The sequence below is a fragment of the Pungitius pungitius genome, chromosome 11, assembly GCF_949316345.1.
Source record: "Pungitius pungitius chromosome 11, fPunPun2.1, whole genome shotgun sequence".
NCBI lineage: Eukaryota > Metazoa > Chordata > Actinopteri > Perciformes > Gasterosteidae > Pungitius > Pungitius pungitius.
In genome coordinates, this window is record NC_084910.1 from 14562140 (window position 1) to 14840788 (window position 278649).

At 44.5% G+C, this 278649-nt stretch overlaps 21 protein-coding genes and 1 pseudogene across 53 annotated transcripts in view; 2 read left to right on the forward strand and 20 right to left on the reverse strand.

Annotated features, from left to right (window-relative positions):
- Positions 1-6738, reverse strand: part of sphk2 (sphingosine kinase 2) — an 11355-nt gene extending 4617 nt beyond the window's left edge. Inside the window, exons 1-6 of the mRNA XM_037452761.2 lie at positions 6568-6738; positions 3286-4798; positions 1292-1441; positions 1112-1206; positions 872-987; positions 19-222 (exon numbers count right to left, since the gene is read on the reverse strand). Of these exons, the coding sequence (XP_037308658.2) occupies positions 19-222; positions 872-987; positions 1112-1206; positions 1292-1441; positions 3286-3742 (1022 nt within the window). The 5' untranslated portion in view covers positions 3743-4798; positions 6568-6738. The remainder of the gene's footprint in view (positions 1-18; positions 223-871; positions 988-1111; positions 1207-1291; positions 1442-3285; positions 4799-6567) is intronic.
- Positions 6739-6971: 233 nt separating this feature from the next.
- On the reverse strand, positions 6972-11037 carry rpl18 (ribosomal protein L18). Its single transcript, XM_062565536.1, has 8 exons — positions 11018-11037; positions 10578-10680; positions 9845-9931; positions 9586-9693; positions 9044-9142; positions 8783-8906; positions 7673-7742; positions 6972-7099 (listed from the first exon to the last, which is right to left on the reverse strand). Exons 1-8 carry the CDS (start codon positions 11035-11037, stop codon positions 7024-7026), a joined length of 687 nt encoding a protein of 228 aa, XP_062421520.1. The 3' UTR covers positions 6972-7023.
- A 243-nt stretch (positions 11038-11280) lies between these two features.
- On the reverse strand, positions 11281-13230 carry si:ch211-120k19.1 (uncharacterized protein LOC563199 homolog). Its single transcript, XM_037454292.2, has 5 exons — positions 13109-13230; positions 12567-12898; positions 11863-11933; positions 11731-11760; positions 11281-11608 (listed from the first exon to the last, which is right to left on the reverse strand). Exons 2-5 carry the CDS (start codon positions 12886-12888, stop codon positions 11489-11491), a joined length of 543 nt encoding a protein of 180 aa, XP_037310189.1. The 5' UTR covers positions 12889-12898; positions 13109-13230; the 3' UTR covers positions 11281-11488.
- Positions 13231-18745: 5515 nt separating this feature from the next.
- myh14 (myosin, heavy chain 14, non-muscle) lies at positions 18746-44013 on the reverse strand. 6 transcript variants are annotated; one of them, XM_037454276.2, is made up of 46 exons: positions 43838-44013; positions 40960-41144; positions 39386-39592; positions 38429-38585; positions 37698-37725; positions 36764-36878; positions 36467-36514; positions 36147-36158; positions 34881-34973; positions 34716-34779; positions 34357-34455; positions 34086-34229; positions 33772-33986; positions 33528-33680; positions 33220-33393; positions 32773-32946; positions 32568-32682; positions 32141-32209; positions 30906-31111; positions 30669-30790; positions 30448-30517; positions 30204-30364; positions 29606-29714; positions 29093-29224; positions 28788-28994; positions 28489-28626; positions 28239-28362; positions 27950-28121; positions 27635-27847; positions 27396-27540; positions 27107-27313; positions 26909-27013; positions 26587-26739; positions 26089-26337; positions 25886-25999; positions 25701-25799; positions 25408-25620; positions 25151-25312; positions 24926-25054; positions 24744-24832; positions 24537-24660; positions 24198-24406; positions 23762-23870; positions 23181-23353; positions 22964-22987; positions 18746-22218 (listed from the first exon to the last, which is right to left on the reverse strand). In XM_037454276.2, exons 2-46 carry the CDS (start codon positions 41125-41127, stop codon positions 22029-22031), a joined length of 6183 nt encoding a protein of 2060 aa, XP_037310173.2. In that variant the 5' UTR covers positions 41128-41144; positions 43838-44013; the 3' UTR covers positions 18746-22028. The 6 variants fall into 6 exon arrangements, with proteins under 6 accessions (XP_037310173.2, XP_037310176.2, XP_037310174.2 ...); XM_037454282.2 differs by having other exon boundaries at positions 22078-22218; positions 22954-22987; XM_037454279.2 differs by lacking the exon at positions 36467-36514.
- Positions 44014-47280: 3267 nt separating this feature from the next.
- Positions 47281-76418, reverse strand: kcnj14 (potassium inwardly rectifying channel subfamily J member 14). The gene is made up of 5 exons (XM_037454286.2): positions 76357-76418; positions 52998-53142; positions 49658-52764; positions 48356-48673; positions 47281-47926 (listed from the first exon to the last, which is right to left on the reverse strand). Exons 3-5 carry the CDS (start codon positions 50708-50710, stop codon positions 47696-47698), a joined length of 1602 nt encoding a protein of 533 aa, XP_037310183.2. The 5' UTR covers positions 50711-52764; positions 52998-53142; positions 76357-76418; the 3' UTR covers positions 47281-47695.
- Positions 67701-71603, forward strand: uts2r3 (urotensin-2 receptor 3). Its single transcript, XM_037454289.2, has 2 exons — positions 67701-67866; positions 69184-71603. Exon 2 carries the CDS (start codon positions 69317-69319, stop codon positions 70436-70438), a length of 1122 nt encoding a protein of 373 aa, XP_037310186.1. The 5' UTR covers positions 67701-67866; positions 69184-69316; the 3' UTR covers positions 70439-71603.
- A 653-nt stretch (positions 76419-77071) lies between the features above and the next one.
- On the forward strand, positions 77072-82243 carry khdc4 (KH domain containing 4, pre-mRNA splicing factor). 5 transcript variants are annotated; one of them, XR_005114441.2, is made up of 14 exons: positions 77073-77245; positions 77587-77776; positions 77924-78052; positions 78137-78216; positions 78315-78367; positions 78457-78626; positions 78754-78965; positions 79102-79162; positions 79292-79352; positions 79453-79727; positions 79808-79951; positions 80459-80540; positions 80621-80715; positions 81521-81661. XR_005114441.2 is itself a non-coding variant. In XM_037454283.2 (14 exons), exons 1-14 carry the CDS (start codon positions 77217-77219, stop codon positions 81751-81753), a joined length of 1842 nt encoding a protein of 613 aa, XP_037310180.2. In that variant the 5' UTR covers positions 77073-77216; the 3' UTR covers positions 81754-82243. The 5 variants fall into 5 exon arrangements, 3 of the variants coding, with proteins under 3 accessions (XP_037310182.2, XP_037310181.2, XP_037310180.2); XM_037454283.2 differs by having other exon boundaries at positions 80431-80540; positions 81521-82243; XR_005114440.2 differs by having other exon boundaries at positions 77072-77245; positions 79453-79951; positions 81521-81563.
- Positions 82244-82596: 353 nt separating this feature from the next.
- Positions 82597-84969, reverse strand: LOC119197799 (NADH dehydrogenase [ubiquinone] flavoprotein 1, mitochondrial-like; annotated as a pseudogene).
- Positions 84970-86599: 1630 nt separating this feature from the next.
- zbtb7b (zinc finger and BTB domain containing 7B) lies at positions 86600-103246 on the reverse strand. Of its 2 annotated transcripts, none has more exons than XM_037454410.2 (4): positions 102897-103246; positions 101016-101121; positions 89352-90427; positions 86600-89257 (listed from the first exon to the last, which is right to left on the reverse strand). In XM_037454410.2, exons 2-4 carry the CDS (start codon positions 101115-101117, stop codon positions 88633-88635), a joined length of 1803 nt encoding a protein of 600 aa, XP_037310307.2. In that variant the 5' UTR covers positions 101118-101121; positions 102897-103246; the 3' UTR covers positions 86600-88632. The 2 variants fall into 2 exon arrangements, with proteins under 2 accessions (XP_037310307.2, XP_037310306.2); XM_037454409.2 differs by lacking the exon at positions 102897-103246 and adding an exon at positions 101792-102154.
- Positions 103247-105090: 1844 nt separating this feature from the next.
- LOC119198095 (potassium/sodium hyperpolarization-activated cyclic nucleotide-gated channel 1) lies at positions 105091-119385 on the reverse strand. The gene is made up of 9 exons (XM_037454951.2): positions 116501-119385; positions 112577-112783; positions 112080-112293; positions 111649-111810; positions 110546-110764; positions 109609-109755; positions 109279-109519; positions 109026-109190; positions 105091-108736 (listed from the first exon to the last, which is right to left on the reverse strand). The coding sequence occupies exons 1-9, from the start codon at positions 117163-117165 to the stop codon at positions 106536-106538; spliced, it is 4221 nt and encodes a 1406-aa protein (XP_037310848.2). The 5' UTR covers positions 117166-119385; the 3' UTR covers positions 105091-106535.
- A 135-nt stretch (positions 119386-119520) lies between these two features.
- Positions 119521-128869, reverse strand: pklr (pyruvate kinase L/R). 4 transcript variants are annotated; one of them, XM_037454958.2, is made up of 12 exons: positions 128791-128869; positions 125460-125624; positions 124902-124993; positions 124670-124801; positions 124155-124341; positions 123377-123650; positions 122680-122830; positions 121767-121919; positions 121473-121639; positions 120641-120707; positions 120033-120147; positions 119521-119902 (listed from the first exon to the last, which is right to left on the reverse strand). In XM_037454958.2, exons 2-12 carry the CDS (start codon positions 125596-125598, stop codon positions 119796-119798), a joined length of 1584 nt encoding a protein of 527 aa, XP_037310855.1. In that variant the 5' UTR covers positions 125599-125624; positions 128791-128869; the 3' UTR covers positions 119521-119795. The 4 variants fall into 4 exon arrangements, with proteins under 4 accessions (XP_037310855.1, XP_037310854.1, XP_037310856.1 ...); XM_037454957.2 differs by having other exon boundaries at positions 125460-125697; positions 128791-128838; XM_037454959.2 differs by lacking the exon at positions 128791-128869 and adding an exon at positions 128704-128782.
- Positions 128870-129034: 165 nt separating this feature from the next.
- LOC119198098 (cytochrome P450 11B, mitochondrial) lies at positions 129035-137552 on the reverse strand. Its single transcript, XM_037454956.2, has 13 exons — positions 137411-137552; positions 136797-137298; positions 136326-136413; positions 135553-135767; positions 134227-134646; positions 133991-134146; positions 133265-133479; positions 131545-131748; positions 131262-131434; positions 131008-131174; positions 130129-130207; positions 129843-130049; positions 129035-129301 (listed from the first exon to the last, which is right to left on the reverse strand). Exons 2-13 carry the CDS (start codon positions 137030-137032, stop codon positions 129191-129193), a joined length of 2271 nt encoding a protein of 756 aa, XP_037310853.2. The 5' UTR covers positions 137033-137298; positions 137411-137552; the 3' UTR covers positions 129035-129190.
- A 1347-nt stretch (positions 137553-138899) lies between these two features.
- Positions 138900-143065, reverse strand: clk2b (CDC-like kinase 2b). Its single transcript, XM_037454962.2, has 11 exons — positions 142710-143065; positions 142003-142093; positions 141869-141935; positions 141675-141791; positions 141397-141563; positions 141009-141103; positions 140504-140633; positions 140325-140407; positions 140167-140246; positions 139996-140089; positions 138900-139894 (listed from the first exon to the last, which is right to left on the reverse strand). Exons 1-11 carry the CDS (start codon positions 142773-142775, stop codon positions 139700-139702), a joined length of 1185 nt encoding a protein of 394 aa, XP_037310859.1. The 5' UTR covers positions 142776-143065; the 3' UTR covers positions 138900-139699.
- A 235-nt stretch (positions 143066-143300) lies between these two features.
- LOC119198097 (meiotic recombination protein REC8 homolog) lies at positions 143301-149304 on the reverse strand. The gene is made up of 17 exons (XM_062565461.1): positions 148975-149304; positions 147865-147933; positions 147634-147776; positions 147081-147156; positions 146877-146997; positions 146705-146786; positions 146161-146228; positions 145982-146060; positions 145769-145892; positions 145507-145681; positions 145083-145278; positions 144768-144934; positions 144606-144648; positions 144244-144328; positions 144066-144155; positions 143876-143985; positions 143301-143648 (listed from the first exon to the last, which is right to left on the reverse strand). Exons 1-17 carry the CDS (start codon positions 149028-149030, stop codon positions 143545-143547), a joined length of 1788 nt encoding a protein of 595 aa, XP_062421445.1. The 5' UTR covers positions 149031-149304; the 3' UTR covers positions 143301-143544.
- Positions 149305-149420: 116 nt separating this feature from the next.
- Positions 149421-160239, reverse strand: setdb1b (SET domain bifurcated histone lysine methyltransferase 1b). Of its 3 annotated transcripts, none has more exons than XM_037454953.2 (25): positions 160106-160239; positions 158053-158256; positions 157671-157840; positions 157532-157575; positions 157215-157341; positions 156943-157113; positions 156639-156840; positions 156281-156354; positions 155966-156156; positions 155748-155877; positions 155315-155576; positions 154927-155043; positions 154302-154590; positions 153901-154162; positions 153370-153460; positions 153170-153286; positions 152878-153047; positions 152532-152756; positions 152200-152370; positions 151216-151346; positions 150986-151005; positions 150790-150908; positions 150441-150697; positions 150271-150359; positions 149421-149741 (listed from the first exon to the last, which is right to left on the reverse strand). In XM_037454953.2, the coding sequence occupies exons 1-25, from the start codon at positions 160108-160110 to the stop codon at positions 149624-149626; spliced, it is 3756 nt and encodes a 1251-aa protein (XP_037310850.2). In that variant the 5' UTR covers positions 160111-160239; the 3' UTR covers positions 149421-149623. The 3 variants fall into 3 exon arrangements, with proteins under 3 accessions (XP_037310850.2, XP_037310849.2, XP_037310851.2); XM_037454952.2 differs by lacking the exon at positions 160106-160239 and adding an exon at positions 158972-159112; XM_037454954.2 differs by lacking the exon at positions 160106-160239 and adding an exon at positions 158355-158374.
- A 1453-nt stretch (positions 160240-161692) lies between these two features.
- On the reverse strand, positions 161693-171973 carry arnt (aryl hydrocarbon receptor nuclear translocator). Of its 7 annotated transcripts, none has more exons than XM_037453956.2 (20): positions 171627-171973; positions 170876-170969; positions 170668-170718; positions 170529-170576; positions 169473-169686; positions 168559-168772; positions 168306-168408; positions 168142-168207; positions 167856-167941; positions 167653-167729; positions 167081-167215; positions 166919-166993; positions 166526-166677; positions 166152-166277; positions 165630-165714; positions 164691-164881; positions 164062-164251; positions 163741-163912; positions 163523-163662; positions 161693-163439 (listed from the first exon to the last, which is right to left on the reverse strand). In XM_037453956.2, the coding sequence occupies exons 1-20, from the start codon at positions 171661-171663 to the stop codon at positions 163356-163358; spliced, it is 2340 nt and encodes a 779-aa protein (XP_037309853.2). In that variant the 5' UTR covers positions 171664-171973; the 3' UTR covers positions 161693-163355. The 7 variants fall into 7 exon arrangements, with proteins under 7 accessions (XP_037309853.2, XP_037309852.2, XP_037309851.2 ...); XM_037453955.2 differs by having other exon boundaries at positions 163523-163659; positions 163741-163915; XM_037453954.2 differs by having other exon boundaries at positions 163741-163915.
- Positions 171974-172519: 546 nt separating this feature from the next.
- Positions 172520-187155, reverse strand: cers2b (ceramide synthase 2b). 2 transcript variants are annotated; one of them, XM_037454484.2, is made up of 11 exons: positions 186683-187155; positions 182415-182588; positions 181247-181364; positions 181029-181147; positions 178717-178774; positions 178448-178498; positions 177831-177923; positions 177209-177337; positions 174896-175002; positions 174652-174805; positions 172520-174314 (listed from the first exon to the last, which is right to left on the reverse strand). In XM_037454484.2, exons 2-11 carry the CDS (start codon positions 182585-182587, stop codon positions 174165-174167), a joined length of 1152 nt encoding a protein of 383 aa, XP_037310381.1. In that variant the 5' UTR covers position 182588; positions 186683-187155; the 3' UTR covers positions 172520-174164. The 2 variants fall into 2 exon arrangements, with proteins under 2 accessions (XP_037310381.1, XP_062421551.1); XM_062565567.1 differs by lacking the exon at positions 186683-187155 and having other exon boundaries at positions 182415-182603.
- Positions 187156-189449: 2294 nt separating this feature from the next.
- On the reverse strand, positions 189450-213385 carry celf3b (cugbp, Elav-like family member 3b). 7 transcript variants are annotated; one of them, XR_009957051.1, is made up of 16 exons: positions 212656-213385; positions 212362-212391; positions 211585-211799; positions 210096-210178; positions 196599-196649; positions 196100-196235; positions 195938-196017; positions 195437-195592; positions 194840-194984; positions 194346-194495; positions 194128-194199; positions 193437-193541; positions 193151-193294; positions 192775-192938; positions 192380-192478; positions 189450-190526 (listed from the first exon to the last, which is right to left on the reverse strand). XR_009957051.1 is itself a non-coding variant. In XM_062565417.1 (15 exons), exons 3-14 carry the CDS (start codon positions 211727-211729, stop codon positions 192811-192813), a joined length of 1335 nt encoding a protein of 444 aa, XP_062421401.1. In that variant the 5' UTR covers positions 211730-211799; positions 212362-212391; positions 212656-213385; the 3' UTR covers positions 189450-190526; positions 192775-192810. The 7 variants fall into 7 exon arrangements, 6 of the variants coding, with proteins under 6 accessions (XP_062421401.1, XP_037309609.1, XP_037309608.1 ...); XM_062565417.1 differs by lacking the exon at positions 192380-192478 and having other exon boundaries at positions 194346-194435; XM_037453712.2 differs by lacking the exon at positions 192380-192478 and having other exon boundaries at positions 194134-194199; positions 196100-196228; positions 196601-196649; positions 212656-213384.
- A 1652-nt stretch (positions 213386-215037) lies between these two features.
- adamtsl4 (ADAMTS-like 4) lies at positions 215038-241583 on the reverse strand. The gene is made up of 17 exons (XM_037454328.2): positions 241151-241583; positions 239795-239858; positions 236803-237371; positions 235590-236292; positions 227946-228048; positions 223043-223182; positions 222428-222632; positions 221905-222089; positions 220780-220933; positions 220002-220268; positions 219710-219839; positions 219150-219354; positions 218553-218726; positions 218292-218471; positions 217979-218158; positions 217719-217866; positions 215038-217588 (listed from the first exon to the last, which is right to left on the reverse strand). Exons 1-17 carry the CDS (start codon positions 241171-241173, stop codon positions 217458-217460), a joined length of 3561 nt encoding a protein of 1186 aa, XP_037310225.2. The 5' UTR covers positions 241174-241583; the 3' UTR covers positions 215038-217457.
- Positions 241584-249501: 7918 nt separating this feature from the next.
- Positions 249502-259444, reverse strand: tars2 (threonyl-tRNA synthetase 2, mitochondrial). Of its 2 annotated transcripts, none has more exons than XM_037452928.2 (18): positions 256447-259444; positions 255660-255835; positions 255454-255568; positions 255153-255274; positions 254754-254862; positions 254563-254627; positions 254386-254464; positions 253722-253868; positions 253515-253613; positions 252797-252966; positions 252473-252635; positions 251831-251968; positions 251374-251451; positions 250845-250945; positions 250294-250395; positions 250121-250193; positions 249881-249995; positions 249502-249764 (listed from the first exon to the last, which is right to left on the reverse strand). In XM_037452928.2, exons 1-18 carry the CDS (start codon positions 256516-256518, stop codon positions 249622-249624), a joined length of 2067 nt encoding a protein of 688 aa, XP_037308825.2. In that variant the 5' UTR covers positions 256519-259444; the 3' UTR covers positions 249502-249621. The 2 variants fall into 2 exon arrangements, 1 of the variants encoding a protein (XP_037308825.2); XR_009957090.1 differs by having other exon boundaries at positions 249625-249764; positions 250141-250193.
- A 140-nt stretch (positions 259445-259584) lies between these two features.
- On the reverse strand, positions 259585-270678 carry rprd2b (regulation of nuclear pre-mRNA domain containing 2b). 3 transcript variants are annotated; one of them, XM_062565712.1, is made up of 10 exons: positions 270317-270678; positions 266061-266190; positions 265717-265958; positions 265545-265597; positions 265333-265459; positions 264795-264970; positions 264313-264598; positions 263962-264207; positions 263335-263499; positions 259585-263203 (listed from the first exon to the last, which is right to left on the reverse strand). In XM_062565712.1, exons 1-10 carry the CDS (start codon positions 270510-270512, stop codon positions 261231-261233), a joined length of 3594 nt encoding a protein of 1197 aa, XP_062421696.1. In that variant the 5' UTR covers positions 270513-270678; the 3' UTR covers positions 259585-261230. The 3 variants fall into 3 exon arrangements, with proteins under 3 accessions (XP_062421696.1, XP_062421697.1, XP_037308822.2); XM_062565713.1 differs by having other exon boundaries at positions 263335-263496; positions 263962-264210; XM_037452925.2 differs by having other exon boundaries at positions 263962-264210.
- Positions 270679-270737: 59 nt separating this feature from the next.
- prpf3 (PRP3 pre-mRNA processing factor 3 homolog (yeast)) lies at positions 270738-276965 on the reverse strand. Of its 2 annotated transcripts, none has more exons than XM_037452927.2 (17): positions 276828-276965; positions 276021-276174; positions 275457-275584; positions 274957-275124; positions 274787-274873; positions 274441-274700; positions 274226-274344; positions 273937-274124; positions 273677-273843; positions 273445-273527; positions 272814-272957; positions 272624-272723; positions 272406-272519; positions 272175-272293; positions 271698-271775; positions 271556-271611; positions 270738-271471 (listed from the first exon to the last, which is right to left on the reverse strand). In XM_037452927.2, the coding sequence occupies exons 2-17, from the start codon at positions 276163-276165 to the stop codon at positions 271322-271324; spliced, it is 2106 nt and encodes a 701-aa protein (XP_037308824.1). In that variant the 5' UTR covers positions 276166-276174; positions 276828-276965; the 3' UTR covers positions 270738-271321. The 2 variants fall into 2 exon arrangements, with proteins under 2 accessions (XP_037308824.1, XP_037308823.1); XM_037452926.2 differs by having other exon boundaries at positions 276793-276963.
- Between the last annotated feature and the right edge of the window lie 1684 nt (positions 276966-278649).

Sequence of the window (278649 nt, forward strand, 5' to 3'; positions counted from 1 at the left end):
AAGCAATTACACACCCACCTCTCACTCTCAATGTCCACATCGGACACAAAGCCCCAGGCAACGGAGAGGAACGAAAACAGTCTCCTGGGTGATGCAGCACGGCTGTTGATGGACGGCGGAGGGCTTGTTGTCACGGAAATCACGTCCATGGGTCGGACACCACCTCGACAGAGCAAAAAGCAGCAGTTCAAAAGAAGGGGCTCCCGAAGGCACATGTCATACCTGAGGGAGATAAAAAAAAGACAACAGGTCCTGTGAGTAAAGAAAAAGAGAACTTTGCAAACAGCAGATTAGTACAGAGTAGTTCAGCTATTGAGAGACAAATGGGTCTAGATAACAAGGTGAGGACAAAAGCAGCCAGTCAGCTGTGTCTGTGATGAGGGTTTGCCCTCTGCATACGTTGAAAAGCTAATCTTGTCTACTTCAGACTTGGCAGGCGTATTTATGGACCACATAGAGTGTCAAAGTTTGTCCTATTGGACACCCACCACATTCAATATTGAACAAACAAACACAGCTGTGCAGCAGTGGAGGCGGAGCTTCAGTGCTCTGCAGATTAAGTTGAGCAGGTCATTTTGGCAGTACAAAAAACGTTTTGAGAAGATAACATGTCCAATGTGGGATGTGACAGAGTTAGGTCAAAACCTACTAAGGCTGAGCTTGCGAACTTTACTGTATGTCAACTGAAACTATTGATAATAGTTTTTCTGGTAGTTCCAAAGTTTTCAGTAAGAAATTACAGACACGCTATGAGAATAAGTTATCCCTTTTCTGCAAACAAAGCCTAATCATTTTCTGGTTTCACATTGGGCTGGAAAACAATATTGGACTGATTCTAACCTTTACAGATATGAATGAGAAGCATGCTTACCCTGCATGGTGATTGACGGAGCCAGCCAGTGCATTCCCAGATCCACAAGGAAGAATTCCAACAGGGGTTTTTATTGCTTGTTCCCAGTCAGGACGCTCCATCAGCCCATTTATTACCTGCAGGAACACGGCACAGAGATATTCTTTGAAAACCATTTCTGTCAACACAATTTAACGTGCCCTAAATGTCCTAATAATCACTTAGTTCTACCATGGTTAGCCCAACAAAAAAAAGACTCACCTCGTGCAGCAGGCCATCTCCGGAGACTATTATGATGCCGTCCCAATCTGTGAGCGATATCTCTCTGATGAGCTCTCTGGCATGGTTCTGACGCTCTGAGACATAATAATTGAGTCAACACCGGCTATATGTGTATGCATTATATAAATATATGATGTGTATTTTCCCTCAATGTGTTACCCGTCTGTATAAGGTTGTAGCTGATGTTGGCCTCTCTTATCATCGGCAGGATGTGGGTCTGACACCACTGCATTGCCTGGCCTCTGCCACTGAAGGGATTGACCAATAACATTAGTCGCCTGGGACGAGGTAGCAGACTTCTTGAAAATTCTGTATGAAAAATAAAGAGGGTACAAATAAGATCAAACTTACCCAGAACAAAGAAAGGAATGCGCAAAACAAACCTACAGGGAGCTATCGGATGCATTCAGGGTCCTTTATATCACCTCATAGGATCCACGTCACACTGTATAATACTGCCACCCAAAAGCGTGTCTGTTAATCAATTTAAATTTAAATACAGGGCAAGGGACACAAGTACTATTCAGAATATAGGAATTAAATAAAACAAGGTGGTGAGATAATCAATTCTCAATTATCTGTCTAACTGGAGCGCAAAGGCAACATTCCCTTTCTCTGCTCTTTCATCAGCTTAGTTATGGATAATCATTGACAATGCAACAACAACACTACAGCAAAATCAAGCGAATCAACAGAAAACTCAGCTAACCGCAGCTACATGGTTCATAAGCATAGGAAACGTACGGAATCAAGACCGCAAGTGATTCAGATATGGAGTGAATAGATGAGGGAAATATAACAGAGATGATAAGGAATGAAGGCTATGTTATCAAAGTGGAGTTGACACAGGGGTTAAACAGGCCGGCAACACTGAGAAAGGTTGATTTGTAACAAAGTATGAATGAGGCAAGAGCAGACCAGAGACAAACAGAGTCACAGGAAAGAAATAAAAAAATGATTGACATTTTTACCTCTGGGAAGGAGACAGTGGTGTGATAGGTAAAGACTGAGGAAGACAAATGATGGAGAGATTAGAGAGTATTATGGGTTTAAGATTAAGTCTACAGAAGAGGAAAGACAGAGGAAGAAATGGGAGATGGTGGCAAAGTGCAGGGGGACATTTAGCAAATACTGGTGTAAAAAAATAAACACACACAGTGAAAGTAAACCCTACGCGGGTCTTTGCTATCTGTCGAATTATTGAGGCTGGGGGATACAGTGCTTGGGAATGGAGATGGGGAGGAGGGCGAATTGCAGCAGCCCCACCCCCTCTGTCTCTACATTTGACACTAAATGATAGGGGCCATGTGTGCAAGACAGATAAGAGAAACAAACAAAGAAATATTAGTTAACAGTGAGCAGTAGTTGGGTTAAACAAACAGTGAAATGCAAACTAAATATTCTGTAAATAAATCTCACATCCTCTTATGATGTATTAAGGTTAATCCCCCTTTGTTTTCCTAGCTTAACCCCTAAAATGAAGCGGGTGAGAATCAGAAGCCATTTATTGCCACATGTTACACATGGAGGAATTTGTCTTGCGTCACTGTGACATTGGCAGGCATTTACAAAGGAAGAATTAATCAATGTGACACGAGGCGACATTGTGTCAGTAAACAGGAATGCAAAGACTTATTAATGGTCACAAACAATGAGGTCAACCGAAGTAGATCACACATCTACATATAAACTAACCATTTTGGCCATTTGATAAAATGCGAACTCCACATGATATCATTGACCAGGATGACTAATAACTAGCAGTTGCATGCCTCCCCCATCAAGTCCAGTTGCGCTTAGCATCCACGTCTGTCCAAAAAGGTATCACTTCTTCTTTATGAGACATTTTGTTTGAAATTGCGTATACGTCTTCAAATCTTGACCAAAAACCGGCTTTGAGACGTCATTGGGGCTGTGACCCATTTGTGATCAGTTCTTCATTTCAAATCTGTTTGTGCCTTCAAGCGCTTAGGGATTAAAATAAGACTACTTGGGGCTTTAGAGTGAAGGAACAAATATGAGAAATAAGAGCAACGTTGTCATTCATCATTTGCCAATTCAAAATGTAGACATATCAAGGTAAATGGGAAACACACGTAACTCCATCTATTAATGGCCCAAACAAACAAGCCTCTTCTGAGACGCACACTCACCCGTGTCAGCAGTGACGGTCACACCTCTGAGTAGACACTGCACGGCAGCAGACCACCTCTCAGCCTCACACCTGCTTTCTGCCAGGTAGGCCCTCACTTGCCTGCGCCGAGAGACACCTTTCCGTCGTTTGCCCGGCGGGTACCAGTACAGCACCAGAAGAGGAGGCGCAGGGGCGCGAGGGCAGCTGCACCCCACTAGCTCTGATAAAGGCAGCAGGAGGCGGGCTTCCTTCCCCGACTTTGGTGACAGCCGTTGGATATGTATGTGGGTGTGAGTGAGGGTCAAGGCATAGTTGGAGGCCGGAGAAGGGGAGGCGGCAGGGGAGAGTCCCCCCGAACCGCCGGGGCTGTTGGGGCAGCTGTTATTGTTGCTGTTGCTGCCTGAAGCCCAGCTGGCAAATTGGCCGTGAAGGAGGGCTTCTGCTGTGGATGGTGAAGACGGTTCTGGAGATCGCATCCTCGCTGCTAAAGTGGACAGTTACAAAGCTTAAGAGGGGATTTGAAGTAAAATAAAAATGTATCTGAATGCCAGTCTGGGAACTTTATCCCGAAAATCTTCTCAGAATCATTCTCCCTCTTCGGCTTTAGGCTTCAAGAGACAAGAGACATGTCCCAAACCAAAAAGTTTCTGCTTCCGTCTGTCCAGTTAAGAAGTATGTGTTCATTTGAAAAAAAAATCAAACCCGTGATCCAGTTTAAAGGTTCCTCTAGTAGAGTATTTATCCAGTGAAGATAGGAACGGCTAAAGATCTTTCTTTGTGTCACAGTTAAAGAGCTCCAATCACAGCTTGATCTGCAGGGTTGTCAGCTTCTACAGTTTACTACCAGTGGGAAAATGTGTCAGTTGCACACCAACATAGTCAAAGACAACATCAATTTAAAATGTACATTTTCCACAACAAGCTCGGTCATTCAAACAAACTTGTTCTTCACAAGTTTGCATCGGTAAAAAAAAAGTGTTTACATGACAACCCCAAACCCTTCTATTACAATAACAATATAATGTCAGCAGAGAAACTCCTCGGAATTAACAATACATCATTAAATAATTACACAACCGAACAAAAAATTAAGCTGGACTGCTACATATGAATAAGACAAACAATTCAATTCAATAAATGCACGAGTAATGAATTTTGTGGAGTGTGTTTTAGCATGGTGTAATTAATGCGACAAAGATATGATAAGTGAACGCTTTTTCAAGACCTTTGATACCTGTATTGCTATCTTTAATCTCAGTGACATAGGAGGCACAGAGGAGGAGTGGCTATACTAATCCCTTTACAGTAGTGGAATACAAGTTTCAGCCAAACAAATACTCCAGCACACTAGTTTGTTATCCGTTTTCCCCAAGAAAACTATGTACGACAGGTATGGACTCGACAAAAAAATAAAAACAAAACAAAAACAAAACAAAAGACACACAAAGAGACAGGTCCAGGCCGGCCCTTAGTTTAAGTCATGGTAGTGTCCTTGAGTTGAGCCTCACGTTCCCTCCCTAAGATCTTTGTTCCTGTACGAACACAAAAGAGTAGCGAAAGACAAAAGTCAATTGTAGAAGTTTTATTTAAAACGTATCAGAACTACAATGCATCAGTAATCCACATTTGTGGAGCAGAGAAAGCAACGAGGTAGTAAAGTAAACTAAATAAATTGAATGGATTGTGCCTGAAATTCAATGGGATTTTCTTGTGCATAGCATACTATTTCTGTACGATATATTGACAATTAGAGGAGATAAAGTACAGAGAACAGCCGTGATCAGACAAAGATATTAAGGCTCAAGCAATAAAAGACCTACCATGCCATTTTACTTAATGACTAAGAGTCACACATCCTCATCCGCCTTGCTGAGACAACACATTATTTTGCATAAAGCTAAAATGCGGATGACCACATCTGGTTGGTGTTCTTTTTTGTGAGCTTGTCTTTAATGGGATTTGCGTAAACAGTGCCTCATTCACAATTGGAATCTAGGATTGAGATTTTCTAAATTGCTGACCGACATGGTGGTTAGTTTGAGAGGTTTTCCACTATGCATTACCATGGAACAACAAGTAGTTTCGTAACGGGCCTGTTAGAAATGTAATGAGCATTAGGAATTGAAATTGGGTTTAGAATATACTGTGTACACCATGTGAGATTGTTTACATAGTAGGATCATAAATATACAACAGCAAGATGACAGGCTTAAGTAATTTTAAAGCTCCAGGCCAGCATAGCGCGGTTAGTGCATCAAAGTGCATCTACTGGACTATCACCGCGGGACTTCGGTTTACTCAAAATTAATAAACTGGGCAAGTCTTTCTTTCAAGTTCCATATCAGCCAGGAAACATTATGCAAGCAGTGGTGTAGACTAAATCAATACTTGGCTGATGTCCTGTTTAGATAAACACACGCGCGCACACACACACACCAAACGGAGCTCTCTGGTGTCCATTGTTGCACCTTAGGTCCTCGTAACGCAGGGCGGGGACACCCAGAAATAATGGCAGCAGGCAAATTCTGTGCCCAAAACAATGAACCTGTTAAGTGACCTCGGGGTATTTTGGGTCGACTACCTTGTGTTTTATTTGATGCAGGAGTATTCCATACACGAGTGTCGGGTATACCCTTAGAGACACTGTCAATCACTTGGCTCACAACTCCTGATATGAAGTAACGTTAAAAGCGAACGGTTCCACTTTAACGATCCCAATGACATCCAAACTAACGGTGACAGGCTGTTAGCCCGCAGAACAGCTGCGCTCTTGTTGGGGTTTAAAGGCCATTCCTACATAGTTACATTTTCCATCATTGTTAAAGCCGGTTAAAGAGGTATCTGTCGGAAACGCAGGCCGTTAAAAGCCACGGAGACCCTCGTTAGAAATCAACGCGAATAGCCGCTAGCTAATGTGCGCACAGCCGCTAACGTCTTTTTCGGTAAACTGACAGCGGAGTCAGTTAGAATGCTAACGTTAGCATCGGCTAGCAGGGTTCTACCCAACACGTAACTGAAGTTTAAGCCAACTGACGACGCTATTAACGGTTTTCTCTTTAAAATAACTAGACACCCACATTGCGCGTGCTGATAATGGGGCCATTTGATATTTTACATTTGGTTTATCAATATGCTCACAGATGCAACAAAGTGAGCGCAGAAAGCGGTATTAGATGACAACGTTCGGCTAACGGGATTCCTTACGTCAACTGCTGCCTTCTTCAGGTTGTGTTTTTTTTGGTCAGCCCCAGCATAGAAGCAAAGTGAAATGGTGTATTTCAAAGCAAAATACGAAATGTACCTCATGTTGTCTTCCTCCCCCCCTCATGACGACAGGTAGTCGCTTGCTCTGGAAACTATAGCTCGGAGCAGGAAGTGTCTGGAGACGCAGTCGCGGCAGCTTTGAGCGGCGGACAGGAAGTCCAATGGCGATAAGGAAAACACTGCAACACCCACCGACATTCTCCAATCACTGACTAACCACTTCCTGGTCAAGTATTCAACCCCCCCACATGGACAACTCCATCAATACTGATAAAACGTAGTGACGTCAGAGATACGCCGAGACCATGGTGTAAATAAGCATAATCTATTTATTGAGCATAATCCTGGGACGTTAACCAGAAATCACCTGCTGCTTAAGTGACATGTATTTCTACGGGTATGCGGGCCTTTTCATAAAAAAAACCACCAAAAACAACTTCGTACAGTCGATCTTTTATTTGTATCCGATTGTATGGAAAACACATGACACAGACTAGTTCTTGTAGCCACGGCTGGCTCTGCGGCCACGAGCTCTCTCGAACTTCCTGCCCTTGGAGCGGATGTAGGGCCTGGGGAAAAAAAAAGAATAGTCAAGTACAAAATTCACCCAATACACAATCATTAACATGGTCCAATAGTCATTTAACAATAACCCCTCTAACTTGTGTGCTAAACACGCTCAACGTTTTTGACAAAGCACAGATAGTAACTCAGTGGCATTGGGTTTCTTTTCAGACTTTAAAAGGAAGTGTCCCTGTGGAATTAGTTTTGAAATACACATTTTAAGCATGACAGCATAGGCCTTTAAGACATTTTACATTTAAATAGGAAGAGTGAATTGTAAAAATAATGATATATATACTATTGCTTTCAGATATTGAGACCATGTTCTTCGTTACACTTGTGCTTTGTTGTCGACCTAAGTGTGATTACTTAAGCAAATTTGAACGATACACAAAGATGTCAATGCCTACACATCAAATTAACTCTGCTTTAAATCAGAGGCCATTTTTATTTCTAGTCACTTCGTATTGACTAGATAGGTAAACTACAGACCCATTTGATACCCTGGTAGATATATATAAAATATAATTTGTTGGGACGACGTAATGCCAACACAAATACATCAACTATACACATACTTTGTGTGGCTGTGGGGAGTTCCAGGGGCTTTTCCGAAGTGTCTGTACACCTCTCTGCCTTTACGGGGTCCTGAAGAAAACAAACATGCTCAGATTAAAAGCAAATACAAATGTTATACAGCGTCAATATACATCTTATTTAGCCCACAAAGAAAAAAGAATACCCATCAGATTAGTTTATAAGACAGAATGTGTCTGCATAGTAATTAAATATGTATCTTTATTTTACTTATGTTGACAGTTTAAAAAACAAATTGATCAATGATCAAGTCTAGGAAACGATTCTACGGTTTTCAACATTTGGTAATATTGAAAATTTTGAGCAGCCAGTCATACCAAACACCATATTGAGATACGGGTCTCTTAGGTTGGACAAATAGATATATGCTCCATCACAAATTTGGTAATCAATTTCCATGAATCTGTTTAGAATACAAATAAAACCTGCTGTTATAATACTGCATTTACAAAATACATGTAACATCTTCTAAGCAGCAAAAAAATAACAGTCCAACCGAACGGCAGGACACATAAAATCATACATCCACAAAACGCTCTAAATATTCTACTGCAAATTTAGACATTATCTAATAAGTTCCCTTTTAGAGGATGGCACAAAATGTTTGGACGGCATTAATGTCTGAATTGTATTTCCACCCAGTTTTCTCCAAGCGCATGCATCCAAATCGTTGATTAACATTTTTAGACGTGAACGCACTATAACAAACGTGCTCTACCGTATTGTTGCATTCCCCATAAATGCCTCCCTTAAAGCAAATAAAAGGCCAGCATGTAACAGCCATCTGTATTAATAGGAGTCCTCAAAAATGTTCAATGAAAAGGAAAAATACGTAATCCCTTTCATTGTTGCACAAAGTCAAAAATGCCAGAAAGTACCATGTGTTTGTGTGTATAATTTAACATGTGTCCCCCAATGGGAATGCTTATTGCAGTTCTCAAAAGGACTGCGCTACACTACCAACTTTGTAGTAAATGTGAGCTGGATTTGTAGACACTGGTGACCCAAATTCCCACAAATGGACAGCGAGGGCTTCCTTCATCTTTGATCCACATCGTGGTATAATAGGACTTGAACTAATGTTTAGTTACCTGACAGCAGCACTGTGCCTTGTCCTTTGGGAGAAGCCAAAGCCAACTGGTCAAAGGTCATCACCTGACCACCTGCTTTCAGGATTCTGCGACGGGCACCATCAGTTACCCTCAGAGCACAGATCTGTGGGAAGACAAACAGGAGGTTAGGACAATTTCAGATGGTTAGAGGCAACACAGCACTGATATTGATTCGGAGTTGAATGAATGGCATTTTACGTTGCAAAAACTAAACAGAGGTCTGCCACAAAAAATGGGTACCTTGAGCTTGGGGATATCCTGAATCCTGACATCATCAGTGACTGATCCCACAACAACAGCGGTTCTGTTCTCACGGCCAGGCATCTTCATCTTACGGATCTGGATGTTATGAAAGCAAAGTCAGAAACTCTGCACATACGATCACGTCCGAACAACTGACACAGGGCGGATACACCTTCAACATCAAGTCTTCTATTCTGTGCATAACATGCAAAAAGCCAGTTAACTTTATTTCAACATTTAGGATCTAAATTCACACTTGAGTTTTAGCAAAATGTCCGAACTCAAACCGAACTGTATCATTACAGTCAGGCTTGCATCCTTTACATTGCAACGTCGACAAATACAAATTTTCACTCCAATTTAAACTTTCCAACTTTGACTCAACTTTAATGACCATGGAAACAACATTTTTCATGGTAACCGTATTTGATGTGTATTCATATCCTGCACACAAACTGATCAGTTGGTTTTGATTTGCGCGTGGACAAAAACATTCAAACCAAATGTTCTATATGAAAAGGAGACATTTGAGAACTTACCAGGCGCGAGATGGAGATGGGTGGCCTGTGGGTCCGGCTCATGAAGAGCCTCCTAAGGATGACCTTGTTGAAAGGAGCATTTGAGCGGCGGGCCAAGAACCTGTACAACTGTGAAGAGACAGCATATTATGGATAGGAAAATCATGCAAGATTGGATGTTGACTGGGTGGAAGTTAATGTGCTAAGAAAAATAAATATTTACTTCTATTGTTTGTATTTTTTGTGTGTGTGTAAATCATAATGACTAAATGCAACTTACCTTAACCAGGAGCCTCAGGTAGATATCCTGGCTCCTTGGCTCTTTCCTGTGCACCTTACGGTCCTTGTTGTGTCTGATGTCAACTCCCTTGGAAAGTAAACAATCACATGAGTACAATAGCAAAAATTGGGTTTAATAGATAAACATGCAGCTCAAAGAGGTATAAGGCTAATCTGAAGCATTAGACAGACTACGGGCACCCCGGCTCCTCTCACATTAAAATCTAACACCACACAAAAACAACGAGCAGAATTTAATTGACAAATGATATTGAAAACGATAACGTCTCTTGAATTAAAGCAACATGCAGGTCAACAAGTAACGTTCGCACAGGCCGGTTCACACGTTGACACTCCACAGCTAACTGCTATCACGAGCGACAACGTCACGGAATTGATATCTCTTTATGTCTGAATTGGCCATTTCGGAACAAACTATCATTATTGGGGAAAACAGAAACCACGAACAATATATTCTGCCCATTAAAGCGCTTTTATAGCTCGTTTTGAAGCGAGAACCGGCCGCCGTACGACTCCAACGTTACGTCGGTAACAAACAGGGTAAGCTAGCATCATTTAATGATTCAAAATCGGGAAATCACGCAAGGATTGTAAAGTAAATTATGTTTTAAACAACTAAGCAACGTCACTATAAACATGAGATGTATAAATTTGGAGGATGAACGTGGATAGTCAAGTTATTGCATTGAACATTTTCTACTTGCAGTACCTACCATCTTGGGCTCAGAACGAAAAGGGAAAAGGAAGAGCCAAAGTCTCGCGATAAAGACTTTGCTGAAATCTCGGGTTTCTGATTGGTTGAAGAACAAGCACTTCCTGCAGGACAGCGCCTCCAGCGGTTAGAGGAAAAGCTCATTACTCATCTATAGCTCATCTGACATTAAACGAACTACCTGGCCTATTTGTTTGGGTCCCTAAGCCATGACTGGAAAGTTTAAAAAATAAGCACACATTGTGAATGTAATATTTATACTACTTAATTTTCTACTACTTCTACTAATACTACTAATTTTTCTTCTACTATAACGGAATCTTTCTCGTATAAATGCAATATGGATTAATCTAAATCCTCATTAAACTGATTCATCTGTTATCTGAACATTAATTACTAGGCCCTTTGCAATTGCCTACAGATTTATTTATGCATTCTTACCATATGGTCTGTACTGTCATATTGCACAATGCGCTGTAATGGCATTCCACTTAAAATGCAATTCTGACAAATATCCTATTTGCAGGAAAGGAATATCGTCTGCTAACGTCTTCTTCATCAACATGAGGTTCTTCTACTTTCATCAAATTACTTTCATGTTGTTTATGACCGAAGGAGCGAATTCCACTATTACAATTTCCTTCTCGATAACAGTTTCAAAGGAAAAGAAAAAAATCACATTGGAAAAAATTTAAAGACCAGCTTTTATTTTGACTTTGGTAAAATCAACAGAGTCATTCACAAGGCACAGAAATAATTGAATGAGGAGTTAACAGCTTGGTTTTTCTTTGTACTCTCAGAGAAATGTTCACTAGAACATGAATACCAACAGGCCTAAATCTTTTAGAGCACACATTCTGGCCTTAAATAAACCTTTTTCTAATGTCACAGTCATTCTAGTTTCCTCCCAGTTTATTCAGGTTTGTGGCCACTCTGCCCTCTGAGGTGACACAAGAAGATAGTGAAAGTCAGTGCGATGCCTCCCAGAAACACTGTCCGTGCCACAGGGGGGATGAGGGCAAAGTTCACTGCCTGAGGTGGTGGAAGAGATCAAGAATACATCATTCTACATTTGTATATGTACTGTATGTTCACATGCCTGTCAATCTGTCGCCTGAAAGGGACCCATGATGGGATGAATAAGAATATCTTACCTGCATTGTTGACCAAAATACCACTCCAGTCTAGAGAAAAGTACAGAATATGTATTTATGGATACAAACCAGCAGACAGAGGGATATTTTTTATGGCATTATGAATAAATAGCAGTCTTCGGTCAACAGCACCTTGTAAGATGTCCAGAAATTCAGTCTCCAGTCTTTGAGTGGGTCATCTTTGTTTTCTAATAGACTTAAACCTAAAAGGTAGAGGTGCCTTTTAAATATATCACTGATTCTATTGATACATTTCAGACAGTATCGTTCAAACGTTCAAGTAATATGTATCGGATTCATAGGTTAACAAAAGAGAATATACTATGTTGCCAGATGTGCTAGTAATAATGCAACACTCCTTTTCACATCATCGTCACTTTTGAAAACAATCTATGCAATTTCCTTGAAAAACTAAGTAATAAATTCCAGATTAGATATACAATTGTACTCAACTGGTCAACAATTCAATCAATTGTTTGTGTAACCATTAGTGTTTTATGTAGTGGATGAGCCTGTGAAATCCAGGCCTCCAATTCAGTGTTCAGTATACAGAGCAAAGTCTGCAGAAATCAAAGCCACAGTCGGTTCTGGGTTCATATTCCCCCAATTCTAACCAACAAACTGTAGTTACAACTCAGTATACCGTATCTTCAGAATAATATGGGAAGAAGAGGATATTTTACACAACACACATATTACATCGGCTGCTTTTTAAACATATATTGGGGTTTTAAAATAAATTATGTGAAAACAAATGCTATTTTCTTAAACGCTATTTGCTAAAAGAAGCTCTGCGAATTTGACCTAAATAAGCCTTGCAGCATAGGCCTGCTCACCAATATAAAAGGCACTGATAGTGAGAGGAGCTGCGACCAGCTGATCCACCACAACCTTCCCTGTCACTGCCTTCACTCCGCCTCCGGGCAGCATCCTCTCCAGCCCTCGGAGCCAGTGGTAGTTGAAGTTGGCATGGAAACAGAAGCCCACTGTTGCCACCCGAGCCGTCTGACGCCAGTCGATGGCGACCGAATCCTCTGACTTGGATCCCGCATCCAGCACGCGCTGTTGTATTAAGTCGGCAGAGGCAAACAGCGTTGTGTATCCCAGGACGTTACTGATGTACGGATGGGCCTTGATCACAGCCCAGGCCCGGCTCATGGTGCAAAATCTGATCAGAGACAGTACCACGAAAATACACTCAAGCCACTGGGTATGACTGACTGATTCACAATATGGTATTTCAAGTGAGGAATGCTGTGACATGCAGAACATATTGAGTGATCAATGATGGGCAATACAACATGACATAATGTCACTCACTTTTACTGATCGAAAATAGTCTAATTACAGCTTTTACCCAAGAAGAAGTTAAACCTACCTTTCAGCGCAGCTTTTCTCACCCCCTCCCTTTATTTCCCTAGCCAAAGAACCACAAAGCTCTTTTCGGATTGGTTCTGTTGGACGAGGAGGAGGAGCTGAGATGAAGGTCTTCTCACCGGGTCAAAGTTCTGTCGATGTAGAGAACGTGTGATAAGACCTTTATCAGCACGCTGGAGAAGGGTCTGAGGAAATAACATGTGAAAAACGGCAGCAAAAAGAAGAGAGGTCCCGTCAAGCTGTTTTACTCATTTCTACACACGTAGACTGATATGAGCGACTGAATCTCCAGTAGTATCCATTGCAAACGTTACTTTATCATCAGAGTAAAAGCCACTTGAGTCGCCTCCTTGCAGAACAATAAATGCAACTCACCATTGACTTTTCTCACTTGGTGAAGTGCAGAATTTGAGACCACAGCCTAAAGTTCTCTGCGCGGCTCTCTGGTCAGAGGCACATGTGGTGTCGCTATAAATAGATGCCACTCCTGCAGCAACGTTGCTATGCTTTGAGTAAAGCACCAAAAGATGTACAACAACGTCCCTTTATTAGAGGTTAGAAAGGAAGACAAGTTGCGTTGTTGCATTGAATGAGGCAGGAAGGTGCTTTGAGATAACGTATCTTATACTATAGTAGCAGTTAAAGGCCACGAAAAAAAGGAAGAACTGTACGAGATGTGTGTAACACAATACATTAGTACTCGCTCTGCTGGGAGGATTTAACTCAGTTCTTCAAAAGCTCTGTGGTGGCCTCAAGGAAAACTGTGCTCATGTTTTATGGAGATCCATGAAACTAAAACTATTCTGGAACAATGTACTAAAAACATGATGTCATTACGACTAACTGTGGTGTGGTGTATACGGAGGAAACAATGAGGAGGGTATTTAGAGAAGACTGACTTTTTCCTGATGGTTTCACTGACAACAATGGACATTGAATTTGCCATTTCAAATGCAATAAATATAGCTTTAGAAAACAAAGAAGAAATACATCGGTGCAAAGCTGATCCTATTGGAAAAGAGGAAAATGTGTTTGATGCAAAAGTTGATCAATTGTTTGAGACGGTATGTTTGAGTTCTCTGTTGGAAATGTCCGGTGTGGTTGTTCCTTGATTTTTAAATCCAACTGAAATGAGAGCATATAAATAATACCTGTAACAATTAGCTTTAAAGGAAGACACGTTTCTCACAGCGATGTAAAAAAAAAAAAAAAATCTCTCTCAATTTTAAATTGGGTCGAGGTTATTTTAAAAGTGAACCGTGAAAACGAAAATTTAAAAAATGCACTTAAACTTTTATTAATATGCTCCTGCAGCTTTGTGAAGAAAGCGGCCTCTCTCTGCCACCACCTGCTGCCATAGATATTTACAATTCTGTACGTGGAAGGTTCACTATTGAATTGGAAAGGTCAATTAAAGCCACTAGCAACCATCTTAGCTCTTCCCTCGGAGAATGTCATAATTAGGGCCAGAGTTTAAGCTGATCAATTAAGGGCTCGCTAACCGCCTCAACTGGTGTGTTTGTGTATTTAACAAGCTGCCTTTAGTGTGGCGCACAATGGAGACGTGTGCCCACACCTCCAGGGCGGCTGACTTCTCACATAATTGCCTCTTTCTTTTCAGAGATTCCCATCGTGTCTCGCTTCCTCCACCGCAATCAATTAGCAAAGAGCTTTTCTATTCATGCTGCAGGGGGGGAAAAAGGTGTATTTGAATTGGGAGATTGTGTCACTTGAATTAATTCGCACACACAGACACACACAATACATGCAGAGACTGACATCAGCAATTAAATCACCACAGCTCTCTTTCCCTCTGAGGCAGCAGGCCACCGTCAAGCTGAGACCTCAGCGCAGTTTGTAGGAAGATACGAGGACGCACCGGATGAGGAACAAGGTAAACATGAATTTATTTCATTTTGCAATTGAGTTTAACTGAATGGAACAAAACTAAATATGAAACAAATAGAAGTTAGAGTCTGTTGACTATCATCCAGTGTGCACAGTGATCTTTTACTCAAGCTAAAGATGCATTTTTAGTGAAAGTACAATTAACTTATAAGTAAAATGTTTTTATAGTCATCTTTATTGGCTTATAGTTGTTGTAGAATTATTTAAGTCACATGTGCATCTCTATCAATGGGTATGTTGCAGCTGGTTGAGGTGAATCAGTTTCTGTGCTTTTGGATTCATAGAAAAAAGCATTGTGTTTTTTTAGACTCATCATGTTTTGTGTCAATTTACAGCTGTGAAACAAAATGTAATACGTTTTTAAGGTATAAAGTACATTAAAATTCCACACAGTCAAATGGAAATGTTTAAAATGTGTAACTAAGACAATTTTTAACCTTATAACAAGTTGAAAGTAGATCATTTCCAAGACAGATGGGCTGTGAGATCACATTTGATTTGTAATATTTATGCATTGTAATTAAATAAAATATAAATATAAATGCATTGTAAACGCTAGACGTTTGTTACATTTTAACTCAAAGTGCAATTCACTTGATCCGATAAACATAGTGAAGAATTTTCTACCTTTTTTTCTCCTTTCATGTCTGGACTCCCACTCTCTGTCTTTCAGCCATGCGACCCTCAATCTCCGTGACGCTTGAGCCCGGGTTGGAGAGAGGAGTCCCGTGGGGTCGTGACCTCTATACATTTGTAACTTCAGCAGCAGGTCACATGATGAGGACTCTTCAGAAACCCAGGAAGAACCGACCTTCCAAACGACAGGTCAACCACCGTCGCTTCCTGCACAACATGATCCAGAGGTGTGGAAGCGTCAGACAAGCATGACGTCAACTGCAATGTAAAACAGAACTTTTATACGGGATTCCTCTTTTCAACAGGCCCCTAAATATATTTAAAATAAAAAATTCAGAGAATGAAGAATCCCTCTCGGCTACTGATCAGCGCAATGACGTTGCTTCATTTTTTAAGTGAAAAGAGGAACGGGTTGTTAGCTTTTTTTGTTTCAATTTGAACGTGAGGATAGGAGGCGGGTTGTGTGGATAACCATTGGACACAGACAGGCTAGTTGTTTTCCCCTTTCAACGGTATTTTTGCAAAGCTAACAAGCTTTCAATCTTTTCATCTAACTTTTCCCCCAAAACGTTGAATAATTCTAGACAGAACTTTTGTTTGATACTGGTTGGTTCTCCCCGTCTGTTTCTCTCAACAGAAGGTTTGCAGACATTGAGGCAGCGAACCATCGGCTGGCGTCTGCCCTTTGTTTTAGGGAGGAGGGACAAAACGCGTCCTCGCCGCCATCACAGCAGCCGGAGCCACTTGACGACTCAGGTGGCCCACAAGGTTGTTCTCTACCAGACCCAGATAAACGCACAGATGTAGATGGCCTCTCCAAGGCCGGAAGTGACGCCTCACGGGAAACGCAAATCAGCGAAAAAGAACAGGCAGATTCGGGACATCTTTGGAAAGGACACCACAAATCACTGCGCGCCACCCGCAGCGGTAGAAAGAACAACCGGAAAGCAGGGAGACAGAAAAAAGAGAAGGGGACTCCCGTATTGTCATCATCCTTATCGTCTACGAGTTCCCCAAACAGTGCAGACGATCACTGCAGGGCAGAGCTTCTTGGTAGTGAGTGCTGTGACAATGAAAGCCATCTGACGCCAGCCAACAACCTGTCAGAAGGCTCTCCAACCACCCAGCAGGAATCAGGTCTTCTGCATTTGAACCAAAATGTGGACACCTCTCCGTCCTTCTTTCCCGAGCTCTCTCCGTTGTCTCTAGACTCGTGCGACTTCTCCATCCAGATGTTCAAAGACATCTCAACCTGCCTGCAGGCCCAGAAGAGCATTTCAGAGAGTGAGTGGACAGATATCGTGGATATTTTCAGTGTCGGCAGTGAGGATTCGGGAGGCTGCATGGATGTAGAGGCCTATTTTGAGAGTATCTGCGCGTGTCCAGGGGACGCTGGGCAGGTATTGACCGTTGCCGGTGATGCGGGATTTGAGGATCAGTCAGAAAGTTTGGGCAAAAGATCTGAGATGGAGGACCTACGGCGTGAGACAGGCGAGTACAGATATCAATACCGTTGCCATGGAGATCGGGGTTCGACCCCAGATCGCTTCCAGAGTGCTCAGAGGAGCGTTCAGGTGCTGAAACGAAACGGGGACCCTGCAGAGACACAGTTTAACCATTTCAAGCCAAACCACGAGACAGAACTCGTCCAGAATGAGGTCCCCACATCAGTCGGCTTTCACTACCACAACCAGCATCCTCAGGTGGAGAGTTCCTGTATGCTGGTAAACTGTGAAAATAACCAAAAATTTACGCCGTTTGAGGGCATAGCTCAATCCTTCTCTGTCCCGCTTCATAACCCCGAGTACCGCCCCATTCCAACGCCGCCGCATGAGGACGAGTGGCTTTTCACAGATATCTTAAAAGACAGGATGTCACTTGACTGCCAGGAGAACGTGTTTAATACTTAAATGTTGTGTACGCACCATCTCTTCCTCATTTTATCACAGAGCAAGAACAATCCGGCATTTCTTTATTCAAAGCATTCCATGGGAAATTCTTTGTGATTTTTTTTTTTTTTGCAGTGTCATATATCCAGAGAAGTTATTTGCATTTTGCCCCAATTGTACTTGAATATATTTCAGAATATCTCAAGAAGATCTTTTGAAGATGTGCGCTGCCTGTTCACACATTCTGGTTCAATCTCAAGCAGTTCTTGGTTGTTGTAAGTACTGTAAAATGAGACGCTTACACACTCTTCAGCCTTTGCTTAAGAAAGGAAGAGACACTTTGATGTGAAAAACATGCTTCTCAAGCAGCAACATGATCAAAGGGTACATCTGTATCACAATACATTAAATATATTTAATAGTCTTATTGTGTTTTTATGGTTTAAGCTACCTTACTGTAAAGAAACGATGAAATGATGGTATTTAAATTCAACACATTGACAAATGTCTTTTTTCAGTTCAAACACAAATGACCAAATTGTCATTGTATCGAGCTTTTTCTGTGACTATGTGAAAGCTTTCAAATGTTACTTGAGCTGTGTCTCAATCTGTGTATGGATTACAGTGCTGTTATTGCTGAAATGTTTATGTTTAAAGTCGTGATAATTATCCAGAATGTGAAAGATAAATGCTGTTATAACACTAATAACTACTCTTTTCTTGTGTGTAGACAGAAAGGAGTACTCCAATATAAAAATATTCAATTACTAGAAATAGTCCAGCAGTAAAACTGTCATACAAGTACATGTGTATTATTGGAAAATTGTACAGAACGTATCAAGAAAAAGCACTTTTAATGTAGTGTATAATGGCCTTGAATATTATACTACAAAAAGTCATAGGGGACATATGCTGCAGTATATTAATGGACTATTATTAAAGTTGCATTATTGTATAAATAGCATTTTTACAGATTTTAGTTGTTTGAGGTGAAGGTATTTTTAACTACTTTTTAAACCGTTTGGTGGTTCATCACATTTTTATAAACTTGATGATGTAGTGCAACAAAGTACAATATTCTCAGGTAAAAGATAAAAAGTAGCATGAAATTTGAAAAACTCACTCAAGTACAAGTTCCTACAGTTTGCACTGAGGTACCGTACGTGTTCAGCTTGTGCTGTCAAAGAAACACACAAACACAAAGATCAAAACCAACGACATATATTAAAGTCAACCCCAGTCAGATGTTTTATAATTACAGCATCATTCAAAACAAAAAGAGACAAAAACAATAAAAGAAACACCTTAGAGAAGCCTCTGCCTCATCTCGGACGGGATTTCAGTCTCTCGAGGCGTCTGAGAATACGACATTAAACAGTTCAGAGTGACGCATCGTGATGCCATGACACGTGATGCCTGCTCATTTGGCTTAAATGCTTAACGTCGCTCTATTTGAGATACATTACAACCTGTCAGAGCAGCCGCGATGTACCGAGGATGTCTGGCTCTCTCTCTTTAATCTCCAGTGTTAATGTGTAAAGTGCAGCGTTTACACAATATCTAAAAAACAAAATAAAACACGACTTCAAACTAAAAGAAATTGCATCCTGCTGAAATAAAATTGAACATACAGAAAAATAAAAGCTTTTAATAGAGCGTTAAATATATGTCGTCAGTAGTCACAACTCATTCTCGATCTCACTGACCGTGACTCACGGTGAACCTGGCGTAGAAAAAAGAATAACATGTTTAATGATACGGGGACGTGAGCACTGTATACGCTTACTGTGCTCGTATTGCAGATACTAGATATGCATTGCTTTCATTAAAATACACACATGTTCAATTTAAAACAAAGAGGCAGCAGTGATGAAAACCCTGATTTCCAAAAATCACTGGTTCTGTGCGTGATCAACGGCAAACACTAACAGGATCAATAATCCTATTGATTTATATTACAGGTCACCAGAATACAAAGAAAACATTCAGAGCAACATTTGTTATGTATCTTTCCTTAGTTCCAATTCATAGTTAAAACTTGAGTGACATTCTTTATCATTTAAAGAGGCAGTTCTACATTTTGGAAATAAAAAATCTTTTTCTGTTAATTGAACAGAGAAGATTCAAATCATTGTGATGTTTGTAAATATGAGGCTACACAGCCAGACTACCTTTAGCTTAGCTTAGCACAAGGACTAGAAACAAGGGTGAACAGCTAGCCTCTGCATGAACAGCAACAAAAACAACTACCAACGTCTCTAAAGATCATCCGTTGACACATTTTATCCTGCTGGTTGGTCTGTAGAAAAAAGTCTCAAGCTGCGTTATTCGGGCAATTAAATGCAAGTTCTTTTATTAACGTGGTGTAATTTAAACTTTTTTTGAACATATGTCTGAGTGTTAATTAGTGAGCTTTAGAGACGTGTAGCTTCATGCTAAGCTAAGCGTAGCTTCATATCTATCTCCCAAAATGTTTCACTGCTTCTATAAAACATTGCTATTTGTGTCTACATTTAAATCGTATCACATTTGTTTCCTGGACAGCCTCAAAGATGTGACAGGCAAACAGGTGCTGAAGGTCATGAACAACATATATTCAAAAAAAGACCCGTTAACTGATAAACAATAAATAAAAGATGCTGAGCAACATGGAGTTGTATTACCAAAAGAAAAACACATGAAACCAGGTTTCTAAAGAACATTGTCTATTTCACAGCAAGGTGATCCAGCTGCTGTGTTTGGTTGACACCACACACACACAAATGTCATTTTGAGTCGACCTCTTGGGTGAAAAAAAAAGAAAAAAAATCTGCTTTTTTTTTCCCCATTCCCCATTCATTTTGTAAAAGTTCATTCATCAGTGCCTCCAATGTAATTATTTTTTATCTAATACCACTAGTATCTGAGAATGAGTCTCTACTCCAGTCTTCTATTTGACGGCTACGCTACGTTTACTACTTATTTAAGTCCCTTTTTCTCATCCATACGCCCACCATTTGGTTAAACACAAAAGCTTTGTTTGATCAATAATTTACACAGAAAATCAGTAAAAATCAAAATTACAATGTACAAGGTGCTCGTCTAAAAAAACAACAAACAAACCAAAAAAAATCCATTGTTTCGATTTATTTTGCTCTGGATGAAGAGATCAATTAATAAAGTTCTCCAGGTTATTTATCTAGTTATGTTGCTGCGGTGGACAATCAATCATTTTCTACAAACGCAACAAACCGGTAAAATCAGATTTCCACCAGAAAGATCGTCCATGCAAATCTACCCACGAGGCCCGATGTTTAACCACCGACTGACCAGTTCAGAACCACATCCCGCGAGAACAGAAAGGATCAGACTAACAAGACGAGAAGAGTCGCACAGAAAATAACCAGCAACCAATTACGCCACATTGGATATAAATTATACAAATTCAGATTTCTGAAGCAATATGTTAAGATTTTAGTTAAAGAAATTATCTAATACTATTGAATTGTTTTTTCTAACAACATACCGTTATTCTAATCTACAGAAAAATGATTATTTTTTAAATCAAAAACAGTTTTCCTGCATGTACGCTGCTTTTTATGGTCAAATGTTTGTCTCTCCACAATTCTGTTAAATTATGAAAATTAGATAATATATTATGGAAGTTAGTTTCATGCTTCCCAGTTTCTAATTGAACATTTACAATAAAAAGTTAAATATTGGTTACTGCCATTTTTCCTCAGCTAATTCAACAAAATTCCCTGTATTTTGTCACGTTTTATACTTTTCACCATTACTCCAGGTTTCGCACATTACATTTTTTGTATCGTTTTTTTTTGACTTATGAAAATTTGCGAGAGTCACATTGTTCCACATCTGTATTTGACTTATCTTGTTAACTGCTTTATGTAACAGATTGTCTCACTAACTCTCAGAAAATATTTATTTCCACCCTCCTTTATGACCAATATATACACAGCAATAAAGCTGTAGTTTATTTAGATATTCTTCATCAAAGGGGTAAACATGGCTTAGCTTTAGCTTTTAAGTACTTCCTAATGTAAAAGGCGTGACGACCATAATGTTTTCTTCCCTCTAATTACTGTACAGCATCCTGAAATTAGTTGGTAGTAATACACATTCCCCTCAGAACTCTGGGAAATGTATTTTAGTTTTTCAGAAATGCATCGCAGTGTGTCGTAGAAATCTCCAGTCCCTGTAGTGTCATTTTTCATGTCACAGTTGGTTACAAAATAAAAATCAATTCCAGTTTACTATTTGAAAAATCTAATTTTTTTTACACTTTTCTGATTTTTCATTGAGGTCGTTTTGCAGTTGTAGCGCCGGATGAATTCATCTCAAATTTACTTTTAGAAGCGACAGTGTTGTGTGCTGTGTGCGCGTTGCGCCTCCACCCCTGAGTAGTGGAGGCTGTGCGTGTGTGTGTGTGTGTGTCTGCGTGTGTATTTGTGTGCGTGCAGGATGTTTGTAACCGGGTCTGCGCGTGCGTCACTCTGTGTGGTTGACGCTGTAGGGCGGCGGGGGGTCCAGGCTGTGTTCGGAGGAGGGAGTCGGGGTCCTGGGGAGTCCTGAGGAAGGGGTCGGTGAGGCGGGCGGCTCCTCCGAGTCGGAGTTCTCCAAAGAGAAGTCGTCGACCAGCGCTCTGCGTCCACGCATCGCCAGGGGCAACGGAGCACGCCTGGACAAGAAGAAAGACGGAGCTCACAGCATGTCCTGTAGAAGACCAGCCTTGTGCATTTCTCTTGAGAAAACTACCCTCTTCGTCCAAATATCTACAACCGTGATTATTAATCCTCACACGCCTGATTTCGGAAAAAGACTCTCGGAAGATACAAAGCACTTTCTAAGCTACTCCCGTTTGTCTCTGAGATCCTGTTGGTCCTCACGATGAAATCTTTTCTCTTGAGATTCCGTCCATTGAAGTAGAATGTGAGCTTAACATGCAAGTTTATTTCTTACCTATTTGGAGCTAAACCATTCTGTATTGCGATGTAATACTGTATTGTATGGAGCCCATACAAGACAATATTACATGGCCTGCCGCTCACAACTATATCACTTACCCATTATTTTTCTCAACTAGTTAAAAAGTAACCTGGTCTAAATATTGAAATACCATAATTTATGGATTACAAGTGAATGTGATGTTTCCAAATGACTTATTTTATCCGACGAAGAGATTCACAAACAAAACATTTGATTTATCTCTATTTTGCTTTAATCATTTACTATTTGATTGTTGTCAAAAGTAACAGATTTTTCAGGTTCTACCGGTTCTTAAGAAAACAGCAGAATAATACATGACATGGATGAAATGTGCTATAAAAGTGAAACTATAAAAAACACATGCACTAAGCCTTCACCCACACCCACACCCACACACACAGAACACACTAAAAAAAAAGACACACACATTGACCTACTGATCTGCCTTCCATTCAGGGATGCTGAGTGTTGGTGTTATGGACACAGATGGACAGTTTGTCAGTGTTAGATGGACACAAACGGATGCAACAAAAGAGAACAACAAAACAAATGATATTGAGTTAATGGGGGGTTAAAAACAAACAAAAACAACAATAAAATATAATTCAAACACAGAAGATATTTGCACACACACACACACGCTCGCAGGGTTACCTGAGCTGGCTGCGGAGAGTGGTGACCTCTCTTGTCATGCTCTGACAGCTGTCAGTGAGCTCCTCCATCTCTCTCTGCAGCTTCCTCTTCTGGGCGTTGGAGCGAGAGTTGTCCTCCTCCACCTCCTCCAGTTGCCTCTTCAGCTGCTTCAAGCGGACCATGGATTTATCCAACTAGGAGGAGGAAGGGGGGAGATGAGGTGAAATGGGGAGCGGGACGAGGAGGAAGAGGGTCGAGCATATTGCAGACAGAACAGGAAAGAGGGGAAAATGAAGAGAAAGGGGACAGATATATAAAGAGAGAGATTATTCTGGGAAGAGGAGGACTGAGGGGATCTGGAGTCAGATTAAAACTTGCAGATTATCACTGATGAGGTTTTTTGTATAGGAGTTTGTGTCTCTGCTGATGGATTTATTCTTAGGAGCTTCCCAATGAACACACAGATGCCGGATGGGATTAGGATTAGGTCGACTGAGCCGGATAAATCATCCATTTTAGGTTGATTTTTCAACACTCTCTTTGTGCCCTGGGCCACAATCAGCGCAGCTTCTGAGCTACCCCGACCCATGTAATGTTCTTACCTGTTCTCTGTACTGGTCTGCGTGTCTTCTCTCGTCTTCTGCCTGCATCATCACTTCCTTCAGTTTCTTCTCTGTCTTCCGCATCAGTTTGTTGGCAATGGCTCGTTCCCTGAGAGATGGACATGTTCATTTTTGGATACCTGGGGAACCCCTTCACTTTAATTCTGATGAACAGAGGAAATTCTAGTGGCTGCGATCCGCAACCTTTGCAGTCAAATGCCCTCAAACCTTACACTGTGTGTTTTTAAATTAGAACCTAGGATTGATTTCAAAGTTTGGTGTGTGTGTGTGAACAAAGAAAGTATTTAGAATAAATATTTTATGCTTTTTAATGTCAATTCATTTTGAAAATGATCTCTTTTCAAGATCTCCTAAAAAAAGGCATATTTTTGACTGTAATTATTTGAACTACGGCGCATGTGTCTGTTTCTCTCACTGTCTCTCCTGTTCCACCAGCTCCTCCATCGACTCTATCTTGGCCTCCAGGGCGGCGACGCTGAGCTTGTGCTTGCCCCTCACTGTTCCCTCCAGCTCTGTCAGTCGGCTCTTTAGATCCTTGTTCTGTCTCTCCAAATGCTCCCGGGCTGCCTCGGCCTTTTGGGCCAAAGTCCTCTCTCCTTGCAGCTGCACGGTCAGAGTCTCCACCTGCAACGCATACAGTGCAGCAATGAGGAAGGTCATGGGCCACACAGGCCGTGTCATGATGTGCCATAGAGTGGTCGATGAGTGTGTGTGTGTGTGTGTGTGTGTGTGTACGAGAGATAAGTTCAATTACCTGTAAAGTACTCTTCCTTTGTCTGTCCGCCAGCAGTTCAGAGTTACTCTGCTCCTCCTCCAGCTCCTCCTCCAGCTGAGTGACTCGTGCTTCCAACCTCCGCTTTTCTTCAAATATTGCGTTCCTGGTGAGACATTTCATTTTAGTAAAAGCAACACAAGTCCATATACAAACTTAAAAACACCAGTAAAGTCAAGTGGTCCTCACTTTCCAGAGCTGCTGTTGACTATCTCATCGGCCATCTCGTCTCTCTCCTGCTGAGCCTGTCTCCTCTGCCTCTCTGATACAGCAAGCTCCTACTCAGTCATATGAAGGAAAGACACATGTTCAGAGTCACTCAGAACAAACACCATTAATATTTCTGTTGGGTTTAAGTTAAACACACAAACCTCAGTGAAGTGTAGGACTTCCGCTTCCAGAGTTTGGATCTTCTTTTCGTTGTCTTTCGACTGTGAGATCACCTCATCCCGAGCCAGCCGGCTTTCTTCGAGCTCGCGCAGAGCTTCTTTCAATTGACCCTGTAACAAATAGAGACTTCTTTAGCATGGATGCCATGGGCAAGTACAGAAAATCATTGTCAATCATCGCGTTCATGCGTGGGAAATCGTCTTCACCTGCAGCCTGCGTAGCTGCTTCACAGCCTCCTCTTTCCCCCGGCTGCCCGTCTCCGCCTGGGCCTCGGCTTCCTGCAGTTCAGCTTCCAGCTGCTTCTTGGTGGTCACAGCCTGAGACCGCTGACTCCTCTCCTCCTCCAGCTGGATCTCCAGCTCCTTCACCTGGCATCGCAAGCAGGGTGAGAATGTATTGTGGGATTTTGAGAGGCTTACAGCAACAACACATTTGCCTCTCTCTCTCTCCTTCCTCTCTCTACCTGTTTGCTGAGCGCCCTCCTCTTCTCCTCTCCCTTCTCCTCGCTGGTGCTTATCTCCCTCTCAAATTGGGCCTTGAGCGCCTGCAGTGTGACCTCCAGCCTCAGCCTGGAGTTCTCCGCCTCCGTCAGCTCCTCCTCCAGCTCCTGCGTTTGAGCCCGTAGGTTCTGGGCTTCTGTTTCTAATGACCTGCGGGTACGTTCCAACTCGTGCACCTGATTCAGGGGCAGATAATTGACTCACTGAGGACCGAGACGGAGAAATGACAAAGGAGTCCCAGGGGGAGGATTCTTACGCTCTTGCCGACGTCGTCCTGCTGGTTTACGAGCTGTTCCATCTCCAGACGGAGCTGCTTGTTGTTCCTCTCTAGCTCTTCCCTCTGATCCTGGGCCTCCTACGCACCAAACACAAGAACATCAGTCCCCGCAAACACAGATCGATAAAGAGAATCATTTCACCGTCTGATGTCAACGGGCTTACCTGCAGGGCTCGAGAAAGAGACAGATATCTTGTCTCCTTCTCTCGGCTGTCTGCTTCCGCTCTGTCCTTTTCCTCCGCCAGCCGGGCGCTCACTGCCTTCTCCTCCGCCAGACACTGACGGGGTGACAGAGACAAAGTCAGAGGTCTAGCGAAGGAAATATTTTTACAGCTGGTACGTGGTGGTAAACCAGTGAGGGCCTGACCTGGTCAAACTTCTTCTGCCTCTTCTCCAGGGCAGTGCAATTCTGTCTCTCTCTCTGCAGGGCAAGTGTCATGTCCTCTATCTCTTCCCTCAGTCGCTCCTTCTGCCTCTCCACCCGATCCTTCTCCTCCTCCTTCTGTCGCTCTCTCTGGTTGGCGCTGTCAAGCTCTCTCTGGAGTTTCCTGCGCGTCTCCTCCCCGATTTCCACCCCAGTGTTGACCTCCTCTGACTGCTTACGAAGCTCTGCCAGCTGAAGAACAGAGGGGTTAAGAACCAAACAATCAGTTTGACATCTTGGAAAATTGTGAACCGTTAAGGGATGAGAGACTCTGAACTATGAGAAAGTGGATGTTTTTGTATTTGCATTAACTATTGTCTTTTAGCTTTGATATTTTACTGCTGTGGACGACGGTCTGTAAAAACTAATTGATAGATTGATAGATTTGATAGATTTATTTCGAAGAGGTGAAGTTAAACAAAGCCCCCGAGGGTCTCGTACCTGCTGGGTAAGAGTCTGGATCTGACGAGTAAACTCTTTTGCCCTCTCCTCCTCCTCCTCCTGTCTTTCCATTAGTCCATTCCTCTCCTCCTCCAGCGCTCGCACCCTCAGGCCCAGAGCCACCTTCTGACGAGTTTCATCCTGGAGCAGTTCCTGAGGGAGAAGAAAAGACGAGACTTTCAAACAAACCCCCTTGATAAGTCTGTGCATATGCTTTTGAGAAGATGTTTTAAAATTTTTAGCTCCTAATCCAGAGCTAGAAACTGCTGTGGCTGTGGCTTATCGTCCGATGTGCGTCAACTGTGGTGTTTCATTTTGTTACCTTTGCATCGTGCAGCTGACTCTCCAGGCTGCTGACCTCTTTAGTGAGTCGAATGCTTTTGGTGTCAATGGAGGACAAATTGCCAGAAAGATTCTCAATTTCACACTGAAAAAGCCAGAGTTGGGATAAAGGTTAAATATAAATATGCCATCCAAACTATACATTTGAGGTCTAATATTAGTTGGAATCCATTTTCACCTGTAGCTTGTGCACTCGCTCTTCCCTATCTTCCCGCTCCCTGTCAGCCTGAGTCAATCTGGCGCTGTACTCCTGCAGCTGACCCTCGGCCCTCTTGCGGCCTCTCTCACTCTCCAAGCGGCTTGCTTGGAGGCTTTTGAGCTCGTCGCTCAAATTCTGCCTCTCTTCCTCCAGCACCGACTTGGCCTTCTCCAGGGACTGACGTGCCTATAGGAGAACATTCACAGCCTATCATGAGTGACATGTTTACACACACATGTCTGTGTCTTTATGTGTGTGTTCCTCTCACTCTCTTGCTATTGTCCAGCTGTTCCTGGAGGCTGTCTATAGCAGCACTGTGTTTGACTCGGAGCTCTGATAGCTGAGCCTCGTGGTGGCGAGTCTCCTCTTCGACACAGCGCTGGAGGTCATTTAACTCTGATTCCCGACGCGACCTGCGTGGACGGACGAGGCAGGAGGTCAAGGAAGTACAATTCGTGCATCTATCAAAGCCTATATTGAATGATAATGTATGTGTGTTTCCTTTACCGTAGCTCCTGCTGCGCAGCTGTGGTGTCCAGAGTGTCCTCCAGCTCAGTTCTTAGAGCCTCTAGCTCCTCCCCCAGGTCTCGCCGCTGTTTCTCTGCCCTTTCCCTCATCTGCCGTTCGTTGTCCACTTCCTCCTTCAGCTCAGACACCTGTGACATGGCCTCCCTCAGTGCCCTCTGAGCATCTGTGCGACGTGCTCCTTCTTCCTCCAACCTGCCAGAAAAGGGGGAATTAAGGGAGAAGTGAAGTGTGAAAGATCGATCACAAGCCTTTATTTGGGTTTCTGCTTCCGATATATGGCGTCTTGTGTCTCACCGGCCCTGAAGGGTGGTAATTTCCTTCTCTTTCTGAGCCAGACTGCCCCTCAGCTCGGCCGACAGCATGCCCAGGTCTGACAGCTGCTCCTGGGCGTCCACCGAGTCGTTCTCCATCTTCCTCCTCCACTTCTCCTGCTCCATGCGTCCCTGCTCCTCACGCTTTAGGCGCTCTGCACATAGTGGTGTAAGCAGCCTCTTATAGATATGTATAAAATTGGATAACAAGGATGCCAGTCTTCAGTCAACTACTTATGAACTATGAAAGTTCTCAGTGGAAGGACAGTTACCCTCTAGGTCAGCGATCACAGCCTCCTGTTTGTTCTTGAGTTTGTTCAGACTTTTGGTTTTCTCCTCTTCCTCAGTGAGCTGATCCGTTACTTCGCTCAGACGCTCCTCCAACAGTTTCTTCTCCTGCTCAGACATCAATATCCAAATTGTATTGGATCATGGAACATGGAGAACATGTATTCTATACAATGGAGCACAAAACCCACTCAAAGATGACACCAGATGAAAGAGTAATAACGTGACGCTGACCTTGCTGAGTCGGTCTCGTTGGTCCCCTGCATTCATCGAGTCGGACTCCAGACTTTTCACTCTGGTCTCCAAGGTAACCTTTTCCAGCAGGAGGCGCTGCCGGGCACTTTCCTCCTCCTCTAACTGTTCCTCCAGGTCCTGACAAGGAAAGGACACAATTTAAGCAAAGGGTAAAGGAAAAGAGGCCCAACAACTGCAATATCCATGTAATACTACAGAGATTCCTCTGATTTTGTGAACAAAGAAAATCTGGAGTCAGTGAGTATTTTTAGTTAACTTTTTTCTCTTAATCTCCTAACCTGTATATTCTGCTGCATCCTCTTCTTCTCATTCGCAAACTGCACGCCTCTCTCCTCCTCTTCCAGCAAACGACTCTCCATCTCACCCAGCACCTCCTCTAGCTCCTGTTTCCGGTTGGCCAACCTGGCCCTCATCTCTTCTGCCTCCGCAAACAGCTCGGCCTCCGCCTGCAGCTGGTCAGCCAGCACCGACTTCTCTTCTATCAGCTGGAAGGGGACAAAGGAGTTGTGAGCGAGGCACTGATTGATAGAAGACGGCCTTCAGTCTGCTGGACCGGCAGCAGAACAAGATGGAGGTTTATTACCTGAGCGTGTTTCTTATCGAGCTCCGTGTAGTCCTGCTCCACTCGGGTAAGATTGTCCTTGGCCTTCTGGAGCTCCGTCTCTCTGACCTGGATCTCCTCGTCTTGGCGGGTCACTTGCAGCAGAGGCTTCACCTGGTTGGCACAGAATAAGGATCAGGGGTCAATTTCTGCATTGCTTTTGATTATTAAATTTCTTGTATATGGCTTATTTTACTTTCTCTGTCCTAATCATTGTATTGCTTTTACAACATATTGTTTCGACATTGACGCTCTAATACCCAATACACTTTATCTCTCTCGAGTTCCTATTCATACTGTGAGCTCGGATGTGAATTTTTACTGTCACACTACTATTTAAAAAAATGGTGGTTTAATTAACTAGTACAAAGAAACAAGACCAAAGTTTTAAAAAGGCAAAATAAACAGAAACGCTTCAGGGGTTTAAGAGACACATTGTGGAAGTGTTAATGTATGTTTGATGTCTTTGTTGTTATTTAGCTTTGCCCTCAGTACCTTTGTGAACAGCCGCCACCACTGCCAGTTCCTGAGTTTGAGGTAAGCAGAGCAGTTCCTCTGCATGACCCTCAGAGCGCTCATCTGCTGCTGCTTCTTTAGGAAGGATCTGAGAAGTAAAAGATACAAGGTAGGTAATTTCTGAAGGCAAAGAAACTTCCTTTCAGAAAGGAAAACTACAGAACTAAAAAGATTCGAATAGATGGATTAAATGTATCAGCTCAGTTAAAACATTTTTTTTAAATGTCATTAAAAAGTGTTACTTTGAGGTCTTTAATGCTAAATGTAAAGCATTCTGAATTGCCTTTGTGCATTACATATGCTATTTATAAATATAAATAAACATACCTTTAATTAGTTTATTTTTTAATTAGATTGTAAAAACAAAACTTTATTATTCATATCTTTTACAGGCCATTGCAGGTCATTGCTGTTGCAGAGTCACTGATAGGGGTTGACTAAAGATTAAATATTAATGCTCCTTTAAGAGTGACATTCAAAACTGCCTCCCAGACAGCAGCCAGTGAACGCTCCTTAAAGACAAACCCGATCATACTTCTCTCTCTCTGTTACTGTTCAAGGCTTGAAAAGCTCTTACTTGCGAGCGAGATAGCCTCTCGAGGCGCTCTGGAAGCGTATGATGGTGTCGGTGATCTTCAGGTCTCTTTCTTCTTCCAAATGAGCCAGGACTCCAGCTCTGAAAAAGACTTTGCTCTGACCCACCCTGAACAGGTTGAGATCCAGTTCCAAAGCTCTGATCTGAACGAGGAGAAGGGGGTTGGATATATTTTGATTAGTCAGTTGACTTGCGGAATGACTTGAATTACTGAAAATGGTCTCACCATGAGTTCTGACGCCTGTTTGCCATCCATGAAGGTGCGAGGAATAGCATTTGGAGTCAGGATCTCATATCTGGATGACAAATTACATTTTCAACGTGTCAGTATGACACAAGGCTGAGCCTGTGTGAAAAGGATAACTGGCAGGAGGAAAGTGCTCCGTGAAGCATTTAGTGTGTTTGTTGAGATACAAACATACAATCAAACAGAACACACACACACACCTCTGTCGGAACTCCTGGAATGGGATGCGGTTTGGGAAGCCTTGTCTGCAAATACGGATCCCCTCTAGAACTCCATTACACCTCAGTTGGTCCAAAACCAGATTGGGAGACAGCTTACCAGACTGACGATTTAGACGAGAGGTAAAGAGTGGAGAGAATTGAAAGTTTAATTCAGACATTTCTCCAGCTACCTTGTCTGTTTGGATTCCACGTGCCCATACAATCCCACGATCTTACCTTCTTCTCGTGGTTGGGGATGATGCAGCGCAGGAAGTTGGGGTTAGTGTTCCTCAGCGTGGCCATCAGCTTTGTGAGAGACTCCTTGTAAAGCTGACCAACGGTCCTGAACATGCCCTTCTTTGTCTTCAGCCCTGACGCTCCAAATGTGACTGGCCCACTATTCTCCCCCGACGACACCTGGTCCAGACCCACAATCCTGTCCACTGGAACCAAAGACATGGAGCAGTGCCTCCGTTTTAGCAGCAGTTTGAAGTTTTGGGGCATTGAAGAGTGTTTGAAAGATATGGCAGGATGATGTCTGTGTGAAGGCCACACGGATATCATCTGGATCATGATTACACATCTGCTATCAAGTCTCTTGACAGATGATATCAGATGGTAGACAGTAGAGGAGTTCATTAGAGATGCAATGACATGGTTTTCAAAGCTATTAGAATACATGATACTGTTATATTACACATTCATTTTGGCCTGTAAGATACACAAACACAGTCTTGGTACAGTGCAGGTGCCTAACAATTCATTTAACTAAACCGGTTTTGGAAGTTATAATCTATTGCTAAGCCTTAAACATGTCCCGACAGGTGTGCCTGCAGGTTTGTCAGTTTATCATTTAAAACAAAACCAAGAGTGATTTACTATGTAGCCGAATTGACAGTTTCGTGGTATACTCTCAGCATGTAATTGCAGATTCTCCCAATCATCCAAACATCTATATTAATAATATAAATCAATATTGTTGTAGTTATTTCAATGTTAGTACTGAAAGCCAATGTGTTGCATCTCCAGAGCTCATTTCGGATCACATTTTTGCCTGGCTGGTTTCCATGAAATTAGTCCAGTGGCAGTTGATTGTGGCAGTATTGTGCAACACAACTCTTATGTGATCCTTTTTTTTGTGACTAATAATGAGCATGCTGCTATATTGACACTTTCAAATTTCTACACAACCATGATGGACTACGGTACTACTAAAAAAACTACTTCACACAAGCACAGCACTTATCACTAAAAGCTCAAACTTGGTGAAAGAGAAAGAGAGAAAAAATTAGCAAACAGCACAATGACTATATGAGAATTAGATAACATCTAACAGCAAATGACACTACAGCACAAATAAAAACTAAAACGACACAAAGAAAGGGTGCTCAGACAGAACACAGAGGAGTAATGTAAGCGGAGGTGGGAGTGAGCATTGTAGGCGTGACGCACAGAGGAGGAGAGAAACCTACTGTCAGAGCCGTTAGCCTGTAGTGTGGCATACGAGTCAAAGAAGTACACACGAGGAAGAGTTTGAATATCTGATGCAGGAAGGAGGGGGGAAAGGGCCGGAATGATGGAGCCCAAGCGAGCACCAAAAAAGTGGAGTGGGAGGAGAAAAGAACAGAAGGAAAAAGGACAAGATCAAGAGGGCAGAGGAGAACCAGAGGGAGGAGAAATGAACAGATAGAGTAGTTTCATGATAGAGAAAGAGAGATAAATATAGTTTGATTAGTACATTATACACCAGAAAAAGCTTAATTACTTATCTTTGACACGTTTTAGACAATTATAACACAGGGCATAAAAATAGTCAGACGCCCATTTAAAAGTTAAATGTAAAAGAATTCTACACTTCACAGGTTTACTGTACACAGTAGTGAAGTAAATCAGTCTCACCCTCCTTCCAGAGCTCTGAGACAAAATGATCAGATGACTGGTGGAGAAGAGACGCCACGTTGTCATTGAGAGGATCCATGTTCTTCACTAACCAATCCTGTGCCTTGTAGTCCACCTGAGATGCATAAAATGGGGACATTTCGGTTGATGACTTTGAATGGGAAAGATGGCAGACAGTGGAAGGTGTTGAGAAATGATGGCATACCTTGCCAGCGTAATGAATGATGGAGAAGTCAGCTTCCCCGCGTGGCTGCTTTGGTTTAAAGAATTTTGGATGGGTGCCTTGTTCGTTGGACACCTTCTCCACAAAAGAGCGGTCCGTCGCCCGCGGGAACCAACACTCTTCGTCCAAAAGGGCAAGGACACCAGGCGGTTGGGCCTAACAGAGACACCATTTGTTAAGAGTTATTTGGGACTCCTTACAATTAAAAATGACGAGAGATCAGAAGACAGTGTTCCTGCATGATATTATTTTCTATACATATTCTTTTATTTACGTTCACTTTTTATCTGTGGGTGTGGGTCTGCAACCTGAACTTTATCACGCAACCTTTGTAATCACTAAACAATTCACGCTATTTATATGGCAAGTAAATATGAACTGATTAGCATCTATAAAAATACATGAATAAAGTTTTTAGCGTGTATGTACTGGTCTCTCGATGAGGTCAATGCAGGGCTGCAAGTCAAGGCCAAAGTCGATGAAGCTCCATTCTATGCCCTCCCGCTGGTACTCCTCCTGCTCCAGGATGAACATGGTGTGGTTGAAGAGCTGCTGCAGCTTTTCGTTCGTGTAGTTGATACACAGCTGCTCAAAGGAGTTCAGCTGCAGGGATTTGGGAAAGCAAACAAGTCAACAATTCATGTGAAACCAACAAACAACATGTGTAACATATGATCTCATTACAACTTTAATCTTCAAAAAAGTACAAATTAGAGAAAATGCAAGCATGAACAGACCTGAAAGATCTCAAATCCAGCGATATCAAGAATGCCGATAAAGGAGGCTCCCTGTCGCTGTCTGCGGTCCAGAGCTCTGTTGATCCGGTGGACCAGCCATCTGAACAGACGCTCATATGAGGCCTTAGCCAGGGCCTCCACAGCAAAGTCAGCCTAGAGAAGAAGGATATACAGTCAGACACTGCACAGGGACAAATGTCCGCTTATCGCGACAAGAGCAAGCCTCCATGCACGTAAATCCTACCTGTTCTTTCGTCTGGGCCTTCTGCACATACTCTCGACCCACTTTGATTCTAGGAGTGAGGATGGCCCGGGTGAACTCCAGCACGTTGATGCCCAGCAGATGGCACAGTTTCTGAGCAGCTGTGTTATCAGGCATTGAGGCCTGGTCATGATTCTTCTCCTTCATGAAGGAAATGTTCCCCAGCTGGAGCACAGCAGACATCACCTTAAGCATGGCTGAGGAAAAGAAGAGACAGGGAGAGGTAAGGTGATTTATAGCAAAGATCCAAAAGAGAGAAAATGACAGAAAGCAAACTACTTTCTCTTTTCTCTTACAGAGCGACTCCTCCGGGGTGAAGCCCATTATAACCATGGAGTCCATGGTCTGGGTGAAGTTTTCTGAATCGCTCTGACCAGGAACAGGGATGGAGCCTCCACTTAGAAAGCGGTACTCATCGGCGGTTCCTAAGAGGAGGTCCGCTGGGAAAGGGAATAGAGACAAACAGAAAAACAGAAAGCTCAAATTAAATAGAGAAGTAAATTATTAGAGGGCATGGAAACTGCACCTTAGCAATATTTTATCATTGACTGATGTACTTAAGCTCACCTTTTGTCTCGGCTGAAGTTCCACACAGCAACTGGTAAAATATGTGGAACGTCCTCTCATCTTTGGCCTGACGGGTGGCCCTGGACTTTTCAAGGAGGTCTGGATTCATACGGTCATGGACATGTACATATAGTATTTGTGAAAGGCTTAAATAAAGCAATTTAGCTAAGTTAAACAAAAATGAAATACCCTAAAATCAAGTACTCCCATCAAACAGAGTTTCGTAACTGAGCATCGGTGGAAAAAGAAGGCTATATAAAGATTTCACAAATAAAGGAACAAAGTCATCAAACCATACTATAAATGAAGTAGCTTACTGTTTTGTTTTCAAAAAACATTGGGGTCATGTGAAAGGATACAGGTCTCAATGTTGGCACCAACAATGTACCCCGCCACATCAAAGTTAATGCGTATGAATTTACCCTGAAGTAGAAAAGGTGGTTTCATGTTTCAGTGGATTTCCATGGAAAATGATTCAGAACACAATATGATCGTTTTGCATGATGCATCTTGTCTGCTCTTACAAATCTGGAGGAGTTGTCATTCTTGACAGTCTTTGCGTTTCCGAAGGCCTCCAGTATAGGATTGGCCTGCAGGAGCTGTCTCTCCAGCTCACCCTGGGACACACAGGAGACATCAGTTCAGCCTCAACAAAAAGAAATACATTTACATACATGTTATCTAACACCAAAATGACTTGAATAGCAGTAACACAAAATGCTGCGTTTTAAAGCCCAGCCACACGCCATCCAGACACAAATGATTCTCAACGTCAACTAAAGTAAGGAGCCTCTATTAATTCAGTGATCAAAAGTAAGGGCATCTATGTGGCAGTGTTTTGCCATACTGCCATGCGAGAAAAAGAAAAAAGCATTGGTACAGTGTTATAATGTGGATATCTTTACGTTATTACAATCCTAACTTTGCACACTACAACATGAAGTTTTTCATGTTGTAGCAAGATCAGTAGAAAAAATTGATATTGTTAACAGAAAAAGTTCCTTGCTTCAAAGTTAAAAATACTGTAATGTGCTGATCTGCTTTTCTTTTTTCTGGCATGTGCTTAGCAGCACTACGACGCTTTATCAAATTAGATTTTTCATTCTATCCATTTAAATTTAATTTCATGCACTAAAAGGCACTTCCCAAAAACCCACAATCAAGAGTCAGTTGAGAACCACTATTGTAGAAAAACTACGTCGGAGGGAAGCTAGATATCTAAATGCTAACATCACAATGCTAGCTACGATGCATTAATGCCCGGGCAGCTTCTGTCGATGCGGCATCAGCACAGCAGCAGTCAGCGTAGCAAGATGGTGCAGTTAACGCAGGGAAAACTGTCAAAGAATGTCAACAAGCCATCCCCATCGGCAGATACACAAACAAACACGCCCAGCACGCTTTTTCTAGTGCACACTGTCCATGTGAACAAGACCACATTTTAAATGTGTTCACTTGATACGTAGTTGGCTGTGGCAAAACAGCCACACCCACTACCACACCCAAATGGGCACTCATTCCACACACACACACACACACACTGTACAGCTCATGAGATCGAAACTGTCTCTCCAGCAGACATGCGTGTAGAAACATGTGGCATTTACAAGTCTGGGAAGGGAAAGTCAACCATCAAGGTAAAACATGCCAAAACTACAGCCCTGCACCCGCAAGAAATGATTATTGTCATGAAGCAAGAGAATCATTTGAGCTTTGGAAAATATTCTAACAGAATATAAATTCCAAATACATATACCTTGAGTTGTGTTATATAATATTTTCATACTCACATATTGCATACTCTGACGAATTGAGGGGGGGGGGTTAAGTGTTAGGAGGGGGGGGGGGGAAGGGTGGATGGTGAATATGTGGATGGGATAAACAAACAAACAAAAAAAGACAAATAAGACAATAAGAAACAACAAAGAAAGGAATACAAACAACCAAAATTAAACAAACAGTACACTGCCTGAATGAAGAAGAACTACATCAGGGCGGATGTTAGTTTAAAGGCTACTCTGTCGTTTAGCCTGTATCAGTGGGGAGTTCCTGAAGTAGAAAAAGGAAAAGGACAAAAGCACAGGACAGGAGGACAGGATAGTTCACTCACCTTGTTCCCCAAAGAACTGCCTCTCGTTAGGGACTTAGAGCCGTCCATCTTAGAATGCAGGAAAGAGAAAAAGGCAATGCAGGAAGAAGAGAAAGAGGGGATTGAATGTAAGCTTCCTACAGCCTCGTCATATTCATTTTCTTTAATGAGTTTCTCCTCAACGCTGCTTCACCATCTTTCCTGTTATTCCTCACCTTTATATTTTGAATGTTGCTAGATGGCCCTTCTTTGTTTATGTTGTTTATCCAACCGTTCTATATTATTTTTTACTTCGGTGTCGTCTCTACTGTGACATACCTGTGTGGCTTCCTTGTTTCTACCCAGCGTGCCCCCCTTATGGGAGGATGCCACATGGGCCAAATACTGGATGACTTTCTTAGTGTTCTCTGTTTTCCCAGCTCCAGACTCGCCTCTGGAAGACACACAAAGAATACCATTTTATTCACATAATAATCTTAAACACACAACTAGTAAAAAGAAAGAAATACACAGGGACAAGGGCCCAAAACTTCAATACACCAGTAAATGTTAGAGGCCATGCAGTGCATTCAAAGCCACAAATCTAAACAGAGAGCAGGCGTGGAGGATAAAGGGTGTGTCGGATTTGTTGCTTTTGAAGAAGAACGTAGGAGAATGGAGTAAAAATAGCAGCTGTAAAAGATCTAAAAGAAGCAGACGCCTTGTCCCAAATACACAGATTCAAGGAGGGCATAAATCCTCGACAATGACAGGAAGAGTCAGACAGGAAGACGTAATGACAGGGAGGCCGACCTTCTGGCAAGAAGGTAGCGAGACAAAGCTCGGGTACAAAAACAGGGGGATGCTTTCACATTACAGTACAGACCTGTCACTGGGATGTAGATGTACTTCGGGCCTGATTCTTTAAATTCATGTTTGACAGTGGCTTATAACGGACATTGGTTGCAACATTGCTGTATCCTGCAATTGTACATTTGCATGAACAAACAACGGATGTATATAGACGAGTGAGAGAAGCAGAGCAGTCAGCCCGATGGAGCGCTTACCCTTTCATTTTATTTTTCACAGATCGAGTCACATTTGAAAAAAATCTCTTATTTGATCCACTTGAAATCGGAATATGTTATAAATACATGCATATTTTCATGGAGGCAACAACACAGACACATACACACACACACAAACACTCCAACAGAGCCAGACAGCAGCATTGAAACACGGACACACTGGCGCCCTACGGCAGGCCACTCACGTGCAGAGGATCGCCTGGTCTTCTCTGTCTGTAAGAGAAAAACAACGAGAGCACAAATGAGTGACAGGTCGACGAGATGAGTGTCATCCGTCCACGCATGTTGACATTCTAAACCTTGAAATAACAGGCAAACTGCTGAACCTCCAGTGCCGGATGGCCACTGGAGGTCATTGTGTGTAACATCACCATGTATTGTCACAGATTCCCACACTTTCAGTGTAGAATTGGTTCTGGTCTTACAGGTTCAGTCAGTGTGGTAACACACCTGCAAACTACCCTGGGGGGTGGGGGGTGGTGCGGTAGGTAACAAATGCGCAGACACGACTTTGGAAGACACCCTGAGGCAGAGACAATCCTATCAACTGCTTTTACTCTCACAGGAGTTCAACATGACGGGATCTGAAACACCTTTCGTCACGCAGCGTCAAAGTGGTTGGTTACCATCGTCATCGCCACAACAAATATGTCATTTTAATATATTTGTAGGAGTGACACACCTAGAAAAACAATACCTTCTTGCCAATTTGACATTCCTTCAAAGGCTTTCGATAGCAGCATCTAGTCAGGACTGCACCACACCTTCAGCTGGAGCTGATGGTGTGGTTTTGCGATCAAAGATCACCCATGTGATCACATCACGTTCCAGGCTGAGCTGATAGCAGATATATATATAGGTTTGCTATATTGTCAAAGGTACTCAGGAGTCAGAGGTCACAGGTAGGGTTTGGTACCTTGTAGCATGCTGCGATAGGCGGCCTCTGATATGGCGTAGATGTGGGGGGGCATCTCGTGGCGCTTTTTGCCCCGGTACATCTCCACAATGGCCTCTGTGTAGATGGGCAGGTTCTTGTAAGGGTTCACCACCACGCAGAACAGCCCAGAATATGTCTGGGGGGGGAGAAAAAATCCAAGAGCAGAGAGGTTTATAATGGCCTTATCCTCCATGTATAAAAATTTATATTTTAGCTTGTGTAAATGCAACCATTGATATAACCAGTGGTATATTTTCTGCAATGTTTGTGACCTAATATTCTCATACTGGATTCTAGCTGTAGAGTAATGTATGGATCCTCATGATGATACACAACACACTCTTATCTTATCATATACAAACACGCCTCTCAAAGATATTCCAACTATCTATCCCTGCTCCTCCCTCCTCCCTCCACCCTGAGCATGATCCTCATTCATTCATTTCATTAAACGGCAGCTTAACTGTACGTAATTGCCTATGTATTATTCTTCTTCACTATGCTTGCTGGATTTATTAATTGTCAGTGGCTTACTGCAACTTCCACTTCTATCTACCATATCTTACTGACATGTCTTCTTTGCACTTTGCACCCTGCTCTTCTGCAGGAGAAACTGGAGATGCCTCCGACTGCCACCACACACACATTTTGTAAACTGACTCCTCACCTCTCTCTCTCATCCGATATCGGTTACACGGGAGATGTCAGAGGAGCCGACGAATGCATGTACTGTACAACACAGACTGAATGTGCACATAAACACGTTTGCATGCATGTGATTCTGTGCCAACAGGCACGAGTGAGTGACAGGTCCGCCAGATGAGTGTCGATAGGCATAGGAGCATCGCACGATAATGGTGTGCACAGGTTCTTTATTAGTTATTCGCTGTGAACAAATTCACCTTTCCTTGTGAAATCATTGTTTTGTCCACTCACATAGATCAAGCCCGAGTAGTATCTCTCTCTCAGGTTGTGCAGCACCGAGGCTTCGTTGAGGCAGGTGAGGTCGGCCATGTCCTCAACTTTGCTGAAGCGCGGGGGGTTCATGCGCTGCACCTCCTCCCTGGACAGAGTCAACTTCCTCTGGCTGTCGGTCAGCTCCACTTCAACCTCATCGCCGCGCTCCTCACGAATACTGGCCGACTGGGGATGGAAGCAGAGAGAGATTTAACAAAAGAAGCAGAAGTAGATGAAGAAAAATAAGGCCTAAATAGGCCGTTTGTCAAACGATTCAAGAATAATAAATAAGTAAGAATTTCCTGAAGGAGTTATTGTGAATTTAATAACTTTTGTCATTGACTGAGAGCCTCTGATACATCTTGAATATGGGATTTTGCATCCTCCTTTGATGTCCCAACAAGAAAGCAATTTGTCATTACGTCATTCATTACGTCATTCATTAAAAACTGAATGAACTGGGATGCTTTGCTGAAGCTGCTACTCTCAAGCAGGTTTTGAGATTTTAAAAAAGGTAATCCATTCTGCGCCGAATATATTAAAAGCTAACAGCTAGCAAGAAGCCAGAACTTCTGTTAAAACACTTTGTCAAGCAGTCAAAAATGCACATTAATGTAGCATGCTGTATAGTTGTAGGTAATGAGCTATAACACAAAATAACCACTTTAGTTCTACAGTAACAAAGCTGGTCTACATACAAAATGAGGCAAACATATAGGTAGTGACACCTCTCTTGTCCTGCTGTTGGTCTTATGCTTGTTAGACAGGAAGTAGAAAACTCAGATTTTGTCTCAGATGTGCTACACTTTGTTGTCTCTACTTAACACGCCCAACACGCAAAATATATGCTTGTATACGCTCGTGTTTGCGTGTGTGAATATTAGTCAGAGATTGAACTGTGTGTAATACTGTGCGAATTTGTATTTTCAGTGTGTGTGTGCGTTTGTTCTACTTGGCCATTCTCAGATCATGAGTGTAAAATGAAGTCAGTGTCGCTACAACGGCCTCTTAACATTAGGAGGCTGAAGGAGGGTATTGTTCTATTCATAGAGCTCACTGCGAAACCAGTGCAGATTCAGATAGGACATGAAATTCCTATGTCACATCCTACAGTATGCAACGAGGAAAACTCCTAATGTGCACCAAGTAAAAGCGGAGAAACCACATTTCACGACATGGGTCTTGTGACGGCCATTAGGCCTGAATCCGTTGAAGAGCATCACAGGGCATCTTACTGAATACAAAGGACGAGGTTAAGCATGGGAAATAGGGCATTGTCCTGGGAATAGAAACCTTGTAAAATGTGGTAACACGCACATAACGAACGCTCACACGCCCTGTGCTGCAGTGACTAAACTATTTGACACACCTTCAATCGAAAGGAGGAGCTAATTATGTACCAGAGGATTAGTGCTAACAAAGTGAGAAACGGGAAGAAAAAAAAAAAGTGAATCACATCTAGCCCTAAAATCCTACATCTACAAGTTCAACCCATTTACATCCGATAGGGATTTTAATTTGATGTCATCCATTTCTCTCGGTACTCGGCTTACCTCAAAGCCGTGCTTCTCTGACGGCACCCACACCAGCCTCTTAGCCGCCCAGTCGGCCTGGCTGGCGGCGGTGAACGTGGGCTTGGAGGTGGGAGACCCCGGCAGTGGCGCCCCCGACGCAAGGAAGTGGGTGACATCGTTGACGCCGCCCCCCGTTGGCTTGGACATGGCTCGTTCTACAGGCACTACAGAGAAGAACGGGAGACAAAAAAAGGATTCACAATGAAAAAGTGAGCCTGCGTTGAGCCCTTTTTTTTGCTGTTCGTCACACAACTTGCGTCTTGCGGGAGGCCTAAAAATGGAGCAGGCAAGATGAAGGACTGTCGGACAGTGACACTGATGTGATTGTGTTTCAAGAAGACACACACACACGCGCGCGCGTGCTCCATGTGCACCCAAACATAAAGGAAGAGCAGTAGTAGCGCGCATGTAGCAAGCGGGTCAGCTCAGAGTGGGTCAGGAACGGCCTAATTGAAAGACGGCAAATCAAGGAGAAGAAGAGACGAAGGCAGGCAGCGAGTTTGGTGCATGGAGAGGTGGAGCGTGGAGAAAGACCGAGATCCGTCAATCGACTGAGTAAACTGACATGACAGTGAGAGGGGGGAGGGATGGCAGGGAGGAGGGGGGGGGGTGTATTGAGAGTAGTATCGGTAGAGGAGGAGATGGACTGAATCTATAGTGAAATGAATGAAGAATGCTTCCACTCAGGGAGAGATAAAACTCTCGTGAAGAACCCACGGAGCACTAGTGGACACGGTGGATCCAGTATTCTGTGAAAGACGAGGCGAGAGTAGCGAGAAGTGTATTTGAATAGTTTGTGTCATATGGAATTGAATGTATTGTGCATCTTTTACGTCGTTCATTCTATACACATGACATCCATTGTAGTCTGTCCATCCAGGGAGAGGGATCTCTCCTCTGTCGTTCTCCCCAAAGTTTCTAACAGAAGGGGAGTGCCGATGTGAGGGTTTAGAGACAGAGGATGTCGCATCTGTACAGACTGTAGAGCACTCTGAGGCAAATCTATAATTTTGGGCTAGACAAAATGACGTTCAGCAGAGATTTTGCGGGAGTAGACTTTTTGTACTTCAATTTTGTAAAATTGAGATGATATTTTAGGGTGGGACACAGGGGCTTTTACAAAATATTTAACAGAGTTAAATATCAAAATGATACGAGTACATTGCCCAGCCCAACATTATTGAAGCTAACAGAATAATTAATGCAGCGATTGCAACTAAACTTACACTACTACTTTCCTAAGAGACCAGAAACAGTTATTACGGATAAGTCCATCTGACTTCCCTGAATCTGATGACCTGATTTTCGTGTAGCAACAAAAATAGACGCAAAAAAATGAACCCTTTACGCAGTCCCACTGGTACTGAGCAACGCTTCACTGTTGTCGCTGGATCAATTCACTGTTTGATCAGCTGGCTGGTGAAGTGTTGATACCACAACAATCATTAAATGATAAAAATGAGGCTTTGTGCAGGAATGATTTGGCACTAGATCCTTTTCAGTAAATTCAGGGAATGACAATGTTCACTTCTATGAGACATATTGTGTTATTGTGTTGAATCCTAGGCGTCTCCACGCCTCTGCCGGTATGTCATCGGGCTTGATTCCTGTGTCTCAATGTCAGTTTTTTCCACGGTCTGTTCATGACAGAACCCTGCCTTAACCATACCTGTTACTCCAATGCGACTCCGGGTGTGGATACGGGTTGACAAAAGAGCTGCCACCACCCAGCTACCAAGTATGGAAAACATGTGAACCCTCAGTGGTACACAACATTTTTGGCATGACTTTACATATTTCTCACTGACAACGAATCCCCTCATTCCATCTTTCAATACTTTTTTTGCGGGGGGGTGACTCTCTGTCTGTGGAAATGAACCCCAAGCCCATTTCGTTGGGGACTATTTTCACACACGCACGCACGCACACGCACGGCACGCAAGCACAGTTGTCGCAGTACAGCCTGGTCTGACCAGCAAACTCGTCCTGCAGCAGCAGCTGGAGTTGCCAAAAACCTGACTGCTTCTTCCCCATAGCAACAGTAAGCAACAGCCCACAGACAATACCTCCGGAGTGTGATCCGGGGTCATTCACTGCAGGGGGTCTCGTGGTGTGTGTGTGTGTGTGTGTGTGTGTGTGTGTGTGTGTGTGTGTGTGTGTGTGTGTGTGTGTGTGTGTGTGTGTTAAAACAACCAGAGGAGCAGGAGACGCCTTTTTTTTCCTCCTTCTTTTCTTCAGCTTCGCCTCGATGACGATGTGGTGTCATCGGCGCACTATAGCTGACAGTGTGGAGAGGTGACATTATTGAGCCACTGGCTATGATGGTCATTACAGCTGCGGCGTGACCCCTATAAATTACACGCGTGTCGGGGATGTAGCTCGGACACAAGACACTGACGAGAGAGCAACCACACCTCGAACACAAGACGTGAACAATCACGAGCCCCCGCCTTTAATTGACTAAGAACCGCATACATTGCGGGACTCGCGTAACCAAATCATTTACACTGAATTTGTATATTTATATTGCCAACACATGACACAAAGATCACGGTCGGCCATTACCTATTACATTTAAAGGGTCGAACAACCATCTGCTGGGGCTACTAGATAGACACCGTTTTCCTTGGCCGGACTTCAGGTCACCTCGATGTAAGCCTCTCTATGAAGGCGAACATAAAGACCAGAGCGATGTGAACGCCTCTGGTCCCCCTAACGTTTCATTATTGAGCGTAGTATCGCATGTAGCTTGACCAACCTAGCGATGTTAGCCAGCTCCACTGAAATATCATATGTTCAGTATATTACACTGTCTGTTTACGAGTCGGATTGGATTAAAGGCAATTAAATCCCTCACCTTCGTGTTCCGCTGTGAGTCTTGGATAAGGCGGTGATGCGAGAAGAACCGTGTTCAGGGTGTTTCGTGGGTATTTTCCTGCCTGATAGGTGTGTAGCCTACCGCATATGCGGCTTTTATCATTGCACCGCTCTCTCAGCGAAGCCGCACTCACACTTCTCGGTGGGAATAAAACAGACAGCAGTGAGGGCAAGTCGACGGCTTCACTCCGGAACGCGACTTCCTGATAGTAGACCAACCAGGTACGAGGAGACGGCGTCTAGTTCAGCCTCGGCGAGAAATATATCCAATCCAAAACTACAACTGAGCAGTGGACCCGCCCCATCAACACGACGGGCGCTTTCCGCCCCATTACTGGCATGACGAGCGAGCGGTGACGAATGGTGTTAACGGTCGCGCAAGAACGTCGGCCATTAGCCAATGCTGACGGTCAAGAGGCGGGGCTAAGTATGACTGGCGCGTCAAGCAGCCAACTGGAGCGCGGCAGCAGGTGCCAGTGCGGCACCCTCGCGCTACGGCAGAGAGATTTACGCGCCCTTTGTTTATTAGTCAGTGGTGGCGAGCGTCCGCAGACGCAGATCTGGGATCGGATTTGTTCGACTCCCCAATCAAATAGAAGCGATGGTTTGCTTATAAAGATCTGATCCCAGGCGCGTGATTCAGATCACCAAGAAAAGCCGAATGATCCCGTGGTACCAGGGTCTAGGATTTTGGTAATTATTTGCGCCAATATAAAAAAAACGCGTCATAGCTTTATATCCTGAAGTGTTGTTTATCAGCCATGTTTCTAAACTTTTATTTTGCACTTCTCGGGTACTTTTCTTGGGCAGCAATAATACAAATGACCATTTGTCACATAATGGCACAATAAAGGCTAGATTATTATACATACTTTTGCATAAGTGGGTGTTTATTCTTCTGATTTATCAACAGTAATGGGGTTTTCTTAATGGAGGTCACTACACAACATAAATCACACATTTAACTGTTAAAGTTGCACAGCACTGTTATAACTAGTTTTATTAACACCAGAGGGTTTCAACATTCCTCCAATTGTACCTGTAAAAAAAATTACAATGGTTTCAAGCAGTTTAGGTTCACGCTGAATTCTTTGACATTAAGTGCTATCATGGTTATATATAATTGTGGACATTACATAGGGAATAAGAAGTTGACAAAACAAGACTTGGTCATTTGTTTGGTTTCTGTCATCACATTTGGCAGCAAGGAAATTAGAGTTAGGTAATAATAAATGTAATCTGCATTCTTTTGTTCTTATAAAACATTTTGTTATCAAAAAAAAGATCACTTGCAAAAAGCTACTGAACAGAGAAAAAAAGGAAAACAGACCAATGATTGCAATTCAATCGCCGTGTTTTATTTGCTCTACAACACAGTTCAGTTTCTTGTCCATGTCTGAGGCAGTTCTGAAATTATATTTCAGAGTAAAAGGGTTCATCTTTCTCTTTAGAAGTTTAACATAAAATGAATAATAAAAGGTAGCAACAGCTTATATGTAGTGTTACAATGTATTTTAAACTATGTTTATTACAAATACATATGATTAAAAAAAAGTGCGTGCACTGCAAGTATACAGTCCGAGACAAGCAGTGAAATGACTAAATAGTTCATCTGTCTATTTGTTTCTGGTGTGTTTAAAAAGCCGACTCATAGTTAAAGCGATGGTTCAGTATGTTCAAGTTACAAATGGAGGCAGGGTGAATTACATGATCCACATGCAGCCTATAAATAGAACATGGAAGCCATAAAGGTGAAGGGCATGGGAGAACGCAAACATGGAACAGTATTAACACTAATTGTAAAAGATAATATGTTAATACCTCATGCCCCAAGCTTATCACAAAAAACTCTCAATAACTAAATTAAACACTGCAACTGATGCTTTAAAGTTAGCGTGTGCTGATCCAGCAACACCACTGTGCTGTTGTAGAGCTTCATTTGTGATATTAGTCTCCATTTTTAAGTGCAAAGTACAAAGAACAAGTTCCCAGGATGTGCGTTGGATAGGCTGATTATTGGTCAATACTTCACAATGTAATGTTGCACCCCTGAAACTCACTTACATTTACCAATACCTTCTATAATCAAACACTTAAATACTCAAATGGCATAACTGACTGCAAATAAAAACAGGATCCAAACAAACATTCCAAGTACTTTGTAATAAAACTACAAAGTGCAACTAATACAGTCTACAATATAATACAATCCATGTTCATATTGAGACTATTCAGTTACTGAGCAGATTCACAGCATCAACATTTCTCTTCATAGAACAACATCCTGCAAAGGTTAAAGCATTTGAAGAAAAAAAACTCCCTTACATAAGTAGCATTATACAAATTCACAATAAAAATAAGCCTTAAGCACATTTCAAATGTGAAAGTAACTGCTGCAGATGAAGGGCCAGCTGCAAACTATCTGGGTTGTTCTGAAGGCACCACTCTTTACACCGTTCTCACAATTTGTGAGAGAAACAAACCGTTACACATTAGAATTAGATTAGGATTTATGGGCACACAAATACAGAATAATTTATATGGACGTTGTTTAGTTTCCAGTTCAATCCTCGTCCGTATGTGCAGATGTTATATTAAGATGTTAGAATGTTTTATATTTCAGAGATGGTGACTCAGCAAGCCATCATCATCACAACATCTCTCCCACTCCAGTTATGTTCAGGTGAGTTTGGGCCTCCTGTGCATTAACAGAGTCACCGAGAGCGCCCCCCCCCATTCCATGGATTCAGTCCGAGTCGATTACAACAGCAGAGCTCACTCGCAAAGTACTACAATTCAACACTAAACGAGCAAAACAATACTAAGTGGATATTAGAAGATACTGTGCAAGAAAGAATGTAAATGAATTAGCGGATCTGGACACAGCCATCATAATCTGTCATTGTGTTTTACTGCAGTTGTTTAGAAAATGTGAAACGCGTCCGATGCCCGCGTGGCATTCAACTCAACAGGTTAGATCAAACTAAGCAAATGTTACAATCAGTGAACATTTTTTGAATCACACAGAAAATTAACTAGTTTAAAAAAATCCCCAAAAACCAACAACATTCAATGGACAACATGGAACAGAAACAGCTGCAAATTGCTGCTAGTTTTCAGCAGTTTCTCCACGTTACTGTTGCTCTGCTTTGGCTCTTCGAGAAGACTCAACTTCATTACCAACAGCCTCCACCAAGCTCAAACATTCCCCAAATGTTCCCTATCCATACTTACCATACAAAAAAATAAAACATTCCAGTTTTAAATCAGCAACAAAGAGGAATACATCCCTGAATTGTACCTCACAAAGTGCATTACCCTGGCTTCATCTGGAAGCCACCTCATAGAGAGGTCAAAAGTGTCTGCTCATCAGTTGCGTGTTTGAGCCACTATGGGGGGCTGTTGTTTGTTCTGCCAGTCAGGACTTACAGTAGAGCCGGATGAGTGTGTTGTGGTAGCGATGGGCCAGAAGTGAGACTTTAGCAGAGAGTTTTCAATGATCTTGAAAAATTGCCAGGACCAATCAGACAACACTAGTCTGTGGAGTAACCATTCGCCAGAGAGGAGGACTGACCCAAAATAAGTCAATTTCCATGTATCTATCGCTGCAATCTGCATAGAAATACTTTTAAATAGGTCTCATGACTTGCTCCTATTCTGGACTTTCTTTCCTGTCTTATCACTATAAACAATACTGCGTCCTATCCTTTATCTGGACACTGGCCGTATCTACTTAAATTGGGTGTCACTTTGTCTGCCCAGCGGTACCTGCCTATTCCTTCCTCTTTTTGCCTCTAAACCTCCTCTCTTTTAACGTTAGAGCTCCTATTGCACAGGTTCAGTTGTAGTGGAGTTGTTCTGCCAGGGATTGCCTTCGGGTCGCTGTGGTGGGACAGTCGGGGTCTTTGCCAGGCTCGTCATCGGGGGAGACGAGCTGGAGAGCCACTTCGTTCTCATAGCAGAATGACGCGCGTGAGCTTCGAATGTACTTCTGCTCGGCCAGCTCTTTAGCACTGCACGAAGGGGTGTTTGGGATTTCATATGTCCGATGGAAGAACGAGTAGTCCACCTGAAAAAAGTGCAGTGAGACTTTTACGATACCCATGCTGATGTGTGGCAGATTATCATTAACCATATTCAGTCTTACAAAAGCATCTCAGCATTCCCTTTTTTTAAATTTGCTAATTAGCACCAAACAAAAGATAAGGCTGATGATAACATCAGGTTTAAACCAAAGTACTGGACATTTCACATTTTAACCTATTAATGGCACCAGATGACAATTTAGGGGATCACCAGTCATTGGCATACATTGTCTGGGCACCATAAATGTCTGTATATATCTATGCCAATCAAACCGTTTCGGAATTTAGATATTTCAATTGGCCTTAAAAGGGGATGTGGACCAAAAAAACAACATTGCCATCCCCAGAGCTCAACTTTACCAGTGCTTAAAATGCTGTACATATCTCCACCCAGCCTTATATTGTAGACTGACCTGGTAGCAGTCCTTCCTCTCAAAAAGCACTGGTTCGAATCTGTGTCCCCAGAGTATTTCAGAAGCCAGATAGGAGCTCCGGCACTGTGTGGTCATGGCGGTGGCCTCCACCATACCCTCGAGTATAACCACCACCTCCAATTCAGAGTCGATCTCCAGGGTTTTTCGGTCAATCTCAAAGAAGGGGGACTCGTCGTTGATCTCATGGACAATTGTCACCGGCGAAACCAAGAAGATGCGGTCGGTGCCAGTGTCAAAACCCACGTTGATGTCCATGTTATCCAATGGGAGGAACTCTCCCTCTTCTGTCACCCTTGGCTAAAGTTGGAAATGGAAAGTAAAATTAAGTCACTTTTTAATATATCTAACATTTTCCATCAGATGTTGGAGAAATGGATTTCCATTGGAGGCATTTCAATGTAGACTAGCCAAATATTTGCAGAACATAATCAAGTAAAATGCAAATGTGGCTCAAGTGCAACACACTCGTATAAAAAAAGAGGACCTTTATCTGTCACTTTAAATATTGTAAATTAAAATAGCATTTCCTAAGTTAATCTTTAGAAATCAAATATATCACCCAGATCCAAAAGCTTAACGTTTTGTTATTATATTCATATGAATTTGACTATTCAAGATTTAAGTCATACCACCCACATGTAAGCTTATCACTCACCCAGCCCTTACTATGGAACAATATCCAGTCCCAGCATTTAGAATTGTATTTCTTTGATCCTACTAAACATAATCCCATCTGCCCCGTCTGAACTTTGATATGGTCATGCTATTAAGGGAGATCAAATTGTCGGTGCAGACTCAATGTTCCTAAAGACTTTGACCCTTGGAAGAACTCAACGGACACACATGTATACACATATAGCATTGATGACAACAAAACATGGATATTGAAAGGAAACATGTTTAACAATACCCACACAAGGCCAGTCAGACAGGAAAACATAAGCACACACACAGTGCAATCACCTAAACCACATAAAGCAAAATGAGATGATGAAGGACAATGGTTCTCAGTTAAAGAATTGTGGGCAAGTTAATCCACGGTAAATCTTTCTAGCCCCTGAGGGGAAATAAAACAAGCTCCCATTAACTGCGGCCCTCAGAATACAGGCCAGATGGTCTCAGCATGCTCCTTCTCTCAACTGCAACCCATTTTCTGATTCTGTTTTAGCATCTCTTTGAACCTTTTCTCAAAAACAGAAAGGGTTTTCTCCTTTATCGTTGGCAAACGTTCTGACCTAATTCTTTTTCTCATCGTGGTCATCATCCATCTCCCCCACTTACCTTCAGTAGTTGTGCTCGAACATGTGCCTCTACCAGGTGGCTCTTGCGTAGGTTTCCGACCCTCCACATCATGCACAGTTTCCCGTCCCTCAGCGCCACCACAGCTGTGTCAGAGAAGATCAGTGTCTCGTTGCGCTTCTTGGGCTTAGCAATCTTTGCCATGACCGCCCCGATGATGAAGGCGTCAATAATGCAGCCCACAATGCACTGCAAAACGACCGCCATCACCGCCAGGGGACATTCTTCGGTCACGCTCCTGAATCCATAACCGATGGATGTCTGCGTCTCCAAGGAGAATAGAAAGGCCGCCATGAAGCTGTTCACTTGCAGGAAGCACGGCTCCTCAACCACTTTCTCTCCACCAGGCTCTCCTCCAGGCCCGGCCTCTCCCGATCCCGGAGAAGAACTAGAGCTGGGGCTAAGCCGGATGGAGAGGTCCCCATGCACAATGGCGATCAGCCAGAAGGCAAATCCAAAGAGCAGCCAGGAGAGAAGGAAGGAGAGGGTGAAGATGATCAGCATCCAGCGCCAGCGGATGTCCACACAGGTGGTGAAGAGATCGCTCAGGTAGCGCTGGCCCCTCTCGCTCATGTTGACGAAGGTGACGTTGCAGCGTCCGTCCTTGCCAACAAAGCGCTGCCGGGGCCAGCGGCTCGAGCGGCGGGGTCGCCGGCGTTTGGTAGTGGAGGGGGAAGAGAGTGAATCCTGGTCTGGGGATGATCGGCCTTTTCCTCTTCCTCCTACACTACTGCCTCTTGCACTCCTCAGCCCGGAGCACATTCCTCCTGCTCTCACCCTGCCTTCTCCTGCTTCTCCCCCAACTCCAATGGTACTCTGCCTGCGTGCATTGTTGGTGTTGGTCTGAAGAGGTAGAGTTTTTCCGTTCAGGGCATGAGTAGGCGAGGGACTGGTTGGGGTCTCTGTGCCCGTTGGACTCCCCCCTGCCCAAGCCGTGTCTGCAGCACTCTGTGCCAGCCTCATGATCTCCTCTTCCTCCACTGGCCCATCTACCACAGCACTGAAGCGGCGTTTCACACGTGCCGCACCCATCATAAAATATAATGTCTGCTTCTGCTAACTGTATTCCTCAGTGTGCCTTGATTTGATTGGCAATGTGGCAACCAAGCACCTTGGTTAGTTCACTAGGTTTGTAATGCCAACAACACAGGAAGTCTTTCAGTCCTTGTTAATGAAGAGATAATTGTAAGTCCATCATGGCCAATGGGAACCAGAGGATAATTTCCTCACAGGCCGCTGATCAGTCACTTACTTTCCACACTTTCAATGTTTCAGTTCCCAGTAGATTGTGTTTTCAGTGATTGTTCCCTCAGCCTATAAAGTGAGCTTTCTTCAAGATGCTCCACGGGTGCATTCATTAAACAATGTCCTCAAGTTAATCTCACTGAGGAAGTTGAGCTGAAAAGAATGATGTCAGCAGCCGCCCAAAGAGTCCATTTCTGTGACCCCAAGTTTGGAAAAAATGGTTTGACAAGGAGTAGTCGGGCTGGACTGACCTCAACAGACGACATAGAAGCATGCAAAATTGGTTGTATTTAGTTCAAAACTATCAAAGGGAAGCCGTGAGCATGGATCTATAGATACAAACTATAAACTGATAATGCAATGGACAAGAAGGATGGAGACATGTAGAAGACATACAGCTTGTTAACGGGTATCTTCTATAACATAATGACAAGATGCATCCAAGACAGACAAATGCTCAAAATTAACGGACGATATGATAAATAATTTACAACATGCACCAAAAGAAAACAAAAAACAAAAAAACATGCCAATTCTTACGCTCAAAGTTCTCTCCAGTCTCACAAACCCTTGGTACGGGCAAGAAGAAACAAAGAAAACAGATCTTTCAGAACATCACGCCTACTGTCATCATTGTTCATAAATATTAACTGAATTCACTGCCAATATTGGTTAAGTTTCACTGGTCACCTTTGCCCCAAAAGAGGGTCCCAACTGAAAGAATGATGTGATTGCCATCTCCTGTTGGATTATGCCAAAGCCTCAACAACTTGTCATTTCTTTTTTAAGGGTCTGCATTTCTGTTTGTTGGGCAAATATCGTCAAATTTGTTGAAGGCTTGTTTTAGAAACTGAATAATATTGACCTGAACTACATGGCTGATAGCAATAACCTGCAACAGTTCCTCAGACCAGACATACCTTGTTACAGTTCAGCATTACGGCTGAGAAATCACCTGCCTGACAAAAGTAAGCAGGGAGGAAAAGAAAAGACAAGAGTTTTTTTGATCTCCAACACTACTTGTCTTTTAGCTTTAAGTGGAAAATGTATTCATATAAAAAAAAAAACACAAATGCACAGGTCACCTGAGAAAGTTTTCTATATTTTTCTGGAGGTCCGTCTCCAAAGCAGATAGATCAGGTGAGAAGGTCTCAGAGCTAAAGTGGCTGAGAGCGTAATTCGGTTTGTGGGTTTTAGTTTCTTACTCATCATCTCTGTTTGAATGTGATCACAAAAGGCTACCTGATCATCAGGGAGTTTACACAAACCAAAAGGAATAAAAGAAGATTATCCTATGCAGATGCAATTTCAAAACAAAAAGTGAGAATAATAAGTGCACCATAAATACTATCTGAGATATGTGCAAATATATCCGTGAACTATAAGGTATGCCTTTAGAGTTAGTATTTACCTTTCCAAACAATTTCCAGAAACCTTAACTGTCCTGTCAAGTATACAAAGCATCCTCTTTGGAACCGAAAACAGAAACAAACCCTAAACCCCTGAACCACGTGGAGTACAAAGGGAACTAAAAGAAACTGACGAGCTACGCGTCTAACTGTACAAATATAGAAGGAGCCATTTCATTCAGATAACAGGGAAAAAAACATCTACAATAAATGGAAATGGGGAAAGAGATCCCTCCTGAAGTGTGAAGTGACATAAGGGTTCATCTTCACTTATGTGTTGACCTTTCTTTACGACACATGTTCAGTCAAACCATCGAGCTTTGTGATGAAATCAAGGAAAGTGTCAGCTGGTCTTTTGATCGTCTTCACAGAGATGTTGGTTGCTGTGTTTGTAGCCCTTTGGTTTAGGATCTTCTTGTTTAACACACTGCAACTCTTAAGAAGAAATGAGAACAAAAAATAGAGAATGACAATTAAAGTCAAGTTAAAAAATTACAAAACTTTGCTGAAACATATACTTACTTAATTATCTACTGGTTTGAGTAGAAACGATTCTTAAAATCATTAAAAGCATTTACTCACAATTGTGTGAAATGAAATGTTAAGTAAGCTGAATATGAAAACATTCCTAATGGATGGTTCTATTACTATAACTATTTACAGTGTACCTCTTAGGACTCTTTCATGCAGTCCTTCAGTCGTTCTTGGATCATTTCATCGGTCAAATATTGTCCAGTTATTCCTTTGGACAGCCTCAATTTGAAGAACTGGTCTCTGTAACAACACAGAGAGAAAGGTCACCCAGATGGAGCCCTGTGAACGGAAACATAGAAAAGGTATTAAGTCCTTTGGGTACGTTTCCATCAAAACAGCTGTTTCTGAATATTATATGGACTGAACTGCAGGGCCCTCCTTTTGGTCCAGGAAACCAAGTGGTACAGGGGGAGTAATCTTATAAATAAGCAAAAGTGGAATAAAGCCAATAGACTGCAAGAATAGGAGGGGATTTTGTTTGCCAAATGTTGAGACTGGGATTTTTAGCTTAGATCAAGGGCTGAGATTAACCGTCACTCTTAGTAGGTCCAGTGTGAAGAGGTAGTATGTCTTGCTGCCTGGATGGTGATATGCTGTGGATTACAGCTTCTCCCGAGACTTTCCTAATCTCAACGATGATTTTGCTAATCCTTTGAGGACTTACGTAAGAGCCACAATTCCCAAGGAAGGTTGCAACAGTATCTTTACTTTGATTCTTGCTCCTTGCTTTTGGTCTACTTTATAAATGTAACCACAAGTTCCACTTGCTGAGAGCAGAATATTAGTGATTTCATACTAGAAGTTTAAGCAGTTTAAGATCTCTCATGCTCTTCTTGCTGTACAAAGAGTGTTGAGAAAATTGAATAGGTTCAACCAAAATGCATCAATATGATGAATTAATCGCAACGTGTTTTGGTGTCAATAGAATTTAAAGTGATGAAAAATGATCAACATACGTTTACAGAAATTACAGACGTTGGAACAATATTAGAACTATACCTGAAACAGAACCATGTCGTATCTTAATGTCCTAATTTCCACGAAATTCAATTGAACCCACCGTTCAGTTAAGGAACATTGACATAGTGGTGAGGCAGCCTCGACCTTGAGGCCTCTGCTGTAGCTCCTGCCAACTCCACCAAACCAACACGCCCTCACGTCTGCTATCTCCGTGATTGGGTTCAAGTGTCGGCGGACAAGTTGGAGGAGGTGACGAGGGAGGTGTGTGTGTATGCGAGTGTGTGGGACGTGAGGGTGCACAAGTCTTTTATCCTAGTGAGGTGACAAATGTCTCAAATAACTTTTCACAGAAGAACGCGCAGAGGTTCAGACACGGTCAGAGCAGCATCTGATCTGCAGTGCCGCCATATATGATAAAGCCGGAGATATGTGATGACACCGCCGTTTGCGGGTCAAAGACCAGCCTCTGGTACTGTACTGTAGAAACAGGTTATAGGTTGCTTGAGTCGATCATCGCGCAGTCCAGCAAGATAAATATGTCTGCCCCTGTTTTGATCTAACAATCAACTGAAGGTTCCAGATAATCATTTGCAGATTACTTTTGATAAAAGTAAGTTGTGTTGCCTTGAACTGCATAATTACTGCTGATACATAATAATATACTCCACCCAGTTAGCAACCTAAGAGATCCTATTAAAGCAATCTTTTTTTTATGTACAGTGAAACCAGATGTTTTTGAAGTTATATATAAAGTTATGTATAAACGGTAACATTTTAAATAGAAATACTCATTCAAGTTTAGCAAACATGAGGCAGTTTGCATAACCAATTGCCATTAGTTACTAATTATTATTAAATCTATCAGGTGCAACAAAGGGATTGGGGATAGTAATTCTATAAAACCGGCAAAAAATCCCTCTGCGCTCTGTGTATATAGTAACCCCAAAATGCCCTAATAACTAATAACTAATTTGGACTTGAAGTCACTCGAAATAAATGGAACGACACCTGCAGCAAAAAAATTGAACCATGAGACCAAATATTATGCAGAGAATGTAAGTAAATTGTTGAATTTTGAGTCTTCTGGCAGCAGATAATGGTTCCACAGCATTGATTGGATCCATTGGCAAATGGAAGCAAATATGTTTTAGCTGGTTTTAATCAGCAGGGATTCTGTTACATTAGCCCCCCAAAAATTACAGCAAAACGTCCACATTAATCCACTTTCAATTGTTTGGTGGATTCATTCTCTCTCTCTCCCTCGCCTTCTATAGCACCTCCCCTGTCCTCTTTCAATCCAGATTATCTGACCATATTAAGGTGTTATGAGGCCAGATTAGATCTGGACGGAATATGATTGCAGTGTCATTGAAAAGGGACCTGAATAAGTTCTTCATTTTGTCACCATCCTTACCTACCGTGTCACCTGCCCTATTTTCTGTTCAATTGTTACAAAAACAATTGGTTTAGTAGAAGACAGAGTGAACACATTTTCACAAAATAACATTGCTCTTATTTATTTTATATTTCATGCATTATTACACTTGATTTGCCAGTTTCCTGATGGATAGTCTACGTAACATTGGGGACGCAGTGCATAATAAAAAACTCTCAATAGTGATACTCTGCTATGCCACAATGCAAACATGGAGAGATCAATACTTGTCATTGATCAGTGGAGGCTAGAAACCAGGACACAGACAGAATCTCTCCATCGGTGTCACATGGCTCTCTGTCTCAGGCCTACTCTTCCTTTCCGACAATATCAATGTATTAAAATTAAATTGACAAGAATTTCAATAGCATGCTTTATGTGTAGAAAGGAGCTCCTTCAACAGCTGTCACAGCTGTGCATGTCAAACAAACACCCCGAAGTGACCTTTAGTAGAAATCCTATCCGATCAATACAGTTCTAGTGAAGTGTTGATCTGGGGACATCATTTGTACCAATGTACCAACCATTGTTGTGTTATGTCATCACTAAACAGTAGGTTAATATCTAAAAAATGTGCATGTTTATATATTTCTAAAGCTATAAAGTTAATGGACCAATTAAGTTTGCATGTTTTAGCTTGTTTCTAATGAACTGCAAAACTTTTAGCCAGTTGAAATATTTCACCACAACCCATCACTGGTGTTAGTTAGATGTAGTTCAGAATGAAAATCAATTTAGAGACCCAACTTGGTTAAGATAAGTAATCAAAAATATAGATACTATTTCTGACAAAGTGTGTTATTAATTATAATTGCCCCCAAAGTATAGATGAATTGCCAATGTATGATAATAAACTAAAGACAATTGAGCGTGCAGTACACTGTGATTGTGTTTGGTCTCTCTATCACAGCTACATGCTGTGTCCAAACACTTACTAACATAAACCTCTCTAACCTGAACCCTAAACCACAGTCGAACCCTCAAACAGTCCTTGTTGGTCCTAAAAAAGGAGGACTGGCCAGACTCAAATAAGGGCTCACATAAATAGATGTCCAAGTTCACACATGACCACACATCTGATAATAAGCACAAGTGCTATGTCATCTTGGCACAAGGCCTTATTCCATCTAATTGAAAGTTTTCTGCTGCCTTCCCTCCGTCAGCTGAGTGCAGTAATCCAGGTCGTTGTGTGATGAAGACTCAATGTTAATCCTGGGAGTTAAGATGGTGCGGGTTGGGGCACCCTGGTCCTGTGGCTACTGCTGTAAATAACCTCCAGGTTCCCATAGTATTACCCAAATAATTAGGCAATGAAATAACCAGAACCATGTATACATAAATAACTAAAATAATGATTAAATCAAACTGAGTATCTTCATTTATCATACAATCAAACCAAAATAAGTAAACAATACTAACTAAATACTAAGAGCAGGTAAAAAGCTCCAACAGAATGTGTAGGATCCCGGATTTTTGGGAGTTTGACCCATAAAATAAACTAAATGCAAGTCATCTGGGCCTTTGTGTCATTGATTTTGACCAAGTTCTTTTGTTCATCTGTCACTCTTATGTGCCCTTACTTTATGATTATACTTTAGGAAGTACTCGCTGCCTTGAGTCCTCTGCATTGGTAAACTACCTTTTTTTTTAAAAACTAGGGTTCCCTCAAAAACAATTCAAGTTTTACGAAATGGAAGCATGAGCACCCATTAAAAGAGAATCCGCTGGAGGAGAAGCAGCGGTCATCTTATAATCCTTTTGTCTGTCCTCTGTACCCATGTGTCTCACTGAGAAAACTATTTAAATGTATGTCGGCGAAAAGCATCCTTTTAAAATGCCAATTGTGATGCACATTACAATTGGCATTGCACGCCCTTTTTCAAACAGTTTTCTTTCAATTGTCCTCTGTGCCAGTGCGCTTATGCAAATATACTGGGAAACAACGTCACTCACCAAAGAAAACAACATGAAATTCACTGGTTTCATGAACCGCATCACCTCTGTCAGATACTTTTCACAATCAAATGACGACTCGTTCCTACTTGCAAAATGTCCACCTCACATCCCCAGGCTTCTCACGCGCAACACAAATACTGTCGATAAAGTAATAATAGAACAATTTACAATTGTACAACTTCCCGCGCGCACACATCAAGTCAGCACTCACCGCGGCACTTTCCCACCCACGAATAACGACGTCCGTTTACTCTCAGTCGCTTCTGTGACGGAGCTACCGGTGGAAAATACCGGGGGAAAAGAGAGAATGCATTAGAAGAAACCGGGCGCGATGTGTCCCCCCCCCACCCCCCCGCTATCGGTCCTGGCAGCTGTCCTCCGCGAGCCCTCCGGTGGCGGAAGAGCGGCCGCACGTTTCCACGCTCTCTGTCCCCGATCAAAGGCACGCGCTCCTCAGGACCGCCACGGTGACCTTGTGACAACATCCCGTGCGGGTTCATCAAGGTTAAATGACAGTTTGGATGATTAGTGTGATACGTGTGGCTCATTTATCCCGGATAAATATACAGATTTGTTTTGCAAATTAAAATAATGTTAATTCCAGTAAAACTCTCACACTGAATCAAAGTTGTGACACAGATAACTAACTACAGGAATGTATTTTTAAACTCAAACCAAAGTAAAAATGAACAATTATGTAATATCTAGTTTATTATTGAGTTTAGTACGTATTGGATTACTTTCCCTTCATCTGCAATAAAAAATAATTCTACTCTTCTAACCTCTTAGGTTGTGTATACACCTTTAAATGTTGTGTTATTACAGTCATTGACTAAATTGTCATCAGAGATTACTGTAAAATAATACAAAAAAAATATGATGATTATTAAACGGCAGTGAAAAGGTTTTCATTTGTGTTGAAAAATACTCATGGTAATATTGTATGACATTATTCAGGGTTTGGGAAATATATGCCAATATAAACTTATTTGAACATTAATGTACATTTGAAGGGCACAGATAGAAAGAGAAAGGGAAGTTGTGTGTGTGTGTGTGTGTGTGTGTGTGTGTGTGTGTAAGAGAGAGAGAGAGCGAGACAGAGCGACAATGAGTGTTTACCAATACTTAATCTGATTTAATCTCTGTCAAAGAGTCCAAGTCACTTATGACGTCATGAGCACTGTCATTCTATGAAAACAAACAAAACAATTTGTTCTAAACGATTTAAGGATGAAGCAGTGCAAAAAAAGTGACCTAATTTAGCATCACAACATTCAGCCTAAAACACAAACAGGTAAACATCAACGGTATGAAAATAAAAAGATATTGTCACCACAAATCAATTTAGTAGAAAATCTATATCTGCACCGTTGTTTTAATTGCACCAGTGAAAACAGAAATTGACCCAATGGAAAACTGAACTGAAAGAGGTGGCAGAGACAAAGTTGTATGGGCATTAACATCAAAGTTGCTTTGTCGTTAAGGTTTACACCATTAATGTCCATCTGTCGCTCTCTCTGCTCATCTTTGTACAATACATTTCTACAAGTGATGAAATGAAAATATATTTAAAATACATTCATGTATACTATTTAATGCGACTGGGTGTTCTTGTTTCATATAAATAAAGATTGACTTGTTTTGATTGCAGCCTAAATATATAGTGAAAAATATGTTAATCTGGGGAAAAACTTGTCCTTTGACTTGAGTCCTTGCTGAAGCGTTGCATATGTGAGCCACCAGAGGGCAGATAGACACTATTTTGGCATCCACCCTTGAGCCGGGCCAGTTAAACATCCTCAGTGAAGGACTTGGACATTTCCACTCCACACTGGTGATGAGCTCGTCGTAGTGCAGGTGAGCCGGGGGCTACACACCTGGTCTATGAGGGCCGAAAATCGGCAGCTGTCCAGACTTCACACCTGAGGGTGTTTTACAAAGACGCGAGTTTTATAGAACTGCCTCTAAAGTAAAACTATATGACTGAATTTGGAGTGCAAAACATTGTTGAATTTAGCATTAATAAGTATTCTTTTTACATGTGTTACATGTTTGTTTTTTTTACATCTATTCCTAATAAATTACGGGAAGGGCATTACCGAGCTCCTTTGAAAGAAAAAGTTCATTCCTCTGCTGCCAGCAGTGATGACGCTCCATGTGGTGCTGATCTGATTTTTTTTCACAGATGCAGCAGAAAAGTCAGACTCAGATACTTGAAACAGGTTCCAGATTTCCTCATGGTCACACAAGGCCCAAATGCAATGCTCTGTGATTTCAGGGCTACGCGCATATTGGTTTAATGCGTGGGGTCGGCCCACTGCGGAGAAGAAGAAGAAGAATGACTGAACCCCCCCAGGAAAAATGCTGATGAATCAGTTCAGCTACAGGCCAGTAGACTCAAATCAAGATCTGTTGTAACAGCATGTAACACTTTATTATGGATTAATCTGCTTAGTATTTACTTGATTCATTATTCGATCCAAATGAGCCCATGTTGACATCTTTGAATGTCTGGTGTCGTCCCACTAGCAATCCAAAGATATTTAGCTTTCTTCATCTAAACTGATGATGCAAGAAAACATAAAAGTTTGAGGAGCTGTAAAATTGATTATGCTACCAACATCATTTTTCTACTGTTAATCTTTTCGGATCTGCTCATTTCTACACATTTTTTTACAGATATATTGAAAAGGAAGTGTATATTTAAATATCCATATCAAGACATTGAAAAAAAAAAGGTCATGAGGGACGACTTGAGGTAAAGCTCAGGGTGTACTAACACAGACTGTTGGCTTGGAGGAGAGAGGGGGGGAGGAGGAGGGAGGGAGGGCGGGGGGGGCAATAACTCATCACAAGTTGCGAATCAGCCTTGTCCAACAACCATACGTCACAAAGAAGAAAATGTCCGCCCATTTAATCAAGACAGCAATGCTGAGGACAAAATGGATAAGCTAATTAGCTAAATGAACGAAGAAGGCAAGGGCGGCCAGGAGACGGTTAGGGAGCCGTTATTGTTTACGCGTCGGGGCGTTTGTCAAACTGTGACTACCCACTGATTGGACGTGTTACAGCCCCTTCATTTGGGTGGGCTGCATAAACAGATGGAGATAAACAGAATAATAGAGACTGTTTTTTCAAAAGGAGTGCGAGTGTGATCTCAGGCTCCATTATGTTTTGACATGCTCAACCTCTTGTGAACTCCCAGTAGCAACAAAGACACCGCAGGGACGGTTTTGGTCTCATGACATCCTGAAACTCGAGTTGCAGAAGGCCAGAATACAAGATGTGGCAGAAAACCGTTCTGTGTGACAAGCACACAATTAGTGTAATGAAATGTCAGGTAGGATGGACTCTGGTTTAATCCATTCACCCTCATGTTCTGTAGTGATACCGCGGCTGCTTCTATGCATCAACCTAAATCAATTAATGGATTTGCTGATTAACAACAATGACAACAACAAATGGGTCACAACTTCAATCACGGTTATGTCATTTTCCAAGCGGATACTAAACAATCCCTCATTCCAGTTTATCAAAGACTTCAGTTTGTTGTGTTTTAATGGTTGATCAAAGCAAAAAGGAAAACGGGAATGGATATTTCTTTAAATATTCTTACATGTAATAGCCTAAATCATTTCTAAGTTACATATGAAGACAAATGAAATTACTGAAATAACAGTTTAGGCCTCTTACATACATGGCCAAGGAAATAAACACTGGCCAGCACTTAACAGTGATTCCACCATATAAAAAAAATATTTTGTCAATGTTTTTAAATCCAATTTGTTGACTTGAAATGCTTGAAGACAGATGGTTTACAAGAAATAATCATCACCAACAATCTAAAATGGCAAACAAGTAAAAATTAAATCCATTAATTTGAATAACAATTCTCTTAAAGTTGCAATAGAGTTGGTCATGTTGAAATGGATACCCAACCCCTTGTATACAGAGATAATCATTCATTTATGAGTCATGTTTCTATACGCCTTCATCTCTTCATAATATATTTGCATATGGATGCAGGAATATCACACAGGTTACAGGTCAAAAGCACTCAAACAAAGCCCAGAGCTCGTAAATGTGATTAGAAATTAAATAAAGTGTCTTGAGATTGAGATCGATGTGTACTGACAAAGACAAATAAACAGCATCTCCTTCCCTCCTTCATCCTTTCTACATGTTCGCAGGTTGAACTTGAGCAACTTATTTTTTCAAATGTCAAACTTTCCAATGTTTCTAGCTCAAATCTCCGTGTCCATTTCACTCTGATGAGTTGTTTTACCTGTCCGTACTCTTGCATGAGGGAGCCTGGGCTTCTCGTGCCTTCATGCCCCCCCCACCCCACCCCTTCTATTTTGGCATGCCTGTGCCAGGTATTTGTTCAAATTCCTCACACCCCGTGGGGATAGCTATGCACCCCCCCCCCCCTCCACATTCACCCGTCCTTCCCTCATCTTTACAGCCTGTCTCTGTCTATCTTATGTACGACAGCACATGTATGAAGCAGCCAGCGTGGACTCCCCACAGCCGACACAAGGCTTATAGCCGGCACATTTTACTGGCCAGCCACAACTAAATCATTTCCAAGTTGTTCGGCCTCTTGAAGCTGGCAAACCACGGCTGTGGTCCTCCGAGGGCCGTGGGCCAAAAACAACCCGCTGGATAACGGGCAACTGTGAGTTGCTTATGATAACTGCTGAAAGACCTGTTTATTCTGTGGTGTCGTCAGGCCACTTATTGAATACACCAGTTAAACTTTTCTCTGACATGGAAAAATGTTGATACGGGCAAGTATACTGGATAATTAATTTCCTCTATAATTTAAAACACCAAATCATCACATAAATCACCGCAGGGGGTTGGAGGCGCCTTGTGGTTGAACATGGTGTGATGAGCTGATGTGTTATTGACATTGGCTCAGAGTTGAAGTCCATAAGTTATTAGAGTGCGTCACGAAATGACACCAAATGATACGCTGGCTCGGTACGTTTGATGCCATTCCAACCCAGTCTCCAAAAAAAGCGTGAAATGGCTACGTTGGTCCACCGTGATAAACGTAGTCATGTTACGTTTTCCCCCAAAATAACGTTACTATGTTACGTTTCTTTTGGCCCATTCATTTACATTGCTTTGCAAATAGGTCACGTGACTATCAAGTTTCCCGGTAGCGAAAAGAAAAACATGGCGGACGGTCAGCATAATCTCCGTGAAAAACACAATATTTTAAGAAAGCATCAGCATTTGTATGCATTTCGATGGCATTTCTAGCGAGAAGTATGCGTTATTCTTTCATAATCTTCTATCAGAGACTGTAGAAGACCTTCCGTTTATTCGTTTCTGCGAAGATTTGAGTGTCCCTTTGGCAAAGCGTGGCTACGCAACGCCTTTAACGGCGCATTATTAAAAAAACACTTCCAGTGGGGGCGTTACCGTAAAGAAGCGTTCAGCCTTAAAGCCACTAATCGCCAAACAAAACAAACTCAAAGCACTCGAATCACATTATGACTTTTTAAACATAAATTCCGTTATTTTTATGAGTTTTCAATGAAAGAATGCATCATTTCCGGGGGTAGGCATGCCCCGGACATCCCGAATTATGGGCAATTTTGATTTGTCCAGCTTTTTGACAGCTCCAGTCCCGACTTCCAATCACAGCCTCCTAAATCAATGACGCGCCTAAAACTCTCGGATCGAACATTACGTCTTGTTTACATGGGAAAGGGGGGCGGGGCTTCGCCCTCAGAGCGGAGCGTCATTTCTCGCTCCACACGTCTCCTTTTTTTACTGGCCAGGAAAACGGGCGATCTATCCCACGTGGGTCTGGCTCCATTCCATTGGCTCTGACGAATCCATAGAGAGGCGGGACTTATAATTTGCCCGGCAAACGGAGAGATTTGAGCTGCATTGCTTCCACTGTGCGTGAAGTGGCCGTGAGGCCTCCACTAAAGTCTCTCTCTATTTGTTCTGCTTTACTCAATAAAAGTAAAACCTTTACAGATATACTGTCCACACACTAGGCTAACATAATGGAGACTTCCAGGCTTCGTCCTTTATGTTTTATGGGGATAAAACCCCTGTAAGTAGTTTTTTCCCAAGCAAATCTGAGTTTCTTCTTTTTTTGTGTGTCCCATACAAATATCAAAATATATATACTGATTTTCACATCCAAACACACTCACTTATGTTCCCTTTTATCATGACAACAAGAAATTTCAAGATATACCTTTTGCTTTCATAAATCATACAGTTTTAGTGTGTAAATGCCCAGCAGTGTACGGTCCGAGGGCCCCTATCGGGCCACTTGTTAGATGGGTTTGATGGGTTACCGACTAAAATATATGCCCCCACCCCCTAACTTGATTTAGGTCTGTTGCCTCAGGGTAACTTGTAAATATAATAAGTCAAACAAGCAATGTAAGCATTAAGAAAGTAGTGCATTTTGAGCACATTAACCACAAATGGATTCAAACATAAATTCAAAAATATTAAACAAAGAAATGAAATGACCAACACTGTATGTACAAAATCCACATACAAAACATGTAAACTTAAAGGGCTTGTTTGTGTCAAATTTTATGGCATACACATTCAACTGGCCTACAATAACCTGAAGAATGTCTTAAAATACTGAAGGGGGGGACATGATATCATTAGAAATGTTATGCCAGAGGGAGCACAGAATGTATTGTGGGGTGTTCAACAAGGAGGATTTTCAACCTCTACTATGTCTCCATCCTCATCTTGATCGACAGACTCACTGTCACTATCATCAGACATGCGTTATCCTAGTTTTAGTGTGTAAATGCAATTTCCAGCATGAGACCTAAAAAACGCCTACAGGAATAAAAGGGTTAAACCAGATACAACTTGCTTGTTTGACTTATTTGACTTATTATATTTACAAGTTTCCCTGAGGCAGTTAGGGGGTGGGGGCATAAATTTTAGTCAGTAACCCATCCAACCCATCTTAAAACTCAGTCGAAGGAGTCTAACGCCGGAGTCACAGGGTGCAACAAAACTCTGTAGTGAAAAAAGTGAAGGCCGAGGCATGCTGGGTGAGGTGCGATCCCGGCCCTTTTGGGACAGTGTTGTGCCTGAACGCGTTCATAAACTTGTTGATATTTTGGGCGAACGTGAACTCAACGTACTGTATTAATGCCCGATGAACGTCACTGTTCTCGTTCATTCTGGTGTCTATGAACGGCGCGTTCGTTCAGCTTAACATCGTTCAATGGGGTACCAGATTTCTATAGAAAACACACCATAAACGCGCATTAATAAGTGTAGCAAAGAGGCGGCGTATAATAATTTTAAAGAGTTTATGAAGTTACTGACAAGGTCGGTGAGGATGGGAGGAATCTGACCTTTCTTTGCAAACATTTGCACCTTAATGATTACTGTCCTGTTTTTCTTTTAATAATTCCTTATTTAAAAAAGACCATTTAAGCAGCATGTGTTTGAGAATGTAGTGTAGGGGTAAACTCTGCAACTGCTGCTAGTGTGGAGTGAATAGACAGCAACATAGCATCAAAGAATCATTAGGGAAATGCTGTCCCCTCAATGCTAATGTAAACCCTGGTTGGATAAGGATTCAAATTGGATAAGAAGATTAAATCTGATGCATAGCTTCAGTGTTAAAACTGATAAAATAATTGCTGTCTGTGGTTCTGGGCTGTGGCAATAATTTAAAAAAAAAATAGCTCGCAGCAACGTATGGAAAAAAAGAACTGAACTAGTTCATTTTTTGGAACCGTGAACTTAGTTCAAATATTTTGAATTATGAACTGAACTAGTTCCTTTTTAAAATTTGTAAACTAAACTTTGAACTAGTTAATGTAGAAAGTAAACTTTCCCAACACTGGCTATAGGACCCCGGAAGATGATGAACTATGCCTGGGAAGGGCGAAGCCATGCCGGTACGAGCATGATGTGCAAATTAGTCGTCAGATCAAAGTATAGTAGTGATAGACTAATCGAACCATCTAACAAGTGGCCCGATAGGGGCCCCCGGACCGTACACTGCTGGGCATTTACACACTGTATGATTTATGAAAGCAAAAGGTATATCTTGAAATTTCTTGTTGTCATGATAAAAGGGAACATAAGTGAGTGTGTTTGGATGTGAAAATCAGTATATATATTTTGATATTTGTATGGGACACACAAAAAAAGAAGAAACTCAGATTTGCTTGGGAAAAAACTACTTACAGGGGCTTTATCCCCATAAAACATAAAGGACGAAGCCTGGAAGTCTCCATTATGTTAGCCTAGTGTGTGGACAGTATATCTGTAAAGGTTTTACTTTTATTGAGTAAAGCAGAACAAATAGAGAGAGACTTTAGTGGAGGCCTCACGGCCACTTCACGCACAGTGGAAGCAATGCAGCTCAAATCTCTCCGTTTGCCGGGCAAATTATAAGTCCCGCCTCTCTATGGATTCGTCAGAGCCAATGGAATGGAGCCAGACCCACGTGGGATAGATCGCCCGTTTTCCTGGCCAGTAAAAAAAGGAGACGTGTGGAGCGAGAAATGACGCTCCGCTCTGAGGGCGAAGCCCCGCCCCCCTTTCCCATGTAAACAAGACGTAATGTTCGATCCGAGAGTTTTAGGCGCGTCATTGATTTAGGAGGCTGTGATTGGAAGTCGGGACTGGAGCTGTCAAAAAGCTGGACAAATCAAAATTGCCCATAATTCGGGATGTCCCGGGCATGCCTACCCCCGGAAATGATGCATTCTTTCATTGAAAACTCATAAAAATAACGGAATTTATGTTTAAAAAGTCATAATGTGATTCGAGTGCTTTGAGTTTGTTTTGTTTGGCGATTAGTGGCTTTAAGGCTGAACGCTTCTTTACGGTAACGCCCCCACTGGAAGTGTTTTTTTAATAATGCGCCGTTAAAGGCGTTGCGTAGCCACGCTTTGCCAAAGGGACACTCAAATCTTCGCAGAAACGAATAAACGGAAGGTCTTCTACAGTCTCTGATAGAAGATTATGAAAGAATAACGCATACTTCTCGCTAGAAATGCCATCGAAATGCATACAAATGCTGATGCTTTCTTAAAATATTGTGTTTTTCACGGAGATTATGCTGACCGTCCGCCATGTTTTTCTTTTCGCTACCGGGAAACTTGATAGTCACGTGACCTATTTGCAAAGCAATGTAAATGAATGGGCCAAAAGAAACGTAACATAGTAACGTTATTTTGGGGGAAAACGTAACATGACTACGTTTATCACGGTGGACCAACGTAGCCATTTCACGCTTTTTTTGGAGACTGGGTTGGCCATTCCCACAGAGAGTCAAAACTCTGCAGGGTCAAAATCAATTTCAGAACAAACTATGCAGCTCTTTACTTACATTTTATAAGATTCAAGCAAAAGACGGGATCTTTTTGCAAACAGAGCTGTGCCAAAGACAAGCATTTTATTGACGGTTTCCCTCAAGCTTTTGGTTTCAGAAGGGATTTCTTTAACCGCTAATCCAATATATACCTTCACTGCACTTCATCTATTCTCTGTTTATTGAAGAAGTAGATTAAATAAAAACAATCCAGAGTCCAAAAGGGAACCACAGATCACATGCCATTATACCGGGATCATCTTAACCTTTGTAACACCTCTGTAATCTTTCATCAGGGTCATGGTGAGGTCATGGTTGATGCAGCATTTTGTTTTTAGTGCCTGGGTATTGTAACAACCAGATAGTCTTCATTCGCGAGATATATGTAAATCACAAAAATAGAAAGACCTTATTTAAATATGTGTTTAATAGTTCACTTTTTCATCACATTAAATTGGCATCTTTAAAAAGTGGCCAAATCGGTGACTTACAAAACACCAGATTATATGCCAAAGTATGGCTTTCTGATACCATTTATGGTCAGATTCCTGACTCTCTTGGAAAGTATGTGCAACGTGTTCAATGTGTGATTATATCTGGCTCAAAATTGTCGAAACCATTAAAGAGTCATCAAAGCTTGATCAAACTTCCTGTTACTGTCTGTTACCCCGAGGTAGCCGTAAATACAATAATTTAAAAACACACTAATATAACAAGTATTAAAAGAATTATTCTACTCAGCACAGCTGCGGGTGAAGCAGTGTTGGTGATTTAAACTAACTGAATGATGTTTTGACTGTAATTACTACTCAGTGAATGCTCTTTAATGGTTGTCTTTTTTTTGTATATTACTTTCAAGTAGATTAAAACCACAAAACCCAATGTGAGAAGGTCAAGGAGACTCTTCCTGACATACATTTTTGTACAGTGACACGTATCATTAGGAAGGACACTATAATCTATTATGTTGCTGTAATGTTCCCAGAGCCCCAATCCAGGCCAACAAATGCTTATATTAATATTCAGTATGCGGGATAAGCCCCCTCAGCAGCATCCTATCACACCCCCTTTCCCGTCACACACGGCTCCTCTCTCCTTGACTCAGACACATCAAAGACTGCAGCGAGCAGGACACACAGCAGAGAAGTTTGGGGGCAGATTGCTGCCACAGAGGCAACTTTGGGAGATATCATCCCTAATCTTGTGTCTGAAGTCTTCAGGCGGATTTTTAAAATGGGAACGGAGTTTTTTCACCAAACTAATCCATGGAATAATATTATTTCAGTGCTTTGGATTAAACCGTTTTAAGGTAGGGCTAATTAACACAAAAATGTGCCGAATTATTCTCTGATTAATTAGCATCAGATCAATATAGATAATGTGAGGATTATTGTCCTGAAGGCATATGGCTCGTTATTTTTGTCCTGATTAGGGCCCAAAACAAGAAAAGGATAAAACGATTTACTCAATCGATTTGTAAATGTAGGAAACCAATGTTCTTTGTCTATATTTTAGGTTTTTTCATTTTGTTTATTTATTTATTGCCAACAGCGCGCCTTCGACAAAGTCAAGTTGCCGGTTACGGAATTACGCAGCGTTGCGGTGGTGTAGGTCTTGTCTTACTGAGACAAATACTAAATATACTGAATTTACAAAAATGCATTAATACCTTTGTTTGAATTGGAAATTAGTCCAAAGGTCCCGTCAGAAATAGGCAGTGACACGCCGGTTATTTCCAGGCGGCGGGTAAAGGTTTGGAGGCGTGCGGCACCGCGGGGGTTTGACTGCTGCTCCAACACAGTTCAACAGGAGCTCTTAACCCCGAAGCAGCCAGCAGGGTCACCATGTGTCCGACAGGCCCTGCCTGCTTTGATGTCTCTGTAGATTATATTTCTTAGGAAACGAATCGGTCTTGGTTTTTAAAAAGTCGCCCTATTACGACTGAGAAAAGGAGATCACAAAAAGACTCGTAACATATATATATATATATATATATATATATATATATATTATATATATATATATATATATATTCTTTAAAATTAGTAATATATAAAGACAAAAAACAGTCCAGTGCTGGCCGTTGCGCCGTCCGCTGGCTCTGGTCACGCACCGGTCCACATCCAAACTACCGATGCGTAAAAGCGCGAACCATAAACTCAGAGACCCAAACTAAAACTCGACCATTTGGATTTCACCAAAAAAAAAAAAAACTTGTTTCCCTCTTCATAATTTTAACACTTGTCTTTTCGTGTGCCAATTTGCCTAATTGCTGTCCAACTGCTGACCTTAAGAAGGATGGGGCATTGTGGGTTTCTAGATTTACAGCCTTTAGTGGGAACCCTCCCACTCTGAAAATCTAATTATTTTACTAAAACCACGACAGCCCGCCTGGCTCACAAGGAAACTATAAAAGCTGAGCCAACCAGAGCAGATTTCAGCGAAAACATAAACCATCCTGGTTTTGTTGGCATTTTCATTTCAACGACATGTTTATATGATTCACATAAATCCAGCCAGCTCTGCTGTCCTTAATAATATAGTCAAACAATTAAGAGCAAAATAAGCATAAGCATAAGTATTTATGGAAACTAACAAAATATATCTCTGTGTTCCTCTCCATCAGTTTCTTCTCTTTGACCCAACCCACCTCCCTCCTCTTCATCTTGATCTTCATCTTCTACTTTGCATCAACGGACCATCTAGCGTTCACTGGCGGCCGTCTTCGTGCCGTTGGAACAGTTGTAGAGTTTCACATTATGGATCCCTCATGTTCCTTGCCTCCACCGTCCCCCTACACAAACCTCTCTGCGCCCTCCTCCACTCCCTCCATCTCTCCGTCCCCGAGCTTGGCGTCCACAGCTCTCTTCTGCTCCCTGCTCTCCCTCCTCTCCTTGCTGGGCATCACAGGAAACCTGTACACCATGGGCCTCCTTCTGAGGCGCAGGAGAAGTAGGAGGGGACGTGGAGCCGGACCGACCTGCTGCCTCACAACAGTACCGCTACCGTCCTGCCTCGCCAACTCCTCCCCCTCCTCCTCCCCCACCTCCGCTTCCTCCCACACCTCCTCTCTTCACCTGCAGGTGCTCAGCCTGGCCCTTGCGGACCTGCTCTACCTCTTCACCGCTCCCTTCATCGTGTACGACAGCCTGGCTTCTGGCTGGGCCTTCGGTGAGCCCGGCTGCCGCCTCCTCCTGAGCCTGGACCTCCTCACCATGCACGCCTCCATCTTCACGCTCACCGCCATGAGTCTGGACCGCTACCGGGCCGTGGCTCACCCCCTGCACACCTCCTCCTCCAACTCTTCGGGCCTGCTGCGCGTAAGCCTGGCCTGGGGGCTGGCGGTGGCGCTCACAATGCCCATGATGATCACGCTGCACCTGGAGGACGGGGAGAACCAGGAGGGCCAGCTGTGCGTGCCTGCGTGGGACGAGCAGAGCTCCAAGGCCTACCTGAGCGTGCTCTTCTGCACCAGCATTCTTGGGCCCGGGGTGGCCATCGGAGCACTTTACGCTACTCTAGGCCGGCTTTATTGGGTGTCTCAGACGCGGCCGGCCTGGGCGAGCGGGAGCAGCGCTGCTTGTCCTCCTCGCGCCCCCAAACCCAAAGTCCTGCTCCTCATCCTGGGCATTGTCCTGGCATTCTGGGCTTGCTTCCTCCCTTTCTGGATCTGGCAGCTGCTGCCTCTGTACAAGCCGGACATGCTGCGGACGGTACCGGTCGGGACGCAGGTGACGGTGAATCGGATCCTAACGGGGCTAACCTATGGGAACTCCTGTGTGAATCCATTCTTCTACACTCTCTTGACCGGAAAACAGAGACGCAACCGGCAGACGCTGACATCAGGAAATCAGCTCTGCCGCAAGAGCAGCCCGCTGTAGTAGTTAGTGTGTCTCCAGCAGCGGAGGCTATGATGTGTGTGCGTGCATACATCTGTGACAAGGTACTGTGTGTGGATGCTTTATGGGTTCCATTAGGCACCAAAGACCATTGATTTATCCTTAGCAATACAAACTGAGGAATTACTAAGCAAACAATAGCACTTTGAAAAATATAAATGCTTTTTGAAAAAAAAACATCCCGACAATCAAAAAGACAATCTTTGCATTTATCTAATTAATGGTGTAACTACACTTTTCTGGTAGTATCCAATAATGTGTCTTTAATTGCTGTAGTAACAAAGTTTACATATTGATCCATGATAAATGAAATTATAGTTATATAGTGGTTATGGTAAAGTAATATAATGTAAAATACAGTAATTACTTGAGCAAATGAATTTCCACAAAAGGTTTAATAACTTAATAACTGGTTATTTAGTCAACAATAAAGCTGACTATACAGTTGTACCGCAAGCGAGTCAAGATGATGCTGTATGTTCTGCATGGAAACACATTTTCAGTAAAACCCTAACACTCTTGTGCTTGTTTTTAGAGAGCCAAGTCTGTAACTGCTCAGAACCTGATTGGGACATTTATCTGAGACCATGTTTGTTGACTCAATGAGACTTATATGGGTCTACAGTCTTTGCTTTGTCTACCGTGAACCCCGACATATCTTAAACAATACTATTCTGCATAATCATGAAAATGTACTTATTTTTGATTCATGCAATGCTTTGCATGGCCTCAACGTGTGTTGATCGTGATGTTTACAATAATGCATAATATATAGCCTTGAATAAAGAGTTTGCTTTATGTAATTCACTGTGTGATTGGATGTCTAACTGTGAGAAACTGACACAAATGTTTGGCGCTCAACGACAACAGACATGAAAACGAAGCGAAAGAACCTTTGAAACAACACTTCTTGAGTGAGGCGGAAAAAAGGCTGAGAAGGAGATCTGAGAGGTGAGGTATGCTCAAACAAAAAGAGAAAGAAAAAGCCTCGTATTCACAGTTATGTTTGTGTGTCTGTCAGCACGCCAGTGACTGAGGAAGGTCTTCCCCGCTCCTGTGTATACAGCGGTGTTTCTGGGTCTCCCTGGTCTCCGTCCGTCTGGCTCAGAGGCCGCACTGTGCTGCATCGCAAACCCCGCCGCTCCCCGACACAGATGAGCAAATATTGTTGTATTGACAGAAAGGAGTAAGGAGATGGGATGGAATGGAGGCGGGTGGTCCTCTGGGTCTGGGGGGGGGGGGCTTGAGATGTTTGATGGAAGATCCCTCATTCAAGTCCAGCAGAGGGACGACATCTCAAATATCCCCTTAGTTCCCAATTTGTTTCCTGCTGTCTCCATACTGCATACTTCAACTTACGATAACAAACAAACAGGAACATGTTCAGATAGGAGCCCTGAACCAGAAAGTCAACCAAAATGTAGACAGAAGCCTTAAGTCTCATCAACTAATCACTCACGTCCCTCAAAAAGCCAACTAGAATCAACATGGTCTCAACGTAACTTACAGTATGTTATAGCTTGCTTTTCAAATGAATGTACTTTTACCCAGTTTCTGAAGCTTTCAAAATAACATTTTATTATAAAAGGAGTATGCACTTGCTTATCAATAAAGAAGCAGTAGAAAAGTGTGTGAATTTGTGTGTCTGATTCATATTCATCTTAAACAAAGTCCAAACTGAGACAACCACTTAAAAAAACAATGAAATGCTGCCAGTCATCAGAATAAAAAACTGCATGCAATGTAATCATACTCGTGGCAGCAAAACATTCTGATTAATAATCCAGACTTCCAGAAGTGGCATTGATCTGTTAAACTGTTTTATTTAGTCATATAGCTTTTTTTCGATTCTTCTAACTGTGGTTAAGTGTGTTTTTACTTGAAATATTGCAAAAGGTATTTAATTATTTGAGTGCCTCCATATTGAATGTGATATCAAATGAGACTTTCATTATGTGAGCTTACACTCAAAGAGACGGGTAGTTTTTTTTGTTTTTTGCACATTAAGTGCACGGAAACTATAGTCGAGGAGAGGGGAAACCTGAGAGCCGCGGGGGGAGCTGCGTTGGTAACACCAACAGGTTGAAGAGACGCACTTTCTCTGCACTGAGATGCCATTACTTGGGAGGCTGGAGAGCCCTTCTGTGGACCATGCTGCCCACCATGTGTTTCTGTTTACCTGTCCCGACTACCTCTGGGCAGAACGTTCCCACTGCAGTTATTACCCGCAGCCCCGTGCGGTCACACCACAGGGGGCTCCTCTGTTGTGAAGTTAATGCAATATCCATCCACCACTCGCAGACAACCGAGCCCCTCTCAGCACATTTGTCCATTTAAATGGAATTTCTTGCAGATAAAGAGCCAGCTCCGACTAAGTCTGAAATCATGAGCCCTCAGATGAGGCTTGGGGTTTTTTTTTTGAACCCCTGGGTAGAAGGAAAATGACAGAAGATGGAGAGTGCAGCTTGTGTAAAGATGAAAACCTTTCCAAGAAGGACACTTAGAAACGGATATTAAAGCACAGACAGCTTGTTGTTTAATTGTCTGCAGAGTGGACGGGCTTTGTGCGTCTGCGTATTCCAGAACTCGGCACATCAGATGATTGAGTCCTCCGTCAGATTTGCGGGGATCACTGAGTGTTTGATAAATCTCAAATACGTGCTATTTGGTCAACCCGACCAAATGGATGGAAAATATTGTCTCAGTTGGCAAGCTGTTCAATCCATAAACTTTGCGCCGCTTGCGTTGGTCGAGTTGCCAGCGCGGACCAACTCGCTCCAACCATAACTTTTGTCCTTCTGCTCAACAGACATTTTTTTATTTCACCCTGAGATTAAAAGGCAGAGTCCCGCCTCTTCATATTCCAAAGGGAAAAAGCCAAGGACAAATATTTTCTTTTGGGAGCGTCGCTCTGTTCTACCTGAAGATTTCATAAATTCAGCACATGTCTGTTTCCTGGAACCACCAAGCATCTTTCCATCCCCGCCAGCCCCTCGCCCCGCCTCTCGGCCTCTCGTCTTGACCAGTGTCTGAGGCTGCTGCAGGTGCCCCTCCCCTGGGCAGCCCGCTCAGGAAAGAACCCCGCTGTGCAGACGAGACGAGCCCGGCGCCCGGGCCAACGTCACGCTGTGAGGTGTATAAGAGGCTCTCATTCTCTCCAGACGTGCACAAAAAAAAAAAAAAAAAAAGATTCCCTTTTGCACTCCTCCTCCGCCTAAATTCAATCTTACCATCTGTTTTCCCTCTCTCAATCACTTTGTGTCCCCTCCACGCTCTTCGCCGTGGCCCCATTGCGCCGCGCGGCCTTCGCCTTATGTGGCGATAACTTCACGTGTGTGCAGCATGAATTACAAAATCTCAAGTAGTAGAAACAGACTTCGTACTTTCAACATCTGTAACGTCGGCTTACATCAACCAAGTTTAAGCTTTACAATACCGCCATATGTAGCCAACGCAGTGTTAAAAAAACACTGAACAGCTCACAGTGTTTCTTTGTTCAACCCATTGCAAGCCCACGAGGAGACACACCCCCCCCCCCCCCCCCCCCTCTCCCAACCGCGTCCCCTGACTTCATACCTCCGTGTCAGCCGCCAGGATCAGGCGAGACCCGGGCTAGTGTGGCTGGAAGGCCGGAGGTTACACCAACCAACATACACATTACGGTTCGCACTCGGGCTCTTACTAGGAAAGACAGTAAATAAGGCCCGTCTGCACCTCTCGCTCCTGGGTTCTCTTCCTCCTCCTCCTCCTCCTCCTCCTCGCTGCCAGTAAACAGTCATGCTCGTGGACCAAGGCGTCAAGGCTCCCCTGAACTCTGACCTTCTGACACTACACGCATGTGAACCCCGTGGTTTGTTCACGCTGGACGGTCATGGCTGAAGAGGGACATTATGTGCGTCTTACATGACACGGCTCAACATCAGAACAAAAGCCTGTGCAGAAAGAGAGACTATGAATTGATTGGCAGAGAATGCATCAGTAGGTGCTTCAGTGAGGATTCTTTAAGCAAAAATACTAAACAATAACTAAATTCAGCTCTTCAGATGCAGTGTCCAATAAAAAATGTCATCAAGTGTTTGAATTTCTGGACTTTTGATTGGACGAAGGCAGATACTTGGAAATACTAATCAGCCCTTTTCAATATTAAGATATTTCTAATCAAGAATAAATAAATAAATACAATCTGCAAATGAATCATCAATCTGGAAAAATGCACTATTATGGATATAAATACTAATTGACTAGTGTCATGACTAACAAAAGACAAACAGAGGAACATTTATTCGGTAGTGTTGAAGTAGAATGTAAAAAGCAAGCTTTGGCCTTCAGCATTAACTGGTTTGTTCAGCTGTAACATCAATACCACACATGTGGGAGCAAAGGTGGAAGAGTGAACTGTACGGTCCTTAGAATTAGAGCGCCACCTGTAGGTGCACTATGAGAAGTACGCTTCATAATTGAAATAAACAACTGTTCAGCAGATTCCAGTTCAGACAAAGTTCACACCTGTTTGTAGCCACAAATTTCCCTTTCTGGTTGCATATCTACATATTTGTCTGAACACGTGTTTACATGTTAGTCTTTTCTTATTTTGGTGTGCAGCGCCAAAGGCTGGACATACTGAATCCATTTCTTTCTCACTGAGCGCAAAGTTAATTCTTTTGTTATTAACTATTGTCGCGGTTTAAATAAAATACTGTGTAATTGAACATTTTAAGTGACTGCACGTTTTCCTTGCAGCACAACACGTTCTTCCACTCGTCCGTCTTTGCACTGGCTGACCTTGCAGCTCAGGTGGCCCAGTAACTGACCCAGTAACAGAGACACGTCCTATCTCTCATCCGAGGGCCCGACACTGCAGAACAAGCCCTGTTCACCCAAAAGTTAATCAGGTCACAATATAAATATTACGCTTAATTCCTGTACTGAAAACATTTTTAAAAGCAGACTAAAAACAACTCCAGTCCTGATGGATGAACGTGACGTGCTGTGATAGGAAACTAATACCGAGCCTCTTTAAACAAGCCATTCATCTCATACGTACACATGACGGACCTTCATCCTAATCAAAGGTGTCGCAGACCGTTGTCAACAACACCCTGCGACATGGAACAGAAGAAAGCCAACTGGGGCTTAAACTGGTTCAATTGTTCAATCTATTGATCCATGTCGCCCCCACGTAGCGGTCTCCCCTTCCAAAGTAACGTGCACCTCCGGGCCCTGTCCCTGAGCTCCTGGGTGGTCAGGAACTCGACACCTGTACCTGAGCACAGAGTGACTCTTGGGCGGGATGCTGAGGTCCGTCTCCGGACAGGAAGCTGCGTGCTGCGTTCTAGTGGCTGTCCTCACTAAGAATACTGTGAGTCTACGACTCAGGCAACTTTCAACAAGTTCAATTACGTTTGTTCAAATTAAGAGGTTTATAATTGATTTGCTAGAGAAGTGGGAAGTTTCCATTGGGTCAAAAGACAAATAAGGCCAGTAAATCACATAAATATGATGGCTTTTCAAAAATGTGACATTTTGGATCATAAAATATTTGTTATTCTTTAATTTATGTTTGACGTTCTAGTGTTGTTAATCCAATGAGCTAAACCTGGGCTCTTTTAACATTCATTTTTTTATCAGAAAACACGCTATTTGGGATTGCTCGATGAGAAGGTTTGAGAAACGAGATTATTCTTTAATTCTGTATGGCATGGCAGCGTCGGTGCTTACATGGAGTAAATAAGCACAAGCAGTGGGTCAAATATAATTCAAATGAAGGGTTAATTAGCTAAATGCATTTAAAGAGTGACGCACACAGCCAAAAACAATCTGTCAAACACTTCAAGGAGCAACAGCACAAATCATCGCACAAAAGAAATCCTGACACAAGAGAAGAGAAGTATGAAACCTACCTTCACCAGTCAAGACGCATGTCCTTCAGCTCAAGGCTTCTTCCTCTACTGGAAACTTTGATGACTCCTCCAGAGAAACTGGCCAAAGGCTGCACAAAGCGCTGAAAGGTGGGACAGGTGAGGCGGCCGTTCTGCACCTGAAACCCGTTGGGCCTAAGCCCAATCTCCACCCTGAGCCCCGAGCCCTCACGGACTTGACTGTCGTCACCTGGTAAGTGGTTGAGTTTTTGCCGCCACTTTGCTGCCACGTCACCATGGCAACATAGAAAATATGATTTACAATTCAGGGTATTTTCCCTACTAAAGAAAAATAACAATATGTTATAAATACATTTTTAAAAAGTGTTTTTTATCATCTTTTGTCCGCCACGTTTTGCATGTATACATGTTATTATTGACAGTGTGTACGTGTGTCGTCCTCTTCGTTTACCTTTTTTCATGCCTCCACGCTTTCACCCGACACCCCGTTTTTAAACGTCACATTGCAATGGCTTGTGGGTAATTCCCTTGGACAAAGTCAGCATCTAACGCTGAAGGGTTCGTAAAGGGCTCAACATGTCTTCCAACGAGCCATTTAAACGTTTAAACGGCCTCTCATAAATTTGGACCAAACTAAAACCTCACGCAGTCAGCGGGAGCGCGCTTCAAAGTGCGTGTCCGTGAAGATGCAGAAATGTGGAATTCGCGCCCCCGTGTGGCGAGTGACTGCAACGCCACTGACGTCGAGTCAACCGGAGACGGAAACATCTAGGTACGTAGCAGAGGCTAGCAGCCAGCAGAGCCGAGCAGGAGTCACTGAGGGAGGCTTTTCATCGCCATTCTAACACTGAGAGGAACTATTTCCACCCACTAAGACATTGATGTCATATTGTGGAACCCAAAACGGCGGGTGAGTGTGTGGAAACGGGCTTTTTATGCGTCTTTTCCCACTCCACTGTGGTATTTTGCGTCGCAGTTCAGGTCCTTTCGTTTAGCCTGCTAGCTAACCAACGTCAGCCACTTTTATGTAATCATGGCGGACTGTTTTTTGCTGCAGCTTCCGCACCGGTTCGTCTCATTTCATCTTATGACAATGTTGTGTGTGTGTGGGTTTTTTTTTTAGAAGCGCGCACGCTGATCTCACAACGCGCCCGTGTGATCGCCATAACAAAAACAACGGTCGTGGAGTTGACGTCACACCTTTTAAGTAGTCTCAGCTGTGTTCTTCTTGTCCCCCCCCCCTCCCTTCAGTCGCCGCAGCAAATGGGACCAGCCCGGGCCCGGCTCCGGCTCCGGCTCCGGTGGGATGAGGGAGGCGGAAGCTGCACCCACGGGGGCTCTGGATGCTGCAGCCGCGGTGGCCGCCAAGATCAACGCAATGCTGGTGGCCAAGGGCAAGCTCAAACCCTCGCAGATCGGCGTCCCGGGACCCCCGGACAAGGTAACGAGGAGCAGGAGGCTGCAATGCCCTGGTAGTCCCTTATGCAAGAAACCTACGAATACTTGACATTAAAATAGTATTGTTTTTTTGAAGCCACATCCTTCATCTCTTGCTCCCCCCCCCCCCCCCCCCCCCTCTCTCTCTCAGGTCGTATGCCTTGGGAAGCCTCCAGCGCTGGCAAAGGCCAAAGATGACCTGGTGGTAGCCGAGGTGGAGATCAACGACGTGCCGATCACCTGTCGCAATCTTTTGACGCGGGGGCAAACGCAGGATGAGGTCCGTCGGCGATGTGGACAGTCGTATCTCGCAGAATTAAGTTCACCGCGAGTGTTTGACAGTTCTCACTTGTTTCCTCTGCAGATCAGCAAAGTGAGCGGTGCTGCGGTTTCGACCAGAGGGCGATACATGGCGTCGGAGGAGAAGGGGAAAGCGCTTCCAGGGTGACTTCTCCCGCCTCTGATTCTCACTTACTGATAACGGTCAACTTTGTGCTTTTGTTATCATTTGTTAACGCATCCTTTCTGCTCTGTCCCGGCAGGGACCGACCTCTGTATCTGCATGTCCAAGGACAGACCAGAGAGCTTGTCGACAGTCCGTACCTTTAATTTTGTTTTTTAGTGAACGTATTTCTTTGTACACCTAGCAATTGAACTGATGGTTTTTCGTCCCTCGCTCTTCAGGGGCGGTTAATAGAATCAAGGAGATCATAACCAACGGTGTGGTGAAAGCTGCGACGGCCTCATCACCTTTCTCCCCTGGCGGTGCCTCAGTCACAGTTTACCAGCAGCATAACCCCCCTCCTCCCTCACTGCCCCCCATGGCCCACCACAGACCACACTTTCAGTCCGGAGTGAGACTTTTATATCTCTTGAACTTGGATTATTCTATCATGTACAATGTAGTGTTACTGATATACCGATTTTCTGCATGTTGTCGTGTTACTGACATTTTGTCTTTTACCTTCTCTTTTTTTCTAGATGCATTATGTTCAAGATAAGATCTTTGTGGGGCTGGAGCACGCTATCCTGGGGTTTGTCGTCAAAGAGCGGGTCGAGGGCCCCGGCTGCTCATACCTGCAGCACATTCAGGCCGAGACCGGGGCCAAAGTCTTCCTCAGAGGAAAAGGATCCGGCTGTTTAGAGCCGGCCTCTGGAAGAGAGGCCTTTGAACCCATGTACATTTACATCAGGTGGGTGAATTAAGAACAGCTGCTTCTCGTGAGATTGTTCCTGGTAATGTATTAACTAGTAATAGACAAACTGGCCACAAAGGCTTTTACAGCATTGTAGGCTCAGAAGAGCTAAATGACGTCTGTCTCCCTCCAGTCACCCTAAACCAGAAGGACTTGCAGCGGCAAAAATCTTATGCGAGAACCTGCTTCAGACAGTGAGTGATTTGTTGTTCCTATAAACAGTTTAACCACAGTTCAGTTGGACTACCCACAATAGTACATTTTCATAGTTCAGTTTCTTAAACCACTAACTAGCCTTCTGTACGATGTTCCTCCCTCTCTAGGTCCATGCGGAGTATTCTCGCTTCCTCAACCAAATGAGCTCAATGATGCCCACACAACAAGGTACGATACGGTACAGATTCATCACTGGAGTTATCACCGCCATGTAGAAGTCATCGGCAGAGCCCGACCGGTTCTATTTCTCTCCCCTTCCCTTCTGCAGGCTTCGCGCTGCCCCCCGTGGTGAACGGCATGCCGCCGCCCCCGCCGCAGCCGCCGCAGCCTCCTTACTACCCGCCTGTCGGCTACCAGCCGGGCTACGCGTTGCCCGTCCCGCCGCCTCAGCCGCAACCCGTCTCCCTGCCGTACAGCGTCCCGCCTCCCATCCATCCCACGGTACCCGTAGGTGTGCTTCCCCAATATTCCCTCCCCCCCGCCCCCGCTCACAACCTCGCTCCGACGCCAGCTCCCGCCCCTCCTTCAGGCACGATGCCCCAGGTAGGACCGGGCCGTCAAATCCACACGTGTGCGGCACGCAAAAACGATCATACTCACTGTGTGTCCTTCCGTCCTCGCAGCCTCTTCCCCCTGTACCTTTTCCTTCATCAGCTGCAGCTCCCCCGAAAGCGCCAACTCCTGCCGCCGCAGTCGTACCTCCACAGAAAAGACGCTTCACAGAGGAGGTGCCAGACGAGAGGAACAGCGGCCTGCTGGGATACCAGGTGATGACAGCTCTTCCGCCAGTACCCCTCACCATCATTGAGTTTTTTTTTTTCTTCCGAAGGGGCTTTTTCCCGATTGCAGTGTGTGACTGTGCTTCATCAGCCAACCACATCGGTTTTGTAGCTGCTCTATTACTTCCCCGTTTGTGATTTTTGCACTAAAAATCATCCTTCCCTTCTTCAAATGTGTTAAGAACATTGGTTGTGACGGCATGGCATGCTGTGTCCCGTCGCTGCTGTTGTTCACTTCTGGTAATAGGGAGTTTCAGAAAAAGGTATTGTTCATAGTGAAAAGCTTAAGGATCCCTCATAGTTGCTGGGGGAATTGTCAGTATTCAGACTTGTGGTAAGCTTTTCAAGGACAGTTTTCCCTTTGCTTTGGTGCTAATGGAGTTTAAAATAGTCATATAAGCTAGTGTTAGGACAGGGTTTAGTGGAGGATGTGTGCTAATTGCGCCTGTGTGTTTTTCTGCTCATAGCATGGACCCATTCATATGACTAATTTAGGTGCAGGCTTCCCAGTGGGCAGCCCAGAGGCTACAGGACCCCCTCCACAGAGTTCCTCTGGCCCGCCGAGTGAGAGGGACAGGTACACAGAGATGTGTTACATTGAAATATTGATAGCGGGCGAGGGCCAGCGGGCTGTTAACGCGGCCCGTTTGTGTGCAGTTTCTCCAGTAGGCAGCTGATGCCGCCGCCTCTGCTGCCTGCGAACGGAGTGAGACCCAAGATGGAGGAGAGAAGGGCAACGCAAGGCCCCGTGGGTAAGGGCATTAACCTGTGGCCTGTTAAATCCCTGCTCAAGCCTCATTCTGCAGTTTGTAACTGTGCCCTTTAACAGCTCACCCTGGGTGTATTCACAGCCAATAGTAGCGCTGCAAAGTAGAATAAAAATCCACCAGACTCAAAATGATTCACTTATTGATGTGGTCCAATCAGATGTATCAAGAGGAATAGTTTCTTTGGTTTTGAGTAATGTTTTTTTTTTGTGGGAGATAAGAAAAGAACTTGCACACGTTGAGTTTCAAGGCAGATACTGAAGCGCAGCTTTGACTTAACATCCTTCTCTGTGTTTTTCAATCATTTCTGAAAAAAAAAAATCAAATCTGAGTCCACCTTACCGTCCAGTTCTGATGACATCATCAGTTTGGGGTTGTCTATGTTTGCTTTCCTCACTAACGAGAATCTCTCCTGTTTTTGTGTTTTTCTCTTTTTCTCTGTGTTTTTCTTCTCTTCCATGTGTCTCTGGGGTGATGCTGGATTCTGATTGGGGGTGGGGCACGATTCGTCCTGTGACGCTGTCCTCACGCTCGATTGGACGGCCATAATACTGTTGCTCCCCACCAACCAATGGCTGCTTTCAAATGGCTGCCCCGCCCCTTCTGACAAACTATGATTTGAATCTATTAACTATTTGTTTCTCCCAAAATGTGTTACAAATAATTAACTATAACCGGTCCTATTTGAAACATGTTGCCGCTGTGGATTTGTGTTTTTTTTCCTCTCCCTTTCTCCCCAAATGTTCCCTCTCTTGTTTTTGTCTGTGTGCTTCCCCTTTTCTTCTTTCAGAGCCCTCACTGAAGAGATTGAAAACGGGTTTGGTGGCGTACACCGGCGACTCCTCCGACGAAGAGGAAGACCACTCGGCCTCCAAAGCCTCAGGGCCAGGTAACCCTGGGGCGGTTCCCCCCACCTCCAGCTCCTCGGGCTGGACACAGGGCTTTCGCTGCCCTCCTCCACTCCCCTCCCGTGCTAAAACACAGCCACAGGCGCAGCCCATGCCCTTCTGGATGGCACCGTAAAGCAGGAAAAACAAAAAAATCCAAACTCCCTCAGTGCTGTGAGATGTTCTCCCAAACGGAGTCTGCGTTTCTCCATCACTCATCACATGGATGACTCTGAACAGCATCATCTCAGTGCTTCGTTTCAAAAGGACATGCTCACGTTTTCTTTTGGTGCACACATTAGTTTGAAGATGAACATTTGCAGGACTGACTCTCGAGCTATTTTGTGGATTTGTGAATGGTGAAATGAGCAACTTTCTGCCTCCAGTTTTATTTGGAAAGGATTGAAAATAAATGCCAGGTGAAGTGTTTGAATATTGTGTTGTTGAAAAAACAATATCACAAGTCAGTGATCACTGACCGAATTTTGATTAAGGCCCTACTACAGCGTTTGTCCCCTTTCCGATAATCTTTTTGTACAGATCATCCCCTACTAACATGTAGTTAACCTACTGGAGCCATTCATGCTTTTATCAATTAAATAAACTTAATTTATTGAAGTGTTTAAGCTTGTGATTCTTCCTACATTTTAGCTTCAAGTCTGAGGCCATATTGTACCGTCAACAGCTCTGCGTGCCAAAAAGCAGTGGGTTGAGCGGTTACTCATTCAAAACCTTTGAAGAACTTGCTGCCTGTAAAAGTTTTGCAATGAAGATCATTTTAAAGATTCATTTTAATTCAATCAATATTTTAATATTTAGAACTAAAATAATGTACACGACGCCGTATAGCACAATGAGCTAATTGCTGAACGTGCTGACACGAACTCTGGCACCCTTTCAGATCATCTCGATCTCTGGCTCCCTCGGGTGGGTGGGGGGGTTTCATGTTATACTGAGCGATGCGGTTTTCCATGACCGGCTAGAGGTGGCGGATCGGTCCCTGTGGGTCGAGAGAAGAGGAACAAATGCTCTCGTTAAGATTTGTATCTGTTTGAACAGGAATTACATTACATGTCATTTAGCTGACGCTATTACCCAAAGCAACTTCCATTGCATTATAACTCATGCGTTACATTTTGCCTGGGGAGCAGTTAGGTGTTAGGCAGCCGGGATTCGAAACCACCAACCCTGCGGCTCCCTGCGCATCACACTACTCTGTAGTAGTGCCCACCGGGAATAAGATGTCACCTGCAGGGGCCATTTTATCCATCCAGTCCACTCCTGGGAGAGGACAAAGAGAACCCTTAACCTTTGAGTAATGTTTGGTCCAAACACTGATTTTTCTCTGGTAAAAATTGTACCTGATCTCACCTGAAAGGACCTACCGGTGTACCGGAGTGTCAGGTGGGCCCCCTGGCCTTCCCCTAAAACAATGTCCCTCCAACAAACAAGCACCAACCAGAAAGACACTCAAAGTAACCACAAAGCGACTAAAACAACGACAGAGACGCAAAGACATCGCAAATAGCCCTGCTACGATTATGAAAAATGGAGGCCCAAAGGGACACAAAACAACCACTAAGACACACAAAAGGACTGTAGAAAAGGGGAAAGCATCTCCAAAGTCTGTGTGTCTTGCTCTGATGTAGTTGAGGGGGTGCAGCCTGTTCAATGTCTCTCAAACGGTCCGTGCTGTCTTGTAAGGGGTAAATACATCATGCAGTGCCTCACCCTCCCTGCAGGGAGCGCACTGGCCACAGATGGCATGTGTGTAGAAGTCAACCACCCATGCAACGGCTCTGATCAGTCAGTCAGGAGGAAAAACATAGCCAGATTCACCTCCTTCAAAACTGTAAAAAAAATTTAAAAAGCTGCAGTGTGTTTTCACATCTTTCAGGGATCTGTTTACCGATTTATCCAGAACTATGATGGCAGCTGTACCCAGCGGTCCCTGCACGGACCATCAGTCCATCCATCAAAATGCATGGAAACATTGTTGCACACGTGCTGAGGGATGATGGGAGCGGACGACCCCCCTTCCCCCCCGGGATTACTCCTAATAGACTGTCCCCTCACAGACTGTCCCCTCCTTCACCAATCGCACAAGAGGAAGTCGTGTCAGCGACCCATCAAGTCAACCAGCATCAACACAGCAGCGGATTGTAAACACACACACACACACACACACAAACACACCTGCGTGTCTCTGTTAGATCCCGCAGAGGAATAGACATCTCTTCCTCCGCTGTCCACGGTGTGTTCGTCCCAGAGTTCCTCTCCCTCCAAAAGCTGGCCGCCTTGACGACAAATCGCAGGCGCCACGGCAACAGTCTCCATATTGGAGACTGTCGTTGGGCATCCAAATACACCTTGAGTTCCTATAAGTTCCTTACAAACCACAAGTGTTTCCAGTAGGAAACCAGCTGTACGAGTACCTCACCTTTGTGTGCAGGAAACGGCGGCTTCACTCCGGCTTTTCCTTTGTTTTGCCCACGAGCGATTCGATGAGGGCCGCCTCCTGCCCGCAGATGTGGGCCCCGAGCCCCCCCCGCATCACAAACGCGTCAAAGTCAAACGCAGAGCCTGAACCTGTTTGAAGAGCGGATCCACACGTCCCCCGCTGGGGCCTTTGTGTGTACCTGTAGATTTGAGGACTTGAAGTAAAGCTCTCCTCTGATGTAGATGTATGCAGCACGAGCGCCCATGACCCCCCCGCCCCCCAGCCCCCGCGATCAGGCAGCCTTCTATAGTCACGCAATATCTCGCGGCCTTTACATGTTCCAGGCTCCCCCTCGTCAGCGTTCACCACCAGGTACTTAGGTCGAAGGCCACAAGGAAGTAAGGAAACACTCGATACACCACCAGAACGTTTAAGTTCCTTCTCCCACCTGCTGTCACTTGGTTTGTTCGTGAAGCTCCACTTCATGCCGTTGGGGAAGACTTGCTCCTCCTCGACCCCTCGGCCCCCGAAGGCCAGAGACTTTCACCGCATTCAAGATCCAGTCGGATCCTTTCGGCGCGATCTCCTTCGTCTTATACCCCTCTCCTCGTCTGAGGGAGCCTTTTAAGAAGACAGACATGGAGATGAGTAAGCATTTCCAGAGTTTTAGGTCATTAACGACTCAGAGAAAAGGGTATTTTTCGCCTCTCGTGTTTGTAACTCCAGTGTTGCCGGGAATATAAATTGGTGGATATTCTGTTTTTGTCACTCAGAGGGCTAAATGTGGTCTCTTTTGGCTTCACCTGGTGAGTGAGAGAGAGAAGATGAAAGACAAGTGCAACTGATAAGGCGGTGACCATAGTTAGTACTTAGTTATCAAACACTTAAAAATAAATGAACACTCCATTGTCATATATATACACAACTACAAGTAGACTCATGCCTCTCCCATCTTCACGTGTGCCAACGCCTGCTGTGGTGCTCGTGTTGCATGCAGGCCTGCCGGCGCTGCAGTGCCGTAGGTGACACGCGGAGTGAGAGCAGCATCCCGCCGGAGACACAGGCCTCCGGCCCGCTTCCGAGCACGTTCACGCTGCAGAGCCTTCTCTGGCCAGAGTCTCCGTTGGGCTTCTCGTACAATCCAATCACAGAGCTTCAGTGTGGGCCTGCTGGGTCGGCTTAATTAGAAGCGGAGGGGATTAACCAACCAACCACGTCACATCCTGTCACAGCTGCCCGATGAGACTCCCCAAAAAGGCTCCCGATCCATCACAGGTGTGCGTGCGCACACAAACAAACAAACAAAAACTGATAAATACGGGGTCACTGATAGACGGATTGTGTGAATGATTCACAGGCTTATAAATGGATTGTTAATGTTAAGGTAACCACTAATTCTATCAAAGGTCCACAAACTAGTCATTGATTAACCGATTTGACGCATGGTGGTTGTTTTATTCCAGTGACCCCAAGCGTGATAATCGGCCAACATTCACAGTTCAATGAAACCACCATGACAAATTATTATAATTAATATGACATCCCACCTGTATAAAATGTATTAGAAATATTCACAAAAATACAATGTATTGTCTAAAACACTTATGAATAGTCCCAATATCCACACTATTCAGTATGCCAGAAAAACGGTATCAAAGGCCGCATGATTTTGTGTTTATTCTCACCCAGTCATTTGTGCAGCAGATATATGAACAAGATGCCACCTTATGACAAGGTGGTATCTCTCAGTTGAATGCATACGGTATGCAACATGTTGTACAAAAACTATGCACATTTTAAACGCAGAAAGTGTGTTCAAGATTAAGATGTAAATCTAAGTTTATTTGGAAGAACGTCAGCTTTTGATGTTGACTCCTTAATTACGAAAAGTTTGCTGAACCCCTTGAAAACTTTTTTTTGTAATACAAACCAATAACACACATTGAAATGATCAAGCTTAGATATGTTTATTTATTTTCTTTACATTAACTGAAAACAAATGATGTGAAAATGAATTCATATCTCTGAGAAGGTTCCACTAAAAAAAACGGAAAGACAATTATGTATCCCTGAAAGTGGGGTCTCTGGACCTGACTGGACCCCGCGCCCCTTCACCAAAGCAAAGAAAACAAACCGCTCACATAGAAACACAAACTTCACAGCTGGCATCAGTTGACCCTCATTCATCCACGAAGCTCCGAACGGGAGCTCAAAACACCCTTCATGAACAAGACCGAGCGTCATACTGCCGTTCCAGCAGGACTAGTTCCAGTAAGACCAGTAGTTTATGGACAGGCCTTGTATTTCCACAATAGGTTTAATTCATTTGGTCCTCAACGGTTTAATCATAAGAAATCTACCTCACATTTTCATTCAAGTGCAAAGTATGTCTGCAAATTCAAAAATTACGGAAACTTTATTGAGACATATTTCAACCTATTCTTATACATTGATATTATTGATGTCATTTTTAGTATTGTACCTAGATCAATTGCAAACACTATATAATAATATATAAACCATTTCCAATTTGGGTTTTTAAACTACCGGCCTTACTCTCTCGCATGAAGAGCCTGACAGCACCAAACACTTGCTTCCCATTTTACATTTTTTGTATAATCACTTAGTGCATTGCTCAAGATTTCCTGAGAGTAGTTGCAGCACACACAAAACAGAAAGTCTAAGGCAACTTCATCCCAATATATATTATATTGACTAATAATTCTGTACTATTTATGCAGGAGGAAGAGTACTCAATGTATGCAGGTCTTAAGAAGAATCTCTATCACAATCTTACACGTTATCGAGTGAGTTAATGGATTAGATATGGAAGGTCAGACAAAACGGCTTCAAGCTCTCAAATCTCATCGTGCAAACAAACTAGAAATAAAAAAAGAAAAAGAAAGATTTACTACACAACAAGAAGCGGATAGTGCACACAAGGCCAGACCAGGTGTGCGTGACTGCTGGAGCATGTCCTGACTGAATGGGTTTCAAACGAATGGGGAATAAAAAGACAACTGCCGATGTTTAAAGCCATTAATGATTGCATCACACCCTGCGAAAGGCCTTCACGTACTGGTCTCGGGGAAAGCGCGACAGAACTAAAAGGATTTTTTTGGTCAAAGATAGATTTACCTCCAAGGGTGATGGCCCATTTAGACGCGGCGGTGGCCAATGTACGGGAACGGCCACGTTAACATGCGATACAGTACTATTATTACAATAAAATTAACAAAAGAAAAAGCGCACCGAAAATGTCAAACTACAACGTCATTCTGTGTGTTCCAGTTACATCAGAAGGGTTTAAACCCCGCTGACTTCTTCCTTGCTCACTTCCCTTCTCTTTACCCCAGATGGAATGTGCCTTTTTCATTGCAGTACCTGACAGGGTTTAATGTGCAAAGAATGCATTGGAGGACGAATCGCCAAAAGAAGACAAGAGGCCCATAAAAAAGGCGGTAAGTTACGGGGAGATGTTGAGTCAGAACCTTTAGATTTTCTTAAGACTTGTGATCTGTCTCCCCTCCTTGGATTTGGTCTCACAAGAGAGTTTCAGCAGAAGAACCATAATAAATAACAATAAATAAATAAGTACAGAAAAGGTGGGGGGCGCCATCTCATTCAGCCCCTCACCTTTTTGCCCCTTTTTCTATTTTTTTTTTCTTTTCAAACAAGAAACCTAAATGAGCGCATTGGAAGACTGAAATCCACAGCCTTTGGTGAAAAGAAGAATTGTTTTCAACACAATCAACAACTCGCTGACCCTGGACTTTGTCACTTTTGGTCAGGCGTTTAACAGAGAGCTGTCTGGCTCAGAAACACTCACACATGGAAGCAGACTCTTTCTCATGGCTATCAAAACCGTCGGGAAGAATCTCCTCTTCAAACCCAACATTGGCTACCGGTCGCCTCTCTTCTCTCCTGTGAACTTAAGCTTAAGAGAACAGTTCAACTAAAATTCTTTGGTTCAAGCACCAAATCAAAGCAGAGATTACCACTAAGAAGAAAAGACACAACGAACGTTATTGCTTTCAACGCACAGAATGAGTTTGTCTACACTGCGTTTCCACCGATAACCACCAGGGGGCAGCAGGCACGCAAACTCATTGTTGTGATCTAGGTTATATGACTTCTGAATTGCACCTGAATCAATACATTTATGTTGTAACTACAATCTGACATCTTCAAAAAGTCCCTGCATGATGCAGGTCTGGATTTTAGTTTGCATAGTGAAAAGCATCCCAGTTACCACACGCACATCCAGCTAGAAAAGAAAAAAAAAATCACACCAAACAGTTCAAAACTGAAATACATCAAATGAAAACAGCAAACAAGAAATCCAATCTAAAAGACAAAATCAAATAACGCCAAGAGCATTTAAAATATCTAAGAAAACCCGTTTTCCATTTTTTTTCCTTATAATATCATTTAGTTGTATTTATTTTTGTAAGCGCTCTCTAAGTGGGAGCAGCAGGTCATCAGTCCCGCCACCTGAGTGAGATGTTTTTTTTACTGTGGACTCTCAAAACACACACACACACATACACCTGCACACACTCACACACACATTCTCTATTCCTCTTCTTCCACTCCAATTTCTTCTTCAACTTCCTCGGCCCATCGGTCACGCTGCGCGGCCGGGGAGCGAGCTCCTCCCGGGTCTTCTCCGTCCGCCTCGCGGCCCCCCCGCAGCTCCAGGCCGCGCAGGAAGAGCTCCGGGTAGCCGGCCAGGCCGTGGGGCGCGAGTTGGGCCAAGGCCTGGATGGCGAGGGAGCGCTCCACCTCCGCGTCGCCCGGAAACAGACGCGGGTGGGGGCCGCCGCGCGATCCACTCCCGCCGTCCAGCGCCGCGTGGGCGAAGAACGCAGAGGGGTGCGCCTGCAAAGACAAGGCCTCCAGGCGGTCGGACTGCTCCCTCCCGCCTTCCTCCCCGAGCTCGTCCTCCCCGAGCTCGGCCCCCCGCCTGGGTCGGCGCGTGCGCAGCTCCAGGCAGCTGTGTCCCTTGCGGTGACGCTGGAGGTGGTCCTCTCGGGCGAAGGCCTTGTGGCAGAGCGGGCACTCGAAGGGCCTCGCCCCGCTGTGGAGGGACAGGTGGTTCTTCAGGTCGTACGAGTGGAGGAAGCGGGCGGGGCAGTGGGGGCAGGGGTAAGGGCGCTCGCCTGTGTGCTTCCTCATGTGGATCTTCAACTTATCGTTCCTAATGGTGGGGGAAGAGGACAACAATTAACACGACGAAAAAAACCCCAAAAAAAACACATGACATGGTTTTCGTGTCGAACGGGTTCCTGTACCGCGTGAAACGGACTCCGCAGGCGGAGCACTGGAAGGGCTTCTCCCCGGTGTGCGTCCTCATGTGTCGGGGCAGTTTCCCCGCTCCGTGGATGATCTTCTGACAAACGGGGCACTGCTGGGGCGTCTGGGACTTCCTCTTCCTGCCGCCCCCTGCTGCCGAGGCCGCCGCTCCCCCGTCGGCCGCCGCGGAGGCCCCCGGGGGGCTTTCTGTCAGCGCGCCGTCGTCGTCGGCCACGAAACCCTCCGTGTCCTCGTCCTCCGAGAGCTTGTCGGCCAAGGGCGGGGCCGCGGGCGGGCGGGCGCCGCGCGGCCGCTCGTGCAGCCAGTGCAGGAGGCCTCCGTTTAGCTTGGCCCTCCCCCCCGGCTTCCTGACCGCCCCGGGGCCTCCGTTCTGCCGCGGTGCGACGCGGAGCTCCTCCTGCTCGGGGCTGGGGGGCTGGGTGGACGGCAGGGAGCGCACGCTGTCGGAGGAAGGGGACGGGTGCGAGGTGGGGGAGGCAGGCGGCGGGTTGAAAACCGCCGAGTCGACGTCGCGCGCCGCAACCTTTCTCATCTTCTTTTTGTCCATCTTCCTTCGAGAGGCCCTCTCCTGCGCCCCCCTCTCTCCCCCCGCTGCCGTCCTCTCGGGGGCCGCGCTGTGGGCTCTCTGCTCCTCTGTCGCCTCCGCCGGCTCCCCCAGGATGTCTCTGCACGCGTCCGCCACGCACTGGATGCCCAGGAGCTGGGCCCCTCGCAGCACATCTCGCATCCCGGAGCTGGGGATGGTCAGCGTGGCGGTGTAGGCAAACTCCAGCAGGGCATCCAGCGCGTCGGGCGCCACGCAGTCCAGCTGGCACACGCTGAAGCCTCCTCCGCCCTCGCAGCCCCCCTCGTCGGCCCCGAACAGCCCGCGGAAGTAGAGGCTGACGGCGGCCATGACGGAGCGGTGAGTTGGGTAGCGCGCCCCGCGGGACGTCAGCGTGAGGTCGCAGAGAAGGCCCGTCCTCCTCTGGTCATTCAGGTGGGACAGGAGCTCACTGCTGTGCTCCGGGAAGGGGATCCCAATCAGGCCGTCCTCTCCTGGAGACATTGCCACCTGCGGGGAAGAGAAAGGGAGAGCGGGTGAGTGGAGGGAATGAGGCGTGAGCAAATGGGGCAATCGACGGATTTGTGCCTTTCTGCTTTTAAAATGAATAAAATCAATTCCAATGAATTCCATCAGCCCCACAAATCTTTTGCAGTGCCTAACATTGGAAGAATATCCTTCTTCTTCCAACCAAAAAGTAAATCTTTGTTCTTTCGCATCAAGGACAATGTCGCCCGGGCTTAGCAACAACCCCGCCACCCCCCCCTCATCCTATGCCCCACCCACCCTCACACGCTGTACTTTCTCTCCAGATTGCTAAATCAAGAAGGCGGCGACTCGGCCTGTGAGATGGGGGGTTGGGGCACCGGAAGACAAACGCGATAAGACAACGGAGACGGCAGGAGGCAAAACGTAACAGCACAAAGGAATAATCAATCATTTGAACAGAGGGGGGGGGAGAGAGAGAGAGAAAGCTAAAAACAAATGATCAATATCAATGACGTGGAAAGGATGCAGCGTTATGCAATGTACGGCATGTGCTGTGGCCAAAAGGCAGCAGGTGAATTCCTGTGTAAAACTTTCGTGGCATTGGCTGTTTGATTAGAATACCTGGAGAGGAAAGAGAGGGACAAAGAGAGGGAGAAGAAAGAAAGAAAGAAAAAAGTCAATTGGGGGACAGGGAGGAAGTTACAGCGACTGTGGGGGGAAAGGAGGGACTAACAGTGAAAGAATGAGGAAGGAAGAAAAAGGCAAGATAATAATTACAAATCATTAGAAGGATTCACGTATAAGAGCATATAACAGACAGACACCATTGTCTCTTTCATTTCAATCACTCGTCTTTTCACATTTGTCGACGTAGAGGTACGGAGGTTGGTTTGAAAGGGAAATAGGTCGGTAATAAGACCCAACAACTCCCTCCGTTGACTCCCTAAGCACCCACCTCACCCTGTCCACACTGTACTTGCTCAACAATATCTCTCACACACCTGAGCGGACCAGATTTTCCACAAACAACTCACCCTCCAGATCCCCCCCCCCCCCCCCCCCCCTCCCTGCCGTTCATCTCCCTCCCATAGAAACTGGAAGCCCCCTGGCCGTCCAATAACAGTGTTCACACAGCGCCCAGAGGGCTCTGCACAACGACGGTGCATCCACCTGACTAACCTGCTCCAAAACACACCCTATTAAACACACACACACACACGCACACACACACACACACACACACACGCACACACAGCCAATCTGAGGCTCCCCCTCCCAGTATTGTTATTTTTTTTAACCTGTTCTGTGATGATCGTAACGCCACCCTTCTTTCAAACACATACTTGTGGTAATTCACTCCACCCCTTCAACTAATTAAATAAATACCACTCCGATTCTTCCCACTGTGCATATATATATATACACACACACACTCACACACACACACACACACACACAAACCTCCAGTTTGGTGTTCATCAAGTGAGCGACCTGAAGTACCCGAATGCTCAGCCTACCTTCTCCGTCTTCATGGGCATGGGGACAGTCAGTCGGAGACGAGGTATCGCGTGTCTCGCGGCATCCATCTTTCTGCGCTTTTACAACTCTTCTCCTTCTGATGTCTTCTAAAACCACTTCTTACCCCCCCCCTCCACCCTCCTCCTTTGCTATTTCCTCCAATCCTTAGATGTTTAACTAAAAACAGAAAAAGAGCGATCTCTCAGTCAGAAGTCGGGGTAATGTGCCCATCCTTGGGGATGTCGACCTCTTTCGCAGTGTGTCACTCCGTCTCCTTCCGGTTGTATCAAAAAAAAAAAAAAAAAAAAAGGGTTCACAGTGACGGAGGTAGATTCAGAGATACCCCTCCCTCCCCCCCAAGTCGCCTACGCGCCCCCCCCCCCCCTCCCCTCTCTCCAAAACCCAACGGCCCATTTTCCGAAAACCTTCCGATAAACACCATCTCCTCGCCGAACGTCTCCCTGGGTAGAAAGAGGCCGACAGGTAGCTCGGGGTAGTCCATCGAACAAATAACCTTCGGGTTTCAGACCAAACACCATAAAACGTAAGCCGCTTCGGCAGGAAGGAAACAACCCGAGCACCTCACAAATACCAATTTTGAGTGTCAAAGTTGAACAACCATGTAAGACCCAAAATCATATTGGCATTATGAGTCATATTACAACCAGGAACAAACATTCAGGTGGGTACGATATGAGACTCAAACCACACTGCAGACACACACACTGCTGTAGAAGCAATCAAATAAGGAAATTGAATAACACCTGTCGCAGATATTCACGGTTATTTTTTTTAGCCAAAGCAGTTTCATAAAAAACAACGAGGACTCCACACGTTGCTGAAGCCGCTGATACAGAAGAGTGAGGGAGTTAAGGGTCATGTGCTTGCTTTGTCTCGTGCACACACACACAAACAAACACTTTTCTAATTTACACAGCATTCCATTTATACCAACAAACATGTTAATAGATCAGAAACAGTTTTGCCAGGAAGGACTTTCTTCTTTTTTATGATTTTAAACTGAATATCTTTGGATTTGGGGGCCAAACAGGATGACTTAAGAAAATTGTGATTGGCACCTTTTCAGCGTTTCCTGAAATTTGATCGACAAATTTTAAAGACAAGAAAATAATGTGTGGGTCAATGGTTTGTTGTCGCCCTGCATAATAAAGAAATGCATTAAAAACACGCGTGTAAAACATCCCTTGACCTTGTGTGTCTCATTTAAGGAACACCATCAAAAGGCCGTCGTAGCTTAAATGCATCCACAGGCAAATTGGCACCAATTTTTAAAACCCCTCAACGAGCAGAATGGCACTAAAAACACCAACCCCACAAATCTCAAGCAAAGCAGAGCAGACAAACGAGACATGAAGGGGTTTGAGGAAAGGCACACAACGTACGTCAAATTTCCGGCTCAGGGGAGTAAAAAAAAAAAAAAAAAAAAAAAAAAGCATTATGGGTGGTTGATGGTTCGAGCTTGTTACTTTAGGGCCATTCCTTCGAACACGGGCGTGTTCCGAAATAATAACATTGTAGAGAAGTTACAATGATTCCCATCAGTTTTCTGTCTGCTAGTGAGTCAATGGACACACACACACACACACTTTGTCTTTCAAAATAAACCATGTTGAGTTACAACCCCGTAATAACTAGCCATAATTTAAATAACCATAATTACTGTCATCACACCGTTACGTTTACTCATGTTAATGTGAGATCTATACCTGGAGTAAATAACTGATGGCTCTCTTTGCCTTTAGGTGCGTCACTTATAGTCATCGCTACGCACAACCACAAAAAAAGCACTTTGAGCATTTCGTCTCAAGTAAATCTGCCATTGTGATCGCTTTCTTTGCCTTTAACGCTACAGATGTCAAGACATTACTTTGTTTCTAACTATCAGCTCCTTCCTCTTTGTTTCTTGATCTCACCTCCTACTCTTCTCATCGAGAGTGGAGGACGTCACCTCCTCTGCACCTTCTACGGTTTCCTCATCCCTCGCTTTCATTATGTGTACACTCTTCCTCTCTTCACACAAAGCAGTATTTGTAACTTGATTAAAAAAAAAAAAAAAAAGCCAATATCATCTGGAGACTTTCTATGATGTTGCTCATCCAACTGCCGGGACAAGTGTCCCAAACAGGGCTAAAAAGACTAAATAAAACATGTGGAGGAGAATCCATCAAGGATGGGGGTTTTTATACTTATGAGGAAATGGAAACTTAAATCCACCATTACAGTCCACTTCCATCACTCAGTGCAACTCACTTGACACAAATATGGTCGGAGGCCAGGAAAATGACAGCAGCAGGATTGAACAAACCTGCACACAGAGATTTATTCTTCGGTATAAAAGCAGGTTGTAGTATGCGTCGCCTATATCATGAAATCCCTCTGCTCACTCTGCTGACTGTGATGACTGGAACCAGAACGGTTAGTGTTATTTTTACGGGCGCTTACTTTCCGTTAAAAAAGTTGTACGTTTTCCCAGTGCACCTCAATTATAACAGAGTCCAGCGCTAAAAAGGGGGAAAATATGACTTTATACTATTAACAGAAAACTGTGGTTGAGAAGGAGAAATGCTTTATGAATTCTGATGTCAGATGTTTTCCAATGGGCCCGTTTGTGACTCTGTGTGTGTGTGTGTGTGTGTGTGTGTGTCTGTGTGTCGGCATGGTGGGTTGCATGTGATTTTTACAGCTTTCTCAGTTCTCACAGTACTTAAACAACGTAACTCTGAGTTTAACAAAGTGAATTCATTAAGTTAAATGTTAAAGGTAATAAGAGTCCACTATTGAATGCAGATGTAACCAAATATAGCAACATTCTTTTGTTTTTTTCAAAATGATAAGTTATGAAATGCCTGAAAGGAGATACATTGCTGAACGCTGCAGGAGCTTAAATACATTAAAAGAATGTATTTATTACAGTAAAATTACAAAATGTTCTGTAGGGCAAATGCGAGGAAGAGTTTTCGTAAATACAAAACTCTGTGAGAGGTAATTCATAACCACAACATCATGATGCACAACTACCACAGTGAGAGAAAAACAAAAAAGCGCTCAAGCACACAGAAAGTAAGAGACGAGCTCATACCGTATCTCCTCCACACACCGTCCTCCTCTCCCCACTCTTCTTCTGTCTGACTGATGGATTTTAAGGGTTAAAATGTCACCCTTTTTTTTTACACTTATTTTGGGGTAGTGAGTGCGGTGCTGGGACACCATCTCAGAGGAAGAGGAGGGGAGGAGGAAACGTGCGGGGGGGGGAACAAGAGATGGGAGTCGACACATCTGCCAGACCAAAGCGGCCCGACTGAGCCCTCCCACGGGAATATCTGAGGGCAACGTTAAGGAACGGATACGTTCCAGAAGCTACACCAGAATATACAGAAGCGGACAGGTCCGTGTCCTCTGATGAAACGTCTCGTCTCTGCCAGGAGATAAAACGTCCCAGCAGTCCCCTCTGGGCTGGACATTTGCATCCCGCCCCGAGATATAAAAGCAGATTCGACCGGGGGGAGAATTTGAATCTGCATTTGAATTTGTCAAAGACCAGACTTGAGACGCCATCATGATAAATACAACGAATTGCACCCTGGCTGCGACACGACATGAAGACGAATGTAAAGGTTAAAAAAAGAAAAGAAAATAAAGGAGAAGTTCAGTGGGCTGATGATACTTAGCGAAGCTTCAACCTTCACGAAAGACCCTAAAACCAAGGCTTCCTCTGTCTTCACGGTAACTGGGGCATTAGGCTGTGTGCGTGTTTGTGCGCGCGTGTGTGCGCATGCGCATGTCACAGTCCAAGTTCCAGGAGCTCATTACATTATTCATATGGCTGGCAGAGCGGAGGCCCTCATCCCCCTCGCCCTCACACACCAGGACCTGCGACAGCGTCCTGTTTGCATGCCACACCTGAGCACCAGAGTGAGGATTATCGGCCCGTCAGCACACATTCGGGTGCACAGGTGAGCTTTGTCCCGCAAGAGTCACCCATGTAACATGAAGATTAAGTAGATGAGAAGGAAACGGATTCTGGGGGCATCATCATCATAATGGTGGAATTGAAGGCGCTCATTTAAGTATAGTTTGGCGGCACTGATATTGGGGCTATTATGAAAGATGATTTCTCAATTGACAACTTGGTATTGATTCACTAGACTTTAAGGGTTAAATGAGACAACAGTCATATTTTACTTCTCTGGAAGCAGTAAACCAATCCCTATACGGTTCTGTGTCTCATATTACAATAAGATATACATATTATATGGCTATATATATATATCATCCTGGTTGATGTGCAACACTCACTCACTTTTTACCTTTTTAAGATTTTTTTGTAATTTGCCCTTAGAATTTGTGTAAAATACAGTAACACTTCTGCCACGTTTGTCACTGCGAAGGCATGAAAGCTGAATAAATAAATCTGAGGTCGGAAAGAGGAAAAGATTTGAGAAGAGACAACAAAAGGAAAATGAGTGAGGGTATGTTTTCTAAAAACACACATGTTCTTAGAAATCACACAAGAAAAAGAAGGTATGGGGGAGGACAAACACATGAGAAAGAGTGAACGGGGGCGTAGGGAGATATTCTCAGAGATAAAGCCTAGAAGAGGGGTGGTTAAGACAGGAAAATCTAGTCCTGGCCTCGACAATCTGTTTTAGCGAGGAGACATGAAACAAGAGGAGACAAGAGTTAAGTTACAAGGGGAGAGGAAGGGGGGAGACAAAAAAAAAAAAGAAGGGAGAATAGCAGTGACACGACGGCTGGGAGATAAAACCCGTGCGAGCAGTCACAGGAAGTAGCAAGAGTTGTCGCAGGTGTGTGTGCGCGCGTGCGTGCGCGCCAGTGCAGATGTGCGAGGGAGGGATGTGGTGGAAGCCTCCTCTATCATCAGCATTACCAAAAGCAGATTTCATCTTCAGGGTCGAAAAAAAAAAACTTTATCCAAAGTCATTCTACATTGAGGCATATTTTATTTGAATTTAATTGAGGAATATTTGTGCTGAAGGATTGTCTAGAAAGTCACTTCAAAGTCCATCGATGACAACATCTGACTCCTCCAAAATATGCGCTAAGAAACCAATAATGACATAAGAAAACAAATATATAATGTGTTTTCTAATAATACGGTTCTAATGATCTTGTTTTGCAAATTTGATGAAGCTGTGAAATTTCCCCAGGGAATTAAAAATCTGCTTTTTGTTCAATAGAAACTAAACTCAATAAACACATATTCAGCGCACTGTCCCTTTAACTTACTTTGTATGTAGAGCAATAGTAAGGGAAATGTTGTGCAATCTTATGTTGTTATGTAATTAGTTGCAAAGTTAATCATTTATATTTTCCTTTTCTAATATTTTTCATTTTATGTGAAAGGTTAGCAATGTTAAGTTCAGGGAATCACAAGAGATTTTTTACACCTGATCTGCTGAATGTTCTCTTTGAAATTGTAATAAAGTAACAGTAAAAAATAAGCAGAATTCTTTTAGAACTTGTCCCATTTGGAGGGATGTGGTGACATTTAGGCTAAGCTTGTTATGTGCTTATGCTTACAGTTTCTTGATGTGCATTCAAGTAGTGCACTGATGTCACCTCCTGTGCATTAAAACATATCAATAGAATGAAAATGGAAAAAATAGCTACAAAAATGGATGAACGGTGGCTGCAGAACACAACAGAATTCTGTTTTCAGCTGAGCTGTTGAAACATTTAAACTCAGATATTATTTATTTTTATATTATCAAAAGAAACAGTATTTTATATGCATGTGTATTAAATTGCCTCACAACAGGCTGGAGGGGCTCAACAAAAACTACTGCTGCTTTCCTACAGAAAATACCTCACACTTTAGAAGAAGATGTTGCGAAAGCACTGGACACACACACACACACACACACACACACACACACACACACACACACACACACACACACACACACACACACACACACAACGTGAAATGTCGCAAAGCTAACTGATCCTGATCAGTTTCCTCTTCCTGTGTGTGAGTAAAGATGGTCGAGCACTTGAACAGATGGAAAGAGTGAAGAAAAAATAATTGGCAGAGAAACAGCCCTGACATTAAAAAAGAGAAAAGCAGTAATCCAAATAAAATATTAAAAGGTCATGAGTGAAATATGTGTCACCTTCCTGGTAATTCTGCTTAAGGACGCGTAACGGCGGGGAGGAGACGGTTTGTTTTTCCGGCGACTCCAGTTCAGGAATTATTTCATAACTTCTGAATAATCCGACGTATGCACAACAGCTTCGGGGGTCAAGAGTGTCAGGAACCAGACAAGCACAAGGCAAGAGGTTAAACTACCCGATAACTTCCAGACGACCGTCTGAAAGAAATCTAAACACCAGTCCACACTTTATATGATGGATGTTTGATAAGAGTTTCTTTGGGAGGAGAATGGAGGGAACAGAACCAATATATACGCACCCACAACCAAAAAATACATACATTTCATTACAAAATTGTGATCTGTGCTTTGTGATAATGGGGTGGTTTAAAAGAAGAAGAAAAAAGCGACTATTTTTCCAAAAAGGATGCTATGCTGCCCCTTTGGGAATAAAAAGCCTCCCATTCGCTGCTAGAGTTCCCCCTTGAACAACACACATGAAAAGGGGTCAGTTCCAACAGCAATGACTCCTTCTGCCTGCTGATGTTTGTTCTCACTTTCCCTGAAGTGTTGTCTCACTGCACCTATTTATGATAACCGCCCGCTCACTGCAGACAGAAACAATTGCACCATTACTAGAAGAGCTGAATCATGATCACTCCTTCAGTCTATGGCTTCTTTTTGTCAAGCCACTTTTTTTTTAGGTTTTCTCTTCTCTGGCTCTTTACAAGAAGAAGAAGAAGAAGAAGAAGAAGAAGAGTCACTGCCACCCTTTGATTGGTTAACGCTGGGTGGCGTGGGACGCGAGGCCGGTGGTCGAGAGCGAGGGAAGGCTGTCAAATGCAACAGAAACTCATGACTGAAAAGAGGAAATGGCAGATACATAACTTCCTCTATTGACAAAGATCGAGTGGGGGCAAGACTTAACTGTACCAGCAGCAGACTGGATTACGGACAAAGTGCAGTCACCCCCCCCCTGTGCCATCGAGGCCTCGATGTGGGGAAACAGCCGCTGCACGCTGGTGAAAACACGCCACTCGCGGAGCCAGGGCAGCGGGAGACGGTCATCGATTACGCACATTTAAAAATAGATGCGACTCAATCATAGAACAAATTCATTACAGCTGTTAAACAAGCGTGAAAAACATCCAATATTGTGCTTCTTTGGTAACCGTACACGTCTCGCGCTGGATGACACACCGGTCTGACGGCCGAGGGAAGATGTCTGCTTGTTTGTTGCATGAACAAAGTGAGACACAGGAATAGTTGTTTCTCAGAATACATGGTGGTTGCAGGGGTGAGACACCTTCAGATATTAGGGACATAGAAAGCAGTCTTTCGTTCGGCCTCCCCCGTTCGGTTTCTCTCTTCCCACCTTCCACCCACTGGGCTGGTTTGTAAGAGACTGAAAGAACGATGTGCGAAAAGGGGGAATTTATAAGGGTTCACATGGCCTGATTAAATCGTTTCCCGGAACGGTGTGCATGCATGTTTGTACATGTGTGCACATATTAAAAGTGTGTGTGTGCGCGCCTCGTCTGACAGACCACTTAATGCCACTTCCCCCTACCCACCAGACACACATGATTGTCACTAGTTTAGCAAAGCCACGGTCACATGCTATGTTATACCACGTAGCCCACCACAGAAAAAAAAAATCTCGACTGAAATACCAACGCCAACGACTTTATGTCACTTATGACCCTTTCTGTGCTTAAAAGACCAGTCACAGATCAATGCATAAAGTGTGGTGGTAGTCAAATTAAGTCTTACTTCAGCTATAATTATATACACACACACACACTCACATTAAAAATGATATTCATGAGAGTAGTTAGAGCATAATTATTATTATTATAATAGGGTACAATCTTCTCAGAATGTTTAGTAATTTGAAATGCAATATCAGAAATATATGTATTCCTCGTGGTCCACTTGGGAGTAACAAATGTTTTCTCGGATAAAAACAATTTAAAATTTAGTATTGGTTTTATGATCTCTAATTAAGTACATGTTTTGTTACATGAATCGAAAATTGAAGAGTCCATCAAACTCATGTGTTTATTATTATAATGAATATTCTCTGCAATTGCATTTTAACTAGAAATGTGTGTTTTGGCTTTGGAGAAATGGTCCTCGCTGTTACGCCGACATCAAAGGACACCTCGAAAACTCCTCCAAAGCCGTGTTGCATCGTGGTGATTATATTAAAAAAAACGAAAACCTATAAACACTTTATAAGTCTATTTTGAGCACAATGGTGTATTTTTGTCATCATTCCCTCTTGTTCTTTAAAAGCCGATTGCAGCACACTAACTAGGAGTTGACTTCCAGGTTATTCAAAAGTTTGACCACTTTATTGAGCTCAGATTTATTGAAAAAACAATGACGTTTACAAGTAGTCTCCTCTCTAGCCATTCTAAAGACAAAAAGAACAGCTTCAATCTGGATTGACCCCCACAACAATGTGTTTGTGGTCAGGGGGGTCAGTCAAGCACTTTATTCAAGTACATCTCCTCTTACTGTTACACCCACTGGGTGGGCTGAGCTCCATCTACTCAAATGAGTCAGTTCCAAACCAAACAAAAAAATGTACTGCATCCTTACGGGAGAGCGCCTTCTTAAAAGAGAGCAATCGTATGTTTTGGACTATTCCCGCCAATATATTTTTACACTGAATTCGTCCAAACGCCCATTCAGATCCGGCTGCCAATATCCACTAAAAGGTTTCGCACAACTATTTTGAACAACATATGATTCAAATAAAGCATCAGTTGAAGAAGAAGTCCAAAAGAGAGTTTTCACACAACCAATAACATCTTTGTCGTCTCCTTGACAGCAAGACCACACTCGAGTGTGGTCATCACAAACCCTTAATACCACCATTGTCCCATTAGATAATGGTCCACGAGTTAAGATCTTATGAATAGAATCGAATAGAATAGAATAAATCCTACCTCAGGTCCATATACCCAGGAGAAGATTGGTGCCTGACTTCTCCTCCCTCTCGCTCGTCCCCCTCCTCTTCGGTCCTTCGCTTGAAGGTCAGCAGAGGTCATACACCTGGAGGAAAATGCACACCATGTAAACAAATGTACTGGGTCAGGCCTTCACCAGGTAAGAGACATGACAAACTAGTTTTCTTCGCTTGTTGTAAAATAGGGTTTATTTCCAGTTCATGCATGTACACATAATTCAAGGTGGAGTGGGGACAGAAGGGGGGTTCTTGTAAAAGAGCAGAAATAAAAAGAAGCCTCTAGAAACCGACCGCTTCCTACTTTGACTTCTTCAGAAAATAAACTCTCCAACAGTCAGTGAGGTTATGAAAGCGACAGACACACACACACACACACACACACGAGTCCAAAGTGATCCACAGCATACTGTTACTGCTGCCCTGTTATGACTTCCACATAACTCACAAAAATATCTTTAAAACGTCGCCAGTGATGTGGAGAACTCTTCTCGAGAGCAGATTCAGACTGAACACACAACCGCGGAGCTTCATGGAGGAAAACCAGAGATTTCAGCTACAAGATGCAGACGGCTGCAGAAAGCAGAGCAGGACGGAGGTCTCGTCAGGACAGCGAGGGATAAAGCACAGATGTCTAATTATGTTTCAGACAAAGCTCAGGGCAAACAGAGCCGGCATTAAGAATTTATTTAAGAACCGTGATGGCCCCTCCATGTGTGGAGTCATCCCATTACGAAGAAGCATTAGACGGCCACTCACATCATGGCACTCACACGGGGAACAAATCCCTGAAACTGGTCTTCCCTTGGTTCCCGCTCAGGCCGTACGGATGATGTGTCAGCCCCTCAGAGGCCCAGAGCAACCCAAAAGAAGAAGAAAAAAAAGCTCCAACAACCACTTTGAGAGTAGAGGGCAAAAAGGCATCGACTAACGTTACCTGCATGCACGGTAACAGATTTAAACAAACCGAGTGTGTCCAAGACGGGGAAAAACAAAACCCCAGAGCCGGTCGAGCCTGTCGGGCCGGTCTGTCAGAGGGGCGAGTCGGCCGACATATCTGCCTCTGTAATCACCCACCCAGCCCACTCAGCCCACTCGCACGACAGCTCTCCCACACCCACGAGACAGGCAGGAACCTCAAGCCAACATTACAGCCCGAGCGCACACACATCCTACTGTAACAGTCACGGGATTAGAATAAAACACTGGGTGCGCCACCAGAGGAGGAGGGAGGGGGGGGGGGGGGTGATTAACAGACCCACCGGGAGGGAGATCATTAGGTGCGAGAGGCTAAAGGAACCAACAGATCCACCGCGTGCCCGTGAGCGGCCGCAGAGGCAGGTAATGTGCGTGAGAGCAGGTTGGGTTTTGGATGTCAGCCGGTGTTCTCGGCTATAATTAGCAGACGAGTCTCCAGAAATGTACCCGCCGACCCTGGACACTCTCTCTCTCTCTCTCTCTCTCCCTCTCCCTCTCTCTCTCTCTCTCCCTCCCTCCCGCTCTCACCTGGCCGACAAGAACAAATCACACAGCGGCTGCAGCACCTCCTGCAACAACAAAATAAAAACACTACCACACCACCTACGTGTCATTTTGTGCAGCCCATGTGTGTAATGACATGGGAACGAACGTCGACGGGGAGTTAGCCTACCGGTGACGTAGTTAGTCCTCTGTTGACCCCGATCGGAGGGGGGGGGGCGCTACTACTGTCACTTCGCCTACATGGCAAACAACGTATAGGTGTGTGCGTTTGTGTTTTGTGTGTGTGTGTGTGTGTGTGCGTGTTGCGGTGTGTGTGTGTGTGTGTGTGTGTGTGTGTGTGTTGTTAGCAGGTGAATCGACGGCGTAGAGGGGAAGCGGTTACCTGAGTGCCGGTGTGTCACCTGTTCGAACTCGTCGCCTCCCACCTGACCGGCCTCCACACTTCCTGGATTATCCCGTCCCACCCTTACTCGTTCTTCTTCTTTCTTTTTTTTTCAGTCCTCGCAGCTCTTGTCTTCTCTTTTGCGTCGGAGGGGGTGGGGGGGTCGTGAGGGGGGAGGGTCCTTCCGTCCTCAGATCGACACCTGCGAGTTTTTAATCTCTGCCAGATCGTGCGTCAGCGTTTTTCTTTTTTTCTATTTGATTCGGGGACCTCTCGTCTCTGCGGACCGCCGGCTCTCTGGGCTGCTGTGACATTTCTCCCCCCCCCCTCCCCCGCCGCCACCGCCACCGCCGCTGCTGCTGCCGCCACCTCCCGCCCGCCCCCTGCGCTGGTCCACTCCGACTCCCAGCTCCTTCTTTCTGAGAACCAGGAAGCGGCTTTGCCCTACTTACACCCAGCCTCGGATTGGCTCTGGCAGGGCTGGAGAGGAGACCGCCGGGGTGGGTTAGGGCAGATGGGAGGGAGGGAGGGAGGGAGAGAGGACGAGAGGGGAGGGGGGTCCGGCTCCGATGTGATAGGCCGAAAGCGGTGTCCGTCGCCGGGGCGAAGGGAGGGGAGAGGTGTGCAATGTTTGGAGACCCCGCTCCTCCTCCTCCTCCACCTCGTCTCTCCCTTCGGCACCGCGCGCAGTGGAGGATACCCGCCCACCTGCTGACCGTTTTTTTTCTTCTTCAATTTTTATTAAAAATAAACTGCCCCCCCCCTTCCCCGGGCCTATTGTGATAACTCAAAGGTGCGCAGAGGATGTCTCGCATCCAGTTTGAAGAGCGGCCAAAAGGGCAAAGACGGGGACTTTCTTTAATGACTTAGTGGTAGTGAAACGGTGAATCACAAGAGTCGTCCACGGTTTTCTGAGGAGAAGAATACAGTAAATGGTGGAACTATTTTCCAGCGAGAGAAAGGTGACACAGACACCAAACCGCAGCCCTCATTTCCCTTGAGAAAAAAAAACTTTGAACACGTATCTCCTATTTGAAGTGGTGAGGGTATGGGAATCACCTCGCTTTTTCAAAACTCATCCTCGTCTACAGCTCCGTGTGTGTGTGTGTGTGTGTGTGTGTATGTTTTGAACTGAGGGCAGGAAGTCTATATATAATTTCCTGCCAGCCCACCTATTACCACCCCCCTAACCTAACCTTAAATCTGTGCTTGTTCTGCGGTTGTGCCACCAGACACAGACGTAAAAATACATGTTCACCACATGTTCCATACATGCAACGGATTCCTCATGGTAGCTTTGTGAAACCGCTGGTTTCCAACCTCGGGGTCGAGACCCTGGTGGGTGACGATACAGAAAATAAATGCTGCTGCCGCTGAACACATTCAGGGTTATTTGTCTGACTTTTCATACTGTTTAATTGTGGATTTCTGGTTACTTTATTCTTGCCTAGTTTCTAAAAATGATTCCCGTGAGACTTCCTGCTGTGTTGATTATTAACGTTTTATCGCCATCTAGTGGTCCGCGAGGGGACACCACATGCAAAAACATAATCAGAATCATAGTGGCTTTTGAGATTTTCTGTTTTTGCTTTCATAACGTGCCCCCTTTAAGGATACTAGAAAAACTTAAAATATAAAAGCATTGTGATGATGAAGATGAGATAATAATCTTCATATATAACCATAAAACTTCACAACAAAAAATGTCTTAAAGTTATACTTCTGAAGTTTCGTGGGGGTTATATTATTATATATTTTCATAATTCTCACTTGTAAAGGAAAAATTTCAGCTTCAGTAGCAGTAACGTACACTTAAACGTCCAAGATGTATTCCGATCTACCTTCTGGAGGTTTGTAGTCTTTTGCCTTAATGTGCCGCGCCATAATCAAGTCAAGGGACATAACGCTGATTAGTACTGCTGATAGTGTAATTTATGGATACCACTGTAGATGATTTGAGAAATAAAAAAATTCCCGTAAGCCAACCTTGTAATTTATTGTACATTAACTTGTTGCCGTAATGCGGTTAGTTATTGATGGCAGTTTCATATCGTCAAGATTTTTTGATGATGATTAAGGAATCCGTAATGAAACCAAAAAATTAAGAAATAAAGAAGTTTACTCTTTGTTCGAGTTGAATTCAAAATCAATATTTTCAACACTTTTATACATACTGTTTTGTAGTTATATAAATATAGATTGTATACATGTATGTACATGGGGCAGACACACAAGCAAACAAAGAGCTCACGCCTCAACACACTCAACAAAATGATATCTAAATCCGCTTTATTGTTATATCCAGATATACATCTTTATCGTTACATCATGGTTGTCAAGAGTATCATCATCTTCTTAAACACCACCCTCACTATTGTGACACCATTGTTGGTCATTTTTTTTTCGGTTCAAAAGCTGGAGCTGTGGTAAATAAAAAGTAAAACATTTGGTCCTTAATTCATAGTCTAGGCAACATGGTATTAGGGTTAAAGACTGTCTGGTTGCTACCCACACAAAACATCAAACATCGCTGGAAATGGTGCTGAAACAGTGTCGCAGAGCAAAATGAACACAAGGCTGACGGTCCGTAAAGAGCGAGATGCCAGCAAACGGAGAGACAGTGAGCGAGTCTGTGAGCGACAAAGAGGCAGTGAGCGACAAAGAGGCAGTGAGCGACGAGGGCCGAGGAAATCAGATGAAAGACGGAGGGGCTGAGGAGTGAGGAAGCTTACAGCAGAGCGACAGAGAGGTACGTATTTACAGTTCAGGGCGCCGGAGGAGCCTCGGTGCACAGCGGAGCAGTAGATTGACTTCCACACACGAAAAAACAGGAAGGTTTAAAAGTTTTGTCTTGTTAAAAAAACTAAACACCACACACCTCAGACCACAAAACTACCAGTGAACTGCTCTTAATTATTCAAATTTATATGAGCATTGACCTTACAGTGATTTGATATTCTTGTTATTATTAATAATCTGATGAGAAAATATTACACTTTGGTGCAGAATGGGAGTCAAGAGGGAGTTGGAGCTGGAAAACCGGAGGTGTCTGCTTTATTGCCCGCGTTTGAAATCATCCAACAGCAAAATGTTCTTTTCTCAAATTCACTAATAACGCCAATGTTATTTCCTGTCACATTATGAGAGTCTCAAATGTTTCACGTGTATTGCAATACATGCATGCATGTATAGAAAATGGAGACTTTTTTTCTCAGCTATTGCTTACATCCCATTTACTGTGCATACTGTTTCCACTTCAGCTCCCCCGCTTGCTCCAACAATCACTAACAGAGATATGTATGTATACATTTGGATGTTTTTTCAGACTCTACCTTGCCTGCCCGCGCCAACCACTCAGGACACCTACAAAAGTCTCCTCGAGCGACGGCTTGGTTGAGAGTCACATCAAACACCTGATGCGCTAAGACAATCACACCCTAGGGTGAATGCAAACAAGATGTACCTGTCAACACAATATCATTAGATATCTGACGCCAACTCTGTAAATCCAGGGCTCTGCTAGTCAGCAGCGGCCACAACATCCTATGAGGAGGTCTTACGTGCTGAAGGGCAGTTTGTGTCTTTGTCTCTCTGAGTCTTTTTTAGTCAGCGACAGCCGAGGGCCTTTTTCCCCCATCTTTAGCTTTGATGTGCGGACTGGGTGGGTGTATTAGTGGATGCCTGCGAGGTCTGAGCTGGGGTGGAGGGTGTATTGAGTTTTGGGGGAAAGGCAAGGGCAGATGTTCCGGTTGGCGTTGGTTTCTGGGGGCGAGCAGAGCCAGATTGTAAACTGGAGGAGATGGCAGCCGGGGAGGAGGCGGTAGAAACAGACGAGGGGCTAACGGAGCCAGAGCCAGATGTGGGGGCTTGAGTAAGGACAGGAGGGGTTTGTTTTACGGGATGAACTGTAAACTTTATTTTATTGGTAGAACTAGTGTTAGCCGGTGTAGGGGAAGGAGATGCAGTCTGAGTTGGGTTCAGTTTTTGGATCTGGCTCGAGCCAGAGGGCTGGAGAAGGGTTGGACTCTGGGATTTACTCAGGGAGGGAGGAGCTGTAACTGGTATGGGAGAGGGAGAAGGGGTATGGGTTAGGCTCTGGGTCGGAGTAACAGGGGACCGAGTTTGTGTAGGAGTTTGGGCAGGGGTAGAAGTGCGAGCACGGGTTGTCTGAGTGGGAGTCTGTGTTGGAGAAGAGATTGGAGCGGGACTGGGGCCAGACAATGGAGAAGCAGGAGGAGGTGTGTTAGATGCCCTGGCTCGGGGGCTCTGGGGACATGGTGGGATAGATGTGATCAAGGACGAAGGGGGAGAAGAGGAGCTGAAAGATGCCTTGGGCCCACAAGCTGGAGGTGTTAAAATAGGGGTAGAAACAGAAGGTGGAGGTGGTGTGGAGGAGGGAGAGGGAGACGCAGAGCGGGAAGAGGGTGCAGGGATTGGTTTGGGACGGGGAGTTGAAGAGAGCGACAGCGGGTTTGTTCCTGCTAAAGGTGGGGCGGAGCAGGGAGGAGGAGAGGAGGAGCGCAAGGGGGTCATTGGTATCAGTTTAGGTCGAGGTGCCTGTGTGAGCACAGTTGAAGGGGTGGGAGAGGAGTGCGGGGTCTGCTTTGGAGGGGACGAAGATGTCAAAGAAGCTGCAGAAGGCATGTATGCAGCCGTAGGTGTGGGCACAGTGGCCGTGTGAAGGGCAGGTTGTGTGGACAGATTGTGCGCCAGTGCAGCCTGAATAGGGACTGCGCCCTGTGCTTGTGAATTAAACGGTATATTTGTCATCAGCTGTACTGGAGCGTTATAGGTCAGCATACCTGCGCTGCCTCCCCTGGCCAACTGCCCTGCCAGGAAAGGAGCCGCCAGCAAATTGCCACCGGAGGCCTTCCTGTGGAGAGGCGGGTGAGGCAGCACTCCGGCCCAGGAGCGGTGAGGAAGAGTGGGCTGCGAGGCCGACAGCAGCCTGGCCTCCTGGGTGAGTCGTCCCAGTGCAGGAAGACCCTGACAGCTGTTTCCACCGTAACGTAACAGAGCTTCTTTTGCCCCCTGCCGGCCCATCAAAAAAGTGTTGCAATCTGACGGGGCACCGCGGGCAGTAGGGGGGTTGGCGGAAGATACCTTGCGGATGGGTGGAGTTTGCGACCCTCCACCTGGTGATCCAGCAACCATTGTGGGATGATCAGACTGGAGGCGGAGGTTGTAAAGAAGAGTCCTTTCTTGTTGGACAGATGCCGGGACAGAGGAGGAGGGTGTGGAAGGCGTTTTAACAATAGGGGGTGATGTCAACCCACCGGCAGGTCCCATGGACGATGGAGAGGAAGGAAATCCTCTTGGGGACAAACCAGCCACCCCTCCCATTGTCATCATCCCAAAGAGAGAGCTCACGGAGGGGCGTAGGGTCTGTAACGCGGGAGGACGAGGGGGTGACAGGGGGAAAGAGGAGGAAGGGGAGGGAGAGACAAGAGGGGAGGGCAGGAAGAAAGTGCCTGCGCATGTTGCATGTTGCTGCTGAAGCTGCTGCAGCTGCTGTTGCTGCTGCTGGTGCATGAGGGCGATTGCTACATTGCTGGTGGCAGCAGCAGTCTGCAAGGGGGCGTGGACAAGCGGCGCCCAGATGACCGGCCGTGGCCGAGGGGACACGGTGCCACTCCTTCCTGCAGCCGCAGCAGCCGCGATGGCATCCTGCATGGCCGTCATGCTGTCGTGTTTGACAATCTGCTGCACCAGCATGCTGTCACAGGAACCCAGAGTCCCGGCACCTGGACCCCCGGAACCACGGCCTCCACCGCGACCCATACTGCCCCCCAGAGAACCGGCCTGCGATGACTTTCGCAGTAGCATGGAGTTCTTCCTGCCTGTAAAGGAGAAAATTCAATACATGTAACATTCCAGGAGACAAAGTTAGAAAGAGTGAAATTCTTTCTCCTTCTAACTCTTTAGAAGGCTAATTTATTTACTGAACCATCTTTTCATCACAGAGAACGCTGCTTCCTATAGTATTTTAACTTTTCTCTTTTTTAATGATCAGTTTCAACATTTAAAGTGAGGACAAGGCACCAAGGACATTTAGCAGTACTGAATAATTGCCAATATTGGGCAAGGTTGTCACAGAACGCAGGAGCCACTCAGACATCCACACTTTACCTATTCGATCCAATCGGTCCACGGCGACAGTTTCAAAGGCGCGCCTCATCATCGGATGCTCCTCCAGCACCTCGTTAAAGCTGTCCACGCTGAGAGAGTACAGGCGACAGTACGTATCTGCACGGACGCTCGCTGTCCTCCGTCCACGAGTCAACAAACAAATCTCTGAAAAAAGGAGACAGGCAGTGAGAAATCACCTCCATGTTCACTGCACCCTACTACACAACCTGAGCTGTCTAGAAAACATGATCACCTCCGAAGTACGACCCGTCGCTCAGCTTGGTTTCCTTGTTGCCACGCGTCAGCACACCGACTCGCCCATGCTGGATGAAGTACATCTTCCGTCCAACTGTGCCCTCGCGGATGATGAAGTCTGAAGGCTGGAACACTTCAAACCGGAGCTTGATCAGCACCGCTGTCACAAAGTTTGGATCGGCGTTGGCGAACAGCGGCATGTTGGCCACGAGGCTGCGGCAGTTGAAGCTGACTATCTCCTGGAGGAAGATGAATGAAAAGATAAGAAGTAGTAGTGAGAAGTGTGGTCTCTACGCGTAGACGAGTTGGGTGTTTGTGAGTTCATTACCTCTTTGAGCGGGTCGCTGAGTTCTGCCAGGATGTTCTCCTCGTCAAACATTTTCCCCTGGAAGCGGTGCTCATAGTACTCGTGGATCTTTTGCCGAACGTCCGCAGGAAGCTTATGGAATGACATGTACTGCTCCACTTGCTTGTACTGCAATAACAGGCAAAGGGCATGAAAAACCATCATTAGTCCACTTAGTCACAGCCTTTCTGGAATATGTGCGCTTTGATGTTCTACGGCTGTCGACTCTTTTGTTAATCCACCCTAAATAGACACTCAATTGTTTACTCAAGAGAGAAGCACATTAAGAATTTAGACACGTGTCAAAACAATTTTCCCTTCTTGCATGTACAGTATACAATTGGATGCAATGCACTGTGTGTACGGTACATTTGAGGAAACAACAAGCATTATACACATTTTAAAAGTAAAGTTGCAGATAGTGAAACGCATTATATGGAAGTGATATGGAGTGATTTTCTGATTACTTAATTAAGAATTAGAGGTAAAAATCAGAATCAAATTCTGTCAAAAATATAAACAGAATCAGAATCAGCTTTAAAGAGAGATTTTGAGTACGTCCATTAATCACATTGAGGCCCCTCAGGTTTGTTTTGCGACCACTTCTTAACCCGCAGGTTAGAGTTAACCGATCAGATCAACAGAAAACTGAAAAAAACACAATTGTGGTGGAAATTTGTGGATTGAATCCTTGTGAGAAATCAAAAGTATCTTGAACTCGCTCAACAAATTCTCCCCCAACAACAATCATCTGTAAGTTGTTGATGGCCATTTTAATTCAAATAAAATATAATATGAAATAAATAGAACCAAAAGCGTCCTTGATAACAAATATCATCAACTGAAATGGATGGAACCTCGTTTGATGCCTAAACTATAAAAAGCCCAGGCGGACAAACAGAGGAGCTTCAGGCTTTACCTTTTCCTGGTACTGTCGTCGCGAGGAGTCCAGCGACTGGATGAGAGCGGTGGCGTGGCCGATGAACATGGCGTAGCAGGTGGCACCGACGATCATGCTGAGCATGGTGAGCCACACGTCGGTCATCCCTTCTGGAGCCTGGGCACCGTACCCGATACACAACATGTGGCTCATGGCTTTGAACAGAGCGTAAGAGTACTGCAGGCCCCATGTATCGTTCTGTGAGATGTAGGCAAACAAAGGAGGGTGACAGGACGAGTGAGAAGGACTGTTAATTACAGAGGCGCTGCCATATTGTTTTATTCTTATTTCAGTGTTAGAGGAGCTTTTATCTTCTCAGACGTGCTCAGCCAAACCGCTTTGGAAAATACAGCCGACATCAAAACATCGGCGGCAGAGCAATTTAACTGTCAAAACCTAACTGGCTTCAAGCGGAGCGCCTGTAGAACATTTAAAATCACGCAGACAATAAAAAAGGCGGTTAACTTTATTTAAAAAAATGTCTATAAGGGTGTGTGTGTGTGTGTGGGGGGGGGGTGTTTCCATCTGTTTTAAGCTGAGTCCAATTATACTAAGATGTTAATAGTCTAAAGGATGAGGGGACTTTCTCTGGGGAAAATCCCAGCATCGGCCTGCTTAGCAACAGTCACCCAGGCAACGCCTAATACTTGATTCAGCTATTCATACAGCTGTGTATCTGTGTGCATTCATGGGCATCCACATCCGTACGCCTGCATGAACAGAGAAAGAAATCACCGGCAGGTCCCTTAGGTCCCCACACCTCCACCTCATCTCTGCTGGAGTTTTTAATTGGAAAGTCTCTTTTGTTTTCATGATGATGAGAATCTTTTTCCAACTGGACATGTAGCTACAATAGCCAATCAAAACAGTTGAGGAGCAAACAATGTCAAATCTAATAAAGACTCTCACTTTGTGAACACATACACAGACTAATAACCCCAAACCAAACTGCTTTATGAAGATGTGATTTGCATTTATCTGACATAAGAGTTGAGATAGCGCTTTGCACTCTTCATTCAACCTGCCTGAAACACGTCAAAAAAACATCACGTATACACACACATGGATGGTAAGAGACTCACCACCATCAAGTTCTTGGAAACCCAGCAGTCAGGAGGGAAGTCCTGCAGCATAGGGACCAAAAACTGGAGACAGCCGTCCCAATGGCACAGCAGCAGCATCATACCGATCAGATTAACTATTCTCACCATTGCACTGGCAAGGTCATAGGTCATATGGAAGATCTGAGGAGGAGAAGAGGGAAAGAATAAAGCAGGTGAAAAGAAAAGTGCAAATGACAGGTGAGGTTGACCTTTTAATTCCCAAACTGTTCAAAAATGCATTTCAATGAGGCTTTTCCTCCAGCACAATATTTTAAAAATGTATTTTATTCTACTCATGTCACATTATTTTAAAATACCTTAGATAATAAATTAGTTTAGAACTACCTCTTAAAACACAAATATCTCTGTCCCTTTGACTTTGCTTTGCTTTCTTTCCAGCCTTTTCTCACCTCCTCCCACTGATGGATGTAGCGGATGAGTCTGGACAGGCGGAGCAGGCGAAGCAGGCTCAGGATTTTGGTGAAGCGGACGATGCGCAGCGCCCTGGCCGTGCGGTAAACCTCCGTGTCCAGACTGTCCACCATCAGGAAGATGTAGTCCACGGGGATGGATGACACAAAGTCCACCAGGAACCAATTCTTCAGATACTTCTGTCGGATCGCTCTGAGTCGGAGGAGCATGGAAGAGCAGACATTTCTAATTGGCCGATAAAAGCATTGTGGAAGCCCTTCCAACATTTGGCACGAGGCGATTCTCATCCATATTCAACAGGAATACGACTGGAACGAGAAAAAAGGCCCTGCCACCAGCTGCATGTCACCTTTTTGGTACAATTCACAACAACCGAGCAGATGGTCAGAAGAGCAAATGTAAATGACTGGCGACAGAGCAGCCGAATTAATATTCTCATTCATGCAGATACACATAATCGGGTGGTTGGAATGACCTGGGGTCCAGCAGTATCTCGGTGTTGTCTTCCTTGATGATGCCGGTCCTGAAGTTGAGAACCAGGTCGACCATGAAGAGAGTGTCAGAGACCACGTTGAAGATGATCCAGGAGGGAGTGTTTTCCTCTCTAAAGAAAGTGATGCCCACTGGCAGGATGATTAAGTTCCCCATCATCAGCATCAGCATCAACAGGTCCCAGTAGAATCTACACAGAGAAAGAAAGCAGTGAGTGTTATTTTGTTCACTGTTTTTAGTTTTTTAGGTTGGATTGGTTTTGCATTGTGTCTTATTGTGTTTCTTGTGTAGTCACTGAATAGGTGACAAAAGGACAGGGCTCCCACAATGCAATACACAGTAGAAATGGAGGAGCTCTTTGCTACTGAAAATATATCAATTAACTGTGGGTGATGGCTAAAAAATGTCAGAATAACAACGGTTTTACTTTCATATGGTCTTTTACTTTAATGGTAGATTTGACAAGCTGTTTGGCACGAAAACATAATTTCATGCCGTTCCCCTGATCATAATTGATTTTGAACTGAGGAAGACCATGTATTTCACTCCTTGTGTGATGAACATAAAAGGGATTCAAAGGGCAACTCCCGGGATGGTCAAAATTGACACAGCAGAAACGGAGATATCCTGACTTTTAGAGTGTAGTAAGGGTCCAGCTGCAAAGACACTGGATCAAATCCCATAATGCATCTGGATTGCGTCCTATCCTCGAAACTAGAGACCTCATTTTGTGCTCGGGCCCAAGTCGAGAGAACCCTGATGCCATATCAAGGTCATTTTATAAATTGGTATTTCATGCTGCAGGGTACGACAGGATGACGTAGCCCTCTCATAAAAATGCTGTTAGTGATTTAAGAGTGGTAGAAAAGGCAATCCAATCATCTGGAGATGATGCCTTTCACCCTTCTGTCTTTTCCCCCTAATCCCTTCATCCTTGAATCTAACCATATCAATGACTTGCTCTCGCTCTCCTTCTGGGAGAAACAGTCGAGCTCTGCGGCTGATTGCCATTGAGCTCTAATTTAGTAACACAACCTCATGGTGGTGTGACACTGCTGCTAGACTGATGAAGATTAAGTATGAGTCATCACTCTACTTCTGCCTGACTGTCACCTATACTGCGAGATGTATCACTTCACAATCACTCACAATAAAGACAGGAACTACTTAAAGTGACACAGATGCAGCCACCCTGTTGTGTGGCTGTTGTGATGGGATTGGAGATGTATTCTCCCTGAGTTTTGGAAACTGATTGAAGTGAACATTTCTGTAAATCATATCACAGTTGTGGTTTATGTCTGTCAGCGCTAGTCATTAAGAAATTATTAAAATGCCAGTAGTTTACAGTGGTACAGTTAATTTAGTAATTTATTGTACTAAAAGCTGAAATAATTACAGTCTTTTAAGCAATAATATATATATATATATATGAATATAGTCCCTCAACAGTAGATTATTTGACAACATGCATGGTTGCTTGGACAAAACAAGCCATTTGGATATGTGGATTTTTACTTTAGATGTTTTAGATTGATAGTAACAAAATTGTTTGCGGCAGCAATATAGTGGTGGGAGGTAAATAATAACATTTACTCAAAACTGTATGACCGATTTGGTACTTCTGGATTATTATCTATAATCCAAATGAGGGTTCAAATGACAAGATCTGAGACTGGGAGCTTTTTGATTGCCTCGCGGCGGTTCTGAAGGTGTCAGCAGCTCGTGGCTCAGCGTGGCAGCGTAGCTGCAAAGCGTTTACCTGGGGGGGTCGACGCCCTCGGCCTGAACAGCGTTATCAGCTGTAACCTCCATATGAGAGCAGTGCAGAGCGGCGGCTAACCAGACACACTCACACGCACTAACGTGCACTAAAAGCTTTTGCGGCAGGAGCCTCTGTTTTTGCTGTTGTCATTGATGAGACGTGAGATCAAATAAATGAGCGTGGTCAAACAGACAAGAGAACATGCGGGATCCAAACTGAGGAGGATGTGGAGGTTTGTGGTGCTGTCTAAATACCTGGTTAGACAGGCTCGTGCATTCTGTGTGGCTATACGTGCACTCGTGAACTCTCAGGTAGGAATTGAAAATGCAATCAAAGGCTCATCAGTATTCCATCTGGAACACGAGCAGCTGCTAGACGACAACCGACCTGCATCTACCTGCTCCTACCTCGTCAAACGAAACACTAATTCTACTCTAATTGAGGCCAAGTGTCCCCCGGGCTACCTCTGATTGGCTCCCGGCACGCGGTTGGCCAGATGTCCGTTATGAGCAGGTTTCCGCACATCATCCTTTCCCGGATGTATAGACAAACAAGCAAACTGGCTAATACGTAACACATCCCTGATACTATATGTGTCGTGCTGCCAAACCCAACTCAACGAGAAGGGCGAACCATCTGTCTGTTTTCACCAGACAGATGGTTCTGTTCTAGTGAATTCATTCAATTGAATGGTTCTGTGTATTACTGCACACACACACACACACACACACAGGCTCTTGTGCTCAAGGTCAATACAGGGGCGAAAACACAATAGAGGGGCCTTAGCAGTAATCCGTCTTCTCCTCTCGCTGGCCTGATAAAGTTCCTCTTCAGACAACAGGTACTTAACTGAAAAGTCAGATGACTGAATTATGCATTATGCATACTCGACATGCATAATTGAGAAAGTCATACATAATTGATGCAAGTTCAATTGTGATTCTCCAACGGGTTAATATGGAATGTTATAATTTTCAGATATCTGGCATGAATATCAATAAGTGCCAAACAGGCATCCATCCATTTCTCTGTTCCTCAATGACCTCATTCTCTGTATCGACTGTGAGCAGACTCATAAGCAGAACTTGGGAGTGATCATCAAATTGACAGACAATACAAAAACGATTTGGTCTACGTGTGTGTATTTGATGAAACTAAAGTGGGCCAGGCGCCTTGGGGATCAAGTCATCCATTGTTACTGGAGCCTGTCTGGAGATTATGAAGGCCGTCTCTCTCTCTGCGCTCCACCTGCACATTTATGTTACGTTTAGGAAGACATAAAAAAGAGTCCCCTCCCATACCTACCTTGATAAAAAAAGAACTCCAGAAAAACAACAATCAACCACCAGGTTTTTATCTTCACGAGAGTACACTCAAGAAAAAAAAACAGCCTTAATTGTCAATTTCATCACAGAAACTTCTCTCGTAGTACGGAACCACCTGCAGGGGATGCTGAGCTGGGTTCACCCACTGTGCAAATGAAAGAATACTTGACATTTCACTTTATTGACATGTAAGGCATTTGATGTTTTGCCCCGATCGACCAAACATCTTAATTTGAATGTTCTCGCATTGATCCCCGAACAATTTTTCTCTGGAAAGAAATTGGTCTCTGAAGTGTCTATTGTCCTAGTGGACCAGACCTGCCATAGCTGCATGGTGTCCACACTGGAGGCCTTGTCACATTGCCCTTTTCATCAACACCTCTCCCTGCCTTCATCGTGCCTCTGAGGAGTTTAAATACACCTGTTTTCACTCTCCATTTCAAGGCGTTGCTTCAATACAACCTTTTTTGCAGATACGTATGCACCCATTGCACCTTCTTCTACTACCGCGCCCCAATACATGTAGCCTCCTGCAAGTTTATAACTCATTGCAGATGTCCTCTTCCTTTCCCCCCCAGTTAAAAACTGTGGTGCTAAATGTATTTTATGTTTCCATTATTCTCCCCCCGCCCCCCTTTTTATGTCTCCGACATTATCCCTTCAGTGGGACTTCAGCTCGGTTTGATCCATGATTCAATCAAAATGAGTGTCATCGCTTTAGATTAATTTATAAACCAACAACTGCAGCTTGCTGTGGAAGGTGTGTGTATGTGTGTGTGTGTGTGTGTGTGCACATGTGTGAGTGTGTGTGCGTGCCTACCTGAAGTCACTGTATGGGTGTATGATCCACGACCCCGCTGATTTCAGTCTTTCTTGCTCCAGCGCCACAGCTTTGTGGGAACCAAACATGCGCAGGCTGAACTTGTTGACCCCCGGCTGAAGCATGGGTCCAAATTGTCTCTGGATGAAGGTGCTCTGGTTGGAGGTGCTGTAGTCCTCTCCGTCCAGCCCAAAACCACCCAGTACACACTGTCCCATTAAATCAGGGGTCCCTGGAGCTGTAGCGGTGGTCTCCAGGCCCGTGGCCACCACCACCACTCCCGTCCCGGCAGAAGATGAGGAGGTCAGGGCGGCGCGGGTGTTGGCGAAGCCCACTGAACGATGGTGCGGGTGGGATGTGCCAGTGGACGAGGGCGGCGGTGGCGGCAGGGGCACCGGGGTGCCCGCCGTCCGGAAGGGAAGGCCATCCCTGGTGGAGGAACTCATGATGGAGGGGCGACGGGCGCGTCCAGCCGAGGAAATGCTGTCCGCCCCGAAGGAGCCCCTCTCCCCTTCCAGAGATGCCTGGGACAGCCTGTAACCTGGAGACGGCAGGCTGCCCTTACTGCGCCGCTTTGAGTCCCCTCCGCTACGTCTGGGCAGGCTGTCCCCCCCAGATCCAGCGGTGCTACTGGGGGTGCACGCACCTCCCGCCACCCCATCCATTCCAAGTGAGGGAAGAGGGCGAACTGGTGACCCTTCGGGAGGACTACTAATTCACGCAGTCAATATTCTTAGATTACACAGGCCGTATAGCGTTCAATTGTTAATCTGATTGTTAAATTGAAGAACCTAAAGAAAAGAGGTCTCTGTATCTCCAGTCATAGTCGTGGAGCCGGCAACTCACACCTCCGCCCTCTCTCGGCTGATGTGGCCATGCTTACCTCGGTGCCCTTGGAAACGGCTCCATCCAGACGTTAAATCATTCACCCTGTCAGAGTGACGCCAGCAGCTTCACTTCCCCTTAAACGGCCCCCACCCCCTCCCCCCCCTTTGTCCTTACAGATGTTCCCGTGTCTCTCCTCCTGCCTCGTCCTTGAAACGTCTCTCCCCCCACGTGGCGCTCCCTCTCTTCGCCTCGGCCGCCTTCAGCGTTCCGACGCCGGTCATTTTGGCACCGGATTCCCGGTGTTTTTTGGACGTCGGTGTCCTGTCTTGTGTAGTTTGTGTATGAGCCAAGGCTGCTCAGCCAAATCGACAATGCTGTAGCTATTGCATTGTGTTGGAGATGAGCGGTAAGGAGGCAGAGTCGGGAACATCCGCGGATGAATGATAAGGACACTGGATCCTCTGTCAGGAGCGACGGGTTGTCAATGGACAGAAAGGACGCGCATGGCAGGCAGACATGTAGAGGCTCCAGCTCCAAGGCGCACAAAGGAGACCGGGCCGACACTTCAAACAAGTCGAATAACCCCAAATCTAGCGCACGGTTTCACTGGATCCGCGGCACGTTGTCATTTTTTCAGCATCGGGGCGGGAAAACACTCACCGTGATGGAAGGCGCGCCGAAATGTTCCCCGTGACAGAAGCGCTCCGACAGCCAGGGAGACAGCCGGCTCTACCACAGGGCTGTTCTCTAAAAGTGATGAATGGATGAACGTGGTCAGGTGTTCGGCGTCTTTTGTTCCCTCGGCCGGTGCAGTCTATTCCCACTTCAGCCGACTTTCAATGACAGCGTGCCCAGGGACGCGGCGTCGTCCTTTCCGCCTTGATGCCACGGAGGAGAGATTATGTCAAAAGAGTATGCCGCTCCGAGGCGAAACGATGAATTTAAAAAAAGCCTCCTTTAACAAAAGATGAAACAACTTGTTGAGCGGTGAAGGTGGCTGCTCCGTCGATGGACTTCTCGTGGTGAAATTCACTTCTCACTCGGCTCATGAGTGTGGAGCCGGCACGTCCACAGAGGCGCGCATCGCATGCAAATGCCATATTAAATAATGAAATGCATTTAAAAAGGTCTGGGTGTAATCGGCCTGTTGCCATGGCATCCGCATCACCATCATACGTCCCCCTAGGCCGCGTGCCCGGCCGCGAGACGCACGCATCCCTCGCAGGTATAGGTCGCGCGTCATCCTCGCTCCCTCACCAATACGACGAGCGCGTGAAGGAGTGTATGATGTTGAAACTTTATTTAAACCTCGTGGAAGAACAAACGTTTTGTAACAACGGTGAGAAATGACACGGAGATATAAATATATGAAAAGACACGAGTGAAATACAAAATATGTGAATGAAAACTGCCTATTTATTTTTTCTAGTGTAAGAAATGATCTTCCGTCCCATCAGAGCTAATTTAACAGACCACAAATGGTAGCAAAATACACAATTAGGTTTCCAATATCTCACCGAATTTGAAAGACGTAACTGAGAGAAAGCAGTATACTACATCCTTGGTAGGCCTATAATAATAAATGTTATAACCTTTACTTCACAGATTGGACCGTTGTATTATCTTGTTACTTCGCAAATTATTATTAACAGATTACTAATTTATCCAATATAACGCTTTCACAAACAATCCAACAGTTAGTTGAAAATAACATTAACTCAACATTTTGAATTGTCATACAGCCAAACCCCCCCCCCAAATAATTTCTCATGAGAGTTAAGGGAAGATGATTCGAGGCAAATTAAAGCTGGAAATATTTATGAAATAAGAAGCAGTAGATAAGGTGAGGATGTTACATAAAGGATAGGACATGAGAAAGCCCCATGCAGGAATAGATATAATTAGTTTAAGAGAACAGAAGACAGATGTTGGCATCTGGGTCATCTCAGAGGACAAAAGGAAGGAGCTCAATAACGGTCATCGCAGCATCTCCCGGGACCACTCACGACAGCCAAAGGATTGAGCTGTCACAAAGATAAGCTCATTCTTCCAAAAAGCCCATCTTCAAATACTGCAAAAGCCTCCAATGCGCTACAATAGCATGCAAAGAGACAATGTTGATTTGCAAATTAATATGACCCCCACAGAGAGGAAAAGAAAAGGGCTCAATTAGTGAAGCTAATGAAACAGTGTTAAACGTAATAATTCAAGTTTTATTTGAGGGAGTCATTGTTTTCAAGACGCATTTAAACACAAATGCAGTATTCATGAGACCAGTTCCAAATGTTTCCCTATACCACAACCTGAGTTTAAATAACGCATGATGCTACCAAATGCTTTTGTTAATCTATTAGTCACGGTGATTACTATGTAAATTTGTATTATTTATTTATTACTATTTCTCCGATTTTCATCACGTTTATACATCAGCATGTCAGCAGATTTAGAGTCAAGTAGTTTTGGGCTTTTACGGGACGCTGACTGCCCTCATAATGTTAGTGTGACCGGACCCCGGGATCCAGCCTGTCACCACAATCACCATGTGGCCCGACTTGAAGAATCCTCTGGCTTTCCCTGAGGAGGCAGAAGCAAAGAAACAAAGAGGGCGTGTGAGTAAGACATTATCATAGCATATAAATGAGCAGGCGTACGGAGACAATCAGACAAAGCTCTCACACACACACACACACACGCACGCACTGACCAATGTCCATGCCGAAATTGACCCTATTGTCTACATCATCAGCCCAGACGGGAGCAGGCAGAGGGTGGAAGAGGACAGGAAACACTCCTCTTAACAGCTGAGTCTGGCGAGCCACCTGAGGGAGGACATGTATCCAGGTTGTTACAGTCAATGGTTATGTGTCAAATATTTACAAAATGAAATTCTCAGTCAGGCCTTTAGGCACTAAGTGTCAGTTCATCTTTCCATTCAAGACGTTGACGGCCACAACTGACGAAAACGTGTCAGTTTTGCGACATCTCGTTTGAGACATCGTCACAAGTTATGTGAATGCTTGTGCATAGACATACATTCAATTTCAATTTCTAAAGATCCTAAAGACCTCATGAACTCTCCTGTAGCATCCTAGCATTTACACCCTATTACAATAAATACATATTTAATTTAAATTAGACAATCCCCTGAAGACCCATTTGACACTTATTAAGCAAAACCCTCACATTTACAGCGTGAAAGAAACAAGTGTCCCATTAAAAATACTTCACCAACTTCAGTTTTGACAAGAAGGATTTATCAACTGTAAAGTTGTGTTTCAGGCCAGAATAATGCTGCCTGAAGGCAGACTATACCTGAGGGGTTCTGGTGACGGCGATAATAGGACAGCGCGGTCGATACCTGGACAGAAGATGTGCCGCCCTGGAGAGACGAGGAGAAAAGCAGGAATACCATCAATGTATGCAAAGCGCCATGTACACATGCGTGAATAATTAAAAGGATATTTAGTGTTGTCCCAGTTGCCAGAACGCTCCTCGGTATAGAGGACTCTGCTGAAGGGATGAACTATGGTTCCCACTGATGGCAAATCGAAATAATGCACATTTAAGGGACATGAATTGGCTTTGTTTAATACTGATAGCCTTGCTGTAGACTACTAGACTGGTTTATCCAGTCTATCTATCACAGAGCATGCTACGTACGACATGGCATAATACAGTCCAAGTCTGCAGTACTTTTGTGCTAATAGAATACAAATGCCGGCCGAGTGTGAAATTCCTATTGGATTATTCAGCAATTCGAGCTTTGTGTCCTGGGCCATCATTCAGTGGTGAAGCAGGAAGTTCTGTGGGTTTCGAGTTTGCACAGCGTCCGACTTTTAAGCAAGAGACTAGAGTGTGTGTCCCGTTGCAGATCTCCATATATACGTTCACCAGAAAACTACTTTTTACCTAAAGAGAATCATTTGACATTGACAAAAATTCATGCTGTCTTGCAGGGCCTTAGGTGAGAAGATGTACAATAAATATAAATCTTCAGCCTGTTAGCTTAGCACAAAGGCTGAAAACTGTAAGCAGGTTTCTCCCCAAAGGTTGTTTTTTTTCACTTTGTCTTTTGTTTGAATTAAAACAATATGTCAAAATAGAACTCTAACCATGGAAATATTACATTTTCTCAAATACACACCTGCCGCTGGTGGTGAGGACGATGATGGCCCCGGCGCAGCATTTGAAGGAGGACTCTACAGCGCCGATGGCTGTGACCTCTGTGGGGTCACAGGAGAGAGGAGTGAGGCGACGCAACTCCTCAAACAGCTGCTGGTGGAAAATGGCTGCCTCTGCCTCCCTGCAGATCTGAGAGACAGAGAGAGTGGGGGACACATGGGGGGAGGGAGGGGGGGGGGCGTTATCAGAGGGGAGACTAAATGTCAGATGTAACAGGATGGACATGATGCACACACAGACACACACAGACACACACCGAGTGCATCATTGCGACTGCCTCCACAGGAAACAGTCCCTTGGCGGTCTCCCCGGATAACATAACACAGTCGGCTCCATCCAGCACGGCGTTGGCGACGTCACTGCCCTCCGCTCTGGTCGGCCGTGGGTGGGCCACCATGCTCTCAAGCATCTACAAACAGATTACAAAAAAAAAAAACATTAGTCTTTTTGCTGCAACCAAAATGACTCCACAAGCCACCGAGAAAAAAAAGGGATCGGCTTAATTACTCCATTAAGAAAAGCCATTTATAAGTCCAAGATAGGAAATGAGGATCTGGCAAACATGGTTTGGGGACTGAATGACTAGAATAATGGCTTTGTTGATGGTTGGACACTAGAAGTGGAGAAATGAGAGATCACTTGGACGGAGGGTGGTGTAGGATCATTATTGACGTGCCAGGGAGTCGGTGTTATGAGTCAATGAGCAAAGCAGACAGTTGGAAAATGAGATGCAGCGTTGCCCCGAGAGACTGCATTTTTACAGGAGCTTAAAAGCTGCGCCTTATTAGTGCATGTGATAGGGACGCTTGCGGGAAAATGTCTATAGAGTTGCAAACCTGCTTAAAACGCCGTCACTCTGAGTCAGAAGCTGTAGCATATCCAAGATAAAACGCTGTGAGTCAACAGTGCTGCAGGTGTGTGTGTGTGTGTGTGTGTGTAACAGGAAAGCGGTGTGAAAGAGAGGAAACGTGAGGGTCTACGAGGATGGCATCATTCGACAAGTGAGTGTATTATTTTAGGAGCGCAAGGTTAATGTGCATGTGCCTTTTAGAGTTAGTAAGCTAACCGCTGGCATTTGATTGCACAACACTGTAGTGGAAAGTCTAAATCTTCACTTGTTTTCTCCTTTCTGCATCTTTTCTGTGTTTGTGTATGAGCTCGTCCCTGACCTGTGTGGCACAGATGACCGGCTTGCCGGCAGAGTTGCAGCGTCCAATCATCATCTTCTGGGCGATGAAGACTTTCTCCGCTGGGATCTCTATCCCCAGGTCGCCCCTGGCAACCATCACGCCGTCGCTTTCCGCCAGGATCTCCTCAAAGCTGACAGAGATTAGGAAAGGATGAGGACACACAGTGAGCAGAGATGAGGAGGCTGGAAAACAATGTTAACACTGCTGGTTTCTGCGCCTTATTTTTATTATTCAAAAAGCATGATTTTATTGCATTGTGATCTACATCAAACATCTGGAGGAAAACCACAATACAGGTGTGAGCAAAGCTGGGCGGAAAAAAATATTTAACAGCTGCAGGAGACTTTACACGCCGATACATCGGCATCATCATTGTGCAACAATAATCCGATCCTAAATATATTCAAATTAGATCCATGGTTACACACCGTCATCATCCAGCGCGCAGCAGGAGGAAGCGAGAGATGAGTGACGGAGAGGAGAGCTGTGTCAGATGCATTAAATGGGAGCCATAACTCTCACAGACAGCCAGACGGATCTCTTATCAAAGCGCAACAGCCAGAGCTGACGTGTCCATCCATCCGGCCTCTTTTAAAAACTCACATCCCTGCAGCTACTCCACCTCACTGTGACCCAGTAGCTGTCATTCATGAAAGGGTTTTTTCTCTCTACTCACTTCTTAACCCCTTGCCGGCTCTCCACCTTGCTGATCACTTTGATGTCTCGTCCGTGCGGCCCGAGAGATCGGCGCACGTCCTTGACATCCTGAGCGGAGCGGATGAAGCTGGCGAACACGATGTCGACGCCCTGGGCGACCCCGAACCTCAGGTCGGCCTCGTCCCGCTGGCTGACCGCCTGCAGGCCGATGAGGTCGGAGCCTGGGAGGTTAACGCCTTTACGGCTGCACAGCCGCCCGCCCGACTCCACGACCGTATCCACCCAGTCACAACCTGACCAAAGGTGGTCAAGAAATCACTCTCACGTTGTGAAAAGCCTGAAATTTGAATAATCTTGCAGGAGATTATAGCAGATTTAAGCATTTGGTTTAGATTATTTTGACGAAAGTCCTACAATGCAGTTGAGATTTCTGAAGTTGTTTCTGCACATATATATATATATATATATTTATATATATAGTGACTAATAATAGCAGACTGCAGCGGGGAAGCACATTTTTGCTAGGGGGGGCTGAAAAAGAGGAATCATATTTCATGAAGCTATTCATCTTTAAAAAAAAGGCCCCATTCAACAACAGAATGCCTTAAATTGTTCAAGAATTATTTTGTGCTGGGCTCTAAGTATAAGTAGATCATGTGTTTGTGTGTACTTCAAAGGCCTTCTCTTATTTTCTCTTTATAGGTTATCTATATATTTTTATACTGCAAAATAAATAACAAACTCTGTCTAAATAGGTTAGAAATCCAAGATGACGCTTTCTATTTAGTGCTTATTACCAGTTTCTAGTACTTTGAGCCCAATGAGGCCGTCATCAATGTAGATCTTGCTTCCCGTCTTCAGTACTTTGGGCAGGCTGGGGTAGTCCACCCAGATAATGTTCCCGTCTGTGGCGTCTTTGTCACTCTCTGCCGTCACCACGCGGACGCGGCTGCCCCTTTCCAGCTCCACTTCCTCCTCTACTTTCTATACAAAAGACACACATACATGCAAAAGGGGAAAGAAAGACACGCCGCCTTTAAATAGACACCATCGTCGTCTCTATTCTCTTTAAGCTAAGTAATGCATTGGATTTATGTAACACAGAGAGGTGAAAGCTGTAGTGCAAGGACAGGGTGCACATAAATAAAAAAGGCTCCACTGGCCTTTAATGAATTACAGTATGGCATGCTTCCAAGTTCTGATCTCTATAGTACATTGATGTACCACTAATGGTTGGTGCTCATGCAAAAAAAAAAAAAATCAATCATGTGGCTCCTTCTTCCTGGGGGAGGACCTCACACAGCAGGTTTACCCCTTTCACTAATCCCGTGCGGATCTCTGGACCCTTCGTGTCCAAGGCGATGGCCACCGGACGATAACACAAGGGGTCCGGGGTAATTGTCTCCACAGCCTCTCTGATGTTTTTGATGGTCTCACTGTGGTACTGACAGAAAACGAGGAGGCAGACGGACAGACTCAATACATGGCTGAAGGGAAGACCAAAACATGCGTGTTCGAGTGCTGTAATTTCATCCTCTACATACTTCGTGTGAGCCGTGAGAGAAATTTAGACGAGCAATATTCATTCCTGCCTTGATCATCTCTTGGAGTTTAGGAATAGATCGGGATGCGGGACCTGAAAGAAAGAATTCAACCGTTAAAATCTCTGCCCATAGCTTCTGAAATATGACAACGTGGTGATTGTTTTGTTTTGAACTAAATGCCTTTTGTTGGTTTTGGACTATTGATAACACATAATAAGCAACTGAATATGTCAAAATACGGTCTATACTATACTACCTATTTTGTCATCATGATCTTTTCCTGTTGTTATATGTCCAAGAAAATATTTGAATACGCCAAAAGCATCATCCAAAGTCAAAGATGTGCATGACCTTAAAATCTAATTGCAAATTTGCATTCTGTAATTAATTCAAGCTACTTTCTTGGCAGACAAAAGCAGAACTTGCTCCAAAACGACAATTCCAACCGCACCAACCTACTGGAGGCAACGCAGGAGCTGCCAGAGATTTCATTCAACAGCTGGCAGAAAACAAACCGGAGACTGAGACGCGCTGTCGGCGGCCGGTTGTCTCACTCACCGATGGTGCAGATTATGCTGGTGTTGCGCGCTGTGATTGGCTCTTGGTCAATGTTCAGCAGACAAAGGTGCTCCAGGAAAGTGTCGGCCATGCTGGCGTCCAGGCGCTGGCGTTGGATGAAAGAGTCCGGCAGTGTCATCGGCTTGGAGTGGCGCCGGATGCAAACTGTAGCAGCGCGGAAATGTTGGCAGCAAGGGGAAGTGGGAATGAAAACTCCAACCGGCAAATACACCTGAAACTAAACCCCTCCAGCTGAGTAAAGTCTGTATCAGCCACAGCAGAGAAAACAGCACAAAACACCCCACACTGACAGGAAGGTCGGCAAGATCCACATCCAAACTATCAGCTCTCATGATGGTGTGAAAACCCTGCACGTCGTTTTTTGGAAAACAAAAGCAAGGATCGTATTCATAATTGAGGAAATAAAAAGGCTGCAAGTTGGCCCTTTCAAAAACGTGAAGATGCAAAAAGGGTTTTGGTGGGAAAAGGTGTGTGGATTAGCGGAGGAGCGAGGCAGTGTGGAACGCAGAGATAGTCAGAGGGCATTTAGTGGATGAAGGGAAAATGGTAATGGCGGGGACTAAAATATGGAATGAAGACAAACGGACATGTCTTGCTTTTTTTAACTGGAAGGAGAACTATTCGGCTGCATTTGTGTTGTTATCCTGAGTACAAACTACAAGTTCTTCTCCATTCTGTAAAAATCTGTTAAATATAGTGAGAAGGAATTAGAAGGGAAATATTGGTCTCCAGCTGCTATTTTCTTTGGGATAAAATTTTAATTTACAGGCATTAGACATACTCCTAAAGCCTTTCAACACCCTGGGAGTCCACCTGTCACCACTGCTGCACAAACCCGAGAGCACAAAGCGGTAAAAGGAGCCGGTATCTTTCATGCCAAGCAATGGGGGACCTGGTCGAGGGCTCGGAGCTACTACAATGGCATACATTTTAAAGCGTGCCACTGTCAGTCAAGCCTGCAATTTCTGCAACCACAGGGGAAGAGAGGCGAGGAGGCGAGGGACGAGATAGAGAAGAGCCTCAGACCGACAAGGTCGCTGCGGACAGCACAACAGGAGCAGAGATGTGAAGGGAAGGGAAAAAAGGAGGCGACACTGAAGGGAAAAGAGGATTCAAACTTCAAGGGTGGGGTGCTCAATTATTTCATTTTGCACGGCCCATCACTGCACTAAGACCGTGTTGGCTGACATCATACTACGTGGTATTGTTTTAATTGTGTTCTTTGAGAGAGAGAGGGGGGGGGGGGACACGCTGAAAGACAGACGGACAAATGCTGGACTTCTTCAGAGGAAACTCTGTGATGCAAATGGGGACTTTTGCAGGATGATATCAACCAGCAGAGCTCCTCCATCCTGTGGTGATTCGGTAGCTGTGGGTGTTCTCTGCCTCTGCCTCTCTCTCTCTCTCGCTCTCTCTCTCCACCCTGTGCCCCAGTTCTGCCGCACCACTGCACACATCATTACGTGTCCCACTGAGAACTCCTCCTCTAACCCCTCCCAGAACATGGAAACGCGCACACACACACACACACACACACACACACACACACACACACACACAGGCAGGCACTTGTTACTGGAAGGCTGACTATAAATAAAGCAGGTCAAAGCCTTTGTGGGTGACGAGAGAGGTGAACCAGGTGATGGGCGTGGCCTGTTTGCAGCAAGTCAATGTGTGCTGATGTTTGACCAGCTCGAAAGTTTGAAGGCATCAGAGAGGAATGCATTGTCTTATACGTTGATCGTATAGGGAAATATTTTGATAATGCATGGCCAAGAAAATTAAAAATGACAGATCGTCCACGAGACTTAATTAACCTTCTCTGTGCAGTTCAGTTTCCAAAAAGTCATTTGGGATTTTTCGTTATGCTAAAGTTTTGTGATAATGTAAAAACATCCCAGTATCTCTGCACCTACGATACAAAGTGAAATCATTGGTCCACTCATTTTCATAAGATCCCAACAGTTCCTTGTTCTTAATTGCTTATTTAATTGAACTATTTCTGTATTGTTTCTGTGTTTCTTCCGCTGTGTTCAGGTCGTGCCTTTGATACTCCATCCAGTTATTGTTCCTCATCTCTCCTCCCACTCACACCGCTTGCAGCAGACGGATGGTTTTTTGATGAATAGTATCTTGACTGCTTACTTTCTAAACAGCAAAGGGCAAACGTAAGTCAATGATCCATAAATGTCAAACTGTCTGTTCAATAATTCATTTGAGCCTCCATCCTGCAGCCAAAGTCAGAGTTCAAAAAGTGGAGAAATTGAACAGCAGGGATAAAAAAAACAACTAAGAAAGTGTTATACTAAACACTGGCCACAACCTGGCAACCCAAAACACGTTTGTATTAATGGATTATAAGTAGACAGGCATATTATTCATTTATTTTAAGCCAGTATAAAATCAGTTTACAACCTACTTTTAATGGGTGACTTATGAAAGTGGTACATTTTTAGGAAATAATCGTTACGTTTTAGAATCAGGTTATAAGCGGCGAGGTTTGAACCATTGAAATATAGTCATTATTATTCATTTGTTGCTTCTTTACAGCAAAGCTGACTTATTTGAACTATGGACTGATAGGGGACGGTGTTATATAAGTATTAGACTTTGGAAAATGAGGGAGCGCAAAGGGATGGCATGTCCTCTACTCTGTTTATTTAGAGTTTTTAAAGGGTCGAATCTATGCACAGTCACGTGAACCCAGACTGAAGGTGAAGTGTAAATCGTTAGCCAAAAGACAAACACACCTTTGTTCCTTTGTTCCGGACTAAAGAAACCCTGCAGCCCTCTGCTCGACGTCACACACACACACACACACACACACACCTAATATAATATGATATAATAGACTGGAGTAAAGGTCGGTTTTACATTTAGAGACTGAAGTGTTATAATATGACATACAACTTAAATTGCAATCGCCTATAACAATAAAACATGTAATACATGTTGGGGAAGCATTAGCACTAAAACATTTAAAAACGTTATCTTAACGTGGGACTCACAGGTTGAGAGGAAGTGCTTGGAAAAAAAATGAACTGAATGAAGGAGCTTATCAGAAAGGGATTTACAAAAGTGGGAAAAGGAGCGTGATCAGTCATTATTTGGCGGGATAGACAGAAATAAACAATAAAAAAGAGAGGTTTTCAGCCAAAATAAAATAACAATCTAACAAAAAAGACACGTTTACCGCGGGGTTTAGAAATAAATGGTGGCTCACTGCATACGGTCCCCGAGCGGCGGGTGACGCAGAAACAGTCCAAAGTAAAGCTGTGAACCTGAGATCTTTAGAAAGGAAACGACCAACCTGTTGGATGCACGATGCGGGCCGAGTGGAGAGGAGGGACGAGCGCTCAAACGCAAACGAGTGAGTCGGCGTGAGTTTTAGCGCCACCTGGTGGACACTCGGGTTAACGTTGGATTTGCGAGCTTTGCCACAATGACGAACACACGTGGACATATTACACGTTTATTGATGGGCAATAGGGATTATTGGGTTGAATACAAAGTGCATCAGGGGGGGGGGGGGGGGGGGGAGAAGCTCAGTACAAGCTTCAGTGAGTATCATGAGAATACGGTTTTAAACTGGGATATTAAAACAGGCTACGCTGCATTGTATAGTAACACATTGTATTGCATTGTAGCCTAATAATGAAAACATGTCACATTGTTGATGGCATGTCTCGCTGTGTGCACGTGTGTGTATATCAGAGTTTTCTGAAAGTGATCCTCGGAGGAGTCTCGGGCTGGAGGATGAGGGTGCATGTGGTTTTGAGGTCCTCTGAGGACAACACGCTGAGATGGAAGCTCCGCAGGATCTAGACGGTGAGGGAGGAGAGCGAAAAACGGGGGATGAGGGAAGCAGAGGAGGAGGAGGAGGAGGTGATGGAGGTGTAATCAGAGGGCAGAAGGGGGAGGAGTAGTTGTTAAGAAGGATCATATTTATCCTGCAAGCTGAAAATAAATAACTACAAATGTGTGCAGTGGCTCTCTTTTTCCTCTCCTACTCCTCATCACCTCATCGCGACCCCCCACACTCCTCTTGTGGCTCTTTGGAGGAGGTTGACGCCTAAATTTGTGACCATTGAGTTAAACTGCAGAACTTATTTTTCAAGATACCTAAAATGCTGCATCTAATTGTATATGCTGCTTAAGCATTGAGGCATCCGCCCTAATAACTACACTCTTACTTGTAACAGAGTATTTGTTGTTCAGTTACTTTTACTGAGGTAAAGGATCGGTCTACTCCGTCTGTTCGTCATTCCTTCAGTCAGTCCAAATGAGCCTTTCTAATCCTTTTTTTTCTTTTCCCCTCTTTCATTGCATCTTTTCTCTCTCACTCCATCCTCCTCCACTCACATGCATGAGCAGGAGCTGCATCTCGTTCTCAGCGATCCTCCTCCCGACGCACTGCCTCGCCCCAAAGCCGAACGCCAGGGAGCGGAACCCTCCGGCACTCTGGCCCTCCTGTCTGGCGCCGCCCCACCGGCCCGGGTCGAAGCGCTGTGGATCCTTAAACACCTCTGCACTCCTCCCCAGGGGGTAAAGACAGGCCTGCACCATCGTCTGAGGGGGAGACTTGATGTGTGTCAGACAGACTGAATTTGAGTACTGTACGAGTACATGTGAGGATCTGATAACTCACCCCAGCAGGAATGTGGTAATTCTGAAGAACAATGTCTTTGATCGGGTACCGCTGCACTGTGGTTCCCACCGGATATAACCTGACACAACACAAGACACGAGACACATGCAGAGACTAATGAATCAAAACCGAACTCTGGATTCCTGGTAAAGAAATGTCATTGTGGATGGAAACAGGCTCATTTCTCCTTCATGATACGTGAAGGAGAAAGGAGGCATTTGCATGAAATGCAGCGTGTGCTGTCTGGCCAATAGTTATCAGGTTAATTGTGTGTTTGTTTGGGAATGTGGAATAAAAAAAAGTAGCATTTCAACTGACTCCTGTATTATAGTGTGATTTTCCTGCGATATCCTTTCAAAATCTTAATTACTTCAAGGTATGAAAGGTAACTCTTGGTAACAGTAGTTTGACCAAACTACTCACGATTCACTCACCAATTCACCTCACACAGTCCTCATCAGTTAATATGGATCTCAACTTCTTGTCTGGGTGCGAGACAGTTTACAGGCACATGAGGTCAAGAATCCAAGTTAATTTGAGCAAATTCAAATGAAAAGGTCTTCAAAGATCTATCATCTCTATGACAACCCAGCAAACTGGATTCACTGATGTGAAGATGATTGAAATCTGAAAACTTTGACAAAACCCAGAAGAAAATTGAGCTTCAACAACATTGCAAAATGCGATAACTGGTGGTTTTTTCTGGTGGTGGTTTTGTACGATGACGCGGTATCGCGCAGGCCGCTGTGTACTCGGTAGGAACTGGAAGCAACAACTGTCTGAGATGGAGCGGCGTGTGTGTGTAATGGATAGACAGAATAGAAAACATCCCCACAGGAACCACAAATGAATTAATGATGTGTCCTGGGTAATATTTACCTGAGAATCTCCTTGATTGTGCCTTTTAGCAGCGGCGCCCCCTGAAGGGCTTTCAGAGAATCACCACCAGCTTGTGCCCATGACGTCTTCACCTGCTGCCTCACCCTCTCCTGCACCTCGGGGTTACGGCCCAGCTCAAACAGGGCAAACTGCAGGGGCACCGCTGTCTGCAGGACAACGGCACGAGAGGGGACTTGGAATAAGGTAAGGTGTACAAAAATACACTATGGAAGAACAAACACACACACACACACCGTGTCGACCCCTCCAGCCATCAGCTCAGTGACGTTGGCTTTGATGAGGTCTAAAGATAGCTGCCCTTTTTCCATGAGTTGGCCCAGAACTCCGGTGTACCGGCCTCCGGCCTCGGACCCTCCAGCCTGCGAGGAGGACAGCCGCTGGTACCCCTTCTGGATCCTCGCCTCGGCTGGAAGACGATCAGGAGGGGACGGGGGGAGGTGGGGGAGTCAGGCAAGATGGGAGCAGTGAAAGGGGGACGCTGAGATGGACCAGTGAGGCCCAATGAAAGCTGCCTACCGTGGCTGAAGATGTGGTCCCATGCGCTGGCGTGCTGCGTCCACAGGGGGGCGCCCACGAGGAGCATCAGGCGAGGGGGCAGGTAGAGGAGAGGAGGGGTCGTAGCCAGCATTCGCTCCACGGCCCAGATGAACTTCTGGGACTCCATGGAGGGAGATGAGGAGAAGAGGCCGATACGCTCCCCGTAGATCACATGGCAACTGGCTGTGGGGGGGTGGGGGGTGGAAGGGGGGGGGGGGGGGGGGGTGAGACAGCCGACGTGTTTCTGGGTGAGCAAACAAACTGAAACAAGGGGTTACGATGATTTTGAACATGTCTGAAACCAGTCACGGCCTCACTGAACAGACGAAGTAGACAAGCCGCCCGTCTTTATAATCTGAGGATTACTCGTCCCTTTGCATTGAGGATATTCTAAACTTGCGTTGCCGCGGAGGACGGCCTCGCCTCCAGCAGACATCCAAGCACCCATCAGACACGCTAGTATTAAACGCCGCATCACTGACTGGAATAGAGTTTCTTGCAGGTCTATTCCTATCCCGACTTAGCACCTGGCTCCGTGTGCTGGGGTCCATTAGGAGCAGGCTAGCATGACTCAAAGTCATCAACTCTCCCCTCTCTCTTCCCTCTCTCGCTCTCTCTCTCTCTCTCTGACGCACACTAACACACACACACACACACACAAATGCATGTGTACAGCACATCCAGTCACAGGTGTGTATGTGGTAAGTAGCAGATATGAGCGGATGAAAGGAGCAGAGCCGCAGAAAGAATGCTGGAGCTTTGATCCTCTTTGTTGCTGTTTCTAATTTTTCTATTTTTAAAGGTGCCTGTTCTCCTTGACCTCCTACAGCTGTAACATGTTAACGGCAGATATGCCGGAGGTTAAAGAGAGGTTCGGCTCTCATAAGAGGTGAAAGTATTTTGAAGATTCCTCTGACGTGAGACGCCGTAATGGCCTCGACGTCCACGTCTGCATTAGTGACTCAGAGAGCTGAGAGGTAAAGAGAGAGCAGACTCCCCAGGTGAATGGGGTAAAATCTTCACTTTGAAACCTGCCCAGGAAATGACTTACGAGTGTTCAGTTCAGATTAAATTATCACAAATTTCAAAAACAGAAACCTGAACATTAGATGAAGCCAGGTTGACGATTCTTATGGGATTTTGTTGACATATTGAAAATACTGTCATTAAGCCCCCAAACAAATCATAAATGTCCTACAAACTACGAATTGATATATATATATATATATATATATATATATATATACATAAAACGCCTCTATAAGAAGAATGAATATAGGAATTATACTGTAGAGTTTGATGCATAGAAGAACAAATGACACAGATATTTGTTGCTTAGATTATGAGAAAAATGTTGAGAAAATAACCTTAAAAGATATGTTGATTTGAAATATGCAAATGGGACATTATCTAATGCTACTTTTTGGTGAATTCATGAGATATCTCTGGATCAAATAAACAAAGTAAAGTAATCTTAACTGAATGCGGACGGTGTTCTTTCCACCATTTTAAATAGAAGACATCCTTCTCCGTCCCACTGCAATTTGCTCACTTCTCCCGGGGGAAAAAAAAAACACACTTTTGTGGCAATGATGAGTAAAGAAATAGAAATTCACGTGAATGTCAAGTGTGAAAGCAAACACAAGAATACACAAAAAAAATCTCAGGCCCCAAATCACTGGGGTCAATGACCTCTGACCTTCTAGCGCGAAGCGGAAGAGGTCAGGACTGGGGTCCAGGGTCAGACTGCGCTTTCCCTCCTCGCCTCTCCCCTCCTTCTCCACTCTCGCCCGCAGCATTCGGCAGAAATCCATGGCGACCTCATCGAGCAGGGGGAGAAACCGCTGCACGGGGGCACTCATCATCACCTCCTTGTTGAGCAGGAGGCGGTCAGCTCGCCACTCCTCGCCGTTCCTGCGGAGAGAGCATTCGGAGCGAGGCATTGAAGTGGAGAGAGCGGGTTGGAAAGAAAACAACATCACTTTTCCACTTGTTTTGCTTTTTCTTTCACTTTTAAAGGACGCTGTGGTCATTTTTGGTCCCTTTGTTTGGTCCACAAATTCTCGGATTTTCCAGAAAACACAAACTCACTCATCAGAATAATTCCAAATGATGCTACAATCACATTAACATTCTAAGAGATTTAAAAAGTGACGCCTACAGGAGCATGAATACTTTCTCCAACTGGTTGAAAACAAGTGAGCAGCATTGTGATGACACAAGTGATTTAACGATTCACTTTCATTGCACGTCTGGGGCTGATCATAAAATATAATGAACGAGCATCAGCCCCTCGCTGGACGCCTGAAGGTCGTGGCCTGGGGCCCTTCCTGCCGTTTTGATGTCGAGGCCCAGAACTAAGAAGGCCCCCTCGTCTCATCGCCCCTCGTGTCGCAGGGGGTTCGAGAGGAGGAGCGGTACCGACTTCAGGAAAACCCCCTTGCTGTGCTGCCGCGTCTCCCGGTGCGTTGCCCAGGGCTGCAGGGTCATGCGTCGGGGGTGCAGGCCCTCGGAGCGAAACAGCTCGGCTATGTCCTGCGGCAACATGATGTTCACGCTGCTGTGGGTGCCCACGTGCTCCCTGCGCACACAGACACAGGAGAAAGACGTCAACCAACGTGCACCACATGTTCCTTTCAAGCACTGACGCCACGCCACTACCTGTAGATGGGGCCGAGGGCGTCGAAGGTCCTCTCCATGTGCTTGTGGATCTGCCGGAAGCGGTCTTCTCTCCAGAACTTCACCAGGTTGATCAGGCCGCTCCTCCCCGTGTGAGGGATCTCCTGGAAGCTCCGCACCCGTCCGTCCGCGCCTCTCTGCCGGCCTCCTGGCCTCTCGGGCCCCTTTCCCCCCTCCAGCTTCCCCGGCGCCACCGCCACGCAAAAAGATCTCTGCGGTGCGGCGGCGCAGAGCGCGTTCCTTGGGCCCTGCGCTCGGACACACACCGTCACTGGGATGTACATGCTCCTCATGGTCCCAGCGAGATGCGTCCCGTCGGCCCCCGACCACAGTTGTGACCGATTATTTCCCTCCTCCATCCTCAACCTCACATCCTTGAATCTGCTCCATCGCTCTGATGGACTGATAGGGAATAATGATTTATGGATGCGAAGATCAAGAGTTCAAGAGAACCACAACAGAGCCCAAATGTCAGGCTGATCTAGAACACATGCACAGACACACACACACACACACGAGAGAGCCCAGCTGGTCAAAGATGTCTTTATTTCAAGTTTTTTTTTTGTCATGGCAAGTAAAGATAATGATAAAGAGACCATGCTGCCTATCAGTTGGGAGGGAAACCCGGTTTAGTGGTTCTGTTTTTCTGCTTTGACAAAAACCTTTGATTAAGCAGCACATGACTAATTAAGAAACTAATCGCTGAAAAGTTCTCTCTGCAATATTGAGCTTATTATATATATACTCTATATATAATACAGCATCAAATAAATACACACTATATATTTCCGAAGAGATATGCAAAATCATACAAAATGAGCAATCAGCAATGAAATGACTGGTGTCAGTGTGTGATGAAATGTGTTTCCCTGAGGCGCCTTCCTTGTGAATAGATCACTTGGATCTATCATTGAGAGTTACTGTACGACAAATAAATATTACACAAACAAAACTAGGCTCTAAATGGGCTGAAGTTGTGATCAAACACATTGGAGAATTAAGGATTAGCATTATCAGCATAATTATACTAATTAATCCCATTTAGGCATCATTTAGAATGCAAGACAACACCACTTGTGATGTAGCTTTCCCTGATGGTGTAGTCATCAGATTATTATCAAGGAATTCATCATATCTGCAGGTTTGATCAGTCCAATTTATATTTAGCTCATCTTATACAGCATTATAAAATGATCTGGCATGTTAGTACAAGACAACAATAGTCCACGGATGACATGATGGTGTAACAAGAGAGACGTTGAAGCAAACACCGTGTAACACCCATCATGCCTTCGATCACATATTGATCACTGGACTCTGCAGGCTGCTGGTGCAGGAGGGGACGTCTTGCTGCGTTTCCCTCCTTGGAGCTCCGCCGTGCCAAAGCCGAGGCCTTGGAAGGCGCTCAGCAGGTTAAAGCCGCTGTCCTTAGTTTGGGAATTAGAATGAATGATCTTCGACAGCTTGCGGGGGAGAGACACTTTTCCTCCAACAGATTTCAGGTGGTTTGTGTCCCTGGTGCTCTAATTAAGAATAAAAAAAATTAAAAAAACGAAGAAGATTTAAAAACTAACTTTATTTATTTATTTATTCTAACTGTATTTATTTACATTGCCACACAAGCAGACAGCATTAGTAACAAATAGAAAAGCACCTATTTGTTTATGAAGGTTTGATACATGAGGTTCCACACGGACAGCACATACCTTCATATAGACTCGTCTACATTGATTCTGTTACGCTGAGAGGGTCATTTTGGGTTGATATTGGTCCTTGTGTCTGAATACCAGAGTCCGTGTGGAAACTTAGTGCATCTTATTTTACTGCCCTGCACAGGCCTGGTTCTGCATCAACATTTTCAGATGTTTGTGCAAAAGCACTAATAGTGAGTTTCCCATGAAAGCCAAGCTTTTGTAGTAGTTGAGTAGAAAAAGAAAAAAAAAAGTTGCTTTTGTAGAAAGACCAAGAAATACTAGGGAAATATTAAGCATCTTAGAGAGATGTCACGCTTCCCAAATGAACTACAGTAAAAACATAAATCATAATGGTGATTCCTGTTTAATAGAAACATCTGCACTCACCTCGGACAGGTGATATTTTCTCCTGAAGTGAGCTCTCATAGCGGCTCTCTCTGCGTTCTTCTGAGCGTTCTTTGCTTCCCGGAGCTTTCTGCAAACACAGCAGACAAAAACACAAATGGCACAGAATTTTAAATTAATGAAAATGGCCTATTTGAAAACAATGCAAATTTAAAGCTAAAGTTTTTTGCCATTATGTATTTAAATGTACATTTTTTTCAGCATCTCTAGGTAAGTATATTTATAAAAATGCATTTCCATTTCAGGCCATTTTACACTTCTGCTCCAAGACGTTTCAAAACAAAATACTCATCTAATGATAGAAACAAAATTGTATTTACGCTTCTGATGGTTCAAGCATATTTAGCAAATAATACTTTAATGAGGACGTTTACTGTAAAAGTATGGTTTCAGTATGTTACTGTCCCTTGTACTTGGTGTACTGGGCGTGATGATGTGATGGTGTCCACTCGCCTCTCCTTCTCCAGGTCCTTCTGGTACGAGCAGATGATTGACGGGTCTTTGGGCTGCGCTGTTCGGAGAGGAGGGGTCCTCCCAAACCGGCCGCATCGTCCTCGTCCTCTCCGATCCCTGCCCCTCCCCTTCCTGCGTTTGGCACACAACTTCCTCTCCTTCACCTCTGACACCCACCTCGCCAGCCTCCCGACGGGCGTCTTCAGCCAGTTTCTGGCTCTCAGCACGGACTCCATGCGGCAGCGGGAGCCACCACGGCCCTACTTCTCAACCAGATGTTGGGTGGACCTGTAAATATTTTCGACCTTCGCTCATGTTGTGTTGCGCTGATGGGACAAACTCAGGACACACACACACACACACACACAACCTCCGGTCCCTCGGCAGCTATAACTCAGATTGAGACGTTCCAAGGACAAGGACGTCAGTCAGACGAGGCTCAGACGCACAGACTCAGTTCATTCTTTCAGCGTGTTACAAACACAGACCAATTGTTTGTCATCTAGAGGAACAAAACACATGGGGACAAGAAGTAAAAAAAATAAAAATTTAAAGATTAGCCACTCTTCAGTATTAATCCGCACCAGCATGAACATTTATCACAGTTTACTCACCGACCAGGTGGTCACCGCGTAGAATCCTGATAAAGCTGCGGCCAGATGGCCTCCGCCTCAACCGGACAATCCCTCAAAGCTTCACAAAACAAAACAGAGAACAAGAGGAAACAGAAGAAGACTCTCCGCCAGATGTTGTTGCTGCTGTGAGAAAAGGGACGTCAGGTTTGCTGGTTTCAGCCTCGTGTTTGTCTTCTTCTGTCCTCCAGAACTCACTCGGCTCTCCAACAAACCCGACTGTCCCCTACAGATTGCTTCTTAAAGGGCTCAACGAGGGGGATCTCGTTAGCAGCTAATTAACCCGATGACTCAAGTGTTTGCGAAGAAGATTTAGAGACTCAAGCGGATTTCATGTTGAGTGACACGCGCGCGCATTGGCAGGCGGGACATTAGTGTTGAATGCAGCGTGTGTGGGTTTGTCTTTTAAGGAGCTGTCCAGCGCTTCATTTGACGGAAAATGTAATGAGAAATGTTATATAACACGTTTCTTCAGTTTTTTACAGCAACATAATGAGTATTTGCCTGTCTGATATCCAGAGATGAAGAGATGAGCACAGCTTTGAGGAACCGAAATGAAACAAAGAGAAACCTGAACGGAGAGTCTGGCCTCAGGCAACACAGATAAGACAAGATTATAAAAGACTGAAGCATAAAGTTACCTTAACTGTTAAAAGAAGGGGCAGCGTGAGGTCATTCCTTTAAAATGTTTTTCTAAAGTTTTAATTTATTTAGAGAAATACACACAAAAATGACAAGCCAGATAAAGAACTAATTTGCTTTTCGAAGTTTTGTTAATGGTTTTTGTTCTCCTTATAGAGATGTGTTGTTTTTGGCTTCTTCACCTTTGTGTTGTAGCCACTTTAATGTAGTTATAATCAACCTCCCAGTGAAGACAATTTGTATTGTTACACACCTATTTTACTTAAAGATTAGTTAATGATGTTTAAATGGAGGGTGTTGCATCTGAAAAAGTTCTGTGCCCTTCTCGGCCCTCACACAGCCTCTAAACTCTTCAACCCACCTACATGACCCCCGTTCCCTCCTTTCTTTCCCTCTGCCGCTTTGACCACTTTGGCTTCTGACAGGTGAGCAGAATTTAAGGCTTTAACAAGATCCCCAAGACAAACCAGGCCTCCTTGAAGCTCATGTTCCACGACAGATCTGGGATCAGCTCACTTGTGTCAACAGTCTGTCCCCAGTGATGCGAGGTTGAGCACATTAGCAATCGTACAGAAGACAAATTAACTTTGACTAATTTCATTTTAATTAAATCAGTGCAACCAAACACCTTCTGTCAATTATTGACCTGCTCACCTTCATTTTTGATGAGTAATGCTATTTTGTAAAATCATCACTCCTGCTATGTGAACATAGCATTTCTAAATACGTCTTTATTTGAATGCAGTCGTCACTGTAGGGACTTGAGAAGGCACTACTGGAGTGATCTAGAGAAAGACCTGCCGCCTGTATCAACAGATAGAAACAGAAATACAGACTTTCTTCATTTAATGCGTAACTGCTAATCGTGTTCTTTCATATGATTGAGACTGAAACCAGAGCTAACACGGTATACTTTTTTAAGTATACCACTTAATGTACCTTTTACAAAAAATACAACTTTTAAGGGTTTGCCAAAAGATCTTCATATCACACATGAATTAAAAGATATAAATCCTATTTATAATTTTATATATATATATATATATATATATATATATACAGTATATAAATTTTTTTTTTTCAGAAAAGAACCTGCAGATTATTTCCTACTGACTCATCACTTCTCCTCGGCTCTGTTAAGTTTCAGCTTTATTTTTCAGCTGACTGTGAACTACTCGATGAGCCCTCTGCTGCTATCAGCTGTTGTCTCGCTGTATGATTTGAAACGGCCCACCTCGACCCCGTTCACCGCATCCGCCCCCCCCCCGCCAGCGTCCAATACGTCCTTCCACTGAGCTCATTAGGAATCCACCTCCGGATTACAGCGGTCCAAATCCTCCCCTTTTTCGCCTTCCCCTTTCACCATAACCCCACCGCTTCGGGGGGGTAGAAGTAGAAGGTCCACACACCAAAGACTCTGCTCGTTAAGGCTCTCCTCAACTTCACAAATTGCGCACGTTATAATTAATTCAACACGTATCCACCCCTTCTTTCGATGACTCTCTCCCGATGCGATGTAAGGCAGAATCCACACGTGTTGCAGTTGAGAGAGAAAAATACTTGCAAACAGATTGGCATCGTCCGCACGGTGGGTGGGGGGAGGGGGGGGGGGGGGGGGGCGCCAAGTGTCTACTCGGGGTCCCACGTGTTCACATCACAGCTGTTCCTCCAGGCGTGACCCCGTCCTGGAGGATGAGGAGGCGCGACGAAGGGGTGACCCAGCGCCGAGGACAGAGAGATGCGCGTGGAGGGCTCGTACTCCAGCAGTCTCTCCAACAGGTGAAAGAGCTGCTGGTGTTCGGCCGCGTGGGACGACAGGTACTTCTGAAAGGAGACGCAGGGAGAGAGCAACGAGTGGTTGGCGGGGAGAGCTGGCGCGGCCTCGCGTTTTTTTGTCGAGCCTCCGCGGCCCGCCGACAGCTCACCCGCAGCGGTTTGCACTTGGCCTTCACGTAGCGCCCGGCCTTGGAGTACTCGTTCCAGTCGAGGCGCCCGCGGTGGAAGTACTGGGGCTGCTTTCTGAGAGGGGAAAGAAGAGACGCTTGGTCTGGATGAGGTTTGCGTCGACGCGTGCCTCTTGCGTTGATGTGCGTTACCTGCTCCGCTGGATCATTCTCTGAGGAAGCGGCCCCTGGACCCTCTCCATCATAGCAAGGTGCTCCTTGTTGTCGTGAGTCTGAAAGCAGAGTTCGTGTCAACAAAAACCACAATCATACTACGTACCACCCGACAACAGTTTAATCCCACACGTGACCTGGTACAGAGTGGAGCCTTGGTAGTATTCAAACAGGATGCATCCGATGCTCCACGCGTCACATGGGTGACTCCAACCCAACTCTGTGAGAGGCAGAGGAGGGACGGGAACCTTCAACACAACTGATCAGCACCGGCAGCTGGTGGTTCGCTCCCCGGATCGCAATCAACACGTCTCACCCAGTACGACCTCCGGAGCTCGGTAGTGACGCGTGGAGATGACGGCAGAGTGGTGCTCGTGGTCAAAGGTGGCGCTGCCAAAGTCGACAAGCCGCACCGTGGTGTCATTGATTCTCCGCTCGCTGCACTTCTGGAGGAGGATGGCAAGCTTTTATCCAGATGCACTTTACTTGGAGATAAAACTCAATACAAACGCGCTGGTTTGTGCTCCGTCGGATGCTCAGAAAAACACAAACCCATGAACAATGAAAACGCCATTGAGATTAGAGCAGGTTTTAGAATTAATACCAGCTAGTTATTTGTTTGTTTGTGTGAAGTTGTGAAGAATCTGATTTTTCCTGTCTGCCTTGGGCAGAGAATAAAACGACACATTATCGAAGATGCACACATTGTCCCACTCAGGTCAGAAAAAACAACAATCTGTGGCTGAAGCCCTTCGAGTGGGTCACAGGTTTGTCTTTCTTTTACCTCCAAGGTTCCCAGCTTCCTGCCTGCAGCTGTTTACCTTCTCAGCGTTGTACATGAGGGAGTAGTCCGAGTTGACGAAGAGGATGTTCTCAGGCTTCAGGTCGGTGTGAGTCAGCTTGCTGTGATGGAGAACTGCAGTGGAGACGGAGCGAGGAGGGAGTTAATGGAGATGCATCATGGGAAAGCCAACGCCTTCGCCTGGTCGAATTCGTTTGACCCTCGGACTTTCATTGATTTGTAGACCAACAAATGTAGAATTATCCCTAGTTGTCTTTTTGTTTAATCTCCATGAAGAATCAGGATTGCTTGAATCGTCTTCAGGTAACATCTACAAGTCTCGTTCTCTCATGCACTGGACACTCTGACGTGGATCCTGAAGTACAAGAGAAAAAAGCAAAGTGGGACCTGATGCACGTTGGACTCACAGCCGACAGCGTGGCAGATCTGGCGGGCCATGTGGCGGATCTGGTTGATGGGATAAGGCAGGAAGTTGTTTGCTTTCAGGAAGTCGAAGGTGCTGAGCGACAGCAGCTCAAAACAGATGCACACGTGGCCGCAGTAGTCGAACCAGTCCAGCATCTGCACACAGTGACTGATGGGGAAGGGAAGGTGGTGGTGACTGTTTGGTGCAGAGTGGTAAACTCAAAGAAAGAGTGAAGGAGCAAAGCAACAAACACAAGGGTCAAAACGGCCGACGTCTTACTGCCTGTTGTCTGGATCGCTGGTGCCAATCTTCTCCAGAACGTTAATTTCCAGTTTGGCTGCTTCTCTGTACTTCTCCAAGTTCCTAATGATCTTCAGAGCAATTCGGCCTCCTCTTCTGCGTGTTAAAACACTGTTGTTTAGAGCCTCGAACACACGTTGGCCCAACATTGATCATTGGATGTAGCAAAGTACCTGCTGAGGTCCGAGCATTGCACCACCTTCCCGAAGGTCCCCTCACCAAGAGTGTTGATTATCTCATCTGCAGGAGAGTTTGAGGTGAAATGGAGGCCGGAAAGAGCGGCCAACACTTTACAACTGAAACCTACACCTGTCTTCGAGGACGTCCCCACTTTTGTAGATCAGATGGCCGCTTTCCGTGTCCCTCCCGTCATCGGCTGCAGCCTCACTGCTGCTTCGCTGGAGGCAAAAGCACATGAAGGAGCAAAACCAGTGAAATCTGGGTTGGGATCAGGCCGAGACATCATGAGTGATCTGATCCGTGGGTCTTAAAAGGGCTTAAACGGTTCACCGGGTGGATCTCTGGTTAAGACGGATGCATTGAAACACGCAGACGAATGCACACATGGAAAAATCATTCTGCAGGAAAAGGATGCTTAGTTTTTACGTATATCTTAAAAAGTTGAGAGGCTTCTGCAGCGAGTTTGATCCCGACGACCTGGGTTTCTTCTTCCAAAGGAGGTTAACAAGCCAAACGGCTTCTGGCCTCTTCGGAGGAGCTGAGGCTCTATTTCCATCCACATTCTGATACTGTTATTAATATCAGAAGCCCAGCGTGTGCTGAGGAGACACTCGCTGCAGGGTACGGGCCACGGAACAGACCGTACACAAACTCGGGTAAACACACACACATCGTGTGTGGGACCAAACTACCAATTAAACGTCACCGCAGGGAGCATGCGATTTCATGTCAAATGTCAACTTGTATTCAGAGGGGATTGTTGGAATTATTTGGAGAAAGAAATCGAAGCAAGAAAAAAAAAAGAAAAACGCAGGAGCATATGGAGATACTCACAGAGAGGCACAGACCAATACAGTCCAGGAAACCCTTATAGAGAGAGCACAGTTCTGTCTTTCCCATGATGGAGAAGCAAGCGCTTCAGTGGAAAAGGAGGGAGGGACGTGATGAGGTGAAGCAGGACAGCTAGATGACCGGGTGTGGCGGAGAGGAAAAGCCCACCGGACGGAAAAAGAAAAAACTGCAGAACATTAAGAAAAAATCGCTTTACAGGAATTAAAAATGAATAAATAAATAAAACAGAAGCGAAAAAGAACAACAAAGACAGAAAGAGAAAGCGACGGACAGCAATGAGACGAGGAGACAGATAAGAGAGGGTGAGAAGCAGAGAGCTGAGACCGGTGCTAAGAATAAACTGTGGTCACAACCCCCCCGAGAAAGTCTCCTGAGGAGAATGGAGATGTGGTGAAGGGTGGCAGAGATCCAGTTTCACTCATCTTACTTACTCTCCTCCTTGCACCTTAACCTGCCCCCACCTGTCCCGCCGCGCATGCCGCACGCTAACCTTCTCACACACATATGAGGGGGGGGGGCATTCCCTCGGAACAGAAACAACCCAAACAGCTCTTATCAAGATTTTTATTGGGGAGTTCATAGGAAGTCAAAAAGTATTAAAAAAGGAAATCATTTCAAACATGTTTGAACAGCACACCATTAAAAAGTAATCTTGCGAAGTGATCGAAAATATTTGGACTCACTGACTCATCATTTTCATTGTTGTCATATTGTTATAATCGCGATTTCTTGTTGCTCTAATGAAGTGAACAGAGGCAAACAGAGAAATGACCTCCTATCAGACTGAACAAAGAGGCCATGGTTATCTGGGGGGGACTCAAAAGGTCACGTGCACATCTTCGTAGTTGGGTCCAGGGAATATCAACATGTCCCCGTACGGCTCGTCCTGCTCCACCCTCACACTCCTGGCTGATAACGTCTCTGCAGACAAGTGAGTGACATAGGACATGTATATGCAAATAAGTAGTATTCGTATATATTTATTAAGCAGGCCTCATACATATTCTCATTTTCTTGCTGGTCCCTCAGTGCCTCCACCTCGATATTACGGATCTCACACAGAATTATGGCCTGCAGGCCTCCCTCCACCGGCAAGTTCCAACACGTGTAACGAGAGGCTCGGCTGGTCACTGAAAGCGATCCCTTACCCAGGAGCCTCTGGAAAGAGTTGCTGACAGTCCTGCGGTCGGCGTCCGGCGGCAGAAGAGACCAAAACCCCACAGGTGCCGTTTCATGCTTGGGAAAATCCGGCAGCGGCCTGAAAGGAAAACGCAGGGTACAAAACCGCGTTCACGTTGAAATGCTGAGGGCAAACAGTGTGAGCTGGGCCATCGTTACCCAGAAGACTCTGCTGCAGCGATCCCCGCTAGCTCGTCCAACACTTCTGGGATGTCCCGCAGTGCAAAGGCAGACCTGGAGATGGTGGACCTGCAGACACACTTCTGCACATGAGAGCCTCTTCACACACACATTTAGGATTAAGAGTCCTTTACTTTGGTTTATAAGAGCTACTTACCCTTCTCTTTCGGATGCGTACATGGGGGAGATCTCTCGAGACGTCTCCCTTTGGTCTGAGGCCTCCAGCAGCAGCGAGCCATGCTCTGGACACACACACACACACACACACACACACATACATTTGAGGAAATTGCATGGGCTTATATTCGTTCCATGCAGACTTGCGCTAACCATAAGTGATACATGCCCAACTTCGACCTCTGACCTCAACTTAACCTCAGGGAAGACAAGAATAACACGTTAGCAGCACTAACAGAGGAGTCATTGAGGGGAACAACTTCCCCCACAGTTTAACACACACTAGCTCTGCCGGGTCAAGTGGTTTGGACTCATAGTCCACTAGAGAGCGTCATGGTATACCTGAAATGTTGAAAAACTCTGGTTCTGCCACATCTCGGGGGACCTGCATTCACACACAGACACACACAATCAGTCATTGGTTTATTTTGGGATATTTCTTGGCACAAAAAAAAGCAAACAAACAAACCAACGACGCCTCCACACCTCCTGCCGTTTGAATGCCTCAGTTGCCTCGACCATCTCGAGCATCTGGACCATCTCACGATCTCTTTCCTTTTCAGAATCGCTCGACTCGGTCCGTCTCTCCCCCCCAACCCGGAGGTCCGGGTCTGAGACAGGGTGGATGTTTGCAGTCCGTTTCCATAGAAACAGCACCGGTTCAGGCAAGACTGAGGGGGGGAAATGGCTTTGAGGTGTATTTTTGAAAAGGTTACTTTAGTCAAATAGTTTTAAAGTCGCAGTAGATACGTCCAAGGTTGTTTGGCACACCTGTGCCCCCCTAGCCGCCCCCCCCTCCCCACCCGGTGTGTTACTCACCGCTGCAGGGGTTGTTGAAGAGCTCAGCAGGAGAGGGCCTCAGGTGGGAAGGAGACGGGGGGTAGAGTGGTGGCTCGGTCTCAATCAGAGGGTCGTCGATCTGCTGCTGCAGCACCTCCGGGTTGATCTGCGTCTCCGAGTCGAAGAAGATCAGCTGCCTCTTCCTCTTCGCCCTCACCTTTGCAGGCGGCTCATCCTGGGAATTGGAGGGGTGTGAGAAGTAAGTTTAGAATAAATGTCCCCCAGCTATCAAGTTATTAGTCTGGGAGCCACTTTAAAATAACAACAATACTTTTCCTTTTTATTCGTCAGAAACCAATGAATCCCATTTGATTTAATAAAACGGTATTACCAATTACAAGGACAGTTTCGATTGCTTTGAAATCATCAACATGTATAACTGCAGACTCATCACTGCTTGCACCTCTGGCGGCGGCGGCGGTCTTTCCCGCTCCGCCCCCGACGGCGGGGACGGGACGGTTGCCCCGGAGACGGGGGTGACCTGGTCCGACGGGGGTCCAGGCTTCTCCCCGGGCAGGTTGGACCCCTCCTGAGGCGTCAGGACGGCGTCCTCGCGAGAAGGCACGGTGGGCTGTGATCTGACACAAGCAGAAACGCCGTCAGTGATTCCTGCCCCCCCCCCCCCTGTGAGGGTCCGCGTGTCCATGGGCATCGGGACCATTTACTCTACGGGGGATCCTGGGAGCTCTTTCGTTCCGTCTCTCTCCGGGGCTTCGTCTCTTCCGCCCCTCTCCACCTCCCTCTCTCCGTCTCCCGGCGTCACTTCCCCTCTCGGCATCTCGAAGCCCTCTTTAGGAAATGATTAAACAACGACAATAAGATCCCATGTCCTTCTCTTGTCTCTCGGGAGAAAAGGAGCTCCCAGTTTTGACACTCACCTTCCGGAAAGTTATCCGTTTGGGCCAAGAGCAAGTCGAGAGTGTCTGGATGCTGATCGCTGAGCTCCTCGCCCTCAAACTAGCGGTGAGAAGAAGGAAGACGGAGAAGAAGGATGAGACCAGCGGGACACGCAGCAACACGTGTCCATCTTAGAAAGAGTTTCTCCGGAAGGTCGCACCTCTGCGACCGGGATGCCGACAGGCTCCGTCTCCCTCAGAGTGATGCGGTCTGGAGACGCAGTTATGCCTGCGGGCGAATATGGGGGACGTCAATGAAAAATGTAAACAACAGCATTTCTACAACAACGCAAACAGCAGGAGGGGGACAGCAGCTAATCGAGCTGCAACTAGCAGTGAAATGCATCTTCCTCCAATTAGGAGGATCAGGTGTTTCAGCGCTGCCATGAGCCGACCTCTACAGGAACTGGCCTTACACGGCCTCTCTCCTCTCTGCTGCTCTGGATAATTCAAATTGAAATTCATTTTAATTTTGAACTTGACAATTCATTTTGAACTTGCTCTGTTGCATAGCAACGCGTGCAGACAAAAGGCCTCTCCTCTTCCTTTCCTACCGAGGCTTTCTGAAGGAAGCCAAACGCCGCTCAGTTACACACATTTGATGGTTCAAATTCTACCGCATGTCAGTTCATTCTGTTTTCTGGACCTGCAGTGACCCGATGCCCTGAAGAGATCACTGTTTTCATGTCATTTCAGTCACCCTACCGCTCTCTACTTCAGCAGCACTTGGAGTCGGACTCATTTCCGGATGCTCGGGAGACGATTCTCTCAGATACTCTCGACCCATCTCCGGGACAGAAGAGCACAAACATCTTATCAGTACACAAGCGTTGGCTACGTGTCAAATCGGCTTTTGTTGATTTGGTGTTTTTGTCACCTGTAGCAGTGTATTGGGACTGGGTGTGGTCTCCTGCATGTACATCACACCGAATAGAGGATCAGGAGCTCCTTCTGCCTCCTCCAGGAGAGACAGGGCGTCGGCAAAGTCCACAGCTTTCCTGCGAGTCGGAGGGAGTCGAACAGCCGTCACTTTGGGTTTTTCAGTGCAGTCAAACTTCAAATGTGGAGCCCCTCTTCTCACCTGCCGTCCCTATCCATGTCTATTTTCCGGGAGGTTTTCTGTTTGATCAGCTGTCCCACAACAGTCTGAAGTTCCTCTGGAAGGACACGAGTCGTATTACTTGTTAGTGTGAGGAACCGAGGGAAGGTCCAAACTTTTCACATCTGTTGTTATTTTATGTTGGTTTCAGAGAGAGTGGCAACATTGAAATTAGTCAAATCCAGGACGTGTTTGCAGATAAGGTGTTATATATCATATATGATATGTAAAAAACATCGGAGATTATAGTGTGTTCTTACTGAACATTTTATCGCAGTGCATCAAAAAAAATAACTGTTAACGACTGGAAGAGTTATCGGGTTTTGGTTTTAGCGGCTTTAGAATCCCTCATGTAAGCAGACCAATTCTGTAGAATTAGGGAACTGCATGGAGCCTGGTGTAAAAGTGTGTGTGAGTCTACGCTTTTTTTCATTTCTAAATGTTCTCCTCATGCTTCCATCCTGTATGCATCATCTATTTGTACAAAAAGAACCAGAGCACATGCGTTTCCTCGAGTCTGCTGACCACTTCTTACCCAGGAAAATAGCACACTGTCGGTGGAAGACGACCACGACGCCGTACTGGAGCTGGGAGGAGAGGTAGAGGGAGAAGCGAGGTCGCGGCAGCTCGGGCCGGGGGGGCGCGACCTGCTCCAGCACGTAGTTCATGATGTCATCACTGTATGGACATTAGCTCTATTGTAACTGGACAGATTTACCGGTCAGCCGGTTGTGAATACGTGACAGAGACTAAAATAACTTCTTACCAGGTGCTTATGACGTTGACCTTTAAGAAATCCCGGCGGGGAACTCTGATGCCTTTTGTAGCAACCAGCCTGAGGTGGACACGCAGCATTTTATATTGAATGTGGAACCCCTTAAACTGTACGAACTGGGATTTAAGTATCTTATCTGATGTAAATCCTAGACCACACACACACACACACACACACACACACAGCCCTGGTGGCGTTCAATGTTTGCCCAGGTTTTCACCTCACTGGTTTCTTCAGCAATAACACAAATGAAAAAGTTGTACAAATCTGTGAACAAATATTTCAGATTAAAACATGCAAGAAATTCTTCTTTTAATTTAATGTCAAAAAGCACATTTTGTTTGAGGAAAAGTCTCATTTCAGCAATAATTTCTACTAGAAGCCTACACGCATTTATTTCCCCTCCTTTTGTCATTATGTAACCTTTGACCTTAAAGTGATCTTCAAAGCTTCCGTCTTAAAAGGCAACTTCAAAGCCTTAAACGTGTTGTTTTGGTTGCTGTCCCTGTGGCCACATATTTGTTTTCTTCGTCGCGTGCACCTGCACTCCGGGATTCGGGTTTTTTTGTCTTTTTTTTTTTTTTTTTTTCAAACTGTACATCCAAGTGTGTGGGCTCTAAAGAATGTAGGTTATATTTTAACTAACAATATATGATGGAAAATCTAACGTTAATTTAGATTTTAAAATTGCGTGTTTTGTAATGGAAAATGTGCGTTATACGCAGTTCTTTCACAAAATCGACAGATCTGGACAAATGTGCATTTAAAGCCTGTATGTTCATTATTGAAAATGTCTGTTGAAAGAATTTGAGGGACGATGTACGCATTTATGAGGATTTTAGGGAGGTTTTTAACGGAATATAATCATTCAGCAAAAAGCTAAAACATAGTGTAGCCCAACAGTCCGTTAACAAAAGGTACCGTTGAAGTAGCGGGAGTATCTAAAACTTGTGATCAGTCACAAATCCGGGAAGATTTAACATTAACAACGTAATGTACATGTAACGCGCGGGGACGAAATACAACCACGAGAGGCCGTTATGACGTCACCGGCTCCACTCTTCATCGTTTTAAAAGAGTCAAAAAATTCGTTTTACTCACCAGATTGTAGAGAAGCAGCCCGAATGTCGCTGCAAAACTGTTGGGTAGTAAAACATTGTAGAAAATGGATGGAATAGGTGGTAAATGACAGCGCTTAATCTATTGCAGAGCGGGTCTTCAGTGAATGGAAGCAGACCCCGATGGTCGGTTCATTATTTGATTCTTTTATTTTAGAGACGCCGATTGGTCAGACGCACCATGAAAAAAACATGTATTAGATTTGTTTATTTAGAGAAAGACTCAACCTGAGTGAAACTTCCACGGGATTTTTTGTAGCTTTAATTATATTAGTATGATATATTAGAAGGATATTGGCTTCTTTTTTTTATTGTGATGTATTTTCCTTAACTTAATTAAACTGATTCAACATTAAAATTGTACCGTTTATCTTGTTTTTATGGCCTAATTGTTTTTTTGTTTTGTTTTTTTACAAAAGAACAGCTGCGTGAGCATTGCAGCAAACTGCATTTTATTCACATTTAACGAAAAGACAAAATAAGAAATCAGGGAAACACATTCATATAAAATAAAGGCAACAAAATAGCTGCAATAAAAGACAAAATTCAACTTAAAACTAAGTAAAGTTATGGTGCTAAAAAGGGTCCTCTGAGGTTCCTACAGATCCAGTGAAGTGAATGATGGCTGCAGATCACAGCAGTCTCCCTCTGCACTCGGTGGACCCGCAGCAGCAGAGCAGCACCTTCCCCTCCACGCTGCCCACCTCGTAGTTGTAGTCCCAGGTCAGCTCTGTGCCAGCCCGGATCCGCCTGCACGGGGACACAAGCAAGCGGGTGAGTGATAAGAGCTTATCAATATGTTAAAAGGAAACGCATTGATTACTTCATCAGAGACCCAAGAGTAACTGGAGTCAAATTCCAATAAAGCTAAATAAACGGACAATAAGAAGCTCACTCTCAGAAAATCTCATGTGACATATTTTGATGGAAAAATCATTGGAAGATTGCGGTTTTGTTCTTAATATAAACTTTACACTACCACTTTGTTCAAGCGATTAAAAAAAATAAACTCTGTCACAAGCTCTATTTTTCCAAGTTAACATAGTCAGCGTGTAGCCTATTTACTATCTACTTTAATTGTGTTCAACTGATATTTGACATTTTAACATTACAGTATTTATTCACATTTATTGTCACTTACTTAATTACTGTACAAAAATAGACTTTACAATGGACTCGTTTCATTCGCGTACCAAAGAGCATGCTATATTGTAATATAAATTGTATTTAAAATGACCATGTCGGGATTTACAATTATGTCACAGACATCCAAACTCACTTGCTGGCAAAGAACGCCACCCAGGGAAACCTCAAATCATGCGTGTCCACAAACACATTCTGCACGAAAAGGTTGGGACTACAACTGTGCTGTAATACAAAGAGGAGATATGATCAAATAAAACCAATAAACATAGGAGCATGTTGAGATCTTTCATACGAAACGCTTACATTGAGGTAACGCCCGAGGTTTCCTTCCAACTTGGCATCGATGATGTAGCAGGACTCTTCCCCGTCGAAGAACAACCTAGTGTTTTTGGGAGTGTTCTCTCCACCTCCCCCAGTCGGACCCTGCTGTCCCGTTTTTCCTCCCGGACCTCCGGGCCCTCCCCCGCCTCCAGGTGTGCCCGTTTTCACCATCATCCCGTGGCCGCCCTTCAGGGCGATGCCGCGCGTTGATTTCACCGCGACCTGCTTCTTAGTCACAGCTGGACCACAAGAGCAGCAACAGGAGTAAGACAGGAGGAGGTGCAGTAAGTGTCAGGTCAAGTATTTGCTCATTTCTCCCCGTTCTCCTCACCTAGGGTGACTTTTTCTCTCTCCTTGTTGTCATCGGATCCAGAGCTGATGGTCTGAACCTCGTCACTATCAGAGAGAGTCATCACTTCCTGCTTCTTCCCAGTTTCTGACTTCACTTGACTGCAAGAAAGAAAGAATGAATCTCGAGTGTCTAGTGTTCTGTTTAAGAACAGGAGAATCCTAGCATAACAACACACCTCTTTGCGTCTCCGGATTCCTGTGATGGAAAATAGAAAATTGAGGGTTATTATTATGATCATTGTGCAAGACAATGATCATAATACTGATTTAAAATCAATCTTACAAAATATAACATATTGAAGAGGAGTTCAAAGTAATAATAAGCTGATACAGCCAGCTTGTGTACATATTAATGTGTGAGACACTGAAACCAAAGAGCTCAAATCCTTTATTCTTATTTCATCACCTTCTTAAGCCCCTGGCTGGTGAGCCAGGAAGCCACTTTGCTTTTGCCCGTCTCTTCTGGCATGGACGGGGGCTTATCGTCCCCGACTCCTCTGGCTAACGCGCTCATTTCGTCTTTACTGTCTTGACTCCCTGCGGCAGAAAGAAGGCGTGTGTTAAAAGACAAAACCAAAATCTTCCGAACCCACTTTCAGATCCACTGCTTCAATGCAGAGGAAACAATGTAGACATTCCCCAAAGCATGAGGTTTGTTGAGGAACATTGTCAAGATATAACTTTTAACGCACATACATTTGGCACTCTCACCAAGACTAATCAAAATATATTTTTTGAAAAAGTGATTAGGCATTTATTCTACAAAATGCCAAACACTATGGCAACTGCCCATCGATATTATGTTTTTTCTAACTGTCTAAAAACATGTTTCATTTCAAATGCTAAGAAGTTTAAAAAGAAAAACAATCAAACTTTTAAAAATTACTTTTCATTTTAAAAGGATAAAATGTTTTATCGGTCAGCAAATTCATGTTCTTAATCTTCTTTTGGAAAAGGTCTTTTCATCGGCTCAGCTGCGGCCTCGTGGATTACTTTCTGACGTGACAAACGATGCGGTGAGCTGATAGAAAAGGATTTTGAGAATGCTGTCACACCCGGACCACAACCGAGCCTGATGTGGACACTCCGGGGTCTTTAAAGCAATGATTTTTTGGAAGCGTCTCCGTCGGTCTGCTTTGCATGAAGACTAGAAACACAGAACCAGCTGTTCTGTCTCAATGTCTCAACATCTGCCCATTGGCTCCTCTAAAGATCCCAGACTAACTCAGTCATACAGTAATAATGTAGAAAGACTATTTCTTTACCTTTAATGGATAATTCAATCTAACTTGCTTCAGCGTAATCCCTTAAATGACTAACCGTCTAAATAAAAACACTGAACAGCTACACCCCCCCCCCCCCACACCTCATGAGGAAGCCCCCTGCTCACCTTCCTTGTTGCCCTTGACCTGACCGCGTGTGGTGTAACTCCTCCACACGGAGCTGGTGCTGAAATTGCTTTCCTTCACAAACGTGTCGTCTGAACTGTCACTTTCCTCTTCGCTCTTTGAATCTTTGTCTTCGTCTTCATTGCTGTCCCCTGATGAGCTTGAACTTTGGCCTTTGACAGATGAAAAATACATAAATCAATAAAACACAGGAAGAATTGTGTGCAGGAGGCAGATGAAATGTCAGCAGGGTTCAAGAGAAGGAAGAAAAGCTCTGCAGGGAATCAAACCCGGTCTATTTGGGACCACCCTGACCTTTCACCTTTGGACTCACCCTTTTTGGGCGGCCTCCCAACAGGGTTAGCTGATACCAGAGCAGATGGCTGGATTTTTATTCTCGACACGTCCACACCGCTCCCCTCGCTGTCGGAACAGTGCGCCTCGCTCTCGTAGCCCTCCTTGAAGTTCTCCACACTCTCTATGTGGTCCAGATTGGCAAAATACTCGTCCCCCATCTCGAGACCTTCTCTGTCGGCAAAGTCGTCTGTCAAGATTTTACCTGGTGAAGTGGAACAGAAAGTCACGTGGAAATCAAGTCACCTGCTAAATAAGCGAATTAAGGCGCCGGCGTTTCCACGAGGAGCGTCTGTAACGTCCCACTAGTCTGTTCCTGTCCTCACCAGCGTAGATGCAGACGAAAGAGCCCTTGGCCACGTCGTCCAGACAGCGGATCCCCCAGCCTTTGTTCTGGGTCTTGAAGAGCTGGAGGCGCACCTGGAGGCCGTGTTGCACCAAGCGGTTGGTGCACATCTGGGCACAGCATTTGCACCGCTTGTTACACTCGTAGATCCTGAGAGAGGGGAGCAGGGGAAAACCAAAACGGATGGGACGGAGGGGTTGACATTAGACAACAAAATAGCAATTATTTACTAAAAGTAATTATCTCCCTGTAGGTTGTGCACAATCACCGACCCTGTTGGGAGGCACTCCTCTAATCTTTTGTGTAAAAATCCAGCGTTTGTGTTGATCTGAGCCCCTGGTGTGCAACCGGTAGCCTGAAGGGTCAGCTGGTGGCAAGAGCATTTGGACCTGTGACGAGTACGTAAAGACGTGTTTAGGATATTGCGAGTGGAAGAAATATAAAATATCACAGGAGCCACAACTTTATTTACTTGTCGCGACAGCCGTCAGTGCAATCGCATCCAACCAGGAAGTCCGGACTGGTGTTGATGTATACTCCATCTTCAGGGATACGTTCTTTACCTTAAAGAGAAATAAGAGCTTATGCCACAGTGATTTTCAAAGGAGGTAAGGGGGGGGACTCAGCTGCATGTATAGGTAATTTTTTCTGATATATAGTTGTATTTCTTTTACCACATAAGATCTGCAGGTGACTAGAGGCTTCCAGCAATGCTTCTATGAAGAGCCGTTAGTAGTAGCTGCTAGACTTTAGGAGTTCTGACTCAACCGATGCAAGTGACATCATGTGAGGCGATTTATCAGACTCTACTCTAAACTCCTTCTGGAGCCACAACAAGCTTCTTACTATTTCTTCCACATATTAACTTGCGCTACCAGAGAGATGTAAACAGATACTACTATGATGCATAAAATCAGTGGTCATTTCATAGTCTGATTCTTAGTCTGATCCCGGCACAAGCCCAATGAATTTTTCTTTGTAAACAGATCAAGGGCATTCTTACTGTAAGCTACTTTCGGAGGCGGAGTGGAATCAATCTCGTTGACGCAGGAGAGCGGAATGTCCTCTTTTCCAGCAGTGATGTCGTGAATGTAATAGAAAGGCCTCTGCGGCTGGAATGGCCGGTCCACGAGGACGTAAGGGTCCAGACAGAACATCTCTAAAAATATAAAGTCACAGCGTGTCTCGAAGAGGTAGTACTGGATCTCTGCCATGTTGCGCAGGCAAAGCCCGCACGGAGCCTTGTAGATCACGTGAAAGGACATCTGAGGGGTGGACATGTGGAAGACAAGAGTTGCACAGTTCAGTTTGTGATTATGTTAAAGGAAAACTGGCCGTTTGAAGGTACGGGACAAACTCTACGGAAGGCCTCATTTTCTCTGCATTACACTAATCTTCCTCTACCTTGCGGTTGACTTTTCGTCGTCCCGTCATGCGCCTGAAATCGTACAGTAAAGGTGTGAGCAGGGGGTTCTTCCCTCGGTGGATGTCTGACTTTGCTGGTCGGACGCGATTGAGACACGCTGGCTGACAAGTGTGTGCCAGGTAGAAGATGCGGTCTGTCGGGGCGCGGTACGAGGGCTGTCGCGGGATGGTGGCCATGGCTTGGGTCACGGGAGGGGGTGCGGCAGCCAGAGGGGGCAGTCTCTGATAGGACGGTGAAGCAATACTTTGGCCACTTGAGATTCTTGCACTGTGGATTCACAAAATGAAAGTCAGAGAGAAAAGGATGAGTAAACATCAAATTAACATCACACACACACACACACACACACACACACACCCCCCCCCCACACACACACACACACACACACACACAAATACAAACAAATACATTTCTTTTATAATTAAGTGGGATTTTTCACAAAATTGAAACATTAGCTTTTAAAATAAGATTTAACATAAAATGAAAAACTAAATGAAATTTATTTAATTAAATAAAATAAATGAATGCACTTTTGAGGAACTGCAGGTTTGGTTCCTCAGTGTCAGAGGTTGGTGCTTTGTGAGACCTGCAAGGGGGACTCACCTAGCGGGGTCGCTGGGAGTGGAAGAAAGCGACTGCATCATGATTTTGGAGGCATGTGTGCCTCCCACGCCTGCGACGAATGGAGAAGTACTCTTCTTTGCCATCTGATGCTTATTGCTTGAAGACAGCAAGGAGAGAAAGGGCAGTCAATTAAGTCAAAACTTCACTTATACATATTGTTTGCCATACAAATAATCAGTGATTCTACAATCTCTGCTGTATATTTTCTCCCTTTTTTCCCTTTGTGCTGATCTGTTCTGTTTTTTGACTCGTTGCACAACCACCAAGGTAAACTGTTCCTCGGCTTCAGCTTTTCTTGGCTTTCAAAGTTTACACCTTAGAACAAACTGCCGTTAGTAGCATTAATGCTACAGTTAGCACCACTTACTCAACACGTGGAGGCTGTGAAGGCTGAACCGTCTGTTGGATTTGCTGGACTTGTTGGGTCTGCAGGGGTTCAGGACGCGGCTGTTGTTGTTGTTGTTGTGGCTGTTGTGGCTGTTGTTGCTGCTGCTGCTGTTGTTGTTGTTGTTGCTGTGGTGGTGTCTGTGAAGGCTGGCTGGGTGAGCCTTGCTGCGTTTTGACGGGAGATGCTCCAACAAGTACGTCACTGGTGTATTGAACTACTGGACCTTTACTCCTCATCACCCCTGGAACATCGAAGATGGACAACAGTTAAAAGTGAAAAACAAATCTGTTAAAGCAAACCTGGGTGAGTGTGGTACAGAGTGGTTTACCGAAGGCCGGGCAAAAAATGTATTATTCATTTGTTATGTATTCAAATTCTCTTGGTGTTTAAAAGGGAACGACTGTAATGTTACCCATGTTAGGTCGTGACCTCTGCTGGCCAGCCAACTTCTTCTCCTGGGTGTTGGCGGTGGTCATCTTCAGGTTGAACATTGGCTCCAGTCTGGTGGAGCCTCTGTAAATCCACTCACTCCTCTTGTCATCCTGATTTTAAACAAAAAGAAGTTTGCGGTTCTCTTCTGAACTTTTTGACAGCTGTCGAACCGTGTGAATGTTTTTACCATCGACGTACCAAGAAGAGGATCTTGACCAAGCTTCCATCCACCTCTTCCACTTTGCTCTTCCACCAAGTTCCCTCCCACTCGGTCTTGATGATTTGCCCAACCTTTAGAAGCACCATAGGCCTGCTGGGATATGCAGTGATGTACTCCTCAATGAAGTCTCGACAAGACGCATCCTCTATGTCCTCCCAGGTGCGCTTTACTGTGAAAACAATCTCAATTTCAAGAACCCAATTTAATGGAGTAGACAAATGTTCCTGCTGCATAATAGGTAGAATTTCACAGATTAGAAGGAAGAAGGAGAACATGGCAAAATAAGCACTTACACGGTCTGCAAATTGGGTGGAGGTCAGGTAGTGTCACATATGAAGCATAGCCGTCATCAAAGAAAATCAAAAACCTGAAACACATACAACAAAAGAAATTCAAATTCAATCAGGCTTATTCACCAGTATATAACAGTACCTGCAAATTCTCTATGTGTGTGCCTCTACAGTTTGAGCCACCAATGACTGACAGACAGTATAGTTGATACATCTGGTTTAGTAACACTCATTGATGTTGACGTCACAAGTATTACTATTAACCAATAAGCACATTCGACCCATAGCAGTGTGTCCGTAGGGTTGACAGCTTTCGGGGGGGGGCTGCTAAGGTTCTCCTTCTTTCGCATTGTTTGCCCACCTCATCCGGTTCTTGTTGTTGGGCATCTCTGCTACTATCCCAGCATAGAGCCACACCAGGCTGCCGTCCTTGTATTTGGCGACTACGCGAGCCCCGACATACAGGATCTCCAGGGTCGGGTTATACTCGAAAGCCACGTGATTTCCAGAAAGCAGGCTCTTTCCTTTATCAAACTTCACTTTATACTTAAATATACCATTTCCTGGATACAGACAGAGGGTGTGTTGAATTAAAGATTAAACATTGGGAAGATTAAAGCATAGAATACATACAATGAATGATAAACGAGAAAATACAAACGCACCGACTGGGCTGATAGTAACAAGGGCACCTCTGTGCCAGGTCTTGGTGCGCTTCTTTCCCAAAATCATCATCCCGACTCGAAGCTCATCTTCTGTGGCGTTTGGGTTCGGCTGGGTCATGGACTGAGACTGAGCCTGGGATACAAACACTGCTGGCACTGAAGTATGACTACCTGAAGGGTAGGGAGAGCCACACACACACACACAGTAGGCATGAAATACACCCCACACCCACAAGTACCATGCACCACCGAATGAAGCACATGCTGCTCACCTGACTGAGACGGAGGATGCGACGGAGATCGAAGCAACGGAGCACCAGGCGACGGCTTGCTGACAATTTGGACCAACTTCTGCAACTGCTGGGATGTTTTGTGTAGCACTGAGGAGGCCTCAATTAACTGGTAAATAAACAACACCAAAGTCATCATCTGCACACACTGAGTAGCAATACACCGTCATAGGGGTTTGCTGCAGAAACCGAAATAGAAATAAATATAAACACATCTCGACTCCCCTCTATCAGACGGCCCACATCAAACATTGAGCATCGAACAAGGCATTATTACTAATCGTTTCTATTTTTCTCACCGCTGGATCTTTGCAGGGAGTGACTGGCTTCTTTGGAGGAACCACTGAAACATGCAGAGCAGAAGATATTTAACATCTTCAGATTTATTTTTCATGTCCAAGTAGCAATGTAATTGTAAGCGAAAGGAGCAGGACGTACAACAGCCGACGGCAATGACATCATCGTCGTCATCGTCGTCGTCTATCTCGATGACCTCAGAGGACAGCACGCCTCCTCCGCCCCCCTCATCCTCCGAGCTGCTCTCTTTGTAAACGAGACCGCTCTTCTGGTAAGTTTCCTTCACGAGCTTTTCACACTCCAATATGGATCTTAGGAGAAAAAAACGTGAGCATGTAGGACAAAAACACACTGTGCACAGCAAGGGGTTCTCTGATCCTGTCCATCAGCATCACTACTAAACCTTTGAGATTAGTTGTTAACTAATTCAATTGTTTACATTTTCCCACCTGTATTTAACACTTGTAGACTGTAACACATAACTGTAAACAAATAAAACAAACAGACTTTGAGTTCTACATACTTGTTGGCATCGCTGAGAAGCATGTCTGTCCTCGCCTCCTCTTCTTCTTTCTTCTCCACCCATTCCTTGAGCTCAGTCAGCTGAGCCTTTTTCTTCTTCACAATCTCACTCTTCTCCACTGCTTCGTCGATCCACTTCTTCAGCTCATCCAAAGAGATGCCCAGCTCTTGCTCCATATTTGAATCCCAGCCCTCCAGCTCCATTCTAAGCAGGGAAAATAAACAGAATGACGACATGCAAACATCAGTTCAGATACTACACATAGGTCTTTAATTGCTCACTCATTTATTTGATATCCTTACATTAGTATCCTGATGCTTCACTGCACGCCATTAAAACATCGAGGCGTGCAATGCAGACTGAGCTCTACAGAGTTGGGGGTGACACATGTGTGACGTTACACACCTGTGCTTGCCTGGCTTTCGATTTATTGAGGTTAGCTTTGGTACCCAAGAAGAACCCAAGAACCCTTTCCCAACCAGAACAACAATCGCTAGATGATGTCGGTACGAATGTGTTTGCATACGGTATAAAAATAACAACGTGTAAAAGTCATCCCAAACCATAACAGGACTAGCGATTGACTGGTAACGTCAAAGTCCCTGGTTTGCACAAAAAGGGACAATTTAAAAGTACCTGGTGAGACTCGATAACAAAAAGCAAATTTAACCCACGTTGACTTTTTATCTGATTCTTAATTGGGACACATTCCTGAAGGAAGACCATCAAACTGCAGCTCGTTATAAGTGAGCGTAGGCTAGCTCGTTAGCATAGCATTAGCATGGCGAAAGGGTCATATCTTGACTAACATTAATCCGTGCAGGTGTCTTGGAAGTTAAACAGCATTGTATCCTCTAGAATTGTTCACCCAAACACAACGGACGGTATGCGTGATGTAGAAACAGCACTAAAAACTCACCCATCACCTATATCCATCCTGCCTGCTTGTAAATATGAGCTTGGCTAGCTAATGCTAACAGCTAGCCACAATAGGAGGTGCATGCATTGCATCCCAGGGTAACCGAAGGGGGCGGAGATAGCACGTTGTTTGGGTCAATGAGAGACAAAAACTCGCGCGTTATCCAGGTATTTAAAAACGTGAAACTGCGCTACATGATATTAATTCAATGAAGGTCACCACTATTGCATGATTTACAATTTTTTTAGAAGACGTTACGTTTAACAATAACCGGCATTAATCTTGCGATTGTCCTTTTTGAACAATTAAAAATGATTGATTACGAATTAAACAATTTCGAAAAATGCACCCAAGTGAGGTATATTCAAAGGTTATTAGCAACTTATCGGCTTTTAAAGATTCATATTTTAATATAAAAGTGTCACTCTTTCAAGAAGAATTTACGCTGCAAATCCAATCAGACTGAGAGGCACTGGGGAAAAGGTGAGTTTCGGGCAGTTCACTTACTTTTTGCATTTTTTCTGTTCATTAGTTTTCAGCACAGTAAATCAGTACTCACCACTTGAGGGTGCAATAATGTCTGCTGATTCCTTCTTGCCTAGGAACATGCCTACTGAAAAGACTTTTGAAGTCTTGAATTACCAACACGTTGACAACTAAAAGGGTTTATTTCATTTGTTCAATCACATGTAACGTGCATTAAAGCTTTGCAAAATTTAAGCATTTTCTGCTTTATATGTACATTGTTGAAAAGCCAGAAACGTCTGTGCACTATTGGTGTGGAGAAGGGTGTCTTTATCAAAAAAGCTTTTCATAAAAAAAAAAACATCCAATTATGCCTAATCTCTCTGAGTCTGCCTCCCTGTAGCGCCAAGAAATCCTGCTGTTTGTGTGTTGGAATGAAACAAGGAGAACGGGGCTTGTTGTCTTAGTGAGCCTCTCTTTTGTAAAATTATGGAAATTGAACATCTAATCTAATGCACATGTTTAATTACCAGCAGAGCTAAACAAACACAACATGTGCACTTCATTCAGATTTTCAATAAATCAATGTTTCACTATATATGGACCTGCAGGCAATAATTTTTATTATAGCATCTTAGGTATATTTTGAAATTTACATAGTATACTTACATCATTTTCAGTGGTTGGATGTTGCTGGTAGACCTGTTGCACTTATTAACTTTATATTAAATTTGCTACAAACTGTAAAGAAGTTGAGAACGTTTTTTTCGCAGGATGCAACTTGTTTTTGTAATCCCAACAGGAGTCTGACCAGATGATTTTACAGTATGCTAAAATGTGTATATCCATCACTCCTCAGTTTGTGCCTCCTGGTATGCGGCGACAGAGATATTACTGTACGGGTCGAGCACCATCTGACCGCAGCGAACAATGGTCACCAACAAAAAGAAGCACAGCAGGAAGAAGAAGAAGAGGGCAAAACCAAGATCCACATCCAGATCCAACCTGGACACGGAGACGGCAGGAGGGTCCATGATGACAAAACCAAAAAAATAAATAAAGCATTGATTCCTCAGGCTTATCTCATCTGTTTACCTCCCTCTTGCTGAAACTACTTAATCAAAGTGGTTCCTCTAATGCTTCAATTATTAAAAAAACAACAACTATTTTCTAATTTAAGTGGGTTCTAGCCGATCCGTCGATGACGCCTGAAAACAATCCACCAAGCAGCTGCAGATTCAACCTGAGAAACAAACTCTTATTCGGTTTTGTTTGAACTCGACAACCCATTTCGCTACTTTGTCCATTTTCTTTTCTCCACACATTGACACCTACGGTCCTCCCACAGAGAGGACACACGGAGCTGCACTTGGCACCGGTGTCCTTCATGAATAGTTAATAAGGGGTTTGGTAACAACCACACCGTTCCTCAGATAAAGACCCACGTGCATCTCTCTGGTATCTAAAGCTTTGAAAAGCAATTGTGGTGTGCGGATTAAGATGCTGTGTTTGTACTAAATCAATCAGTAAAGATGATTATAAACTAGAAGTAGAGGAAAATTAGAAGTACAAGTAGCAGAAAGGAAAACACAGGTTAAGGAAGAGAAAGAGGATATGACGCCTTAGTAGCAATCCACTTAAGAGGGGGTGGAATCCGATCCCGACCCCAAAAAATGTAGATTGCTTGTATTTTGATGCCACTACAGCAACATAAACAAGTTAAGAGTAAAGTGACTCTATGCAACGACCTGTGAGAGGAGCCCATCTGTGTCGAGATGATTCTTGTAATACAAGATTTACAGCTCAAGACGTCACTCAAGCTCAAGCAACAGGGCAAAGTAAACCTCTCTCAGACCCGTAGTGGAAACTAACGGCAGGTGTTTTCACCCCCGGGCTGTGAAAGAGAGGACGGCGCAAAGGTGGAAACTGATCACAGGAGATACACAGATCTTTGAAAGCTTCGACCGATACACAATGGAGCAAGAAATCAGATACATCCCAAATGAAGCAAAGTTGCCTGCGTGCATGTATTCACTTTCTATAAAACGGTTTATACAAGTGAATACATGCTTGGATGTAACTGAAGACAGCCTCCCCTCTTGCATGAGAGTGATCAGTAGAGCAGACTGCTAAATCAGCTATGAGCAACACAGGAAATATATATGACTTTGTAATTAAGGATTAAATGATACCGCAGGTGGAGTAACCCGGCTTTGACCCACCACAACTGATAAGAAGCAAGAAGATCAGTGCAGTTCAAAAACAGTTCAACTTGTTCTTTCAACAATTTAATAATAAAAAAACAAACATTTTCTCTTATTTAACTTTTCATATACAGAATATTTATATTTGTGTTCCTATGAGTGATAGAAGTTCACATCATTGAAAAATAAAACCTGGATACAGAGCAATTACAGTCACCAACATACCATCCTCTGGAAGATAAAAACTGGACAATTATCAACATTGTTTACATATTATTACACCATTTGCAATCATAGGCGTTTCCCACAGAACATTGTAACAAAAGGGTCCAAATTTAAACTAATTCCAAAAATTTAACAATCTTAATATTTTAGAAGTATCTCTCATCCCACCATATTCTTCTACAATACAAAGTCACCAAAAAAATGATTGTAAAACACCGATAATTGGAGTAAAGACCCATGTTTGTCACAGAAAAAGGAAACACTTTTAGAGCATTCTCACCAATGGATCGTAAGATTTTCAGCTTAGTTCCGTTTTAATCCTGAATACCCTGAACAAACCATTAATTAAACACCAACCAGAAGAGGCGGATAGAGAAATCAGAGTTTAAAAATAACAATAAATCAACCATTAATGCCAGCTCTCAAATTTAAAATAATATAATCAAGGGGGTACATGACAAAAGTAATTAAATCCTGCTTGTTAAGTATTGCTGTGTAATTAATTTTTTTAATATTTTACAAAATGGAGTACAAAACCTCATACTTGAAACAGAGCAATAATTGGCAAGAAAAATAAGACTATCACGCGAGTCAGAAACCCTAGGACTGTGTTGTTGATAATTATACTGCAAGCATCCATTTTACATACATACACACAATACTGTATCTATGTTTATGAAGGCCAAGGTGAATAGATTTCATACATACAGGGAACTAGACAAACAGCATGAGGCCACCGTTAACACTGTGCGTCTGTTTGAGGACAACATAATATTTAAAATAATTAAATGCATAGGTGAAGCCAACAATGTATGTAGAAAACTGTTTTCAGTACAAATCTACACATTGTAGAAGCGCTCCATGAAAGTGGTGCTGACATGCAGAGACATGCTGTGGATTTTAAACTGTGAGCGGGGTCCGCACAGACAGTGGTGGTACAAGAAAACAAATCACCAAAGCTGCGCATACCTGCAAATACCTGAGAGTTTAAATCAAAGATCGGAGTGATTAGTTACCTCCATCTACTCATCATCGAAGCCTGAGAAAAATTAGGAACATTTCAGAAAATAAGGCCATTGTATAAGCTTTTACCTCCTGTGTATGTTTACCAGAGTTTTACCAGTTTTTTTATTCAAGTGTGGTTGGGCAATTGTGCGCTTTTACCTATAACATTGAGCTTTGGGCGGTGCTAGCCAGAGAATTCCCTAACAATAGTTGTAATATTGTTATAACAATTGTCTTACTGTAAGTAGGACATCCTTGATTTTCCTCCCCTATATATCTGCAGTCAGAGATTTCCTGTCTTCTGTAACTGGCTTTTGGCAGTGCAATTGAAGAGGTGCACAGCAAGGGAAGAGTGCTACTCTCAGGAGCAGGAAGAAAAGAGGAGCAGAAAAGCCATAGAATATAAGGAAAAGTGAGGGCAAAATAAAAAACCAACAACATTGAGTGTACAAAACAGGTGGACCAGCTGAGGTACATTGACTCGGTCACTGGTCAAACGAGGGGTAAATGGGAATCTCAAAGTCATCGCCGTTGAAGTTGGAAGGCTGGTCCAGCATAGACAATACATCCTGAATCAGATTGAAAGATTTATTTTAAGTGACAGACGGGGAAGAATATAATGCGCAATTATAATTAGGCTTGATTCACTCACAGGAAAAATGTCTTGCTGGTTGCCCTGTGCGTGCGGACGCTGCTCTGCATTGCTCTGCGAGTGCTGCTGGCCTTGCCACTGGGGCCACACGGCCTCTGCTGCTCGAGAAGGGAACTGTGGCCCGGATCGAGAACCATCTGCTATAAAGCACAGCAGGATGAGGGCACGCACCAGTAAAACCCATGGGCACAGACAGGTGTACTATGCACACAACCTACCGTAGCCGTTGCCGTTGAGGCCGATATGTGCATTAATGGGCGCGTAGCTTGCATTGTTGGTTTGGGCGGGAGCAGCCACTGTAGGCATCTGGCCAAAGGAGTTGGAAGAGCCACCAAATCCTCCCATAGCAGCAAACTGTGGAGCCATGGTCTTTGCAGCTTGGGGTGCCACCTGCTGGTTGCAATTGAAAGAGCGACTCCATTTACTGACTAGTACATAGTTGGGATTGATTATAAACAAGTGATGATCACTTAGATAGAAAAAGAAAAGCACTGTGACAGAAAGTATCATTCGTAAATGAAGATGAAGAAGAAAAAAACCTGGTTATTAAATTGTGGTCTGACTCCAGCTACAGCTGTGGGCCAACCTCCCGCTGGTCCTCCGTGAAGGGGGCTGCCAGTGCTGGGGGGGGCGAGTGACTGCGGCGCTCCATTCTGACGAGACATCTGAGCCAGCATGAGCCCTGCCGAGTGCGGCGGCGGAGCCATCTGTGGAGTCATGCCGACTGGCCTGCAGACCAAAGAGAAGGGAGTGCGAGCTCTGTTACACAACGGTCATCTACTGCCAGCAAAATAATACAATAGAATGAACCAATCAATCATGTTAAAGATCACTTATGCCTTTGTGTAAAGTCAGCGAAGAAGTAATTATGTACTTAAATGAATATCATCCTGAGGGAAACTCTGCACCGACTTAGACATACTGAAGCCTTTATTCTGTGCTGTGAGCTAGCTGGCTACCACATGTAGAATAAACTATTAGCAACATTTTCTCTCCATCAGATAAATCAGATTTTTGGGGGGGGTTACTTGGCCGTGTAGGCAGTATTTGCAAATGTTTGGACGGGTATTATTCATCAGCATTTGTAAAACGGCAATTAGCTTAATTATAGTTTAAGACCTGGTGTACTTTGTAGCCACATGCAGACGCACCGAAGACCTTTTCTGACCTGTATGCATCGCCGGATCGACCAGCAGCGAAGCTGTTGGCTGGAGGGTAGATCTGTGTGGTGGGAGTGGAGGTGGAGGGCAGGCCCTTGGTCTGATCTGGCCCCTGGAAAAGGGAGGGGTAGAGCTCTGGCTTCTCAAGGCCCTTGCTGTGGTCGGGCCCTGCCGCGGCCACTGGCTGCACTGGCGGCATCTGAGGACCAGCAAAAATAAAAACCGGTCAGGGATCTTTATTGTTTCTGTCATTGATCTAATGAAATTGCCAAAAGATGGAGGAGGCTGAAATCAGGAGAGCAGGTGACGTAACTCACAAGCCCAAAATTGTTTGTATAGTTGTGTGTTGCCTAAAACCAGAGATTTGTCTTCAGAACGTGTACATTATTACATTAACAGCCTTTGTCCTAATGGGGTAGGCAGGAGTCGTGAAATAAGAAAAACAGCTGAATAAAGAATACATAACATGTGACATAAAGTTAATAGTTTCTTCTGCCATCTGCAATTAGTTGCAGCTGGCAGTTTAACTGACATTTTGTTACATCTGCCATTTTGTCAGATCTGTGCCAAGGCCAATACTGACATGCATGAATGAAGGGGAAGGGGAAAGAAGAGCTTAAGTCAACATTGTAACAAACGGTGTCACAATAAGTCATGACCATGCAAACAATTCTTATTCATTTATTTGGAAAATAGCCTTAAAGTCTCAGTAAAAGTGTTCCATTTAATCTCAACCATTTAATCTCAAACATAAACAACAGGCAGTCATGACAATGTGCCTCCCTCAACATCCGCTTATGTTTTCCTGCTCAGCAAATAATCAACATCCTGCCACAAAAAAAGCCTGACCAGTTACTACAGCAAGAGAAATAGGCTTGAAACCAATGCTTCAATCAAACTGGACTTGAACTATTCATTTATATGTCCCTACGCGTGTGTGTCCTAACCTGTGAGAGGGTGAGTTGTCCTGCCTCATAGAGACCGTCTCCGGTTCCCTCCAGCTCAGCCTGCTGCTGCTGTTGCTGCAACTGCCTGAAGGGGGAAAACACAAAGGGACAGAGAGAAGGTTTAAAATAGCCTCATTTCCATTCCCATGCGCTCCACTGTTGAGTGAGAACCTCAAACACCTGCTGGCAAAATAGCACTTAACCCGCCACCGGTGGTCATGGCAACGCGGGGAGAGAAGAGGAAGAAAGTGACCACAAACGGTCTGCTATACAAACACATACTGCTAACATGCTACACTACCGGTGTTAAAAGTCCATAGTCGCTGCTAACTATTAGACATGCGTTTATTAGAAAACACCAGTATCTAATGCTACAAAGAGACTCGAGTGAAGAATCAGCTCGAGTAGGAAAACAAAAACAGAAGGACTGCAGTCAGCTAGAAACAGGCGTGGTCTCCCGTGAAGAAGCACCCCCCGTTCTCCCATGCAGGGGGAGGATAGTCAGGCCAGGCCTTGTCTCACCTGGCGGCCACCTGCCCAGGGCTGAGCATTACAGGAGGGCAGGTCGGACTGCTCTGACCCAGGGAGGGGGGCAGCATACCCACTGGGGAGGAGATGGGTGGGAGGGAGTCCTGAGTTGAGTTTCTACTGCTCCACAATCAGAGATGGGCGCAGAGGAGAGGCGTAGGGAGAGGTCGATCAGTGTGTGGTGTATTAAAAGTGGTTTTGGCAAGGACTCAAGAGGAAGTATGGGGGGGGGGGGGCTAGGTTAGCATTCAGACTGAGGGATCTTTCACAACAGTCATTTTAAAACAACAATGGTTTCATTACATACGATTGATTGTGTAATCCTCTTGCATAATCAGCATTAGAAAAACTGTGTGTGTGTGACTCACTTGACATTGACATTGGTACAGATGATATACTCAATCTCCTCTGAAAATGGGTTCTGGAAGGTGAAGGAGCTGGTTCTCATCCAGATCCATTCTCTCGATTTGGACCGAAACCGAAACATCACCGAGAGGACTTGGCCCTTCAGCTTCACCACCTGGGGGCACAAATCCAGCACGCCGACCAGTCACAATCTGGTGTTTTTACAATCAATGCACATAAAAGACTGTAGGAAGCGGCTCATTCTTTGAGGCCACTTCTGTCCGTTTTAGTCGGACAGAATTGAATTCAGTTATTCTGGCCCCGAGGTTGCTATATGTAGTCATCTTTTCTTTCATTCTTGTAAGTGTAGGAAAGCTGATCAATGTGGTTGTGCAAACTTGTTCACACTTCCTTACCTGTTGGAAGCTGTCTCTTAGTAAGCCCTGGTCTTCAGGGAAGGCAAACTCCAGAATGTTCTTCCCTAATAAATCCTGCAACACACACCAGATTATAAAGAAATATAAATAAAGTCTGGCACAAAAGGTAGTTAGAGTATGCAATCGGACCGAGAGTCTTACTTGTGGCTGATAGCCGACAGCTGCCATGCAGCGGTGGTCCACGAAGGTGAACATGCCCTGACAGTTGTGGCGCGAGATGAACTCCACTGGAACACTAATACTGTTGACGTCTGTGTCACCTGGGCAACAAGTTACCTAAAAAAAGGATTGAAAGATTTTAGCACATTCATTATACCGTAAAAGGATGAAAGCCCAATGTCACATTTATTTGTTATATTTTGAATTGTATTTGTTTATCTATGTTTTGAGTGCTTACAGCAGGCATGAAAACTATAGATGTTTTACAATTGCTTGTAAAAATACACTATAACAAGAGCATATGTCAACCAAAATCTCTGGATTTGGTTGACATATGAAGAGAAGATATTACCTTGTAGTAGATACATCTTTTATAAGAAAACATTCAACCACAAGTAAAGGGGTGTCGTTTGTCTTTGATTCTTATAGAGATTATTTATTTTTATTTTTTTTAGCACACAAACACGATCAGTTCAAAATTATTTTTTCATTGCTTGACTTGCTTCAGTGTAAAAGCCACATGTGTATCTCTACACCAGAGACATCCATCATACCTGTAATCGCCCAATAGCAACCAGACAGTAGCGACTCCCCGGATTGTTGTCTGCTTCATCGTCTGTTAATGATACTCCTAAAAAACAAAACGTGCAAAATATCTGTAAACTCGAGACTAAGAATAACTATGTCTAAGCCATTTAATGGAGAAATGCCACCGGTAGCTGTATATGGCTAACCCAAATAAAATGGCTAGTTTTACCTGAAGGGGGCCAGGACTTGATGTATCCTGTACAGTGGACCACTACAAACTGAGGCTCTCCTTCCTTGGCGATACCCAAACCATTCCTGAGATGAAAAAGAAATTAGACGATATACTTTAAAAAAAGAAAAGAAAAAAAAAGAACCATGCCTGAATTGTGGCAGCAATAAAATTCTGTTCACGTGCAATTTAATTGCTACTCTGCTACTCCATATGTGTTTATTTAAATATAGCAATTCTAACATTTAACAAAACAAAAAGGAAAAAAGCATTTGGTTGGGGTCACCTGTTTCTATTCCTCAGGAAGTTCAGTCTATTCATAGACATCGGTTCCACGGGACAATTGCCACACCTGAAAATATGCACAGGCCAAACATGTTCAATTTATGTATCAGGACATATGGCGATATTGAGCATTAACTGGATAATTAACTGTAGTACGGGTCACACCTCATTCTGCAGATGAATGATCGACGGGCTCCCCTACTCATTCTGGATGACGACTGCTGACCTTCTTTCTTCACTGTTCCTGTTTTCAAGTCTAGCATCCTCCCTTTAGGATGAAAAAAAAGAAAAGACACATTCAAGAGTGTAATGAGCAACCATGTGCCAAATTTTTGTCTTAACAAAGACACTTTGGGAATGAGTAGTGATGATAGATCTACTACTGTATACATATTTAGTGTCTGACAATGCTGTGTACCCGTGTTGTTATTCTCGGCAGTGGACAGCTGCTCTCTGAGCTTTTCTGTATCATCTGGGTGAAGCTGATCATACAGGGAGGAGCCAAGCCATTCCGACTGCGCCTGGTTGAGGACGGGGGTCAGAGAGTCTGAGACGTAAACAATGCGGCCGGTCTCGCATGACACCACGAACAGGAAACCGTCGGCCGCTTCCAGAATGAGGTGCTTTAGCTCCTATATAGACAGATGGCAGGAAAGACAGGCTGTGATCAGCATTTTTGTGAATAGATTATTTTTTTAAATGTAAAAAGTAAAACACACAAATCTCCGCGTATAAAACCTCCACGTGGGTATTCGGAATGTCTACGGTTAGCATTATGTGTAAATACACTCCCCACAAGTAATTAACTATTAAATTAAGTCCAATAATGGCCCTTGTATTAAGCGTATACACTGTTTATCGGTGAACTGGGTATAAAGGTTGTTCTACACCTGTTACAATGACACCGGTTGCTCCATTTCATGCAACAAAGGCTCACTCACGGTAGTTGCATATTGATAAAGTTTCTTTTGGAACAATGTACTAGAGCAAATTCTGGTGAAGTAGCGGGAAATAAATATCCGTTTTAACATTACAAAGTAAGATTGCACTAGCAACATCAAAGACAGTTGGTGAAAACAGTGTGTTCCCTTCAAGTATCCTGTGACAAAACTAACTCGCAGGCTTTAAAAGGTGCTACTTTCACCCTCCTCTATTTCAAAAAGTTTCGTATGAAAAACATGTCTGTGTAACCCGTTTATTGAAAAGGACTTCTTCACAAGTGGTAACAGCTTCTCCAAAACTGCTGCCCTCTGTGAGCATGCCGTAAATAAGTTAAGATATTTACTTTTTTCTATTCCCCACATTTCTCATGCTCAGTTGTTCAGTTCATACCTGGTCAGTGAGAAAGGAGGGTTTGTACGACCCATCCGAGTTGGTATTGCCACTTCCCCTTAGAGACTTCATATGGGACACCGCCATTCGCAGGATAGTTAGTTTGTCTGGCTTCCTTGCTAGTGCACTGCAGGTGGGCACCATGTCTGACAATTCTGTGATGTACGCAGTCATCTTGTTTCGCCTTCGCCTCTCAATCTCACTGTGGTTCTCCCTGAAGCGAGGAAATGACAACGGGAGGCAGAGGTGGAAAGGATAGGAGGGATTGAGATGGGGGACACCGGTGGGCAGGTGGACAACATGGAGTAGAATTTAGAGTTAATGTTGCAATGTAAGTAAGCCAACCAGGAAAGAAGTGAGAATGAGATATGGTGAGAGAAATATTGGTTGCACCAAAACCGAAAATCCAAAGTAAAAAAAAAAGAAAAATGATAGTGAGAAGACAAGAGTCTGGTTTTGAAGCCCAGTTGGTGACAGAAGAAAGAGTGCAGAGAGAAAAAGACCACTTTGATGTCCTGAGAGCGGAGGGGAGAAAAAAGACGGAGAGGAAAGTTGCTCAAGAGGAAAGGATTACCAAAGTGAAGAAAGTACCTCAGTTACACACACTGTACTAGTTACTGCCATATAAAACATTGTGGGCTGAAAGCAAGCGGCCTGGGGCTAAACAAGCATGATACTCTAACAATCAGACACATAGAGGCGCGAAACACACTGGTCATTTGTATACATTTATGTCCCGTGGATCCACCAGGTCAAGATAGTATTTGAACAGAGGATTCAATACCAATATGATACAAGGAGCAGAGGAAGCCTTCTACAGGGATACAGGCCAAACTCAGCTTGTTTTTCCTTATCTGCAAAAGCCATTCATCCAAAAGCCTGGAAATAAAACCAACCCGCTAAAACACAGGCCCAAATGTCCATACCGAAATAAAAACAAGTGTAGGAGTAAACAAAGAAAATGAAAAAGCAGAGGGAGGTCAGCCTAGGATTGGCTTTTGTATACATAATATTGCTCCGCTACACCCGCATCGATCTCTAAACTCGTCCTCCTACCTGGCAAAGCGCTCTTTGTCATTGCCACCTCCTGTTTCATCATCACACCTGGGGAAAACCAGAGAAAACGATTGCTTGTTATCGCAAAAGCCCGGGGGAATTTAACACTTTACGACAGACAAAAATGAAACCAATGGACCTGAACAGCTTGTTTCCTTCATCGTCGTCATCGTCATCATCAAAGTCTGGCCTGTGATAAGGAGAAGGGAGGCACATATTACATAATATAATATGTATTCTCAATATAATTTTGACCGAGAGTCAAAACTACACATAACCAGTCAGCAAGTGCACAGTTACATAGTTACACCACCACTAAAAAGGTCCCCACTACCACGCAGACTTACGCAGCTCTTCTTTTGTTGGTCCCTTTTGGTACAACAGCTCCGCCACTTCCCTGGGTGCCACTCGCCCCCATACCCAGATTTGGGTCTGGTATCTCTATTAATAACACGGGGCCACAGAGAGAAGAAATGTAGCAGTGATGACAGCTGATTTCCTATTGTGCACACGAGCACTGACAAATACAACGTTACTAATCCATTTACTGGAGCCCCCACACAAGCGCCAAAATTGCCATTAACGTCACCGCACGCAGCTGACATTGTTTTTATTTCGCAGCCAGTATGTTGAACGTTGAGTTAGCTATTCGTAATGTTTGTGTAGATCGTAGAGAGCAAAGACACCCGCGACACTACGCTAACGTCAAGGCTAAATGTAGCAAAACAGAAATTATTATTGGGAGACAGTTAACTAAAAACAGAAACACATGCTGGCATCTTGGTAAACTGTTTCTCTAACCCGAACTCAATGGCCATTACACAATTATCACAGTTGTCAACATACTGGTTTTAATAGTTAGCAAGTAGCTGTTGTTTCTGGCTAGCATGATAGCCAGCTCACACTTCTGCATTAACCAGCTAGCTATAGCATTACGTTAGTTTTGCTATGAAGCTAACTTAACGTTAGCTGGTGTTGTCACGCTATCTTTAGGAAAAGTGTCCGCTTTAGCAATGGGCGAGAAAACGCCCGTAACTCATCTACGATTGCAGAAAACAGCGCAGCTAAATGGTCACAGTAACTTCCATTGCACTTTACCTGGGTTTGAAGAGGACATGTCTGTTTGAAATAACATAAACAAACAACTTCGGCTGCGGAAAAAATCTCCAAACCCCTTCGCCCCTCCCCCTTGCTAGCTGGGTAAAGGCTAACAAGTTCCTCGCCGATACCCTCACGAATGCGCCTTTACTTTGAGTAAGAAACGCCGAAAGCTACGACTAGTTCGGCTCCAGTGTGACCGTGGATTGCTTAAAACACCGACGAAAGTCACGGTTTAACTCCTTCAAATCCTCCCTTTTAGGTTTAAATCCCACTTTCTATTCAAGATGGCGCTTTAGACAAGCCGAGCAGAAGCTGTCTCACGGTTTTCCTTTCTCTTCTTTCTATTGGACGTCACGGAAGCCAAATGACGTGACATGTTGGGAAATCCGCGTTTGGCTCCGCCCCTCTGACAGCAACGGGACACGCAGGTCTGTCAATCTCGATTATTATGAGACAGATGTTTAGGTTTTTTATGGGCATTAAAATGTTGTGCTACATTCTACATTTATGAGAGAGATGAATCGCTTTTTAGTTTACGTTAAAAAGTAAGGACTTTTGAATTAAAGAGCCGGTCAATTATGTAATATCATGTTGAAATGGAGAATATACTCCAAGTATCTTGTGTTACTGTTCAGCGTGAGCTCTTTTCGAAGGGACCATGACGTCATAGGAACATGTGCACAATAAATGTGTAAGCAGCATGTCACTATTTCAGATTGTCCTCAGTTGGGAATGATTGAAACTACTTACAACGTGAGAGATTTGATTCTCTTTAGAATGAAAACATTAACATGATTTAACAGAATGAGGTAACGTTATTTGCTCCGTGAGGATTTTTTTCATGCTGCTGTCTTTACAATCTGTAAAAAGATAGACTTTCAAAATATAAATTCATGTTTAATGTTTATTTTTCGGAAGTTAAAAACCTAAAGTTTGCAGACTCAATGGTTAAAAGGTGCTCTCATTGTGATGTACAGCCTCTGCTTTTATTATTAACAGCAATACTTAGCATCATTAAACAAAAAATGAAAAAAAATAACACTGTAATTAGGACACAGCCTTTTCTTCTGTATCTGGGAAAGAGAGGTTGCTGGTTGGTCTCGGTTAGTAAAAAACAACATGATGGAATGATGTCGAGTTTGAAAGAGGGGTATCTCTCCAGGAGGGGAGTGAAGGATGAAGGATGAGACAGTGGAGGGAGGTTATATCCGTCTTACAATTAGATCTGTGACGTGGAAACAGGCAAGAAAATAAGCGGCCATGAAGAAAGGAGAGCTTCCTATACTTTACATATAAGGCACTTAACATACAAACTTTTAAAGCATAACAAAACAGCATCTCTTGATTTCTTTGAATGCTCATACATCTCAAACACTACACTGAAAGAACAACATTTCAATATCTTACAAAACCAGTTTCATAAACACACTCATACCTAAAGTCATTCACTTAAATCTACATTTAAAAACCTAACCCAGGTTAACAAACATAACCCAGGCTACAAGGCAGTGAATTCAAGATATCTGGCCCCTATTTGTAAAATATGGAGATGGTTAATCTGTCCCATTGCAGTGAAGCAACCCACCTGCGCGATGATTAGATTGAGGGTCATTGGTTTACAGGCGGCGGCGGCATCAGCGGGAGTCTTGACTCCACTTGATCAAACAGTTTCAGCCAAACCGGAGAAGAAAAACATTCAGCTCTGTCAAAAACTAGCAGGCAGCTGAGAATTGTATTTATTTCATTTTTTTTTTGTGCCAAGCACTTGTTTATGGGTATTTATGACTGCTCGAACAGCAAAGAACTGAGAATGATAACCTTTGCCGTTCAGACGCCACTCTTGGAAGAAGAAAATGTATAAATGGCACAGGCCACATTGGGGTCAGACTGCACGCTATTACAGTATTTAAGAGATACTGTATGTTTGTGCAGGACGTTGCAATAAATGGAAACTTACATAATTGCATAGACTAAAATTAGGGAATTAAATGCCCTATCGTCTCGATTTCCAAAAAACTAAATTTCACTCTCTTTTGTTGTTCTATTAGAAAACATAAAAGCAAAACAAGACTAAAGCAGAAAGCTTCTTTTTTTAAATGGCATTTTAACAGCCATCAGCTGGCTCTAAGGCACACAGAACATGAAAGCTAAGAAGAAGCACCACCAGCCTCAGCTTTCCGTTTTCTCCCGTCTCTTTGACATTTTTGGCCTGGACATCATATATTTCCAACACATTTTTCTTTCTTTTCATGACAAAGCTAAAAAGCCAATGCCACACAATGAATTGTGAATCATCTGTCAGACATCTTTGCCGTCTCAAAGGACGAATGGGTGTGTTTTTTTTGTTGTTGTGCAAAAGTAACAGTGTCAAATTTCCTCAGGAAGCCTTCTGTTCTTGGCTTTAGGGGAATGACCCTCCCCGTTCCTAAGCCATAATCATTTCTACTTTCTCTTCCTCCTCATCCCTCCCTCCAGCTCTCCTATCGAGGGATTTAAGTCCTTCTCACATTCGTTCGTTGCGACACTTGTTTGTTTTCACTCTGTCTTGCTGTGGTTGTTGTTGTGGCCCGTGTGACCGTTCTGCACCGGCCCATTTTTCTTTTTTTGCTTTGTATCCTCCTCTTCCTCCCCCTCTTCTGATTCATCTGTTTCATCTCTGTCACTCCTTTCATCGTCCACTTTTTCCTGAAATACAATGAAACACGTCAATAATCAACATTTAAACTGTCCTGGATTTCTGAGTCAGAACCAACTCATCTCATCCAGTTACACGCACAAATAACCATCAATTCACATGTAATATTCCTATATTTCTTTAATAGCGTGATTGAAATATATTCTTTGGTGTTTTGGTATTTTAAATATATATTTTTCTTCTATAAAATCTAATCTTATCTGGTATATCTTTATTTACTGTCTATTTATCTTTAAATAGATGCTGTATGATGAACCTGGGCTCGGACACGTTGAAGGTTAAATGGGGGTTGGGACAAACTATTGAACTTTGCATTTGTTTCCTTACATTGTATGTGAGAAAGCGGATTGCTATGCGTATAATGAGGACGGCCCAAAAGATATGAAGACACTGCAGGGTCATCAAAAGTCCGTTGAAAAAGTAGTAGCCAAAGAAGGGTTCGTAGATGGTCACTGGGTAAACCCAAGTACAGTAAATAATCCTGCAATAGAGATAGAGAGGACGAGGTAACTTCAATAACATACACACATCACAATAAAATCAACAACAATTGCTGAAGACATTTGTGTACCAGAAAGGAAAGATGACCAGTCGAGTGATGATGAAGATTGCAGCAAATACAATGAAGATGTAGTTACAGGCATTTCGCCACCCAGCATAGTTGAACATCTTGGCAGACTGTTTGAGGGAGAAAAACAAAATAATGTGTTGAACAGGGGCCTGTTTCAGAAAGGAGGTTAAGTGAAAACTCTGAGTATGTTAACCCTGAAATGAGGGAAACTCTGAGTTTTCTGTTTCAGAATGGGAGGTATGTTAAACCTGAGAAAGCAGAGTAAGTCAAGCCTGTTTCAGAAAGAGAGGTAACTTATACTCAGAGTCAGTTACCATGGCAACTTACTCTGTGAACCTAACCTGGTCGGGAGCAGGTTTTCTTCGGGAAACCCAGAGTTTATTTCGTCTCCTCCCCTTTTTTAAAGAGGAAGTGGTATTTAATCACCTCATTCATTCTTTCGGTATTCATTCATTGCGCACATTTCAGTCACGCAGAGCGCATCAAATCAAGTGAATGAAATGGCATGTCCTTTTATGGACGATCCTGTGGATGAAGAGGCTGCATTAATCCGTAGGGAGTTGCATTTACGTCGGGAGAGGATTTTGAGACCCAGAGTGGATTTTTTGTCATATCCATATTCATTTTTATTTGAGCGGTACCGTTTTTCTTTACAGTCAATAAGATACATCCATAATCTCATCCATCCTTACATCAGAAACATCAGACATCGCGGCCGTGCTCTAACATCCGAGCAGATGCTTTGCGTTGCATTACGTTTCTTTGCAAATGGTAGTTTTCTGTATAACATTGGGGATGCAGAACATATCAGTAAGGCTACTGTTTGCAGAGTTGTATGGAAAGTGTGCCTCGCTCTTAAGCGCTTTCTCCAAATTTTTGTGCTGTTTCCTGGGCACAAACCCGTGAAAGCCATCAAAGAGGAGTTTCACAGGATTGCAGGTCAGTGATGTATAAATCGGTTTAAATGAGGCTAACCTGATAAATGACGTTCAGTTAAGAGCATATTGCTGCGACCCCTGGAAGTAAACTAATAATAGAATTCCTTTTAGGATTTCCGAATGTGGTTGGATGCATTGATGGCACACATATTCCCATCATTGCACCTTCCGAAAATGAAGCGGACTATGTCAACAGGAGGTCCATCCACAGTAATAATGTGCAAGATTGCACCTACATGAAAATTAAAATTAGGTTGAATAACACACTCTTCTTCCAGTTTCACTTCTGATATTATAACAGTTGGGCAAGTCACTTATATTACTAACTACAACTGGCTTCTTCAACAGTGTAATTAGATTAATGTAATAATGACTATCTCTAGAAAGTATTGGTCTACTTATTACTAATTACTTTCTAAATCCCATATCAACTTCAACCACTTGAACAATACAAGGAGAGACAAGAAACTGCACTTTTAATGCTTTCAAATAAACATTATACAATTGCATGAATTATTCTTGAAAAAATATATCTTTTAAAATTTGATGTTAAATCCACTATTGTTTTATACAGAATTGCTTTATAGTTTATGCAGCATTTAATGCAATTACATCAGATTTTACTTTAAATTACGGAATTAAATTACAGTTTTTAGATTACATAGAAATTAATTACACACAACACTGTATAACAGTAATTCAAATGTAAACTTACGCATTGACTCGAGCAGCTATTTTCTCCCAAGCTAACTCTCTGTCCTTCGCCGCTGCAGCCGTGTTGCTTTTTTTTAAAATATATGTTCGTACTCTCCATATGCTTGCATAAGCACATCCAGTTCTGCTGGTGAAAAATATGAAGACCTCTTTTTGTCTGGCGCTGTTGCCATGGTGACTCGTAATATCTGCGCTCCATTGATAATGGCTTTTTATAGTTGTGGTGCACGCGCTTAACTCAGAGTAGGTCAACTCAGAGTTGATTGAACTAACTCATTTCAGCTGTTCTGTAACCGAAAACTCAGAGTTTCCCATCTCAGGGTAAGTCAACTCAGAGTTCAAGTTTTAACTCAGAGTTGGTTGAACCTCCTTATTGAAACAGGCCCCAGGTCTGTTGGAGATAAATATGTCCGATGGCCTCCATTCAACTAAAGAGAACATGTGTTACCTCCACAAGGTGGCAATGTTTCATTGTTGTGTATGAATGAGTGAACAAAAGTTGCAGCATGTTGCAGCATTTTGCAGCTTGGAATGTACTGTATGTGTAAGTGAAATTTACACAACATAACATTTAAAATGTGGATAATTATTCATACTGGTCAGATTGATACGTTTGCTTGTGAGCTAATCAAAAAACGATAAAGTTATGAACAGCATTTACCTCGAGGAAGTAATCGGAGGAGTCGTGAACCAGCATGATGAGAGTTCCAGCACGGATGTAGTTAACGCACCAGGAGAAGCTGATGAGGAGGATGGTGGCCACATGGTGAACAATCTGCTCCTTGAAGTCCTACAGAGAGGGCAACAGGAAACATGGTTGCTATACTGAGAAAAGGTAAATAGATATTTATGTTGTATATGATGCATGTGTGTGTGTGTGTGTGCGTATGAGGGTGCGAGTGTGACGTGGTAAATTCTGCCAAAGCCGCATCTAGGTTAACATAATCTGTTGGAGCAACACATTATGCCTATTTTGCAAGATTTTCTCCCAGCGTGCTCAGCTGACCCTGGCTGAACCAAGTCCAAACACGTCTCTCTCTGACACACACACTCACACAGAGACACGCACACACACACACGTAACAACAGTCTAATGTTCAGCCAGGTGCCAAAGTTATTCCGATAGTACGAAACAGACTGTTTTCTTTGTCTCGTGTGCATTATTCCATAACCATATATAAGTGGAACACAAACCTTTTTCGTATTGTTTCCTCATTTTATGAATGAGGGTTTTTTTCACCAACAGAACTAAGGGGAAGAGAGGAATAAATAAATTCACTCACTTTGCGTTTGACATCAGAAGCCACACTGAAGAGCAGAGCGCTGTAGAAACCCAGCTCAATCATATAGTACCAATACTGAGACGGCAGGAGAGTCTGAAGAGGAGGAAACACAGCTTTACTCTCAAAATCATTACACCATTTTCAAAACTTCACTGGAATGCAATTATAATTGCTTATTACATCTACACTTGATCGTTTTATTATTAGTTTGGTCTATAATTATATAATGCCAGAAAAGAGTGGAAGACTTTATACGTTTTTAGAGCCCAGGGTGACACACAGAACACGCTTGTTTTACATGGCAAAGATATTTTGGTGATTATTAAAAAAGAACAGCCCATTCATTTTCACATTTATGTTAAAAAACACTTAAATGAAGCAAAAATATTGTGTTGGCTGTATATTAGCAGGGTGTCTTTTGACTTTTGTTTTTAACTTTCTTAAAATGTAAGACCCATTAATACCACAAAGAATGCAACTATATGAAATACCAATCAAAGAGTAGTGTCCTGCAACCCGGGAGTGAGTTAGGGTTCATGCACTTCTGGTTCTCTTTTTTAGGGTTTTCCTCAGTTAGCCTGGTGCAATCCGTGTACGTAGCCATCCCAGAGACTTACCAGCACGGGGAAACCTTGCCACATCTCTTTCAGGTCATATAGCCAAGGTTTCTGGAAGGAGAGATGCGTTTCCAAATGAGAAATCAGAGCTCGACCGGTGTATTTATATCTACTATCTCAGCACAGCAATGAGTCAACAGTGGCTCTCTAAAAGTGCAGAAGGTGACTGCAGACTACAGAATGTCATGATGCGATGGCGGGGCAGGTGACGAATGAGCATGGGAATAGAGAGAGACGAGAGGGGGCGGGGTGAACGTTGAAGTACTCACATCGATGAGGGAGGCCAAGCCAGCAATGAAAGCAAGAAGGTAAAAGGTAAATCTCCAACTGCAAGAGAACACACACACATACAAACAAACGTTCTACTCAGTCAATGGAGAAAACACAATAGACACACTTAAACACATTGAAAACACACCAAAAAACATCATAATAGAACGCAATGCTGAATGAAAAGCCTGGAAAAAATATTATGAATGGCACTCTGGATTTCAAGGACACACACAAACACATGACATGGCTGACGCACAATGAGCAGGGCCCATTCCTGCTGCAGCCTCTAGTACGGTTGTCAATGGAGGACTTCATTTAGGAACCGTGGCAGTAGACACGAACGGGGCACAAGAACAGAGTGTAAGCGGGGAAAGTGAGGGAGAGTCACAGGAAGCCTGTTGTGTCCACACAACAGATTCAATCAGAAGAGAAATGTCATTCCAGGCACAGGAAGAGACACTCCGAATACCGGGGAGGGACAGACATGCAGTCACATGCACACATTCATCGTATGAAAACATCTGCCCTCATATCGTCATTACATCGACAATACGATCCTGTAGGTACACGCTATACAACATCAGGAGAATACGAGCCCTTCTCACTCAGAAGGCAGCGCAGGTACTGATTCAGGCTCTTGTCATCTCCCGCCTGGACTACTGTAACTCTCTCCTGGCAGGTCTCCCTGCTGCCGCCATTCGACCACTGCAGCTCATCCAGAATGCAGCAGCTCGACTGGTCTTCAACCTTCCTAAATCCTCCCACACACCTCCACTCCTCCCCTCTCTTAGCTGGTTACCAGTGGCTGCCCAGTTCAAAACATTGGTGCTCACGCACCATGCTGTGAATGGATCGGGTCCAGTCTACATCCAGGACATGGTCAAACCCTACATCCCAACCCGAACACTCCGCTCTGCATCAGCCAAGCTGCTGGTTCCTCACTCTATAAGAGAAAAACACTCTTTGCTGTCCTTGCTCCTAAATGGTGGAACGATCTCTCTAATGACAGCAGGGCGGCAGAGAGCCTTCACATCTTCCGCCGCAAACTAAAGACACACCTCTTCAGACTATACCTTGACTAAAAAAACTAGACAAATTGTAGCACTTTGTACCTATAATGGCTCTTATCTATAGCCAGTTATAAATCAGCTTATTTGATGAAATTACACTTTCTTGTTTCTTGTTCTTTTGAGTTTGTATCCTTATGGTTGAAATGCACTTATTGTAAGTCACTTTGGATAAAAGCCTCAGCTAAGTGACATGTAATGTAATGTCATTTTTACACACACACACACACACACACACACACACACACACACACACATGATGTGATGTATGATCGACCTTAAAGAGATTAAAGAGTCACTTCACCCAAATATTTTTTTAAACGGTCTGTTTCAGTCAGGCAGATATTTCGAACTTTGATTTGGAAAAGTTTGAAGTTACTTTTAAAGATTCTTGATACGCATCAAAGTGGGTTTATTTGATAAAAAGTGTCTCCATTCATTTGTATGACTTTAAACACAGTGTCAACACTTTTACGGAGTAATGTCGCCGGTGTTTCAGAACCCTTTAAGGTCCTGTGTGAACAGAAAGTTCATATACTAAGAAAACATTCCCAGAAACTGCTCTTTCCAGGGTCAGCCACTGTTCCTCTAGTTGTAGTGAAATCTGTGTCGTCTTCTTATTTTGGGTGAACTGACTCTTTAGGTCCCAAATATGAATATTTGCACATGAATAATTATAATGAAACTAATGTTTATGACAGTGACATCACTGCAGAAAGGTTATACATTAAGCACAACCTGTGGGGTGGGATATGCATTAATTAATGCACTGGCTGTTTGTCAGTCCTAGTGATGTTAACAGAGGTATGCTAGCTGCTGCAGTGCATGGCCCTCTTTCAGAATACGGTTATCTGTAGTACTGCTCATATGTTCTAAGTGACAGCTGTTACCAGGGTGTGAATCCTGCCAGCTCTCACTAGCTATTCTCATTAGCTTTGTATTATCAGGTGATCATGCTGTTGGTTTAACTCAGTTTAAACTCATACATAAATATCACCGACAGAGACCCTCTGCTAATGAGTGCGGCTGAATGGATGTGTGTGTGTGAGAGAATTTTCGGGGCTACAGGCATGGAAGCAGCAGAGGGGCATTGTAACGACTGCATGTTAAAAATAGAGAGCTACTTTGGCACAGAAATGTGCTCACATGGCTGGAGGAACGCAAGAGTCAGCAGCTGTTTCAACTTGCTCCATAACTCCATCAACATGTTTTAAAAATGATGCGTGTGGGTGTGTGTTTACCTGGCCTCTTTAAACTTTTTGAGCAAACTCGGCCTGTCCTGGTTCCTTCGTCTCCTGAACCATCGCTGCACTTGTCTTTCCGAAAAGCCGGTCTGCTGGCAAAGACTTGCTATTGAAGTCTGAGAACAGCACAAAGAGATCCCATTTAAGTATTCAATGCCCTGACCACACTACAACCTCCTTTTTAAAAGTGTGTGTAGGTGTGTTCAAACACGTACCTGTGTGGGGTTTTTGGTAATGTTACAGTAGTAGGAATTCAGTTTGGGGTTGTGGGGGACTTTGAGCCGCACTGTCTCTTTTACCCCAAGCAGAGAAGCCAGGGGTGTAGCAACTGTCCTGCAATCACAGCAAGGGAGGATTTAAAGATTCCAGGGTGCAACTGTGGAAACCCTTTTTTGAGATAAAATAAGCATATAGACAATGAGTCATTTAAATGAGAGGTAAGGGGATGTCTGGAAAATGTTCCCCCCAAAATGTGTCACTTGTAACGGCCGAGGGTGCACAGATCACCGCCCTGGCGCTGCGGGACACGCGCCTTCACATGGTGAGTGTCAGAATGTCAGCTTACGGTCAGCTGCTCAGACCTCAAGCCTATGTATGGTTAGGATTAGTTGCACGGTATACCGTTCATTTACGCCATAACAACCGACGTTGCTCTCCAGCGGGCGGCACAGTTTGTTTTTACACATCATCGCGGAGCAACCAGCGGACGGAGCTAGTTGTCATACGTGGGTTGAGATTGAGTCACGGTTATACATTTATAACAATGAATAAACCACAACAAACACTTTAACAGGGTAAAACACCACAACACAACAGCTTGTGACACATAAACTATTTGTAACACTAATAATTCTACATTTATGAAAATGTAACTCTGTTGCTACATGAAAACATGGAAAGGAGCGATACAGGAGGAACAAAAAGAGACCTGAGATGCACCAAGACAACTTGTGCCCAGGAGAGGAGCTGTGTGTGTTTGGAGGGTTTTTGGTTTTGGAAAAGTTACGTTAGATCAGAAAACAATTTATTACAAAGTCTGTCGAGCCTCTCGTGGCAACACTAGCCACAGATATACATATCAAGGCTAGATGTCTTTATTTATTATTATTGGTTAGGTTGAAAAAAGTCAGGATGACAAGAGGAAAGTGTTTAATACTAACAAATAGAACATAGTATTAAACACTTTCTTCTTGTCATCCTGACTTTTGTCAAATAGAATAAGTAAATACTAGAAAGAAATAATCTGCATCTCTTAAAAGAACGGGGAAATAAAATTTCCTGGAGTAAAATAACGGATAAATGTAGTAAAATAAGGACGAGGAACTGATAGGGACATTAAAAGGAGAAAGAAAATAAATACAGATATATTCGTGACAAACAAACCTTTCAAAGACCTGACGGATAACAAGGAACATAAGAGCGATGGGCAGCGCCACCCACAGGTCCTGGGCTTTGGCGTAAACCCGTCCGTCCCGATCGCGCAGGTCATCCCAGCCGAGGCCCTTTGGAAACCACAGCCGCTCCTGCCAGAACCACTCGCTCAGCTCCGACAGCATCCTGCCACACAGGAGACACAACGTTGGAAAGATAAAGGCTCGAGGCCCAATTAACACAAATCAAAGAGCCAGAATCCACACCCTAAAACACACGGTTCCACCTCACACCCAAACTGCGGAGCGGTCTGTGGGGTTCTTTAGGGGCTTTGAGGCAGCAGGTCCGACTGCGTTTAGGGGAAAACATCTGGGATTGGGGAGGTTTGCTACTACGGCCGTTATAGAGAATCAGAGGATGGCTCCATTGTTTCCCTCCCACGGTAGGTGCGCCTGTAGGGTTTTCCCAATGCATAAAACAGAGCACATGCAGCGGCCCATGTGACGGGAGCGGAAACCAGTCCAATGACTGAGAGCAGTGTGCTTTTCCACAGCAGCACTTTCCTGAACCGCTTTACAGCGGAATCAAGTATTGTGTTAAAATATTCAGAGGGACTAGAGTTCGAGGAGTGGCAGAGAGAGAGAGAGAGAAAAAAGGGTGGCATTGAGAGGGAACCAGAGGCTGACGGATGTGAGTCATGATTCATCCACATGTGAGGAGCGAGCAGCGAAGACGCCCCCGCACGCCCGCAATTTCCCTTCCACCTAACGCAGCTGTCCTGTAACCGCCTCACTTACACTCCCGTCCCCACCCTGTGCTCCCCACCAGTAATCCAGAAGGCCTCCCTCTTTGGCCCGGAGTGCCATGTGCAATACCCCCCCCCCCCCCCCCCCCCCCAAAAAAAAATGCAGCTGAAATTAGACTCGGATGCGTTGTCTAAAGAGAAGCAGTGTGGTTAATAACAAAGTAGCAGTGATATGCGTTACATTGAAATCCCTTTGTTGTATCGAAAGTTCAGTTTTGCAACACTACAATTATTTACATGAATAATAATAACCAGATTGGTTTGACTTTCTTCTGACCAACAGACAGTTAACCCAAGCCGACGCACGTGAACTTCAGCTTAAGCGACTTTGGATGGAAATCTGACCAAAGAATACGTTTGCATGAACACTGACAGAATTGTTTGCAACTTGTTTCACTGTGTCCTCTGGGCCTCGGTGGAGTGGGCGGTTTCAAAGGACCCAGAACAAGAGTAAGTAAAATCAGATTCTTTACTACTACTACAGTTCAGGGGAAAAAAGAAAGAAAAAAGCTCTTTTTGTTAATATCTTGATTTTAGTTTTCTTCCCCGCTTAGTTCTTTGAATACTGATCATCTCTTGGTGTTTGACATAAACCGTCGGAAAAGTTAATCAGAGAGAAAAAACACACTGTTTCGTGAGACAATGCCATGCTTGAGTCTGCAGATTATTTTCCACATTGTGTCATGTCAGTCATGTCTCCTGTTTCCTGTTGCAACAGCACGGCTGGCCGAGCACTGGTGTCCCCCTCTCCCCCCCCCTTCCCCCACAGTCAGTGGACACAGTTATTTTGCCAACTCTTCCACTTCAGTAGCACTACATCTCACTTCCCCTGTTGTGTCCGGACGGACCTTGTGCCATGCTTGGCTTCAGAAAAAGCTGTGTGATCTAAACAAGAGGCAGATCACTGAATGAGCTTCTTCTGCACAGGGAGAAACTCTGTTATATCCTGCTGCCGCACGGAGGCCCTTTAGGATTTGACAGGATATTCTGGGGCTTTCTAGTTGAGATTAACCAGTGATTTTATCTTCAGCATGTTAAGGCCCTATGAAGATAGGTGATGGTAAACACAACGCTGAACTTACAGATGTTACTGGTGTGTTTCTCCTCAGCTCAACCTGAATCCGAGGTTTACGAACTCATGTTGCAGTTCATCAAAATAAAGTCTTCATTCCCCAGAGAAAAATTTAAATGGAGCAGACACGAACCTGGCACGGAGTCCAGGAAACGATCTAAATAATGTAAACACACTGCGACTCCACCTCTGACTCTGCATGGATTTATGATTTCATTCAAATCATTAGTTTATCGGTCGACCAGATGAACTTAAGTCATGACACAGCAGCGGTGAGTCGCTCAGAACATACCATCTCTGTGACTGACACACCCATCTACTCATATCCGTCTTTACTTACGCGGATGACTCGCAGCTGACTAATTCAAACCAATCAACATTTTAACATTCCAAGGAGAAGGACGGCGTGGCCCTCGAGGAGCTCAAAGCTGATCTCAGGACCTCCAGCGAGAAGGTTGGATAAGTCAGAGACATAACAGCACATGGACGACATGCTGATAAGAGTCCAAATGAGTCACACAGATAAGTAAGCAGTCCTGAATTATTGCACTGCCTTAAACTTCACGGTAGCTGGGATTGGATATCAATACTTTGACTGTCATATGTAGCCCCAGGTAAAGATTTGTCAGGTGCTGATTCAGATTAGATTTGGACAACCTTCTGTTCAAGCGTCTCAAGAGTGCATATTTCATGATTTCTAATATACACATGAAATATACACTATGTCACTAAATAAATCTGGCTACGGACGGTCCGTTGGATACATTCCTAATTCAAGCGGTCGGCATGCGGTCTGCAAACTGTTGATCAGTTTTAACTCGGGTCATGCGTTTTCAGGCTGAGTCAGGCACATCCTTCTCATTGCACAAGTTCCTCTCGATCTCGTTTTGATGCTTCATGGTAATTTGTACTAAAAGGCAAGTTGTAGGGGTTACGCAAAAAACGAGATTGCGAAAAATAATGCAACTGGGTGAAAACGTCAAATCATTGCAAAAGCAGACAACCGGTGTTTTGGCCTTCTCTGTTACAGAAAGAGATCACAAGAAAGTTCTCTTGAATGCATGTGACACACTGATCTGTGAACCTCATGAATCATTAATGGGGAGATTCAATCAATCAAGGGACTGATTTGAATAGGCCTGTCCTGGAAGTTTAAAGTTACTATTGTCATGTTGATTCTCCTGGAGAATCAACACAAGAATGGTATGTAGGACCTAGATTGTGACTGGATTTAGCTTAATTGTAAATACAGTTAAATACAGTAACTTTGCTCTGGAGCATTTAAATGGACAGCTCTAAACGCTAATGATTCCTGTCTTCAATGCAATGACTGATCAGGCAATGAGCAGAACTGAATGAAAGTAGACGTTATTTTCTGTCCACATCAGATAGGGATAAAACAAACTAAAGCTAATGTTTTCATCCTAAAGCTTGCAGGGTTTCGCCGAGCTAACAGAATTTTTGACCTGATAAAGAGCCTCCATCAATAAGAGGATTTCTCTTCCTCATGAATTATTTAGCTGGTCTTTCAATTTGACAATCACAGCTAGTAAATAAGTATGTAACTTCCGTCATGTATTAATATAGCAATTATGTTTGAGATTAATTGGTTTATGATTACATTACATTACGAAACTATGACCCTAACCCCAAAATATACAATTTACAGCAACAAATAGCTATGTATCTACTACAAATAGCCACTATTTTAACTAATTGTTCCAGCAATAATTCCAGGCTTTCGTGGGAGGATTTACATTTATGACCTGGATGCAAAGCCTGAATGTGGAACAAACACATCTCATCTGGCGTAACATACACTATTCGGACCATAATTACGTACAATACTTTATACAGCTGAGTCTAAGCCTGTGGGAGAAGGTCCTTCTCATACAGTCTGTTATATCCACAGTGGTACCATAAGGAAACGGAAACAAATCACAGACATTAATAAAATAGTTCCCTTTCAGAAAGGCTCTACACGTGGCTTCCCCCCGGAGCATTGCCGCCTGTAAGCTCGTGTTGTTGTTGCATCGCCGGCCTGTCGACGAGCATCGTGTGCAACAGTGATAATGTGACATAATCTGCTGCTGGTGAGCAAACTTTAAAGAACCGACCCAGCACCGGGCAACGCGCCAGGCTCCCCCCGTGTCTCCATTAGGTCTCCATAACACACACCAGCTGCCATAGTAACTCACCTTCATGTAGTTACGGCACTGCACTATTATTGTTGTATTTGTGAACCAACCACGGAGACCCGTGTGTTATATTGCTATTAAACGATTATTAACGTTCAATTAGATGAACGCGCAATGACGTCTAAAGGATGCGCAGCGCGCGCCCGCAAAGATACAGAATGACGTCGCCTCTCCGACATGAAAGTTCAGCGCAAACGTTACTTACTTTGTGTGTTTCTTTTTCGTCGTGAAGCGGTGAAATACAAAAAAAGGTTGTTGTATTTCCCCCCTATAAGTCGTCCAGGTCCCACCGAGCAAGCTAACTAGCTAAAAAACTAACGGTCCCGTTGAGTGTAACCAGCCGTTTTGATCCAAGTTTATGATCCGCTCAGACTTCACCTTTCCATAGCTTGCGAAATTACGTTTTTCCTCGTCATAGCGTCTCTAATGGAAGATAAAAACATAGAACTATGTACAAATGGGAGAACGTGTGAGATACTGCAGTGCGAGTCCCTGATGTCGTCGTCTCCCCCACCCCATCCCCGCCTGACTAATGTTAGGTCTATTTTCTCTTGGGTCGTCTCCCGGCAAATGTCCTCTTTTTTTGCGTGTTCCCGGGAGTCAGCGCAGTCCCTTCGGGTCTAGGGCCGGGCAAAGGCTGGGAGACAGCAGCATGACCGAGGGACGAGCGGAAGGATAACGGAGAGGGCGGGGCATGACAGGGGGGAGGAGCCGCAGGATGACGGAGAGGAAGGACCATAACCGAGGGACGAGCGGAAGGATAATGGAGAGGGAGGGGCATAGGTAGGGGGGCGGAGCAGCAGGATGACGCCGAGGGAGGGACGTAAGTGACGTTCCAGCACGTGGGAGCAATTAGCTAGTGAGTACATCCATGGCTGACATGGGTTATTTGTTGTTAGACCCCTATAGTATGATCACAAAGCTTGATTTTCTGTTATTTTATACGTCAATGGATTACAAAACCAATTGTTCTTCTTGGCTAAATTTGAGGGGATCTTGAACTTATTCTTTTGTCAATTTAATTAGGGATTTAACTCCCCCTAGCCGACACCTATATTTGTGATGCACTGTGACAGCACATCAAATTATCTCGTGCCCAGTGTTTTTGGTGAGTAAGTGTGTTAAGTTTTGGAAACCTTCAAAACAAACATTCCAAATGTTTGCCTTTGCAATGTTTGCACTGCAGTTTCCCTTCTTTCTGACCCACCAAGAGCTATGAAAAAGTAAACTTAGGGGGGACATGGCCCAACCTGCTGTACTGAATGACACTAGAGGTCCTACTGACCTAGTGCCCTAGAAGAGCCTAACCCAATGGAACATCGATTTTATAAGGTGTCACATGACACCGTTGTCTTATATTATTGGATTCAAAATCAACAAATCCACTGAAGCTATTTAAGTGGCTTAGTGTCTGATGCATTAGAGAAAATTAAATACTCACTTGGGGGGTCAAGGAACACTTCATGATACCCGCTATAGCTGTATTGTCCCAGACCCTAACCCCAGACCTAAATCATTAGGTGCACAATAGCTGTTTTGCTGATTAATGTATTAATTTTACCGTCCTTCTGTTGGATAAGCAAGTATTTGGGAATTTCTACCTACTGGCTAATCCTATTCTCATTGGATTGCATGCAGATGTGTCTACATACAGATGTATAGTGTATATGCGTGTCTATGTAAGTCGAAATAATGACGCCGGGCACCCATTTTTTCCTTTTTTTAAAATGTATTTTTCTGTACTTCTAGGTGATTGTACTGTGGTGGGATAGATTTGTTGTTAAAGAAAACCAAAGGAAATATTTGTCACGTTTACTGTATTTTGTCTGCCATTATTTTCAAAAAGAAGAACTCTCCCCAATAAGTGACAGCATTTATGCGACGGGTTCAAATGAATAAGGTCATGGAGGAAATGAGAAACTCAGGGAGCGAACTCGTTAACATATTAACCAGCTTTTGTTGTTTGTGAACTGTTGGTCATTAAAATAGGTCGCAACACATATTGTCTCAGGAAACATACTAACTTCAATCAGACAATTCCTCTCCTGACTTCTCCCTATTGGAATTTGTAAATGCAATGTTGTACAGTTACATCGGCACATAAACAATAACCCTGTTTTCATTATTTATCTGGTGTAGAGGACATCTACCGAGAGGTCAAAATCCAAAATGTCTACGTCACAATGTGAACAAATAAACTTCAGGAACTGCTTTCATTTTAAGGCTGCCTTAAAAACATCTGGCTGGGTACAGCAGATTTGAAACGAGCCTCTCTGGCTCACTTACAGTACAACTGTTGATTGGTGTGCATTGTCCCTTAAATTTAAATGAATTGTATTAACAAATAAATGTTAAATTCTGATAGTCAAACTAATGGTGTCTTATGGCATAAGCTAAGTACCATCATTCTTCTATATTCATCTATGGGTTCATCAATCACGGTTGAATTACTTTTAATGTTTACATAAAAGTTATATTAATTCTTTATTATTCATTGAATACAGCAACAAAGTTACACTGTGTGTTTGTAGAGTAAAGAGCAATTTTAAAAAAAAGGAAAAAAAGGGGCAGAAATATAATATTACGTGGTCATCCAGTTCAGTAATAATCTTACTGCTATTCTAAATTTGTCTTAAACACTTTCAGTAAATTGAACTAAGATCAGCTCATCAAAAGAAGAAGGAGGAGAGGTGCACTGGGAGATAAAGATAAAACAAATCCACGGTTTATACATTCTGATAAACAAGTGGCCTACTCCCATGAATGAATACAGGAGATAACAAGTCCGGAATTTATTTTGGATTAAAACGCAGCCTCTTCTCCGGTGACGTGCGTTCTACTTCTGCCCCCTTCTGGTGAGAAGATGGGTGTGCACTCTCATTTCTGAGGCATTTTGTATAGATTCATTCATTCAAAACGAGATCAGACACACAAACACATATAGGCACTTAAAAAAATTACATGGGGACATGTAGTATGATACTTTTTATTTTAACTTAAAAAGAGAGTGGATCAAAAACAGGATTCAATAAATTAGAAATAAATATAATTGCTGTAATAATTAATACATACATTATAATTACTCGATTGCAAGAGTCTGACAGAAACAGGCCCTCAAAAGTTTTTCTCTAGAAAATTCTAAAATCAAAATATTGCAACCCCTTCCCCCAATAAACAAAATAATTGATAAATTAGTAAATAAATAAAAAATAGCTCAAATATTAAAACCTCCCGAATAAAAGTGCAATCCCCCCCCCCAGAGTTTTACCTAAAATCTAAGTAGAAATTTAAAATAGGTTAGTGATTTCCCATTTTACAATTTGGAATGTAATATCCCTTTATGAGGATGATGATTTCACTAGTGGTAATAAGAATAATAATAATATAATAATAATAACATTAATAATAATAATGTTGCTGTGTCCTGTTCAGTGTTTATCTAAAGTAGTATTCTTTTTGCATTTTTTTCTTGTTTTTTTTAAATGCTGTTCTTTGTAAACTAAATTATTTACAAGTCATTAGGATTTTCTCCAAAGTCTCTCTCTAACCTACGAATTAATTCATCTTTTTTTTGTATTTTCTTTCTTTTTTTTATTATGAAACATCGGCCCCTCTATATTTGTCATGGAATAGACATGTTAAAGTCTATAGACGTGATATATCATCATTTTTCATCAGTATCTTCCATACATGCTCTGTCTGAGTCGTCTTAACTGTACTAAACACCCTGTTGTCAAACTCCACACAGACAAACCAAACTTTTGGTTGTATGGGTACGATTACTGACCGGTGTGAACCGTGTGTATTTTCTGGGTGTCTGCAGAGGTGTGTGTGTGTGCGAGTGTGTGTGTGTGTGTACTTGTGCACTTTATGTACATTTGTATATCAGCCTTGCACCATTCGAGGTTCAGTGTTTACGAGCGCATGTGTGTTCATGTGAGTGTGTGTCCGTGTGTTTGGCAGCACTCCCCGGACGCTCAAAGGCAGCGGGCAGTCTGAAAGCGCTGTGAACCCCGGGACTCCACCTCGGCTGGACTCTGAAAGGTCACCTGTGAGGGCATGGAGAGTTGGGGGGGCAGAGGGAGTGATACAGGAAGAAGGAGGGAGGGACAGAGAAGGAGGGAGAATATGTCAGAGAGCAGAGTTAAGAGAGTTTCTGTCTGATCTTTACATCTGGTCAAACATGCTCCTCCCACCAAACAAAACTCTCGTAGGCGCCACTTGAACTGCTTTCGTACGGCTGGCAGCGAACTGCACCTAAGGGTGCTCCTGTTGTCTTTGTTTCATCACGGTTAGTCAAAACAAGAAGGCGTCATTCACAGTCGTAAAGCTTGGTCTTTCAACAGCAACAAATCATGGTGCTTTAACACATACACACACAGTGTCCGGATCATGCAACTCAATACAGTGAAATAACCTTGTCCGTGATTCCGGAAAGTTGTGTGTCTGAGCGTATGCATGTGTGCGTGTGCGCATGTCCGTAAAGCTCCATATGCGTTTATGTGTGTGACCTTATGATTATGTGCCTCGGATCATGGCAAGCAAACACTACCACCGTCATGCATCACTCTCTGGCATTTGCAGTATAGAAATTCTGGGTGATTCTGGTTTGCATCTGACGGGTGCAGGGACATAGTGGTAGGTATCCTCACGGATTTGTTACGTAAAGGTTTGTCTAGGAATAGAAACAGTATCCTTTATTCATAATGTGTGCTGCCATGTGACGGTGCGTCCACACACGGGTCTGACAGCAGCTACACATTTTCTCCTCTTTGGTGAAGGTTGGGGTTTGCGGAGGATTGAATTTGCCTCAAACTATAAAAGATCCTGTGTTCTCTCCTCATTATATTTCTCCCAGAATTCCTATAGTTGAGGGCTGTTCTCCAATAAGCAAGAGGCACTTTTTTCCCCCCACCATTACAACCACATACCCTTTACCTCTCAAAACACGAGCTAGAAGGATAGAGAGAGGTGGTTGGGAAGAGGAGAAGCGAAAAACAGAGAAGGAGGAGGGAGGTAGTGAAGGGGAAAGGGAAGAAACACCACAAATGCACTGATAGAATATGTAAAAGAGACCAAGGTAGTGAAACAAAGGAGCAAAAGACTGAAGTGCCACATCAAACAGTGTAACAAATCAGAATCCAGAAATATAAAACTCAGCCTATCAGAGTACAGCTCAACAAAATGCATGCTCTCCCAAAAAAATCATAAAAACGTCATGACAAGGCCCCCTTTTGGATCAGTTTGGAGCATATATAAACTTCTATGTTCACTACTGCATAGTTATTTCAAAGTCCGACGCTGCCTGTCACTCGTATGTTGCATGATATCATAATAGTGTGTCCCTTTTTACTATTACCATCATTTCATATTTTTTTGGTAAACTGTAATGCTGTTCTACATTTCTCAGCCAGTCCACTATGAAAACCTCTGGAAAACCTCTCTCTGCAGACACCTGTACACCTGAGATTATGCACTCCTGCATTACACATTAACAGTGTAAAACAGACACATTACCCAAACAATTTGTTCAAATAATAACGACACCAAACAGAACACTACAGAAACTGATCAAAAACAAAGCTGCGAAAAAAAATAACAAGCGTTGCTGAAAAATGGATCAAATTACTATGCAATTAATAAGTGTATCAAATATCCAATTAAATCAATTGATTCTGAGTACAGTCCTGGCTATTGACAGTTATTGATCAGTATGTGCACAGGTCAATACAAAATAAAGTCACAATGCACCAAACACAGTCTGTGGTCACTACAGCAACAGGACATGCAGGTCAACGCATGGCTGGTTGCTCGAGGTGACAGAACAAAAATTGCCAAGGGCAACCAACACAGGCAATCAATCGCCACAGCAACCCAAACACAGGCCAACCAATCAACTTACAACAATGCGAGAGGAAGGGGGGGTCAGGGCTTTATCGGTCATTAGGCAACCATTGCCATAGCGATGGGGTCCTCGTGAATTATGATTGGACGGTAGGATCTCGGGTGAGGTAAGTTGCCGTTTCAGGAAAAGATCAAAACAGCAGGAAAAAAAAATAAGATTGTGAAAAAAAATAAAAAGGAAAACAATATTTTAGTATTTTCACTTTTCCTGAGTTGTTTTCATTATGAACCCAACGTATATTCACTGTTATGTCATGTTAAGCTCTTTATTTTTTTACTTCGATCAATTAGCATTGCCTTTGCAGTTTTTTTTATAACCTAATTTCCCTCTCTGGTTCCCCCAACACCTGACTTCATGTTGTGTCATTCACCACCTCCTGACCACCTCCTCACCTCTCTTTATGTCTTCTTCATCCAATCAGTTGTCACTCAGTATGGGCGGTTGGCATCTTTGGGCCTTTTCAGCTGCACTTTCAGTCTTTTCATGCCAATCTGGAAGCCATTCATGGCCTGAATGGCGGCCTGAGCACTGGCTGGGTTATCAAAACTCACAAATCCTGGGAGATAGAGGGAGAAAATGCTAAGTTGTTGATCTCCGTCACAACATCACGACATGCCTTTAACGCAACGTAACTTAGAGATATCAAATGTAAACCGGACACAATATCTTATGTTCCACAAAGTCACCCAGTTTTTGTCCCTCGTCCTTCCCTTTCCTCTGCTCTCCCCTTTCCCTCCCTCTCTCTTTCTCCCCGTCTGTGTGTCTCACCGAAGCATTTGCTCTGGTTGGTGGCACGGTCAACAAACACCTTAGCCGAGATGACATTGCCAAAGGGCAGGAACATCTGCAGCATCTCAGAGTCACTGAACTCCTGAGGCAGGTGGTAGATGAAGATGTTACAGCCCTCTGGACCTGAAATACACACACGCACACACACACATTAGGCAGAGTGTGACAAATGATCTCAGGCCGGGAAAACCTTGGGATAAACAACTTCAAATAAGATCATTGGAGAGATGGGTGTGGCCCCAGACGGATAGGAAGTCACATTAACCTTCTCTCTGCTGCTGTTGCTGGGGCTGCTGGTGTTGCTGGGCAACCAGTGTTGGCTGCTGGGGGAACGGCTGCCCGACCAATCCGTAGGCAGCAGGATACGCCGCTATTGGGAGAGACAGTAACAAAAACCTGATTGGTTAAAAACAACAGGTGGCAACATAGCAGAGTCCAATGGAATCATTTGGTTTCAAGTGAAGGTGAAAACTATTAAATGTAACACTTGAATGGAGCGAGACACAACAACAATGACATTGTTGGTCTGTTAGTCTGGTACGCACACATTACAGTTCCCATTTACTCAATAAGCATGAATCATGCATTCGGGGGTGGGGGGGGGGGGGGGTGTAAAAGTATCATTAGCTGTATTGCATTTAGGAGCCATTAACAGGTGTCACTAAAATTGGATAAATCACAACAAAATGAATTTAACAACTACCCTTGAAACTCTTCCCACCTTGAGACGGTGGTGGTCGAAAACCGACAGCGGCCACCTGACCTTCTGTGGTTCCCTATTCACATGTATTCTCATTCAACCTGCCGCATGAGCTGCCTCACTCTATCTGAAGTGATTTCTAAAGCGATATACGCGTATTTACATTGTACATTTCACGCGTCGATTCGCATACACCATCCCAACCCACCGTGGGACGTTCACCAAGCTTTTTTTGTCACCTGTCTGTAACACTTACACCAACCTGTGTAGTGTTGCATGCCTGCATACGCCTGCTGTAGGGGGTCCAGGGCAGCTGCTGGACTCTGAGCTGTAGAGCCAGAAAAAAAACAGTCAGAATAAAAACAAGAGGGTTAATACATATCAGATTGCCTTTAGTCCCTTAGTACATACTTTTCTTCTTTGAGTGACAATTTAAACTTAAAATAAAAAAAGACTTAGAAACAAACGAAAAACCTTGATATGCGTGAATGCCATTGGTGTATAGTGCTTCTGTTGCCTGTTGTCCGTTGGTGGGGGCTGTCAGACTGCTGTAGCCGTTCACTCCTAATGGTGGAGGGAGAGATGGCACAGGCGTTGCCGCCATAGTTGGTGGAGTGTTTGTACCTACAGATGGAGATCGCAGTCCAGAAAATGATTCAGTCACTGCCGCTCTTCAACTATAGTTACTATTACACTACATGTGTTACTCTCTACACCGTCTAGTTGCCCAGTTAAGTGTGCAATTACCTTACCAATGAAAAGATAATTGAATACCATTTAATTGAATTTTTTTTTTATGTTTAAAGACTGCCGACCATAATTTGTGCACTTCCAAGTTATGCGCTATAATATGCAGCTGATAACTACGTCTACAAACACCACTCTACACAATATAGCTCCTGTGCCATGTGTCTGAAATCATGCAAGTTAAGTATGCGCGGCATGTGAGTGTGTCTGTGTGGGCCTACCCGAGGACGGCGTGATGGGTGTAATGGGTGTGGCGATGATTCCGTTGGCATTGAGCGCCGCCATCTGCTGCATCTGTACGGCGGCAACTGTTGCCACAGGAGACAAGTACGCTGACTGGGCAACCAGGGCCTGCTGTTGGACAAGCTGTAGACAGGGAAGGAAACGGAGACGGAGGAAGGGGATGGAGAGAAGGAGGGGCAGGGAAGGTGAAAGAGGGTAAAAGAGAGATCGAGAGAAGGAGAAGACAAAGAGACAGTAAAAAATATATGGGGGAAAAAAAGAGAGGGTCAAACAAAGAAGAAGAAAAGGAGAGAAAGGGGCAGGGAGAGGGAGTGATGGAGGAACAGATGAATAGAGATCTAATTACAAGGCCATTATGTCCCGAGTCAGTGGGTTAATGGTTGTGTGTTGCGGGAAAGCTAATGTCAGATGACGTATGTTCTGTTGTCTGGGTAATGACATTAGCCCCAATTAGACCACTGATAGCCCCTTCAAACTTATTACATCCTTTCATAAGCACAGGAGAGTCTTGCAAACTGAGTGTGTGTGTGTGTGCGTGTGGTGCCCGAGTGTTTGTGCGTCTGTGCACTGCTTGCCTGTGCGTTGACCGCCTGTGTGTAGGCATTGTAGGCGGGGAAGTTGAGGGTCATGGGGCTGAAGATGCCGAGCTGGGAGGCCACCTGCTGCATCCTCCTCAGCCCCCGCTCCTTCTCTGTGTCGGCAAACTTCACCACCAGACTGGACGACGCTCCCTGTGAGGCCGAAAGATGAAGGTTGAGAAAGTTTCAACTTTAATTGCAAGTAATGCTCCATGTTATGCACTTTATGTGTTCACAGGGCTGGGTTCCACATTTATTCACTCATTCATTTTCTCCATCCACTTAATCTTTTTACGGTTCATATGGAGCTTGGGCCTATCCTATCATGTTGATGACACCCAGGGCAGAAACAAAAAGGACAGATGATTACATTACTGAAATCATTGCCTACAGAAAATTGAAATTGTCCCATGTGATTCGTGCAGATGTCTTTGTGTCTGTGTGTGTGTTTTAAAAGGGTATGTTTGAATCATTAGTAATCTAAAGCATGCGACTTACGGGCATTGTGCGGCTTCCGTGCAAGCTGTTGATGGCAGCCTGGGCTTCAGCGTGACCTTGGAATTTAACAAAAGCGCACCCTGCAAACAGCACAGAGTCAGTTACAGCACGAGGACAATATCAAATTGCTTTATACAACCACATGCTCTGTGGGTACTTCACCTTTGCTGGTGCCGTCAGGTCCTCTGAGCACAGTGCACTCGTCTATGCTGCCAAAGGGCTCAAACAGTCTTCTGACATCCTCATCGCTCTGCTGCTTTCCCAGCATGCCAACAAACAACTTCCTGTCCTCTGAGAGACCAATAGTTGGAAAGAAAACAAAGAAAGGATAAGAATCAACTTAATTTCCTCTTTAACTGGTCACACCTATGTTGATCTGACAATAGAAGTTGTGTTAATAGAAATGAAAGCTACCGTTGGTGTCCAGCAGGGAGCAGTATTGACTACGGAAAGGGGTGATGAGATAGAGGAGCGGAAAGAATGGGATTTGAATCTGTGCCTGTGTGTAAATGTATTCAAAGTATTCAGCACCCCGTTGACTACTTTCCATCTATATCAGATCCGGTTGAGACCTACCGCTCTCTCTGTCACACTGAAACGGTTTGTGTGTGTGTGTGTGTGTGTGTTTGTTTACATGCAACGATGCTTTAGCACTTGTCTCACCTCCTCTTCCCTCGCTGTCAGCTGGTTTCACCTGGATTGGCCGATTCATCTGCAGGGAACAAACAAGAAGAAATGTCAACACAGATGGTCAACGTAAAGAAGCGTCCGTCTGTTGATGTCTAATCACAAGATGTGTCCCTGGGATCGACTCTACTGAACCGCTATGAAAGAAAAAAATAGTGTGGTTATGTTGACTAATTATTTTGGTACATAGGTACATTGCTTTTGCACAAGAATTAAAACTGTAATTTCATTACTGACAGTGTGTTTGTGTGTGTGTGTGTGTCTTTTATTCACTGATAAATCAAGTTTAGCAGGTGGCAGGTGTGTCTGAACTCCAAGGCTGCTGGGACAACCTTAAAATCTCTGATTTCACGTAAGCACACACACACACACACACACACACACACACACACACACACACACACACACACACACACACACACACACACACACACACACACACACACACACACACACACACAGACAGAATGGAGGGGGGATTGAGAAGTGACGAGATTAAGAATGCAGGCCAGTTGATCTGGATTACAGGAGAACTACGGATTAGATGAGGGACAAGAGCAGATTGAGATAGAGAGAAGAGGATGGTGTGGGCAATAAGATGGCAAGTGTGTGAAGCGAACGGGCGCAGTCAGCTAAAATTAAAAGGGATAGAGATCGAGAGTCAGACCTGGGGGATCCCGACAGACTTTGACCGACCTAAAGGGCAGGTGGAGGCCAAAAGGAACCCACGAAGGGAATGGAAATGCTGGAAAACGAAAGCACTATAGGAGTGACACAGAGAGACGGAGAGTAGGAGGATGAAAGCAAAGCTGCCCCTCTGAGGATGATTCAAAAAGAATAGAAAGAGAAAGAGGGGGAGGAGGGAGGAGAGGGGCGTGAGTCAGTCGTGACTTCCTCGGTCTAAAAATTGTCACGACCACAAAGATCCATCGCGTCGAGTACTAATGCGAGCACACACATGTTCTGAACGCCACTGCCATGCATACACAATCGACACGCACACAGGTTTATCGCACACAGAGACACGCACAGTGCTTAGTCATTGCACTGAGGCAATGAGAGCGAGTGTTAATGCCAAAGGGAGGCGGTGGGGGGAGGAGAAGGGCTGCAGAACGATGAGGATGAAAAGAAAGAAAAGGGAGGGAGAAAAGGGGGGAAAAAGGGATGGATCCAGATAAGCAGAGGTTTGAAGAAGGGAGTGACATCGATGCAAAAAGCGAAGCCAAGAAGAGAAGAAGAAAACAACATGTTTGTGGGGCAGACACTCCCATTTTCTGTTGCAAAACCAAATTTTAAAAAAACATCGCACATTTTTGGAACCAACATCCTTATGAGACGAGCCCAGATTCAAAGTTCCTCATTCATCATTCAATCATTGCTTTGCCTCGCTGCCACTCAAAAAGTGATCTCTCGCAATAGTGGTAGAATTAGATGAATTTTACATTTCTGAAAAGGAAGAGAAAAACTCGACGTGTAGGGACAGAGAGGAGGAGGAGGAGGAGGGTGGGGAAGGGGGGGGGGGGGGGGGGGAGGGGATGAGGAGAAAGAATGGAGAGAGGTCCCAGTGGGGTGTTAAGGCAATGTAATAAAGCTGGTAATTGAGGAGAGGGCAGAGCCGAAAGAGAATGATCCATACGTTTGATTAATCAGCTCTCAGCTGTCACCACAAAGCTATTGATTAAGGCAAGGCCATCGCACGCAGTCGGGAACACACACGCGAAAACACGTCTGTACGCATGTTCGCGTAAAAAAACACACCAACACCAACAGTTGTCTGCAGAGGAACGGATAATGTACTGTACACGTTTAACCCGCAAGAGCTTCATTGACTGGATTTACGTCGTCGCGTAAGGTTACAGACTCACACACCCTCCCAGTTTCCAGTGACCTTGGATTCAAACTGTCCTCCCATCCATCCCTCTATCCCTCTTTCCATCCATCCATCATACTGCGATCCTGATGCTTCTGCTATCCATCCACGCTGCTGTCCATCACGCGCTATCAAGCCATCGATCAGTGCCGTCTTGTTCATTGATTTCGCCTGTGTTGCAGGGGAGGCTGATTGTAGCAAGATTTGTGTACACTAACCCTTTCCCTGTCCTGATATCCATCCATCACCCCTTCCATGCCGTCCTCCATTAGCCCCATTCAAGCTCATCATTGTGACTGTAAAATGGGTTGAACAGAAGAACCTAATGATTCCTAACTGCAGCTTATCAATCTGTTTCTGAGTAAGCGGAGGTGTTTACGCACACTGCGTGACCCTTTTGATGATTTAAAGTAACCACATGACATCAAGTTGACATGATGCATTGAGGAAGACGGATGGAGACGGAGGAAGAGCCGGAGAAACTGAACATGAAACAGCAGAGGAGAGGTGCAGACCGCTGCCACAGAGACAACACAATGGCATCGGAAATATGGCATGGCAACCGACTCGTCGTCATGGCAATCATATGACGGCACACTGGGTAGGTAAACAAGGATGCTGGTTGCCATGGGCACTGCTGAGCTCTTGGGGTAAACAAAGAATGTGTGCAGGAGAGTGCTTTGCTGGCTCCATCCTATTAACCTCAGCATCTTTGAGAAGACGTCACAGCAGAGAAATGATATGAAGTAGAAACGTATGAGAACAAGGAAAGGAACAGGATGAAGGATTTATGAAAATCATAATGAGAGGAGGGCAGCACTGTGTGATTTGGCTCTGAGCAAGAGAAAGGGAGGGAAAAGGTGAGGGACCTGTTTCTACATTGTCGTTATTAAAATTCACTTGAGCCGGAAAGAAAAGAGAAATGCAAAATAAGTCTAGTCCCTGCTAGCACCGTTATACAGTCTTTTCTCTTCTTTTACCCCAACACACATTAACAGCCAGGCGCTCCTAAAAAGTAAATTACTCACGTTCCAATTAAGACTTAATTAACAGTAACCATCTGCAAGCGGGAGCACATACAAGGGGCCGGCTTCATACTGTAGCGCGGTTTGATCCGTCCTGCTGCATACCAAGAAGCCCCTTTCTCTATCTCTGAGGAGGGGGGGATTCGCATGTGAGCGACAGCGCGGCGATGCATGAGGGCGAGATATGTGATACATGATGGAGTGCGAGCTTGCACGACCACTCGCACACTCAGCGGAGGCCCATCCACTGAAACATGCATGACCGAACCCCGGCATGCAAAACACAGCTCCATTTGCATGCTGTGGTGCCAAAACAAATACGCGCACAGTTTATAACTCACTATATGCACACAGGCCCTCTGTATACAGCACACTTCTCCCCACACACCCAGAGCCCCCGCCCTTTTGCAAACGCACCGAAACAAACATCCTACAAACATATAGTTAATCTTACTCCCTGCAGTAGCGCAGAGAGGATTATGCCAGGATTAGAGGATATTAAATCCTTGGATTATCCAATCAAATCTCATTCCACCCCTCCCCCACATACCCAAAATCATTGGGGCAAACCATCGCAACACATCGCGAGGGTAGCGTGCATATCTACATGTGCGTGTGTACGCGCAGTAACGTGTAACAAAGTAGTGTTAAACCAATGTTATCATTACGGGAACTGTTTCCGCTCCAAATGTCCCCATGAGACAAAATATAAAATAGATGACGGACAATAGGCTGTGTGTGTGTGTGTGTGTGCACAGAAACACAAACACTCTTAATCTATCTCCCTCACACACACACACACACACACACACAAACCCTTCCCCCTTGAATCTCAGACTGGAACACTCCATCCACACAATTTAAGATGTCCATTTTCCAGAGTGCACAAGAAAAGAAAACTATTTTTATCCGTTCGCAACCATCTCGCATTATTTCTTCCTCTTCCTCTTCCCCCATCCTTGATTTCCCTCCTTTCCTCCCTCAACTACAAAATCCGTCACTAGCCTTCCTGATGACATGGGTATCACTGCTTTTTGAAATTTTTTTTCCCATCATTTCCCTCCTTCTTCTTTCGCGTTCTCTGACTCGCTCTCGTTTTTTTTTCTCCAGCATTGCTGTAACATGCCTCGCAGGCCAATAAGCTCATCAACATAGTGTACCCTTATGTTTAAAATTGCGCTAAATATTGGGACTGTTCAAAGCATATTTGCCTGTCCTAGATCGAAGAAATAACATAACATGATTGTTTGATATCATTCTGGATGGATTTTGAGCTCCTGGAAAACATAATAAAAAATATGAGATACTTTCCATGAAAAATCATGCAGAAAGTATTCTATATCAAATAGAACAAATCTATTGTGTTTGTGTAGAATAGTTTAGATGGTAGATGGATTTCTGATGCAGCTGGGAAATACTTACACAATAAAATATTAAATGAAAAAGTATTTCTAATATGAGTTTTCACAAAGTACTTATACACCTTCGAACAATAATCTGTAGTATGGGTGTGGAAGGAGCTTTTATTTTTTTTAAAAATTTGAACACTATCATTATTAATCGACTATTTTGAAAATCACGTTGAAATGTTTTTTGTAAAGCCCTCTGATGCAAATTTGTGATTCGGGGCTTAACATAATTAATTGAATTGAATTGTAACAGATAATATTTTGAGATGCAAAAAAAAAGATACAAAAAGGCAAAAAAAACTAAATCCCAAAGGCGATGACTTTAGTTTAATGAACATCATGGGCTTTGGGCTGTAGGTTGGGGAAAGAAAAATCCATCTAATCACTTGATCGTTACTTGCAGCCCAACAGAAACATGCTACATATGATGATCACCAAAAACCAAAGTAACCGAACCGGTGCTTCATCTATCTGCTCCACTGCAAGCATCATCTGCGTGTTTCAGTGCGTTTTATATGTGAGCGTCGCTGGCAGGATACCGTAGCATGCAACACTCCCCGATGACGCCAAGTTCACGGCGCTCCTTCACCGCTGGGTGAAAATCCGGGGATGTGAGAAACAGAGCAATTGAGCGGGAGGGTGGAGCAGCCCAGAAGCACAGCTCCACCCAACCTCCGTCCCCTTCTCTCTATCGCACCACGTTAGGCTTTGCATCCCCCGGGTTACCTAGCAACCTGGCATCTCGCTCAGCGCTGTTGCCTGGCAACGGGGGCCTGCAACCACAATACAAGCTGGTGAGCGGCCCATCCCCCCTGCTCTCATCCCTCCTCCTTCCTCTGTCTATCTCATTCCATTCTTCACACCTGAGAAGTCTGCCCTCCTTCTCTTCCACTCAATACTTTATCTGGCTGTTAACCCTTCGTCACCCTCTCTACTGGAGCATGGATTACCAACATATTCGCTCACGTCTCTCCTTTGCTTTTTGCCTTCATCTCCCTCCATAGTAATGGTGTCAAACCATGCACAGAGCAGAACTAACTACCCTGTTGATCCTTATAATATTATGCTGTTTTCGTCAAACATTCTGCATGCAGCAGCGGAGCACTCACTGAAATTTGATCCTTTGGATTTAGTCCAACATAATCCAACGGCACTATAGCGGATAACTGTTAGACCTATGCACTTGGACCTTCTTTCTATTTTAGGGAGTGTAAGTCCTTTGGGAAATGAACTGGTAAATTAAAAAGGCTGCTTCGAGCCATACAAATTTGTGATTGCAAAAATCTCATATTCACCGAGATTACATTTAATACAACGCCAGATTTCTGGATGCTCAGAGAGTCACAGCGTTAGACAGGATGATCCTATAGAACTAGATGAGAAAAATCTGAAAATAATATTTATGTTCCCACGAAGCCTCAATCGAAAGGAAAGATCTTATACCGATCATATATTATTGTGTACATTTATGGAGGGATGTTTTTTTGTGTACTCCTCATAAGGCCTACCTCAGATTTACAAAACTCCTGTTACTCAGTTTTCAAGACTCTAAAGATCACTTTCAGGCCTGAAATCCATTCCAAGCTATGTTTAGCTTGCCTCTCCTGCTGCTGTTTTCTATCACTCGATATCTTGTACTCGTTCTCGTGATATTCTCTACTACGGTAAACGTGTTCCCATTGAGGCCGTGTACTAAATACACAAGCCTGTGGGTGTAAATACCTCATATTGAATGTCTAGCTTATCAAATGGAACTTCTTCTTGAAGTTGGTTTGTAGTCAATTACTAATAAATTGCTTACATACAATAATACATACAAAACCTTAGGTTGATCATATGAAAACTTAATTTGTGTGCGTGTGCTCAAAACAAGGCTTAACTCGCTCATTTCCAAACTAAAGATGACACAGCTCCACCAGGCCAGTCGCCGTTTACGTGACGCTGCTGGACGCAGCACGGCGTGGTGATCTACAGTCGTGCCGTTCGCTCTACAAAGCTCCAGCTTTGGCCCGTGGTCAAAGACAGCGGGCTGGAGTTTGGTTGTACAGGAGACCTCAGAGCGGAGGTCGCACCCCAGGTGCAACCAAAGTGCCGTCATCCCTCTTTCCTGCCTAATCACATACACCCACCACATGTATAGACACACACATATGCAGACACACACCAGTGGCCCCCTCTGACAGATGTCTGTGTTTAAACTGACAGAAGTGCGCCCTCACTCCCTCCCACTCCTCCACCACCCAGAAAACCCCTTTTCTTCCACGCACAGCCCGCCTGCCCCTTCCTCCACGCTCATTATGGAGAACTTTTGTCTCGTTTCCTCCTTCTCTCTAACCCGACCTCCTCTACTCCTCCCCTGTCTCACCCTGCCCCCTCCCTGTCTGTACTCCCCTATTCATGCCAAAGCTCTTCATGGGCCTCCTCAAACCCCCCTTTCATTCAGACTAATTCACACACACACACACACACACACACACACACACACTCTGACCCCCCCCCCCCCCCCCATTATATGGCCCTGCTCCATACATCCAGCTTAGTGCAGACATATAAATATTATATGTTGAGACAAGGTGTCTGGATGCAGGTTTTAGTCAGGCAATATAAACATCATCCCTGGATTTTTTAGGATGGCAGAGGGTTTGTTTTTGAGTTTTAGCTTTATTTTAGCTAGTCTACACGCATACATTTGCCAGCCAAATGTACTGAAATCAGCATAATTTGATAGTTCTTTGGAAAGCAAATGAAATTTGTGAAAGTTACAGTAACTGATGTAAAGAGTCAGTGATGCTTGCCATGTGATCCAGGCACTGGAAGTCAGTGACACTGCTCAATGATCAAAGGCCTGCCCGAGATCTGGGCATCTGTTAAGCAAGCCACATTTAAGTGATTTTTTGGCAGACTCTGCTTTCTGGCGCTTGCTTTCATCCTTGATAATCCCTAAAAAAACGAATACATAAATGAAAGACATCCCGCCTTGTACTTACAATAATCAGTCAAATACAACTATTTGCATCAGTCAATTTAAATATGAGGACTTTACCACTGTACATGCTTTGATTAAAAAGAAAAAAAAACATTGCAATAAGCGTGCATGTTGCAATAAACCACGTGTGAATGCAGGATTTAAATGCGCACATTAAAGCTGCCCGTGCAGTGCCTTACTCCGGATTTGAAGCCAGCTTTGAGTTGCAAGAACAAAGCATCCGGCGTCCAGCATCAGATGCAATAATGATGAAAGATAATTGCAACTAAACAGTTCTTTTCAATTTGTGAATCTGGAAACTAGACCCCGCAGATTTCTGCAGCAGGCTGGATTTACTAAACAGATGGTGTGTGATATGGACGCAACTCAACTTTGGGCTACTCGGGGGCTCAGCAGCTAAAAGACACAGAATTGGCAATGAACAGTCACGTAAACTGGTAATTATGTGTCCACACAAACTTGATCAAATTGGCCAAGAAACAAATGTTCCTCTATTCGTGTGTGTGCATGTGTGTGTGTGTGTGTGTGTGTGTGTGTGTGTGTGTGTGTGTGTGTGTGTGTCTGTTGGTTTGTGTCAGGGCTTAGATAGGCAGGTGCTCTCCAGGGTCAGGCTTTTATGAGGCTATGATTAGATTCTGCCTCAATTTTGTGGTGAAATATGAGGCAGACACTCTTTCTGTCCATGTTGCATGCGCAAACACAACCAGAGCACACACATGCACAGCTAAGACTTTTTGAAACAAACAAGCTAAATCCCTCTTGGCTTTAGCTGTACACAACTCACGCCAACACCCCTTTACGCTGCATCGCTCTCTCGCTGGCTCTTTTATCTTTACTTCTTTCACAGACACACACTTTTTTTTTTCTACACCTGTCACTCTACTCCCTTTCCATCCCACACACAGTGAGGATAAAAATAGAGAAACAGCATGAGGGAGGGGGGTGGGGGGGAGCGATACACATCACAAACCCCATCAGGCGAGGAGAGATAGAGGCAGAGGGACGGCAGCGAGGGAAGAGGCAAGAGGAAATGAAAGACAGAGAGAGAGAGAGAGAGAAAAAGAGGGAGCGAGGGAGTCGGGGTCTGTTCTGAATTGAAAGTGCAGCAGTAAGCAGTGAAGGGGAATAGTAAACAGTGCTGCTGACCACATAAATATGCTAAATTAGCCTACAAAGTCGCCCTAGTGGATAATTGCTCATCATCGCTTTGCCCTATAGGGAGGCTGCCTGAGAGGCATCTTAGATTCCACATGGAAACACACACAGAGCAGAACATACACAACATGCACACGGCACACGTCCTGAGAGGATCGGACAGACAGCCACCACAAAGAAGGGACGATGGACCCATGAAACGAGTGTGTTTTACGTTCACAGTCTTTCTCTCAACAATACGGCCGTACTATAAAGAGACAAGCAGCTCTTAATTGCAACACAAAATGTCATGTTTCAACATATTAGGCTTTCCTTTTATTATTCTGTGGTAAAGCAGTAGTACGGGCGTTCACCCTGAAGGGACCCGGTGGAGTCCAAACTGTGCACAGAGATAAATACTTTTTTTTTAGCTCTGGGACATATATACAGAATTCTCTCTCTCTCTCTCTCTCTTCCTCCCATTATGTTTGCATTATCCAGCTGTAACCCCAGAACTATTTCAATTTAACAGCAAGGGAGCATTGTCAAACCATATACATTTAATCAATATTACTATTACAAACTGTATTATATTTTGTATATGTCTATTGATCTTCTGCTGTATCAGGTATTGTTAACTACTTGTCCTGTGGTTCTCCTTCTGCCTTTTTAATAATTCATTAGGCATCAAGTGTGCCACGGGTAGTGTGCGTGTATGTGTGTGTGTGTGTGTGTGTGTGTGTGTGTGTGTGTGTGTGTGTGCGAAGGCTTCGGTTTTGGCTCTAATCAAAGAACAGGGAGCAAAGTGCTGCCTGGAGAGCAGTGAAGCATGACAACACACACCTGGTAAGCTGCTTATCACACTTTAATTTCACCTACACTGAGGTCCGCGGATGGCAGCGTGACCAAACAGATGTGTGCGAGTGTGATCGAGTGTGTGTGATTGTGTACATGCATGTGTGTGTGTGTACGTACGAATGCTTGTGTTTGAAGTAGAACAAAGATAAAGGGTTGCGATAAACGCAGGGAGAAAAGAGAGTGCAGATTAAATGGAGAGAGAGATATCAACAACAGAGAACAAAAGGAAAAGATAAGGGTGGAAATACAGCAGCGGTAGTATGGGGGGAGATAGAGCGACGGATAGAGAGGGGGAGGGAGGTTAAAATCTGAACAGCCCGGGACTGAAGTGTGGCCTTAGAGAGAAAGGGGAAGGACAGAGATTAGGATGGAGGAAGCATGGGTTTTGCATGAATGATTAGAGTAAATGTTGGGTCATCAGCAGAACAAATATAACTGTTCCCCTTTACTAGAATATTACGGTCAAAAATATATTTTGGTAACACTATAGCAATGAACAAGTGTATTACTTATTATTAAGTAATTTCATAAACAGCATTAACAGCAGAAATTTGGCTGTAATACAATCGCATAATAAATATGAAAGACAAAATAAAAATGGAGATTCTTTATGCAAACGTTTCCTTCACCATCCCCCCATCAGCGCTCTTTCCACAGCTCTGAAACCAGCCACAATGAATTAGGTGACGAGAGGCTGAGCCCTGACCTCTGACCTTGGACACAAGTTATTGGCCTACTGCCTCTTACCCCATATGATAAGACAACAGCCCACGTTACAACATGTAGTCCTATGCGTCCAATGTAAGTCGTTACATTGTATGTAAATGTAAATTAAAAAAAGACTAATTTAACACACGCCCAAACGGCTTAATGGCCGTTTATTTGCTTATTTGTCCTGTTCCCTCATTCAGCATTATTACTATTTTTCGCTATTAGATTTAACAAGGTAAAACCAGACATGTATAAGAGTATATTTGTACCTTTCCAGAATTGTCTTTATTTGTCTTAAGCATTATTCTTTGCATTATAGCACTAACATGAGCTCGTTCGGGTGGATGCATCCCAGGGGAAATCTCTGTAACACATCTAATACACCAAAACATCGGTGTGCTACAGTGGGACTTGCTGGTGGTTCCATGTTAAATTCCTGCCAGTGTGACTAATATATTGGTACTCTCTACCTCTCTTCATCTCATGGTCCCTCTGTGCTTCTCCTTGCCTCTCTGTGTCCAAATTAAACACAAGGCGCAGGGAAACTCTGATAAGGCCATCTGTTCATCTCTCTCTCTCTCTCTCTCTCTCTTTCACAGTCCCTCTATCCGTTTCCTCATTTTCCAATCTGACAGCTGACTGCCTCTGCTGAAGCTAGCGGGGGGACATCTGAGATATAGTTTCTCTGCAACTCTGTGTTTGTCTCCTTGCTTTCATTCCTCTACTGGCTGGATGGAACCGTTAAATCAGCGTTAAATCCCATCAGTGAGTGACAGACAGAGGCAGCGCGAGCACCATTTCGCATTGGACTTGTCACCAAACTTTTAATTGCTTGGCCATGGTGCTGGAGAAACACATCCGTATTGGTGTGTGATGATACGGCTCTATTAAAGTTGCATGATGTGCCTGACGTTCCACCAGTATTCGCAATTAAGAGCAATCCCAAGATTCAAGACAACAGTGTACACGCACACAAACACACACACACACACCTCAGCCTCCTTGCACTACGGTGAGCCCGGGATCTGACTATGAAAATGAGTTTGTGAGAAACTAATCATGCAGCTTAACAAGTGGAGCCGGGGATGGAGGGGAGTAGAGGGAGGAGACGAGGGTGTGAAACGGTCAAAAGGGTCAACTAATCAACACGAGGGGAAATGAGAGTAGGGGTAGAGGAACTGTGAGGGATTGGAGGGGGGGGAGAGGGATAGAGAGAGGGGGCGGGGGGAGGGGGACTGACGTTCAGAGGAGGACTTAGAAGAAGGGTTACCATAAATGACTGTGAAATGAGAATCCGAGGAGCAAGCGCGAGCGTGCAGTGAAGGGAAAAAAATGAGTAAAAGACGGCAGGAAGGGAGACGCAGGGATGAAAGAGGGATACCATGAAGAGATTTTAAGAGAGAGGAAGAGGAGCGGGCGATGAAAGGGTTCGGGGCATTGAAGAGAACATTCTGTAATATTCTACTGGTGCAGAGAAGACCCACGGAGGACAGAGGAGGATTTGAGGAGAAGAAAAAGAGATAAAATTTAAAACACGGAGGGAGAAATTTAAGGAGGAATAAGGAAGAGATGAAAAAGCAATTCTCAGGGAAAGAAAAGAGTTAGACAAGTGGGGGATGTGGGTAAAGGAGAGTAAATTCGCCCGAAGTCATTTCTAAAGCCAGTCAAAGACGGGAATTGAAAGGGAGGAGGACGACGACACATGGGATTAAGAAAGGGTATCGACAGGTGGGCGGGAAAGTGATAGCAAAGCTAAACCTAAGAGAAGATGCGTGGAGGTCGGGCCTTCAGGCAAACGTACAGCTAACAAAACAATGGAGAAATCATTTCAAAATAATTGCCGTAAGAAACTCAAGCGTAAGAAAATAATTCAAATTATTTGCTCTGTGGAAGTAAAAAAATTGGACAATTTTATCTATTTACTGTTATTTATCAAGCAATTCACTGAACTCAAATGAACGTGCTGTGATGAGGTTGTTAATGAAGACTTCTGGCCCAAAGAAAATATGTCATATGAAATCCTATGAAATGTACACCTTAAGGGGAAGGCAGGAAACACCAAATGGAGGAATTCCACACACGGAAACATGTTGACGCCGAGCATCGTCTCTGAAAGTGTTTCTCTCTGCGAATCCAGATTTATCTAGCCACTTTCTCCTGTAACAATCCGGTTTCGATGTCATCAACAGGGAAAAAGGATAGTAGTAAAAAAAAGAACTCTAGAGAGGGTATAGAGGAATTCGTCACGGGTCAAAGGACAAAGGGCAGCGCGGGAGCGAAGGAACGAGACAGAGCTGACGGAGGAGAGGGGATTTTCGCAGAGAGGTCAGACTCCTTAGCGGGCCCTAATTGGATTAATGTCATTATAACATGGTATGTTCCTACGTGCGGATGTGTGGATGTACAAATGCAGAGGCCTCTCCGAGCTGCCTGGAAATAGCGCGCGTGATTACAATGTATACGTATTCATGCGGGGGTTTGTGTGAGAGCGTCTCCCCTCCCCCCATAAGCCTTTTCTTCAGGCTCTCCTCCGACTGTGTTCTCAAAGAGATCTTATCAACACGCCGGCTTGCCGAGAAGGTGTAGGAACAGAAATTGAGATTAGTGGCTAAGCGTGGCAATAAGATAGAGAGCGGCTCAGAGATGGGGAAGGTACAATCACTATTCTGCAAATCAGAGTTTGGATAAGGCTGGGGAAATTACATCTGTAAAAAAAAAACACAAAAAAACTCCCATACTTTAAAATCACTGTCTCGGGTTGCAGCAACAGTGCAGCACTTCATTGTGCGTAAACAAAATAGGGTACGGATGCAAAACGTTGCAGTGTAAATTCCGTTCTGAGCGGCAGCGGAAAAACCAGGTCAGAGAGAAAGGCAAAGAGAGAGTGAGCGACAGAGAGGCGCGCGGCCTCCGAGACAGACGCGGCGCTGGCACAGCGGCCCATCCATAATGAACAGGGTCCTACCCCTGCCGAGCCGCCGCCGCACGATCCCTCAGCGGGAGAGGCTGAGGGAGGCTGGGACAAGACAAAGGGGAATGGCCACATTAATTACACACACTCTCTAGGCGGGAGCTATCACCGGAGGCTAACGGGGAGGCCGGCGCAGAGATGGAGAGACACACACACAGAGAGAGAGATGGAGAAATGGAGATGATTATGCCCTACGTGTCTCTGACGAGAGGGGGTGTTTGTCCTTCGCAGCAAGACGCCTGCTGGCTGCTGAGTTATGTCACAGTGTTACTAATGGAAGCTGAACCTCCAGCAGAACAGACGCACACGGATCTGAGGCCACTCGAGTGTGTGTGTGTGTGTGTGTGTGTGTATACAAGGTAGCATCTGTGCGTGTGGGTTGGGGGACGGGGCTCTTTTTTTATGAGTGTGTATGCAAGCTTGTTTGTATTGTTGTGTATAAGTGTGCATTGTGTGCCGTTTAGGGGTGTGTGTGTGTGTGTGGGTGTGTTTGTTTTGTGCACTTACCCCCGGTAGCGTTTTCTGCTCGTGCAGGGCGCTCTGGGCTTTCAGCGCCGACTCTCTCGCACAGTACGTCAGAAACGCACATCCTGCCAGACAGGGAGAGACAGGGCAGGAGAGGAGAAGAAGGGGAAGGAGTAAAGGTAGAAAAGGTCAGTGAGCAGCTCTAATATCTGCCATTCTCTATCTCTGTCTCTGTATCACCGCCTACCAAAACACACACAGCCACACCATTTAAATCCTTTTAATGTCTCCTATCTGATGCCATTCCTGAGTTTATGTCCCCTACTCTGATTGATCACGGGGCTAAGTGCGAGATGATTCATATATATAGATATATATCTATATCTATATGTCTATAGATATATATAGTCATGCACTGTAATTAAACTTGACAACACCATGATGATGCACTCTAGAGCAGAGAAGGACACGGCACGGCACATTGCAGAACGGCACGGGACGAGTCAGCACACATGACAGCACCACAGAGATGTGGCGTGGGGCTAACAAGGCCTTACGGGCTGAGCACAGTCAGGTTCCTGCCCTAAACCAACCACTATGCATGCCTCACGATCACTCCAAATACACTCCCTCTGTTTTCCTATGTGCTGTACCTGTGTCTGTGTGTGTGAGGGAGGGGTAGGTACCAGAGCTGGCTGGCCAGAGCTGTTTACTACACCTGTCACCAGCACTAAGACAACAAGATTAGCAGCAGGTTAGCATTCCGGTGACATCTCAGACGCACTAATGTTGATTCGAGGTAAAGAAGAGAAGATTTAAAGCTTAGGATGGAAACATTCATATACACGAGTGGACGTACACCTGAAGAATAGAGAGTGACTCAACACGATGACGCGCACACACACACACACACACACACACACATATACACGCATGCTTCTTATGGTCCATCTCATCGCTTTAAAGAGGGGGCTTACTGTGGCGGTGGGGATTCTCAAAACAACAGATTCTTTCCCCTATGTCACCCAGGCTTACAGGCCCATTACACTGATTGGAGCACACAGCCTAATCTGGTTCATAACACACAGTACCCCGGGTCAGTGGGATTATGTCGGTGTTTGTTACTGTTTATTACCTATCTATTGTTAGATGAGGTCATTATTTAAAGCTCGCCAATCACTAACCCAATTAGAAGTCTCACAACTCGACTCACCATATTACGTATGACCCCCGAGTACCTTTCTTGGTAAATGTTGGCACGAGCAAACTCAAGCACAAGGACGTCTTCCATTTACAGTGTACGTGCGGTAATCAACTCGGTTTCCCTTGTCTTCATGTTATCACGTTGCAGTGTTAACAGGAGATGGAGACGAGAGGAGGTGTGACCGTTTCCATGGTGACGTGTGACTCAGCGCAGGAAAATCCACCCATATATCTGCCTTCCTGTCACACCTCTATCTATCGAGTATCTGTCTTTTTATTGTCTTTTTGTCTGTCGATACTCAGGCTGTGTTATAACGACAATACGTACCTTTGTGCATGCCTGTGTATTTGTCCTTAATCACAGTTAGCTCATAGATCTTGCCAAACTGCTCAAAGATAGGCTTGAGATCCTTCTCTTCCAGATTCCGGGGAATCTGCCCCACAAACAGCTTGATGGCGTCGGCCTCCTTCATCGGGACGGAGCGGAGAGGAGGACTGGGTATTGCAGGGGGTAGGGGGTAAACAGATCAGGAGCAAGTGTGCCTGGAGAGGAGCAACCAATGCTGGGTGAGTCTTTGGGTCACAGCCAGAGAAGTTGAAAATATCACAGAAATAGTCACAATAATCCAAAAGATATTTTGCATTTCATATGTATTCATTTATGGTATTTATTAATTTCCCCTGGATTGTACTAATGGATTTGTAATTATTACACGTTCCTAGACGTTTTTTTTATACTGTTATCACAATAAAATGAGTAATAATCCCTTGCGCGGCTAATGCTTAAAATAAGTCATTTGTTACATTATTAAGTGTACAAATACAATTATATTAGTAATACATAAAAATCAATATAAATTCTGACTCAACTTTATAATTCCAATATGCTCTTAACCTATCAAATGTATCCCTCAATTACTTAAACATACAGAAATAATTTGATCATTTTGAGTATTTATTGTCTAGCCTGATGACAAAGGGCTCCAATACCTTCTGGTAAAACAATTATGCAAATGTTAATTAGCCAATCAAAAAACAATAATGGAACTTTCCCTCTTTCCAATTATATAAATATATATCGAAAATATCTTTGGGCATTCATTACCTTTTGGTGGAGAAGCGGCGTTCGGGATCTCTACAAATAAAAAAGAGGAGAGACAGGAAACAGCGTGATTGGGGGGTAAATCACGGCAATAGAGCGGTTTCTTTGTTTAGCCAGCTGTAGGTTACAACACACACACACACACACACACACACGCACACACACACACACACACACACACACACGCACACGCACACACACACGGATGTCGTGGGGCTCCCTGGCTCTTTGTCCGATTCCCCCACCATGTACACGTACACACACGCACGACCAAACCACACGGAGGAACGCTCTTACCGTTGTTTGTTGGGATGATGCTTGCGGGCAGAGGGTCGTCTGAAGCGGGATGCTCTCCGTCGGGTCCCCGTTGTTGTCCTGGCCGCTCTCTCTCTCTCTATATATATCTCTCTCCCTCTCTCAGTCCCGTCCTCCTTCCTCCCCTCACTCGCTCTCTGGATGCTCTCCGCTCTTTGTGCCAGCCGGACTCTCCTCCTCCTCCTTCTCCTCCTCCTCCTCTTCCGTGTACGGCTACTAGAGGCTCGGATATGTTTTTACGCGCTTCCTCCCCCCCTCCACCGGTGTTCCCCGGGTCTAGAGGTGTGAAGTTGGATGAGTAACGTTAAGAGTCCTCGCAGGTGAGACTAAAACCACAGCTCGTCACCGGTCCCACTGAAATATCACCCTCGACCACTAAAACCCAGCTCGCGATCTAACGCAGTTATAACTTCCCCCAGAGCTCACTCTTAATTCCTCTTTGATAACAGTGATACCACTTAAAACGCGGGTCACATCACACAGTATACTTCAGTCTTGCCCTTGTTGTTCTAACCGTAGATTGAGGTGAGTCCTACTTTCTTACTTTCTTTTCTATCTTCTATGTTCCTGGTGCGTCTCAACCGTTCAACGGCGGGATGGCTTTTCACGTCCAATGCCGGTGTCTCTTTGACTCTCTTTCTCTCTCCCTCCCCCTTCTCTCGCAGAAGCGTTGGCAGGCGTGTGACGTAACTCCCAGGGCGGGTCAATAAAGATATCTGACCCGCTCGAACGAAAAATTAAATAAAACACAACAAAGGCGTTCTTTGAGTCACCACTGGTTCTCTTCTACATTTATATATAATTTCCACAGGTATCTGTAGTTTTTTTTTAAAACAATCTCCCAGAGCGACGGTTCGCACTTGAAAACCCTTTTGCGCGGTCCCTAGGCGCCACCGTGCGCGAGGCCGCCTATTGTTCTAAGCCGCGAGCTCTGGCCTTGGTGCTGAAACGATGCCTCTTGACGTGAAGCCCCCGAAGCGCGCCGCCGCCGAACACAAGCACGCAGTCACGACCACCACAGCTGTTCACGCCCGAGCCCGAAATCACACTCACACCCCCCCCCCCCCCCCCCGATCCCCCCCCCCCACACACACACACACGGAGTGAAACGTGTGACAGGGAGAGGGAGCGATAGCTCGGGGATGGAGTTGGCCTACTTTACAACCTTTACTTTGGAAAACCGGCCGACATTGGGCTTCACTGAGAAACGACGGCAGGCAGCGTACAATTTTGATGCCAAACCTTTTAACGGCATAAGTGACAGCATTTTCAAGAAATTACCCTTGATGCGTGCGTGCTTGCAGAGAGCCTTGTGAGGTGGTCACACAGGTAAAATGAGAGTCATGGGGTTCATGGTAATTTACTCCAAAAGGTCACCATCTGCCTGTTTTACTTGGCCGGTATAGGCCTACATCCTCCGCCAGATTCATCCACCATATACACGCTGCACCCTGCACGCATCGCGCGCACACGCAAAGACACACGCACTCGCATGTAATCTGGCCACACTCTATAGGGGCTTTCTCACAAGAACGGCACCGACAGAGGAGGCAAAGCGGCGCCCCGGGGGGCCGTGAGCGGTGTGCAGAAAGCACGCCACGCGCGAAGCCTCCCTGCACGGCGGAGGAGGAAGAGCTCCAACGCACAACAAGGGCAGCGAGCTTGATGAGGGAAAACCTCAACTTGATGACACTCCGAATTATTGTTTAACCAGAGAAGACTATACACCTTCAGTCAATCTTGTAGTCCAGATTCTGCAGTTAGGGCTTTGTGGAACTTGAGTATAAGAAAGTTGCTTCGACCTTTAAACATTTAAACTGTTATTCCCAGCTTTCAGTTTTACCATTGGCTTTATTGAACTTTTACATTTCCAGCCACTGCTACATTTAAACTTCAAGACATAGCTGACCTTTATTTGTCGCAAAATGCCTTATACGTACTATGCAGTTGCAGAATAGTCTCTATGTAACTTTAGTTTTATTTTGAAACACTTCTTTATCAGAATATAATCCAATACATTTAATATGAATAAAAAAGCTTCTTGATGGATTTCTTAAATTTTCTTAAACGTTGGAAATCCTGTTCAATTTGTGTGTTCTCATTTGATTTGATAAACAAAGCTTGAGAAACATCTGCGTTACATAAGTAAACACAGTGGTTAATAAAAAATATGTTCTGAGTGCAAGAAAAAATGTGCTCATTTAATATTGTCACTACACAATGTAGGCCTCATACCACAAATCAACATTAACTCTAGGGGCCGCTTCATGATGAGAAAACCAGGCCAACAGCGCCGCCGTCTGGAGCACACTGGCCATGTCACCCTTTATCTCTGAGCAAAAATAAAAGACACTCAGCTTAATTTCTGTGTTGTTTTATTTAAAATGAAGCTTTGCAATAATAATCTTTCCACACTTTTTTTTTTTGTTTCTGCAAGAAAAAAAACATCTGTGTATCAACAATAACAATCTTATATACTCTGGTGGTAACAAAAATAATTGCTACAGCTTCTTAAAACAAGAAAATAAATTACATGTTCTTTAGATAATAGATAAATTACCATCCTTTTGTTTTTATATAAAAAGTATTTTTAACTACAAGGGATTAGACAAGAACGACGCATTCAAAGCAAGGATCACAAAACACACAACCATACACACACATAAATGACCACGCACGCACAGACCTAAAACTCACAAACATGAGGAAGTGACTGATTCTCTTATCAAAGGGAAAACAGTTATATGACAGTTAGATGTGATTAAATGCGGTCTACAACAACACTTCTCTACGAAACACAAGCGCTTACTATTCTCCAAGGAAATATAGACATTAAAACATATCTGACAAAAAGACTCCACAACTGAGTGGGCAGGGTGTGACGCGTGTGTGTGTGTGTGTGTGTGTCTTCTTGGGAGGTGAAAGCAGAGAAAAAGAGCCAAGTAAAATCAGTCGATATAAGAGGAAGACCGAAAAGGTATAAAAAGTACCTACACACACAGAAGTTGCCACCTTAGGATGCAAAATACGTACTTCCTTGCAGAATAATTGCATTTGATAACTTTTTAAAAGATCATTACATGAAAGCAGCTTTTTCAGTCAACGCGAGTTTTCTAATTATGGCTTGGCCTGCTCTAATAGGACAGATTCATCGTCTCTTCCCATGAAGGTGACGGCGGATGCACAAGAGAGAAGATATCGAGATGAGGTGAGAAAAGGACCATAAAAATGTCATAAGAAACAGAGTGTTCACACTAGGTAATGTTCCCATGAACCGTTAATTGATTACTGCTGTCATTAATTGTTAATGGAAGCATCATCTAGTGTGCACTATTGTTTTCCGTTTTTCAGTCAGACCCTCAGAATCTACCGTCAGGATGTGCGGGCTTTTGTAAATACATTTCTTGGACATAAAGATGTTTCACACAATATTCATGGTGCTTCAACCAAAGAGCAAAAATGCTCAATTTTAGACTTCAGACTTATTACATATTTTTGTTACTGTCAGTTATTCCCACAAATCCTTGTGACATTAAAAACCCAAAATTAAAACCTATGAATGAGCCATACGTTTAGTCCTTCATTAAGACAAATATGGGCCCTGTGGCTTATTTTGAGTCAACGTGTGTCAAGCCACAGCAGGAAACCAGCCCGCGACAATTTAACTTTCTCTCGTTTGAGTAATATTTTCTAATACGAGACAATGATTGACGCTTGAAAAAATAAATTATATATTTCTGAGCCTTTTTCTAAAGATTTGCATCATAAGGCGAACTGTCAGAAAGATGGTTGGTTTTCGTCTTTTCGTGGGATTTGTTGACAGGAAGAAAAGTACAGAACAACATGATTACTTTGTCTATTTAGTGAGCGGCATCGTGTAAATTTGGGTGAAAACAGGACTGCATCTCTGAGTCTTCTAACCTGTGGATTGGAACACGGCTCCAACAGCCCGGGTTAAAAAGACGCGTCCGCAACTGTCTGCTGCTGCTTGTTTACTCTCCGTGTCTAATTATCCTCCTCGTTTAGGAAGAATCTCACTTCTTTCACGCTCTGATATATTTGGTCGCTAACTGCAATGTTCACCCCACTCCTTTGGTTCATTTTTTCAAACACTTTACTGAACATTTTTGGCAAACTATAAAAAAAAAAGACGAACAAATATATGTTGTAACTCCTTCTAGCTTAGTTGGGCGTCTGCAGGGTACAGAAACACTTTTTCAGTAGCTCTTCCATGCACTCTATCGTACACTGTGTATCTGGCACAAAGGGCAATTATTTCATTTTGCTTTCAGAATTAGTGGTTTGCATTGTTGAAAGTTGCTGTTGATTAAAGAAATTATTATTATTAAAAAAAAAAAGGCTAAATTTGCTGTTTGAATACAGCGGCGTCCTCTTCCGTTAATAATCTATCAGCCGGTGAACGCATCACTCGGCCCTGCGACGTGTTACGAACGCGTTGAAGCTAACGCGAGGAGTGAACTGATCCCTCAGTGGAATATGTGGTTCTAAAAGACAAACTACTCGAACACAGAGAACTTGAAAAAGGGAGCCGGCTGCGTTCACAGTGTTTAAACCTGAAAAAAAAATCAGGAGGAATAAGCGTAAATGCTACCTCACGGGCCGCCGCGAAGCGGTACGTCTGCTCCGGCCTTTCCGTATCTACCAGACTTCTGATTTCAGGGTCGACCAGCTCGTTTGACCTGACCCTCGACTTCTCTCGCAGCCGGGCCGTCTGTCTCTCTGTGTGTGTGTTTGTGTGTGTGTGTGCGCGCGAACTGGCGGCGTTAGTGCCGCTTGGCACGCTGAGCACTCTGGGTACACGAGGCGCAGCAGGCGGTCTTGTAGTAGGTGTAGACGCACATCCTGGCCTGAACCACCACCACGCAGTTGTGACGTCTGTCCCGGCAGTTTTCGTCTGTGAGAAAAGAGAGGCGGAGAGGTGGAGGTTTTTGGGGTAAAAGGGGAAAAGACGTCATATGTATACATGTCATGGTCTCACACACACACACACACACACACACGCGCGCACACACACAGACACACACCTGCTACTTGTGGACTGCAGGGTATAGTGTTGCAGATTTGCTCCTGTTCAGGTTTGGTGCTCAAATCACATTCATGGCTGTGCTTTCGGTCCGGTGCCAGACACCGTGCCTCCCTCATTTGTAAGCCCTTTCCACAAGAACGTGAGCACTGAGAGACACAACAAAAAAAAGAGAGTGTTAATTAAAGGTTTAAAATTGAACATTTATGGTCATTTGTAGATTTCTTCTGCGGTGTTTCTTTTCTAGCCTTCTATTCTCACCGCGCTCCACTCCGTTGTGAACCACAGGGGCTCGCACTTTCCCATCTGGCACTCCTGCACCGCGGCGGGCTTCTCCAGATGAGCGCACTCGTGGGCGGGTGCCACAGTAAAATCATTCCCCGTCTTCTGGACACAAATGATGTCTCGCCGCTGAGTTCCGTTCCCACAGGCGACGTTACACTGGAAGAAGGAAAAGTGCATCCGTGTTTATCGGATCTGTGCCCGCTAATACGAATTCTCTTTTATTCCAAAACTGAAATACCAAATCTAAACTCAGATCTTTGTTGTTTCGTTCATTCTTCCTCAGTCCTACCTGTGTCCAGGGGCTGCTGTACCACATGGTTGTCGGCACACAGGGACCCCCGTTGCAGGCCTTCATCTCTGCCGGTTTTTCCCCAACGCAGTCCCCTCCTCCTCCACCCTCCCTGACCCCTCCTCGAGTCAGACACACCACCTCCCTCCTCTGCACCCCAGGGCCACACTGTGCCGAACACTGAGGGACAAAGCGGGAAGATAACGTTGAGGCTTGCTTTTTGCTCCCGTGTGTGTGTGTGTGTGTGTGGGCGTTACTCACGGTGTTGGACCAGCCGGTGAAGTACCAGTTGGTTACGCAGGGGCCCATGTTGCATTCCTCACTTCCTTGCGGGCGAGCCCTGGAGTTGCACTCTCCCTCGTTCACCACGCTGCCCTGATCGCTGAGGCAGCGCACGCTCCTCGTCCTCCTCCCCACGCCGCAGTCCACCGAGCACTGTGACAGGCAGAGAGGAGCACAACAACAAGCATTAAAAAAAACGGCATTAACCATTAAATAAGCAGATTAAGGCACATTTACTTGATTAAAATATATAAGTGGGTTAAATACTATTTTACAAAAATCAATTAATTCATCATTTCTTTGGTTGTGCAGCAGGAAGACAGAAACGCATAAATACATCATATCAGAGTCTTGTGGATATGTGTCTTGAATGGTACTTAAATAGTCGTGTGCTGACCCAATAAAGGAATTATTGAAAGAAATGACACAGTGACACAATTTAAAAGCCAAAAGGAAATCTCTTTTGCCTTGGGCCGGTCCTGTTTTCAGATTGTGGGACGCATTACTCGGCCTCTTCTCACCACAGACCCATCAGCAGGCGCATCTGCCGGTAGCACACCGGTACTGTGGACCTACCGTGCTCCAGGCGGAGCTGACCTCCCAATGGGAGCACAGGCCGAGGTGACACGCCTGTGTGGACTCGGGTGGGGTGAGTTCGGCACAGCGCTGCGGGTGGACCATGGTGGAGCGGTTCCCAAAGCTCTGCCTGCACTGGAGCTGCCTCTGCTGCACGCCGGGGCCACACGACACACTGCACTCTGACCACGAGCTGGCCTCCCAGCTGAGAGGAAAGGCAAATTTTCAAGCTAAATATTACAGGAAGGTATCACTCATATGGCTTCAGAAACACACCCTTTCCATCGCATCTAACTCGGGATTAGGTGCATTAACCTCACATTTCTCCTTAAATCAATTTGTACAAAAAAACACATCATAGTCATTCTTTTCTAAATCCATTGGAAGTAAATGAAAATATGTAAACAGCACAGGCATATATTTCTTTTCAGAAGAAAATAAAAAAAAACATATTCATGGAGTGAACTATGACAAAATGCATTCATCTGTCTTCCTGAAGAGCCAAATATAGAGTAATATACTTAATGTATCTTTTTTAAAGTAACTGCGTGCGTTCTCACAATGGTGGGCAGGGGTGTGTGTTACAAGGCTCCTCCTCAGGAACCGGCTTGGCTGCAGAGTCACAACTCCTCTCCGGGACTTCCTCGTCTGTATGGCGGTTTACACACACAATGACTCTGTTGTGAGAACCTACAAAGAGAAAAAAAACAGAAGTGATGGGATGTTCTTGTACCTTCACAAACACACCACAGGGGGGAGACCCCACACACTACAAAATAAGAAAGTAACCTTAACCATGGAGTAAAAAAAAAAAAAATCACACTTAAATCAGGCGGGGTTATGAACTCTGACCTTTGCCGCAGGAAGCAGAGCACTCTGTGAGCCCTCCTCTCCTCCACACAAAGGGTGACTGGGTGTCCGGTGGCAGATCAGTGCGAGGGGGGATCCGCGCATTCCTATTGGGTGCAGAGCCCCGGGGACGTGACCTCTCAGGTGTCAATCGGTCTGAGGAGGGGGGAGAAAACACTGAGGTGGAGGAGGAGGAGGAAGGGAAAGAAGGGACCGAAATGGGAGGAGGAGGAGGAGGAGGAGAGTCTTCTATTGACACAATGAGAGGACCTGGGAGAGAGGGCACAAAAAGAGATGGACATTCAGACAAATTAAAAGGGAAAGGCAAGGCAAGGAAGGAGACATTGAGAAAAGAACAATGAAGAAGAGTGAAGAAAGAGGAAAAACTTGAATGTTGAAATTTCAACACTAGGACGATGCAGTGAGTCAGACGCTAATGATGTCATAGTGAGGTCAGGGTCTCATGGCAGCAACACGTGGACCCAATGGCTTGCCATCAAGGTCACGCACAAACACACAAACGCACTTGCACAATAATCCCACCCACTTGGCCCACAACCACACCCATCCTAATCCAACAAAGTCCATCACTCCCATGGCTCACAGCACCATTTCCCTGAGTAATTTGGAAAGAATGCATCTGGAGATGCTGAATTCTGCAACTGCAAACACTCAACTATGCGCTGAACGTGACTGTGGAGAACGCAGAGTCTCTGTGCTACTGCAGAAAACATGCCTGTCAAAAAAGAGAAGGTAGAAGATAAAAACCAGGAAGACATACTGCGAAGGGGCGCCCTCCCTGGCTCTCGCTCCCTCGGCCGCTCCCTGGGTGCCTCCTTCTCTCTCTCTGCCATCCTCTCCCTCTCCACCTCCCTCTTCTCCACGGGGACATAAAACTCATAGTCGATGCCTGGATTCTCCTTGTGGAAAATGATCTGGAGAGCAAAACAGGGTGAGAGACATACAAAGTTAGAGGGGAGAAACTGGCCAATGAAAGGAAAACACCCTAAAACAGGCTTTTTAGATCCCCAAGCCGGAGGAGCCACCGGGGCCCTGGCAGGGAAACGGTGACAAGCACAAGGATGCCTCACCGGGGTGTGTGCTCGTCCCCGCTCTTATTATGAAACTCTGCGGACTATCACCCAAGGCCGCAACGCGTCCAATGTCATCTAAACCTAATCAGCCGGAGTCCCCATGGCAACATTTAGACCTGCTATGCAGTTGAGGCAGCTGCTGCATGAGTCAATGCTGCACTTTGGTCAAGAGTGACGTACGTCAATAACTATAGAGGGGCACTGACAGATTAGAGGGAAATGACCTCTCTCCGCTGACACACTGATGTGATAGCAGGAGCAAGGTAAAGGAGTTGGGAGCAAACAAAGGGTGTAGGTCCGCGTTGGGATTTGTGCTGCACAGGCAAAAGTAACCTGAGAACTACCAATAAACACGTCTGTTTTAAATTTGTTCCACCACATGCAAGCCTCTTCTTTTCTAGGTTTGTCCAACCTACGACTCCTTTCACAGCCTGTAATGAGCCATACGCGCCCTCACATTGCCAACAATGCGGTTATAGACTCCTTATCTTTTTCTTCTAAATCACATTAAAGCTTTGACTTCTGGATGCAAAGCTGCAGATAAGTTCTTTTTCTTTAATAAGATCTTGGGTTTGTTATTATTGAGCCCTGCATAGTCTGAGGGTAAGCTTTGGTATAGCTGTCTCTACCCCCTCCCCAAAACAACGCAGCCAATCTGAAGGATCCTAGCCTGTGTTATAGAGATGTTGAAATACTTGGTTTACACAAATATGTCTACGTGTTTTTCTTATCATTGAATAAATTGTGCCATTCCCTGTAAGCAAACATGGGGAGATGTTTGCTTACAGCGTTAGAGCAAACACCGTCCTTACATATAGTTGTAGTTGTGTAGTGGTTGGTCCCGGAGCCCCGAGGGACTCGCCTTGCTCTTCCTCCCCCTGCGCCCGGGCTCTAGGTCGGGTGTAGGTGAAGGTGGTCCCCCCCGCCTGGTACTCCCCAGGAGGGTCCACGGCCCACCGCCCATTCACCACCGAAGCCCCCGTGCCGCTCCTCATGGCTGGAGAAAAAGGGGGGGGATGGCGCGTCAGAAAGAAACAGAATTTGAGTCAAGTTTCCTTTTCATATTGTGATCTTGTTTAGTCTACATAATACTGATTCTAAGGACCTTACACTTATTACAGGCTTTATCTGCTTGGACGCCACAGAATTTACAGTCTTGGTCCGAGCAAGCACACACATGCCCGTGGGCCAATTCTCATGACCAAATCTGCAATTTCCGTGCCAACATCTCACTTTAACTGGTGCTGCAACCGGTATTACGCAAGAATCCTTAGTTTGTGTGTGTGTGTGTGTGTGTGTGTGTGCATGATTTGGTTTGTGTCTACTAGCTCTTACCCAGGTAATTAGGGCTGGCTCGCCTTTCTGTGATGTTAATGAATGTGGCTCCGGGTGGAATGTCCAGGATCTTGTGGTAACCAAGGGGAACCGTGACATTTTGGAAACTTCCCGCCACCTTTCGACAGGCGCTCTCACGCCCGCCACACACTCCGCACTTGTCAATCACGGCGCCGGAGCCCAGTGCCCCGTCGCAGCCCTCGGTCTGGCAGGGACGGAAGGTGAAAAGATGTGAGTGATGGGTCAGACAATGAGGGAGAGGAGTGGGGTAGGGGAACAAAAGAGATGTGGGAGGAGGGGAGAGGACACAGAAGAGAAAAGCTATTGCGATGTGGTTGAAATTTAACATCCACTGCCAGTGTTTATTTCACCGTTGTTTATTTAATTGGTAACTATTGCCGGCCAGATTAATGCCAAAAGCAGAAGTGCGATATAAAGCCAAAATCGCAAAGTGCAAATGAGCAAATGAGACAAAGAGAACTGAGGCCCAGAGGAGGGTAGTAAAAAAAGATGGGAGCCACTCTGAATCCGAACGCCAGGCGGAGAGGCTCTGGATCCCGTCGACACGGGCTAGACAGGATGGACTCGGTTTCATGCACACGCGAATGCGCTCACCAGACATCGGCCCTCCACACACACGTCGTTGGAGCTGAGGTTGAAGCAGGGGGTCCCGTCTCTGACGCGCTCGGCCTGGCGGACGTAGAACCGATAGCCCGAAGGCCTGCAGGTCAGCTCGCACTGTTTGTCTGCACCGACTGGAACACAGGCACAGAGAAAAAGGCCAACGTATTCGCTTTGCATACGTCTGAGTGCGACGGCATGAGTCTGTGAATGTCTTTCCACGTGGCTCCCCCCCCCCCGACTGTCGGACCAGCACCAGAGCGATTAGCTATTTCCCAGGAGCTACATACCCAGAGGAGAGGTGTAAACATGAGCCAGAGGAACGTTTGATTTATGAGAAGAACCCAAATGGGCGACCACAGCAGGTATGGATCCACAAGGGAAAATAGAACAGATGGGAGGAATGAGAAGAAAAGGGTAGACGGCTTCAAGGAAAAGAGGAAATTGAAGTCCTTCAGTACTGAGAGAAGTGGGAAGTGAGGAGAGAATACAGATGATCTCACCAGGGAAAAGGCGTGGGGTCCGGGCAATAAATATGGAGAAAGTAGACGAACAAGAGAAGAGTGTCTGAGTGCAGCAATGAGCAGGTTCAAAGGAACAGTTCATCATCTTGTTTCTTTCTGAGCATGAAATAAGAAGATGTGGGTAATTACACCAACATTGAAAAGATATATAACTTGATCATAATTTGTTTCTGTGAACATTTAACTAACAAGCTACACAGTATTTGCTAGTGGACTTTAGAGGTTTTGGTGAATCATTGAACCACTTCAGGCTCTTCCTGTGTCTATAATCAGCTCGGCTCTGTCGCACACTACTCATCGGGGCCCGAGGGAGCTACCAGCCCAACACGCCCCAAACGTTTTGAGTCTGACAATGTTTTTATGGAGCATTTTTCTAAATTCCACCTTAATCTCAAGAAGGATGTTAAATAATCTTCTTGGGATAAGAAAGCGAGGGAGCATATTTCCCAAAATGTCAACTATTCCTTTAAAGATGACATGAAAAGATTGAAAAAACAGCCGATAAAGACCGGAAGAGACAGTGAGCTGTTCATCATCCTCTTTGAGGTGAGGGATTGGGGGTCTTACAGAGTTTAAAGGCCTTGGGCAGTGCTGGTGTGTGTGTGTGTGTGTGTGTGTGTGTGTGTGTGTGTGTGTGTGTGTGTGTGTGTGTGTGTGTGTGTGTGTGTGTGCGTGCGTGTGCATGCATAGGGCTTTGTTTGTGTGTGTGTGTGTGTGTGAGATGTAGCTATAAACATGAGCTCCAGGGGTCAGGGGTCAATGAACACATTCTGTGCTTCTGAATTTGTGACTTCTCCCTGTGGAGTCACAATGCCAAATATTAAATATATACGTATAAACAGCATGAAACCCTATTGTACAGTTATTGTACAGTTGTATAGTTGAATTATCCTTAAGTCATTTGGAAAAGAAGGTTTTCTCTCCAAAATACTTTTTACATTTGATAATAGTTTTTGTTTTTTATTTTCATGTAATACCACTGAAGATCCCGTTTACCACCTCAATAAGCCACTTAAGCCTCTTTCAAAGCCAAGATGTTCCTCATTTGATGGCTTTGCAGTAGGAAAGAGGGATTAGATGCTGAGGAAGCTTGGAGTATTTCTCTACTAATAAACACCTGCATCAGGCGTGAGCCCTGTTGGAGTGACACACCACGCACATGTTAGTTACTTTGAGGAGTGTATTTTATCCGAGGTGGTCAGGAAGTCATACACGAGAAGCAACCACTACTTCAAAAATGCAGTAGTGGTCGTTCAGAATGGACTGTAAGATGCAGTAATATACTCATCAGAGTTTAGTTTGTTGATTGAGTTCTGTCAGATCGAAAATGAAGAAACAATACATTATTAGCATATGTGGAAACTATATAATGTGAATAAGAGAAATAAGACGAAAGAAGCATTGTTTCTGACTCTGACCGGCGTCTTTGCAGCCATGTCATGGCTGCTGTCTGATGACTGCAGCGAGACGGATGTACAGTACATATTTAGGAAAGAAAGAGAAAGGGAGGCAGTTCTCCCCCGAGCTCTCTCTCCCCCCTTGTTCTCTCTTTCCGTCTGTCATAGTTATCTTTGTGAGATTAGACTGGAGACACCGATAGAACAGAGAGGGGGAGAAGTGTTGCCACTCATGCACACTCTCTCTGTCTAAATGCTTCCAGCTCGCCCCGCTTGTTCTCCATCTCCTCTTCAACTTGCCGTGATGTTTGCTGCCTGTCCAACTCCCAATCATCTTTAACTCATCTCTCCATTTGAGCACCGTTATCTTTCATTTGCCTCCCGCGATGATTGTGCTTCTCTGTTCCTCTCTTCGCTTCAATCTCGGGCCTCTCTTTCTCTTCCACCGTCTCTCCCTCCCTCTCTGAGCTTAGTGTTCAGACAGTGGAATATATGTTGTCTGAATATACTTCCCCACTATCTCTCCGTCTAAACAAACTCCAACAGGGAAAGAGAAAGAGAGAGGCAGTGGGACAGGAAGAGGGGAGGATGGGTAAGCAGAATAGGGATGAGGCCTGAAAAAAAGGGAATATTTAAGTAAAACAACACCTGCACGTGCAGCGCTTACACAACTAGAGGTAGCTTTATTCCTTGCTGAGCTTGTGAGGGGAAACAAAACTATTCGAATCAATCCCTGCGGCAGTTTAAAACTCTTTGAAACCAAAGGCCACAACACTTTGCACTTCATACGTAACAGGGACTTCACCTTGGAGGGGAAAAATAAGTAAATCCCACACTGTGCAGTATGGTACAAAGTCCTAAACAGATGGCTGCAGCTGGAGAAAAAATGCCTAAGTCACCATTCAATGTTGTAACACACACACGCGCACACACACACACACACACACACACACACACACACACACACACACACACACACACACACACACACACACACACACACACACACACACACACACACACACACACACACACTCACTCACTCACTCACTCCCTGCAGCCTCCAGTGTATTGATGGAAAGCGAGATATGAAGATTTGGGTTGCAGCCAATGGGACCGGACTGAAGTAAACAGTGCGATGCAGTTTACTCAGCAGAGTGGAAAAGGATTATCTACAGCGCTGATCAAGTGTGTATGACCCCGCTGATGTCATGTGCAAAAACCATTTAACACATGCATTACTGTATCCCCTCATCACCACCCATACGTGTGACATTTGGTGGCTTTTGTTATCCCCCAAAATACTCAATGCTGTCACAGTGAATACAGAACCGTGATTTACCCATGTGACCCCTTTCAGAGGTCTCCTATGCTTTTCTTCCTGTTCTCTCCTCTTTTAAGCAGATCTCAATCTAAGCAGATGTCTATTAAAATAAGACAGAGCAGAAGGGCAAGGACGCAGAGCTGAGCTGTGTTTAGGATAAATATGCTGTGATCTCACCATTTCCCCTCACAGGCACACAGAAAATGGTGGGGGGCCCTGTGAATTTACTCAGGCACTCAGGATCCAGCTGATACCTCTGTGCTGACTCCGGTAACAGATCCATCCTCAAAACTGGCCTAAAGGTTAACCAAGAAGTATAAGTACATCCCTCAAGGGATACTCCCTCTGTGTTGTTATGGTAAATAACTTGGGTAATCCATTCACTGTATACAAACACTTATCCCTTGCAGGCTCACCTCATTGTGTTGGGCAATATGGCGCTATTTACTGTAAGAAAAAATACCATTTGAGATATTGTAGTAGTCTATGAATATAGAGTATTATGTCATTTGTGGTAATCATGTCTGTCTGGTTTTGTCTATATGTGAGATGTGTGCTTAGAGGCAGAATGAAACCAAACCAAAACGGCCCATTACGGCTGACGTTGCTGATGTAGTGCGTCTCTACACTCTCAGTGTGCGTGATGGGGAAATCCAGCCAGCTGATACAGTGATCACAAGTAGACAGACACACACACACACTGTGTACACAAACATACACAAATAAACACTTCTCCTCAGACTATCCGTTAAGACGTACATCTACAGTAGAAGCAAACACACTTGCCAATGTCCTCACATAGAATATACACAGATGCACACAAACAAACACGCTGGATATCATCTGACAGCTGTGTTTCTCTAAACTCTTTGTCTCCCCCTCCTCCAATCGCTCACTCCCCAAAAAACCCACGCTTGTAATATTCTCTCCGTACATTCTTCTTTTGCTCTCAAAACTGCTTAAGTATCTGTTGAGTTTTTTCTCCCTCTCTCCTCCCTCCAGCATTTGAAAACAAAGATAAATCGACACAATCTCCGCTGCAATGGACTATTGTACTCTTTACACCCGAGGTAATCAAGACGGCGCGTGGACAAACGGAGACACACGCAAGCCGCGTTGTCTCTCTTGGCTGCCACCGGTCACATGAGCAAACACTTGCGTCCCATCACCTCTCACCTCCTCTGTCTCTCTTATTCTGTCTTTATCTCACCCGGTAGGAATCTGCGTGCTTAGTCAGAGCTGGGAGGAGAAGCTTGGCAAGGGAGGACGGGAGGAGTTGGACAAATGGGAGGAAAATAGGACGAGGGAGAGTGTTTTGTGCAAAGAATAAGAGCAGCTCGAGTTCTAGTCGTTCTCTTTTCCCCACCGACTCGCCACCATTGACGCTACATGCACTGCAGGCCAGTGAGAGGAGCGGTCGCGGCCGGTTGGGAATGCAGCGAAAGGCCTGCCAACGCACACTTGTACACACGGAGCAACATTTAACACACTTAATCACACATTTTACAAACACTTTTACAAGCCCGCCCCCTTCCTCCTCTCCTAGCATTTCCTTCTCACAGTAAGCTTATTATCAAATTCAAGCACCCTGCAGCTAAACTCTAAACAACTGTGTGTGTGTGTGTGTGTGTGCGTGTGAACTCCGTCCTCACCCTCTGTGAAAGGTTCCCAGTTGTAGAGGCGACCCATGAACTCCTGGGTGTCAAAGGCAGCACACTGCTCCGCTCTGGGCTCCGACGCAGCGCCTCCACACACCTGGCGCACAGAAACAGGAGGAGAGTTTTTAAAATGCACACATTGAACCGTTGTGAAATCTACACCAGACCATTAGACCCGGCGCTTGTGCCTCACGGCTGCAGTGGGCTGTTGCGGGATAAAAGGCAAAGAAAACGCCGCTGATGAAGAAGGAATGGAATTCATTCAATTGATTGAAAAATGACGGAAGCAGGCGCAAACAAAAATACAGAAGACGCACAAAGACGGCGTCTGCGTGCTGCCTTTGGCAGTCGCTGAGTGTACGATATTAGAACCATATGGACATGATAGATTTTTTTTTTTTGGAAGCGGCTGTTCACATCAATCCACCGTGGCTTCTAGTGCATGACCACAGAATGTGATGTGTGTCTGTGTGCGTGTGCGTGCATGAGCACATGTCCAGCTTGTGCTCGTTTAAGTAGAGTCCTTATGGAGCCGTACAGTGGAAATACGTTTCGCTTCAAAGAGACAGCTGAAACATCAGGCGCTGGTTCATAGCGACCATGACTCACGTGGCCCCAGTCTATCCGCTACTGTCCACACCCGCATCTTAGCATTGTGATGCTAGCCTTAGCATTTAGCTCAAAGCTCAACTGTGCCTCAGTGCATTAGCCTCACAGAGCTGCTCATGCAGCTGAACACTATACATTTCCACATTGTGGAATTGATGCATCCGTATTAAAAATCAAACAATGCTATACAAAGGGCATGTTGGATTTGGATTAGTTTAAGTGTTTAATTTAATGTTGTACATTCATATTTTCAATGCAGGAAGCTTACTTATGAAATAATATTAATATATTCTCTACTTGAGTAACAAAACCGCATTGTTTAACACACCCCCTGCACACACGCAGACACACCTATCGTCGGGTATCATTACTGTTGGAAGCCAGAGCCATCCTGTCTGATATGCAGCTGGCTCAAACGCACGCACGCACGCACACACACACACACACACACACACACACACACACAGACACACACACACACACACACACGCTGCACACAGAGCTCTCAGATTTCCTTGCAACGCTAATCTCGGTCAGCCCCACAATCATCTTGTCTTTCACTACTCTCTTTCTTTGATTCGTGCCTCTTGTCTTTTTTTTTTTTTGTGGATCCGTATCCACGTTCCCAGCTGTCACAAACAGCTGGAAAGTTCCTAGTCACTCGTCTATGGAGACAACACTAAGGGATTAGTCAAGATAATACACACACACACCCATGCACGTACACAGACCAGCGGTTCCCATGTGAACAAGCCTCTGTGACAAAGTGTAACTATAAGACACTAATGGGCAACACTTCAGAGAATGCACTCAATGTCACTGCTAAAATTCACACTGTCACTGTGTGTGTGCGTGTGTGTGTGACAGTGAATGACTGTGTGTTGTTGTAATGTCACACGGATCATCTGTTGTTTTCTTTCTCGTCGTGTGTGAAACCAACTCATTAAACATGATGTAATACGCTACGCAACAGTTTTCCACCGCTCAAAACTAACTTGTTTTTGTGTTGTTTACACGCGATAAGTTGTGATACCAGATTGTGTGTTTGAGCTACAGTCGCTGAATACGGAGGTGGGCGATTAAGGGTCACTGTAGTTATCTGACTCTACGTTATACAGTAACCCTGTAAATCTGCCTGCATGTGTGTGTATGTGTGTGTGTGAAATGCGTTGGGTTGTAAATATTTCAGCAGGACGTATACATATTTGGCCCCATCTCCAACTGGAGAGTGTCTGTGTGTCTGTGAGACCATAAACGGTCAGAGGACAACATCAAGAACCCCCCACACAGAAGGACAGTGTGTGTGCAGCTATGCGATGCACCCTAAGTACAAAGAAAGGACTTCCATTAAAGACAAGAGGAATGTAAGAGCAAAAGAGGGAATGCAAGTGAAAGTTAAGTGTATGAATGCTATGAACGTAGCACACCCCCCCCCCCCCCAAAAAAGAGAGTTTAGGGGTTTGTAAAAACACCGGGAGGCTAATGGAAGACGGAAGGAGGGGAGGCAAAGTGAGAGTGAGAATGCCTGTGCGGGTGTACCTTGGTGTTCCCTCGTTTACTAAGAGAGCAGGTTAGGGGGTCTCCTCTTAACTGTGAACAGAAGGAGTGATGACAGGGAGCTGGAGGGGGGTGGCAGTTATTGAATAGGCCGAGGAGGGGGGTGGATACAAGAGAGTAAAATACTTAAAGACGGGGGTGATAGTAAATGGTGATGTGGGGTGAGGGAAAGGAAGCGAGGATGAGTCTGGGCACGTGGGGAGAAATCAAAACACTCAAAGTACACAGGACACAGGATATCAAAAACTGCTAAATGCCAGTTACAGAAATTGTAATTGCCAATTTTCTTTTGGTTTTATTTTGCAAAGATGTTTGTCCATTTAATATTCTTTTGTTAAATTCCAAATGTTTTTTTTCTTTGGAATAAAGTGCAGCATTGACAAAAGTGTCAGCAATGGCCGTACTCATAGAGCGCATTTTTTTAATGGCAATTACTTAATCTACAAAAAGATGTTTATTTTGGTCCCTGCATTGATCCCAACATGGCAATAAATCAGATAACATCCGGCTCATTAAAGGAATGACAAACGGTCAAATACAAGGGAGTCCAATGGTTTAGAAACACGAGTTTAAAAACAGGATGTAAACAAGCCCACATTTAAGCCAGATTAAACTAAACCACTTTAGAGGCAAAACCCAAAGTGAGCGAAACTAAATGTTCATAACAATCCTGTACAGGAAGACCAGAGAAAACCCAGTAAGTTTGTTTGTAAACTGGACCGGATGTTTCCAATGAAAGTGGAAAATATTTACCGCGGTGGTCTCTTCCAAATAGGTTAAGATGACCTGAGGATTGCATGTGTTTCTTGCTCCTTTGGATCTGATAGTGATTTCTCAGAGGTGGTCCATAAAAATGCTGCAAAAACTAGTAAACCCAGCCCCACGTTTTCTAACAGGATTCTCCTCGCTGAAATACGGTACGGTACGTTAAGGTTACACAGGAAAAGTGAACGATGCCGCTGACTGACGCGTGGAAAGCGTCAGCGGTGGACATCAGGTGAAAGAAAAGCCTTTGTTTTTGTTTCGGGAGCTGTGAAAGTCTCCGATGTGTTTTACTACCGGGGAGGGGGGCAGAAGAGAAAAAGGCCTGTGGGCGATATATATTGGAGCATGTGAAGGAGAGGAGGGGCGTGGGGGGGGGGGGTTACAGCCAGAGGGCTAAAAGCTTTGTTTTTCACACACACACACACACACGTATAAACACGCGCCAGTCAATCCTGGTCGCACATAACACTCTAGCGTGAAACACAAACACCGGCCCAGGCAGAACTAATGAGTTTTTTTGGGGGGGTTGGGGGGGAGGGAAGCGGGAACCTTTCAGCGCGCGCGTGCTTCCGGAGGGAAAGCCCAGGTTGAGACGTCGGCATTCTGCGTGCAAGTCCCGGCCTGCACAGCTGGCCGCGCGGAGGAGCAATACCTCGCGCAGGTTAAGGCTGGCCGGCCATTCCTCCGGCATTACTGCGACATTACTCCGGAAAAAAAAAAAAAAAAAACAAGTGGCCGATAGCCCCCAGAGGCCATAAATCAACACGCTCCACACGCCAGAACTAATCACAGGATTCATGCACACGAGTCCGGGACATGCGTTACAGATGTGTGCGTACGTGTTTGTCCTCAGCGATTAACATTCTCCGGCTAATCTTGTGACCGAGGTCGTGTGTCGGCGCGTCGGGTGAGGAGGGGGTGAGGAGGTGAGGGGGGAGGGCGGGGGGGGGCGACTCCCGGGCTCTCGGCCTTGACCCCGAGGAGGGGAAGTCGGGAGTCGTCCAAATGAAACGCTGCTGATCCATCAGCGGCTGCAGGAGGCCCAGCGAGAGGGACGGAGAGAGAGAGAGAGAGAGAAATCACGCTTATTCCCAGGAGGAATTTTAGTTGGAGAGTCAAAACAAATATGTCTTTTTCAAGAAAAGAAAAAAAAAAGAAGAAGAATAAATAAGAAACACAACTTTGCTCAAAAGCACTGAAAGTGACGAACCCACATGTTATGGCCTTTCATAGATAGCAGTTTTGCAAAGGAGCTTCTACTGTGGACAGAGGTGCTGCTTCCTCCGTCAGGACCCTTCTGGATCTGGATCCAAAGTTTTCACAAACGTTGGACAAATCATTGCTGATACAACAGTGTGCTCCGTCTTGTTGCCATGTTGCGGTGGTTTTGTATGTTTGTGTTGCGCATTTCCTGATTGTGTGGCATATGTTGTGTTATATGTCTAATGTTCCAGACCTTTGAATCAGTGTCATTGCACAAATATCATAGTCAGGTGACACAATGAGAAGATTTTGATTCATGGATGGAGAAGGTTTTTACATTTCAGGAAACAGACCTTCTTTCTCTTTCTGTTTTAGTCACTGTTTTAACAGGTTTTGTTTAAATTAGACAAGCACGATTGAGCACGTTGATTTGTGAGCTTGAGAGGTGCTGGTTGGTGATTTTTTTTTCAACTTTTTTACGGACCAGGCTGCTTCCCTGTTTCCGGAATAAGAACATGAAAGAGGGCAAACTCACTAAAGCTGTTCAAATGTTTAACAAGCAGAGGTACCTGGTTTGTGTAGAGAAGCAGGTGCTTCTGTTTGGGAAATGACTAAAGCAAAGAAAGTACAGACCTTCTACGTGTCTGCGTGTCGGCTTCAGTCCCGAAAAACAAAAACATCTGGGCCGGCTGTGAGCGTAATAACTGCACACAGATAGTAAAGAGTTTGGCTCCGCGCTGACAGCCGTAATAATATAGTTAATTCGTAGAAACGCCTGTTTGATGACAGACTTGATCATTTGAATCATGCAGCATCCTGAAGCCACGTTGCACTGCAGTCACAACACAATCTCCTCAGGTTTAGCGACAGGAGCCCGACCAATGACATTGTGGCGCCTGGCTATAGTCCCGCGTGTTTATGGAGGTATTATGTCTGCTCAAGGAGCGCGGGTTAGGTGTCTGAGGCAGAGGCACGGGAACAGTCAAGTCAGACGTTCTTCAATAATACACGGTAGTTATATCTGGAGGAGGCCCATTGATTGATGCATCTGGAAAATAGAGAATTACCATGGATGTATTTGTTATAAACACTTTGTGTGATCTGAAATCTCGCCTCACACGCTGCTGGAAAGGAACGCACTGCAAGTGATTCTTGGCAAATATTCACTTTGAAGAGGAGGTCAGAGAGGGAGGAAATGACCATCAAAGAATTGTGAATTGAAAGGACGGGAGAGGAATAAAGCTACGTCTTTATGTGAAGTGTCTGCTTCAAGCTGGTGAGTCTCTTTCTTTCTTCTTCCAAATTCCACCTTTTCCTCCCCTCTCCCTCGGACAGAATAACTTCTCCTCTTGTTACACTCTGCGCTCGTTCACACACACACACACACACACACACACACACACACACACACACACACACACACACACACTTCTCCATGAATCCCTCTTTTCCTCTGAACCTAACTTCCTCTTCTCTTCCTGCAGAATATTTTCTCTCCATCCTCCTCTATTTTGTCTGCTCCTATTACAGGACTTCCAAAGACAACACAACCCTCGTCTTCACCTGCCTTCATCGCAATTTCTTCTTGGCCTCTTGGCCTCCCCCCCCGGAACCCCCCAAAATGTTCTCTCCCCTCGCCCCCTCTAGCTCTCCCTCCCACTACTTTCTAAAAACAGTGCTCTCTTTGACTAATACTTAACTGCGTCACTTCCTTCACCCTAACTCACACATGCACTTTTGCCCTCCTCATTTCCTCTTTTCCCTCTCTCGGTTCCCCTCTTGCTTCTACGCAACAGTAAAAACACGCACACACAGCCAATCACACTTGTGATGGGCCTCAGGCGCACTGTGTTATGACAAACACACCTAATAGATAATAGGATGTGTCACACTCAGTCTGGCTCACTCCCTGAATCACTGACAAACACACACACACACGTATACAGTACATACAAGCCTGGGCAAAGTCCTGCATTCATCGGAAGTAAACTGATATTTTAACTATCAAAAGGCATATTAAAAAAATGTGGAGTCTGCAGGAGCAAACAAAGCTGAAGCAGAGGCTAATGGTGGGTAAATACGTGACCCAATGAGTCAGGCTGAGCCGTCACAGGACTGCTATTAGCGCTGCTGGCACACACAGGGCGAGTCTTCTGCCAGCTACTAAATCTGTTTTAACATGGAGACTATCACACAGAGCCGGGTGGAGACAGAAAAGAAGAAAGAGCGGCGGATGAAAGAGGGAGCAAGGGAGCCTGCCAAATTATCTGAAGAGAGCGAAAAGTCAAGAGCGGTGAGTGCCAACCCGGCTCCGAATTCAAGTGGCAACTTCCACTCGACGAGAGCCAGTAGTGGAAAAAACGTGTGAGATTGAAAATGCATAGGTCTGAAAGTGTGTGTGGGGGGGGATGGGGGGTGGGGAGGGGATTTAACTTTAGTCTTATCATCTCTACCAATACCTCACTTAAGACAGCCCTGCTACAAGTGGTCTGCCGGAATGAATAACCGGGCCAAGTGTATTTTTGTCCCCAAGATCAAATCTCGTAAAAGGGGCTGTGATTTAGTTTCCTTCTGTTTATTCCGTTCATCTGTCACTCCATGTGTGATATCTCACAGGTGTTTTTGTGCTTAGAAATAAAAAATAAATTCATGCACGAAATCATTGGCTTTCCACAGGTGGTTGCTCTCCAGGGACAACGGTTGATTGATAGATGATTGAAAAGTAAGTGAGAACGTGCTGTTAATTTAAAACAGCCATTTGAAAAAACAGGGGGAAATGTGCACGTTTGCCAAATGCTAAACTGTGTGAAATGTGTCACATGGGTTATTGCCAGGACCGGTCCCTCTTAAAAAATGATATTGCCTGATGGTAATAACAATCCATGACGCAAACATATAAAACATATAAATAAAAGAAACAGTGTGATCGGCATGCAACACGCCGATCACTAAAAACTCTCCATCCGCAATATTCACTCTCAACCTCACATTTAATTGAGTGAAATCAAGCGTGGCATTCCTGTCATAGTGAAACCTGAGTTACTGGCCCCTGTCTCAGCCCCTCACCTGTGAGCGCAGGCTTTGAATGAACCTGCCTGTGAGCCGCGACCCCAATCATCACCAGACAGGCCTCAGGAGAGACGGGACTTTGGGCCTAAACACACGTCCACGCGCACACATTCACGCTGGTTCTGGCTCGTTTTTTTCTTCCCACACGTATGTGCGATCACTCGCAAAGAGCGAGCGTTCGGCTTCACAGCGGAGGTGTGTATTCTGGTTGCGACCCAGAACGCACGCACGCCCTGGAGCTGCGGAGGCAGTTGCAGTCAGTTTCCATCTGATCGCTCAAAGACAACAAGGTAGTGTTTGGAGCTGGGAAATGATCTACCTATCAAATACACTCTGGTGAACCTTCGACGGGCGGGGTGCGCGTAAATCAAGCGGAGTAAAGGAGGATGACTGATGTGACGTGAAGCCAGTGGAATCATTGCTTTCCTCTCCTACCTGCGAGAAGCACCTGCGGTACTCCTTCTCCGGCCCGGAGCATCTGAAGACCTGAGGAGCAGCTCTTCCTCCATCACTGCCCGGCTCCACTCCCAGGTGGGGGTTGCGGGTGTGCTGCAGCGGGTAGATGTCGCCGGTGGGTGGGAGGTGGGGGCCAAAGCCCGCTTCGAGCTCCCGTTCTCTGTGCACGGGGCTGGGGCGGTGGAGGGGGCGGGAAAAGGGAGACGCCACGGCCGCCGAGTTGGGGCGGGAGAGCGGCGGGACGGGAGGAGGCGGCGCGGTGACGGAGCGCCAGTCAAACCTGTGGCGGTTGGGCAGGAGAGGTGGCGATGAAGAGCGCGAGAGGAAGTGGGGAGGCGGGGCTCGCTCCCTCGCCCTCCCGTGCTGCGTATTGGTTTGTGGCCGGCGGTCAACGTGGCGGTGCGGGTTTCCAGCTGCGGTGGTTGCCGCGGTGACCTCCTCGGCAGCGGCGATCTCAAGCGCCTCCTCCACATCCCGCCTCGCCGGCTTCCGCTTGGCGCCGCCACTCCGCGTCGTCTCCTCCTCCTCCTCGTCGTTCCGCGCCTCGTCTTCGTCGGGCGCTGCTGACGTTGGCGCGTCGGTGCCGTTAACTGTGTGGCGAGCCTGCCGGTTGGGGCGGTGCAGCGGCAGAGAGAACGGGACCCTGCCGTACCCAAACTGACCCGGACGGATGGCGGAAGACCTGTCGAGTCGGGAAAAAAAGAAACAAACAATAAAAGGGAAGAAGAAGCATGAAGTATTTAGTGAGGAAGACGTACAGGCGGATCCAGAGATGTGTGAAACACTGACAGGATGCATCTTAGATGGACTTCATAATAGCGGTCCAACATAATCCTAACTAACTAAGGGCCTGTTGGTATGACAAAAGCCAGAGAAAATGATCTAACTGCACAACACATGCCAGAGACCAGCAGAACTCCAACCTCCAACACTCAAAACACCATAACAGACTCTTTAATACCGAAACAACGTCTGCACTTTAAACAACGGAATGGATCCTGCGAATGTGCACTCTGGCTCTCTGAGGAAACTTTTAGTTTGGTGGCGTCTTTGTCGATGAGTCATAGAGTCTGTGATACAGTTCACTGAGGTCATGAGCAGGACTTCTGCACTTTTGTGCCAGTAAGAGAAAACTCACTTCCTTTTTGATAAAATCTTTTTCTTGTTGATGGCTCTCTCCAGTCTCACTCACCTCCTCACAGGCAAACCCTCCCGGTTTGGGGCAATAGACCTTCTGCTCCCGCCTCCCGCGGCGGCCCTGGAGGCTCCTGGATTGGTCGGCCTCCTGATGGTGCGCGATGGCTGGTTGTAGCCGTGGGAAGGAGCGTGGTAGGGCGATCGGTACACGGACGCATGGTCTTGATCGGATGGGGGGAATTCTGGCTGGAAAAAAGGAATGTTTGGATTGGCCTGCCCCGGTACCGGAGCTCCTCCTCCTCCTCCTCCAGGGTTGGTATTCCGATACAGAGACACCCCTTGGTCGTGGTCGTCGGAGATGGAGGAGGGGTGATAAGGCTGATGCTGCCCGGGGTAACGAGGAGGGTAGTACGGGCGCACAGGACCGCCCATGCCCCCCGGCACATAACCTGCCCAGTTGGGTGGGGAGTGGGAGATGGGAGGTGGGGGAGGTAAGCACGTCCTGCTCCTCTGTGACACGCCCACGCCGCAGGTCTGCGAGCAGCCAGACCACTCCCCCCACACAGACCACACCCCCTCCACAGGCTCCGCCTCGAACACCTGTCTGGACCGTCTGCCTGTCACCTGATACAAACAAAAACACACACACAAACACATACACATTGAGATATATGGGATGTAATAGCAGAAAAATCTAAAGAATCGAGAAGATGGAACTAGATTTGTATTGAATAATGACAATGATTGCATAAGTAATTCATCTAATTAAAAATATTCCAACAGCTCATGGTGGCGTCTTCATTTTTGTTTTTTGTTCAACCGGCCGACCAAAAAACACATTTTGTGGTCTTGGAACGAAAACATGTTTGGGCAATATGTTCATTTTAAAAATAAAAAGTTTGGTTGGTTAAAAAATACATTCATTGAATTGAATGTGGTCAGACTGCATGAAACTTTTACCCCTCTGTAAAAAGGTTCAAATGGAAACATGGCATTATTTTAAGGAAGTACTTAATTTAGCAAAAACGTTGCCAATGCAAAATCAAAAATCTATGTTGGGACTTATTTCTTCACAGAAACTAAGTCTGCTGTTGAGCTGCAGTCTCTTGAGATTCCTTCCTCTGAGCCTAAAGTATAAATCCTCAAAGTTTCATAGTTCACTCGGGCTCTGAGGAGCCTCGGTCACCTGCCAGCAGCTTATGAGCAGATGGATAAATTCATAGCAGTTGGTTTAATATGAATGCGCCGCAGAAACAATAAGACTGTGACTGATTTGGCTGTTTGCTAAATATATACGTATGTGTTTGTGAGAAAAGAGTGCATGCATGTGGGTGCCAGGTCTTCCTCTGTGGCTACAAATAAACGTTTCACCTCTCATTCCATAAATGAAGTATTGACTGGTTGGCAGAGCGGCAAACATGGGAGTGGAACAAAAGTTTCCATTCAGAAAGAAAGCAAAACATAAATCTGCACTCCACTCACTCCCCCTCCGCCCTCTCCTCTCTTTAAGTGTGAACATTTGTGTGTACACAGGGCCAAAATATGCAGGTAAACATACTGTACAAACTGTCTGTGGGTTTGTGGAGAGAGAGAGAGAGAGAGAGAGAGAGAGAGAGGAGGTCTGGTAAGAGGCCTGCGTGTGCGTTTGTGTTTCTCTCTGTTCTTCAGTGTTGTGTTATCCAGATTAAAAGGGTTCCTATCAGTGTCCGGGCTGAAATGGCCGGAGGGTGGGAGAAAAGTATAGAGAAAGCGGTATGAGAGATTAGGAGGGGAGGGGGGGGGGGGTCAAGCCAGATAGGCCTAATGACTCTGAGTGTGTGCGTGTGTGTTGGTGGTTTTGGTGTGTGTTTCCAGAGGGGAGGTGTTGTCTTTTGTAATGAGTGACATCAAACACACAGCTGGCACATAACTGGGAGCCGTAATGAGCTCCGCGCGGTGAACCTGCAGCCGCCACCGCTGACCTGGTGCTACTGGTTAGAGTCCTGCGACACTCTGCTGGCGGGCCGATCCACACCGCAGTGTAGCTGTGAATACTGACATGTGTACATTTAACCCACTGTTGTGTTTACCTTCCACTGCAGATTGCCAGTGGAGAGATCAAGTCCTTTACCACTTTACAGCCGAATTCTTCAGCAACAGATGTCTTCCACTTGGGTGCAATAGAAACTCAATGAATGTGACTCCAACATTCTTTTAGCTCTGTTTTTGGTCTCCACCAGCTTCTGGGGAAAAGATCTGAAGCTACTAATGTTGGACTATGTGCCCCAGCTCGGCGGAACTGAGCTGAAGAGCTGAAACTTACTATATACTGAGCTAAATACGTTATTTAAAACATTAATCAGGAAAATTCATTACCGCAGCTGCTATGTTTACTAACAGTAAATTACGAAAAAATGTTGTTATATGCAACTATATCTGTTTCCAAAGTTCAGTGGAAGCTGAATGAGGCTTCAAAAGACTGGGTTACAGTCCTTTAAACAGAAAATGTCCTCTGTGTTTTGTTAGACGGTGTTTCCTCGCATAGCTGCACTGGTGGGATGCTAACACAAATGGAATCTGATACTAAAAAGACTGTACGGCACCCTACTAATTTGACTGACTTTGAGTGGTGAAGCCTTGCAATAGCTTTGTGGGAAACTCGTGTTTTTGCAATGTGTGAGGACTTTGGACTTTGTCTCCAATCCCATTCAATGATGTTAGAGAGGGAGCACCTTGGGGCATGCCAACATAACAGCGACAGTCTGCAGCCAGGGAACCTGTTTGCATCCATATCTCCCCCACTCCCAGCATACTTCACTGTCCAATAAAGGCCAAAATGACACTATAATCAAATGTGTGTAAATGTTGTTAAAAGAATGCTCTCTTTGCAGCCAGTATCAACATTTGCAGGATCCGATAACTCATTCAGAGTTCAGACAGTCCTGAGCCAGTCAGGATAGTCCTAGGACATTCAATAATGGGAATTTATCCTTGAATCCACACTTTTGATCCCTTTATCGCAAAGTAATTGTATGCAGATCTCATGAAATAATGAGCTAATGACTCACCTTCCTCTTGGATGACTTAGTCACGGAGGTCGTGACCACCACAAAAGCCCACAGGACATAGAGCCTGGAGGGATGAAGAGCAGAGGGGAAAATTAAACACAGCTATGCAAGATTTCAAACATCAGCAGGTTGTTCCATAATTGTTCCATGACCTAGTTAAGTGTTCAGTTTGTATGTACTCTGTAAACTTACAGAGACTCATTGTTCTCGATTCAATGGTCATCTTTTTTCTTCAACTTTTTTTTCTTCCATAACATTAATTCAGTTTAGTTGAGTTGCGTTGAGTGGACACCCTATCGAATGTTCCAATGACGTAACTCTACTCTACTAGCAACCAATTATGCCACTTTATTACCCACTACAGCTGGGGTGAACACACGTTTACTTTTCCCTTCAGGGTTCACAAGCAAACATCTCTCACACACGCGCACACGCACGCGCGCACACACACACACAAAATCAAAAGAGATTTTTTATTTGAGTTTAGTTCCTGAAGTGGGGTGGTATTGAATGGCCCCCTTAAATGTACCCACTAGAGCAGCTTTTCATAATGTTGACATTGAGTCGTCAAAGCTCTTTTGCTTCCCTTAAAATGGTATCGTTTCATTCAAAAGTCCTGGTTAAAAAGAACACCAGCATTTGCCACAGCAAATCTCCATTAAATGCAGACACAAGTGCACGGGGAACAAGTGGAATAGCATCTCTTTATGTGCCAAGAAAATAGCCTGAACATGAGAATAAACGACCTCCTGCGCATTTAGCCTCACCACGATGACCAAACCATCACCACAACCACGAGTCCGCAAGCCACATGCAGTCGGGGTAATTGGTGCTTTCTTCCCAGTGTGGTGCACCGCCGTGGTCCCTGGAAGCTTCCCCACATCAGACCACATAACTACCCCGAAAGACCCAGACAAAGGTCCCGCACAGTCCGACACAACAGAGCCGCTCAGGCCGAAGTAAGGACCCCCTACCCGGGGTCCACGTTTTTCCCGGCCGCTACAGTGGCACATTGTAGAATAAACGGAGAGCCGCGGGACACAGGGAAAGAGAGGGAGACCGAACCATCCAACAGAGGGGAAACTCAAAGAAATCTGCCCCGGGGAGAAAGACTCGACCATAAAACCTAGATGTCTTCGGGTAAATTCCTTCATCATGTATCCCGAAGCGCAGCGCGCAACGAGGAGGCGTTGCGCGTAAAAGTCCAAACTTCGCCATGAAAACCAATTTTCTTTTAATAAAATCTCCTCCACTTGCAACAGCAACACCATGCCCGCTTAAAGGTGGATGCGATGTTGTGTGCCAGCGGACCGAGAGAGGCAGCAGGTTGCAGCTGTAAAAGTCAACGTTTCTTACCTGATTAGTGAACCGAGCCGCATGCTCCTCCAAGAGTCTCCAACAACAGTCCCCACTGTTCCAGAAACGACCGATTCTCCGTCCAGGTTTAGTGGGTTGTGGTCTGCTCCGGTCTGTGCGGTCCTCAAAGAAATGTGGTGAAATCTTGCCAGTGCTTCTTCAGCTCTCCCTCTCCGAGTCCCCTTCCTCCTGTCACAGTCACTCCCCGTGATTTTTGGAGAGTGGGAAAGTTTCAAGTTTTTTTCTCTCTCTTTCAAGCCTGTTCATTCGACAACTTTTCTTTTTTTTTTTGGTGGGGTCCTTATTTTAAACTAGTGTGACGCCTGGCAGCCAGGGGGCCAAAGGGAAGGGAGAAGGGGGGAGAAAGGAGACGCAAAATGACGGATTACACAACTCTCCCTGTCTCTCTTTCACGCGCATAAAACACTGCCACACACATATATCACATGCACGCACGCGTGCGTGCGCACACACACACACACACACACACACACACACACTGCTACGGGCCATGGTTAAGCTATAATACCTCTCAGAGCTACCTTCTTAGTTGCAACATCCAAAATAATAATGCTACATTGTTCCAACTCACACTGATCAGTACTATTGATCCACTCATTGGCAGAAACAGCTCTGAGCTGGTGGCATCTGCAGCAGGGAAGTACAAAGCTGTATGGGCCAAAGATTCTCCCAAAACAAACATGAATTGTTTGTCCGCATTCAAAAGTGAATGTGGAAAGTGAAAAATGCATGTGGCCGAAGACTTACTCGCAGCTGTGAAAAATATATTTTTGAATGATCTAAACATCGCTGTGTTTCCTCATAACTGTTTTAATCACATAAGTGCCTGCAAACAGACATGCTCCACCAGATAAATACACCCGAGAGACGAGCCACATCTGAGCAGGAATGATGGCTCTCCGGGTGGACGGCGGGGGCTGGGAACTCGTCGTGCTTGCGGGATGAAGCAGATGTGAAACCTGCCAGATGTCATCTTGTGTTACAGACAATGCGTTTGGTTGTAAGCCACCGGCCTGGCCAGTCTACCAAAGACAGCCCACAGCTGTATGTTATAATGATAAAAGAGTTTCGGGTTCACTTAGGTTGTCCAAAATGTGCGTGAAGAAGGTAGCCTTCACTTTGTCTTTCATCAGACCCAAAGTGTTATAATCATAATAAACTTTCAAAATTGTTGTTGTAAACATGGTCTAAACATGAAAAAGTCTTACTGAATTGGCTTTGCTTTTGGACTCACGCATTGTTTAACATGCAAATGCTGCATTCTGGATATGGTTTATATTAATCAATGGTGGCTGTATGCTACAAAAATGTTAAAAAGCATCAACTTCATCAAGAAAAAAAGGCAGAAAGAAGATGGAGCACGGACAGTAAGCAGTGCATGACGGAGTCAAAGAGTTAGATGAAGTATGAATAGGTGATGAGAAGAGGGAGTATTAGTGAAACTAATACGATACTAAAAACGTTGTTTACCGCAGCAAAGTTCAGAGCCCGACTCATCAGCATAACAATTTCTAGCGCTGTTCCCGGTGAGAAGCGAGAGGCGAGGTGGTGGAAGTGTGGGAGAGGCGGCTGAGTGGAAGGGAGGGCCATAAGTTACGGTCAGACACACACCCAGGGGTCGAGGCGTCCCGGGGCCGAGCTGCTGCTGCTTTTCTTGGACGTGCTTCCTACAGCACGGACACAGCGATGGCGAAGGAGATTTGCCACTTCAAAGCTCGCAGCGAGACCACGACTTACATCTTAAACCACATTACAGAGCGGACTCGAGATCTGATCTGATCAAAATAAAAGTTAATGTTAAAGGCGTACCCAGAATGATGATGGTAGATTCCAGAGGTGAACACACATGCATAGACTCACAGCAGCATAGCAGGGTTGTGTGTGTGTGTGTGTGTGTGATTAGTGAAATGGATATCTCTGTACTTCTAAGCAGCACGTCTATCAGTAACTACAATTAGCCAAAGGTCATTGCCATGGCCACCAGTGGTCCGTGAACACTTATAGCCCTGTGCTCTGCTCCTCCCTCCCCTCTTTATCCGCACTTTTCCTCTGGATCCCTGAAAAGCAATAAGCAAAGTGTTGGCCTGCCGACACGCAACACCAACCAAAGAATCCTTATTACCAACATGTCCGTATCAAGTAGACCTCACAACACACAGAGTGTGTGTGTAGGTGTGTGCGTGCACGCGTGTGTGTGTGTATCCGGGGGAAGTCCGCATGTAGCTGCTGATCTGCGACGCGTCTCGGGCGGCTGACTTGAGTAATAGGCCTACAAATCAGCGTAGCGGGGCTCGTGGGAGTGATACATCACTCGAAAAACTCTTTGCATGTACACACACACACACACACACACACACACTGCCTCCCAAACACACGCACACAGCTCGGCCTCAGGCCCAGTGCGCCCGCATCCCTTTTACTACTAAAGTTAATGAGGCCTCCACACACAGGGGCGGCGTGGACACCTCTGCAGGCTCCAAAGACAGCGGGTGGATATGAAGAGCCATCTGTCATTAACCCTTTTCAGACCACCGGCCCCAGTCATCCTTGTTCGGGTAACAGTGTCAGACGATCCATGACTTTGGTCCAGAGGGTTAGGGGACCGACACAACCAGGGCCACAGACACTCACATGACGGCACCAACCAATGACATATTACAAACATATCACTAACTATTCACAGTGTCCAGAGGAGGAAGCAGGACTACTTTGATGATCCAAGGATCCAGCTGACATATCTTCTCATGCCAGAAGGTTTGGCCTTTTTCCATCAAACGTTCATTGATTAGTTTGTTATCCAGTAGCCTTGGGGTTATTTTAAAATGGAAGAAAAACAAAGGACCAAAAAGGTGAAATAAAATATTTTTAACCTTAGGATTCTGTATGTTGGATTCTGTAAATGTGGCAGCCATCTGCAACACATATGACACTTACATAAAAGTATGTAGGCTGAATTTCTTGCATGGAATGTGAGAAAACTCCCAAATACAAATGTTGCAGGTTTAAGGCATTAACACATTGTTCAACATATGAAGCAGACCGACTTTGAGAAATCCAAACATTTAGAGAACCTCGTGGATCTGTAAGGGCTGCTAACTAAGCGAGGAGTCCTGACCCAACAGGACAGACGGCCTTAGAAGCCCTCGAGTAGAGACGAGAGGGAGAGAAAGACAGACGGGGACACAAAGGGAGTGAAAAGAAAAGGCAGCAGCAGAAAGGGGATGAAAGGGAATTCGAGAGAAAGAGGTAATGGCAGATTAGACGGGAACTAAGCAAGTGTAAAGCAGAGTGAAAGCGAAAGAACGCAGGAATGGGGTGCGATTTGTCTGGCTCAGATGGAGTCAATATTTGCTCCATTCCACCCATCCTGTGCCAGGGTACCGATCAAAGCGGGGCATGTGTGCTCTGAAGAGGGCACAGAGAGGGAAACGGCCAACATCTTTACAAGAGAAACCACTAAAAGCGTTTTAGTTCAGTGCCCTGTAGGCAAAAGCTGTACTGATGGAGCTTGGGTAGAACGGCAGTTTAAAAAAAAATGTTCAAAAGTGGTAAAAAAGACGCAGATAAGGGGATTGAGGAGTTATAGAGTTCCCTCAAAAGACAACGGCACGAGGGAGCAAGAGGTCGCCTCAGTCGGAAACCTAATTGGCCGACCGAACTGCCGAAATAACCTTGTTTCCGATTATTCACACAATGAGCAACTGTTGGCCCCTTCAGAGAAGCTACTGGGCCACTTATATACACATGACGACAATGAACAACATTGTCTGCGTGTGTGTGAACGGGCATGTCAGATATGGCTTGGCATAGTGCAGCCGTGTTTGGCACCGGACGCACCCGGGCCGCAGCGAGGTGGCAAATGCTCCGGTATGTTCATGCCCCATCGGTTATATACAAGCCTGAATTGTCGAAGTAAAGAAGTCTATTTTCATTTCAACAGAAGAATCCAGATAATCAGAGCAACTTTAGATTTAGAGAAAGCTGCACTGATTTGAGAAATTCACTCAACCTAAAAATGCAATCATTTGTTTTCAATATCGGTTTTAACACACAAAAATGCTAATAAAGGTTGTTCCCTATTTACTTATGTATATAAACTCTTTCCAGAGTAGTCTCAGCTCCAGCTCCATGGTAGAAATGTACAATCAACCCGATCAACAATTGTGTGAAGGGGCCCGAATCTCTACACAACAAAGACGCAAGAGTGATTAATAATGCAGGACTCTGAGAGAGGCCCCTATAGGTTCAGTTGGTACTGAGTCTGGATGTTGCATATTCCCACACAAATTAGCATTCAAATCAAACAACCAAAGTACAACCAAAATGGCGTGAATTAGGAGAGCACACGGAGAACGGGAACGGTACGAGAACGGTACTATTCCTCATCCACATCTCTGCAAAGGAAGTAAACATCCCCGTCCAGTACTTGGCCGCGTGCTCCAGCACCTCCTTCGGCCTCCAGTGAACTGACCGGTTTGTCTCTCCTTCTCTGGGCCAGGTTGAAGTTTCATTACCCTCGACGAGCCGGGATCCTGAAAACAAGCTGAGGTCAAAGTCTAAAGTCAGCGTCTCCTCCTCTTTCTCCCAAAAGGCTTCGCTGGACACACTGAAATGAGAAAGGGGGAATGAACGTGCAGCTACGCACTGGATTCCCTGCATGCACAGCGGATTAAAAGTCCTGAATGCTTTTGGGTTTGCAAATAACCTCATTTGAAAAACCTTCCAGTAACCATCACATCCGTTTAGATTTCCCTCCAATCCGAAATGTTCTCTTCCGACTATTAGTTTTTAATGTGCGATTGTCGTCGGACTCTAAAGGTTTTCTGTCTACGACTTCTTGAAATCTGCCTCGGCTCCACGAGCAGCAGTGTGGGACATGGGAGCGCGTCGGGTTGGCACAAAGTCACGCAAGCAAATTAAAAACTGCTGCTGGCCCCCCCCCCCGATCCGTCCCCTGCTCTCCTCCTTCTCGTGCACAACCCAAGAGTTTACAGGGAGTAGCCGCCGAAGGGACAATGGCCACTGTAAATAATCGCCAATATAAAGAGGGGTTGGTTTATTCTTCTCGCTTACCAAACTTAGCCTGCAGCGTCAACGTGACCTCTGACCTTTCCCTGAACCCATAAACTCCTCCTTCCTGAGAGCGATTCAGCCGGTTCGCTAGAACAATAAACCTAATGCCTTTTTTTTCACACAGAGAGATTCTCTTATTCTCTCCTGTGTCTGCTCCCCTCTTCTTTTCTAAGTATCGCCCCCCCCCCCCCCCCCCTCCCCGTGATGAGAGAGGAAATCAGGTCATCGGCGCGTTGAGCATAGCGGACGTACTCGGGAGCCAACTGAGGCCGACACTGTAAACTACTGTGCCCGGTTGTGAGCCGTCTGTGTGTGTGTGTGTGTGTGTGTGTGCGCGCGCGCATGCAGGAGCGTCTGTCACGTTTAAATATAAAGCCAAGTGCAAGCACGCGCCTGAATCTGAGGCGCACAGCGGGAGGGAACCGTGGAGGCCGTCCGGCGGGCGGAGGGAGCAGCCAGATCAAATACGGAGCAACGCAACCCAAATAACATCTTTTTGCATAAACTGTGAGTTGAGAGTTGAGACTCAGCTGGACCCAGAACAGCGAGGGGAAGGAGAGACAGAGGGGGGGGGGGGGGGGGGGGGGGGATGGGGGGGGTATGGAGGGTTGGAATGAGCGCTGAGCCTGCGAGGCCAGGCACTGTGGGTGGGCTGAGGTTTTGGGATTTAGGAGGAGCGCTTTCTCACAACTTCATGCCGCCATTTAACGTTTTGAAGACTTCTAGTTTTTTTTTGTTTTTTTTTAATTGTTGCTCGGCGCTGTAAACAAGCAAACGAGTCCCCTCCCGCCTCCATTGTGGCTTTTTTTTAGTGTGTGCAAGCAACGCACCGCCGTCGTATATTTGGCCGGAAAACGTTTCCCCCCCCCCCCTTCGGCAAACCTGTTGAACCAAGTAAACACTCCAATTAATCAAGTGGTATTCGCTCAGGTGGTCATTTACAAGCCCTATCGGAACATTACAGACCTAAACAAACACACACCAAGGCATGAACCCTGGATATTGAGTGAACCAAAGGCCCTAATAAGTGTGTGTTTGTTGAGAAGAGGTCAGTGGAGGCTCCTGACCGCTGGGTCCATGTCGCCGTTTGGCTCAGAGTCCCACAGACCTCCTGTTATTGTTTTCGGTGGCTTCACTTTTAAGGTTGCCCCGGGTAGTGATCACATTTCTGTCTCTCTGCTCGCTCTCTCACACACACACACACACACACACACACACACACACACACACACACACACACACACACACACACACACACACACACACACAGGTTATTTATAACAGGGTGGAAAGGGAAGGCAGCCCGGCCTCACAGGGCCTATTTTGGGAGGTCCAGCCTTCAATCAGTCAGGCTGACAGTTTCTGGGTGATACCAGGAGAACAATGCAGAGCAGGCGCTTTATCTTCCTCTGGCCAGCCTGTCGGGCTCTGCCTCCCCGCCCGGGTGACCGTCACACCGCCCACCCGAAAAATGCACTTCCACTACAGCAGTCGTCACAAAAGTCTCTCAAAATCACAGAAGTTCAAAATACACAAAGACAAACCATTCAAAGAAACTGAATTTTACAAAGAGTTCAAATGCCAGAAAATGAATCAGCCACCATTTTTTTTCTAAACATTTGATTCTTGACAGTGACAGTTAGGCCAAACCCACATTGGTGAAAGCGAGGCTGTGGCATCAACGCTTCCCAGAGAAAGGCCTACTAACAAATAGAGGAACAATATTTTCTCGTGTCAACCATCAAAACTGTTGTAGCTTCAGCATTAAATAGTGCTCTAGCAAAGCATCCTTTTCCTGTCTTTCCTGACTTAAGGGAAGCACAGCTGGGAATGGCGCAACGAGTGTTTTGCCCTCATATTAAACTTCGGTAGATATGCATCGGTTTCCCTGAATTAATTATTCTCACATCATGTTGTAGTAAAACAAAAACTTTGTTCCTTCGCTGCCCCCACAGCAAGAGTCTTTTTCAGTAAACCCCTAAGGCTAAAAATAATTTCCTCTGAACTCTGAGCGACTCCACCAGTTGAATGAACGATTGCTGTGTGTGTGTGTGTGTGTGTGTGTGTGTGTGTGTGTGTGTTTGCACAAAGTACAGATAGAATGTAGTAGTGGGTGGAGAAGGGCGAACATGCTGTTATCTCCTATGTCGGGATTCCAGTGTTTACTGGAGCTAATGGTCCGGGTCATCACTACGCAACTACTGTGCAATGCAGGCCGGTAGCTGCCCCGTATTTATCTTCATTTAGCAACCAGCCAACAGCAGACAGAACTGTAAATACACATCTTGATTTTACAGTACGAGATCAAGAAAACATTAGTGAGAAAGAACTTTAAGGGTCAATACAACCAAATTCCTAAAAAACAATCTTCTCTTACCACTCATGGTATTCAGCTATATTTGGCTTTACTAGTGTTTGTCTGGATCTTACGGAGAAATATCTCAATGGATTAACATTTCATTGGGTACAGACATCCATCCTTCAAAATAAAGCGTAACAACTCTGACCTTTGCTTTCTCATCCATGAGGTCAGAATTGACATTTCCTAAATACCTCAGGACCGGAACTTGCTAAAGACATTGCCATCGGAGTGTAGCAGTAGCAAACGTTACCATGGCAACACACCAAACGAATCTCAGGTCTTCTGACAGACCCCCCTTTCATCCACCCGCTTAGCAAACATATGACCTGAAGAGCCTCTTTCAATCTGAGGTGACCCGTGTTTGACCCACAGGGAGACTTGTCCGTGAACCTGCCTCACCTTCACTCTCCGGCCCACAAGGTGATCTCCAGAAGAACTGACCACACAATCAGTTTCAGCTCCAGCTTCGTTGGAGGGGCGGCTTTTGTCATCTCGGTTTATTTCCCCCGGCCAGACGGCTCCCTCTGTGTCACTGTTGTGACTGATGTCTTTTCCATCCTGCTGCCCTCTCTCAATTAAAAAAGGAAAAAAACTCCCAATCTTTTTGACCTTTACCTTGACTTGGCTGTTTCCACTAAACACAGATGAAAACACACAGTCCTGACACTGCTGCTCTCTCTCCTATTTTAGTCAAATCCCCCTGCGTGTCCTCCCTCTGCTCCAGTCTTTTAAAGGTACGTCTGGTTTCTCTTCGGGCATCACGGCACAGACATACGTCAGCAGGAGCTTCGTATAGTTAATGGAGTTTTGTTTACATTAAAGCCCTTCTGTGCTTTTTATGACTTTTAGGATTTAAAATGGGACGCCATTAGTGGACAAAACAACAAGTCAGAAATATTTGCTATTCTTTTATTACAAATTATTAGCATCCATCGCTTTGAACAAGTATAACAGCTTGAATATGTACCACAACACTTACTACATCAGGGACTCATCATTACTGAGGACCTTTTCATCAGAACTCTTCTAGGTTGCTCCTGGTGTCTCGTAGCCGTGTGAGGGCTGTCAGCACCTCCTCTGTCGGCCGTCTCCCCAGCTGCACGCCCCCTCTGCACCGCACATTCACTGCTCCACTTTCACTCTCCTTATCTCCCACCACTGGACACAAGTGAAATGACGTAATAATCAGTTATGGTAACATCAGTAGCAGTAAATCGCTTCTTTAACACATTAGGTATCCCACAGTTCCCCCCCCCCACAATATTCATCTTTACCAAATATGTAGTTGTACTGGGCGAGCTGAGCAGAGCGGATCTTCTTATTTAAGGTTGCTCCCAGATCATCATTCAAATCAGCCATGAAGCCAGCTTCACTGAACTGCTGCACCACCTTAACACAAGAGAGGCCGTTCTTTTAAGATTATGTACTAGAACAAGTGATAATGACAGAACTCGAGTCATAAAGTACACTTGGTGTGCTGATGTAACAGAAGGAAATCCTCGTCATGGCCCGACCTGTTTGCTGTATGACTCACTGTTGCCCCCCACAGGAATAACCATGACCTGCGCCGGCGACAACCACAGGGGCCTGGGTGAAGGGGAGAGACAAGTCACGCGCTTGGCAACATCGACTGTACAGCCCGACAAAAGGTTTCTGACTCAATGTGATCATTTCACGGTCGCCTCACCATTTCCCTCCAAAGTTTTCGGCCAGTATGGCGATCATTCTCTCCAGTGACCCCAGCACTGCTCTGTGGATCATCACCGGCCTCCGCAACTGTCCGTCCCCACTGAGGACGACAGAAGACAAGTAGGGGTATTCGAATTAGATGCAAATTTGTATTAACATTAAGACCCAAGGCGTGTCATTGACACAATTCACTTGACAATATTGTTTGTGTGAGAATTTTGCGGGAAGGGATAAAATGTGTTAAGTATCGGCAGGGATCAATGTCACAACTTCCACTTTGGTTATTTCCTGCGTAAAATGGTTTACCATTAAAGTAACTATATTAGGGAAAATAGCAATGTAGACATTTTAATACATATGCTATATAACCATGAAGTGCACACAGAAACAGGGAGCAACTCGGCCTGAAGAGAAACTAAATAAAAAGGATTCATCTCTCGTGATCGAATCAAGTCTAATTAAGTTAGACTTATCTCTTTACAGAACATCACATACAGACGAAGGAATGTTTAAGATGCTGCAAGCCAACAGCAGAGAATCACGACTCACCCGACGTATTGAAGGTCAAATTTGATGGGCAGCTGGAAGTCCAACTGGATGGTGGCACACTGGTGTTGTCTGCCAATGGCATCTTTGATCAGAATGTCAATCTATAAAGAAACATGTCCGACTGCGTTAGCATCATCCGTCGCTTCTCTATCCTGACGCTGCTTCAGACAAACTGCCCTTTTGTGGACAGAAAGGGGAACAAATGTGTTTCCAAGAGAAGCCCATACAGCTACTTGTTTGTAACACCCCCAAGAAGTCTGTGAGGAATGTTTGTTTGTTTGTACATGGAGCGCATGAGTGGGAGTCTAACCCCAACCTGGACTTCACCTACCGCTCTGTGTGTCAGTCATTGTGAAAAATATCACTTAATCAACATTCTGGATGTTAGCAGATACTATGGAAAGAAAGAAAAATGTTCCATTTGATGTGTGTAGTACAAAAAAATGTAATCTTTCAATTTGCAAACGGCCCAGTTTGTGGCAGAGAGCACGCGGCTACACGCTTCCTGCACGTTGCCCTCCTCACTGACCTTGGGTCCGTAGAAGGCGCCGTCTCCTGGATTCAACTCCCAGCGCTCACCAAAGTGCTGCAGACTCCTCTCCAGCTGCTGCTCACACACACACACACACACACACACACACAAAAATGCACATTATGACAGCCATGTTGGTCTTTCTGTGTGGGGGCTTGGTACCATAATTAATGGTACGGTTAGAATTATAATTCTATTCAATAGAATAAGCTTCAACTGCCGCAGTGCCCATTTTAAGATGTCCATGGGGATTTAGGGATAAACATTTACCCAGCAGCCCGGCGCACGTCGCTACTGAAAAGTATATCAGATTGTAGATTTCATTACACTGGGTCATTTAGTTTAAAAGAGTTTTTCTGTAGTTGTGATTAACTGAAATTTCCACAGTTGGGGCGGCCTAAGACTATGTACGTTTTGACAAACCCCAAAAACGCGTGAGTGAACGTGTGTTCACCTGCTCAGCATTGTCCCACTGTTCAGGGTCCCCGAGGCACGGTGCAGGACGTGTAGACAGGAGGCAGTGGAAGGAAAACCCAAACACTTGATAGACACTCCTCACAAAGTCCAAACAAGCCCCAATCTCTTCTTCCAGCTGCAGAGACAGAATGAAAAAAAAAAAAAAAAGTTCAACACAAGGGCAACAAGAGGACATCATACGGGTTGGAAATTCCAACCAGAGTCCGTCAAGAAAAAAAAAGGTAGCTGACAATGTATTTACTGTAAAGCCTCCATGAATTGAATCAGTATTTTAGAAGCTAACTGACTGATGATTATCCGGTGACCGATCTCCATGAGTATCATGGGAACGTTCCAGATCACTGTGTAGGGGATCAGCGTTACACACTGTGCATCCGCAGTGATGCACACGTGGAGGTGTAATGTTTGAACGGGACAAAGGCCTTCATTCACCCAGACACTGGCCTGCTGGAATGTCTCGGGGGGGCATTTGCACAGCCCATCTGATGAGTGTCATATAGTCCCACGTGTGTCCCGCTCAGGTTCCAACACACTCACGGCCCCTTGGAGGACAAAAGCAGCGGCCTAGGAGAACAAAGTGTGCATCGAACCAATGCAACGTCATACGTGTTGTCTGTACCTGCTCAGGTGTGCAGAAGATGTGAGCATCGTCCTGGCAGAACCGCCGTACTCGAGTGAGACCTCCGAGCGCTCCGGAGAGCTCGTTGCGATGCAGCGCCCCGAAGTCGGCCCAGCGCAGAGGAAGCTCTTTCCACGAGCGGACGCGCTGCTCAAACATCAGACTGAACACAGGGAGGGGGAGAGCGAGAATTAGTCTGCATGCAAGTCTTTCGCTACGAAAAACCAATTAAGAGTTTGGACTTGGTTTTAAAGTTCAGTTGGCACGAGAGTCATGTTGGGGGTGAAGCATTTGGATGCGATGGTTACAGTAAGGAGGCCTCACCAGTGTGCAGGACAGTTCATGGGTTTGAGAGCGTAGGTCTGAGAGCCCTCTGCTGTCACAGTGAACATGTTCTCGCTGTAGTGCTCCCAGTGACCCGAGCGCTCCCATAATGCCGTGCTGTACAAAGTCGGGGTCACGACCTCGTTGAATCCTCGCCTTCGGTACTCACTCTGCGAGACGGTCAGCAAAGAAGGGTGTGTGTGTGTGTGTGTGTGTGTGTGTGAGACAATGAGTGCAGGACGGGGGCAGTGGTGTTTGTGTTTGTTCTGCAGCGCTGCAGCTGTTCCCCTCGCAGGCGATGGGCAGCGGAATAATGGAAGTACCAATATCCTGACGAGTGATGCGTGTGACCCCGGGATACACATCACAAGGTATAATTTAATGTTATGTTAACATATGTGCATGTTTGCATGTGCAAGTGCGCAAGACGTTGGACAAATATTTAATGTTTCACCCAAAGAAGGAAACACTGATGACCTTAACCAGACTAGGGTCGTAGTTTATTTCGTTTTTTAAGCTGTGCCGAACAAGGTTTAAAAGCGGCTGCAGATTAAATGTGGCAGAGGTCAAATACAGACGATTGGGTTACACAGGCTTGCAAAGCCATTCTATTGTAAAAGATAAGGTGTTGTGTTTAAGGGCTCTCTGACATTGTAATGAAATAATATAGATTTAACTCTAAATCCAGAGTCACTGACTGTGAAGAGTGTGTGCTCACCTTAATGAAGTCAGTGAGGGTGTTGTAGATGAAGGCTCCTTTAGGCAAGAAAAAGCAGCTTCCTGGACTCACGTCGTTAAAAAAGAACAGCTCCTGGTCCTATGCAAAAACCAGAACAACAGCACTAACAATCAGAACATATAATAATTAGTTTTTTAAAAATTGATCTAACTTAATGCACCTCTCCTAATGTAGAGTTTGTCTTACTGTCCCAATGCGTCTGTGGTCCCTCCTCCTCGCCTCCTCCTGCTCCCTCTCCCACTGCTCTTTGTCCTTCTCTCTTGGAAAGGCCACACCTAAAAGACGCATCAAACCGGAGGACTCCGTCTGATTGGCCAGGGTCACAGGTGACAGCTGGGATGTTAAAGATGTGAAGTGAGGAGAGGTGGGGGAGAAGAGGTAGGGGGGTGTAAAAACATTGTTTTTTTTTAAGTCAGCCAACCAAGAGGTAAAAAAAGGGAGAGTGAGGGTCCACCAGAAGGGTGAGAGAAACTGCATGTCTGATGCATTAGTAAAAGGCGGAGAACAGGAAACTGGCTTTTGATAGACACAACATCCTGCTGCTGATAATAATTCTGCCTTCCATGGTATCACAGTCTGTCCAGTGGCAGCCCCGTATGGAAACTACTCCCTGTTGCTCAATCAGCGGATACAAAAAATATTCCATTGACCCAGCATGCGTCACTCGGGACAGACTGTGTTAAATTGGTTGAAATACAACATGGGCTTTATTTTGAATGAATTTCTTTTGAGAAAATGACAAATTTAGGGGGAATCCGCGTAATTAAAATGGAAGGAAACAAATGATGGAAACTGAATAGTAAGAGTACATTAAACCCCAAATAGCCAAGCAGAGGACAGTTACACACACCTGGAGTGTCTTGAACACTTTGAGGAAGCCCGTGTGCGGGAGGAGGGGGCCTTTGCAGACCGCTATGCTGTCTCCACACCTAAGTCACACAGAAAGAATAAAACTGGATTAGTTTGAGGTAAATCTGTAAATGACACTGCAGGGCAGTCCACATCAGGTATATGTGCGTATTAATACCTGTAGACTGTGATGGTGGGACCGTTCATCTGCTCCTCTACGAGCTGAAGTCTCAGCATGCTGTTCTATAAGAAGTTCAAATCAGAGAACACACATCACAGTTTGAACACGCTTGAAAGAATGAAAGAATGATGACCTGCAGGCTGTCTGCTGTAAAAAGTGCATCGTTATGAGACACTGGTATATCTGACCTGGAAGAGCTCTCGGACCTCTTCCGAGTTCAGTTCCAGTCGGGACAGAGGAAGCTTGAGGGCTGCAGCCTTCTTACATCTCTCTTCCACATCGCCCAGAGACCAGGCACTGTGTGCAGAGGAAAGAAAAGGGGGCATTACAGCAGAACTGAGTAGTGAGAGTTAACAGTCTAAAGAAAACAGCTGATTAAACCGATCTTTTTTTTTCTTTTAATGTTAAAATGGGCAGCAGAAACCCCCTATGCAGGGGAGGCCAGACATCAATACAGACATCTTGTTTATATAGGTCAGTGATTATTTAGTAGTCCAAACAAGGCCAGATGATATTGTGACAGATTTTGCAGACTGAATTTCCAAAGATAAAAACATGTGATCACGGTTCCAGAACCTATAGCTCACCCGGTGTGTAGTAGATGGTCACAGTAAAGCCCGAGCTCTGACGCCCCTTCTCTGCAAACCTCGGCCCCAAATTCATTCTCCAACACTCCACCTAGGACGCAGGCTCCTGTCCGCCATGCCACCTGAGATGGAGAAGGTGGCATAGAGATTTATTTATTGAATTATCACAGTTATCAGCAGCAACACCAAGTTTACACAACATTAAAAGACAAAGTGCTTGCGTATCTGCATGTTAGCCATCATTTCATCTTGAAGGGAAAAAAAGACCACAAAAGCATTGTGTAAAAAAAGAAGGGATTACCTGTCTTCCCTCATCTGTGTCAAAGCCCAGAAGGTGCAGCTCACAGTCGGCCTCTAGGGGCCGCCCAAGCTCCCACAACTCCCCATTCACTTTACTCACCAGAGCTCCTTTCACACTGCAGTCAGAGATGCAAACAACCCCGTTACAGCACTTCAGTAGAAAGAAACTCAACAACAAAGGAACACATTTGTTAAAAATCCATTTACCGCACACTCTGCGCAACAAAGAGAGGTGTGGTGACACCAGCTGTTCCCTTCACGGTCCGGCCATCAGCCAGCTGGATACTGAGCGGAGTTCCTGTAGCTTCAACTCTGCTGTCGCTGCAGCGTTTATCCCTGAGGGACTCAAAGATCCGCAGTCGCTCAGATGAAGCTGGGCACACCTGGAGAGGACAGGAAAGTTGTAGATCAGAACGAAAAGTGGTGAGAGGATGCAAGAACAACAAGGCTAATCGAATCCAACAATAATACCACACCAGTCATGTCTCTAAACAAGTTGTAATGAAAAGTGATCATAACCGTCATGACTGCTGGGAAGTTATAGTAAATGCCAATAGTTGTAACTAGTTGTACTTTATTGATAACAGAAGCATTACTGAATCAATATTGGTATGAACAATGTGATTAACCTTCAGTGTTGTCTTCTCGGCATAATAATTGTAGTGTGATTAACGTGGATGAAAAAAATATAAAAATGCCTTTAACAAATTTTAGGTAATTTTCTTTCCAATAACTTTGCAGCCAACCAAATATTTTTGGATTATCTTTACACTATACTGTTTATAAAATACACTGAAAGTATATATATATGAAAATAACTCTACATCTGGAGAATAATGAAGTTACATCAAAACATGAACAAAACCCCCAACTGTCAGATCACATCAACCTCTACATCTCAACCGGAAGCCCGGCTCGAAGTGTCCTGTTAGCTAGCTAGCTAGCTAGCGTTAGCTGGGCACCCTGTCGTGCTGTAATAACAAGACCTGCGCACCTGGCTGTACCTCCTGTGCACGCGAGCCGCTGTCCGACCGACTATCACCCGAAATAGCCGCGTCACAGCCATCCTCTAAAACTCCTGCCCAAACACCCCGCGCTCATTTCCACAGGTCCCACATTTGACTGTCACCCTGCTCTGCGAGCGGCCATAACACCGGAAGCAGATATATAAAAAAATAGAAGGAAAAAAGCTGCGGTGACGTTGTCGACGTGCACACGCATGATGCTATTACGAAGCAGCGTGCGCGCACCCAGGCGTCCAGCACCAGAACGCGCGCCAAGAAACATACAGTCAACATTTGCATGTGTTTGAGGGCTAATAGAGCGATTTTATCAGCTAAAGCCATGCACATTTAGGTCAGGAACCTTAAGAAAATTAAATTATGCGGAATATTTGAACGAAACACGGCTTCCTCTTTGACTCAGCTCCAGATGAAACACAACACATGACCACAAGCGAGCACAGGACATCAGCTAAACTGCGCCTGCAGTGCATACCCACTAGTACGCACCCCAAAGTACTTCCACACAGGACCACAGCATGACGTCAGGCTACAAGGATGAACAGCAGTCACGTGCTCCATCACGGAGATGCGCACCTCGCATCAAAACTACTGCTGCATGTAAAGCCGGTTATTGTAGTGCCTTAGATATTAGTTAGTATAGTGAAATAAATACGATTTCTGAGATATTTGAGGGCAAAATGTTACCCCGTAAACGTCTAATATATTGTGTAAAAACCATCTTCAGCAATTACCGTTCCAATTATTTCTAGATGTTATTTATTATTTCTAGCCTTCCCTGCAGGAACTACTGCAATAGCAGTTTGAAAATATCAAAACTTTACATTGAATGCAACGTTGGATTCTTTTAATAAGTAATAATTGTCCGGGGGACTGATAGATGCCGTTTAAACAAATTAGGATAAACCTCCGTCAATTCTGATTAGGGACAATTTTGATTGTCACCATTTCCCGAAGGATTACTAGTACTGTGGTTACCGCAACAAATGGAGGTACACGACACTCCATTAGACATAAGAGCTGAAGTACCATTGAACTGCCACTAGGGGAAGCTACAGCACTTTCAAAACGCGCTCAATTCTTCTACATAGTATCGAAGTACGATGTATTATTTGGCAATTAATTTCAAAATATGTTGAAACATGTAATTTCATAAATATTGTGCATCAAGACAGCTATAAATACGTCTAAAGTGTCACTAGCTGGCCCCATCTAGACAGTTAATTTAACTGTGGTTGAACCCAATCGATGATCAACCTATATGGATTCTATTTATTTAAATAATTTAAGGTGGTCCCATTTTTATAAACTTATTTCACTAGGTCTAGGAAAAACACCGAAAAGCACACACGCACTACCCGTTTACAAGCAGTAGGTCTGCTGTCCTGCATAAGAAGACTGCATAAAACGGAGAGCTGGTGGGTTGGTCTAATGTATCTGTATTTAACATTAAGGACTTAACTCTGCAGTTAAATTAACATATTAATTAGCTTAACATATCACAATTGTCATAAATAACTGCAGAAGAATGGCACTGGGGCCATAAGGAAACATTTTACTTTGAATGATTCTTTGAATGACAATAGATTCTCGCGCAACCCATTAAGTAATTTCATCCTTAGAGATTAACTTGATTAAAATTAATATATATTTTTTCTAATAATTGTGTACAGTCATTGCTTAGTGTTATTCCATTAATGTTGCGACTGAGGTTAAAGCTGCTCAAACAGTCTGTCATAATGTATGCAGTGAATTCAGTAAATGCGTGATGGTCAATTCCTGTGCTAAGCGGATATCACTAGTGTCACAGAGTTACTGAATGGCATTTCTAAAATGTGGCTTTCCAACAACAGTGTAAATCGTAGTGTGCAAATGTTCAGCAACAATCAAAAAAAAAAGAAAAAAAAAGAAGAAACAATCAGTCTTCTGAAGGAGGTAATTAGACAAAGGTAGAGGTCTTAGTAGGCAGAACAAGAGTCATGGAAAACAGCACAGCTCCTCCCTCATTAGATCAAGACACCGACTGCTTACAGTCAATAGTGCAACGGCAGACAAAATGTTAGCCGCATTAAGTGTGTGAGGAAAACTGGCTAGAACGCACAACTTTACACTAAAATTGAGGTCTTGTGATCTGCAATATGCTTTGTGTAATAAAAAAAATTAAAAGAAAATTGCAGAATATGCTCTTAAAGAATGCATATATTCACTATGACGATAACAGAATGAGTGCATGTTCATCACACCAGAAAGGATTGGACACTCAAAGATCTGGGGTATAGCATCATTGATGAGAACAGCAGTTAAACTTCTCAAATATACACAGACCATCAGCTTTGTCACATCTTCAATCAATTTCAAACTTAATTTGTCATGGAGGAAATGGATAAGAGGTTATTTATAGGGACACTTGAAATGTAGAACTTGATGAGTGCTCTGGAAGTAGGATGTTTTTTTTTTATATATAACAGCAAATCTAGCTTTCACTGTGAAACGTGAACACACCAAACTGGTATTTAGCTGTTTCAGCGAGTGATCAGATAAAAAAAAAAAGATATACAGTTTACAGAAAGTGGTAACAGACTGGTATAACATTCAGTAAAACACCAGCGCTCTGATGAACGGAGAAACACTGTAGTGACAGACACTCTCTGTGGTTACATTTTAACAATGTATCAAACTTTATGCGGGACCGTTTGCAGGTGCTCGGTGCATCTTGATGTGACTGTAAGCACAGGAGGAAAAAAAACAAAAAACAAAAACACACCGTTTCGATAAGCACAAGAGACACGAGGGTTTGAGCAGCTACACCCGCCGTGCGCCTCTCACCGTGCGGACTGACCACATGCAGGTGGAACTGAGGGGAAACATTACGGCATTAATTCCTGCACAACATGGAGGATTGCTGCCATTGTGCCGACCCTTTGTTTTTGTTTTGTTTTAAACCCACAAGGGTTGAGGTGCAAGTGAATCCATGTGAGCAAAGTAAGCACGCAGGTTTGAAGGGAAAAGGGAAAAGCATGAGGTAAGCAAAAAAAGAAAGAGGCCAACTATAGCTAGAGTATTTAAATAAACCCTTTAAAAAAATCCTTATTTGCTCATACGTTTTCTGCCCCCCCCCCCCCCGATACCATGTGATTGCTGCTGCAAATGGGAAATTGCCAATTCTGTCTCGCATAAAAATACAGCGCAAAAACAACAAAAGGCATTAAATGTTAATGCATAATGAAGATGACAGCTGCGTCATTTATGATAATATTTTTTTCTGAAAACAGGCATAAAAATCAGCTCAACAGCGCAATTCAAATGATATTTAGTGACCAAATAAAATGCCTCTTCACCCACTCCCTTCCCCCCCAGTTGTATTGAAACTGGATTTTATTAAAGTCAGTACATGTTAAAGCCTATTAAAATGTGTGGCTGTAAAACTGAAATCAACCCCCCCCTCCCCCCTTCTCACCTGCCGTCCACTACAGAGAATCGTCACGATTCCGTCTAACTGAAAGCACGCAGGCAGGCAGACATTTATGTTGGAAATGAGAATACACAATGATCTTCAGCCTCCTCTTCAGCGTGGCGGCTTCAAAAGGAGGACAGAAAGGTGCGACGCGGCAGAGAAATTCTTCTGGAGCTAAAGATTATCCAAGGCCTCAATCACAGTAAAGACGGGGTGCTAGGTTGACCAAGTTTGTCCTCATTAGAGAGAGTGTGAAAAAAAAAAGCTGTTTCCTCTCAGTTTTTATATTTACAAGCTTAGAAATATACAGCGGGAGGAAAGGGAACCTGAAAACGGCTGAGTAAGAGAAGAATATTATTTACAGCAGGAGATAAGATGTTGAGTTCGGCCACAACACTCATCACTTCAAATGAGAAATGCCATGTAAGGACACACACACACACACACACACGCACACACACACACTTTGGAGTTCTAACAATTTGAAAGGCATAATTTGACATTTGGGGAATTTTCTTCACAGTTAGATGAGATATCAGTCTGTTAAATATGTTGTGTACACACCATTTAGCTTATTATAAAGACTGGGGAAATGGTCAGACGGCTAGCCTGGTTCTGTGTAAAGCTAACAAGATACTTGGTGGTGTTGTGAGGGCTACATTTGCCTGATATAATGATATTAATCTCCTGTTTAAGAACATGTCATTTTTACACTTACACTTAGTGATAGTGATCAAACAACAATATACCACATGCTAACAAGTCAACTGTAGAGGGATTTCCTGCCTTTATACTTAGCTAACAAGCTGTGGCTTCTTATTTAGCACATGTACGAGACTTCTATTCAGATCCTCATCACAACACAAAAAAAGCGAATAAGCTAGTTTCCCAAGATGTGAAAATATTGCTTCTTTCTCTGCTGTGTACACCGCTCCTTCACTCTGCTGCTCACTCTCCAGGTTAAGAAACCCAACATTCACACAAATGGTCCACCTCTAAATGAAGAATATTTCTAATTGAATCTGAATTTGCTAGTTAGAAAAGAGGTTTGATTAAAATGGGACAGATTGAGGGTTGTCACACAACTAACTGATATCCCCATCGCTGCACTGTGCAAGATGATGAAGGCTGACTAGCTGAAGCACGAGAGATTTAATCCACTACTTACACACGACCTAAGATTTAATTCAAGCTAATTAGCAGAAAAGATATCTGGGCTCATACCAGCAGGGCTAACACACACTCTGCACTGCAGGGCAGGGCGCGTCAACTGCTCATTCAGCGCGTGTCAAGACGACCACTTCAGTAGCGCGGGGGCAGGAAGGGTCTCTTCTGCGAATGGAAGGGACCGCCTGTGAACGGAGGACCGGAGCGCTTGCCCCCCCGGAATCCGCCCATGGGTCGTTCTTGGTTAAACTGCTGAGAGGGCGTTCGGCCCCGCAGCAGAGGTCTCTGTGGGGGAGGGCCGGAGAGGATGGGGGGGCGAGGACTGGGCAAGTTGAGTAAGGGGACGGGGTGAGAGGTTTGATCGCGAGGCTGAGCGGGAGGACTTGGGGGGGGCTTTTGGAGGGAAGCGGACTTGGCAGGGAGAGTGTCGATGGCGGGGGAATTGGGCGTGGAGGGGGAGGGCGTGGAGGGCGTTGGAGACCGGGGCAGAAGAGGCAGATTTAGAGGCTCCTTCACTCTGCCCAGCAGCGGTTGGGGGCCACCGGGGGTACCTGGGCGGTGGAGAGGGAGCGCATGGCGGGGGGCGAAAGGCTCTTTAACTGTGCCAGAGCGGGGCAACCTAGGGGGCTCGCCTAGCAACGACCCCATGAGGGGTGGAGGGCCCATTTTACTTCCTCCGGGCCCTCCTCTGCTGCGATCTACACCCTCAGGTCTGAGAGAGAGAGGGAGCAAAAGGGGTCGATCGACGGGGACCAACACTCCCCCAACCATGACGGCGGTGGGCACCGAATGGTGAGTGGGTGGAGGGGAACGACGCTGGGGACCTGGAGGCGGTGGAGGTCTCGGGATAGGTGGGGGGGGGCCAAAGAAATGGGAAGGCGGAGGAGGATGCTGGTGGAGGAGTGATGGGGGAGGAGTTTGGAGGTTATCCGTGTGGTAGGGCATTTGGAAAGGAGATTGGGGCGGAGGGTGTGCGTGAGGATGGGGCGGAGGAGGGTGGAGATGTGGGAGGAGGAGATGCGGCGGAGGCAGAGACATGGAGGGGGACATGTCCTTGTTGCCAATGTTTAGAGGAGAGGGGATAGCGTGGGTTGATGGAGGCTGCGCTTCCATGTATTCCTCCTCTTCGTACCACATCGCTCCCCCTGGCCGACTGCCGGCCCCTCCCCCTCGGCGTGAACCTCGGCCAATCACGCGGATGCTCTCCACCGTCTTGATGCGCTCTCCGGCGAGCGGGCGGTTCGAGTAGCCTAGAGTTTGGATGGGGGCCCCTTCGGCGTAGGGAGACACCAGCGTCTCAATGCGATGGTACAGTCCGTCCCTCTCATCCCCACCCGCAGCCTGTTCAGCTTTCCCCTCCCTTTTCCCACTCAGACCTCCGTCATCGGAGCCACTGCTGGCCTTACGAGAGCCCGCAGAAGGTTTTCTTTCTCCGATTCCTCTGCTGTTGCCCGTCACCCTTGACTGACCGTGTTGTCCTTTCTTACCCTTCATGTCGCCACTGGGGGAAGAGGATACCCGCTTCCTCACGTTCACCCCTTCATCGTCCTTCTTTTTTCCTGCTCCGTACCGCGAAGACGCGGAGGAGCCGCGCAAGTCTCCATTGCTGCCGCTTCCCGACGGGGTGATCACGGCATCCCAGGGTTCACTGCGGTAGGCGGTGGGCGAGAGGTTATGACCTGCGGACGACCCTGAAGATTCTGGCACACTGGGTGTGTCCATGATCTCGTCCTGGGTGGGGGTGCCGGCGGCTTCGTCTCTCACCGGGGTCCCATCCACCCCATCGGGACTGACATCGCCCAGAGCCAGACTAAAGCCCGGATTACCCTGCAGGAAACTGTTGATTTTTGACTCTAGGCTGGGGGAAGAAACAGAAGGAGCCGAGAGGCGAGGAGGCGGCGGAGGTGGAGGAGGGGACAGCTGCCTTGCTTTCTCCCAGTCTCTTGTTTTCCCAGGTGTGTCTCGTTTCAGGCTGTTCCCCGGAGGGGGTTTGGTTTTTGGGGTGGTTGGGGTGAGCGGGGTTTTAATGGTTGAGGATTCTGGGGAGGTTTGGGTGGGAGGAGCAGAGTTGCCGCTGGTCACACTGTGCAGCAGGAGAGAAGACAAAACTGCACAGAGACAGAAAAAGGGTGGGGCAAGGAAGGAAGACATAATTACATAGAGAAAAAAAAAAATCAGTAAAGCTTTATAAATAACGTTTTTTTTCTTCTTCTAGAAGTGTGGTGTGTATGCATCTTACCTGGTTTGTTTGTTTTAGATAAAGCATTTAGAATGCCTTCGGGTGTGATATCCACACGGGACAAGAAATTTGCCAGGTGAGGGCTTGAAGACGTGGCTTTAGAGGCTGCTGCTTGGCCCGGAGTGGTCGGCGTCCCCGGGGACGGTCGAGGTGACGGGGTGGCTGCTGAAAATTTAAAAAAAAAATAATAATAATAATTTTTACAAAACACACAGGGATGCAAAAAATGTTAATCTGCAACGTAGCTGAATAGATCGATGTACTTCCGGCAGTCACGTTCCTACGGATGGGTGTTATGTAAAGAACGTTACAGGCAACAGCTGGTTTGTTTAATCTTGTCCTAGACAACAGGAATCGCTGAAGAGTTGAATTTCAACTGACATTTCATTTTTCACAGGAGCGACTGAAATTAAGATTTGTCAACTTTTGTTTCGGATTATTTTTCATGTTTATGTGATTCTGCAAAAGTAATGAAGTCACAGAGCACAATCCATAACATTACAAAAAGTCAACCCTCTTTGATGCGCCTTAAACAAATCGGCAAAATCATCAACAATAATTTGAATCGTTTTTCAAAGCGTGGGACATTTTATCGTCTACTAAACGTTATTACACTCCCGAACACACCTGTGTTCTTCATGGCAGTTGTGAGCGAGCTGAGAATGGAGCTGATCTTTCCCAGGTCCACCTTCTCCAGATTCACTCCCTTTGGTGCAACCAGGGTGCTTTGAGCCGCCGGAGGGGTCGGCGTCACTGGCGTCGCCGTGGCAACGGCAGTGGTGTTGGCCATGGGAGCTTTCGTAGGCGTGGTGGGAACCTTGGACACCACGTCGGACTTGGGAACAGCAGTGGGCGCCTTGTCCTTCATGTCATCTGCTAGTAAAAATTAAAAAAATAACCAAAGAGCTTTAACACTTTCAAATCTGCAGCACAGACCTACAACCGGGTGACCCACTACAACACTCTGCAGCCACTGACCCCCCGCTGCGGCAGCGCCGGCCTCCTCGTCGGACATATCCATGTCCTCCGTGTGTCTGTTGTCAGTGGGCATGTCTGCTTCATCCATGGCCTTGCCATCCAGCTCTGGATCCACCTGGGCTCTGCTGGACCCCAGTCCCAGGTAGGGGGAGTCGGAGCCGGTGGGAGAGGGGGCGTCTTCGGAGGGGGAGGGAATGGGGGAGTCCTCGGGTCCTGGTAGAGTCGACTTGAGGGAATCTAATTTTCTTTTGAGGCTGGCCACGCGGTTGGCGAAGGCGTTGTACGCCTGAGTGAAAAGGAGAGGAAACAAATGAAGATGACTGCAGCAGACTATTGAAACATTTATATTCACGTCTATCATCAATTTCCCAAAAGTAATCACCGCAAAGCAACGTGAACAATAAGAAATCATTGTGTTAATGTTTTAATGAATGGATCAACAAATAGCATTTTTGATTTAAATCCCCAATCCGAACACTCACATTTGCCACGATTTTAACCTCCTTGTACTGCATCTCGTAGAAAATGTCAGCATTTCCCAAAGCTTCCAGCAGAGGAGGCCCCGTTTTCAACTCTTTCTCCATGAAGACGACAAACTCCTGCAACTTCAAGCTGCCATCCTCAAAGTCCTTTGCAAACTTGTTCCCTTCTGCCTTGTCTGGAGGAAGAGGGAATTGATCAATAATAACAATTAGATAAAAGGCTTATACACATGTCATATGGTTCAATAAAAGCTAGTCAAATAAAAAATTAAAAAAAGATTAAACACGGATCCCCTTTTACAACAATAAATGTGGCTAAGAAATGAAAATGATAATAAATGCTATCTCATCCCAATATGCAGGATAACCCACACACTATTTTACTACTAGGCATGGCCTGAAGAGGAAAGTGCCATATGTCAAGTGTGTGTGGCTTAAGACGTTCAGCACACAGTGTATCAGTTATATACCATACAAGTATAAAGAAGTAAGAGTACTCAGTGTGTGGTGATGCAGGAAAAGCTCAAAGACCACTGACCTTTAAGTCTCTTAAGAGCCTCCGTGCTGCAGACATCCACCCTGAGAGCTTCCAGCTGCTTCTCCCTGAAGTCCTCCTCTGCGACGGCCTGCTTATATCTCGACAACTGCTCGATGAGCGAGTGGGGCTAGAGAAGAAATGGAGTGCAAAGAAATAAGTTACATGAAGTATGACGCTTTACATATTTGCAACTTGGCGTGAGCAGGACTCACAGTGAACTCTGCAACAATCTTAGACTTGAGGGCCGCTTTGGTGTTGGCTGGGGCTAGAGAGTGAAAGGAAAACATCGACTCAAATACAAAATCAAAAGAACTAAATAGTGAAAAACAAAAGATGCTGTGGCTCCAGTTTTCCACCCGGATTAAAAAGGAGAAACAAACTGACCGGTTGCCAGGAGAGTCTCCTTTTCTTTCTCCTTTTCTTTCTGCTTCTCTTTCTCCTTCTGCTTCTCCTTTTCTTTCTGCTTTTCCTTCTCCTTCTGCTTCTCCCTCTCCTTCTGCTTCTCGCGCTCCTTTTCCTTTTTGTTGATGCCAGCTTTAAACTGAGAAATGACCTCCTCGGGATACACGCTCCTCTCCTCCCAAATTGTGAAAATCCTTTCCACTGACTTGCGGACTTTTCCATCTCTGAAAACAACACAACAAATAGCGTCGCACATCTCAAAACCTGAAGGAGAGGAAGGGGGGTGGGGGGGGGTTAAAAGACAACTGCTTTGCTAGTCTACACACCTGATAAACTGGGCAGCATTCGGAAGGACTTCTGCAAACGCTGAACGAAAGACGATGGCGTTCTTTCTCTTGCAGTTCTGTATCACATCGTTGGCGACGTAAAAGAGATTCAAGCGGTGATTGCTGTCAGCTGAAAGAGACAAATCAAGTTTGAGCTCATGTAGAAGCAGTGATGTCATCACTTGCTTTTCTCCCAACCCCTAACCCCTCAACCCCACCCAACTACTGTGAGTGAACAGAAACAGCGATGAAGTTAATGCCTGGTTTACTCTGGTAATAGTCACACATTTTACACGTGCAAAAGTAATACATTATAGTCAAGGATCCAAAGACTTCAACTGCTTCCTAAAATAGATTAAGTATCACAGATTTACCAGTGAGGATTCGATATGCAGTATGTAAACAAGATTTTTGGATAAGAAAATGTCTAAATGTTGCCTCTCATGTTGCATTCTGTTGCTTAGAATCTTAGTTTGTTATTCTAAAGATACAAAAGCCATCAGTTCAATCACAGAGATCCTTGACATTTTGGAGTGAAGTCTGACACTGAGGCTTTCAAAATAAATGTTGTAAAAAAAAAAAACGAGGGGGCAAGTATTTGTATCAGTTGAGACTGATATCTTGTACAAATGTGCCCCAATAACATGATTGTGCCACGAGTTGTACATACGGCCCTTTGAGTATCTATGAGCAGCAGACTGAACCACTCAAGGTCATCACACAGCGCCTTCATCACTTGGCTCAGGACACCCGAACGGCACATTTCTCCAGCACCGGTGGCTGTACTCCTATTCCACCATTCAACGCTGAGGCAGTTTGTAAAAGCCATTAGAAAGGCTCCAGAATGACTTAGATAAGCATGTAGTGAAACATCAAAACACTGAAAGGTGTTTGTGACGTGATCCTTAATATCCACAGGGTATGCAGCACCAACTCCATGTAGGCTCTTAGCATTTGTACATCAAACATGACACATCTTATATGTTTGTAGTATTATTCAGGCCAAAACAAGTACAATTTGTAAATGGGGATTATATTTGCTCACCAAAACCAAATTTAAGAAATCTAGCTTTGTAGTTTTTGAATGCAACGCCTTCATAAACAGGCAGGTGCCTTTATAAACAGAAAATAGAAGGTATCATATAATATAAACAACATATGAAAACTCAAGTGATGCTATAGATGTGCGTTTCCATGAATGGAACTAATTTAATAATCAAGTCAATAATGTAAAAACTGTATTAATGAAAACTTCTGGTTGTGAATTTCCAGAAAAGTGCTTTCCCTAAATATATCCTTACCTAATACTTTGAAATCACTTGATCAACACAAGATTTTATAGTTATATTGAAATATGCCATATATTCAAACTTACAATTGAATGTATACAATTAACATAAAAATATAAAAAGAACATTTCTTCCAGAAAAACAAAGTTTTTAACCTTTTGGGAGAACATGGAACTATGTGAAACCTTATTAGGTTATCTTGCATATTTATGATCCTCAATGAAAAAGAGCCCTCCTATTTTTTAACCTTACGTAGCTTTAATACGCAATTGCTTATTAATTATCCTTGTTTTGAATCTAATTTTTCTACTTTAGTCTGTTGTTTGTACAATCCACTCTGCTGTTATAATCTTTCAAATGTCCTACCTTTAGGAGTAAAAGATTACATTAAGTTAAATAAAAAAGCAAAACACCAAATTTCATTCATAAAACAAATTAATAATTATTAACTAGCCGTCTTCTTTGAAAACTGGTTGCAATGGAGTGTGTTTACTCAAAAACTGATAACTCCCTCCTCCCCCACCCCCCCGTGAATGATGATGAGTAGAGACTCTGTCCGAGCCAGAACACAGCGGTTTGCAGTCAGCACAAGCTTTTTATCATGTGGGCGGTGATGTGGAGCGATAAGAAAGGTCTACGTCCGTCACTCCCAAATACTGGGTCACCAAAGGCATCGGCAACAGAGCACTGCGCCACGCGAGGGAGGCTGAATGTTTGCACTGTTCTGAAAAAAATGTATCTACATATAACATCAAATCGATTACGAAAAAGGGAACTACGTTCGGTTTGTTTTGTGAATGCGAGAAGAAAAAAAGAAAGAAAACAAGCCTGTTAACGTCAATCTAAATGGATCTATATCATAAAGTCAAATCATTTGTAATAGTAAGCATTAAATGAACATTTTCATGCTGAAAAGGTGACCGTGCCAACGTTATCTTTTTACTTAGCTGTCTTGTAAATGACTGTATAAGATCTTATGCTCATTCGTGTTTTTACAACTATTTCATTGGCTTTCAAAAACCAAAAACAGCCAAATCAGCAACATGATATAAAAAGCAAATGAAATCCAATATATTTGTTAAAATCCCACTCCAAACAAACAAGGTGACATTAGGTCAAAACTTAACCTTGTATAAACACCGTTGTGATATTAACTTCATCACAACACGCCAATAATACTTTGCACACAAAATTTAAACCACCTGCCACTTCTTTCCAAAAACAGGTGGGACGCTAAACCTCTGGAAAGCCCACTGACTGAACCTCAAATGATAAATAGTCAAACGGTTGCAACATAACAGCACACTTTGTCCTGCGTTCAGAGACATCAAGAACTGAAGCATAAAACACTCTGGTTACTGTGCTGCTTCTTTCCTCTGCCCACACGCAGCTAAGAATACGATTAAATCTACCAAATCATTCATTCCGACATTTTAAAAAACGTGTGCGCATACAACACTAGAACTCCTCCACGGATTATTATTTTCTGCAAAATGTTGTTAGAAACTATTTAAATGTCTGTGTAACTGTTAGTAGCCAATTGCATTTTGTAGTGGCCTAAAAAGTAACGTCAGAAATATCATAAGACAACGGGAATAGTAGCATTGATGGAGACCAAAGCAACACAAAAAGTGACCCGTGATTGTAATCATGTGAACTTGATCGTCTACAAGCAAAGCCCACCGTGTTCCCCCAAATTAACAAACTTTCACAGACGTCACAGACGACGACTATGGGTGACTTTTATTTGAATGAAGTTAGATGCTGTGTTGTGTAGATAGAGGAAAGTGTTTTTTGGATTAAATCTAAAACATAAAAGTCCAGCTGGCCCTCTTTTCATCATTAGAGAAGTTAAAATGCTGTAAGCTATAAGAAGATAATGCTGTAGGAGATAAGGTCAGAGCGCTGTGTTTAAGTCTATTAAACATAATACTTGATCAATATGCAGACAACCTGGGATTTTAAACATAATCCAGCATAGTAGAGAAGACTTCAGATTAATGAGTACCAACCGATTTCAGTCCCACTGCCTTGCAAAACTATCTAGAGACACATTGACAACTTCTGGTTTTACTAATTAATGAAGGAACTCTGATCCAAAACAACTAACGTTACTTTGTTTTAAGCTTTACAGGTTTAAACAGCTGGATCATGAAAACCTGGTGGGCCATTATAGTTACTATATTAAAACATAATTACTTAAGTTTAACTGCAACTAGTATATTAAGAATACACTGTAGGTTGGTAAGAAACCAATATGAAGCCGTGTAAGCTCAGTCGCTAGAGATGGAGGAAATGGGTTTAAGGTGCAGCTGTCAGATGCATGAATAATTTGAAATCTGTGACAAGTGGATTGTTTATCACTGCGTGTTAATGCTGAAACTGTGTCTAGTGACATACTAAATAAAACATTTATATGATTTAGCGTACAGTGCGCTTCCATGTTAAGAATATTCTACAAAAAAGTAAACAATCATAAATACAAGACCGTCATCCAAAACAGAAGTTGCACACGAATAAAAATATAAAACAGCAACAAAATCTGACATTTAGCTGTTAACGTAATCCAACCAAACCCCTTGTAACCACCTTCATTCCAACGGTTTATTCTTCCGACATTTGCATTGGACTGCGGGTCAGATTTCTGCGTGAAAACGCACGAGCCCCGGGAGGCCCAACGGTAAACAGCGCTGGCAACACGTTAGCTTAAGCTAGCTACCATTAGCGGCTAATTTTAGGTGGCGATTACAAACGCCAGACATGCAGAAAAAAAATGCATTCGAGAATAAATTGAATAATTTACATTTTGATCAGTTTATTTTTGCGCTGACTTGCCTTGCACTCCGCGCAAAGCTATTTACGTTCGTATTTGGACGGTCGAACGCGCACCACGCAGAAAAATGAATGTGGAATTGGCTCAAGCGGGGGCTAGGCTAGCGGGTCAGGCTCAGCGCCGAAGCTACTCACATTTCTTGAGGCACTTCATCCAGTGGCGGACGATTAGGCCGTGGTGCTTTTTGTTTTCAATGCACCAGTTTGCTAGTCCCTGTATGGATTCCATGGTGTTGGATACTCCTTGAAACCGTCGGTCTAAAGACGCTTCCAGGCCAACGTTGGCGTTGCGGGCGACGTGCCCGCTCGCGGCCCCTGAACCGGCCGCCATCTTTCCAGCTATGACCGATGGGTTCGCTGCTGAAGCGGATGAGGGAGCGAACGTAATGAGGACGACTGCAAACACGCCCACAGGTTCTCAACACTTCCATCATTAGGACGACGCCGCCGCACGCGGGCTCGAATGTCACCGTGAACAACTAAGAATCAACCACCTTTGTTTATTGTTAAACAATGTGCAACCGCGTTTACAACTGACGGGAAACACAGACAGAAGTCAGTTGAATGTTGTTTATTTCAGGCTGCGACTGTAACGTTGGCTACATGCGAGTTGAATATTCACTAATTTCTCTAAAAAAATACGTAATTTGGAAATGTCCAATTCAGTCCAATGTACGAGTAATTACTACAATTAGTCATGAAAAAACACTACCTAGGAATCCTTTGAGGTTTACACTAAACATATGGTCATTCACTAATGGGGCGTTTGTTTATTGACTGCTTAACTCAAACATGGTTTATTGTCAACATACATGAAGAATTGAGCACTTTAGGTAAGTGATATACACCGCAGTACTATCTGTCACTTTGTACAGAATAGCCCACAAACAAAATGTTGGAAACAGTGATGCAGAGCTACACACACACACGCAAACAAATACACGCGCGCGCGCACACACACACATACACACGCACACATACAAATTCATTCATGCTAAAGCATCCGCTCAGGTTTATTGTTCCTCCTTTTCTATGTTCGAGTCTCTTGATTATGTCTGTCTGTCCTCAGTTAAAGGGGGCCAGTCAGCAGTGAGGGCCACCTGGCTGTGGGTCTTCCAGGAGCAGGAGATAATCAGGGTTTCAGTCATCTGGGTGGTCCAGCACACTCTTGCTGAGAGCTAGATCCCAGTAGTGTTCTGTGCCGTGTTTCTTGAAGTGTTCTCTGGCCATGTTCTCCGTAGGGCACTGCTTGAACTTCATCTCCCCAAAATTACGCTCTTTAGCTGTGCCCTGGAACAGCAAGAGGCAGTATTAGACTTCGATGAGCATGCAAACCAGAGCATGTTAAAGCATTTCAATATACATAACACTCACGTTCCAAATTAACCAGCACTTGTTGTTCCTCTTTGTATCATCGTCAGCGTCTGGATCTAATTGAGAATCAAGAATTTAGTATCCGTGAAATCAGCACACAGGTACGACACACTCTGAGATGCAAAAGGTACTCCTCTCTTACCATCTCTTTTACTGTTGTGTTCCTCCCATTTTATTCTATGCAACATCAGCTTCTTGAACTTTTTCTGCGATTTTGGGCCTGAAAAGCAAAGAAAAGATTTAAACTTTAAGCATAACTTAGATTATCTTACTGCTTTCATTGGTCATAGACTAAGAGAGAAAAGGAAAACTTGCAAACTGTCAGCCACTTAACATATTAACCCCCCCCCCCCCCCTCCAATCACAACCAGAAATAAAAAGATCCTTGAAAAGGAAGATGGACCTTGCAAAAAACTTTTGCCAACTCTTTATATTTGATAATCAAATTAGACTTAAATCAGAAATTACTGCACCAGACATTTTCCACCCCAACAGCATTGACAGTTTTATTGAAAATCACGTCATTAAAAGCATTCCCTGTCATTTCTAAAAGAAATAAAGCTATTTAACTGAGCGCAACAACAGGTTTGATGTTGTACTTGTCCATTTCATCCCTTACCTCCCTCCACCACAACAAGGTTGACGTCTCTGTGCAGAACTACTGTGCCTGTCAGGTACAGCTGGTTGGCATTGGCCTCCACTTTAAACTTCTTAGCGGGATTATGCAGGTTACGGATCCTGCACAGGGAAGGTAAGGTGCTTGAATTAGACACACTTGTACGTTGCAACTGACACACACGGCACTGAATATTTGGACCACAGTATGTGCCGTCTTGCTATGAAGGCCCACCTGTACACTGCAATGTGAACACCATCACTGAGGTCTTCTTTTAACTTCTTGACCTTCTTCTCTTTACGTTGCTCCGATGTGAGCTTGCGGGCTGCATTGGCCTCCTCATGAGCCCTGCAGAGAGGGGAACACAATTAGGAGAAGAAAAAAAAAATGCTGAATTGTCGTACAAAGTTACTTGGGAGTGTAGCAGTGTGTCAGTAAACTGCGTTACTAACTTTTGTCTCTTGGCCATCTGCGCCCTGACGTGGGCCTCCACCTTTGTAGGGTCCTGGACAGCCTCCGTCCCCAGCACTCTCATCAGGTTGGAGATGCGCACTGAAAAATGAAAGCAAAAATTTGTTTGGCCTGTGATCTTTATGCAGTAGTTGTAACCGGATTAATATGTGTGTGTGTGTGTGTGTGTACCTTTGGGTTCTGGTGGAGGCATCAGTCCCAGACGAACCTTCTCTTGAACTTCTTTTTGTCCTTCCCTACGTGTCTGTCTTCTTAGTTTCTTCTGTTCTTTCTTTGTCAGGTAAACTCCGAGCGTTACAGGCTTATCTGTGTCAACTGAGAACATGTTTTTTTTAAAACAAATTGTAAACCATTTCAGCAAATTATTGTAGTGTTGAAATAATTACAATATGTATGTCAGGATGGTAGGCACAATCAATATGTAAAATTGTTAAAAAAAATTAGTGACAAAAATCAGACATACAATAATTTATAATCGCAAACATTCACCAGTGAAACCGGACAACCTATGAATGATATTTAGTTCACGGTTGGCTAGTTTTAAGGCTTTTTTTCTTTAACAGTATGAATCCATGTGTCGATATAGTCAATTTGTCTGTTGTGCTATAATTGAAAATCAATGATAAATACTATATTTTTGTCTTCATTATTTGTATTCTTCATCCAGTTTGGCTTGATTTGAAATATTTGTATAATTACCCATACTAATTAACTCAACGCATTCATGTTAATTTCAATGCCAATTGGTATCCGTGTCAGTGCACTTCTACCATATTAAGATATTTAAGGGACAGATATTTACCTGGAGGGCTGATTTGGGCAGGATGTTCAACCAGATTGGTCACACCAAAAAGCTCCAACTCCTCAAAGGTTGTGTCGGTGGATCTTCATTAGAGAAGTATACCAGTTAACTACAGTGTGTTCAGTGCATAGATTTCATTATTATTCATTATGCAGCTCTACCATGGCAGTTAAAATGAGACGATGGGAAGCTCAGGCAATGATACATCTAAAGAGTTTCTGTCCATTCTTACATGTCTATGTTGTAGGGCAGGATGTAGGAGTCCCACCACTCGATGTTGGGCACCTCGCCGTCTCCCATCTCTTTTCTAGGGGCAATCAGAGCCAGCTTGGTGGATGCCTGGATTCCTGTCTTCTTTGCTGCCTGGGCAATCTCATTCTGTAACCTTTCCAACTGAGCCTGATTGTGGTAAAGATCAATGTAAGTGTGTGAGTTGTTATGTTATTATATTAAGAACTGTTGACATGCAGAAGTTTAGGATCTGAATGCAACCTTTGTTCTAATTCTCTGAGCAATCTTCTCAAAGCGCCCCTGGTCATGGAATTTGAATCCCCTGCGGAGGCGCTGTGCCGGTGTGATGGACACACGTTGGTCAAAGTAGGACGTGGATTCCAAGTCCTCCCCAGGCTTCTCCTTCAGCTGCTGACGGAACTGCTCCCTCTTTACCGCCCGAATGTTAGCTACACAGAGGGGAATTAATGGAGAAAAACCAAAAGTTAAAACAAAACAAAAAAGGACTGAGTGTCTGTGTATACAGGTATTGGACCCTCTGAACACATACCTTTCAGTGTCGGCATGCGGTGTGTGAGTTCAACCTCTTTGCCACTAGCATCCACAGTTCTTCCCAAGTCATCCAGAATCAGAGGGGTTGGTTTGTTCACCTCCTTGATTTCAACTTTGCTATAACCACACAGAGATAGAATTCTATTCTTATACTGACCGATAAACAAGCAACATTGATTATCATTTTAAAACCCTTAGTACTCTATTACTCACGGTGGGGCAATTCCCATAGCGTGTAGATTTGCTAGTGCCACTAGATTGTGGGGCCCAGTGTTCCCCAGGGCTCCGAGGATACCAGGTTTCATGGCTAACTGGGACTGGATTCGGGCCTGTAGCTCTGCAGCCTTGCGAGCCTTCTCGATGGCATCATTCATGAAGCTGGCAGCCTGTGACGGGGGGATAGATGACCCACCTCCAGCTGCAGCAGCGGATTGGCCAAGAAGCCGAGAAACTGGAGGAGTATCCATCTGTGGCTGTGATGTTGGAAGGGGCAAACGTTAACGAAATAATTTGACGTTATTCTAAATCAATGCTACTGATACGTGAAAGAAAAAATTACTTGTGCAGCAGGGACGGAGGAGGGAAAGCTCAGTTGTTTCTTCCTCTCTTCTATTTGTTTTGTGGCTGCTTCCATCATTTGTTTGATCTAATAATACAAAGAATGGGTAAGTTAACACACCATGAAAGGAATATATTTTCATAATATTAACAGACAAAATGATCTCATACCTGCATTTTGGTAAGCATAGCAGGAATCTCGGGTGGAGGTGCAGGTATGGCCTCGGGCTCCTCAACCTCCTGGAAGCGAGGGACTCGTTTCCTCTTTGGTGCTGTCACTTCTGCGACTTCTGGAACTTCTCGCACTACACCAATTTCAGCCTCATCACCAAATACGTCCTGAGAACAAACAGCCAAAACCAAAACACAAATATGAATTGAACTTAAGCCATGTGTGTGTTAAAATATATATTACAAATAAATGATTGACATAATTACCTAATAGGAAATTCTGATGTCAAAAATAAAAACTGAGTTAACCGTTAAGTAATCCTGCTGCGAATGTGTACAGGCAATGTCCGATTTCCTCATTCCCAGTTTCATGATACTGCTTGTGAATGTGGTCACTGAGGTTAGTTCATAGTATTATTTAAGATACCAAAATCATCAATAGCTTTTTGCAGTGAAAATACAGAGTTGGCTTGTTGAAGTTTATGCGTGTGTCTGCTTACCTTGAGGTCTCTCTTGCGATGCTCTTTTGCTCCTTTGTTGCCTCGTGAACTGCGGCTTTCCTCCAAAGCTTCAAAGAGACACTCCACAAAACCCCCAGCAGAGTCATCGAGGAAGGGACGAAGCTGGTCTGAAGTAGAAATGAGTGCAGAATGAAATGAGTGAAAATCAAATCATTTTCAAAGAAGGAGCATGACAGCCGAGTCCAGGAGGATGTGCAGAACACCACAGCCAATCATTGTCACAGTGCTAGAAGATCGGGACATGAATATGAATTTTCATTGAACCCTGACAGTTTAAATCCCATTAAAGATCATATGGGACATTTGTGTCCATCTATAATTATTTGTTCATCACTTGAAAGGACACAACTTTGCGGTGATTCTGCAGCTCGACAAACATTCCAAACGCTGATGGTTTACAAAAGTAATTTGGGCAGCCTTCTGAAGATCAATCATCCAGTTAGTGGTATACAGTAATAAATGTAATTTTATTGTAAATGGATCTCGACTATATTGTTGCACAACTGGATAAAATACAGCAGGTCTCAAATGATCAGTAGTTACCTGCGGTCTTCCTTTTGTCCAGTCCTTTTCCAACACAGTGCAGAGCAGCAGTAACCACTGTGGGCTCTGAGAAACCCAGGACCTTCTTCACAGTCCTCTCCACCCATGGCCTCATCTCCTCCACCTCCCGTTTAGGAAGAGACATCTTTCAGTCCTGCAGAGCGTCACAAAATGTAGAACACCAACGGCATCAATGTTATGTCATTATTTATACGACGTTAAGTTGAAGAACCAGATCATTAATGTATCTTTGGGACAGATGTGTCATAGTCATAGTAATTTGAAAACAATTTACATACCACAATAACTTAGAATACAGTTATGAGAGACACAATACAAAGTCAACGCTTTCATTCAAAAACCACAGAACAAAATTGAGCGAAATGCTCTCTACAATCAGCACAGCGATGCCACTAAAGTTGCATATAATACCGAAGTACTTATATCTCTAAAGATCTTTGATTATCGTATTGTTCCATAACATGAGCACGAAACCCGGCGCTGTCTGACTCATGACCTCACACGCGTAGCGTCACATACACACACGTCCAACAATTTACCGAGTCAAAACAATCCCATTGACAGCAGCACAAAATGAGCTGTTGCCCGTTAGTGGGTGACTATAACGCTGGACTCGCTATACAAATGTGCGAACTAGGAGCAAGGGAAACAAATCAATTCACGCTATATCCGCCAAAACCTCCTGGCTAACGTTAGCACGCTGCTATGAGCTAACAACATCAGCAAATCCCACTGAGATTCATTTACAAACCTTTCAACTGTGCTGTACTCCTTGTTTGGACTTACGTGTGATAAGGCGAATAAAAAAAACAGTTCGAAACTCGTAAAACACTCCAACCTTCTAAGTGTTCTGTAAAACTTTCTGTTTAGACGTGCCGTTTACACGACGTTTGTGGTCCAGGACCCGGAAGAGGAAATGCTTCTTCTTCGTGACCTTTTTACCGCGCAGTCTTACCAGTCAACTGCTCGTGGTTTCCACCTAGCTGCACATAAGGGACATGTTCCGTGTTTCCTCCGTGGTGATGGCAACACGAAAAGCCTATAAAAGAGGACGTTTAACAGGGTTGTTGGTTTACATTACAACACAATTGGGTAAAACATTTAGTTTTACATTTTTTCCATAAAACCAACCAGAGACACAAAACATTACTTTAACTTGTATGTTCACCATATTAATGTATTGTATTAGTCCCCCCCTGAAGTGTGTAGATAATTTCATAACTACTCAAGAGAATAATAACCATGCAAATTGTATTTCATCTCTGTATCTTTAGCTTCTCCGTAAATTTCAACCACTGCAGATGGTTCCACTGTAAAATTGTTATGCACACTATTCAAGGTCAATAGCGAATGTCTAGGCTAGTTTTTAAAAACATCAGATAAAGCACAACAGCCTTGAAAAACTAAGATGAACTTAGTTAAAGCTTTAATAGATATATTCATATGATATTTCTATAACAATAGTGTGATGTCTTTTTTTATTTAGGTGCAATTAGAGTAACAATTTCTTGGTGAAATATTGTAGTTTGTCTGAAGCAACATTGTGTCACAGCTTCAACGTGTACCCTCAGCTATTACTTGCTCTAATTGTACATGATCTCTAATCATCATGCCTCTTCTGTAAAAGTTGTCACCACAGATAGCAGATGTTTGCGTCATTAAATGCATTAAATTGGGTATATATCAGAAGATGAACCGACAAACCAATCCAACTGACCACAAAGTGGGGTTGATTATTTTACTATTCCCTACTGCCCACCCAAAGGTTATCTCTCAAAACATAATAACATGGCAAAAGTCCAACCATACTGATAAACTCCTTTAAACACTACCCAGACTAGTGAAACATTGTCAAGCAAATGCCTAACTAACCACTTACTAGTCATAAATACCCTCCCCTAAAACAGGCATTATCATGTGACCTCCTGTTTGCCTCCTTTGCGGACCCGCCCCCTAATTCTTTGCATGAAGTGGGTCAACTGAGTGCAGTTGCAGTTGTCGTGTGAGCATGAATGCAGTCGAGAGCCCGAGGCTACATCAGTCTGCCGATCCACCCCACCACTCCCTCTGCAACAAGCCACGTCTTTGCTTACAGTCACTAGTGGTGTGTGTCCGTCAGGGTGAACTGAATAGGTACACAGTATATGACAGTTTGCCATACAGGTTCTTTCTGCAGAGTAATAACAGTCATCAAGGGGTCAGCCATTTGTTCATCCTGCACTCCGTCATATGCTGATCGGAGATGAGACGTCCAACAAAAAGTACCTTCCCTGTCTCATCTCACTTAGTCACTGCTTACTTTTGTGTTTACATGCACACCCCGGCCAGATTCATGTGAATAAACCGATTGAGATACCGGACAATTGTTAAAATCTAAGGTTTTTTACAAACTCAAGCCTCTTTGTGTGGAAAGATGCAACTTTGGACCCAGTTCACATTCCGTGACCTTTCATGTGTACAACATTTGCAGAATCAAAACTCATGAAAAAGAGTAAGGTGTAAAAGAGTGTAAGAGCGCATCTCAGATTGTTGTCTCATTGATTCATTTGTTAATATTTTTTATGGGACTTCTAAGATGAAACAATGGCATACATATAAAGAAATCCTT

Excerpts from the sequence above, each read along its gene's own strand:
- rpl18 (XM_062565536.1), bottom strand. The coding sequence starts at position 11,037 with ATGACAGTACAGACCATATG. Across the intron at positions 10,681-11,017 it reads ATGACAGTACAGACCATATG|GAAGTGCTTGTTCTTCAACC; the intron begins GTAAGAATGCAT and ends GCTGTCCTGCAG. Across the intron at positions 9,932-10,577 it reads TTCGTTCTGAGCCCAAGATG|GGAGTTGACATCAGACACAA; the intron begins GTAGGTACTGCA and ends TTACTTTCCAAG.
- si:ch211-120k19.1 (XM_037454292.2), bottom strand. The coding sequence starts at position 12,888 with ATGAGCCGGGCCTGGGCTGTGATCAAGGCCCATCCGTACATCAGTAAC. Across the intron at positions 11,761-11,862 it reads ATTTCTGGACATCTTACAAG|ACTGGAGTGGTATTTTGGTC; the intron begins GTGCTGTTGACC and ends ACTTTTCTCTAG. Across the intron at positions 11,609-11,730 it reads TATTTTGGTCAACAATGCAG|GCAGTGAACTTTGCCCTCAT; the intron begins GTAAGATATTCT and ends CCACCACCTCAG.
- myh14 (XM_037454276.2), bottom strand. The coding sequence starts at position 41,127 with ATGTCCAAGCCAACGGGGGGCGGCGTCAACGATGTCACCCACTTCCTT. Across the intron at positions 34,456-34,715 it reads TGGTGCCAACATTGAGACCT|ACCTCCTTGAAAAGTCCAGG; the intron begins GTATCCTTTCAC and ends GTATGAATCCAG. Across the intron at positions 30,365-30,447 it reads AACAGGCGTCAGAACTCATG|ATCAGAGCTTTGGAACTGGA; the intron begins GTGAGACCATTT and ends CTCCTCGTTCAG.
- kcnj14 (XM_037454286.2), bottom strand. The coding sequence starts at position 50,710 with ATGATGGGTGCGGCACGTGTGAAACGCCGCTTCAGTGCTGTGGTAGAT. Across the intron at positions 48,674-49,657 it reads TTCGAGCACAACTACTGAAG|CCAAGGGTGACAGAAGAGGG; the intron begins GTAAGTGGGGGA and ends TTCCAACTTTAG. Across the intron at positions 47,927-48,355 it reads AGAGGAAGGACTGCTACCAG|GTGGACTACTCGTTCTTCCA; the intron begins GTCAGTCTACAA and ends CACTTTTTTCAG.
- uts2r3 (XM_037454289.2), top strand. The coding sequence starts at position 69,317 with ATGGATCCCTCATGTTCCTTGCCTCCACCGTCCCCCTACACAAACCTC.
- khdc4 (XM_037454283.2), top strand. The coding sequence starts at position 77,217 with ATGTCATATTGTGGAACCCAAAACGGCGG. Across the intron at positions 78,053-78,136 it reads GGGGGCAAACGCAGGATGAG|ATCAGCAAAGTGAGCGGTGC; the intron begins GTCCGTCGGCGA and ends TTTCCTCTGCAG. Across the intron at positions 78,627-78,753 it reads GACCACACTTTCAGTCCGGA|ATGCATTATGTTCAAGATAA; the intron begins GTGAGACTTTTA and ends CTTTTTTTCTAG.
- zbtb7b (XM_037454409.2), bottom strand. Across the intron at positions 90,428-101,015 it reads CCTGGGTATATGGACCTGAG|GTGGCAATGTCTCCAGGAGA; the intron begins GTAGGATTTATT and ends TCTTCCCCGCAG. Across the intron at positions 89,258-89,351 it reads TGCGGAGTCCGTTTCACGCG|GAACGATAAGTTGAAGATCC; the intron begins GTACAGGAACCC and ends CCCCACCATTAG.
- LOC119198095 (XM_037454951.2), bottom strand. The coding sequence starts at position 117,165 with ATGGATGGGGTGGCGGGAGGTGCGTGCACCCCCAGTAGCACCGCTGGA. Across the intron at positions 112,784-116,500 it reads CACCCATACAGTGACTTCAG|ATTCTACTGGGACCTGTTGA; the intron begins GTAGGCACGCAC and ends TTCTCTGTGTAG. Across the intron at positions 110,765-111,648 it reads TTTCCAAGAACTTGATGGTG|AACGATACATGGGGCCTGCA; the intron begins GTGAGTCTCTTA and ends TACATCTCACAG.
- pklr (XM_037454958.2), bottom strand. The coding sequence starts at position 125,598 with ATGACACTGCCGGACTCTTTCATCCAACGCCAGCGCCTGGACGCCAGC. Across the intron at positions 121,920-122,679 it reads CGGTCATCTGTGCCACACAG|ATGCTTGAGAGCATGGTGGC; the intron begins GTCAGGGACGAG and ends ATCTGTTTGTAG. Across the intron at positions 121,640-121,766 it reads CAGTCGCAATGATGCACTCG|ATCTGCAGGGAGGCAGAGGC; the intron begins GTGTGTGTCTGT and ends TCTGTCTCTCAG.
- LOC119198098 (XM_037454956.2), bottom strand. The coding sequence starts at position 137,032 with ATGGAGTCCGTGCTGAGAGCCAGAAACTGGCTGAAGACGCCCGTCGGG. Across the intron at positions 136,414-136,796 it reads AAGGACCTGGAGAAGGAGAG|AAAGCTCCGGGAAGCAAAGA; the intron begins GCGAGTGGACAC and ends CTGTGTTTGCAG. Across the intron at positions 131,435-131,544 it reads GGACCACATCTTCAGCCACG|CCGAGGCGAGGATCCAGAAG; the intron begins GTAGGCAGCTTT and ends ATCGTCTTCCAG.
- clk2b (XM_037454962.2), bottom strand. The coding sequence starts at position 142,775 with ATGGGAAAGACAGAACTGTGCTCTCTCTATAAGGGTTTCCTGGACTGT. Across the intron at positions 141,936-142,002 it reads GGACGTCCTCGAAGACAGGT|ATGAGATAATCAACACTCTT; the intron begins GTAGGTTTCAGT and ends ACTCTCCTGCAG. Across the intron at positions 140,247-140,324 it reads AAGGCTCCACTCTGTACCAG|ACTCACGACAACAAGGAGCA; the intron begins GTCACGTGTGGG and ends CTCTGCTTTCAG.
- LOC119198097 (XM_062565461.1), bottom strand. The coding sequence starts at position 149,030 with ATGTTTTACTACCCAACAGTTTTGCAGCGACATTCGGGCTGCTTCTCT. Across the intron at positions 145,893-145,981 it reads AACGGATAACTTTCCGGAAG|AGGGCTTCGAGATGCCGAGA; the intron begins GTGAGTGTCAAA and ends CATTTCCTAAAG. Across the intron at positions 143,649-143,875 it reads CTCTTTCCAGAGGCTCCTGG|AGACGTTATCAGCCAGGAGT; the intron begins GTAAGGGATCGC and ends ACTTGTCTGCAG.
- setdb1b (XM_037454952.2), bottom strand. Across the intron at positions 155,577-155,747 it reads GAGGTCACGACCTAACATGG|GGGTGATGAGGAGTAAAGGT; the intron begins GTAACATTACAG and ends TCGATGTTCCAG. Across the intron at positions 153,048-153,169 it reads GAGGAGTGCCTCCCAACAGG|GATCTACGAGTGTAACAAGC; the intron begins GTCGGTGATTGT and ends CCCCTCTCTCAG.
- arnt (XM_037453954.2), bottom strand. The coding sequence starts at position 171,663 with ATGTTATTTCAAACAGACATGTCCTCTTCAAACCCAG. Across the intron at positions 163,663-163,740 it reads CCTCAACGGCAACGGCTACG|CAGATGGTTCTCGATCCGGG; the intron begins GTAGGTTGTGTG and ends TGTGCTTTATAG. Across the intron at positions 163,440-163,522 it reads ACCAGCAAGACATTTTTCCT|GATGTATTGTCTATGCTGGA; the intron begins GTGAGTGAATCA and ends AATCTGATTCAG.
- cers2b (XM_037454484.2), bottom strand. The coding sequence starts at position 182,587 with ATGCTGTCGGAGCTGAGCGAGTGGTTCTGGCAGGAGCGGCTGTGGTTT. Across the intron at positions 177,338-177,830 it reads CTTCTGATGTCAAACGCAAA|GACTTCAAGGAGCAGATTGT; the intron begins GTGAGTGAATTT and ends CCCTCTCTGTAG. Across the intron at positions 174,315-174,651 it reads TCCGCTTTCTCACATACAAT|GAAAAAGTGGACGATGAAAG; the intron begins GTAAGGAAACAA and ends ATTGTATTTCAG.
- celf3b (XM_062565414.1), bottom strand. The coding sequence starts at position 211,729 with ATGAAGGAGGCCGACGCCATCAAGCTGTTTGTGGGGCAGATTCCCCGG. Across the intron at positions 194,985-195,436 it reads CACAGGCGGTCAACGCACAG|CTTGTCCAACAGCAGGCCCT; the intron begins GCAAGCAGTGCA and ends CCCTGTCTACAG. Across the intron at positions 194,200-194,345 it reads TGGCATTCACGCATATCAAG|CTCAGAGTCCAGCAGCTGCC; the intron begins GTTTTTCGTTTG and ends CTGGCTCTACAG.
- adamtsl4 (XM_037454328.2), bottom strand. The coding sequence starts at position 241,173 with ATGCGGCTCGGTTCACTAATCAG. Across the intron at positions 228,049-235,589 it reads ACCGCAGGTGCTTCTCGCAG|GTGTGTGGAGGCGCTGCGTC; the intron begins GTAGGAGAGGAA and ends TCTGTGCGCCAG. Across the intron at positions 219,840-220,001 it reads CTCTGCTTCCTGCGGCAAAG|GTTCTCACAACAGAGTCATT; the intron begins GTCAGAGTTCAT and ends TTCTCTTTGTAG.
- tars2 (XM_037452928.2), bottom strand. The coding sequence starts at position 256,518 with ATGGCTGTGACGCGGCTATTTCGGGTGATAGTCGGTCGGACAGCGGCT. Across the intron at positions 249,996-250,120 it reads GTGAGTCATACAGCAAACAG|GTGGTGCAGCAGTTCAGTGA; the intron begins GTCGGGCCATGA and ends TCTTGTGTTAAG. Across the intron at positions 249,765-249,880 it reads CCAGTACAACTACATATTTG|TGGTGGGAGATAAGGAGAGT; the intron begins GTAAAGATGAAT and ends ACTTGTGTCCAG.
- rprd2b (XM_037452925.2), bottom strand. The coding sequence starts at position 270,512 with ATGGCGGCCGGTTCAGGGGCCGCGAGCGGGCACGTCGCCCGCAACGCC. Across the intron at positions 265,959-266,060 it reads AATGCTGCCCAGTTTATCAG|AGATGGAAAAGTCCGCAAGT; the intron begins GTGTGTAGACTA and ends TGTTGTTTTCAG. Across the intron at positions 264,599-264,794 it reads AGGTTAAAATCGTGGCAAAT|GCGTACAACGCCTTCGCCAA; the intron begins GTGAGTGTTCGG and ends CTTTTCACTCAG.
- prpf3 (XM_037452927.2), bottom strand. The coding sequence starts at position 276,165 with ATGTCTCTTCCTAAACGGGAGGTGGAGGAGATGAGGCCATGGGTGGAG. Across the intron at positions 274,701-274,786 it reads CCTCCGTCCCTGCTGCACAA|CCACAGATGGATACTCCTCC; the intron begins GTAATTTTTTCT and ends CCAACATCACAG. Across the intron at positions 271,612-271,697 it reads ACACAACAGTAAAAGAGATG|ATCCAGACGCTGACGATGAT; the intron begins GTAAGAGAGGAG and ends ATTCTCAATTAG.